At 37.1% G+C, this 206,404-nt stretch overlaps 15 protein-coding genes and 1 pseudogene across 20 annotated transcripts; 11 read left to right on the top strand and 5 right to left on the bottom strand.

The window, feature by feature from the left end:
• Positions 1 to 7,140: 7,140 nt before the first annotated feature.
• On the bottom strand, positions 7,141 to 16,904 carry LOC132104683 (WAS/WASL-interacting protein family member 3-like). Its single transcript, XM_059510245.1, has 8 exons — positions 16,701 to 16,904; positions 13,656 to 13,723; positions 12,849 to 12,981; positions 10,512 to 10,682; positions 9,550 to 10,431; positions 8,076 to 8,225; positions 7,771 to 7,872; positions 7,141 to 7,460 (listed from the first exon to the last, which is right to left on the bottom strand). The coding sequence occupies exons 2-8, from the start codon at positions 13,710 to 13,712 to the stop codon at positions 7,420 to 7,422; spliced, it is 1,536 nt and encodes a 511-aa protein (XP_059366228.1). The 5' UTR covers positions 13,713 to 13,723; positions 16,701 to 16,904; the 3' UTR covers positions 7,141 to 7,419.
• A 2,146-nt stretch (positions 16,905 to 19,050) lies between these two features.
• On the bottom strand, positions 19,051 to 20,997 carry LOC132104682 (proline-rich protein 15-like). Its single transcript, XM_059510244.1, has 2 exons — positions 20,677 to 20,997; positions 19,051 to 19,610 (listed from the first exon to the last, which is right to left on the bottom strand). The coding sequence occupies exon 2, from the start codon at positions 19,600 to 19,602 to the stop codon at positions 19,216 to 19,218; it is 387 nt and encodes a 128-aa protein (XP_059366227.1). The 5' UTR covers positions 19,603 to 19,610; positions 20,677 to 20,997; the 3' UTR covers positions 19,051 to 19,215.
• An 11,482-nt stretch (positions 20,998 to 32,479) lies between these two features.
• On the top strand, positions 32,480 to 35,347 carry LOC132104161 (TLR4 interactor with leucine rich repeats-like; annotated as a pseudogene).
• Positions 35,348 to 36,216: 869 nt separating this feature from the next.
• On the bottom strand, positions 36,217 to 45,892 carry LOC132104159 (cyclic AMP-responsive element-binding protein 5-like). Of its 2 annotated transcripts, none has more exons than XM_059509418.1 (11): positions 45,767 to 45,892; positions 44,423 to 44,493; positions 44,127 to 44,220; positions 42,791 to 42,894; positions 42,241 to 42,434; positions 41,979 to 42,042; positions 41,782 to 41,862; positions 40,997 to 41,302; positions 40,699 to 40,920; positions 40,481 to 40,580; positions 36,217 to 37,275 (listed from the first exon to the last, which is right to left on the bottom strand). In XM_059509418.1, the coding sequence occupies exons 2-11, from the start codon at positions 44,474 to 44,476 to the stop codon at positions 37,139 to 37,141; spliced, it is 1,356 nt and encodes a 451-aa protein (XP_059365401.1). In that variant the 5' UTR covers positions 44,477 to 44,493; positions 45,767 to 45,892; the 3' UTR covers positions 36,217 to 37,138. The 2 variants fall into 2 exon arrangements, with proteins under 2 accessions (XP_059365401.1, XP_059365402.1); XM_059509419.1 differs by having other exon boundaries at positions 36,217 to 37,269; positions 45,767 to 45,891.
• Positions 45,893 to 48,791: 2,899 nt separating this feature from the next.
• On the top strand, positions 48,792 to 64,980 carry LOC132104158 (juxtaposed with another zinc finger protein 1-like). Its single transcript, XM_059509417.1, has 5 exons — positions 48,792 to 49,030; positions 62,062 to 62,134; positions 62,962 to 63,158; positions 64,160 to 64,329; positions 64,644 to 64,980. The coding sequence occupies exons 1-5, from the start codon at positions 48,916 to 48,918 to the stop codon at positions 64,788 to 64,790; spliced, it is 702 nt and encodes a 233-aa protein (XP_059365400.1). The 5' UTR covers positions 48,792 to 48,915; the 3' UTR covers positions 64,791 to 64,980.
• A 2,487-nt stretch (positions 64,981 to 67,467) lies between these two features.
• Positions 67,468 to 89,251, bottom strand: LOC132104157 (tax1-binding protein 1 homolog A-like). Its single transcript, XM_059509416.1, has 17 exons — positions 89,097 to 89,251; positions 87,644 to 87,870; positions 84,725 to 84,827; positions 84,008 to 84,198; positions 83,434 to 83,541; positions 80,807 to 80,925; positions 80,280 to 80,370; positions 80,026 to 80,181; positions 78,995 to 79,234; positions 78,647 to 78,817; positions 78,341 to 78,416; positions 75,925 to 76,169; positions 74,679 to 74,765; positions 73,753 to 73,933; positions 72,888 to 73,039; positions 70,367 to 70,452; positions 67,468 to 68,995 (listed from the first exon to the last, which is right to left on the bottom strand). The coding sequence occupies exons 2-17, from the start codon at positions 87,836 to 87,838 to the stop codon at positions 68,785 to 68,787; spliced, it is 2,412 nt and encodes an 803-aa protein (XP_059365399.1). The 5' UTR covers positions 87,839 to 87,870; positions 89,097 to 89,251; the 3' UTR covers positions 67,468 to 68,784.
• Positions 89,252 to 89,888: 637 nt separating this feature from the next.
• Positions 89,889 to 115,085, top strand: LOC132104156 (3-hydroxyisobutyrate dehydrogenase, mitochondrial-like). The gene is made up of 8 exons (XM_059509415.1): positions 89,889 to 90,025; positions 90,766 to 90,926; positions 91,052 to 91,161; positions 96,574 to 96,695; positions 108,000 to 108,133; positions 108,772 to 108,848; positions 112,861 to 113,017; positions 113,108 to 115,085. The coding sequence occupies exons 1-8, from the start codon at positions 89,956 to 89,958 to the stop codon at positions 113,264 to 113,266; spliced, it is 990 nt and encodes a 329-aa protein (XP_059365398.1). The 5' UTR covers positions 89,889 to 89,955; the 3' UTR covers positions 113,267 to 115,085.
• Positions 115,086 to 131,244: 16,159 nt separating this feature from the next.
• On the bottom strand, positions 131,245 to 134,638 carry LOC132104681 (homeobox protein XHOX-3-like). The gene is made up of 3 exons (XM_059510243.1): positions 134,178 to 134,638; positions 133,097 to 133,329; positions 131,245 to 132,865 (listed from the first exon to the last, which is right to left on the bottom strand). The coding sequence occupies exons 1-3, from the start codon at positions 134,542 to 134,544 to the stop codon at positions 132,329 to 132,331; spliced, it is 1,137 nt and encodes a 378-aa protein (XP_059366226.1). The 5' UTR covers positions 134,545 to 134,638; the 3' UTR covers positions 131,245 to 132,328.
• Positions 134,639 to 141,191: 6,553 nt separating this feature from the next.
• LOC132104680 (homeobox protein Hox-A13a-like) lies at positions 141,192 to 143,044 on the top strand. Its single transcript, XM_059510241.1, has 2 exons — positions 141,192 to 142,232; positions 142,391 to 143,044. Exons 1-2 carry the CDS (start codon positions 141,551 to 141,553, stop codon positions 142,636 to 142,638), a joined length of 930 nt encoding a protein of 309 aa, XP_059366224.1. The 5' UTR covers positions 141,192 to 141,550; the 3' UTR covers positions 142,639 to 143,044.
• Positions 143,045 to 148,552: 5,508 nt separating this feature from the next.
• LOC132104679 (homeobox protein Hox-A11a-like) lies at positions 148,553 to 150,858 on the top strand. Its single transcript, XM_059510240.1, has 2 exons — positions 148,553 to 149,504; positions 150,159 to 150,858. The coding sequence occupies exons 1-2, from the start codon at positions 148,886 to 148,888 to the stop codon at positions 150,389 to 150,391; spliced, it is 852 nt and encodes a 283-aa protein (XP_059366223.1). The 5' UTR covers positions 148,553 to 148,885; the 3' UTR covers positions 150,392 to 150,858.
• Positions 150,859 to 159,093: 8,235 nt separating this feature from the next.
• LOC132104153 (homeobox protein Hox-A9a-like) lies at positions 159,094 to 160,870 on the top strand. Its single transcript, XM_059509410.1, has 2 exons — positions 159,094 to 159,890; positions 160,180 to 160,870. The coding sequence occupies exons 1-2, from the start codon at positions 159,374 to 159,376 to the stop codon at positions 160,416 to 160,418; spliced, it is 756 nt and encodes a 251-aa protein (XP_059365393.1). The 5' UTR covers positions 159,094 to 159,373; the 3' UTR covers positions 160,419 to 160,870.
• Positions 160,871 to 164,148: 3,278 nt separating this feature from the next.
• LOC132104152 (homeobox protein Hox-A5a-like) lies at positions 164,149 to 170,140 on the top strand. 2 transcript variants are annotated; one of them, XR_009423515.1, is made up of 2 exons: positions 164,149 to 165,823; positions 169,826 to 169,949. XR_009423515.1 is itself a non-coding variant. In XM_059509409.1 (2 exons), the coding sequence occupies exons 1-2, from the start codon at positions 168,778 to 168,780 to the stop codon at positions 170,074 to 170,076; spliced, it is 798 nt and encodes a 265-aa protein (XP_059365392.1). In that variant the 5' UTR covers positions 168,153 to 168,777; the 3' UTR covers positions 170,077 to 170,140. The 2 variants fall into 2 exon arrangements, 1 of the variants encoding a protein (XP_059365392.1); XM_059509409.1 differs by lacking the exon at positions 164,149 to 165,823 and adding an exon at positions 168,153 to 169,324 and having other exon boundaries at positions 169,826 to 170,140.
• Positions 170,141 to 171,502: 1,362 nt separating this feature from the next.
• On the top strand, positions 171,503 to 192,247 carry LOC132104150 (homeobox protein Hox-A3a-like). Of its 4 annotated transcripts, none has more exons than XM_059509405.1 (3): positions 171,503 to 171,613; positions 188,151 to 188,709; positions 190,696 to 192,247. In XM_059509405.1, the coding sequence occupies exons 2-3, from the start codon at positions 188,268 to 188,270 to the stop codon at positions 191,487 to 191,489; spliced, it is 1,236 nt and encodes a 411-aa protein (XP_059365388.1). In that variant the 5' UTR covers positions 171,503 to 171,613; positions 188,151 to 188,267; the 3' UTR covers positions 191,490 to 192,247. The 4 variants fall into 4 exon arrangements, with proteins under 4 accessions (XP_059365388.1, XP_059365390.1, XP_059365387.1 ...); XM_059509407.1 differs by lacking the exon at positions 171,503 to 171,613 and adding an exon at positions 182,800 to 183,505; XM_059509404.1 differs by lacking the exon at positions 171,503 to 171,613 and adding an exon at positions 186,010 to 186,717.
• On the top strand, positions 177,181 to 179,356 carry LOC132104154 (homeobox protein Hox-A4a-like). The gene is made up of 2 exons (XM_059509413.1): positions 177,181 to 177,863; positions 178,338 to 179,356. The coding sequence occupies exons 1-2, from the start codon at positions 177,452 to 177,454 to the stop codon at positions 178,658 to 178,660; spliced, it is 735 nt and encodes a 244-aa protein (XP_059365396.1). The 5' UTR covers positions 177,181 to 177,451; the 3' UTR covers positions 178,661 to 179,356.
• A 1,922-nt stretch (positions 192,248 to 194,169) lies between the features above and the next one.
• On the top strand, positions 194,170 to 196,245 carry LOC132104155 (homeobox protein Hox-A2a-like). The gene is made up of 2 exons (XM_059509414.1): positions 194,170 to 195,211; positions 195,675 to 196,245. Exons 1-2 carry the CDS (start codon positions 194,842 to 194,844, stop codon positions 195,794 to 195,796), a joined length of 492 nt encoding a protein of 163 aa, XP_059365397.1. The 5' UTR covers positions 194,170 to 194,841; the 3' UTR covers positions 195,797 to 196,245.
• Positions 196,246 to 199,079: 2,834 nt separating this feature from the next.
• LOC132104151 (homeobox protein Hox-A1a) lies at positions 199,080 to 200,901 on the top strand. The gene is made up of 2 exons (XM_059509408.1): positions 199,080 to 199,725; positions 199,944 to 200,901. The coding sequence occupies exons 1-2, from the start codon at positions 199,086 to 199,088 to the stop codon at positions 200,294 to 200,296; spliced, it is 993 nt and encodes a 330-aa protein (XP_059365391.1). The 5' UTR covers positions 199,080 to 199,085; the 3' UTR covers positions 200,297 to 200,901.
• Positions 200,902 to 206,404: the final 5,503 nt, after the last annotated feature.

The following is a 206,404-nucleotide window of genomic DNA, read 5'->3' as shown; positions in this document are numbered from 1 at the left end:
CCTGTGGCACTGCTGAGGTGTTATGGAGGCCCAGGATGCTTCGATAGCGGCCTTAAGCTCATCCAGAGTGTTGGGTCTTGTGTCTCTCAACTTTCTCTTCACAATATCCCACAGATTCTCTATGGGGTTCAGGTCAGGAGAGTTGGCAGGCCAATTGAGCACAGTAATACCATGGTCAGTAAACCATTTACCAGTGGTTTTGGCACTGTGAGCAGGTGCCAGGTCGTGCTGAAGAACAAAATCTTCAACTCCATAAAGCTTTTCAGCAGATGGAAGCATGAAGTGCTCCAAAATCTCCTGATAGCTAGCTGCATTGACCCTGCCCTTGATAAAACACAGTGGACCAACACCAGCAGCTGACATGGCACCCCAGACCATCACTGACTGTGGGTACTTGACACTGGACTTCAGGTATTTTGGCATTTCCTTCTCCCCAGTCTTCCTCCAGACTCTGGCACCTTGATTTCCGAATGACATGCAAAATTTGTCCAAAAGTCCAGTGCTGCTTCTCTGTAGCCCAGGTCAGGCGCTTCTGCCGCTGTTTCTGGTTCAAAAGTGGCTTGACCTGGGGAATGCGGCACCTGTAGCCCATTTCCTGCACACGCCTGTGCACGGTGGCTCTGGATGTTTCTACTCCAGACTCAGTCCACTGCTTCCGCAGGTCCCCCAGGGTCTGGAATCGGTCTTCCAGACCTTCTCCACAATCTTCCTCAGGGTCTGGTCACCTCTTCTCGTTGTGCTGCGTTTTTTGCCACACTTTTTCCTTCCCACAGACTTCCCACTGAGGTGCCTTGATACAGCACACTGGGAACAGCCTGTTCCTTCAGAAATTTCTTTCTGTGTCTTACCCTCTCGCTTGAGGGTGTCAATGATGGCCTTGTGGACAGCAGTCAGGTCGGCAGTCTTACCCATGATTGCGGTTTTGAGTAATGAACCAGGCTGGGAGTTTTTAAACGCCTCAGGAATCTTTTGCAGGTGTTTAGAGTTAATTAGTTGATTCAGATGATTAGGTTAATAGCTTGTTTAGAGAACCTTATCATGATATGCTAATTTTTTGAGACAGGCATTTTGGGTTTTCATGAGCTGTATGCCAAAATCATCAGTATTAAAACAATAAAAGACCTGAAATATTTCAGTTGGTGTGCAATGAATCTAAAATATATGAAAGTTTAATTTTTATCATTACATTATGGAAAATAATGAACTTTATCACAATATGCTAATTTTTGAGAAGGACCTGTATATAAAAGGTTTTCCTTTGTTTTAGGGTCGCAGTGGAATCCCAGGGATGGGGTGACCCAAAGGAGATAAGGTAAGAAGGTTAAACATCTGGTTATGAGGAATAAGTTGGTTGTGAAGTCTATTATGAAACTGAATGAATTGTTCTTCTTTTAACTGAAGGGTGACATCGGATGACCAGGGTCCAAGGTCAGATTCTCATATTTGATCTTCTAAAAGTATTTATTCCTTATTGTGTGCCAAATGCATGGATAACAGTAATGGTGTAAAGTCAGGAGTGGCTTTCATTCTTCATAGCGCACATGGAGCAGAAGTCTTGGTTTACACAGCTTTTTCTATAATTTCTTTCATATAATAGGTCTCTGTTTACAATGAAGAAGGTTGCATTTTTCAGTCCAATACGCTGTTTATGACATGCTCTCTTGGTGCATGTAATAGTTTTAGGGTGTCAGCCATGTGCTGTTTCACTGTCTGCAGTCCACGGCAAACAAAAATAGGAGAAGGAGTTTTTGTCTTGATTTCCAGTAAAATATATAAACATTTATCTGAGAACACCCTTTACCTGCCTTTCATGGCTTATTACTTCATTATTTTACATGATAAAAGCCAAATAGCACACAAATATTTCTTCTCTTTCCTTGTAGGGTCAGACTGGGCGTCCGGGTGCCCAGAGGGACACAAGGTGGTTAACTCTGCACTCCATCTGACCCATGTAATCTAACTACATACTGCGCTGACCAATTAAACTGATAAGACATCTGTTATCACTGTCTCGCTTCAGGTGTCTGGTCTTCATCATTATTGTAAATTACTGTATCAAAGTAAACACCAAGTCTGACATCAAGTGTCCCCCTTGATCGATGCCTCTTCCATCAAGAGAAATGAACCAAAATGGATAGCTCATTAGAGCCCTTTTGACTGTTTATATACAACCTCATTGGCAGGGAGACAAAGGAGACTGTTGTATGGGGTGCTTTGATTTTTATTTCATATATAACATTTTATCTAATCTCTTAATAAGAAAGGGTAAATAATAATTGTCTTCTCTGTCCAATTAGGTCTTATCAGGCTATAGGGTGAGAAGGTACAGTATCTCTGTTAAACTTATCCTAAATGTTTCATTCCCTTTGTAAGTTATGCTACTTAACTTTAAATTACCTAACTCTCTGAACCTGTTGTTATGGTTACAGGGAGCACAGGAGAATTACGGACCCACAGGTCCAAAAGGAGACAAGGTTAGAGATGAAAGATGCAGTCAAATCAGTTTCTACACCTTAGTGTAGACCATTAAAATCTCATGCATGTAACAGTAATGTTTTAGATGTTACTGATCTTATTCACTCCTTCTCTCTGGACCACCCCCTCCTCGTCACTCCCTCAGGGTGAAATGAGACCCACGGGTGAGCTTGGCATCCCAGAATAAGATTCTACTCTTTTCTACTCTTCATCAGAGCTCCAGTCTGTTTTGATATTGAGACCTTGAGTCTTTGATTGTTGATAATTGAATGGATTATGGCATTATTGGCAAAAGCTTTAAAACCCACGTATTCACATGGTAATCCTGTTCCACCCAGTCGCAGCGCGCTTTCGTTCTTTGAAAAGAACGCGGGGCAGTGAGCGTTTTCGTGGGACGCGAAGAGGTCCACCTCCGCCCTGGCAAATCTCTCCCACAACAGCCGGACTGTTTGCGGGTGTAGAGACCATTTGCCCGTGGGAATGTTGTTTCTGGACAGCCTGTCTGAACCCAGATTCTGTAGCCCAGGTCGACTGGTCTGTCGACACCATCTTCACTTTCAAGGAAGTCCCCAGGCTTACACCTGATTGGTACCAGTTGTTTGCTGTCCAGGGTTTCAGGGCTGCAACGCAGCCTTGATTGACCTTGAGACGCAGTCGACCAGATATCCGCGCTTTCAGCCAGAACTGCAGGGGGCGCATGCGGAGCAGGCCCAGCTGCAGAACCGGAGATGCTGAGGCCATGAGATCCAGCATCCTCTGACATTCTCTGAGCGAAACAGTCACGCCGCAGCGGAGAGAACTCGCAGCGCGCTGCATGCTCAACGCGCGCTGTGGTGACAGCCGCGCTGTCATGGAACGTGAGTCCAGAGCTAAGGTGAGGTGATCGAGGTGATCGAGTAAAACGGTCCTGTGCTCCACGAGCTCCGCTCGTGATTGAGCCAGAATTAGCCAGTCGTCCAAATAGTTCAGCACTCGCATGCCTCTGAGTCTGAGAGGAGCGAGCGTTGCGTCCATGCACCTCGTAAACGTACGAGGAGCTACGGACAAGCCGAATGGCAGGACTGTAAACTGGTATGCCTGGCCCTCGAAGGCGAATCTCAAATATCGCCTGTGATTTGACGCTATCTGTATTTGAAAATACGCGTCCTTCAGATCTATTGACATGAACCAGTCTCCTCTGCGAATATGCGCGAGGAGCTTCCTGGTCGTAAGCATTCTGAAACTACGTTTCACCAATGCCGTGTTCAGCTGTCTTAGATCCAGTATGGGCCTGAGACCCCCGTCTCTCTAGGGCACCAGAAAGTATCTGCTGTAAAGCCCCCCCTCGCTTTGAGCTTGAGACACAGACTCTACAGCCCCTTTGCTCAACAGTTTCGGCAATTTCGGCCCGAAGTAGGTGTGCTACTTCTGTTTTTACCATGGTTTCGACGCGCTAAAAAGCGCGGAGGGCGTCGAGAAAACTGTAGCGAGTAGCCTCTCTTTATAATGCCTAGCACCCAATCCGAAACCCCTGTAAGCGCTGACCATGCATCTGCATGAATGGCTAAGGGCTGGATGCGAAGCGCGCTCCGTTGCCTGGGCAACGGTGGCGCTTCGGTGTGCTGTAACAAGGGCGTCACGCCTGTGGCATTTGAGGCAGCGAGCGCGCTGATCACAGCGGGCAGATCGCTCCTTCTCGACCCCGTCCCGGCGCTTAACCGATCGAGGGAGGGCTGAGCGGGTCCCATGGGACTCGTGATGTCTGCGAGTAACTGTGGGCTGCAAATGTGCACATTTACTGCTTTTGACTCGCTGTCTGCCTGGGCAGAGCATACGCGCACGGGTTTCGTTTTTACAGAAACCACGCGCCGTGTGTGACATAGTGTTTGTGGGCACTGAGGAGTGGGCACGTTTACTATGTGGTGCGCGTGACCGATCTGAGTCGATCTTATAGGCGCGAGCCCTGTGTGCAGGGCTGTGCTTACATGTGGAGATGGGCACTGAGGAGTGGGCATCGTCACTACATTTATAGCACCATCGGCCGTGGCCGGAACACCAGAAATAACACTCTTTTCGGGAAATATCTGGGTAGCCGTGATAACAGCTTTTGTGTGCAGGCAAGCGGGCACTCGTGCATGCTTGCGCATTGCAGAAGACGCTGAGACAATCACAATTCTTGGAACTGCAACAGCGGTGCGCTTGGGTGAGAGCTCGGCCGCAGCGGAACTCGTACACCGGCGCTTTCCTAGCCATTATGTTTTCGGGGCTTCTGGCTTCACCGTAATCCTCTGCCGTGGCTCCCGTGGCGCGGGGCGACGGCTGGAAGAGCGAGAACGGGGTCCCAGGCTGCGTTGCTGACGCTGTCGCGATGACGCAGCTGGAGGCGGTGGGCGTGACTGAGAGCTCTGTGGGGCCGGTCTAGCGCGGCAAGCTGCAGAACCGGAGCGCTTTTGGCAAGAAGTGCTTGAACGCCTGTGACGCTTTCTGGTCCTCGGCGAATCTCTCCACAAACTCGTTGACAGATGATCCGAAGAGGCCAGCAGGAGTAAGCGGCGCGTCGAGGAACGCAACGCGCTCAGACTCCGCGATGTCAGAAAGCGTCAGCCACAAATGCCTCTCAGCCACCGTAGCGGAAGCCATAACCCGTCCCATGGCCTGTGCAGCAGAGAAGATCCGCGCGAGCAGAGATGACGTCATGCGGCAGGCTTTGGATGGCAACGCCGCCTTAGTCTGCCGTCCAGCAGAGGGCGGGCAAAGGTGCGCTGCTATAGCCTGTTCCACCGGCGGACGTGACAGGTAGCCTCTGTTTTTAGCATCGTCCAGTGTGGAGAATGCTGGTGAAACAGATGAACGAACTCTCGCCGAGAATGGAGCGTTCCAAGCTCCATTCTCGTGGAGCTTGGAAGCTCTTCGTGAAGCTCAGGAAGCTTCAGCCTGCGCTCGATAGGCTGTGCACTTGCTGCAGAGCAGCCAATGAGCGAGCGAGCCGTCTCGCCTATGGCTGTGTACTGCTGCAAATGCGCTTTACAAAAATTCAAAATTAAGGATAATTTTTTGCTTCAGTATTTCGTGAAAAGAGACTTTTCCTGTAGCGCCTTAGCTAAGACGCAGTACGAGAGAACTCTCGTAAGAGAACTAGCCTTGCTGGTAAATGGATTCAGACCTCTGATGTTGGGTCTAGCCCAGCTGCTCATGTTTCCAGGCTCTTGTATTACACTGCATTGTATTCCCAATTCCTGGGAATATCTTAACTAATTGCTGGGAAATACCAGGACTGTTACTGTAGGCTGTACCCTGCTTAGATACCTTCTATCAATCAGTCAATCGCTGTGACGCAAAGGCCTCAGACTTGAATGTTATTTGTTTTAACACCTGCAACTAGTTGGATGCATTGACTTTGAATATAAATATATACACAAGCTACCATTTAACAGTCTGGGGTCAGTGAGGATGCCTTAAGTTGACATAAAGACATTTACATTGTTACAAAAGATTTCTGTTTTTAAAAAACTGCGGTTTATTTAAACTGAATAAATATAACAGTTTCTGGAAAAATATAAAAAAAAAACACACAAATATTTTCAACATTTACTTAATGTTTTTGAGCATTAAATCAGCATATCAGAATAATTCCTGAAGGATCATGTGACACTGGAGACACATGAGTACCAGCTAAGCTGGTGGATGAATGTTTTAGGAAAAAGGAATGAGAAGACATTACTATTTAAATGAATGTATAATATGTTTATACAAAACTTATATATTTGTTTGGTATTGGAAATGACTGTGCATGTTTTCTGTATGTATATCATGTTCTTGTTCCCAAGAGACTAAGCACTATTTCGAGGGTAGGTGCCTTGTAAAGCATGAATTGTAAATGCAGGTATTTATTGAACATAATGTTTATGAAAAGATACCTATTAATTCTCTGCTTGATAATTTTTCACAGAAACAAGTATGTCTTGTAATGTTTATTTGGGTAAAATAATCATTTATTCAGTCAGAGCAATAAATTGCAAGCATGTCCAATGGGTGGCACTGTTTCCCAGCGTCTCTCATGTGTCTCGATTCAGAGCATTTCATACTGGCACAGATTTCAAATACAGACGGATGTAAAAATAAAATAAAAAAAATAGAAAATAAAAAAATTAAACATGGATTGAGGGTAAACAAAAAAAGTATTTTTTCTTTGGTGTATTAGAAAATTTTGATTTGATGAGTTAGATGTAGAGTTAGTAACAAAGGACTCCAGCAGCCACAAGAACAATTAAGAAGAGGATATTGTCATTTAATTAACTTTCCCATATATAGTTACATCCATTTCAACCATTTTCTCTTTTCTCCTTAGACCTAAAACACAGTTTCACTCATAGTGGTTAACTACTTTCCCTTTTACAAAAACGGATGCCCTAAACAGTAATGTTAGCAAGACTTCTCTGATCTGTATGCATAGATTTAACACTCTTTCCTTTTGCCTTATTTTGTTAAGCCATGTTTTAATCTTTTTTTCTCATTTTTATTCTGTTAGTAGTCTAATAATTTGCCCTTTCAGTCCATTCCGGGTAAGTTGACAGCTGATAGGATAATTAATAAAAGCCTTGTCAGGTATGATAAGCAAAATTATTAGGCATAATATTTTAGTTCCAGAAACATTAAATGTTAAAACATGTTAATGACTGAAGAAAATTAATTAACTTTTTTATATATATATATAAGAATTAGGGGTTTTAATATGGCTGCAGCTGTAATGAGGAAACTTGCCTTTTGAAATGTGGATGGCAAAAAAAAAAAACCAATTAGTTTTACATCAAACTATAATGTTTTCACAGGTAATGCAGATGAGATTGATAGAGTGGTGCTCTAGTGAGTTGATTTGACCTACAGATCTGGCTGCTGTTCTTCACTGACCATGAGGATGATGATTAAAATATATCCTACAAAAGGTTAACTTCATGTTGTCCCATTTCATCTTAAATGAGTCCTCATGGCAGGAGGTTGTGGGTTGACTGTGAAAACAAAACGGGAAGAGTTCATTTTCAATAAGAATCTGGTAATTCCAGATTTAGGTTCAGTGTTTGCTTGTTTATAAATGATACCAATCAACCGAGGAACTGATAAAACTATTTATTTATCAATTTTGTATGCACAATTGTTGTACAAATATATAAATATATATATATATATATATATATATATATAAAGATCATCTGTCTCAAGTCTGTCTAAATGAACAGAGGCAACATTGTGAGCAGTGTAATTGAACAGAAACTTCACCTTTGCTCACATACACTCTCACACACAAAGAGGTTGTTGTACCTCTGTTCTCTTTGCTGGGGTAGATACGTGGGAAGGGCATGAACTCTTCAGGAGGGGGGAAGTCCTCAATCGGATGGAAGTGAAACTTAGATTCAAAGTCATCTGAAAAGCAGACAAAGAAAGTCAAAAACTGAAATGCTATGTTAAATTAATGTGCTTTGCATATGCACAAACACAAACATGCAAATACACTATTAGCAAATCATAATTTCACTGTGTTTCTTTACTAGTGTAAGTGCTTGTTGCTGTTCATTAGATGGTAACAATAGCCCATTTAGACGTCTAGCTTCATCATTAAAGACAACCTGCAATGTCTAAGCTGTGCAGGTGTCCGTTGCGTACAGAGCTGGGCGGAGCTGACTGTGGGAGAGGAGAAGGGGGTGGGATCCTACTGGAGAGTTCCGTGTTAGGAGATCGAGCAGGGGGAACAGGGGGTGGAGCCATCCGTGGAGCACCTGTCAATCCAAAAGTCTTAATAAATGACTATAATTTATCTCAGTTATGTTTTCATTTAAGTTTTTTGTTCTGATATATATATATATATATATATATACACACATTAGATTTCTAAACACAGTACCATTAAAAAGTCAGCACAATCAGAATCATTTCTGAAGGATCATGTGACACTGAAGACTGGAGTTTTTTCATCACAGGAATAAATTTGATTTTAAAATATATTAATGGTCCCGTTCTTCGTGATCCCATGTTTTAAACTTTAGTTAGTGTGTAATTTTGTTGTTAGAGTATAAATAATATCTGTAAAATTCTAAAGCTCAAAGTTCAATGCCAAGCGAGATATTTTATTTAACAGAATTCGCCTACAAAAAATGACCAGTTTGGACTACATCTCTTTAGTTCCTGCAGTAATGACATCACTAAAACAGTTTTTTGACTAACCTCCGCCCACATGAATTCACAAAAAGGGGGGCGTGGTCTTGTTGCGCTCCGACGGAGAAGAAGGAAGAGCTGCATTTGTGTTTGTGGCAATGTCGTCGAAACGCTGTTAATTTCATCTCGGAGTCCAATCACCTTTGTTTGGCCTTCCCAGGGACGCTGTACTTGGAGATTAATGCTTACAATTTATGTTTAACTCGGTTCCCCGAAAATTATAATCCACATGTAAAACTATGTGCAGCACATTTTGCTGAGAACAACTTCCTCAATCTCAATCAGTTTAATGCCGGATTCGCACAAAGATTATTCTTGAAAGATAGAGCATAGAGCATACAACCGCTAAGTGTATTTTATTATTTAAGTTGGTGCGTTTAACAGTTTCTGTAACTTATTACACAAAGGGCAATGCTGTTTAGCTTTGTTAACTAGATGTTAGGGGTGTGCAAAAAAACGAATGCGATTTTCATGCGCATCTCGTCAGTAAAAAACGCTCCTGTGATTATAAGTACATCTCCAGCACATGCTCCTGCACACTTGCTTCTCAAAACTAGTCCAATCGCGTTTCCAGGAGGGCAGCGTGCGCTCAGCTGGTGTCGAATCACAACACAGGAACCGCTGGCATAATCAGAACTTGTTACGTATTTCTGAAGGAGGGACTTTATAGAACAAGGAAGTCATCAGCCCGTTTTTATGACAGTGAAAACAGCTGTATACAGATAGGTGAATTGTGTGAAAAATACTGTGTTTTTTTACACGCGAAACATGAACACATGTTATATTGCACACTGTAAACCCAATCAAAGCTTCAAAAAAGCGCGAAAAACGGGACCTTATATTAAAATGTGTATATAATATACATTACAAAGGTCATTAGTCATCTACCTGAAAAGCGTGTTGATGCAGGGGGTCGTCGTGGCAAAGGTGGTACTTTCTGAGGTAGTGGAGGAGGTGCTGAGGAGGGGTGACTGCATGCAAACGAATCAGGAAGAGGGGAAGCTGGGTGAGGAGGCCCTAAAGGATTGGCCTTCATTTCTAACGGGTCTAGAGAAGGGGGCGGAGGGAAGAAGACTACAGACGACCTGTTAGGGAGCGAGGACGGAGGTGGTGGAGAAGGAGGTGGAGGGAAGAAAACCCCAGATGACCTGTCAGGGAGCGAGGATGGAGGGATTGATGGAGGTGGTGGAGGAGGGCAGAAGATTCCAGATGACCTGTCAGGGAGAGAGGATGGAGGGACTGATGGAGGTGGTGGAGGGAAGAAGATCCCAGATGACCTGTCAGGGAGAGAGGATGGAGGGACTGATGGAGGAGGTGGAGGGCAGAAGATCCCAGATGACCTGTCAGGGAGCGAGGATGAAGGGATTGATGAAGGCGGTAGAGGGGGCGGAGGGTAGAAGACCCCAGACGATCTATCAGGAACTGAGGACAGAGGAACCGAGGGAGGCAGTGGAGGAGGCGGAGTCGTAGTCATTGGAATGGAGTGTGATTTTAACCTATTGGGTTTTGCCGATTGAGGAGGAGGGGTTGGGGGCCGGCCGGTGGAGAGAGGAGGTGGTCTATTACAGGGCCGCTCCTGAGGAGGAGGTGGAGGGGCAGAGGAAGGGGTGGTGTATGAGGAATTAGACTGAGTTTTAGACAGTGTGAAGGCTCTTTCCAAAGGTTTTTGGGAGGGGGAAAGATCAGGTGCACTTCCTCTGAACCCATCTCCCTGTGATGGAGGGTTCCAGAGAGGCTGCTTCAGGCTTGCGGTAGAGCCGGAACGAGACACTGAAACACATACACGCCTCATCAAAAAGTAATTCAAAAGTTATACAAAGCATGAGAATAAACAGCTCTGACTTCAATACCTGGGTTTTGATGCGACTGTTGGTCTCTTTGTCCAGGTGGTTTGAGTACAGGAAATCCCCTGGCAAACAGTCCACTTGGGCCCACTGCAGATGGAGCAGATCCTGCTGCGCTTGTAGAGTTTCCAGCAGCCACATTTCTTCCACTGTCATCCACACTATTCACTTTAGGTTCTGCAAAAATACATACATCACCATTATGCTTATTGTGATTTCACCTAGTAGAGCATGATAAATATCCATAGCCAAAATGTAATAAACACTTTAATCTAGCTTGCGATCACAGTTGACAGTAAATGAATCAGTTCCGGGGGGATGATGTATGAGGTCAGCGTTGCACATGCGGCACTCAGAAGTGACGCACATGGAAATGCAGAAGAGAAATCAAAACAACGGTCACTAATTAGAAGTACAAAACGAGGATTTGTAAACAAGAATGTCGGAGGATTTTGATAAAAGCCAAGAGGAGACTGGACTGAAACTTTGCTTCCTTTACTCCTGTTAACAAATGTTGGTTTTGACGTAGGCGCAACGCTGACCTCATACGTCAATCTGCCTGGAGCTGCTTCCGTTTTACAACTGTGAGGGCATGCTAGATTAAAGGGTTTATTATGTTTTGAATATGGATATTTTTCTTACAAAAACGTATCGATTCACTACAGGAGGCCTTTGTTCACCCCCCGGAGCCATGTGAGACACTTTTTTTAATGAAATAGCTTTTTATTAAAATTCTCTTGGACTGATGCAGTGCAACACCCGCTGAGTGGCATCAAACAGCTTGAAAGATCAAAGACAATTTAAAAAATAACTCAGACTGGATTCGTATTCATATATGAGGCCGGTGGAGTAAATGATGATGAGTGACACCTGCGCCACTCACCGGTCTCGAGTCCCATGGAGGAGCTCCGAAAGGATAAAAGTGGAAGTAACAACAGTGAAGCATGAGAGAAGATCACGCCTGGACTATTTATGTTGTTTGTATTATTGTGTTTTATGCGGCAGTCATCCACAAGGGGCTGCCACTTTTACTTTCGTTTTGTGTTTGTTCAGTTGTTTATTAAAGTTTTAGGTTATGTTTAAATGTTCGCCGGTTCCTCACTCCTTCCTGATCTATGAACTTTGTTACAATTTAATATCCATCTTTTCACAATTATATATATATATAGAGAGAGAGACAGAGAGAGAGAGAGAATGTAACTTAATTAATGTTGCGCAGTTACAATGAGGTTCAGTGTCCCGTTTGTCTCTGGTTTGATTTTACTACAGTATCCATGATACACAAAAATAAAACTCAAATCTTGTGGCATCAAACGGTCTAATCTTATCAGGTAGTGAATTTTAGCATAGTTAAATAATGTTTAACATGACACAACATGACTTAGATCCATGAAGTGTAAAAAAATTTTTTTTCAAAATGTCTTTCAAAATATTTATTTTGCAATATTTGTTATATACATACAATAAACGAAATTATAGTTATGGACTACAGTTGCAAATTAAAATATATTTTTATTATTTAGTTTTTGTCATCTTAATAGCTCCTGTTATAATAATAACCTTTTCCAGGACCAATAAAAGATGCCCAAGAACATCCTACTTTCAGTCACATAAAGCAAACAGACTCAAGACAAAAAGTGATGCATAAACAGGAACCGTAAGCTGAAGTGAGCCAATGACTTATTAATGAAGATGGCATGTCCTGAGCACAAAGAATACTGTTGTCCTTTGTAATAAAGAGGAAGATGAGGAGCATTGTCACCCTCCAGTTTCTGTGTGATCCTCACTCCAGCACTTCCTGAGGTCTTGGCCTTTTATATGCCGCTGTGCATTTCCATATATAGATAGAAAGCGTATGTGTCTTAGTGTGCACATGAGTGCTTTGAAGTGTGAGAACCCAATGGCTGTGGACCTTGATTTCAAATATAGCTCTGACACTGATAAATCCTAACAACTTATCAGTCATTCCGACTTCCTCTGACACCTGGTTTTCTCCTCATACTTACTCTATTGTACTGTTTCGCAAACTTCCGAAGAGAGTAATTCAATAAAGGTTCTCATGCTGACACAACACTCTCATCCTTAATATCCAATCATTGAAAATGCATTGCTGGTAGCGCTGGTTACATTAATAAGGTTTTTAATAGTGTTGCCATCAAACAGCAGATATTAATTTTCGACTGCAAAATGAGATAATCAGGAAATTAACCTGAAATCATATCAGTTTAGTATTCATATTTCCCATGCTTGCAAACAGATGGATTGTAGCCAAGTGACTCATTTCACCTGATCGGCGTTAAATAATAAATTGGGCTTATGTTAATAAATTAGATTTTGACTCACTGTCAAAGATTGGTGCGCTTCTGTCATTGACCTGTTTGACCTTTTTCAGCCTTGTCCCTTTCTGAATGTCAGACAGGAGAGCATTGCGACCTCCACCCTCAGAACACTGGAGTTTAGGAGGGTCTGTCCGTGACTGTAAAAGAAAGAGCGGAAAAATTGAAACTTTCTTAGTGTTGTGAAGTTCTAATGAGTTTCACTGTGCCTTTAGTTTTCTTTAGATTGTTACCACAGTATCCGTGATATACCAAAACAAAACTCAAACTAGTCAAAAGTGGTCTAATCTAATCAGGTACAGAATTTTAACATGACTAAAGACTGAATGAAGACTGTTTCATCTGTTTTTATCCATATAATGAAAGTCATAGGAGTCCAAAACAACAATTTCATGGCATGGACATTTTTTAAATACCTTCTTTTGTTTTTTCATATGGGTTTAAAAAGGCATGAGGGTGAGTAAATGCTTCATAATTTTCAGTACAGGTTGAATTATCCCTTTAACGTGCATTTTAACTTCAAAGTTCAAAGATGTCATTTGTGTGCACATGCATTAAAACAGGAAGCCAAATCTGAACATGTGACATGAGTTACAATTACAATTGAGTTACAAGAACAATTACATGAGTGTAATTTTATCTCTAATTTATAATGCATATCTAGCCAGGTGGTTGCCAGGAGGAACTGCATGATGGGAACAAAGAGAAAGATAGACAGAGAGACAGATGGAAAAAGACAGCCAATATGCACACATTCTGATGAACTATATTACAATAATAGCTGTCTGTGAATGTGTGTGTGCATGGAACTCACTTGTGCGGAAACTGTAGAAGGTGGAGGTGGTGGAGGTGGAGGAGGAGGGACAGACATTGCTCAAGAACCTGAAAAAACATATATTGAAACACAAAGTGTGAGCTGTGACCCTTGCCCTCCGGATAGCACTATTTACATTATTTGACCTCTCTGTCTGACCTAACAAAGATATTGAAATGATTATAATTAAACAAAATTAATATTATAATTATATATTCAAAGATAACATAAATAAATGTACATTTTAATCATTCTAATATTCTGATTTGCTGCTCAAAAAACATTTATTATTATTATTAACAGCTAACAGCTGAGGGACATTTTTCAGGTTTCATTTATGAATAGTAAGTTCAGAAGAACAGCATTCATCTGAAATAGAAATCTTTTGTAACATTATAAATGTATTTTTCATCACCTTTTATCAATTTAAGGCATGCTTGCTAAATAAAAGTATTAATTTTCTTAACTCCAAGATTTTGAATGGTATAGTGCAATTGTTATGAAAGCTTTTAATTTCAGATAAATGCTGATCTTTGTATCTTTCTGTTCATCAAATAATCCTGAAAAAATGCACTCAGCTGTTTTAAATATTATTATTAATAATAATAATAATAAATCAGAACATTAGAATGATTTCTGAAGGATCATGTGACACTGAAGACTGGGGTAATAATGCAAAAAAGTCAGCTTTGAAATCAGGAATAAATTATTTTTTAAATATAATATTAAAATATAATATTTTATTATATAAAAAAATTATAAAATTATAATAGTTCACAATAGTATTGCTTTTGCTGTATTTTGGATCAAATAAATGCAGGCTTGGTGAACCGAAAATAATTTGTAAAAAATATATAATCTTACTGTTAAAAAACTTTTGACTGGTAGTGTGTGTATGTGTGTGTATATATATATATTTGTACTTTGATTAGTTTTCATATACAGCATAAACTTGATCAGCAAAAATGGTCCAAAAAGAACAACAGCACGGTACAGACAAATATATAAAAATAAAAGGAAACAGAAAGAGTATTAACTGTCAGAGATATATTTCTGATACATGCAATATTAAAAAGTCAGTCAAGTCAATAGATCACAATGTTTAGCCTACATCTTTAAGATATACAGAAAAATAGCACAAAAAATAATGAAATACATTACAATAAAAATTATAAATACAAAAAATACAAAACAAGATAAATATTGAGTGATCATATTCAGGTGGTCTAATATAGGTCTAACAAATTTCTGAAATGTATATTATAATTAAGCAAAATGTATAGTTTAATTATAGATATTTACATTAATAAATATTAAATCAAATAATATACAATTCAATTAAATTATTGTCCACACATTTTATTTTAAATGTAAATGTATTTTGTAAATGCTGACTTACAGTTGGAGCTCCAGCTAAACACAAGTGTTAAAGAACACCAAGAACTTTTCAGCACTTCACAGAGATTTTGACATGACAAAGCGATCTCCCCACACCCCCTCTATCTCCACATGTTCCTCTTGGCAGGAAGCCTGTCCATCACAGATGCACCCAACAGGAACCCTCCCTTCTCTTTTAGGAAACCCAATCTCCTGCTTCCACAACGGCTAGTAAGAGGTGCCAAAGATCATCTTTTGAAGAAACTGCATTTAACCCTGAACTAGGGCCATCTCTAACAAATAAAACCGTGAACTTGACTTGTAAAAGGAACATGCAAACAAATGATCTCAGATTTACTTCTCAAGATCAACTTTATCAAGAGCCGAAGGGCACCAGAGATAACAATGGAGTCTGTTGTTTGAGAAACAGAGCTGTTCAAACTTCTGGTAAGCCCAGCAGCCAAACAGGGCTATTGTGTGAGGAAGAGAAACACGCTAAATAGAGTGGAGAAATGTAGAAGGAATTTAGTTCATATGTTCATTTTTAGGAATGTTTATTGTTGTCAAAATAGAGAAATACTCAGTTATTGTGGTATTGCTCCATGGAGGAAATGACAAACGGACAAGTTCAAGCATTAGGAAATTCTAATGTGAAATTAATTTCACGTTTGTTCATGACTAAATGGATAAAATCCCAACATTATTCAAAAAACACTTGAAGTACCAGCTATGCATCCTTTGGCCTCTTTCATGATATAACTGTCCAAGATAATGTGGGTTATATTTCATCCAGCAGCAACTCTGTCTTTCCCTAGAGTCCCATTAAAAGCTTTCCCGTGGAGATGCTGACACACAAGTTGTGCTGGTCCACCCATGAGGAAACATTTATATCCACCTGTTGAGAAATGCTGTATAATATCTGTCCAATGCTAATTATGACACATGTGAATGATTTGTATTCATATATATGTATATATGTATATGTATATATGTATATATCTTTTCATATATATATTTTGTTTTCATTAATTTCATGTGAATTTTAGAACATTAGACTAAAAAACCTGCAATGCTAAGTACAGTGTGAGAGAGTTAAAATTAAATTATTATTTAAATGAATAATTCATATGAAAATAAACAGGTTTGAAGGGATAGATGACCAAAATTGTTTTAATTCTGTCATTATTTATTCACCCTCATTTCTTTACAAACCTGTATGAATTTCTCCCTTCAGTGCACCATAAAAGAAGATATTTTGATAAAAGGTTTTGCCTTTGCGAAATAATTTTTTTATTTACAATTGAACTTCATTAATATTCATCAACATATATTATTTGCTGTTTCACACAAGTAAGTGAGTCATGCATCAGGTTTGGTCTGACAGCGTGAGTAAACGACAGAATTGTCATTATTGGGCGAACTATCCCATTAAGGGTCAACGTACAACATTTTAACCATTAAAAGTCCAGATAGGCTTACTAAACTGTGTCATTAGAAAAGTTGTGAAATATGACCAGACTGTTCACATTTAAAATTGGTTACTGTCAGTGCTTTGTGTAAAATGACACTCACCAACCGAGTCCAGCTGAGAAATAACGGTAGTGGTTCAAATGTATTATGCAAAACCTGGTTTACTGTAGTCAGTGTATTCTTTAAAGGCAACTTTACCTTAGCGGGCTGGAAAGCTGAAGTTTCGTTGGTTTCTCTGTTCCTCCTCTGGACACGGGGAAGTTGTCAGAGGCCAGTCTGGGCGCGAGGATGGATCATCATAGTGCGCGCCTTTGACCACGATAGATAGTTACTGACCGCGAGCTCGTGTCATAATTAGGAAGACGGCGAGGACGTACGGTTTCACGACGTCTATTCGCGTAAAATCTTAGTACGTGACGAAAAGAAATTGCCTATAATTCGCTGGTCAAATCAAAACACTTAAAGAAAATTGTAGAACTATATCCTTTCCACATGGTAAAAAAATAAATAATCCACTATAAATTTTTCATTTATAACACTTAGTGACACACTTTCCAAATCCTGTGGTACTTTTCTCAGTTTGGAATTTATGTGTGAACTGATCTGGACTACAGCACGCGCACCCTGTATTCCCCGTTGCGTCCAGGGTGCACGCGCAAATGACAACACAGCAGGCGGCGCGCAGTGGGAGGTTGTCTTGACCATGAACCTGGCTGTTTCATAGTTTGTATTATTTACAGTTTTAACCTCGAAATAATTAACCCGAGAACGTTTATATAGAAAGGATGTGTCAAATTTCGATAATTAAAATAGAATAAAAATAAATGCTATGGTTTTATGAGTTAACATTTTATATAGTTTTTTGTGCTTCAAGTGGCTGTACAGATGCTGCGCGCGACCAGATCGCTCTCTAGTGGTAGTTTTTGACAACGCTTGTGTGTGTGCAGAGTAGAGAGGCATGGCTAATTAATGACATCCGAATTAGATTTGATCAGAAACGGAGTAAAGAGAGTAGCCTATCTGAATATTTCATTGAGTGGAAATAAAATCGGCTTCTTCTAAAAACTATTAAGTAGCCTTTGTCAAACAACAACGCTAAAATGTGTTTCGATTCAATAAGAACAGTGCAGCCATGACTCAGCAAGCCTTGATTATAATAATGGTAAGAAAAGCATTTGTCCATGCAAATGATCTAACATTTTCCACCCTATTGGGGAAAGACAGTGTCGTCATTCTGGTTCTCTCTCTGAGAAACTTGTCTTCTAAGAGTAAGGAATGCTGTAATACAGGGTTGATGAGGTTAAAGATGACAGCCTCGGGTGAGGTGACGAGCATTAGCACATACTGATGGAGTTTTAAATACTGTAACTCTAATAATGACCTATTGCTGTCTGTTTACCCCACCCATAACAAACACTCACATACACGTAAAGCATTTTCAGGGGCAACAAGAACTCAGCACATGCACAAATGGATGCCTTAGATGGAAAAGCATCTGTTTATTTAAAATCTGATGTAGTAACACTTCCTTCCAAAAGCTAAATTTAGCAAACTAATGTATAAGAGTACAGTATATTCCAATTTTTTTCCTGATTGCACTGAAACCTTGTCTAAATCTTCATTATAGACCCAAATATGCATAATTTGCCTACTCAAAGGATCTGAACATCTGAAGTGAGGCCTACTTCTCTTACAACCAGCTTCACTCTTAATAACAGATGAAATTAATAGATCTCATAGTTTGATCACAGTTTTTTTTTTAACCCAATTATCAGGTTCTATTATAATTTAGGATGAATGAATAGTACTTTATCCGTATTCAGCTTGTGTCTTCAATACTCTATTATAACTACTGCAAACACTGTTTGCTAAACTAACAGCTTATAGTTTAGTTATATTGCTTTTCTTGACTTCTCTGTTATATCTTTACTTTCAGATTTTTAACTAAACATAAGAACAGAATCTTTGGTTTTTCTACTGAAAATGTTGCACTACTGTTTTTTGCATTGGGAGAACTAATCACTAATATATCAAAGTGTCCTGGATTCAATACAACAAGCTACACAAGAAAACACATAGCTTTGATTTCTGACACGTTGGATGGATGACTATCAAGGCATATAATAATGTGATTCTGGACGGATAGGACCACCACCCTAACCCCCTTGAAAAATATGTGGCATGCCATGGACAAGCATTAAAAACAAGACATGATAAGGCTGTGCTTACAGTGCACTGATAACCATTAAAATGATTGCTGCTAAATCCTTCTAATGTACAGTCCTTCATAAAATATTGCAGTAACACCACAAAAAAAGTGCAAATTATGTATGACAGAGCTAAAAAAAAATCCTTTTTCCTTCACATAAAATGAATCTGCTGAATGTCCAGTAACCCTGCAGGGGAAAAAACAACTTATGGTTGCTGATCTTAAGGCTGGTTGTAAAGTGTCTAAACCCACTTCAAAACCAACAAAAGACTAGCCTCACTAGGCTAAGATACGTTTAGTTTTTTTTTTCTTTCTTTCTTTTTTCAGCAGAGAAAGCTTATTTCCCACATTTGGAAAATAAAGCCTCTGTGATATGAATAACCTAGGCTACTCCAAAAGTCTATCCTCATAACTTCCAATAAGTGCATTCCATTATGAGTCAAACTGAGCTCAACAGTGTCAGAATGGAGGTAGTAATCTACCATCGGATAAACGCGGTTGCAGTCAGCGCGTTGACAGGATGTCGGCTGATTTGGCTGCAGCGGGTTTCCCATCATCTCCGTGGTTCTGTGGAAGACTCACGCGGGTCTTCCGTTTCTCTTTGAAGCGTCCGGAGCGGGACACGGTGAGATTGCGGCGATTGGAGCTCTCATTGAAAGTTGGCTGAACAGCTGAGTCGTCATAGGTTTCGTCACTCGGTAAGCTGCTCGTTTCTTTGGTTGGACGTGTCGGTGAGGTGAGCTGCTGGTCCGGTTCAGCGGAGGGATGCTGCGTGGTCCCTGCTGAAGACTGATGGCGGAGGTCCTGCTCCAGGGTCGCCGCAGATTCTCTAGCTGCCTTTCTCCTCTTGCCCACGAAAGACCTCCACCAAGGAGCTATTTTCTCAGTCATTGTTAAAACTAAACAGACAAAATAATAATAACAAATAAATAAATACGTTCAAGTTAGCCTAAAACTTCAGCATTAAAAGAAGAAGGACTATGCTGTAGCTATTTTTAGGTGTCCCTACCATTTAATTGTAATCTATAAACCCACGCTTATGACGCTATGACGTAAGAGCAACAATAGACGCAACATGTCTATTCAAGAATAACAACAACACATTGTAATCTGAGATGGACCTGTAATAGATTAGGTTTAATATACTTTTTATTTTAATAGGCTAGGCCTATATCTCCACCCTTCATTGGATACATTAATGTTAGCCTATAAAATGGATATTGACAAGTGATATCCAAGTTGGAGAAATCTTTTAAATCTAGTTTAAAACTGGTGTTTGATCACATTTTCTTAAATATAAATTTTGGATTTATGTTGGTTTATGGTTGATATGGGGTTGGTTGATTTATTATGACTGTGTAGGCTATACCATTTTCTTACAAAGCTGGCGTAATGCGATATAGGCTATGCCAGGAGCGTTACATTTAACTTTTCTGAAGATTTTGTTTTATTTTATTTTATAATATTTTATCTTAGTTTAAAAGGGCCTACTACGTTTTATGATTGTCACATGACAACAAAATGCTTCCTATAGCTATTACACCATTAATGTTAAAATTGCTTTACAGTTTTTTAAAGAAATAGCTTAGCAATAAATCACAATTATATATTATTCCAGATATGTTTTATAATTTTTGTTGTTGTTTTTAAATCTCTGTTCACCACCTCTGACATTTTTCTACTGCCATACGAAATATAAAAAAAACTTTTAATTAGGAAATTGAGAACGTTTATCAAATGGGCTAATAGGCCTATGTTTCATATTCTGAATGAATGACATTTAAAAAAAAAATTTTTTTATAACTTCATTCGTACCAAACAAATGAGCTTCACGTCACAAGACAAACAACCTAGGACATGATTCTGTGATGCAGAACAGGTTTACTGCGCCATAAGCTCCAGAAAGTCTTTTACAGCTGATGATTCATGCCACAACAACGAACCTGATCAGCCTGAGCGACTCACCTGCACAAAAATGATCAGAAAAAGATAAACGCAGCCCGAGGTTCCTCTAAATATAAGGTGTGTTGAAACAACAGAGACGCTGAATCCTCAGAAGAAATCACGGTGCGTGAAAATCATCTTTCACTCGCGTGTACCCGAAGACTTCAATCACTGAGACGCAGCTTTAAGCATAACTCGACTGAATAGATAATCTATCTTTGTCTGTGAGAAACCTAACATCATCCTTTGCCCAGCATCATCTGGAGGAGGTTCTGAATATGCCACGCAAAATTGTAACTTACGTGAAAGACTTTATAGTGTCGTCGCAGTTTACAAGAGTACCTGAGATTCCACCTCCGAAACTATCATGAGCGCACCTGTCCTGTCTTCTGATTGGTCGAAAGGCCCGGGGATCGGTCACGTGTGAAGAATTCTGGTAATTCTACTATGGCGGTATAGGTTGGGCTTGCGGTTGCCCTGGAAACGAACATCTAGTCGCTTTTTCTTCGGTGAAACTTTTTTCTTTTTTTTTTCAAGGTGGGGAGCATTCTTGTGTGCTCTTAACAAATGAGCCCAACCCTCATCTACAATGTCAATGTCTACTGATAGACTGAACGTGGAAATTAATCGTATCTCAAAACAATTTCATACTTGCACAAAGTCAGCTTCACACAGAGGAGTAGAGAGTTCCCGCTTCACTGAACAGTGGAGCGATGCCACATGTCTTAAATGTTGCAGAAATGACAATGGAAACATTATTCTAGGCTGTCATTCTTAAAGCCCCACATGGATATAGAATGCATTGTGTAGGCTATGATCAGAACAAGCGACTTGAGTTATGTCTGATTCCACTTTACAGTGATGGGCTGACAACTGTGATGTGAAGTTACATTTCACTCTGGTTGACTGCATAAGAAAGGATATTATTATTAGACAAAGGGCTGAACAATCCAAGGCCTCTGTGTTACTCATATCACTTTTATCAATATAGATTACATCTGTAGGCAGTCTTGAGGTACTGGAATTGTTTGAGGGAATCCCTTGAGGTCTTGCAACATGTTATCACCCCCAGCTTGTCCTGAAGTAAGAGTTTAGTTTTAAACGGAAGTGTGGACTGATGCCAGTTTCTACTGTAGCCTACTATTGGCCAGCAGTGTTCCAGTGCTTTCCCCAAACACATGATGGTACACAGTGAACCATCAAGATTGACACACATTTTTTATTTGTTTGAAGTAGCTCTTTCAGTCTCTGTTTGGGTCTTCCTCACTCTTCCACAAAGACGATCACAGATATACATTATAGGCTATAAATCACATTTGTTTCTGAAAGATAAACTTATGTTTCCACAGCAATATTTTACAGTTTTTCTCAGTCGCTTTGGTACATTTCTCAAATCATCCTTGACATTCACAAAACAGTAAGTGCATTTCTCAAAACAACTCGTACAAATAGCAAAACACCATGGAAAACTGCTTTTAGATCTTTGTTTCAGTTGTTTCTGTGATGTACTGAAATATAATTACAAGCACTTCATACGTTTCAAAGGCGTTTATCGACCATTACATGACATTTATGCAAAGAGTCAGTATTTGCAGTGTTGGCCCTTCTTTTTCAGGACCTCTGCAATTCGACTGGGCATGCTCTCAATCAACTTCTGGGCCAAATCCTGACTGATAGCAACCCATTCTTTCATAATCACTTCTTGGAGTTTGTCAGAATTAGTGGGTTTTTGTTTGTCCACCCATTTCTTGAGGATTGACCACAAATTCTCAATGGGATTAAGATCTGGGGAGTTTCCAGGCCATGGACCCAAAATTTCAACATTCTGGTCCCGGAGCCACTTAGTTATCACTTTTGCCTTATGGCACGGTGCTCCATCATGCTGGAAAATGCATTGTTCTTCACCAAACTGTTGTTGGATTGTTGGAAGAAGTTGCTGTTGGAGGGTGTTTTGGTACCATTCTTTATTCATGGCTGTGTTTTTGGGCAGAATTGTGAGTGAGCCCACTCCCTTGGATGAGAAGCAACCCCACACATGAATGGTGTCAGGATGCTTTACTGTTGGCATGACACAGGACTGATGGTAGCGCTCACCTTTTCTTCTCCGGACAAGCCTTTTTCCAGATGCCCCAAACAATCGGAAAGGGGCTTCATCTGAGAATATGACTTTGCCCCAGTCCTCAGCAGTCCATTCACTATACTTTCTGCAGAAGATCAATCTGTCCCTGATGTTTTTTCTTTTTGGAGAGAAGTGGCTTCTTTGCTGCCCTTCTTGACACCAGGCCATCTTCCAAAAGTCTTCTCCTCACTGTGCATGCAGATGCGCTCACACCTGCCTGCTGCCATTCCTGAGCAAGCTCTGCACTGGTGGCACTCCGATCCCCCAGCTGAATCCTCTTTAGGAGACGATCCTGGCGCTTGCTGGACTTTCTTGGACGCCCTGAAGCCTTTTTTACAAGAATTGAACCTCTTTCCTTGAAGTTCTTGATGATCCTATAAATTGTTGATTTAGGTGCAATCTTAGTAGCCACAATATCCTTGCCTGTGAAGCCATTTTTATGTAAAGCAATGATGCCTGCACGCGTTTCTTTGCAGGTCACCATGGTTAACAATGGAAGAACAATGATTTTAAGCATCACCCTCCTTTTAACATGTCAAGCCTGCCATTCTAACCCAATCAGCCTGACATAATGATCTCCAGCCTTGTGCTCGTCAACATTCTCACCTGAGTTAACAAGACGATTACTGAAATGATCTCAGCAGGTCCTTTAATGACAGCAATGAAATGCAGTGGAAATGTTTTTTTGGGATTAAGTTCATTTTCATGGCAAAGAAGGACTATGCAATTCATCTGATCACTCTTCACAACATTCTGGAGTATATGCAAATTGCTATTATAAAAACTTAAGCAGCAACTTTTCCAATTTCCAATATTTATGTAATTCTCAAAACCTTTGGCCACGACTGTACATTCTCTTCATTAGTAAATATTCACTTGCACAATTCATGGCAAATTTACAAAAAGTCTAATAATAATGTGTAAAAATAAAAAAGTGCTTGGCAGTTCATGACAACTAGATTAACCATTTTGCATTTAATGACTTATACGATTAACTAAAGACTAGATGTTTTGAGGTATAAGACTATTGCACAGAAAACTATATAATACACTTTGAGCGACATGACATTAGCAACTGATGGAAACTGCAGATAAATGTGCATAATCAATTGCATGAATGTACAAAAGCAATCGCAACTTGTTCAAAAGAATGAGAAACTGGTTTTATGATGTATATAAATGACTAGATGATGTGAAGGTTGTACAAGTAGTTTTGAGAATTTCATTTCTGATTTGAGAAATGCACCAAAGTGACTGAGGAATACTGTAATATAATTTACAGTAGTGCTTCTTTAATATAGAATAAAATTATGTCAAATTGCAATATTATTGCTCAAATGATAGACTGATAGATTTGCAACTGAAAATCTGCTTGCTAAAATAAACAGTGACATTATACATCAATAAAAATTACCAGTCAGTTTTAAAAAAATTGGCTCAGAAAGGTGATGTTAGTCCTAAGAAAAGGTCTACCATCATTTGTTTGCAGATGCTAATTTGATATTTTGTATATGATTCACTAAAACGTACAAAAAGTATACCAAAGTATGTGTGTTTCTCAGTATACTGTCCTGCAGATGTATTGGTCTGCATAATGTATTGCTGAAGTAGTAACAGGTGCATCATTCAATATTTGCTTCTAGGTGTTTTATTTCAAATGGACATTGAAACAAAAAGCTCTTGGTTGAAATATGGTTAATATGTCATCTCTCTCTTTCTATGTGACCACTCCCTTTCTGCCTTTTTTTCTCTCTTTCTCTTTTAAAGCATGAGAGAGTAAGAGAGGACAGAGAAAAGCAGCCTACCAGTTGGACTGGTAGAGTGGGTCTCCTCATTCAGAAACACCAGTTTATCTCACTGAACAAAGTGCTTACTCTATGAATGTTTGTGTGTGTGGGTGTCTGTATCATTATGCACTAGTGTGCAGTTGTTAACTTGTGTCTAAAAATGAATGAGAGTTGTATCCAAAATGTTACAAATTTAATATAAAGCTTTTGGGGGTAATCTTTTTTTTTATTAACGTAAAATGAACATGAAATATTTAGGATTCTGTCATAATTCAAATGTGACCCTGGACCACAAAACATTAAGTCTTAAGTGCCGATTTTTCGAAATTGAGATTTATACATCATCTGCAAGCTGAATAAATAAGCTTTTCATTAATTTTTCCATTGGTTTATTATGATTGGACAATATTTGGCTGAGATACAACTATCTGAAGATCTGGAATCTGAGGGTGCAAAAAAAAACTAAATACTGAGAAAATTGAAGTTATCCAAATGAATTCTTACCCATGTGCATTACTAATCAAAAATTTGGTTTTTATTTATTTATGTTAGGAAATTTACAAAATATCTTAATGGAACATGAGCTTAACTTAATATCCTAATTATTTTTGGCATAAAAGAAAAATCGATAATTTTGACCCATACAATGTTTTTTTGGCTATTGCTCAAAATATACCCCAGCGACTTAAAACGGTTAAGATGGTTTTGTGCTCCAGGGTCACAAATAAGCAACCCTCTATACAGATGACCAGATGTTTGTGCACCCAATGAAGCAGAAGAAGCTCTTTGGATAATCTTAAATCTTGGTGGGGAACATGGTCATCAGGTTTTGTACAAACCTGTGGAGTTCATGCAGCCTCAATGGTGTTGTTATTAAAGCAAATACGTTCTGAAATGAATCTTTTTCACTTAAACTTAACATTTTGCTTAAATCATTTGTAATGAAGATAAAAAAATGTAATCGTGGGAAATACAAAAGCATTTCACCCTTCTGTATATAGAAAATCTACATACATTTTACATTGTCCAGTCATTTCTATGGTAAGACCACAGTCATTTAAATAGCTGTTTTCACAACAAAAACACAGCTGCTCTTGTCCAAATGAATAACAATTGAGTTTGGAAGCACAACATAAGGCAAAAACATCATCGGCAGCTGTTAATCAAAAAAAAAAATTCTTACAAAACCTCAAAGACGATTATAATGTTGTTTTGTCAAGCTCAGCCACACTAACTAAATGCTATACAAAAAAAGACAAACCAGCAGACGGCGCTGCTCGCATTAAATCATGCACAGGCCAAAGAAACAACGACATCTCGAAGCTTGGGTTCTTCTTGATTCTTATCAACATTAGTTAAAACCTCAGATTTGTTTTAGGTAGTCTTGCGTGCGTATGTCTTTATCTAAAAGAAAAGGAGTAAAGAGATGAAAGGAATCATTTGGTACAGCGCAATGAAACTCACAAGAGCTGCTTGCTTACATTCTCTCTCTCTCTCTCTCTCTCTCTCTCTCTCACACACACACACACACACACACACACACAGACACACACACACAGACACACACACACAGTCCCCCTCCCCCTCCTTGGTGTAAAGGTTTAAATTTTTTCCAGATGTAACCCTTTTCACTGGTAACTCTCAGGAGAACATCTAATACTACTCTCCAAACCATCTGTGGCTGACCATTACAAGGTTGATTGTTTGTTTCTTCCATGCCTTACAAACGTTAGAGTATTTGCGTAAAACAAAAACAGAGATAAAGTGTTTAATACCATCACGAAACCTAATATTAAATCACTGTGAGTGCTGTTATTGTTACCTTTGTTTCACTGTTTACTGACCACTGTGGTATGAAAAACAGTTTTAAAAGCCACAGTTCACCACTGAAAATTGGGAAAAGCTCTGGGAAAAGTCAGAGTCTTTTATGTGAATAGACATTAGGGTAGGGTAATTGTAATTGCTGACAGGAATGAAAAGGAGGCTGAGATAAGAGTAGGCCTAGTGTGTTCAGTGGATTGTATTGTGTGACTGTTCAGCTGACAGAAAGTTCTGGAAATAAAAGTTTCCATGAAACAGTTTTGAAAGTCATTAGTTGTGAAAATTACATTCTAGGACCTTTATAAAGTGTGTGCCATTGTAAAAACTGAAGCCTTTTTTTATGGGTGTTAAATTCAACATGGCATCTAATCTGAATAAAGTCTATTACAACATTAGGAGATAAAATATGGATATGGATAGTTCACACTAAAAAATTTACATTCTGTCATAAGAATTCACTCACCTTCATGTTGTTCCAAAGGTGTATGACTTTTTATTTTTATTTTATGTGGAACACAAATTAATGCATTTTGAAAAAAGAAAAAGAAAAAAAAAAAAAGTTAATAAGTAAATTTTTGCCTGCTTTACTTTCTCAGCAGGTTGTCAGTACCAGTAAGCTTAACTCCAGATGTACACAAACTCTAACTGTGTAAAGGGCAGTCGAGAGTTAAAGTCTGTGCAGCAGATCTAAGTTAAAGAACTTAATGACCCAACCAGCTGCTGCTCATGTCAACCCCTCAAATCTCTCTTTTCCTCTTCTCCCCTTTTTTCTCTTGTTCTCATGAAGACCGATAGAGAGATATACATTGCAAGGGTTACAAATCCTGAAGACAGACAGGAATATTAAATAATTAACTCTTTCATTTATCACAAAGAAAGAGAGAAAGATTACAAAAAAGGCACATATACATATGTATGGCATATTGTATTTGGGATTGGTGTGTGTGTGTGTGTATATATATACAACCTGAATTCCGGAAAAGTTGGGACGTTTTTTTAATTTTAATAAAATGAAAACTAAAAGACTTTCAAATCACATGAGCCAATATTTTATTCACAATAGAACATAGATAACATAGCAAATGTTTAAACTGAGAAAGTTTACAATTTTATGCACAAAATGAGCTCATTTCAATTTTGATTTCTGCTACAGGTCACAAAATAGTTGGGACGGGGCATGTTTACCATGGTGTAGCATCTCCTTTTCTTTTCAAAACAGTTTGAAGACGTCTGGGCATTGAGGCTATGAGTTGCTGGAGTTTTGCTGCTGGAATTTGGTCCCATTCTTGCCTTATATAGATTTCCAGCTGCTGAAGAGTTCGTGGTCGTCTTTGACGTATTTTTCGTTTAATGATGCGCCAAATGTTCTCTATAGGTGAAAGATCTGGACTGCAGGCAGGCCAGGTTAGCACCCGGACTCTTCTACGACGAAGCCATGCTGTTGTTATAGCTGCAGTATGTGGTTTTGCATTGTCCTGCTGAAATAAACAAGGCCTTCTCTGAAATAGACGTTGTTTGGAGGGAAGCATATGTTGCTCTAAAACCTTTATATACCTTTCAGCATTCACAGAGCCTTCCAAAACATGCAAGCTGCCCATACCGTATGCACTTATGCACCCCCATACCATCAGAGATGCTGGCTTTTGAACTGAACGCTGATAACATGCTGGAAGGTCTCCCTCCTCTTTAGCCCGGAGGACACGGCGTCCGTGATTTCCAACAAGAATGTCAGATTTGGACTCGTCTGACCATAAAACACTATTCCACTTTGAAATAGTCCATTTTAAATGAGCCTTGGCCCACAGGACACGACGGCGCTTCTGGACCATGTTCACATATGGCTTCCTTTTTGCATGATAGAGCTTTAGTTGGCATCTGCTGATGGCACGGCAGATTGTGTTTACTGACAGTGGTTTCTGAAAGTATTCCTGCATGGGCCCATTTAGTAATGTCATTGACACAATCATGCCGATGAGTGATGCAGTGTCGTCTGAGAGCCCGAAGACCACGGGCATCCAATAAAGGTCTCCGGCCTTGTCCCTTACGCACAGAGATTTCTCCAGTTTCTCTGAATCTTTTGATGATGTTATGCACTGTAGATGATGAGATTTGCAAAGCCTTTGCAATTTGACGTTGAGGAACATTGTTTTTAAAGTTTTCCACAATTTCTTTACGCAGTCTTTCACAGATTGGAGAGCCTCTGCCCATCTTTACTTCTGAGAGACTCTGCTTCTCTAAGACAAAGCTTTTATAGCTAATCATGTTACAGACCTGATATCAATTAACTTAATTAATCACTAGATGTTCTCTCAGCTGAATCTTTTCAAAACTGCTTGCTTTTTTAGCCATTTGTTGCCCCCGTGCCAACTTTTTTGAGACCTGTAGCAGGCATTACATTTTAAATGAGCTAATTAAGTGGATAAAAGTGTAAAATTTCTCAGTTTAAACATTTGCTACGTTATCTATGTTCTATTGTGAATAAAATATTGGCTCATGTGATTTGAAATTCCATTAGTTTTCATTTTATTAAAATTTAAAAAACGTCCCAACTTTTCCGGAATTCGGGTTGTATATATATATATATATATATATATATATATATATATATATATATATATATATATATATATATATATACACTGTGTATGTGTGAGGTGTGCAAATTAAACATACAGAGAAACAAAAAATATGAAGTCAGAAGTTGTGTCATCTAACTAAGCTAACAATTTTGTTTCCTGTCACAGTGTCTGATTGTTGTGCCCTGGACTGGCAACTTGATGGCGCTCTCCCCTTTAACTGTTACATGCTATAAACACCGTTATCCCATAGTCCTTTGCCTAATCTGTTCTGTTCTGATTATCATTACCTGTAGGTAAATTATTAATTATCTCATCACTATTTATACCATGCTCTCTCTGTCTTCTGTTGCTGCTTTATTGAATTCAGTACATTGAGTTTTCTGGTGCCCTGTGCTTTTGGATTACCCTTTTGCCGTGTGTTGCCACTCAAAAAGCTCCTTGTAATATTTGGATAACGTTATAAGATGATTACAGCAATCTGAAAATAACATTCCTAGAAGATTGGGAATTTGTTTCCAAAACATATAGGCTAACCAAGATTGAACCACGCTAAGTTTAGGGGAACATTCTGTTTTTGGTATGTTTGTACGCGCATATATGTGAGAACGTTCTACAAGTTTGTGTGCAAGTGTGTGACTTTGTGTACATTGATTATTTTACAGTACGCATAGTGATGTTAAAACACAGATTAGCATGAAAACCATCTGCATCAATCTCAGGCTACAAGCACTTTTTTTTACACATCCTGTGTTTTCATTTTCCATCTCTTTCTTTTTTTTCTCATACTCTCTTTTACTTCCTTTTTACTTTTTTTCTCCTCCTTGTCTCTCTTTTTCTCTGTTTAGCTCTTTCCATTCCTTGCTATCGGTTGTGCAATTTTCAAGGCTAATGCCACATGGTTCCATTCTCTTTTCCCCCTCTTTTTTTCCTTGATCGCATACCGTTTATTCTTTTCAGTAACTTGAATAAAATCAGTTGTGTAGTGATGATATTTTGTCCCACAAGTGCCTTTTTGTATACACACAGTTTTCTTAATCATGGCTTATACTATAGCTTATGTCAGACAACAAATTCATGTAAGGACTAGACAGGAAATGACACCCTGGGTGTGGGGGTTTCTCAGTGGAAACACACATATGTAAACACATTTCAGTGTGCAGAGAAGATATACAAGTATACGTCTGTCCATGCATTTTTCTCTTTCTTTCAACATATTACCATTTTGGCATACAATTTATAACACCAAATGTACCAATCAGATCATTGCTAACCTATAATTTCTTTGCCAAGTATATTATAGTTGTTGTTTTTTTCCCTTATCCAATCAGCATTCAGAATAATTATCAACACTGTTCACTTCAGCTCCCTCCATGCTGAATGTTTGGCGATAAGAGGCAGTGTTGGGGGTAATGCATTACAAGTAACGCAAGTTACGTAATCAGATTACTTTTTTCAAGTAACTAGTAAAGTAACGCATTACTTTTTAATTTACAAGAAAATATCTGAGTTACTTTTTCAACAAAGTAACGCCAGTTACTTTGTATTCCCATTTTTTGACTGACAAGCCTCCTGTTCCCATATTGGGAGAAATCGGAAGTATGGAGGCGTTGTGTGCGCTGTGTGAACATGTTACTGTAGTTCTAGACTAAATGTGAATGTGCATTAATTCATCCCACTCACAAAAAAACAAAAAACAAAACAGATTTAGTATTCATCAAAATTAATCAAAACAGTGAAATGCAAACTCAGAATATGATGCAAACCTGCTATAACTAAATATATTAAATAACACAAATGTATCTATTCCCATTTTATTAACAGTATCTTTGCAGTTCAGTTCAACCATACTAATAATTAAAAAATGACTTTAGATAAACTAACAATTGTGCTTCATTGTTTTTTTTTTATTGCTGAAGAGTGTTGAACCTTCTTCTCCTGTGTTCTACTGTACAGACGTGAATTTACTTTTCCTTCAGCCTGAGGTTTATTCATTACACTTTTTGGTGTGAAAGGGCTTTTACATTTGCTATAAATAGAACTTCTTATATTAAAAACAATCAAGCCCTGCTCATATTTAAAAAGTAACGTGAAAGTAACGCAAAAGTAATGTAACACATTACTTTCCATAAAAAGTAACTAAGTAACGTATTTAGTTACTTTTTTAGGGAGTAACGCAATATTGTAAGGCATTACTTTTAAAAGTAACTTTTCCCAACACTGCTAAGAGGAAATATGAAACATCTGGGCCTTTCACTTCAGTTGAGTGGATGTTATTGATTATGTTCTTGTTGGATTAGAAAAGTAATGAAAAACTGAATTATTCCACGATAACTTTTCTTTGACATGCTATTTCTTTGCACATACATAAATTCTTGACTTTTGAAATTGAGTGAAGTCTACCCACGCACCCAAGAGAGCTCACTCCTTAATCCTTCCCACAACCTGGCATTCGGCCTGAGACAGAAATTTGGTCTGAAATTCGCTTTCTTTTTACTTTTCTGTTTTTCTCCCTGGCGGTGCTTTTTCAACAAGCAGTGGAGTCCAAGATCGAGTCCTGTGGGACCTTCGTGGGAATAACATTACTTTGATTTTCCTTGCACACGTGCAAAGTTGGGAACCAAGCACTGGTTCTTATTCAGAACTGGTTTAATTTTTGAAAAATATACTAGAACCGAATATTTTTGTGACGTTCAGTTCTGTTTAAGGTTTTTCCGTTTTTTTCATTTATTTATTTTGTAGATCTATAGCACACAACATACAACAACCAGTAGTCCGGTTCCCAGACGAATGACTCCTATGATCTAGTTATTTTTAGTGAATCGAATACATCAGCTATTGTGACCATTGAGGTCAAATTCCCAAATGAATGACACACAGAAGCCAGTTCTTTTTTAGTGTATAAAAAAACATTTATGAATCAGTCTCTGACTCTTTTACTGATTCTGATTTGCAAGTAATTTACTTTCGGCTGGTCTTTATGAAAATGTTTGAACTATCGGTGGTATTTCATAAAATAAGTGCATGAAGTATTAATATTATTTAGTTTTATCACTTTTATTTCATATATATTTTAGGGCCAATAATTTAAATTTCATTTATACTGCCTCTAAAAGTTTATAATAAAGTCTGGGTAAACAAAAAAAACTGCAATAATTGTTTTCCTGATTTGTTATAATCCTTCAGTATGAAGTTATCTTTGAAACGTTTAAAAAGGCAGTAAATCTAGGAATTGCATTTATATTCTCCCCATATCTTAATTCTAAAAAAAAAAATTATATTAAAATAATCTTTAATGGAACCTAAGGAATCGTTAAGATGAATCTGATCAAGAATCTGTATATCAAATTCATATGCACGAGTGTGTAGGCTATTATATCGTTTAATGACTGTAATGTCAACATCTGGAAGGGAATGGGACGGGCTGATCCGTGCCTGAACTCGGAGATGACTATGGTGTGTGTGTGTGTGTGTGTGTGTGTAAAATTTACAACAGATGACTTCTTGAGGGATGAGAGGGTCTCACGGACGCAAATGTCTCCTCAACTGAAGCCATATCAGCTCGCAACGGTTGTGAATGGATATATCAATACAGATAATATTCCCTATATTCGTTTTATAGGTAATCTAAATGCCTGTACCCGGGCGGCAATGCATCTGTAAAGCTTCAACATGCCTACCTGGCGAGGAAGACCTTGGCGAACCTGAACTGAAACAAAGGAATTTATTGAGTAGTTTGTTATTTGATCATCACTGGAATGGCATATTTGCTGTATAACCTTTTTTTGTTCGGCAGTGGAGCGCTTTTATTCTCCGCGTCTGGCTGGGCCATCTGCCCCGAGCGATGCGAGTGCCAGCACGCGCAGCATATCCTCTGCGCAAACCGTGGTCTGCGCGCGGTGCCCAAAGCGCCTCAGGTGGAGCGCGCAGGGGACGTGCTGGTTCTCGGTCTCGCGGGAAACTTCATTCACAACCTCAGTGCGTTCGACTTCATGCGCTATGGGAACCTAATCAGGCTAAATCTCCAGTTTAACCAAATAAAGAATGTACACCCTAAAGCATTTAAGAAACTCACCATGCTGGAGGAGCTATATCTGGGCAACAACTTAATCTCGACGATACAACCTTGCACTCTACATTCGTTGAAAAAAATCACAATATTATGTAGGCTAGCAATAACAACAAAATCAAAGACTTTATTTCCGAACCTTTTAGTCATTTAAATAGTTTAGTCAAACTGAGACTTGATGGGAATTTAATTGAGTTTGTAAGAGAATCCGTCTTCAAAGGACTGACAAATTTAATGTTTCTGCACTTAGAATCGAACCAGCTTCGCCATATTGACCGCAATGCGTTCGCGCGACTCAGCAAACTGCAGTTTTTAAACCTGTCAGATAATAAACAAACAGAACTGCGCGATGTTTTCCTGTTTTCCCATCTTAAGTCACTAACAACTCTTCTAATCGCAGGGAACCAAATAAGGCACATTGGAAATCACGTCTTTCAGAACCTGAAAAAGTTAACAAAAATCTCTCTGAGTCACAACAAGATATCAAAGCTGGACAATTTAGTGTTGAAGGGGCTCGCGCACGTGAAAGAGTTCAAGATTGACAGGAACGAGCTGACGGAGATCCCGGCTGGTCTGCTAGACCCGCTCGAGCGCATCGAGCACCTCGACTTCAATGACAATCACATATCCCGCGTGGACCCCGGTGCATTCGGCCACCTTTCACTTCTAAAAATCTTAAAATTGAAACACAACCGTCTTATCAATCTTTCCGGTGGAATTTTCGCCACGAATGGCGTTTTGTTTCACGTAGAACTGAATGGGAATAACTGGACTTGCGACTGCCGGATGGAGAAGCTTAGAAGTTGGATGACGCATGCGCACTCTCGGGGAAAGCTGTTGACCGTGTTTGTGCGCTGCCTTCACCCCCCAGTGCTGGCGGGAAAATACTTGGACTATGTCAGCAACTCCCAACTGGGAAATATGAGTCGTCATTGCGAGTTAGAACCTCAGCCAATGGAGAGCCGAGGAGCAGTAGTGGAGTCACCGGTTCTCAAGGAGGAAAGAGAGAAAAGAGAAGGTGAAAAACATGGAGATGTAGGTGTCCAAGGGGATGAGGGGGAGCAAGGGTTTGGGAAAACACTAGACAGAAAGAAGAAGAGGAAACTGGTCAGCTCAAGGCCAAGACCCACAGCTGGGAAAACAGGGAATGGCTCCTTGTCTAATTTTCCAACGATAATGGCCACTATCTTGACAGGCCACAATCACAGCACCTTTGCTTGGGCCCCACAGGAGCAATTCAACCTGCCCTTACAAGACTGAGCCAAGCATCATGCCTCAACAACTGAAGTGATCACTGATGCATGTCAATTCAACCGTCACTTCATCCTGAACGTTAGCATGGAAGACGTCACTTCCAGTACAGCCACAGTCCGCTGGAGCACAACTCCCAACGTTGGACTAGTTCATGGGAAAGAACTTCTATTTCGGGTATTATTTGATCGTTTCGGCCATGCTTTCCGCTTCCCACGCTACGTTTACAAAGATGGATCTGACCGGGCGGTGACCCTCCAAGAGCTCCGCCCAGACTCCACCTACATTACCTGTGTGGAGAGTGTTGTGGGTGGAGCTTTGTGTCAGGTTGCCCCCAGAGATCACTGCACTGGATTTGTCACACCTTTGCCCTCGGTGACAAGTGAAGTCAACCTACAGCTTGTCACAGTAGCAGCCCTGGCGGCCAATGCACTGCTCCTCCTTCTGGTGGGTGGAGTCTGGCTGGGGCGTGTGTTGAAGAGGCGGATCAGAAGCAGGAAGTCGTCCACTCATGCACATGTACGCCATATGTACTCAACCAGACATCCGTTTCGATCTACTGTGGCCACTACCTGTGTCTCGTCTGAATTCAGTGGTTACCAGAGTGGCAGACAACTGGCAGAAGAAGGTGACCTCATCCAGTTCCCTGGTGACCATTTCTTTGACAACAGCCATGCACGGAGAGAGGATGATGCCATAATGCTTAGATACTCAGACTGAGAATTGTGTTTGTGAAAATAATAGACAATTTTGGCAAAATCCTTTTGGGCACAAATAAGTAACCACTGAAACTGTAATTCTTTTTTTCTTTTTTTTCTGGTTCTTTTCCTTTGATTGATTGTCTGAGCCTCAGCTGCTGGTTGGCAGAAATGCTTGATTTTTGAATGATCGTCTTTCTGTCTTTGTAGATAATATATTACTTATTTACCCTGTGTTGATATACTGCAGCATTGCAGGCATGTATATCAATCTGTGAGGTACAAACCAGGAATAGTCTTTTGATACATTTTATGTTTCACTTTCATTATTATTTTTTTTTTTTAAATAAATATGTAGTCTGTATTAGTAATTGAGTAATGGTCTCCATGTTTTTTTCTTAATAATTAATTCATTTCCCACATTCAAAATTCTACAACAGACCTTAGTCGGGTTTAGACGCCATATTGAATTGAATGAGATGAATACAAGGCTGTGAGGGAGAGTCCCCCCCCCCCCAATAGAGATGTTGATCCAGGAACATGTTGTACTTGGTGAAATCATGTTCACCGTAACATGGTACACAATCACATTCAAGTCTATATGATAAACGAGTTCAATCTTTAATTTTAATGTTAATCTAAAGAAAAACAAAAAGTAGTCAAACTACATTACCTAATGTATGTAATCCAGATATGTTACTAACTACAGTTTATTTTGTCTTGTCATTTGTAATCAGTAATGGACTACAGTTTATAAGTTATCTACCCAGAACTGTTGATAAACAACAAATTGGCGCTACCTTAAGCCAAACGAATATACCAAATGAATACAAGAATCTAACCATAAGATGGTGCAATAAACCACGTTTTCACAAGCCTTAAACTGCAACATTGTATAGCCAACAATTCAGCAGTCATTTAAACTATCACCTCGTCGCACATGCAGCCAATCCCGAGAATAATCCAGCAAAAAATATAATACACTAAAGGCAGCGTTGTATCCCAGCATTATAAAGTTATTAGCATGAACAATGAAAAAAGAGATCAGAGTATATGGATACAGATATTAAGTGCTTTTTATTAAAAATGGCCACAAATGTGTACAAAAATAGATAAATATATTTAAAAAAATTACATGCATAAAACAGTTTAGACCTGCAGAGTTTGCAAACATTCTTTTGTTCCACATGTCTATATTCAGTATTCCGTATTACACAGAATGTATGGCCATAAAAGATGGTACACATGCTTGCATGTCATTTCCAGGAAATGTCAGTACTGACATTTTGATTGTCACTGAGCCAGGTATTGTGAAGTGATTGCGATGCTGAATTGTTTTAGGAGAATACAGACATTCAGAGTGACATGACATGATTCCTTTATTATGATTTCTATACATGATTCTGATGCTGGCTCTGTCTATATAAAATGAAGACTGTAACAATCAGCTTTAGCTGCATCATCATGAATTTATAAAACTAGAAATTCCTATTTACAATTACAAATTTACAACTGCCCTGATTCAATGCATTTCACACAGCCTTGCCATTAGTTTCAGGATTTAGTGCACACTGCTGTCACTGAAGCTATCAAAGCATTTACACTGAAAGTGGCCAGAAACAAAACAAAACACACATATACACACAAATGTGCACACATACTCTATGAGTAAAATTAGATGAGTGTCCCTGAGAAAGATCAACTATAAAAAAGCATGAGGAAGAGTGTGAGAAGACAGAAAGAGAGGTATGAAGAGGGTGAAAGACAGGTTTGAGAATTAGAAAACATATTTGGTGAGGTTAAAAGGACAGTTTGTTTTCCAACACTGTAATGAATCACAGTGAGGTAAAAATAAAACCACTGGAAACATCCATTTTACCCTGGGCTGATTACCTGAGATGTCAAGGGCCAGAAGTATAAACAGACTTTTTAATTTAATTATTCTATGCTTGAGAGTAATTCAACATTTGAGACATATATGTGATGCATACATTCAATTTTAATCATAAATCCAGGTTTAATACTCTGAATTAAACATTTTGCTGTAATTTTTTGCTTTTTCACTGATGGGTACCTGTTCGGTCACAAGTGCCCTGGACATATGGCTCTAAAGAAGGGTCATATTTTGTGTTCTCATTAGTTTCTGTCCATGTAGAAGCATGTTATAGTTGTGTGTTGTTAGTGGAGTGTGAGTGTGGGGTGAGGTGAGTGTGTGCTAGAGCCGAACTTGATGTTGAGATGCTGTTGTGTTGAATTGCATGTTGCTGGACAGGACTTCCCGTTAGACCACCTACTCCACCTAAACATAAATATGAAAGAAATAAATTACATAATATAAATATAAATATTACCATAAAAAAACTGGGGCTAGTAAGATGGTAGTAAAATACCATAAAACAGTAATATTATAAAAAAGTATTCAAACTTAAAACAACTGTTTTCTATTCAGTTATGATCACTGTCTTCTGCTTCTCTGTTTTGTGTTCAAGGACTTTTATTTCAAACTGCCGTCAGTGTTTAGTTCATGACCCCCTTGTTCCTTTTCCTACCTTGTTTGTTTACATAGTTATTAGTTGTCATGACAATTCATTAGCGCCACCCCCTTGATAGATTTGTTAACCTGTGTATTTAAACCCTTGTGTTTCCCCTCACTCTTTGTCTAGTCTTGTCTGTTTTTTTTTTGTTGTTGTTTTTTTTGTCTGTTATGTGTTGGTTCCCTCCTGGTCATGGTTTCTATCATCATGGTTCCGATTAGTTCCTTCAATAAACCTTTTCTGAATTTGAATCTTCTTGTCTTCTTCCTTGAATTCCACCAAGCATTACATAAGACTAGACAAAACACGGATCCAGCAGAAGAAGTTCTGTTACACTGTTCAGTTCTGTACCCTTGCTAGTTGTATAAACCCACCCTGGCTCTCTGTTCCACCTCTGTCTCCAGGCCCTCTTCCTGGGCCCTCTGGCCCTCCCCCGATCCACCTCCTGGACTTTTGGTTTTGTTTTAGAGCATCTGGAATCCGCTCCTTAGAGCGGGGTGGGGGCTCTGTTATGATCACTGCTGTCACTGTTTGTTCCTTTGCATGCCTTGTTTGTTTCAGTAGATTTACTTGCACTACTGTTGTAAGAATTCTTGAATGAAAGAATGAAAATAATTCTTCTGAAAGAACTTAACTTATTTTCAGCAAGGATGCATTAAACACTGATCAAAAGTGTTGTAGTTACCCCTATAAGCTTCCATGCCAATTCATTAGCTCCATCCCCTTGTTATTCTAGTTAACGCATGTATTTAAACCCGTGTTTGCCCTGGTTCTTTGTATAGTCTCATCCGTTTAAAAAAAAAAAAAATTTTGTCCATTTTTGTATTTTAAAATCCTGTAATTTATTCTTGTGAAGCCATTTCTCCAGCCTTCACTGCCGCATAATTCTTCAGAAATCATTCAAATATCCTCATTTGGTGCTCAAGATAAGAATTACTTCTTATTATTAATGTTGAAAACAGTTGTGCTGTCTAATATTTTTGTAGAAACCTGTTTAGGAAGTTGTGGCCTAGTGGTTAGAGAGTTTGACTCCTTTGACTTGGCTGCCCACTGCTCTGGGTGTGTGTTCACAGTGTGTGTGTGTTCACTGCTGTGTGTGCACTAGGGCTGTCAACGAATATTCTAAATTCGAATATGTATTCGAATAGTTTTAAAAAAACGAATTTCGAAGGTGAAAATTAATATTCGAATAAAAAAAAAAAATGTGGTAAAAAAGGCCCGCGATAGTAGAGGCGTGGTTGTCTGCTTTGCGAGTGGGCGCGCTGGCGCGCCTGAGGGTTCAGGGACAGGTCACAGCCTCACAGGAGTCGCACTGTGTCTGGCACAGCATCACTGCTGAAAGTTGACGCGTCTTCATGGAAGATGCCAGCAAGTGCAGAGCCCAACTCGACCGCAGCAGAGAAAATGAGGTAAAATTGTTGACCCGCGAGATAAAGTTGTATGCAAGCTATTTAAGATACAGTTAGCAGTTAGCATACCATTCGACCACTAGCAACATGAGGTCACATCTCAAAAATGTGCACCCAAATGAGCATGGCATAATGTGTGGAACTCCAGTTAAACAGTCACGTCTTGACACTTAACGTTACTTTGCATCGCTCGCCGCAAGCACTTTGTCTGCAACACGACAAGAGGCCATAATGGATAAAATAATTTCGTTCATTTGTAAGGACATGAGACCGATCAGTATCGCGGATGGGGCACACTTCGGGGAGTTCTGTCAAGCAATGCATCCGAGGTTTGATTATTTATCGTTTCATGTCAAGGAAAAGTTCCATGTTTACCACAGCACAGCTTGCTCAGAACATTCAATGTCAGTTCTATATGCTGTAAAACTTCAATTAATATTAATAATATTTGTTTCAATCACTGAATGAAGCCTGCTATATTTGGGACAACAGTCGCGACCTTAAATTGGTGGCACAAAAATTTGTTTGTTCATTTAAACCATTATGCGCAGAGAACGTGAGGGTGAGAGAGCATGAGGTCTGCAGTCTTGGCCATTAGTTGATTTCCTTGTTTTTGTGTAATACGTTGTCATATATGTTTAAACTTAAATAGACTATTTATACAAGTAGTTATGTCTCTTTGTATTATTTTTGCCTGTTATTGACGTAATGCGCGTCATTGACAACATGCGCCACCAGATGTTCGAATAGTTCGAATATTCGTGTATTTTTTTGAGGGAATATTCGAACGTCAATTTTGAGCAATTTTGACAGCCCTAGTGTGCACTTTGGATGGGTTAAATGCAGAGCACAAATTCTGAGTATGGGTCACCATACTTGGCTGTATGTCACTTCACTTTTTTTAGTTACACTGCTTTGTTTGTAAGTATTCATTGTTACTTTGGATCAGTGTGTAATGCATCCTTGCTGAAAATAAGTTAAGTTCTTTCAGAAGAATTATTTTCATTCTTTCATTCAAGAATTCTTACAACAGTAGTGCAAGTAAATCTAAAATATTTTAAAGGATGTTTGTAATATTTATGGATTATAAAATATTTGAATGGACATTATTTTCATGACAATTAAGTATATATCTTCTCTTAAAAAATGTTTTATTACTGTACTGTGTCCAGACATTATAATATTTAGTTAACATTTTTCAGTTAATTTTTATTGAATTCTTATTCTTAATGGTGTTCTCCGAAGATTGTCATTACTTTATAATCTTTTTATTTTTTTAAATGGCTATAGTACAATTATTTTTTATTTAAGTTATACTATCATGTAGTATGAATAATTTACAATTTAATTTATTTATTCTCAAAATAATTGTTAAAGTGTAAACAAAATCATAGTGGCCAAAAAATTAATAATTTTTAAGCATTATATAGATTTTACTTATTATAATATTTCGGGTGAAATATGACTCAGACATGTTCTTTATAGGTTTTAATGAAATGCAAGCATATACACTAGTACGTGTGAGAAAGCAGGAGAGAATGAGAAAATGATTCATACTTACTCTCCGTTTCTCTCTGTCTCACAGATACAGGACAGTCTTTATGTGCCAGAAGAATTTGCTTCAGTTGAGAGACTTCTGTCCTGAGTGATGTCACCTCATTCTAAGAGAACACAAAATATATATATAAACGAACAAAGCAGCAAATCTACAATGAATTTTCAGTTGTATTTAATACTGCTAAGTAGGTACCTGCACAAATTATACATGTTTAAATGTACCTGCAGCTGTAAGTTATTGTGTGTAAGGTCCTCAGCCTTCCTCTCCAGCGACATCACCCAGACCTTTCTCTTCTGTCTGCACCGCGTCGCAGCAGCTCTGTTTCTCTCCAGAAACTTCTGTCTGCGCTCATCTGGGTCTTCCTCTGATGTCCGTCGGCGTCTGCCCGTGGACAGCTGTGGAGGAGATTGTGGGCAGGGGATCTGTTTCGGTGTGGACGACATCTATAAAACAAATATTATGTTGAATATTACAGTAGATTGATGGAAAGCTTTTAAAAAATCAGAGTTTGACCTAGACCTGTGTAGGTATTGTCTGATGTGAAAGGGGAGGGGCGGTCTGATGGGTAGAGCCAGGATGAAAATGAGCAGGTGGAGAGTGGTGAGCGTGGCTGTGTTGTGATTGGTCTTGGCTTTGATGTTGATGTATAAGTCTTTGTGGTGATTGGCTGTGGCAGTGCTGCTGGTATGCATGATGATGAGATGAGGATTGTAAATGGGACAGTGGGTGCTGTTGTGACGACATCATCTCCATCATGTGGCAAAGCGTATTCTGACTGCCATTGGAAACCGCAGGTTGACTGTGGGCTTGTATAACCTTTGACCTCTGAAGGATTACAGACAGGGAGAGATGGGTCAGAATGGCTCCTGGGGTCACTGTCAACATCAGTGTCATGTAACACTGTGGATAATTCAAGCTTTTCAAAAGGGAAATGCCCAAAGCAAGATTTCCTTTACCAACTTTTACCTGCAATCATGTGTTTTTCATTTCTACATCTAAGGTTTCTATGAATGGGGATTGTTTGCGATGGTAAAATTACTTTTACCAAACACAGAATCTACAATGTCAGATGATAGCCAGGTCAAGCCGAAGCCTTTGAAATTCAATCCCATCTGCTTTCTGAAAAGAATCTGTGCATGAAAGTGCGTTTATGCATGAATGCCACTTTTTCCGATAACTCAATCAAGATGTCTACATTAGTTACAAAGCACTGTGTCATTATAACCTCTGTCTGACTTGTAATGTTTCTATAGAGACGTCACAATCCTGTAACCATGAGGTCAAATAATTTGTACGGGGTGTACCTGAAGGGAGGAGCATGAGCCAGAGGGGGCGGGGCCTGGTATGCCAATCATACTACAGTTCATTGACAACTGCGCCTCCATCTGTCATTTTAATAACATATGAAATTATTATGATGATGTCATAAAAAACAGAGGCATTATTTTGATTAATATTTTACTGTGCCAATTGGGTTTGAAATGCTTTCAGGTTTACTTACATTCATGGCAGATGTCCCAGGCAACGCATTTGTCTGTCTGCTGTGGAGACAACTGGGAGAAGATCTGTAATGTCAGAGGGATTCTTATTAGCAGTGACCAAAAGAATAAAGTTTAGAAAGATTACACAGGGCTGCTATTAGAGCAGGAGACAAGTTCCTTTCACAAAATGTGAATAAAGTATATAATAATTTATGGTAAACATTAATTTGCAGTATTTTGATATCTTGAAACTGGCACATTCATATATGTGTTAATACTCACTGTTTATTTGAAGTGGAGTATGTGGCAGTGCATTGAGATTGAGGCTGTGAGCTGTGTGTGTGGAGCTGGTTCTGGTTGAGATGAGCCAGAGCACACTGCTGCTGTTGCTGTGGTAGAAACTGATGATGTTGACTCTGCTGAGGCTGTGTCTTAGTGTGAGGCTGGTTCTGACCTGACGCCTGCGCAGAAAAGTTCTAAAAGCAAGAAAATATTTAGAATTTAGGTAGCATATATAAGCTGAATATTCTAATATTTAGAATGTATTTCTAAATATATTAAGAAATGCTCCTTCTCCTTTCTCTGTCTTCTATGGATCCCTCCCCGTGTATGTATATGTGAGTATAAAAACGGTTTGATATTTAATACTCTTAATCTGATTCTCTGATAATCTGATCTGATTGTTTGATTCTTTTTACTTCAGTCCACAAGAAAGCATACAAACACATGCAAGTGCAGAATATTTAATGCTACTTTATACAACATAGAATTTATGCAAACATTTATTCATTGGACATTTGTGTAAGCTTTTGAAACATGTATTTTCTCTCACCAGTTTGGTCTCCTCCTCCACCTGTGATTGGTTAAGCTCCAGGTCAGTAAAGAGGCCCACTTCCTCACATTCCCGTAAGAAACGGGTCGGAGTTGGAGTCTGATCTACAGATGAATAAAGAGTGCATGTTTATCACTAATGCAAACAGCATCATCACATTCCATGTACAAAATGCCACTGGCAATATATTTAGTAAAATTACAATGGAGATTTTTATTAATTAAGGCACATTTCATACACAAGGGTAATTCAAAGTGTTTTACATAAAAATAATCATAAAATATAATCATAACAGGTGTATAAGAAATTAAAAATGTAAAAAATATTATTAAAAAATTTGAAAAAAGAGAAGAATACATAATATGAAACAAGTCAGTAGGACAGCATAAATTAATAACTGTAATATTGTATGAATTACTTGATATATTATATTAAAAATATACTATATATTTGTCATTATAAATGATGTATTGAATAATATTAGACTTATCTATGCATTTTTGGAACATTTGATTTTTTTAAGCAACGTGCAAGAAAAACATTGGTTAATGTTACTAAAGTTACTTAAATAGTTTAGTAGACAATTAAAAAATAAACTGATTAAAGCTTGAGCAAATGTGTTTTATCTATCGATCGATCTATCGATCTATCTATCTATCTATCTATCTATCTATCTATCTATCTATCTATCTATCTATCTATCTATCTATCTATCTATCTATCTATATCTATCTATCTATCTATATCTATCTATCTATCTATCTATCTATCTATCTTTCTATAGGACAGACTAAACACATGTAAACTGAGAAGGCATAGGAAATTTCTCAAGGTCAAGGAACAAAAACTTTAAATCAGTAGACCAATATTTTTGGCATGCTCAAAAATTAACCCTATGTCATAAACATGAGCCTGATTTTGCTCTTGTTGTTTTGGTAATTTAGGGGTAGTCTAAACTAAACTACTTTTTCGAGGCTCCTATAAAAGGGGTCAGAAGGTAAAGTCCTTCTTTTGTTTTTTATGTAAATGTTTCTGTCACTTCAATGATGGCTCACAGAACCCAGAGGTCAAGGGTCAGGCTTATGTTTATATGTCAGAAACAGGGTTTCCAGGGTAACAGACATTGTCTAAATCCTAAATTAGTTGAGATGGAGAGCATGACCTATCATGAAACACATTCGCATTTCACAGGCTCTTATATTACTGACCTACGAGCGGTAGATTGAAACTCTTTAGCTGCATAGAAGATATTAAAACTGCACTGATAATAAAACATTAGCCTTTGATATGAGTGGTTAATTATGTTTATTTATTTTTTTAATGAACACACCCTTACCTGAAAGCATACTGTCACACTTAGTAGAAGGGAATTTAAGGGTCATCTCATGTTTGTGCCTGTGAATAATTAGGTGATCTTCTCTTTGGAAGCGCTGCAAGAACAAGAAACATGGGAGGCCGTGACAATGCTGGATTCCATAAAAGATACTTAGTTGTTCCTATATGAATCATAATTTTTCAATAGTTATTCATTGTGAAATGTGATTCAATTTAACAATGTAACTGATGGGTAAAACTTGTGACAGAATACATATGATATGACAAACATTAGCAAACCGGACATCTGTTACTTACCTGTGAGCATCCAGGAGCGGTGCATACATATGGCCTGTCCTGATCAACATTCATCACTGAGATCTAAAAACCTAAACATACATACACACATGCACACACACACACACACACACACACACATAAAAACACATGCACATTAAAAAAAGCTCATGAAAAATAGACAGGCAGACAGACAGATATAAATAACACCTATAAGCAAATATAGTGCCAAATACAGATAAATTATTTAAAATTTTCAGTGTCTTAATTCTATTCTATCTATCTATCAGTCAGTCCATCCATATAGAGAGATACAACATAGGTTTTATGAAAATAAAAGATAGATAGATAGATAGATAGATAGATAGATAGATAGATAGATAGATAGATAGATAGATATAGATACATAGATAGATAGATAGCTCTATGACAGCCAGTTAGTGAAACATAGTTCTAAAAATGGATGAACTATTTGACCTCCTCTCACTTCTCTATATTTTGCTCACATTTCCCTGTTTGAGTTCTCTTCTCTACGTGTTATCTGTATACATCATAGTCGCGCCTTATAAAAAAGACCCTGCTACTTGGTCACTCATAACGTGAGCATTCCTCTATTCATCACATCATCATTTAGTTCAGCCGGGGGGAGAGTCTGAATTGGCAGAACGGGTCTATGGTGCCATTGCCAATGGTCTAACCGGCCTGCAGAATGACGTAATGGCGAAACCGGAGGACTCACGCGGTGTCACGAATCTTACAAACCCCAAACAACAAACAAGATCTGAAATCCTACCCAGGGGCAATAAAGTGTCAGTTTAGGGAAGAAAAAAAATCGTAAAGTTGTCTTAGTCACTTTGGATTATGCGTGACGTCAGATGTCATGCAGGGTGTTAAAAAAAAGAATTTAATAAAACCAGAGCAAATGCTATTACTTAACTTACTCATTCAAAACACGCGTACGTGTGCTATATAACATTTAAAATATGTTACATTCAAATAGACTTTGAACGGTAAACTGTCAGACAGCCATTCACCTAAAACGCGTTGTTGACAAAGTGACAATCTTAACTAAAACATTACAGACATCCATTTTACAAAATGTCAAAACATTTTCTAGTCTAATACTCAATTTGTCTGATTGTTTGGTGGTGTCACACCCCCTTAAACAGACATTCAAACAGTTTGCCAACATTTCAGTAAAAACCGGCACATTGACAGCTAACGTTACCAACATGACAGTAAATCAGGAACAACAGCAACAAAAATCCCAACAACACTGTACTAGACACGCGATACGTTTGAGTTTTGAACGAAGTGTGAAATTATATTCACAAGCGCGAGTGTAAAATAGTAGTACTAACTTACCTAAACACACGCAGACTGAGTTTAGCAACGCTCCTCGCGCTGGGACGAAGCACGCTGAAGTGAAACGCGATTACAATATGATCTATTTACAGAAGCATTACATCACCTCGTGGTGACGTCACGTGGGATTCCTGAACTTCTAAATCATAGCGGTCTGCTTTTTAAAAAGAGGAGGGGTTTCAGACCGCGCGCACCCGCCCACCGGAGAATGTAGCGGGCATCTGATGCGGACATTGGCGCGTTGAGGGGGAAAAAAGGAATAGAGGGAGGCGCTTCGCTTGGTGCGTGCTGCGCCAACAGATGTCTGGAGCGGTGCGCGGGACGGTCCCGATTAGCGAATGCCGTGTGATGACAGAGAGAAGAGAGAAAAAGGGCATGTATAAGCGTGTTAGCCTTTGGTTTAAAACGTTAAATAAAGAATGTTACCAGCCATATGTTTGTTTTTCAAGTGGTCAACGATATAAACTGCATGCCTTCTTTTTTTTTCTTTTCAATGAGATTTTGTAATGTAAATCAGACAACTTTTAGAAGGGTAAACAAAAATTAAACAACTCTTACCATGTGACTTTTTACACATATTTTCATTTTCAGGCTTTCTAAAATTTTGATCACTGAAAATGCATCAACTAAACCTAATAGAACCTAATAAACATACAAATAAATGTTGGTCGGGGTGATGATAATGTTAGTGGTTGGATTTCAGTTCACTTGAATCAAGGCAATGGATAAAGACTGTTTTGTGTTTCTGACAAAATGATTCTAGTGAACAAATAGTTATGACGGCTATAGTCAAAATGGCTGCTAGAATGCTTCATAAACAAAAATCTAAAGCCACAAAGTGTGACACCGGCTGTCAGAGATGTTTTATATAATGGTATTAGCCTGATGCTTGCCAATATTTTCAAGCTTTTCACATTCAGTAAAGTAGATATCTTAATGAATTCACTTGTGACAGTTTATTCAGAGTTTAATGTAGTGTCTAATCATATTGTGTTAAACTATATTGAAATCAGATTTCCATATGACAGAATGTGGATACATTCAGATTATCTTAAAACTAAGGGGTGTGTCTAATGTTGAGAACTGGGTGGTCCTTTTGTGGTAAGAACTATAGGGAAAGAGTGAATGAAAAAGACAGAACAAGTGGGAGGGAGAGAAAGAGAGAGCGTGATTCATTAGCTGCTCTAACTTAGAATGCTAGTATCTGTTTCCTCAGCAACATCACAAAACAGGAAGTGGTAATGATGTCATATCAAACTCCAGCCTTAGTTGACTCCTACGTCTATGAGTATGAATCACACACACACAGAGACAATGCAGCAGAGGACATGCACCCACAAGTCTCATATGACATCATCCAAGTTTCTGACATGATATAATTCACCTAAAAAAAAGGAACTGTGTCAAGTTCATCTTTTTTTCTGTATGTATGTATTTAAAGTACTTACAATGAACAGCAGTTCACTATAGATAACAATAATAAACTAAAAAAATGAAATGCTGACTCTAATATCAGAGCTATATGTGGTTATTCTTGATGTCTTCTCAAATTTTTGGTTGAATGAGTATACAATATGTGCATGTGTGTAGCAGGTCACATGTCTGTAATTTTTCACATCCTTTGTAATACTTCAATGTCTCAAGGTAGATCTTCAAATGACTCAAAGATTTACTGAATATGAGGATTAATCAAGCATTTGGAACTAGATAAATCCATAACCCTTTGATATTGTTCAGTTATGTTGTTTGACCTGGCATGACCTCCTTGCAGTTTTTAACATCTGGCATTGGCTGCTTAGGTCTATCTTGTTTGAGGCAGATGGTTGCATTTACTAACATCTGGCTGGCTTTACATTATAACATCATATGGTATGTCTCAAAAAGCTGTCTATAGGTTTATGAGCTTTTCATTTTAGTCTTGGGAGTTATTCATGTGTATTCGCACAAAATATTGTATTTGAGTAAATGTTTATTTAAGTCTATTTGTTTAAAAACACTGCCATGGAAATTATTTGGTAATTTAGTCTCTCACTTATTTACATAGGCCAACGGCAGAGAGCATTTATAACAGGGAGGTTTATCGGTTGATTAACAAGTGATGGTCAGCACATGGTCACTGTCACAGGCTAATCAAAGAGACATTCCTCCTGCTCTTTGTGAAAGCAACCCCTTACATGGATGCTTGTGTCACAACCGACAGATTCCCAGTCATGTCAAAGTTTTAAAGAGGTGGGAGGTCAACATTTTTCTTTAGTAAAAACTTCCAGTAGGTCTAATAGTCTAATATACAGTATGACATTCCGCTATTGTGTAGTTGAATTCAGATGTTTGCTGTTAGTGTACATTCTTTATTACTGAAAAGATTGTACTGAAAGAGTCGAGATGGTGGTCATTTATAAGAAATAGATCTGAAATCATTAGATCTGAGACTTATGCTTCAAAAGTGGTAAAGCTCAACACACACACACACACACACACACACACACACACACACACAATAATGAAAAGTGCATTTACACACCGGTTAATGATACACAGGGGTGGCATAAATGTAGTTTTGCATGAATTTCAATCACTACATTTGTAAAAAAAAACAAAAAAAAAAAAAACCTTTTTTTCTTCTAAAATATTTTTTTTGTCATTACAACAATGTATTTCACAGTAAATTAAATTTACACACATAAACAAATAAATAAATATAAATAAATAAATAAAAAGACCAATGTTTTACTAATGCATAGTATTTATTTTTTATTTTATTTTTTACAAAAGTGCTTGGTTTATGAACACTTGAAAGAGTCACACAGCCAGTAGTTGTGTAAATGACACAGTTTACATAATACATAATGCAACATAATACAGTTGCTTATGTGGCCTTCTTAGTCAGCATTCCTCGTCTTTCTCCGTTCAGGTGAACAGCAGCATATCTGTTTCGCCAGCCCCTCCTCCTCTTCCTCCTCCTGCTCCTCCGTCATGCTGCTTTGGCCCCCATCCCCCTTCCATTGGCTGCCAGCCGCCTAAACAGCTCCAGCTGCAATCACCACCGCCGCTGCTGCTGCAACGAGCTGCCGGCTATTTGATCACCCCCATCCCGCACAGCCTCTACTTTCGCCGGTGTGCAAGCACAGACCTCTGCCAACACATCCATTATGACGGGCGTCGCGGCTGCCTCCTTCTTCTCCAACGTCTGCCGGTTTGGCGGTTGCGGGCTGCATTTTGATTCCCTGGGCGAGCTCATCGTTCACATCGAAGATAACCACATCGGTGAGTGGCGCCCCGGTTTCGGCCTGCTGTCCCGCTAAGCAGTCGCTGTCAAGCGGCGAGAAGGCGCATCTGTGCGCCGCGCATTTGGCTGGTTTCTATGCAGTGACGCGCTAATTCACTTGCAATAACTGGCATGATTTAAATGATTTAAAATCATTAGCTTTAACTCGGTTTAATAAAGATTCAATAGATACTCATAAGCAGGTTTCAGCGACGGGTGCATGGGTTCGTGCACGGTTACAGACGCTGCTCTGTTTAGATCTAGGCCTGTATGTACTTGTGGCAAACCATATTAACATGTATTGCTTGAAATAACTAATTTTTGTTGTTAGCAGCATTAGTAGTTTTAGGTTAATCAATAAAAGTTATCCAATATATTAGTGACTAACATGAATAATAATATTTTTTTAGTTTTACTGTATTACATTATATATTATAGTTCATGGTATTACAGTATAATGTACTAGAAGTATGTATTCAAATAGAGAATGTTTATTCATGACATAATAGCACATAGTTACTTATATCGGTTCTGGGTTTTAGTATTAATTGAATAGACTATTACATATTTATTAAACACTGTATTCTTGTAGAATAGTTGTTAGTAGACATGGAATACATACCAGCAACAAATGAAGAGTTTGGTTCCAAAACGCGATAAATGGCATGTAAAAAAAAAAAAAAAAAAAATTAGTTCCTGCTAGAGCTGAAACAACGAATCGATTTAATCGATTAAAATCGATTATTAAAATAGTTGTCAACTAATTTAGTCATCGATTCGTTGCTAAATAACTTTTATGTGCCGTAAGCGGCTCATTTCGTGCATATTTCAAATATGCGGTGACCAAAGTGTGGCAGTAATGAGCCACCGGAGGTTTTACTCAGCCCGTACAACAGGAGAAGTAGCGAATAGCCAATAGCTGGCCTTGTTTTATGTCACGTGCTTCCCGAACAGCGTCTCTGCAGCCATAGACATCATATGATGTCTATGTCTGCAGCATTCAGCGTGATGTGGGAGTACTTTACATTGAGCCTTTAAAAAAGAAGAGTAACCTGTAAACTCTGCACTACTGCACTGTTTAAGGGGACGTTCACATATCGCGTCTTTTGCGCGCTCAAGTTCGTTATTTCCAACACCGCACCGCATCGAGTTAAAAACATTTAAACTTTTCAGAATGCCGCAACCGCACCGCGGGTCATGTGACAAGAACTAACCAATCAGCTTCATCCTTTCCCGTAACAACGTTAAAAGCTCAGTCAAGATGAAAGGAACAGCTGATCATAGTTGTATATGGATTTCCATTTTGAAATAAATTTAGTAGCAGAGCTACTGCAAGCGATTTTTTGAGCTGCAAATCCATTTATCCTTTGCTGAAATTTCCGCGTCTTCAAGGAGAGAGCACGTCATGGTTGCTTAGCAAAGGCAGACGCCTCAGGGGCGCTTCTGCGCGAGCGCTTTGGAAAGAAGGAGAAAGCGGTGCTCCTAGCGTTTTCCACGCGTTTTTAGGCGCGATTTGTGAACGGCCCCTAAGACTTTCATTTGTGCAGATTCTCCAGTACAATGTTGTTTGCAAATGTTTAGTCGTAAAAGCTGATAACATTGCTTTTTAACAGTTAACATTTAAAGCTTTACAAACATGTTCTGTGATCAGTTTGTCGTTTACCAGTTCAAAATTCAGTCGTGCAGCCTAATTATGACTGAATGAGAGAGGTAAATGTAGATTTTTGAAATGCACTTTTTTTTCTAAGTATTATTCACTGCTCTTTTTCACACAGCAGGTTTTTTGTGTGTGTCCTATTTTTTTTTCTGGACAACCTTCTGATGGATTTTACTTTAAATTGTGAGTTCCATTCAGGTTTCATGCCATTGGCACTTTTTTTGAAGGATTGTTTACAATTTCACAGCAAAAGCTATAAAGCTTTTTCCCAGTAAATAATAAAATACAATGTACTGCAATTTTATTCGGTTTTATCCTTATTCTTTGTGAAAATATGTTCTGAAAGATTCCTTAATAAGCTTTGTTCGGGATGTTAAACTACTTTAGGAGCTCTAAGGACTGCCATGGTGAAAACATTATTTGAAATCTCCTTGTGAAATTTGCTAGAGTATGGGTCAGTGTTCTGATTGCAGAAGAGTTCGACAAAGGATTACTAACACAATAAAACAACTCCAGGTATATTTTTGATGAGGATATGACAGTGCAAAATGGTTAAAATCTCTTAAATCTATGCTGAATGATAAAGACCATTTATTAATAATTTACTTGGGGAAAAAATGGGAAAAACTAAAATATAAGTACATAAACCGATTAACCGTAAAAATAATCGACAGATTAATCGATTATCAAAATAATCGTTAGTTGCAGCCCTATTTCCTGCTAAAATAAGTGTTGTATCTGGTTGGTATTGAAAAGTAAATTTTTTATTTTACACAAAATTGCATATTCGCAGAGTTATTAGGTCTCCTTTTTTTGCATAATGCAATTTATCCGCTCATCCAATCACAGTGCACCATTCCACCCACTTTAGACAGTAATGGCGGCGCTTTGAATACACCCGGCATCCTAGTTTTCCTCATCTACTTTGTACATTGTGATCAACAAACAAGGGCTGCAGATAAGTCGAATGTGATTGTCATGTGCATCTCGTCAGTAAAGCCGATTCTGTGATTAATAGTACCAGTAAGATGCATTTAATACACAGAGCCGTAGATCACTAACAAGCTACGCTATATCGTGTTCATTAAATGAATCGCATTCGATTATGTACGAGATATAGTGTAGCTTGTCAGTGTTAAGTGTTTTTATTAATGTCATTTATGTGTTTGTTAATACAGCACATAACACTAGTCAACTAAAAGAATGTAACATGGCAAAGATGAATGCACTTTTGGAAGTTGAATGTAAGGGAAATGTCGCTGGAATTTCTGTTGTCTAATGTGATGTTGTTCATGTTCATTTTATTTTATTGCTGTAATTAATTTATAGCATTAACAAGATGACCCATTGAATTCATTTTGGAAGCGATGACTGATGAATGTATTTTTAGTCCAGTGCCTGTACATAAGATAAGTATTGACCAAGTTCAGGGGCTTTCATACGTGGTTCAAATTACTATGTTGTGTATTTTCATCAGGTCAAAATGCAATAAATCCATTGAATCTATATGAAAGTTATTTTTCATATTGATTCAATGGATTTATTGCATTTTGAGAAAAGAATTATAAAATTTTTAAATAAGTTTTTGAAAATCAAAACCTGGATTAACATTTTTAATGTTATAATAACCTAAAGATGCTATGTGAACATTTGAAACAGAACATTTTTACTCAAATTAATCAAAATGTATTTATTGCGTTTTGGTCCAAACTCTTCAAATGTAGAGCTCCAGACCGCGACCAAATGGTTGCATTTTGCAACCATTTTTAACAAAAGCATAACGAAACCATGCTACTTGTTTGAGCTGCACAGCGTAGACCATTTATCAGCTTGGATCAATAATTGAGCGCTGCACAAGCAACCTTGTCTGAGCTCAGAACAGGTTAACTCGGGAACCTGTGTGTTGGGAGATCTAGTGAGAAGCGTTTGAGTTCTGCACAGCACTGACATAGAAAACCACAAAAAAAAAACAAAATACACTTATGTAAAATGTAAAAAACAGACATCAGATTACCACTATAACCAGTAGATGACAGCAGAGGAGCACATTGTATTATGAGTCATTTATTTCTACTTTTTGGTTTATATTTTGAAATGATAAAATAACTATTATAAAATATAAAATCATCAAGAAATCTTATTTTATCAGAGGTTTGCGCTTTGTTGTGTATGAAGTAAGAATAGTCACAAAGTGCCTTAAAAAACAAACTTTCCTTCATTTTGTGACTGAATCACACATAAAGAGATTCCTTTTATAATCAATGAAGTTGTCTGTCAGTTCAGTATAACACTATAGACGAATAATGGTACATTTAATAAGAATACAATATATATGTATATAAAAATTTAATTTTGCACTTTATTGTTAATAAAGTAAATTTTATATGCTTCCCAACTCAAGCTTTACTCAAGTGCTTTACTATTAAATGTGTATAAATGTGAAATAAACAAGAAATTAATGTGTAATATTATTAGTAATTGCATTTATTAATGCAAAACAATAGTAATTTTATGATTAAATTATCTTTATTTTTAATACTCCCACACACCAACCCCCCAGTGCAACTAAATCTGTAGAACTTAGTGGCTGGTGCCATATTGAATATTGAATATTGAATATTTGAATATATGGAATTCAAATATTCTGCCATTTGTTACCAGTAACGTAGATGTCATTATTTGGATGATAAGTCACAAGTCATTATTGAAATAATAAAACTGTAAATATTAAAAATAAATCTTTACAATGGAACACACTGTATAAAGGTTTTAGATAATGTAATGGGCTCGGTGCACAAGATGGCACCAGTGAGCTTTGGCGACGCGATTGTGTGCATACTTCCAGTCTTGAGATGCTTGCATTTACTTTGAGGGAAACTTACATGTGAAACTTGCCTAGATGGATATAATTAATGTTTTCAAATTTAACAGTTGCTAGTGGTATATCAAAGACATGATAAAACATCCTCCCTACGTTGTTGTGTACCTGTTTGTGGAATTTCATCAAGATACAACACAGAGATTGCTTTATTCTTACTTCTGTTGATTATGCGGTTCAGCGTCAGTGGTTAATCAGTCCACTCAAATGCGCAATAATTTACATTTTCAGAGAGCTGATTTTGTTCTGACTATATCTATTAGATCATAAGGTTTCCAACTGTCAAGCGAGACAGGGATTTCTGATAAAGCATGTATGTTTTATTAACTTTAGTGGAACATAATTTATAACTTTTACTGTACAATTTAACGTAATGTAATTATGGTGTCTGCATTAATTAAAAGATCAGTGTTTGCGTTCATGTGTTGATGTGTTTTTATCATTATTTATCTGTTTTATGAGAGATCTGCATCATAAACCAGTATCTGTCTATAAGCAGCGCATGTACATTTTTACAATTTCTTTTGCATTAATTATCAGATAAAACATATACTAAAATTAGTCATGTATTAGTGGTATCATTTTACAGCCTGTTTTTTTATTTATTTAAAAAAAATATGTTTGATGCAAATGTAACTGTGTAAAATATTGAAATATGTTTTGAAAATAATGATGAAACAAACTGATGTATGTGCACAATTGAAAAGTGGACATTTATGAAGATAAATCACAGCCCACGTCTCACAAAGTAAATATTTCATTTAATAAATAATAAAAAAAACCATCAATGTAATACAAACATTTTCGAGAAATAAGTAATTTGTACATTTATATAATTGGTAAGGGAAAAAGACATTATGTAGCTGTGAGTACACACCATGAATTCAGCTTTCATTTTGTGAACAGTAGGTGGTAACATTAGTGTATTTCATTCATTCACTCACCAGACCCAAACATACGTTTCAAATGTACTGGTTCAGTTAACATTTATAGTATAGTAACAATAGCAATGTCGATCTCATTTGCATTTGAAGTGATGTTATAAATCCTGTAAACATATAGAAGGTAATATTTGGATTTCTCCGGTTCTCTGCACTGGTGTTTTTAGCACAACCGGAAGTATCTATGCTCACAATCGCAAGACCGGAAATCCAAGATGGCGGAGCTATGCAACTAGCCCATTGTCACAAGTCACAACTTGTTCCTACTGTATAACTGTCTTTTACAGGTTTCATACTGAAAGGTTTTTTTAGAAAGAGATTATATCAGGTGAACACTCTTTAGGCTATGTTGTTACAGTACAATCCATTAAACGCACTGTACTTCTTTCCCTCACAGACTCCTTTTCATTCCTGTCAAAAATTAAATTAGGCTCTACCTAGGGCTGTGAAAGTCGCCGTGAAAATCACGTCACTGTATACTGCCATCGGCGGTAGTGCATGTGACGTCATGTACTCTATTACTAGCATAATACAAAGTTTTGTATACAAGTGTAATGCAAATTATTTTAATTAGTGTATACACCAGACATTTGAACCCTGTGTCAGTACCTCACAAATAGGACAAGGCAGTTTACCTTCATGGATTTGTCATGTCGTGCCACATCTAATGTAGCGTCACTGATTATAATGAGTTTTATAGCATTTTTAAATTAATCGCCTGCGTTACCGTGCTAATTTTAACACCACTAATATATATAGTATTAATATTAATATTAATTATATATAGGCCTATGTATATTTATATCAACACTGTGCCATCAGTGGTAGTTGTATGGTGTAAATGTAAAAATGGCTTGCCATATCTACCATAATTACATTCTTTATATTGTAGTGTTCTGTATTCAAGCTGTCTGTCAAGACTGTAGGAATGAATCTCTGTTCAGGTGTGCTTGAAGATTTACATACAAAAACTTCCATTTTCAAATTAATCTAAAGTTAGGGAATTGCTATATGAAGCAGAATGAACTATTTAGAGAATAGTTTTTATAGAACCTGTTTCTCGGTTCTGTTGCGGGTCGGTTTTGTTTGGTTTAAGATGTGTGCACTGTTAAAATTCTTAAACTGTAAAAATTCCAGCCCTCTAGAATGGATAACTTTAATTAAAGTGGTGCAGTGTTAAGGTTTAGTGATTCATTGTACATTTTTTAACCACCTTGAATTTAATTACTGATAAAGAAGATCAAGTTGAAACTTTGAAAACACAAAAAAATATATAGATGCTTTAACATGATGATCAGATAGAAAACATTACAGTATTGTCTTTTTGTGAATGCAAGGCAAACCATCTGGGGGGTAACATAGAAAAATTGTTTCAGCATTCAGTGACCTTATGCTGATTGTTTTTATACTTAATATAATATTTGTACGCACTGTTGATCTGTAATGGAAATGCATGAATGTTTATAACTGATATGCAGTGTTTTGCTGTGCTGCTCATATGGCAGTACTTCACTCAGATACTCTCCATAGTGATTGCAACTGTCACAATGGAAGGCATCTGTCAGAATGATATACACATGCACCCCAGTCTGTCTGTCTGTCAGTGTAGCATTATTAAAGATCAGCTTGCTTGATTTCCCTCAGGAGTCACAGATCTAGGGGTTTGACCTCAGAGCTCTTGTTTTAATGAGCACAACAATGAAAGTCCCCCTGGCCCCTAGTATCATTAAATACTACTAATCAATAATAATCCTATTGAGTGCAGACCTCATGCAGTGGTTTGGTTTGGCAGTTTGCCATGAAGATGATTGTTAAAATTCATAATGTAAATGGAAGATGCATGAGTTAGAACTAGTTTGTTTGGACGGTTTTCGATGAGAGATTAATGTTAAACCTTGACGGGGACAAGCTATATTTTAGACCGCTGGTATATAGAGCAGGATACAGTCTGAATTACATCCCATGGTTGTCTCCAACTCTTCCTCTCTTTCATTGTTTTAGGAAATTGTACACGCATGTAACAAATGAAGTGTTGGTGATGGCAGGTCATTGTTTAGGCATTAGTTGATTATTTTACTGACAGAAATTTATAAAAAAAATAATGATGGGAATTGGCAAAATGCTTACAAACCAATATAAAACTAAGTTCTTTAAAAATACAGTGTATGGCCGTGAATGACTTTTGAACTTAAGTGCCATCTCAAAAGCCCTGATGCTGTTTTTAGTTTTGTCTTGTCTTAGGAATAAAAGCCCCATTTAGACTGACTTTGGATAATATCAGAACCATACAAAGGCTAGACATTCATTTTCAGTGTGTTTTATTAGTATTATTAGATGAAATTGTATAGATTATTGTTATTGTGCCTTTATAAGGCTTTATAAGCCATAACCAAATAAATATTATTGGTTTATTTTACCGGACTGATAATTGATTAGGTAAATAATTCAGTACTTATTTGAAACCCTCTTTTTTTTTGCAATTATAGTTAGTGTGTATCATGTGTTCACTACTGCAAACCGGGATTGTGTTGACTGTGTGCCATAATCATCATTAATCTGGATCGTTAAATATGTTGTGTCTGCTTGCAGACATTCATTAATATGCTTAATGCAAGTAAGCTGCTTGAGAGTTATATCATTTAAGTGATGTTAGACAAAAAGTCAGTTTTACACAATTGCTCTTACACATTTACTTCTTGAATATAGTGCGTTACTGCAATGTATCAAGCAATGTCAACTCAGATGTTAAGACGTCATAATATATGGTCTGTCTGTTTCTTTGTTACACCAAGTTTATTCTTGCAATCCGTTTTTTTTGTGTGTAATGTTCTCACTTGCTTATCTTATTTGACGTCCACATAATGTTGTCTTTGTGTTGCACCCCAATTCCTTTAATTTTTTTTATAATCAAAGTGAAGCTACTTCACCTGAATGCAAATGGTGTATACGTATTTTCATTCATTCAGTTATCAAATAAACTGCAGATATTGTAAAATAATTAGATAAACTGCCTGATCCTGCTTGTCCAAGTTTTTCTTTAGATTGATCAGTTTATATCTGTGGGCTACAGTTGCAAGGCAGCCGGTTTTGACAATAGTGAATATAAAGTTACATGAATTTATGTAACATCGCCTCCTTGTGGTGAAATTGTGGTGTTCTTACCACATGACACGCTGGACAGACGTTTGCAGACTGTCATACGATCCGTGCACATTAACATTGTGTAATCCAGTGGTACCAAAAAAGAGCTGTCATGTTGCCCTGTATGCCCTGAAAACTAGATCATATCTTGTGACATCTAATTAGTTTGAATTAAATATGAGAATCATTTGATAGGTATGACAGAGCTAGGTGTCAGAACTTAGTAAAAACACGGACGTTCGTCTTTATACTTTTTAGGGTGTGAGAGTGTGGAAAAAGAGATGCATGCAAACAAACACGAAAAGGAAAGTTCATTGGATATATCTGTTTATAGTTGCCTATGCCGAGAGGAATTTTGCATGATGTCATACCCTCCCGTGATAGTCGGTCCCCCGGGTATCGGACCTGTATTTAGGTCACATTAAGTTGTTGTTTAATGTTATGGCAGTGGACATTTGTTCAGACATGCCCGTTTTATTTCCTATCTATTGTATTTGCATGTCGTAGGTAACAAATGACAAAATTTTAAACAACTGAAAGCCGAGTAACAACACTTTGTTATTGTCTCTTGTCGTCTGCGTATTGAGTCACTGTGCAGGCCTTTTCTGTAAAGCTGACGGCGTAAACAAGGTAACAATGAAACTAAATTAAACTTAAGTGAAAGATCTAAAAGGGTTTTAGTAAAACACTGAAGTAACAAAATATCAGTCCGAGCTAAACAATGCATCAGCGCTATGTGGAACTGTCTACAGATGTTTTTTTGTTTGTTGTTGTTGTTGTTGTTGTTCTCTCGCTAACCTAGCATACGATTTGGGCCATTAAATGTTGCCATTTTATTAATTTAAACTTAAAAATAAAACTATAATATATTCAGAGTCTAGATACGTGAAACTTGGGGCGAGTTTCTTTCAGTGACCAGAAGATGTCAGGCTTGTTACACAAGTCTTTCTTTCTTTCTTTCTTTCTTTCTTTCTTTCTTTCTTTCTTTCTTTCTTTCTTTTCTTTCTTTTAAACGCCATACCAGCTTCTAAGGCTATATTCATGGCGAGAATAAAGTGCAATCAAACAAAGGGCTAGATGATTTTAGATTAAACCACAAGTATGGAAAGGCTTTGTTAATATTCAAATTTTATTCTTTTGAAGCCAAAATTGACTCTTATAGCTAATAATACAGTTTTCATTTATTTATTAAGTTTTGTTGCTATTAGTTGTGAATGAAAAATATATTCATAAAGAAATATTCATAATCTTCTGTTCCTCACTGTTGCTCCTCTTTAGGCTGTTGTTGATTTGCTGAGTGATATTATGGTGAATATTTCACCCATATGTTGTTCTTAATAATTTTTTGGACATATAGCTGAAATTATAGTTGCAATACTAGTTTATGAAAGGTGACAAACCAATATCAAGAAATGATAATTATAATTATAGAAGTTAATTCTGTTCAGCTCTGTTGAGATGATTATCTTAATTAATTGTATGTGTGTGTGTTTGTAAGTGAGAGCATTGCATTAAATGACTCGTCAGGCCTTTTTATGAGGCAATTAGTAAGATCCAGTGGAAAAACCATTATACCAGCTTTCCCCCCCAAACCCCAGTGTGTGTTTGTCTGTATGCAATAATTTGTGCATTTGTGTGTGTGAATCCTTATGTTTTTGCTTCTCTTTGCATGTGTGTGCTCGTCCTTGAGCTTGCTTGTGTTCGTGTGTACTGTACATACGGAAGTGTTTGGAGCATTGTATCCTGCTGAGCTCTGAGAAGTGTAATTACAGCCTCGTTTAGAGTTTTCTCCATCGCCTCCTTCCAGCCAGTCCACCCCCCCTCCCCCTTCCCTCCATCCGGAGACCTGCTGCTATCCAGCGCATTAAAAGACTCCCCTGCTTTTTAATTAGCCGTCTGGAAAACAAACCCGGCATTCCTCCATGCCAGGCTCCTCTGACTTATGCACAGACTCACACTAAAAGGGACACACACATATTGCTGTCTGATGGTTTTTGTCTTGTATTCCACCACATGGTGGTACATTTGCTCTTCTGGTGGTTTCAGAGCCCTCTAAAAAGTTTCCAACTATGCCAAAATGTTCTTTCAGGCATGCAGTTCTGTATAATTTAGATCCACCTGATCTCAAATCAGTGTGTAGGATAGCAGTAAATAGCCCATTGAGGTTTGATAGGCAGAGGATTTAATGATACGGCTGTGAATAAAAGGTATGTTTATGGGAGAAAGTTCTTTTCATGTCCTCACAGAGGGCCCAGTATTATTAGCCCTACATAAAGGTTTCATAGGGATTTAATTCTGGTCATAGCCCATTAAAATGCAATATTACTGCTACTGCTTGGGACACGTGGTGCTTTCAACTCAAGTTCCTGTTGCTTTAAGGATGGTTGTTGTTTGTACTGAATTATGACGGACGTTATTGGAATTTATGATTTTGCTAAATGTGAAAATTAACTCTGGGGTGTTCAGTTTAAGAGCCACTGAATGTTAAAGTGTGTGTGTTTCTTTATGCTTGTATATTTCCTTGCAACTTTTCCTGTGGAAAGATCTTGTGTGCCTCCATTTTCTAGGTGAAAGGAAACCATAAAACTGGAAAACATTAACACTGCCCTCCCTTTACTGTTCTGCACCTGGCACATGAAATTATACCTCACCTCTACACACATAATACTAGAATTAATTTGCTGAGATTTAGGCTTGGTTTCCCAGACTTAAGTAGATTTAAGTAGTTTTTAGAAATATGCCTTAATATAAAAACATTACTATTGTGCATCTTGAGACAAAACAATGAATCTGACGCATTTTAAGATCATTTAGTGCAAGTTTCTTTCAGTTAATGCATTTTAGTCTGGGACTAGTCTTGAGCCTTGTCTATTAAACCGGTCCGGGGGTTAAGGTATAATACACCCTAGAGAGATGAAAATTCTGTCATAATTTTCTCATGCTCATGTTCTTTAAGACCTGTATGACTGACTTTCTTCTGTGGCACACAAAATAGTAAAGAACTGTTCTTTTTCACATAACAGTGAAAGGGAACCAAGGCTGCAAGTAAGATTTTGAAGTATATTCCCTAAACAAATCTATCACATGAGACTTTAAAAGGCTTGGAACATTGCAAAAAAGTCGTATGGGCTACTTTTGTCATATATATAGTTTGAAACTACATGGAGGTGAGTAAATTTATGATGGATGTTTCTGTAGCTCTTTAAACTATAGAAATGCCCATGTTTGCCACAGAATAAAAAATAAATAATTCTGAGGTTAGCAGGTAAAATAGTTTGGAAACGCTAATAAACCACTGATGAAGACCACCTCAGTGGACCACCTGAGATACACATAAGTGTTAGTGTGAGGGTGTGCGTCCTCTTAATGAGTGCAGTCACCAGAAAGTGCTCTGATGAGACATCAAGGAAATGTAGCTACTCTGTGCTATTTTTAAAATCCATTTTGGGATAGTAAGTCATGCTATCACAGATTGTGTGAAATGTGACAGTGCTAAAGATTTTAATTTGCATGCAAGATCTAGCAAGTTCTACAAAGCATTAAGTGAGCGTGTAGATGTTTCTCCATGTTAAAAGAGAATAATGGTTGAGCGAACATGTTGGAATGCTTTTAATGGCTTAGAGTAATACCTCATTTAGACATATGGGACCTATTATATACACTGCTTGTTATACACAAATATAACTGCACACGCATACAATGCAACCCATTTGAACGCAGAAAACCCTGGTTTTCTTTTTCTACTTTCTCCACATAGTCATTGATACCTCTGTAAAATAATCATGCAGAATGTGCCAGCTTATCTCTCTCACACATGCACACACATGCACACACACTAAGCAGTGTGCTTTTGTCTCTTTGTGAGGTCTTCTGTGCACCATTTATGTTTTAATGAGCTCTAAGCAGCAATTAACATCCTACAACTCACACACACACACACTCTCAAATACGTATAGTGTGGTAAACAATGTCTTTGTTAACTAACATATTTAAGTATGTGCATATGTGTACACATGAGACACATGCTGATCAATGTGATCATAAGGGACTCTTTGCCACATGAGGGCAGTCTCAGGCCAAGAATCAGATTACCGGACACACACACACACACACACAGTGTTTGAAGCTTTGCCTGGTGGCCTCAGGCTATGGAAGTTGCCTGCTGTCACAAGTAGAATGGAAAAGGTTTGGTGGTGTGGTGGTTAGGTTGGTCCTGCAGGGCATAAGGGTACTTGTTTGACAAATGTACAGTAAGCACAAAACAATGTTTCAAGCTGCTGCTTTGTCTGTGAGCACCTACAGCATACACAGCTTTTGCTTTGACCTATGTGTGTACTGTACATCTTTAATGTCTGCTTTTTCCTGTGTGTTTTGCAGTCTAATATGATTGTGTTTTCTCTATTCCTCTCTCAGACACAGATCCCAGAGTTTTGGAGAGGCAGGAGCTGCAGCAGCCCACATATGTTGCTCTGAGCTACATTAATAGGCAAGTCTATACTAAGTCTATACTAATTTGCTTGATAAAAAATATGAATAAAAACAGTACCATTAAAAAAGTTTTGGGTCTGTAAAATTGTTAAAATTAATTGTATAAAGCAAGGATGCATACAATTGTGACAGTGAAGACATTTAGAATGTTACAAAAATAAATGAACTATCTATTCATCAAATAATCAAGGAAAAAATGTATCAGTTTCCACAAAAATATTAAGCAGCACAACTGTTTTCAGTATTATTAATGATAAGAAATGTTTCTTAAGCATCATTCAGGATCATGGGACACTAAAGACTGGAGTAATGGCTGCTTCACACCATCACAGGAATAAATTATGTTTTAAACATTGATTTTTTTAAGTTGTAATAATATGCTAAAATAATATTGTATTACTGTATTTTATTTATTTATTTATTACAAATGCAGCCTTTGTGAGCATAAGAGATTTTCAAAACCATAAATGCATCTTACCAACCCTAAACATTTGAACTGTGGAATATACTTTATTTCTATACATTATACACACACACACACACACACACCAAACACACTTTTACATATAAAATGTATTATAACCTAGTCTAACAGTATATATAACATCAAGAAAACTGTGCAACGTGAAATTACACACTTGGGAGGTCAGTAAAGAAGGATGACAGTTGTATTTGACACATATTTTAGTTACCGGTACCCAATTCCAATTGTTGTTTTTTCCGTTTTGTGTAATCACTGTCATTCCAAGAACAATAGTCCTCAGGGGCATCATTACCTGCACATCAATCTATTAACATGACCTTTTGTGTGCCATTTTTCTTTAGGTTCATGACTGAAGCAGCACGCAGAGAGCAAGAAACTCAGAAGAAGAAGGTCCAACCCAAAATTGCAATATCAGTCACTGGAGGTTTATCACGTAACAGTACGGCCACGCCTCCTCGGCATAGCAACGGCAGCCTAACCCCACCCGTCACCCCTCCCATCACGCCCTCATCCTCCTTCCGCAGCAGCACACCCACAGGTGAATGGAGTTTGTGTGTGATATTACACAAGTTAGATTTATATATAAAAAACTATTATTTGAAATATGTCTAACTCATTAGGAGTGTTTATAATACTCGTGGAAAATTAAACGGCTGCTGATTTCTCATGTCTTCATTTGTTTTAATTAAATCTGAAATGTTCTGATTTATTAACCTCTAAATTATGGTTTGTTGCATTTGCTGTCAGAGAGTTAGTCCCCCCCCCCCCCCCCCCAAACCTAAAGCTGTACTAATTGAATGTGTGTCTGTATTGAAAAGTTTCCATTGGTTTAAATCCACGCTAGGGTGACGTCCACACTTTCTGCTGCTCAGCCGCTTCATTTCCAGAAATATTCCAAAAGTCAGAAACATAAATAGCAGACTGCTGGTTAGTTTCAGTTGAAATTAAAGGGAGAAATTAAAGAGGTTTTTGAGGAAAACATTCCAGGATTTTTCTCCATATAATGGACTTCAGTGGTGGCCAATGGGCTGAAGGTCTAAACTGCATTTTCAGTGCAGCATCAATGGGCTACACGATCCCAGCCAAGGAATAAGGGTCTTATCTAGGCAACGATTGGTCATTTTCTAAAAAAATAAAAATGGATATACTAACCATAAATGCTGGTCTTGCACTAGTTCTGCAATGCGCATCCACAAATTGACGACTTCTGCTCGCTGACCACCATTGAAGTCCATTATATAGAGAAAAATCCTGGAATGTTTTCCTTTAAAAACCTTAATTTCTTTGTGACTGAAGAAAGAAAGACATGAGCATCTCGGATGACATGGGGATGATTAAATTATCAGGAAACATATATACTGGAAGTGAACTACTCCTTTAAGTCTAACCTGAACTGTGGCCAAAAAAGAAGACTGAAAAAGAAACACAGGATAATTGGAGCAAAGGGCACATTTGCTTTCTCAGTTCTCATTAGTTCTTTCATCAGCAAATAAGTGACTAATTGAAGAGTTTAACTTTATTGGTGTGCCTCACACTCAGGCAGTGAGTGTGATGAGGAGGAGGTGGAGTATGAAGACTCTGACAGTGACGAGTCCTGGACTACAGAAAGCGCCATCAGCTCAGAGTCCATCCTTAGCTCCATGTGTATGAATGGAGGCGATGAGAAACCCTTTGCATGCCCTGTTCCAGGATGCAAGAAAAGATACAAGGTACTCAGTTAATTTACTTAATACCTTATTAACTTAATACTTATAACGTATTATTGTGGTATCAGATATTAAAAAATATATTTATAATTTGTTTTACACTTTATAATACTAATTAAGATAACATATTACTGTGGTATGATCTACAAAAAAAAAATAAAATACCTGTGGTTGGTCACATTATATGTAATTAAGAAGGTCTCTTCTTGTCATGGTCTGGAAAAATTGCAGTGGATTAGATCAAATGTTGTTGTTTTTTTATTTATGAAAAGTTCTTTAGACTTTCCTTCATTCCTGCTTTTCCTTCTAACTTCCAGAATGTGAATGGTATTAAGTACCATGCTAAAAACGGGCACAGGACGCAGATCCGTGTGAGAAAGCCCTTTAAGTGTCGCTGTGGGAAAAGCTATAAAACCTCTCAAGGCCTTAGACATCACACCATCAACTTCCACCCACCGCTGTGATACACACACCACCACTTTCAAGTTTACCTATTCATCCTTTCATTTCCATTTCTGGATCATATGTAAACTGGGATTCAAATGCTGAATTCATTTTTTGATACTTTTTTCTCTTTATTTGTGTGATTTTATATATACATGTAGATATATTTGTACATTTGCACATTCCATATAAATCATTTCTTTACCGCTTTTTAAGATATCCTTTATTTTATTTGTTTTATTTAAGTGACAGTCACTGATAAATGAAACTTACCGTGCTGAAGATTAGGACATCACATAAACATTTGTTTCTGATTTTAAAGTCTGTTCAGAGAAAATGGTTTAAAATCAGAAAAGAAGAGTTAAGAGTTTCTATGTAATTTCTTTTTGTTCATCAAACCTACTTAAAGTGAAACCTACAGTAGGTATGTTGAAACATGTACATATAAAATTATATAAAGACACATTTATATATATTAGTAGCTAAGTTGTATTATCCAAACGTTTTATTTTCCATGATATATTTTGCAGAACATTTATATAATGTTTTATACAAGAACTTTCTCATCTTTATGGACTCCTTTTTCTAAATTACATTTCATATTTTTATTTGCTTTGTAGAGAAGTAGTCTTTTTCAAAGTAGCCTTTGAATCGGAAGGACATCGATCTCAGGTCACAAATTACAGCTGCCAACTTTCAGACAAACCAACAAGGAAACAGGAAAAACTCACTTCCTCTCACTTCGTTCCAGAACATTCCACACTGAATATCAAAACGGATGACATTACGGAGTGTAAAGTTACCTTTCCTGATTTCTTTTGCATGCAGCTGGCATGCAGGCAGTACCTTCGATGTGAAATTGAATTCTCTGCATGTGGCCTTCTCCAGACGACTTCAAGCGGTTACATGACGTAGACATGGTTTCTGTCTAGTTGCATTCAAGTTCTGAGCAATATTTTACATCATGATCCCGGAATGAATACGCAGTATTGTTGAAGCCAATAATAATTGTATTTGAAATGCGCAGTGCAACGACAAAGAAAGGCAGATTTATTCTGTCCTGTTATCCTGTTATGCCAGCAGTGCAGAAGTGCCAAGTTATTCTTCCCCAACTGAAACAGAAACATGGATGATCTGCCAAACACACAACGGGTCACATCTGGTTATCCGTTTGGTGCCTGTTAGTGGAGGAGCCTTAAAGAAGAACTACTCTAAACTACTCTTTGTGTACTCAGACTTGCAGTATTTTTTGTCAGTTTTAGCTTGTATGATCTTTATCACGATTGTTGCTGTTGTTTATTTTTGACACGTTTGGGACTGTCCTCGTGGTTGTGTTTGTGTAAACATATTTGTTAGCCCTCTGCTTGCCTTGTATCGTAGGCTAAGGCTTTCTATCATGACACGACCACTTATAGCTGCTCTGTTGACTCTTGGCTCGTGGTTTTACTATTACAATCGTTGTTGTCAAAAGTATTATACCATTACTTTATATTGTTACTGCTAGTATTACAGTTCGATAGTGCCAGATGCATAGCTATGCCTGAATATATTTTCTCAATTTTGATTTTTGAATGATTTTGCATTGGTCCTGTTCTTGGCCAAATAAAGCCTACCACAGTTTACAAAAGTAAATTGTCTTCAGCAAATGTTAAGAGCTTAAACCTTCGGTGCAAAAGAAGCTTTCCTACCCACTAGTCTGTTTTTCTTGGTTCGGGTTGGTTGAATGAAACAACATGGACCAAAAACGGCGAAAAACTCCAGATATGAAGTTTGGAAAAACAAGGTGCTGTTCAATGATGGTATCAGATCTCCATGGTTCTTTGAAATGTATACCATGGTATTTATATGGTATTCTATGACATGTCTATAAACATTATAATACAGGATACTTTTTTGTTAGTGGTGCTAAGATGGGACATGGAAATTCAATATGGAAAAAATATATTTCCATATTTGGACCAGGATCTGTATTTAAACACTAATTTCTTGGACTATTGCCATGACTTTTTTGGGAAAAAGAGGCTTGAAGTTGACTGAATAGATAGTTAATATCATTAAGATGCCAAAAACTTGAGCTAGGGAATGAAGGAAGTATTGGATGCCTATCCATGAGTGACTCATTGTAGATGACTCACTGTCCTGTTATTTTCCAATTCATCCAGTGTCATGTTTGTTTCTATGTGTGTATTTTTGGACGCTGTACCAGTAACCACATTTGTACCTCTCTTTGGCTACGGAGTCATTTGGTCTCAGCTTTGACACGCAAACTAGAACCTGTTAAACGTGATTTTATTGGAAAAGATCAGAGTGAATCCTTACACCTACAATGTAGTAATGTGACCAAGATGCATTTATTTTGGAGGGAGTTTGATATACTATATAGTGAATGTATCGTATTGCAAGTCTTTTGTAAAGTGCTTTTGAAATTATATTTTCGTACTGTATGTTTTTGTGGAAAATGTTTTGTGGAACCGAGGCAATTTGGATGTGAGTTGATGTATAATGTGTGTGTGTGTGTGTGTGTGTTTGTGTGAGCGAATGAGAGACTCTTTTGAGATGTTTTTATCCTCAAGCTGCAATGCAAACTTTAGGATAATGGTACAAAAATAAAGAAAAGCAAACAAGTGTGCTGCCGGTTTCTGTTTTATTGTCCATAAAGAGTTGATGTACTGATTGTTGTGTAATGATTTGCTGATACAAGGACAAATGTTTAGTTTAATGAGCTTGAGCTGTAGCATTCTTTATTAATAAACATACACTTGATACACACAAACACAGAGCGACCCTAAGTTCAACTTCCTGGCACCCTTACAGTGTGAAGCATCAGCTGTGTCAGATAAATGGATTTCAAGCAGGAATGTGTAATGGATATAATGCTGAAACTGAATGTTTTAAGTTGTTCGATTAAAAGATGTTTGAACCAATGATGCATTGGAAAGTTGCACAGCCTTTGTTTTAGCACACTGGCTCTGGATTGAGTTACTTGATCATTTAAACTGAGCTTCAAGAAATAGTTCACTTAATAACAAATGTTTTGTCATCATCACACAGAATTATTTTTTTTATAATAATTGGATTATTTAAAGGAGCTACTAGTAGAATAAATGGAGACTGGAGCTCTCCAGCTTCATAAATGAATTGGTTGAGCCGCTAAACAAAACATTCACTAATCCAACTGATTCAGTATGGAAGCTTGTTTCCACCCACCACTGGATAATAATAATAATAATAATAAAAGCCATTGTAACTTCTTTTCTCACAATTATTTTTCTTCTCAGAATTGTGAGTTCAACGCTGTGGAAGAAACAGGCTTCAATAATTTAGTTCATTGGCTCAACTTAAAAAAAAAAAACATAATTTACATCTTTTCTGAAACGTAAAAGCTACAGTCCACATTTATTGTAATTGCTTTTAAAGCACAACCAGCAATTAGTTTCACAGAAGAATGTTATATGGTTTTAGAACAAAATGAGGGTGATTAAATGGTGTCAGAACTTCTATTTTAGTTGACCTATCCCTTTAATTTAGTCTTTTAGTGACTGTGTTTCACACATAACGCATTCAATGTCTCTGAGGTAACAATTTTAGAGTAATTTTTGTGATTTGGGTTTATTTATTATGGGCCATTGCATCATTGGTTTTTTCAAATTAAGTCTACATTTTCATAAACAACAACCTAGAGCTGTCTGTTTTAAAGCGCAATCAGTTTTACAGTAGTACACAAAAATTTGAAACTAAAAAAGTGCTTTTTATTTTTATTTTTTTTACATATCTATTTCACCTGAAGACCATTATTATAGTATTATGTCTCTTAGAAGCTTAAATATCTGAATTAATGCTTGTCTATGTGCAAATCGAATATTCTGATGGCAAGTCCTCCTGGCATGAGTTGTGCAGCGGTTACGACAAAGTGACAACATCAGCGTGTTTTTGAAAAAAAAAACCCACTACAGCCCCTGATTCACCTGAGGCGTTTTATATTGAACCAAAATCAAATCAATGTTATTTTCCTCTCTAATCGAAGTTGTCAAATTTCAGAACATTGTCATCAAAGTGTGTGTGCACATGCTTTTCGTAGAGATGCTGCTGGCAGTCCAGAGGAAACTGCTCGCTGCAGACAGGACATACCCTCCAGTGAGACTCCACGTGCCGTTCAAAACTGCTTTGCGCAAATTGTGGCGGGAAGATCACCTCGCACAGGGGACACCGCTTATGAACATCAGGTCTGAGCGCGCAAAAAAGAGAGACAGATTTATTTTACAAGTGGGATGTGTTTGGAATGAATGATTGCTTACTGTGTACTACATATAATATATGTAGTATATGTATATAATATATGTACTAATATGCAGTTATCATTTACAGTGGAAACTATGAAAGAATGAACATTTAAACAGCAGTATGCTATGTGTGTCAATCTCAGTATTGTTTAGCCAGCAAGTGGTTGTCAGTTATCACTTCTCAGTTAAAAAAGTCCTGACTTTTGTCAGTCAGATCTAACAAGAAAATAACATGAAGCAAAATAAAATATTACTTTCTGTCAGTCATCACTTTGGAAATGGAAAATCAATTCCAGGGCTGTTTTGAATGAAAAACTAGCTTACTGGTTATCAGGGTTGTTATTAATAAAATAATCTGAAATAACTGAAATAAAATACAACATAATAATAATAAATAACATTTCAGCTAGTTTCCAAGGTACCGGTTTTTTCATTTAATTAAATTTGAAGTACCGTACTAAAGTAAAAAAAAAAAAAAAAAAAAAAAAATATATATATATATATATATATATATATATATATATATATATATGATTACAAACTTACTAAACTATATTTAAACACAATCATAAAAATGACAACAACAAAAACGCTTGAATTTAAATTACAAAATCTTTAGCTAACATTAAAATGAAAACAGAAAATATAGAAATAAACTATTTCAATATTAACAAAAAAATCTAATAGTATATAAATGATACTAAAATAACACTGCTGCACACTCTGCAGTATATACTGTACTGCAGTGTTTACAGTCTCATATTTAGAATAATTTATAGCACACACTGTGCAATCATGTAGCAACTGTAAACCTTTAGTATGCTTCATTGTCACATAACCTCACCAAACTGCAAATGATATCCAGCTATAACCTTGGAAATAAGTATTAACGGTAATATTTTATTTCATTTTTGGGTAAAAATTTTTTTTGGAATGTCTTCCAAAACTTTTGACATACAGATCCAATAATGAGTCAAAAACCCTAGAAAGATTACATTGAAAGAATACATTTTAAAAAACATTTACATTATTGCATCATTGACCTTTTAAAATTAAGTACTTATTTTATGAACACATTTTATAAAACAAAATAAAATACAATTTGGTATTATTTTTAGTCATTTGTCACTTTGGTAATTGAAAGTCAGGTTCAGAGCATTGCATTGTGGGATAAAGTTGTTCACATAGTATGCGATATACCACAGGTTTTGGCAAATAAAGTACTTCAATGCATTCAATGCATATCAACAGTGCACAGAAATCATAATGCAAACACAGTACGAGTAGTATAGTAGCATATATCTCCTAACATTTACCTGGTGTCAAAGCAGAAGCTGGTATGGCTCTGGTTAGATTCCAGGCTCTGATGATCGCAGACTGCAGGGGCCTCACCATCACCTCCCTAAGAAAGACATAAAAACCTAAATGAAACACACACATCATTTCTTCTTGACTGAGACATAACAATACAATGTTCTTCAACTGACACATTTAGCTGCCACTTCTCTATTGAGACATAATAGCTAAGATCTCACACACACATACACACACCCACACACACCCACAATTTCGATGAAAAGCCACGCCTGTCTGCACACAGCCGGCTTCCTGCAAAGGTTAATGGGCTTTTAACGCAGCAAACGAGAAAGGAGGAGAAAGGGGTCAGTGTCGATCTGCACCCTCAAATATCACAGGCCGGCACCCCCAGCCAATTAGCACAGCCCTCGTCAACATCTCTCTCTAACGAGCCTCTAGCCTAGTCACTCTAATCCGCTAACGAGCTCAAAAGAGAACAGCCTTAATTGCAGTTTCATGCAAATGAACCACCTCAGTATTCACCTATGAACTGAGGTCTGATGGTGCGGGGAATACAGAGGGCAGTGAGGAAAAGAAGACAAAAAAAGAGTGAATGAAAGCGTTTGAATCGAAGGGCGACAAGGTGGAACTTAAGAGGAAAGGCTGAAGGAGAGGAAAAAGAAGTGAAGGTTGCTAAAGAGTGGCAAAAAGGTAATGCCACATACAGTATCGGTTTAAAGACGGACACAATAACACCCATTTGTTAGCTCTGAATCTTACAAGAAGCTTCGTCAGGACAAAATAAAGCTGACGAGTCATATGAACTAGTTTAATGGGTCCCATTTTACTGTATATTAGCTGACTTTAACTATAAAGCACTTGCATGAAAAAATTATTGTTTGCTGCGATGCACTAATTGGGTTCATGTTGTATTGCAAATCACTTTTGTTACTGTTGAGGTGAAATATGGTCAAGTTTAAGGACAGGTTTGGTGGTCTGGACTGACAGTGTAATTACCAATGTAACTACTGAAATTAATACTGAAATTAGTGTTCCTGTAGCTCAAGTGGTAGAGCATTGCGCTTATGAAGCGCAACGTTGGGGGTTCAATTCCCTGGGAACACATGAATACACCAAGTCGCTTTGGATAAAAGTGTCTGCTAAATGAGTTCATTTAATTTTAATTTAATTTCAATCTTTTAATTACAGATGTAATTACAGAAAGATATTTTTAAATATAAGTACGATGTAAAAACATTGTATGTACACAATAAGTGCGTTGTATAAAATATTTTTTAAGTACATAGTGGTTAAAGACACTTATTATAAAGTGGGTCCGTTTTAGGACGATTTTATGGTCCTTTTGCAGCCTTTTTGAAAGAAAACAACAATTCTGTCACCACAAACCTGTATGACTTTCTTTTTAATAATGTGCTTGTAGCTCTGTTCCTTTCAATTATAATGAAGGGTAACTTAAGTTTTCAAGCTTAAAAAAAATGCAAATGTCCCATAAACGTATAACAAAAGTAATCCATATGACCCTAAAGCCTTACCAATGTATGAAAAAAAATGTGGATAAATAGTTAATGACCATATTTTGCTTTTCAGTGAAGTAATCCTTTAAACATTTATTGTTCAATCAACTTATATCACACTCCTTTTCACATTTGAAAAAAATTAGATACAACTTTACAAATCTAGCAAAACTCAAAGAAGATTAGACATCTCATTAAAGAGAAAGGAGTAAAGTTTTTTTTTTTATTCAGTATAAATCGTGAATCACTTTAATAATATATTTTAATCATTTTCAAGATAAGGCTAAAATGATATCTAGTCTAATGTGTTTTTTTTTTTCAAACTGGGGTTTGCAAAACCCTGGGAGTTTGTGAGTTTATGAAAAGCTAATAATTAATTAAATCATTAAAAAATTAAAAAATCTAAAATGTATAACTAAAAGTAAAATTACAATATAATTTGTATTTGAATTAAAATAATTAATTTGAAAAGTTGAAACAAAACACGTACTTAAAAAGATGGAATATTTTGTTTACCTACATGAGACCATTAACCAACCTCAGAGAACCATAAACATGCAAATGTGTTGTTAAATTACTGAAATGCAGTGTAATATCAAGTAAAAACACATTTCTGCTTTGGTGTTGTTGATGAAGAGGAACATATAAATTTGATCAATAGTTATATGACGAAAAAGTTTGGAAATCACTCATTTAAAGCTGTAACATTGAAAGAACATGTTCTAAATGTCACTGTAACATGATCAGACAGGATGTGTTTTAACAATATACTGCAGATAAGCAACAGCTTTAAAACTGACACTGTCCAGATTAAAATGCACTCTTCCAATACTACCCATTGAGCACAACTTATAGCAGTCTGAAGTTACATTAAAACAGACCATTTCTATTGTACATCTACTGTACATCATGTAGTTGCCAAAGGAAAACATACACCGCAGAAATTGTTGTGGTGCTTTCAAAATATTTCCACTGCTCTATCTATGTGTACAGTACGTGTCCTTACATTAGGCCTCTCCTCAGTGGGATTCTCCAGGCCATCAGGGGGGCTGAGACTGCGTGAAGGCTGACAGCAGACCACAGGACCACCCCACAGTGGTGGAGCCAAAGGAGGGGGCCGGCAGGTCTGTTCTGGGGATAATGCCCCATCTGCTCCATCTAAGCAACAACAATTCAGGAAGTTCTGAGTAGGACTGTCACATCCTAAAACTTTCAGTAGTTAGATGCCAATGTCACTGAAAGGGTCTCAATAATCTACCAATTTCGACACAATAGCAAAACAAATGTACTACACTTATGAAATGCAGTTATATTACATATATAATGTATATATGTAAATACTAAGCGACACAACTGTTTTCAACATTGTTAATGAAGAAATGTTTATTGAGCAGCGAATCAGCATATTAGAATGATTTCTGAAGGATCATCTGACACTGAAGACTGGAGTAATGATGCTGAAAATTCAGCATTAAATTTTTACACAGGAATAAATATCAATTTATATACATCACAATAAAAATCAACTGTAGTGCAATAATATTTCAAAACATTATGTTTTTACTGTATTTTAGATCAAACAAATTTAGCCTTGGTGAACATTAGAGACTTCTTTAAAGAACAAATAAGAATCTTACTGGCCCCTAACTTTTAAATGGTATTGTAGGAATAATTCTTGATATTAATACATCATTCATAATTAAGTAAACACTTTCAAGCTTTTTTTAAAGCAAATATTACTTACTTTAGTATCAAATAAATTCAACCATAAACAGGTCATTATAGACAATCTAAAAATGTTCTAATAATCTAGTAGTTATTTTTAAAAATGGGTTTGAAATAAATGAATAAATAAAAGTGCATGCACCCACCCCGGGTCTCTTGCTCTGAATAGGGGTTTCCGTACTGCAGTTCAGCAGGTTGTTGGGGTACCAGTTGAAGTGGAGGTTGGTCTTCTGCATAGGGCAGTGGGTAACGCAGCATCATTGGCTCTCTGACCTCTGACCTTTGACTCCCTGCTGCCTCCACACTGTTCATACACTGCCGCAACTCCTGCAAGAAAAACAAACAGTAAACAAAATGATTTATATCTCATATGATCACAAAGTGAGTTCTTAACATACCTGACAGGAAACACTTATTTATTGCTTATAGGAGTAGAACTAGCTAATACAAACATTGTCACTGAAATTGTAAAAGATAAAGGACAAACCTGCCTTGATGCTTAAATTACAGCACTGCAATAATTTCATAATCAATATTACAAATGAGACCCAGTGTAATTAGACACTACAAGAACCTGAATAAAATATTGGTCAATTATCTTCAACCAAAGAAACTGAAATCTCGAGTACTATTGTAATACAGATTAAATATTACCAGTCGTTAAATAGCACTGACACAGTGAATAACTCTCCTCATTTTTTTTTTAACTCTTTTTCTTGTTTTTTCTTTCCCTCTCCTTTGACCTCATATCCATGAGCCATGATTAGAAGGATTATTCACACATTTAACATTTAACACAAGTGCTGATGGGTAATCAGGGAGCCGAATGTGGCATTTAGCCGTGACTCTTGGGGCTCAAACATTCACACTCTGCCTGATTTCACCGTCTAACCTACTTAGAATCAAATTAAGGTATTTAATATTTAAAGGTTCTCATTAACATTTAGAAGATCAAGCTAATAATACCAGCTTTAGAAGATACTGCAGCTTTTTGGATCTTTGAATAGCAAACAAAGAACAAAATACTAGAGTACATAGCAACAAACTATTTATAGTGTATAAATGCTCTTACCTTTTCCAGTCTCTCTTTTTCCCTGGTCACCACCACAAGACTCTCCCTCAGAGCGGACACCTCTCTGTCCTTCTCTGCCATCTGAGTCTGTCAAGGAATTCATAAAACTTCTTATGAGTGCCATCTAGATGTGTATTTTATACCTTGCTCTAAGAACACCCCTTGAAAGTGGTAAACCACTAAAGCCACAAACTGCAAGTTGCAATTCCTATAATATTTTAAAACAGACGAGGAGCGGCTGTACAGGTTAAATCCTGATTCTGGACTTGAAATGTTGAGGTGTTTCTCAGGATTTTCTGATCACCAAATCTGACAAATTTCCATTACTTTTGAAATGACTGGTTCAAGCTAGAATCAATTTCATAGAAGTCACACTCAAAAGTTAACGGTTCGAATCAGACATATTAACAACTATTATTACAATTGTAAAATATATATATTTTAAATAATATATAAATATATTTTAAAGTATAATTTATTCCTCTAAAGGCAAGCAAAAGCCATTACTCCAGTGTTCAGTGTCACATGATCCTTCAGAAGTCATTCTAATATGCTGATTTGGTGCTAAAGAAACATTTATTATTAGTATCAATGTTTAAAATAGCTAAATATTTTTGTGGAAATTGGGAGCATTTTTTTTCAGGATCCTTTTATAAATAGAAAGCTCAAAAGGACCGCATTTATTTAAAAGATAAATCTTATAAATCTATTTACTCTCACTTTTTAACATTTTAATGCGTCCTTGTTGAATAAAAGCATTGCATCAGTTTACTATCTGCTGATCTCCTTCTCTTTCTCTCTTTCTGAGTTATCGTTGTGTAAATGTCTGTTTGGGTTTGAAGTTCAGTTGAAATGGGTTTACTACAATCTTAACCTGCTCTCCAGCAAACAGTCATAAAGCATCTGGTGAGAGCGTATTCATGCGTTTAAACACGCTGTAAATAAAAGACTTTCCTTTTGATGGTGTCTCCATTTTTGTCTAAATAATCAGACATCAAGAGCCCTTTACGACCTCCTTTCCACTTGGCCAGCTTTGTCCTTAATGACTGCTTCGTTCACACACGATCACAAGACTAACGGAAATGTGATACCTCAGTGAACCGGACCTAAAAATCAACCAGTGGAAGTTGCTGATATCTTATGCAAATGAATGTGTGAGTATCCGTGGCTGGCGTTTGCCTGTGAAGCTGAAGGAACCTGAATCATGCATGCACCTTTGTGTGTGTGTGTTTGTGTGTTTACGTACTTTGAACCACTGCTCCTCACTGGCTAGTAGGAGCTTCAGGTTTTCATTGATGGTGCACTGCTCACTCCATTTCACCTCCATGCAGGCAAGCTCAGCTTCGACTGACACGCTGCACTCTTCTTCATCCTCTTCCTCCTCTTCATCGTCCTCCTCCTCTTCCTTCCCATCCTGTCCAGGTCTACCTTCATCTCCCAGTCTCCCGGCATCTCTTTTTGTCGCAGGTTTGATCTCGGCAGTATATTGATCTTTCAAATGTGAGAAGTTAAGGAATAATGCATAAAGGAGTTGGTCACAGTATTATAGAGCATATAAAAACATTAGTCACGAAACTGCTGTGTGACATGACACAATCACAGCCATTAAATATTTGATGTCTAAATGTACAGCTTTAGACGTTTTGAATGAGACCAATAACAAATATATGTTATTATATATATTATATATAATATATACATATATGTTTGTGTGTGTGTGTGTGCATGTGTGTATATGTGTTGGGGTGTAACGGTACGTGTATTCGTACCGGACCGTTTCGGTACAGGGCTTTCGGTACGGTGCACGTGTGTACCGAATGACCGAATGCAATATTTTGATTGCGGAACATAGGTACATTTTCGTGTTTCCAAACGAACATATTAAGTGGCGGAAGTCTCCGCGTTCAGCGCAAATCCCACCCTGCAGCTGATTCGGCCGTTGACACACTGGCTGCGTGGTGTGAGCGTGGAGGCTGCCTCTCGTTTTCTGTGTCTTTACCATAGACTGTATAAAAACACACACCAGAACCGTGCCTGACGCGGCGCTGGCACGCTGCTGCTCCTGTAGGTGACATAGAGGGAGGCCGCCGAAAGACCAGGCTCTTGTATTCATGACAACAATATCAACTTTTTTTACACACCTATACCTACGCCTACTGATAAAGGACACCGTCAACAGTATTGACGGAAAAATAGACTATGTTTGACAGCTGCAATATTTGAAAATCGATAATTATTATTATTTTTTTTAAATTACATTTATATCTGAATTTATGTCAACCTATAGACTTTCAAACATCAAAATGTCATGAATTATTATGTATTTGTGTACAAAATGACATATAAACATATTTTCCTATAATATTTTGCCTGGAAACGCTTAAAATAGGCGTTGGTTCTATTTCTAGCATGCACGCGTTTTCTCACGCAGGCAGTCTGCAAGCTCTAACCTGTTAACATGGGAGCCGAATTAAAAACAGACACGCCACGCAGCTGAGACGCTTGCGCCACGCATCTAGCCGTTTCTGCTGCGTGTCAGTTGCGTGACGGCTGCTTTGCGTTTTCTGTGTCTTTACACACAAGAATCGTGCATGGCGCGCTGCTGCTACTGTAGGTTACATAGAGGGAGACCGCCGACAGACCAGGATCTTGTCTTCACGACAACAATATCTATACTTCATGTTGAGCATAAATATAAAGCCTACTGATAAAGGACACCGTCAACAGTATTGACGGTGTTTGACCGGTGCAATATGCCAGTGTGTCCCTGGCCTAAGTTTTTCAAAAGGCATCACGCGAGTGTGAACATCACTACAACTAGGAAAAAAACGATTGTAATTCAAACACCGCTCCCGTCGGCATTAAAACAGACTTTACACTTTGGAAAAGTTATATTTTTTAAATATGAGCAGGCCTGCAAGCTGGGATTGGTAATTCTGCACTGTAATCATAGTTATTTATTTATATTTTTCATTATATTTTATTATATGATACTGGTTTGAGACAGAGTATTTTATTTAGTGGAGAACTTTGCAGCAGTATTTTATTTCTTATTCTTTTTTATTTTATATATATTTTATTAAAAAGTATTTTTTTTAAATTATAAACAAATTGTTAAAAAAGATTTATAGTAATAAACAACCTGCAGTTTAATGTTTGCATTTCTTTCCCTTACTGTACCGAAAATGAACCGAACTGTGACTTTAAAACCGAGGTACGTACCGAACCGTGATTTTTGCGTACCGTTACACCCCTAATATATGTATATATATATATATATATATATATATATACACACACACATATACATACAGTAACTTAATTTACTGTAAATATACAATAAAAAGTGTAATATTGTGAAATATTATTATAATTTAAAAGAATTATTTACTATTTAATATATTACTCCATTAATAAAGTCTTTAGTGTCACATGATCCTTCAGAAATCATTCTAAAATGCTGATTTGGTGCTCAAGTGGTGCTTTTTTTTGGGATAGAAAGCATTTATTTGAAGCATTCATTTCTTAAAAAAAAAAAAAAAAAAAACCTTACTGACCCCAAAACTTTTATTACTAATTTTTATTTATTTATTTATATATTTTATTAACTTTTATAGGACATCATTTGACTATATGTGATTCCTTATTCTACTTGTCAATACCTGTGGGTGGAGTCTCTGCATCTGGTGTGTGTAACTCCTGTGTGGTCTCTGTAGAGGCGTCATTCCTATTACAGTCCTAAAACATATGTAATATTTTAAGATTTCACACAAAAGAACAATAAAGGAGGGTGTTTTCACGACAGACTTCACTTATTAACCTCAACTAGCATACATAAAGACAAAATGTAAGACTGCTTAACATCTTATGTACAAAATTAAATGTATCATTGTTAGAGTAAAGGCTTTATTGTAACATTTTTGAAAAGTTTACAACTGGGTAAAGACATAATTTCGGTTACTACTCACCCCCTGTTGCTGGGTCAGTTTGGTGACTTGTCTTTGCAAACGTTGGCACTCTCTGTATTTCTCTTTGTAGTGCTCTGCAGCCATATTCAGACGCAGCTTTAATTCCTCAACCTCCTTTTGTAGCTCCACCTCCAGCTCTGAAACCACACCCCCTCCACCTCTAGCCCTGCCCTGAAATGTAAAAAATAATAATAATAGCATGAATAAACCATGAATGCAAGAAAGAGAAAGAGAGTTATCTCACAGTTCACACTGTCTAAACACTGTGTCTAAACCATGTGTTGTTCATATTGTTATTAATAGATATTCACAATCAAATAAACATAAAGGACAGTTAGTTGTGGTTACCACTTCCTGTGATGCCTGGCTTCTCATCCTGTCCAGCTGATTCTGAGCATGTCCGCATTCTTCCTGGGCTTCAGTTAGACGGGCTCTGAGGTCTTCAGCCTCCTGACGGGCACGGTACAGCTCAGCCATGGTGCGATCTCGCCCGCCGGAGGCATCACGTAACTCAGAACCCAACATAGCAGCCTGCTGCCGTGTGGCCTGGAGCTGCTCCTCAGCTTGACACAAGTGCTCCTTCAGGCCCTGGAGATGCGCACAATGTATTAGGACAAGGAAACGTGAGTTATGTGAACACAGACAATCAGTCAAGAGTTTGGAATAGTTTTTTTTTTTTTTTTTAATGTTTTGAATACTCACCAAGGATGTATTTATTTGATCAATAATACAGTAATCCTTCAAAAAGTATTTGAATATGCTTATTCAATGCACATTATTATCATTATTCATGCTTAATTTTTCATAATGGTTCTTATTACTATCAATGTTGAAAACTGCTGCTTAATAATTTTGTGGAACTCTGATTCTTTGATGAGTAGAAAGTTCAAAAGAACAACATATATTTGAAATATGAATCCTTTGTAACATAAATGTCTTTATTGTCACTTAATGATCAATTTAGTGCATCCATGCTGCATAAAAGTTTTATTTTCTTACTTACCCGAATCATTTATCTGGTAGTGATTCATGGTTTCCTCGAAAATATTAAGCAGCAAAAATTGTTTCCAACATTGATAATAATAAGAAATGTTTCTTGAGCCCCAAATCACCAAATTTCTGAAGGACGTAATGGCTGCTGAAAATTCAGCTTTGCCATCACAGGAATAATTTTTTTAATACATTAAAATAGAAAACAGTTATTTCAAATTGTAGCAATATTTCTGTTATTTTTATTTATTGTATTTTCATCAAATAAATGCAGCCAGTGGTGAGCATAAGAATCTTCTTTCAGAAACATTAAAATTGCAATTATTCCAAAATTTAGACTGGTAGTATTTATTATATTTGTATATATTCTTTAAATCAATGTCTATTACGGCATCGGTGGGGTGTGTGTCTCTCTCTGTGCGTAGTCGGTGTAGTTCATCCTGGTACTGTGCGATGGTGACCTCCCTGTTCAGCTCCACTGCCTTCAGCATCTGCAGCTCTGCACTGAGTTTAGTGTTTTCCAGCTCGGCGCTGCGCACGTGAGACTGTAAGTGTGCACACACAACATAGATCGATGCACATCACACGACTGATCAATGAATATGATTACACCTTAAAACCTGTAGATACAACACACACTCACTTTGTAAAGCTCCCTCTCATCTCTCTCACTCTTCAGTTGAGTCTGTAGACGGTCCCGCTCAGAAATCACCTTCTGTAGCCTGTCTCTTAAACTGGACAACGCAAAAAACTTAATACAGCATATAAATCCTCTACTATACATATGCATTCCAATCCAAATCTAATTCAGAACTGAAAATAAAAATGTCAAAGAGAAACAATATGGAATAAAATGGAAATACTAAAAAAAAAACAAAAAACAAATTGTAGGTCACTAATCAAATAATCAAATTTCATAACACTGATCATGTGAGCTCTTTCGTATGGATGATTAGATGTTCTTGACTCCAAGACGTTCAATGGATCATATCCAGCACATCAGTTTTTACACAAACCTGCAGAGTTTAAGTGCTGCTGTAAACAAAGCAATGACAGATCAAATGCTAATATTATGAAATTTACTTTTTTACATTTATTTATAAATTAAGCTTTTTTCAATTTACCTCATAGAATTCTATTCTGGTCTGGTGATGTGTGTATGGGCCTTACCAGTCCACTTCGGTCTCTTTAAGAATAGCTTTTTGCTTGATTTCCAGCAGGTCCTGTTCAAGTTGTCTCACTCTAGCTTGAGCCTCCTCCTTCTTCTCCAGTAGGCCTTTCTGCAGCTCCTGCAATTGGACAGCATAAGCTATCAATTCCACCTTTCAGCCAATCAAAACACTCCAAGCATTCCAATAGCACACATCTGTCTAACGTGATCTAACCAATTATTTAAGAAATATGTATAATCACACACATACTTTACAAAATAGTTATTTCAGAAAATTTTACTAATCTTATAAACAATATCGGAATATTATCGGAAATGCAGGTATTATTCTGATCCAGTCTATCCCCATCAAAATACAAAAAAGCAAGCAAGCAAGCAAAAAAACTTGCAGAAAAAGAGGAGGCTTGGATTTCACTTTTGCGGCGGTGTCTCATATTTAACAGTCATCGCCAGTAAATCACAGTAACATCTGGTTCTGAAAGCACGCATATACGCCTTGTCCTACGGCTAATCTGGTGACTCGTGGTGTTTTACGGCCGATGATGTTTCGGAATTGCAGCACAGGCGAATAAAATGTGTGGTCGTAAAATTAGCAGCCACAAAATATATACTCATGTTCTCACGAGAAAGTGGAAGTCTGTTTTCATATGTAAGTTCTGACAGTTTAACAGACACATGCACACTTATAGCATATGAAAGGGTCTGTGTAACTGGGGTGTGAGACAGAATTATAAAAGTGTTTATGTTTTATTTGTGGTGTTCCCTGTCCTTTATGACACACATAATTCACACTTACAGACTTCAGTGGGGTCTCCAAAAGAAACACCAGGGGGCGCTGAAAGACCAGCAAACCGACTGAATCATATCCTGCTGTTTTCTGGGCTCTTGTGGAGTTTAATGTGCTTGTTGTGCAGTCAAACATCAACACCACATCAGAGCCAAGATCCTTTTTTTCATATTCTATGCTGATGTTGAGGGAAAATCTAATTTTGTGGAAGAGATTTAACATCGTAAAATGTGGTAGATACTTGACATGACATTAACTGACTTGATCAACTGCTTAATTTATGCCATCTAGGGCTATTTTTGAGGCAAGAAAAGTTGACAAAACCGGTTAAAATAGGTAGATAAATTAATAATTATGTAAGAAAATAAATAAAAGATAGACAGGATCTACTGCCATTACACTGGTACACTACCGTTCAAATGTTTGGGGTAAAACAATTTAAAGAAATAAATCGTTTTATTCAGCAAGGATGCATTAAAATGTTACAAAATAATAATAATATTAAGCAGCATACATGTTTTCAATGTTGATCATTTTGATGTTTATTGAGCAGCAAATCAGCATATTAGAATGATTTCTGAAGGATCATGTGACACTGAAGACTGGAGTAATGATGCTGAAAATTCAGCTTTGCATCACAGGAATAAATTACATTTTAAAATATATTTAAATAGAACATTTTAATAATATTTTACAATATTACAGTTTTCAATGTATTTTTGATCAGATAAATGCAGCCTTGCTGAGTATAAGAGACTTATTTCATGAACTTATAAAGGTCTTACTGACCCCAAACTTGTGAAGAGTAGTGTAAATAGCCTTCATCAAATTACCAATACCATCACATTACCATATTTTGTAAAGGACAGTAAAGTCAAATTAACAGGTACTACAAAAGAAAAGAATGTTCCGAAAATGCAGATGAAAAAGTTTGAATAAATGAGTTATTAATGGGAAATAATATGAATTAGGGCTGTTAACATTAACCAACAAAATGAAAAACTGTCACACAGTCTCTTCAAACTCTGCCCTTCAATGACACCTCAGCCAATCGAATGTTTGCAAATCCCTTAGACATTAAATGACTGACAAGCTTTTCACAGAGCATGAGGCTGTCACAAAGACAGTTGTGATTTCAGTGATATGTATCAGGTAGTAGTGACATTTTATGTGTGGTATTTAAAAAAAGAAATAATTTACAGCACCTTTAAATATCATCAAAACAAAGCAGGCAAAACTGAAGACGAAAAAGAGAGACAGAAAGAGCGGGTGAGAAAAAAATCTGTGACTGGTTGCTGTTGACTCAGTGACTGGGCAGGTCTCCATCTTTCTGTTGAGTGGTTTTGGTGGACATTAACTCCTGGCTGCGTGCTCACGTTTGACGTCACGTCTACCCTCTGTGGTCAACATGGCATCAGGCCCAAGTAAACTTTTCTCATTCTCTTTCTCTTCATTCTTTCTCAAACTCCCAGTTCTTTCACTCAAAGTAAATCATCCTCAGCACAGTCAGATTTACATGTGGATAAATCACATGACTTCATGGGGAAGGTCAGTAATGCACACAGAGGCACAGTCACACGGCTATTATCTGATAAGATAAATGCTCTGTGGGAGTAAGTTCACCGTCAGTCAAACAGAAAAGCATTTTACACTTGGAGACAGAAAGTCTTATAGCATGAATGTGCACATAGACACACAGGAGAGCGCTTTGATGTGCAGATAACTTGAACTTGTGATCTCTGGTGTATTACATGCAGCTTAAACACTGTGTGTGTGTAAGTCATCTTTGCTGCTTCATTGATTGGTCACTTTTATGTGCGAGTGTATATTAGTGTGTACCTGGTTCTGTTGTCTTTGTCTCTCCTGTAGCTGATCTCTCTCCTGTGTGAGGAGGCGTAGTGCTTTCTGCAGTTCTTTACACTCCTGTTGAACTTCCTCTACACGCTGCTGCTCACACACACACACACACACACACACATACAGATAACAAGCCAAAAGGAAAAAGACACAAGCTTTGTTCCAAAACCTAGTGAGATGCCTTGCTTCCTACATAGACAGCTGCCTTCTAAGACAGCATCTTACCATAATGGAAGCTCAAGAGTGACTGAGTTGGAATCCTCTACAAAGGCAGCAGTTTATATATTTTTTGTATTTATAATTTGTATTCAGATTGTAAATAGAGCTTTTTTAATTGATAATTCTTAATTGTCACAATGCATTCTTGCAAAGAATATATGCAACTCTACTTTATAATTTGGCTAAAACAAGTTTGTTTAAGAGAAACCATGATTATGTGTCCTATATTTTGCATCAGGAGCACAACGGTGATACCTTAAAATTTGCATCCGTAGGCAGCTCACTAAGTTTTGGATCAAAGCAGAGATTTCTGCTCTTGTATGTGTGATTTGCATACCTCAAGTAGTCCTGTCTTTGTCGTCACAACCAGTATGTCTGAGTTTCCATCATCTTCCACTGTCAGTAGCTCCTCCCCTGTGGGCGTGGCTGGGCGGAACTGGAATGGCGTGCTCGCACCTCTGATTTCACCCGTGTGTGTGACGTAGCAGAACTGATAAAACTCACCATCACTACGGGGAACATAATAACCTAGAAAACAGCATGTAGAGTATTTGATTACCGGTTTTGTCTTTATCAGATGCACCCTCTTAAATAAATGTACAATAGAAATGTCATCTGCAAACAAAGCAAAGCAAAAAGCAAAAAAAAAGACAAAACAAAACATCAAAGATGAATTCTGAATGAACTTTCAAAAGTTCTGAAATAAAAAAGTATGACTCCTTCCATTTTTACTTAAATAACAGTGATAACTTATTGTCTGATTGTGCAAAAAATAAATAAATAAAATAAAAAGCATTAAAAACACATTTTTCATATATATATATATATATATATATATATATATATATACACATATATATATGTGTGTGTGTGTGTGTGTGTGTGTGTGTGTGTGTATATATATATATATGTATATATATATTAGCACAAAAATGTATTAACTACTAATAAATATTAATTACACCCACATTCACAGTCCAATTAAATTATGAGGGATGAAAGCAAAAATTGTGTGTGTGTGTGTGCATGCGTGTGTGTGTGTGTGTGTGTATACCCTGAAAGATGATGGTTCGATGAACAGTGGATCCCTCAGTGTAGTTTTCAGGCATGGGAGACCAGAGGAACGTGTAGTAGTCTCTTGCACTGCTCCAGCCCACCTAACACACACACACACACACAACAGCAACTGAGTCAGAACTAAAACTTTTTCTGACCAGACAAATGAAGGCCTTTGAAAATGGTTACTGTAAACCATATGAAAACACTTGTTCATTTTGACCATAACAATTCAAGCAAAACTATATAAACACAGAGACTATATAAAAAAGTTTAAGGGACACCCAGTCAAAACAGATGGAAAGTGAGTGAGAAAAAAAGGAACTTTACTTACTATCAATACATTACACCTGAGGGAGATCTAAAGTCTTAATACTTCATTTCATATTAATTTCACAGGTTATAAATATCACAATGAGCTCAAAGAGGAATGGAAACACTTAGCCCCCCCCCCCCCTTCTGCACTTCTTAGGCACAGTGTATGTGCAGGGTTGGAAAAGGAGGCGTAACGGGAAAAAAAGGAATGGGAAAAAGGTGCAAATTTTACACTTGCTTCAAAGTCGGCTAAAAATGTTGTGGTTACTCTGAAAAGTGTGTGTGTGCAGGTGAATTTCATCATTTTTGCCTTTGCAAGTGTAAAAAAAAAGCAAGTGTAAAAAAACACATATGTGTTTGCACATACTTACATGAGTAACTGTATGGTTTTGCACAGTTGTAAATGAAATATGAAGGAAATGAAGTAGAGAATGTAATCCACCATCATAAACATGCCACATGTGGTTACATCTTACAGTTACAAACAAGCCACACACACACACACACAGTCAGCAATTTGTGATTGTGATTTTTCACAGCACTACCTGACATTTACTTTGATTACAATACATCACATCTGTAATCTCTTTTTTTTATGGAAAGTATTCTGCTTTCATCTGGAAGGCAGTCATCTGTGAAGAAATCACCTATTAATTACAGAGAAGGGAAGAAAAGAGGAGAGCAAGAGGAAAGAGAAAGAGAGAAGGCATCCGAGTGTGTTTCAAACAAGCCATGCTTGCACATACAGGACTGATAAATGATAAATTAAATAATAAGAGGGCTGACGTAACTATAAATCAGGTGCATAAGAACATGTTTGGCATGTGTGTGACAGCTTAATTATATAGTACTTTTCAGAATGTGTGTGTGTGTGTGCGCGTGTGTGTGTCTGTGGACAAACTTTATGGATGTGTATATGCATGATAACACAGCATTTTTTAGCATTGCTTAAAGGTAGCCTGTTTTCAACGTGTCTCAACATACTCCTTGATAAAGAGTACTATTTATGTTCACCTGGCCAACCTAAAAAGTAGTTTTTTATTTTGTTTTGTTTTTTTACACAGGTGTGTATGCAGTATTTTTTTTGTACTGCATGTACAAATAAATAAAAGAAAAAGCTACAGCTAAATATATGTAGAACCTTACAAATAAAATAAAATACAAGTATTTAAATATAATAAATAACATTTAATATGAAATTAACAATTTAATTTTAAACTGAAATTTTGCACATTAAATAAAAAGGGATAATGCAAGTCCAATTTAAAACTCTGAAGCTAAATATCAGTAGAGCTTTAAAAATAATTTTATATTTACATTACATTACATACAATTAATAACATTTAATCAAAATATTAAATTGAATTTAAGTAAAAAAGGGACATTGCAAGTAGAAATTAAAGAGCTGGAGGTAAATACTTTTAGGTCTTTACAAAAAAATAATAATATATATATATATATATATATATATATATATATAATTAAGAACATTTCATATATATATTACATGCAATTATCTAAAACTTAATTTTTGCACTTTAAATAAAAAGGGACATTGCAAATACAAATTAAAAAAGCTGCAACTAAAAATTTGTAGGACTTTACAAATAAAAAAATAAAGTAAAATTATTCAAATATAATTAGCAACTTTTAATATAAAAGGTAAATTTAAGTTTTGCACTTTAAATAAACAATTTATTTACTTTATTTTTATTTTAAATTTTAGCTTTAGTTAAAAAACAAACAAACACCTGCACATAGAAAATGTGAGTAATTGCTAAATTATTATGCAACTCACTGCTGAAGGAGAAGTACTTCCTCAACAACACCAGAGGGAGCCTGTGGTTCACTAAGATATATAAAGCACAGGCTAAGGTGTGTGTACTGAGTGTGTGTGAGTGCCTGAAGAATATTTCCCACATTACCTCATTGATAATTTAAATACAAGTCCATAGATACTGTCAGAATACATCCATTTATAAGTGTGACTGCTATTATCCAGTTATACATTATACATAACAGCTAATATGTGTTATTACACTACATCTTATTGCAGATACAAGGATGAAAGGAGAAAATACTAAAGCAAAAGCATAAGGAAGGCATCATTTGTCATGGAAAACACTCACGGCATCCAGCACAACAGCACATGCAATCAAACACACACACACACACACACACACACACACACACACACACACACTCACACTCACACTCACACCACAACTCTATTCCCCGTAAACTAACCATCAAAAACAAGAGTGATATTGAGTGGATTAACCATCTTTTTTCCAATCCACATTTTCCCCTGCAACCCACTACTCTAAATGCTGTCTGGAAAGATCTGGTTGATTTGAAGTGCCTTTTATACCAGTCATAAACTGTTACTGTATTTTAACAAGATGAAAAGTTTCCATGCGCTCGTTTCCTCTTGATTAAGTGCGAGATTAAATTTCAAGATGAAAGAAGAACGAGAGAAAAGAAAGTGAGATTAAATTAAATCGGGATCATTTTCTTTCAAAAAGCATTTCTGTGTATGAAATCCTAAATATTGTAGGCCCTGCACAGACCATATTTTGGTGAAATATTAACGTACGCCAACCTTAAAGATGCCAACCCAGTCTTTGGGATGTGGGATGATGAAGGGGGTGAGTGTGTAATGACATTCAAGTGCTGTCTGCGGGAGGAAGCTTTTCCCAACATTCTGGAAGATGGCATGGGCGAAGTTGGACGTCTCCATGACAACACTTCCTCCTCCACCAGCAGATGCTCCTGTATTACAGGCTGATGACATCATAAGTGCTCAAGGAAAGCCTGTGATTGGTCTACCTAAAACAAGAAGGAATGTAAATAACAAAGAAATAATGAGGTTTAACTGACCCAATTTCCGTTTCATAATATAGACAAGGGATATAGTTCAGTCAGATGCTCATTAGTACAAAATTAACCCCAACAGGGACTCACTGTGAATGATTTATTTTTTTATTATTATGCATTATTACTCTGCTACTTACCAAATAAATAAAAGCACCTAAAAATAGTGATTTAAAATGATTTTATATTATTTTCAGAGACCTCAGAGAGCCATAACACCAACATAGCTACATAGAAATTCCTAGAAAACATAGCTTAAAAAAACATTCCTTCTACGGAATTAAAGGCCAATCATACAATATGGCCCTGGAATTATTTAAAAATTAACCAATCAGAATCAAGCATTCCTTAAAGTGTACATAAGGCCTTGCATCACAAGTCTCTCTTGATTCATTTTAAATCCTAAGATGTTCACAAAAGTTATATATATATATATATATATATATATATATATATATATATATATATATATATATATATATATATATATAATATTTAAAGACAAAAGTGACAGCCACTTTGAAAGCTAAAAAAACTAAAACAAAAGAGTTTACATTAAAAATTGTATGATGGTGTGTATAAGCAATGCATAATTCAAAATAAACTATAGGTCATTCTACTGCATTAAACTGTTATTTAGATGCTTAAATATATTTGAGCTGACATACAATTGGTTTCAGCCCATGCACATCTGCATGAAGAAGACCTGCCCTATTTCAGGCCGGATAGGGCGATGCAGAGAAGGCCTGTGTGCATGCATGGCACTGCTGATGCTGCTGCCATCCCTGCCCAGGCCTTTAACATCAGTGACAGCAAATTACATATTCGCTTTGAACTCATTATATGACGGTTTAAAACATAACATTCCTTCTTAATCATAATAAAGCATGTTTGCTTAAACCGAAAGCGACTTTCTAGACATATTTCACTTGCATCATGTTGCTAACTAACAAGTCACTGCGGATTGTAATCGTAGCTACAAGTATACTAGATGATGTGGCATGTGTCTATTTATTATACGACGTAAATAACTGCCGGTGGCTTTAGAGGATAAGCTGAAGAGTTTTAATCATCCCACCCCTAAACACATCGAGATGGACCGCATGCAATTCCAACATATATTTCCAAGATTAACACTATATATATATATTATAATACGTCACTCAATATGTCCGTTATACCTGTAATCCATGTTTACTTGAAGATCTGTAACTCTTGTTATTTAGATTGCTAGACAACGCAGATTGAGCGCGTCTCTGTCATGTAGCTGAACCGGGTGTCAACATGTTTTGGGAATCTAGGAACGTCATGCTGCTTCCGGTCGGTTGCGCCCTGTGATTGGTTTATTTACTCTTGTCACCGAGATCCGTGGCTTACCATTGGTTACTGGATAAGACCAGCATAATAGAAGTGGGAATTCTGATTCTTTTCAGAGAATCGGTTCTCTCGAACAGGAACCGGTTAAAAAAATACTAGTTTATAGAATATAATATGGTTGTTGTATGCAGATCTGATTGTTTAGGTAACGTTTGATCATTTATTATGTTAAGAGTGAAATTAGAATGATTAAAATTTCCTAGCAAAGTATATCAAAAGTGTATAATACATCTAAAATTTACTTATGTCACCGATATCGGGGCCTTTTGAAAAATAAATTTCCATGACTTTCGTGATTACTGAATAAGGAATTTTAAATTCAACGCCGAATAAGTCAACGTTTGTTATTGGAAGTATTCATGTAACGTTAGGTGTAATATAGTAAACGATAACGAAGGGATTTTCCACAGACTGTCACTCTCGGATTTGGACAACATGGTAATAAATTCACTCAACGCCTACAACGTCTAGCCATTCTTAATCTTTTAAGAAGTATCACCTTAATTCCATTCAAAGAAATCACAGCAGTAATTGCATGATATCTCACTGACGGAACGCAAATCCTTATCATTGATTGGAGGAATGGTGCTGTCAATCATAGGACCCGCCCCCTGAGTTCCTGACTCGTACTGTATTGTGGCACCGAGGTCAAGAAAAATAAGCATGGCCGCTTTGTTCAGAGGGTGTCGGCATTTTTTAAAAAGAAGCAATAAGCATGTGGAGCTCACTTTGGGTATGTTGTTTCCTCATTAATTATCCACTGACAGAAGAAAGGGGTTAAAGCGCCGCTAATGCAGTTTGGAAATGTTGTTTTTGCGTTTGTTTTGTTTGTCAGTCTGCAAAATATGTTAATACATTAAATATACTTGGACATATATGTCAAAGCATGAACAGATATTGTGCACAGTAAGCAAGTCGCTGTTTACTTTTTGAGGATCAGAAATGTAAGTTGTGCAATGCAGCTGGGGTCTAAGAGTTCACAGGTTTCACTGTAGTTCAAAGTTTTTTTTTTTAAATCACAAACTTTAAGCTAAAAAAATTTAAATAAATTGTGTTATCAAATTAAAGACACCCGTCAACCTTCTCCCCAAGTTCAGAACGGACTTACGCTGTTTGTCACCTCAAGTAGTCATTTTTTCCTCTAAACATCTGGATGTGTATGGACATGAAAGTGTTTATGAAAAAAATTATATTGAGGGTTAAAAAGTCTTGCAAAGACTTCTTAATAGTGTGCAGTGAGTTATTCCATGAATTTGATGTTAAACCAACATTGATTTTTACAGATTTGCACCTGAAAGCTCACATATTTCACTTCTCCCTTACATAATTACGGTTTTATAGACATGAAAGGCTAAAAGAAAATCTTTTACTGCCAGTTTTGTTGCACCCTCTGACTATAATAGCTTTCTGTTTCTATAAGGAGGATTTTATTTTACTATAATTTATGATTTCTTTTTGTGTGTGGTTTTTCAGTATCCTGCAGATCAATGGCTTCCAAGACCCCAGTGGGTTTTATTGGACTGGGTAACATGGGGACACCTATGGCTAGAAATTTACTGAAGCATGGATATCCTGTCATTGCTACAGATGTCTTCCCAGAGTCTTGCAAGGAGTTTCAGGACTCAGGAGCGCAGGTATCAAATATCTATTTGTCAAACAATGTGCTCAAAACAAAATCAGTCACCGTCTTTCCTTTCTGTAGACTTTACAGTTCTGTGTATGAGCCTGTGGAAATAATTGCCCTTGCTTGTCCTCCCAGATCCTGGATTGCCCTGCTGAAGTGGCTGATAAAGCTGACCGCATCATCACCATGCTACCGTCCAGCCCCAACGTCATTGAGGTTTACACAGGACCCAATGGCATACTTAAGTAAGTCTCTTTACTTTAAACTCTCAACGGTGTTTAATTCAATACTGACTGAATTTTAACACATTGGAGAAACTGTTGTCCTACATTACCATGATGTGTTTAAATTGGATATATAAATCGGCGTAGCATTTGTCTAGATTATTTATAATGATTAAAAATAGTCCAAGATTAAAGAGTTTCCACTGACTGTATGATTAGTACAAGTCTAGGCTTAATCTAGTAATTCTTTTAAATCTACCATAATTCTGGGACAGTCTGGTCTGTAGAACACATGTGAAAGTTTTGGAGTAAGAGTTATGTAGGCTTTTTATGACTGATGCTGATACAGATATATACAGTTGCTGCAGTTCAAAAAGTTTGGGTCATTTTATTTATTTTATTTTTTTGATTGATTGGTCATATACTTTTATTCAGCAATGACACATTGAATTGGTCAAAAAATGAGATTATTTTTAAAAGACTACAAAGAATGTACGACATCTATTATTCTATAAAAATGTTAAGCAGTACAACTGTTTTCAATAGGGATAATAAGAAGAAATGGTTATTTAGCACCAATTCAGCATATTAAAATGATTTCTGAAGGATCATGTGACATTGAAGACTGGAAAATGCTGAGAATTCAGCTTTCCCAACACATGAATAAATTGCATTTTAAGATAGTTAAAATAGAAAATTGTTTATTAAATTGATATAATATTTCACAATATTACTGTTTTTACTGTATTTATGTAAATAAAATGGCAACTTGGTGATCATAAGTGGCTTCTTTCCAAAATTTCATTAAAAATGTAAATATTTACTCAATATATATGTTTATTATATAATGACAAATCTATTGTTAATGTTAAAAAAAAAAGAAAAGAAAAGCTAACTGCCCACTCAGGCACAATTCCAGGCTGCAACACAAGTCAGATTGAGCAGAGGACTCATCTGGTTCTTGTAGTCTTGGACCTGATGGCAGACAAGGTCTTCACAGTGGATCTGTTATTTGTGTTGTGTATATTATATTTATTACATATTATAATAAATATATTATATATTTAACTTATGCCAGGTTAAAAAGATGGGTCTTTAATCTACTTTGAAACTGATAGAGTGTGTCTTCCTCCCGAACAATGCTAGATAGATTGTTCCAGAGTTTGGGTGCTAAATAGGAAAAGGATCTTCTGCCTGCAATATTTCAGTCGATATAATATAATTTCGATATCGATATGAACATTATTAAAAAAGCCTTGTAAAAACTGCCAAGAATGCCCACAACAGATGTCTGTGCATAAACACTTGTGAAAAATTAATTTGCCAAGTCTATGACCATATAATATTTTAGAAAAAAAACAGCACAAATAAGTTAATGTTCAGCTTTTTGTATTTAGCCTTCATACAAACAATAAATGTGATATCACTGTCAAATAATCATCTCAGTCTCACCTAATTAATATTAATATCTTTAACTTTAAACTATAGGCTAATATACACTATCAGTCAAAAGTTTTTGTACATTATATTTTTTATGTTTTTTAATTCTCTTCTGCTTACCAAGCATTAGGGCTGGGACAACGCGTCGAGGTCATCGATGACGTCTACGCAAAAAATACGTCAACGCAAAATATGCGCATCGATTCGTCGACCTGTTTTTTCTCTAAAAAACGTTTGCAAAACGTTTACCTTATGTGCGCTGAATATACGCGATGGCCGGATCAACATTCTGTCCAACGTTATATAACCAATCCAGGGGTTTTTCTGCATTGATCTTTTTTTTTGGCGGCTGTCAAAGCCTTATTTGATCGGTGAGTGACAGTGAAAGGGCGCGTACGAGAGAGAGCCCCGGCTGCGCGTGCACTCACAGTTTTCAAACAACACGAGCGCTTCTTGCTCTCTCCCTCCCTTGTGCATATTAATCAAAATCATTAAACACAATAGAAAAAGGGCGAAACACCAAAGTTTCACACGCGCTCGCGCACTCACAGTCTTCAAACTACACGAGCGCTTCTTGCTCTCTCCCTCCCTTGTGCATATTAGAAAAAGGGCGGAACGCCAAAGTTTCACATGGAGCATTCAGAGATTTTTTTTCTCCATGACAGGCTGCTGGCTCCCACTGTTAATTTTTTTTTTTTTTTGTAAAAGCACTCTCTGTATTAGCTTAAAGCCCTCAGGTTTACATTTACATACTGTATTCTTTCAATTGCTCTAAACAAGTATTTTGGGTGACCTTTTTTATTGAATACTAGACATCAAGTTGTTGTTATTTTCATCTGAAAGAACTTCTTTTTTCAGTAAGCTAGGCCCTATGTGTTCAGTAAGCTTGTTTCAGTAAGCTATGTGTTTTCAAGGTTTCAAGGTTTATTGAATGCTATCTCTATACAAGTGCAAAGTAATGCATTCTTAGTCAGTCTTTTATTTTGTAATTTTAAGAGCAATAAACATATGTTGCAATGTTAAGGAATTGATGTTTTTTTCATTCATTGTATAAATTGTTAGTAGTCAATTAATGGGGAGATAATCGAAATCAAATCGGGCTGAAAAATTAATCGTTAGATTAATCGATGCATCGAAAAAATAATCGCTAGATTAATCGTTTAAAAAAATAATCGTTTATCCCAGCCCTACCAAGCATGTATTTATTTGATCCAAAATACAGCAAGAACAGTAACATTTGCTGCTCAAAAATAATTTGTTGAAATGTAGATTTTTTTTTTTTCAGGTTTCTTTGATGAATAGACATTTCAGAAGTACAGCATTTATCTGAAATAGGAATTGTAACATTATAAATGTCTTTATCATCATTTTGATCAATCAAATTTTGAGCATCCTTGCTAAATAAAAATATCTATAATTTATTTCCATAAAAAAAGAAAGAAATCATGCTGACTCAAAACTTTTGAATGGAATAATTTATAATGTTACAAAAGCTTTTTATTCCAGATAAATGTTAATCTTTGGATCTTTATATTCATCAAAGAATCCTGAAAAAAAATTGTACTCAACTCTTTTAAATATTGTTAATCACCAAATCAGCATATTAGAATGATTTCTGGATCATGAGACACTAAAGACTGGAGTAATGATGCTGAAAATGCAGTTTTGATCTCAGAAATAAACTACATTTTAAAATAAAGCCGTTATTTTAATTAGTAAAACTATTTCAAAATTAAACTGTTTTTGCTGTACTTTGGATCAAATAAATTCAGGCTTGGTTAGCAGAAGAATGCTTAAAAGAAAAACATTATACAAAAAAATAAATAAATAAACGTTTTAAAAACTTTAAAAATCTTACTGTCCAAAAACTTTTGGTAAAAAGAGTATGAAAAGTGCTCCAAGTTACTGCAGAAAAAAAAACATGTTGCTGGAGATGGACTTGAATGCAAACTGATTGTCTGCCAGCAGGGGGTGCTATGAGAGCAGTAGAACTAGCGGTTTCTCGAGTAATGGCTGTAATCAAAGCAGCTCCGCTCATGAACGATTCTTAATCAGATAAAATCAAAATGCCATCGAAGTACTTTTGCTCCATGCAGTATGAAATACCTTTAGTTCTGTTTTCTTCCAGCTGCTCTCCACACTTAAAGGAAAAACAGTGTCTTAAGTGCTAGAAAAGAGAGAGTCAATCGTTTTTGTAACACCAAGTTTTTCTGAGCTATTGGATATGCTGGAAAATTGAGACAAATCAGGATGATTATTTACAAAGCAGTCTTTTGTGGTAGAAGTGATGGTACTACCTAGGGCTGTAGCTATCGAATATTTTAGTAATCGAGTATTCTACCAAAAATTCCATCGTTTAATCGAGTAATCGGATAAAATGTGTTTTTGCTTAATTAAAGTGCAATATTAATTATGCAAGAGAAAATAAGACTCCTGGGTCTCTTAAAATTAACAGCTAAGTCTCCTTTTTTAGAAAAAAAATATTTTTATTTTTAAATGCATAGAATGCCATGCATACATCAAAAATAAATATTTAATTATTACCCATTGTTTCTCTGTCTGTACTTGTACTGTGAACAATGACAATAAAGTTGACATGAATTAAGTGCATTTAAGTGCCATTCAGTTGGGGTTTTAAATAAAGCATTTTCTGAGATGCACATTAAACATTAACCACATAAAACATTAATTTATCTTTTAATTGTTGAAAATTAACTTTTTGGTAAACAAAGGGGATTTAGTATTAAAAATAATACATGGAAGAAATGTTGTGTGATTAAACCTTAAAAAAAATAATGTTTGATTTTTATTTATTTTTTTAACGGTAGTAGGCTATGTACATTCTGCTGAACAATAGTCTTTAACCTGACTTTTATTTTGACGAGTTGACGTACCTTTACAGTTCTGTGTATGTGATGTGACGCTAGTTTTACTCAAATCAAACGGTCAAATGCTCATAAAGTGACTGTCAGAGCAGTTCTCGGGATGTTGTTCATGTGTTCACATCCTTATTTAGTGAGACAGCAGACGCTGAAATCACCGGAGCGTCACGCTCGCTTCAGTGTGTGTGACAAAAAGGAAGTCACACTTCTGCTCCATTCACTAACAGAGACACGCAGAACATGCAGGATTCATATTTAAATAGACTGTTCCGGCTTAATATTTACAGATATTAGTCCATATCGTGATTTAATTTAAGTGCAATGACCTATTTTTGATTACTTCATTCAAATTTTGGCAAATTCCGTGCCATTCCGCGTTAAACTGTAAATTCCATTTTTATGAATGCATTCCGCGATTCCCTCTGCGTTTTCTGCATCGCGGAAATCATAGGGCCCTAGTTGTGGTATGCCACCTACGCCACGACGTTCTCTTTACGTTTGCCCGCGCCCTCAAATCAAAACACTGCTCACTCCTTGCAGTATGCGATTTTGGACACAGCGATTGTCTCTCCTTCCGCTTTGTGGGTGACGTAAACGTAAAACGTAAAAAAATCATTGCGAAAGAACCTGACGTGAGATTTAAAATAAATTAAAAGAGGCTTCGAGGCAGAGGATCGAATTGCCTCGATAATTTTTTGTAATCGAGTTACTCGAGGAATTGTTTCAGCCCTAGTACTACCATATTTGTAACAAGGAGTTGAGTTTGCAGCTTTAGCTGTATGGAGTATACATGAGACTAGATAATGATCTGAGATATCAATGCTCTGCTGTAGAATTTCAATGCCATTGACATCAATTCCATGGGATAGGATTTAATCTAAAGAATGACAATGAGTAGGTCCTGACATGTGTTGTCTAACCCCAGTAGAGTTTAGAATATCTATAAATGCTGATCCCAATGCATCCTTTTCATAATTTTTTTTATTATCTTTAAGTAGTAATTATTAAACCTATAATATGTATCATTTGGATTTCACAACTGGTTAGGCTGATTAAAATATTTCTGGGCTTCTTATGATGTTCTGTTCTGTGATTTTGCCCTTTTCTTAAGGAAGGTAAAAAAAGGCACTCTTCTGATTGACTCCAGCACCATCGACCCTGCAGTGTCCAAAGAGATGGCTGTTACTGCTGAGAAGATGGGTGCAGTGTTCATGGATGCTCCAGTGTCAGGAGGTATGACCAACCTGAAAACAACCTCTTATTTCCATTTACATAATATATTCGCTCAGTTTGATTGACAATTCACATTGTTTAAATTTCTTGTAAGTGCTTACTGTGGAGATGCAATTACATTAAGTGTTGTTTAATGATGGAACTGTGTTCTCACTAAGGCTTTTGAGTTCTATAGGTTCACAGATGTGCTGAACGTGTCTCAGTCAGCTTTTTTATTATTTTATCATTTTAATTTGCTGTACCTATAGATGCTTGTTCCTATGGCTAATGCTCTGTCACAGATAAGTTAGATATTGCAACACAAACTCAGGAAGTTTTAATTTTTAATTTTCTTTAATTAAAAAAAAATATATATATTTAAAAGTTTTCATTTATAAGGCAATTATAGTCCCTTTTAATGCACATTAATGTTTGAATTTAGGTTTGTATTTTTTTTACCTCTGTGTCAGTGTAGCAGAATATTTTTTCTGTAGAGTTAACTGAGACAAAGAAACCTACAATTTTCCAGAAATTATAACGCTCCCGTTATATTATGCAGATTCTCTGGGAAGGCTCTGTGACAGGGCCTTTAATGGCCTGAGCCGTTATGGAGGACAGCGCTGTCAGTAGCTTTCACTTTGATGGAGCTTTAATGTTGGCTTTCCCAGTGCCAGGGCCTTTCATGTAGATAAAAGGCCATAAAGAGCTGAGAAACTGTCCTGGACAAGTACATTTTTAAGATGCACAAGTTGTGTGAGTGGGGAAACTCCTCAGGCATTAAAGTTTTGTTGGATGTATGTTTACCGATTGGCGTCTGTAGTGCAGACAAGATTTTAAAGAGCCTGTGTGTGGACTAAGCTATAAAAAAGTGAATGGGTGTATGTGCTTAAGCCTTTGGACTAGATTGAGATTTAACCCTCCCTTAACATCTTAGTGGTGATGATTTACCATTTTCGTCAGATTATATCCTTCTTTCCTTTTGAACAGAAGCCAAATTAATGACTTGGAGACTTGTAAAAAAAAACTTTTTTTTGCCCAAAAACGTAATGCAAAAGATAAAGAAATACTTCATCCAAAAAGAATAAAATATATTTTTATTGTTATTATTCAGTCAGGCACACTCTGAACCCTCATATGATTTATTTAATCATCTGGTCAGTCTTTTCAATATAATGAAAGCAAATTGGGACTAAAAAGCTCAAAGGTGACAAAAATAAGTGCACTATATTCCAAGACCTTGGAAGCCATAAAATAGCCTTTTGCAGAGAAATGGCCAAAATTTAAGTCATTTAATAATTTTGTATCTTTTTTATTGCCTGCTTATTGTAATTGCATAGACAAGGCCAATCACTACATTAAGATTTCTCTTTTTATTTTCCAGAGAAATGTATACAAATGAAAACGCATTCAATTTTGTTGTGAACGATCCCTTTAAAACGTTTTCATTATTATTACTGTTGTTGTTGTATTTACTTTTTTTATTTTTTTTTAGATTTTTATCTGTCCCTTCTAGGCCTATTCATTTGGCAAAAAAAGCCAAAGTCAGTTATAATGTATTTATACACCACACTAAAATAGAACGAAGCACTCAACATTCCCTGAATCCAAGCGTTGTACACCTAAACAATAGATTATGACCTGAACATTAAGAGAAGGTTTATATTTATCAGTAGTGCGGGGCAAGAGATAATTTCTCATAGCCCAAATAATCAGCCTCCAAATGTTTATCAGGTCTGTGGGGAGCATTTATCAGACCATATTACAAAATACAGCAGCAGTGTTACTTAATTAAGCAGAGTGTCCAGAAGGTGGCACTCCAGCCATCATGACGCCTTTGTGTCTGTTCCCAGCGATCTCCCATCTCCTAGCCTCTCATGTAAGGTCTCTTTTGTGGAAAGGAGAATTTGCATGTGTGTGTGAGTGAGATCATGTTGTATTTTTTTTTTAATGCTGATTTTCTTTTGATATAATTTTATGTTCCTCTCTCTGTGCGTCACTAAGGTTTGGCACATCAGACTGTGTTTCTCAAATGATACAGTCGTAAAATGACAAACAAAATCTCAGTCTCTCTCTCTTTTTCGTTCTTTTTGTCTTTTTTTGCATAGATTTGTAATAAACTCAAAGGCACAAACCTCACTGTCTGCTGTTGCAGAATTGGACCCACAACAAACCCTGGCTAACGTCACATGCTCTGAAACGTGGGGTGTGTGGCCATTTCTGCATCTAACAAGTGCTTGGCTAGTTAACAGTAATTACTCACATTCCTCGGTTTTCACTGAGATTGCGGCCACACTGTCGCTGACTCTCACTATGAAGCTCACGGTGGGAAAACTTCGGCTTTCTGTGCAAGAGAGCATTTGTGTCACAGTTTTGTGTGTGGTGGGACTGGGTTAAGTCTGGTTTTGTTTGTGTTTTGGTGCATTTCTCTCACGGTGTCTTAACCTCAAGTCAGTGCGGTATTTACTAATGTACGTAACTCGTAATGTATATTTATTTTAACATGGTCACTTGCCATATTTGCGTTTTACATTTAATCTCCACTTTGTTTTCCTTGACGTAATTTTAGGCCCCTTCTGAATGTGTGAAATGATCTTCTTTTCTTCTCTCTTCTCATTTATTATCACTGATCTAACAGCCTGCATGCATGAGCTGTCTCGATGGAACAGCTTTCACCCTGCCTTCACCCATCAGGCCCATGAGTAGATCAGTGCTAATGAAGGAGAAAATGACAATCTCAGGCTTTCAGATGGTCCTTTCAAAATGCATTTGAAGTTTAAAGTGACGTTTTAATCTCAAGTCCCTCACATGACCAAACAGACTTGAAAATAATATTTAGATTTGTATTATTAAATGAGTGCTTTAGTCAGACCTGTTTTGACTTTTAAATGTTAATCCATTTTCTCTGACTTTCCCTCATAGCTATGTTGTCTCATGCCTAAAAGTTTATTTTTATATACTGAAAATGTACATGCATATTAACTTTACAAATTATTATTGTGGCATATATAATAATGAAAAGGGCTGTAATTTTTTAATCTTTATTTTACTTTTAATAACAGAAACATTTATAACAATGGACAGAATGTTCTCTTACTACATAATTTCAGAAATGAGTTGCCAATCCATGCAAAGAATAATTCATAAACTGATTTATATATGTAATAAAATCAGTGTCTGTCTGATTTATACATGTATTATTTCATTTATGATTATTATTTTATTTATTATTTTTGCATTATATATAGAACATTTGAATATTTTAAATATTATTATTATTATTATCGTTGTTGTTTTTATAGGGTCTGCCAAAATGTATTTGAAGAGGTCAGATGTAAAAGCCTGAAAATATGCCATCTGTAATGTTCTTTTAAAATTAGCTTTTTTTTTCAGGCTCTTATGTGTAGGTTCAGTAGTTTACTTTAATTGCAATGAATAGTTCTTTTCGTTGCCTTTAAAGTGAAATGACTGCACATTATCATAGGAGCCTGAGAAAAAAAGATTTCAGATGGCACTTAGAGGCTTTTGCATCTTAACTCTGAACTCTCTTATTAAATTTTTCTATAATTAATTACCAAAACATTTTAAACTTTAATTATTTGGGGGGGGGGGGGGTCTGTGCTTAAATATATATATAAAAGAATTATTTCAAGTGTGTTTATAATGGAATAGACTTTTCAACCAGTTTTATATAGGTGTATTATGTAGGGGTGTGCACGGATAGTCGAAACATTCGAATATTCGTTCTGCTCTAATTATTCGATAAATAAAAATGATATTCAAATTTCGCAAAAAAAAAAAATTCACAATAAAACCTAATTTGGTCACTTTCTGTGATTCTCCACGGCATATTTGATGTATGCAAGCAAAAAATAAGTAATGAATGAATAAGGGGCCATTCACATATCGCGCCTAAAAACGCGTGGAAAACGCTAGGCGCGCCGCTTTCTCCTTCTTTCCAAAGCGCTCGGGCAGAAGCGTTCCTGAGACGTCTGCTGTTGCGAAGCAACAATGACGCACTCTCTCCATGAAGACGCGGAAATTTCAGCAAAGGATAAATGGATTTGCAGCACAAAAAAGTCGCTTTCAGTAGCTCTGCTCCTAAATTTATTTCAAAATGGCAATCCATATACAGCTATGATCAGCTGTTCCTTCATCTTGGCTGAGCTTTCAACGTTGTTATGGGAAAGGATGAAGCTGAATGGTTAGTTCTTGTCACATGACCTGCGGTGCGCTTGGGGCTCTCTGAAAAGTTGAGATGTTTTTAACTCGATGCAGTGCGGACGCGCCTGGAAATAACGGGCGCGTCGCACCATGTGCACATCGCGACCGCGTCGCTTCCATTATGAGCGTGCATACCGCGCGCCTACATTGGAAATAACGAACTTGAGCGCGCAAAAGACGCGATATGTGAACGGCCCCTAAGAACTGCGGTCTTCTACAGTACTTCAAATATGCCGTGGAGAATCACAGAAAGTGATCGAATTCAAGAACATTGTTGCAGCATCTCTCAAGCAACTAATAAACACCGCTAACTTGGAGAATGCAGTGAAAACTCTTCTTCTCGCGTCTGCCTTAGACCCTCGGCACAAACATCTCAGGTTTCTCGATGAAAACATGAGAGAAGTAAGAAAAAAATTTTTTTTGAACATTATCAGAACATTTTCCTTGATGTGAGTGGCTCGGATGCAGTCGCCGTCACCAACGATGAAGAGAATGCAATGCCCACTCGTCGGAAAAGGCTGAGCCAGTTCTTCAGCGATGATTACAGAGAGTCCAGCCCGAGACGAGTGGGAACAGTTCTTGCTGGAGCCATGTATTCCTCCAGATGAGGATCCCATTCAGTGGTGAAACGAAAACACGAAGCGCTTCACAAAACATATTCGCTTAGCACACCGTTATTTGTGAGTCCCGCCAACGTCTGTGCGTCAGAGCACCCGGCCTTATTGTTAACAGACTAAGGAGCCGACTTTCCCCCGATCATGTTTACATGCCTGTGTTTCTTAACAAGAACATGTAAAATAAAAAGCAAAAAAGATTTGCTGACAGTTTAAAAGTTTAAAAGTTAAGTGTAGGCTACGGTCTACAATAGCCTAATTGCTGCAGGCTGCTTTACGTTTTTTCTTCGTTCAATTTGTTGTTTTTTTTTTTTTTTTTTGCTTTTAAACTGTACTTTTGTTTGTTTGCACGCATTGTTAAAGGTTTTCAGCTACAAAACACGACATGTAATGTTTAAGCTTATTGTGTGTAAGCTTGTTCAAAAATGACGGAAACAATAAATGTTGCTGAAAAATAACGTCTGTCTCATTAAACTTAATTTAAAAAAACGAATATTCGAATATTCGTTTTTTTGTGAGCTCAAATATTCGAATGTGATATTTGCGGAAAACGCCCATCCCTAGTATTATGTGTGTTTCAGCATAAATGGCATGCCCTGTCCCCTCTTTTGTTTTTATGTAAAAAAAAAAATGTGTGTGAATCTGAGTTTTCATGTTTCATAGCTACAGTGTTAATAAAGTCTGTTACGTTGTTACCTGATAGCATTAACATTACTCGCTCAAAACTGTAGGATAACCTGATGCAGATGCCCCTTAACAATAGAAAGAAATTGTGGATTTTAGATTGACCAGAAACAAGATCACTCATGGAGAGGTGGATCCCCAGATATGTCCTAATGTAGATCAGCTTTCCCCGTGCTGTTTTTGGATGCTGTGAGCATGCTCATTAATATCTCTGCCCTCTGTCGGCCGGAGCAGGAGGGGGAGAAAGAGACTGCCTGATAGATAGGTGAGTGACAGAGGAATTAGCATAACAAGATACTCGCTGGGAAGGCCAGGGACTGTGAGACGTGTGTGAAGGGGGTGGATGGTGTCTGTCCTGGACTCCAGATGGAAACAGACCCATAGCAGCTGTCTAACCAGGACTTTTATAGCAGTGTGTGTGCGTGTGGTTTTATAATGTTGAGTCTGAACAGGAAAGAATTATCAGATATTTTGATAGAAAGCAATTTTAAGACTTTAGATTAAAGTTTTAAGACCTGCTTTTTTTTTCATGTCTGCACAGTGTGACGTGTATATGATTGCTGCACTAAGAAGTGAATGAAAAGCTGTCCATCATTTTCCGATGTCATCTGGTATGCACTTGTGCCCCCTGTCGAGGAACTGTCATTCAAAACCCCCCTCCCCCACTTTAAACAGTCACTGTGGGTCACAAAAGTGTGTGTGTGTGTGTATGTCTTTGTGTGTAAATGTGTACCAATCATCCACAAGATAAGTGTTAAGCAGCTTTTAAGTCCTCAATTAAGGAAAATTTTGAAATGCTGATGATGGTGCTATTCGATGAACATGTGTGCATGTGTGAAGGGCTGCTAATCAGCATCCTTAGGAGCCGATGTACTGATGGCTCTTGGCCTGGGAGATCATTGATTCCAGATCATTCTTCACTTGTTGTCCACACTCAGAGGGACCATGCGGTTGTGTGGCAAGGAGGAGGGTGACGATGGCGGTGATTTAAGTCCTGCTTCACCTGAATGATGAAGATAATTTGTGCAAGACTCTCTTGTGAACGTGTGAAGGTCTATATGGGCAGCTTGGGCAGAGCCCCACCAAAATATTCATCCACAACATAAACCTCTATATAAACTGAAACAATAATAAGTTGTTAATGTGTTCAGCATTCTGCAACAAATATTTTTTCAGATTTAAGTCGTAAAGTAAGCAGTATATAGTAAAATCCCGTTCATGGCTTTAGGTGGCATGTATACATGATACAGGGCAGACGGTGCCTAAGCCCTCCCGAGCTCAACAGCGCCCCACAATTGTGCAATTTAAATCTGTGGTGAAAACGAAACTGCAGCGCGTTCTAAGGCAGTAACTAGTTGGCATATCTTTTTTATACTTGGAGTAGTGGATCAAATTAACAAGGTATAAATCCTTTAGTTTAAAAATGCTCTCTTGAATAGCCTTTATATGGTTATATTGTGATTGTTTTATTATTCTGAGAATAGACATATGATCGTCTTTCCTCACACGAATTGCTTCACAACTTGTAACATTCTAAATAAACATTTGGAGGTGATAAATGCTATATTAAGGCAATTATAATACAGCATTTTATGCTGTTCTCCGAGCTTGTCGATCAACATTAGCACGCCACCCACAGGATAACCCAAGGACATCCCTGCCAAAATTTTGTCCGCATGTGTTTAGAGATTAGAATATAAAGTTTACAATTTTATTTTCATATATTAGTGCTACGATCCAGAATCTGCCCCACCTAAATTTACGGTCAGGAGCCGCTACTGTGTGAAGGTTTGCATTTGTTTGTGTGTGGTGGCTCGTAAACTCTTTTGCTCTTTCTGTGAACCTGTCAGTATACCACATTAGGACTGCAGGCATAGAAACTATTCATCTGTGTGAAGTTCTCGTGTGTGTGTGTGTGTGTGTGTGTTTATATATGTAAAAAGAAATGTATTAAGTTTGCTTGGTGTTTTCATTTGTCTGAGAAAATATCTCCTTTTGGTTGTAATTATAGGTTTAGCCACATGAAGCTAGTAAATATGTTTGTTCCAGTCACACTAGTATGAACTTTCCCACTGCATCAAAAAGCAAAAAAAGTTTCTTAAAGGCATAGTTCGCCCAAAAGAGAAATCTTTGCAATCATTTACTCACTCATAGCATGTATGCCTTTCTTCTGTGAAACACAGTAGTGTCAGTAGGGCTGTATTGAAACAAAACTGAAAATGCGATTATGGCTTAGTGAGATTATCAAATTGCAATTACAAGTCGCTTAAGACATGCATTAAGCACGCGATTGCGCCGATAATCTTCCCAAACTTGTAATCAGAATCACTTATAAACTGTCTGTGTCTCAACAAAACAGAAGATTTATGGCCTCTTTGCAGTTTAAATGCAATCCTAATATTTAAAGTCATAAATATTATTATTGTAATTTTAAAGTTGTATTCTAAAATAAATGATTCATTATTACAATAAATATTACATGCATTATATTACAATATTAAATATTTCTTATTTTGTTTTATATTATTTGGTAGTAGTAATAATGATAATAATTATTTTTTATTTATTGATAGTCTTATTGACCTATAATAACAACACTTCTTTTCCTTTTTTTTAAATCCCAATCCTAAAAAACGCCCTATGTGTTCATGTTAGTTTTTTGTTCATTTGCTTGATCTATACAGTGTTGTTGTTTTGCACCCCGTTGACTTTCATTACACAACGACATCTTCAGAATATCTTCTTTTGTGTTCCCCAGAAGTAAGTTATATTGTTTTGCAACATGAGGGCAGGTAAATTATGACAGAATTGTTATTTTTTATTTTTCATATCATATTGTATCCAGTGTGTGATATACATTGGATTTGTGTGTTATGTGGATATTAGGGATTTCAGTGCAGCAGATGTAGTTTTTTTTTTTTTTTTTTAGAAATCTGGCCAATTTTATTGCTTTAATTGCATTCTAATCGGGCAAATCCCCGGACACACATATCTATGTCAGCAGTGTTGAAAGCACCCCTCCCATGTAGAACATCGCACGCTTTAACGTGATTGGCCACGCTTGGTCCTTTTAAGGCGTGGCGCTTAATTGAACATGATAAAGTGTAAAGTTAATTTTATAGGTGATTTCTGTAGATGTTCAGTACAGCATGAGAAAAACTAAACTGGCTCATCAAGTTTAAGGAGCTTAGGTGGCATGAGCTCTGTATGCATTTACTGGCCTGATCATCCAATATGGACAAATTTAGCTTTGGTCGTAAACTAAATGAATCATTGACATCCTCTGATTTTATCGAGGTTTACCTAATGTTTTTACAGCAGTGTTTCTGGTATTGGAAACACAATAAGAACGGTTCCTAGAATGTTCTCTCGAGATCTCTTTAATGTCGCTTTCGAATCCCTATTGTCTGTTTGCGATCAATGCTGGTCTTTTTACAGTCAAAAAGAAAGTTATTGATCAGCTCAGGAGGCTAGCTGATAGATCGCAAAAAGGACAAGTGTGTTTGTGTATGCGTCTGATAGGGAGGGCTGAAAAAAGAACTGATTTCGTCATTAAGAGTCTTTATTACTGTCAGCAGTTCTAGAGGTTCAAGAGGTTCGCATGGGGTTTTTATTTACAAAAAAAAGGCTCAGATCTACACGCTCGATGAGGTGGTTTAAGCTCCATCGTCTCGCTTTGCCTGAGAAAATGTTCTCATATCCACAAATGTAGTTTAATGTAACTTTGCCACTAATTAAAAATTTCGGTGTTGTAAAAAGCACTTAAAGCATTAACTGTTTTTTTTTTTTCACTGTTTAAAGTGCTGGAAAGAGAGTTTGTGGTACCTGACACCAAAAATAACTGCGTACGTCTCCGTCAGAGCTCTCGTCCATGTGGGTTTCTTCATAAGCCTATATATTTGCTGTCTTTCAATCTAATGTAGATTTGATTTTTGTACTTGTTTATTGAGCAGTTTCGCTAACCTGATTTGGGTTTTTAGCTACTAATAAGAGCTACTCAGGTCATCTTAACACATTTGACCTTTTTTAAATGCATTTTACAAATCTTTCACAAAAAAAACCCCAAAAAACAAAACATAGATATACATTTCCTTAGATTAGATTAGGCCTATATGATAAGTCTTGGATCTTCGGTTTATTTTGTCATAATGACCAGCTTTTCTATCCATTATTAAATAACTGAATAAATACACAAGTTCATCAATGATAGATGTCAGTTGACTTTATTTAATTATTTTATTACAAGTCTCAATAGGAAACTAACATTGCCTGAGGCAAATACGTAGTTTTAATTACATAGTCCATAGGACATTAAACAAAAATGTGACCGTATAATGCTGCAAGTATTTCAATGAGCAACATTATTACATTCGTCCTTTGGTGTGATCTTGTATTTTTCTTTTTAGGCCACTGTCTGCATTTTCATATTGCTCTAGCATTACTTTTAGCATTGTAAATATGCTAATGTGATTTCGTCATTAAATGTAATAAAGCAGTTGAATTTAAAAAAGCGTGCACATTTTGAAAGTAAAACTGCATACTAATGCTTGTTTACAGAAAAACAAAACAAGCACACATGCATTTATTCTTCAAGATGCTATGTAGCGTAAGGGAAATGACAGACACTCGGAGCTAATGAGAGAATTATTGATGACAGATAAGTATGGCTAAAATCAATAAGGGGAAGTCTCTCTTTTTCTTTCTCTCTCTCACTCTCTTTATCTCTGTTTCACGCGATCTATCTTGCATCAGCTCTTTTCTCTTGGTCTTTAATAATTAACTTCAGCATTATTAGCTTAGAATAAACAGCTTATTCATTAGTGTTGACATGCACACAAACAGATCACTCACCTCAATGCACTGCATGCTTTTTTTCTCATATCATATTGTATCCAGTGTGTGATATACATTGGATTTGTGTGTTATGTGGATATTAGGGATTTCAGTGCAGCAGATGTCGTTTTTTTTTTTTTTTTTTGAGAAATCTGGCCAATTTTATTGCTTTAATTGCATTCTAATCGGGCAAATCCCCGGACACACATATCTATGTCAGCAGTGTTGAAAGCACCCCTCCCATGTAGAACATCGCACGCTTTAACGTGATTGGCCACGCTTGGTCCTTTTAAGGCGTGGCGCTTAATTGAACATGATAAAGTGTAAAGTTAATTACCCCATAGAGCTGTCACTCATACCCCAGGGGGCGTGTTCACTTAGGGGGAGGAGTGTCGCTTTAGGCACAGCTGTCGTACGCAAGTGTATGTGTTTGTGGGGAGGGGGACAATAGGTCCTTGTCCTCAGAGAGTTGTGAAGGATGATTTGGACAATCGGCTTTTAAAGGCAAACACTCAAATGTTGTCCCGCTGGTGCCAGACAGCTTATTAATACCCTCCTCTGCCCTAAAACGCACACACACACACACACACACACACACACACACGCATACATACACTGTTGACTAAATCCTGACCCGTTTATGTTAAATTAGAAGGATACATTTAGTCATTTATAATGCTTCTCAGTTGTACAATAACTGTAGAAAGGAAATGGTGATCACATGATAAAAAAACTTTGGATCTTTGAACATGTAGTATGCCAGTAATGATGTTGTTGTTTAGTTTTTTTACCATGTTGACATGCCATAACTAATATGAAGTAAGTTTATTTAGTACTTTGACATAACCGTCTTGAGGCCATCATTATAATGGTACCACCACAGCACTTACAGATATACACACTGAAAGCTGCCAATTAAGTGATTACGTGCACATTTTACTATGATTTCTCAAAGCGTGACTGTTTTGTCCAGGTGTTGGTGCAGCCAGTCTGGCTAAACTCACCTTCATGGTGGGCGGAGTTGAGGAGGAATTTAATGCTGCCCAGGAGCTGCTCACGTGTATGGGAGCAAATGTAGTGTACTGCGGCCAAGTTGGAAGTGGACAGGTAAATACACACAAACATGAATGTCCTTTAGCTTGTCATCATTTATACATTTTTTAGAGATGGTGACATTAATGGAACTTGATAGAAAACCATGGTATGACCACCATGACATTTTTGGAAATCATATCATGTTCTTTTTTTTGTTTTTGTTTTTCAGCATGCTCTGTTTAAACACATTCATTCAAGATCAGTCTAAATGAGAGCTTTTTAAAATGGAAACTTGCAGCTCATTTCAAATGCTGGCAAACTTAATTTCCCTCATTTTGCTTTTATATTGTTATATTATCATTTATCCTGTGTCAAGTTTCTGAAGTGTCTTTGACACTGGTAGGTGACAGCAAATGTGTTTGACGTGTAAATGTAATGTGTCGATGTATTCATCTTTATGTCCAAGTTGCTGTACCTTTGTTACCATATTATGATCATTTTAACCCACTAACTTCTTAAAATTACAGAATGTATTCATAGTATCCTAAAAAGATTTGATTATTCATGATTTGACCCATTTAAAGGAACACTCTAAGGACTATGTGTTGCTTAACAAATTCCTTATGTACTGGAATTAAAAGGTTATTACAAAACCTTTCAATTAAATTACTTCTGTGGCTGAACTGATGTTTTGCACTTTTCTTTTTCAGGCAGCGAAAATCTGCAACAACATGCTGTTAGCAATTGGCATGATTGGTACAGCAGAGACCATGAACCTCGGAATTAGGTGAAGATTGTGTGTGTGTGTGTGTGTGTGTGTATGAGGATGAGGGTGCTCTCTAGCTCGAAAATTTTGAAAAAAGTAGTTCATAAGTCTCCTGCTCTAGTTTCAACCTGCCACACATTTGCTTTGTATGAGAAGCAGACTGAAATGTTCTTATTTCATTGTGTTTTATTTATTTCAAAACATCCTGTGAAAACGTGTAGATAGTATCCTGTCTTTTTATTATTACTGATGAATGTAGTAATTGTTTTTATATAATATGGTATACTGAGAACTGAGAAGAAGGGGAAATTATATCAGAGTATATTGCTTGTCAGTGTTGCTTGCAGATAGCTACAGCTTAATATGTTGGAGTCAACACATCAAGGTATTCCTTATACATATGAAATATGTATTCATATTCACTTGAATGCAGTCTCCGAATCTAGTGTGCATGAAGCAGTGTCATCCCTCTTCTCAGGGATATAAGGATCTCATATGCACTTATACAGACTCATTTAGATGCCTTGGGTTCCTGGCTGTCATAAATCTCCCATGCTGCACTGCAGCCTGTCCTCACTTGCAGCACACTGCACATAGAGAATGTCAAGAGGATGTTTGTTTGAAAATATTGTAATGTTCTCTTTTTCATCAGAATGCAAACGGGTGCTCAGGAGTAATAATTAGTCCCTCACTACAGAGAATTATCAGTAGGTTTTCCAACCTTTCTTATAGTATCTTTTGTTCTTTCTGTTCTTAACTGTATTTTTAGGACTTTTTTAGGGTCCAAAATTGAGCCTATATACATTTAGGACAAATTTTGTACCCTATTCGTGGAAAGTCCTAAAAATGAAGGACTTTGCCCTGTTTCCAAAATGGAGAACATCCACATTTTAAAAAATTTCAGTATCATCTATTTTGCAATAACTATGACAACAATATTGCCATTAATATTAATATTATTAAAATAATCTAATTCCGTTTCTTATTTATTCCCTGGTTGATACAATTAGTTAATAATTTAATAATGTTAACTACAGTAAAATCAATATTTAATTCAGATTCTCTACATTTTTATATGGCTTTATTTTTTTTAATTGTTACATTTGAGAAATTGTAGAGAAATTGTCCATGAATAAGGTACAAAATTGGGTTTACATTGAGAGTGAGACATACATATATACACACACATGCATATATATATATATACATATATATATATATATATATATATAATATATATATATATATATATATATATATAAAAAAAATAAATAAATAATAGTTATATATTTGGAGTATAATAGTTATACTCCAAATACATATATATATATATATATATATATATATATATATATATATATATATATATAAACACAGGATTTGTGATCTCTAATGTTTTAAAAGAGTAATGAGACACCAAATTGTACACTCTTTGTAGAAAAAGGCCCTTTCCTTTATTTTCTTCCCAACGAGTGCTGAATATCTCAGGTCATATGTGATGTTCGGTTTGGAAAAGACTTCACTTATGCATGCATATGCTGCTGTCTACACTTTAAGACCAGTAGCTACAGCCGAGAATGAGCCCGATGTTTTTAATGATGCCACATACACAAAATTGAGAGGCTTTGAAAGTTCATTCACCACACAAGCACCCTCACACACACATAGCCTGTGTACAGATGTTTAAAAAAATAATTGACATTTAGTAATAAACTCGTTTGTTGCCTCTTAAAGACATTAATAAAATTGTGGCCTGTGTGTGTTTGCTTATAAGACTGTGTGTTTATAATCCTGAGTGCACCAGGGCTTGATGAAGAAATGAGAACAAGAAGCATAGTGTGTAAACCTAAGTATTTCACAAAATGGGCCCCCCTTCTAATGCAGTGATCAAACATCAAACGCCTCTAGTTTATTTCCTCCCTTCCTTTTTCTTTAACTGTAATTGACTCATCCTGTTTAACTAGACTCTCACATCTGTTTTCCTTTCTCTCGCTGTCATGGTATTAACCTGCACACACTTCACACTTGATTTCATCCGCCAAATTTTCACAAGTATCCTTTGAAAGTGTCTCTTTCATGTAAATTTGATGTGTAAATGGTTTGGATAATATCCATAGGAGCAGAAAAAATGCTATACAAAATGAAGTTTAGCATGTTAACCGTTAAGGTGCCTCCCCTTCACACACACACACACACAAACACACTCGTTTCTTGTGCCGAGAGAGTGATTTGTGCTATAGCAGAGAAGCCAGGTTGCAGTTGAGGTGGTAACCTTTTCAGTCACTGACCCAGAACGTGTGTGTGTGTGTGAGAGAGAGAGAGAGAGAGAGAGAGAGCTGGGGGAAGGAGGGGACGATGTTGAACATATGTCATCGTTTGTCCCCAAGAGACCGAGAGACACAGACATAAAGGGGGAAAGTGAGAGAGAACGGGAGATTGATACGGGGTCAGTCAGTGGGCTGTTTATAGACATTAAACTTCCCTAACACAACTGTTAAATGACAGCGTTGCTCACAAACACACACATTATTGAAATTTAATTTTCCAAAACAGCCTGTAAAAACCGACAGTGTGGGACGGACGGATGGAATAATAGAAAGGGGAAAGAAATTGACATTTTATGCACAGCTGTGTCCTTGTTTCTTAATTGTTGCATAGACTTCTAAAAGTCTTGGTGTGAGTGAGTGTGTACGTGAAGGCACGGCCCCTGAATGAGAGACAGGTGGAGTTACTGTATAACTGCACTTAAACACTCATCATAATTTAATAAACATAAAAGAGCTAAAAAGCACACTTTACTGTCTCACCACCACTGCTGCTCTGTCTTGAGTCCACACGCACACGCGTGTGTGTCGAGGAGCTCTTGATGTGGTCATATTTATGTTCTTGTTAAAGCAAGAAACGGCAGTTCTTTGCCCAGTTACACATCATCATCCTCAGATTTCCCTCTTTTTTTTTTCATTTTGTTTCAAACTTTTTGTCAACTGCAATGTGCAAACATATTTTGTTTTAGTTATTCATTTATTCTAATATACAGGAAAAATGCAATTCATACATAAAAAAATGCTATTTAAACATGTTTCTACTTTAAGCATCGGTTTAGTTTAGTGTTTGGAGTTAAAATTTATTTTGACAGTTTTGGGGGGCATAAAGTAAAAAAAATTCAAGGTTGAGACTATCATCCTGATATCATCATGACAAATATTATGCATAAAAAATGCCTCATTAAAAGAACAAAATCCTTAACTGTTCTCTTGAGAAAAAATTTTCGCACAGTTTTGGATTATTTAGTAGAAAAATTGTTATCAGATAATAAATAGATAGATAAATAGAGAAGTCTAGTTCAGACTAAAATTCATAAATATTTGTAATATTCATTTAAATTTTTAGTGTGATTACATCAAAACTTTTCTTGAAAATACAAAAATAAAAACTGTATAAGAAAAAACTTTATGAAAGCAACATGAATTATGAAGTGTATGCTTCTACTTGGCACGTGTATTTTTCTAACATTATATAGTAGAGATTTGACCGTGAGCTCTTTTGACTAAATAAGTAAACCGGCACCTAACTACACCCTAACAACCACATAGATAAGGCCTAGCAACCACTCACTCATCAACATGGCAACAGCTTTCTTCGGAAAATCTTTGTGTTGTGTTTGCTGTCTTGTCAGTTTTGTTCTTTATTATAAAATGTTATTTGGGTGCACAGTCATTTGTAAAGCAGCAAGGCCCATTTCACTCAGATCTACTTTAAACGCAAGACTGAAGTCACCCTGTTTTCTGCTATGGGGGACAGATTGGTGGGGCGAATTAATAAGACAGCTGCTTGTGTCAGAGTTTTATTACCCCTGAGTTTGTGTGGGGAACAACAAGCGTGAGAGTGGAAAATGATGAACTACAGCTCCTGTTAAATATCAATACTGTATTATCCAGGCCCGTTTTCCACTTAGGGATGATCTGGTCCTAAGCTTAAAGGTCAGCGGTCTTTCTGACCTCTGTCCTTTGACCTATCTCTCTCTTTTGATCAGACTGGGTTTGGATCCAAAGCTGCTGGCAAAGATTCTGAACATGAGCTCCGGACGATGTTGGTCTAGTGACAAGTATAACCCTGTCCCAGGTGTCATGGAAGGAGTGCCCTCCGCAAACAACTACCAGGGAGGCTTAAGCACAAAGCTAATGGCTAAAGTAGGTGGTTTCTTTTGGTCATATTTATTAATTTATGCCAAGTCTAAACAACTTTAAGGCGAAGGAGAATAAAACATGTTGTGTTCACAGGATCTTGGTTTTGCTCAGAACACTGCGACCAGTACACGGACCCCAATTCCTCTTGGTTCTTTGGCACACCAGATCTACCGCACAATGTGCGCTCATGGCTACTCAAACAAAGACTTTTCCTCCATCTTCCAGTTTTTACGAGAGGAGGGGGTACAGTAGGTCAAGTGGAACTGGCCCATAATCTGTGTGAGAAACAGACATTATGATTGGCTGGTTTAGTATCGATATGCATATGTGTCTATTTTGAAAGGGATGTTACAGGTATGTTGAAGCTAATGAGTGTAGCATTAAGAGACTGATACCTCTGTTAGGTTGTAGCCTGATGTTGACATTCAAAACTTTGCAGAGCCATTTTTAAGTGTTTTTAGTTCTGTATGACCGGTTCAAACTGTTACTCAAGCTTGCTTACATCACACATTTACTGCAAATGTTTACAGTTATTAGATTCCATTTCATTCTACTTCGAGCAGGTTCTAAACCAGAATTGATTTTAGGTCCTGATCAGACACTGTTAGAAATGCTTTAGGATGCATTAAACATACCTCATCTGTTTCAGTTTTGCCTAAACTGAATTGAAACTGTGAAAAATTTTACAAAGTAGTGGGTCCCTCTTTTTTTCTTGAAAAGTTACATTAAAGGAATAAGTCCCCCAAAAATTAAAAATGTTGAAAATGTAGTCTTCCTCAGGCCATCCAAGAAGCAGATCAGTTAGTTTTTTCATTGGAACAGATTTTTAGTAATTTAGCATTACATCACTTGTTCACCAATGGATCATCTGCAGTGAATGGGTGCCATTAGAATGAGAGTCCAAACAGCTGATAAAAACATCACTATAATCCACATGACTCCAGTCCATCAATTAATATCTTGTGAAGTGAAAAGCTGTGTGGTTGTAAGAAACAATACCATCATTAAGAGGTTTTAACTTCAAACCACTGCTCCTGGCTAAAATGCAGGTCCTCCAAACATTATTTTGCTTTCTCCAGTAAAAAGGACATTTCATCTGAATCAAGAGAGAAATATGCACAGATCAAAACAGTTCTAAACCAATATGTCAGTGGATTTTGATGTGAGACAGGTGATGGACTTTTTCACTGGAGGAAGCGTTTTTATGGATTATGAACTTAAAGTTTTAAACTGTTTAAAGTTACAATGCCTTAATAATGGATTCCTTTATTTAAACAATGAACACACAGCTTTTCGCATCACAATAATTGAACAGCCAATAATTGATGGACTGGAGTCGTGTGGATCATTTGTGGATTTGTGTGATATTTTTATCAGCTGTTTGGACTCTCACTCTGACGGCACCCATTCGCTGCAGAGAATCCATTGGTGAACAAGTGATGTAATGCTTAATTTCTCCAAATCTGTTCCAATTAAAAATAAACCCATGTATATCTTGGATAGCCTGAGGGAAAACTTTCAGCAAATTTTCATTATTTGTGAACTATTCCATTAAAACATACCTCTGTTTTACACTAGATAGATTATACACTTGTGTATCTGTCTTTTTTGTCTTTATTCTGACCACAATTTTTCTTGTTCTTCATTTCTTATCCACAAAACAAAGGGTTTTAAGTCGCCCTGGAGTGTATGTACATATGTATATTTGTAATGGTGCTGTATTGAAAATGAGCAGTGTTAATGGTCTCTACTTTACAGAGGTCCTGTTGACCCTCACTAAGAAGATACCGATGCCATCTGTGTGCTAGGCACATACACATGCCCATGTCTCAAGAATCATGGTGTGTCCTCTATACAAAAATGTTCTTGTTCATATTATGTCCTCAATAAAGAAGTTAAGTGAGCTAATTACATATTATCTGCATCACCAAACAGATTTTCAAATCTAAAAAGTTTTTAAATGTCTTCTGCTACTGGTCTGAAATAGATAGTCCTGCACCAAATGCATACCATTTGTTTAACTAATGTGGTTGTGTAGGGCTGGTCGGGATACTTAAACAAAAAGAACAAAGTTTTGATAGCATTGCAGTGTTTATTTTTTTTTTTTTTTTTTTTTTAGGGAAATCGGCCTACAAGTGGCTTATTGTAGTTGCCATTTATAGCTTTCTCCAATCCATATGAATGTTTAATAAGGCTGCGTTTGCGTTTGATGTCTGTTTAACTGAAGGGCCGGTGTGTTTGGGTTAGGTTAGGTAAGGACAATGGACTTAATGACATAATTTTCAGGTTTAGAAGGTAGCATCCTTAGTTATAAGAAGAAAATCAAAGATTTAAAGTCATGCATGCAAGAAATACAACTTTTTACAGCATGTTTACAAAAAGAGAAGAAAGGTTTAAGTAATGTTTCAGTGCTCGGATGAATTTGTCCACTCACTTCCTTTCCTGATGTGGGTCCTCTGGTGTCTGCGGCCTTCCTGATTTTTTCAATTGTTCTGTCCACATGCACTCGTGCTTTACAAATGATGCTCTTATTTCCATCATCACAATCAGAAAGCCAAAAAAACAAGGCATCACCCGTGGGCTCTTTTCTTTAATGGTGTTTTTGGTCTTTCGTTCTTGTTTTTATTATTCTGGCAGCGCTGTTTGTGTCTGTAGACAGCCTCAGACAGGCCAACCCAGTCTGAACTTAGTGCAGAGGACGTTAAAACCATTCTTATCCTCAACTTTTAATTGTAGGACTTAATTTTATGACCAATGCTCGTGATCTGCAGTTGTGTGGCTGTAGCCTCAGACTGTCCTACACACTGTTAGTGCACTAATTGTTTAACTGAAACCGCCTGTTATTAACTTAGAGCTTAAAGACTGTAGCTGGGTATGCGCATGTTAAACTGAAAATGCAGGCATTATAGCTATTCTAGATGGTGAGTTTGAGAGTGAAACTGGGACAGAGACCTTTTGGTTTTTGTGTTCCTGTTGCTCAAGTGGTAGAGCATTGCGTTAGCAAGCACAAGGTTGGGGGTTCGAAGCCCAGGGAACACATGCTTGGAGAAAATTGTTAGCTTGAATGCAATGTAATTCGCTTTGAATAAAAGCGTCTGCTAAATGCATACATTTAATTTAATTTAGGTAGCAGCAGTACAATTGTGCCATGAATGGATGTCATTAGCTGCCTAGCCGATGTGCTGTCCAGTCTGACCTCGGTGAAAAACTACAACTTTTGAGCATCACCCATGTTGAGTGTGATTTATATTTGGGTTTTAAATCGTCTTCGTTTACAAGGGGAATGCTGGGTGTTGCGGTTTTCTCATTAACAAGACATGAAAGGAGCTTTAAAGAGAGCAGTGGTGAAACCGGCCCACACTGACGTCTGTGCGTTCACACACACGGACAAGCACTTTTTAGATGGGCCTGGTCTCACATCCACTGCAGAGGTTATGACTATCTTAAGCATCTCAACCACCAAGCCAATCAAGAAGTCATCCAGTCCTTTTAGACATGCAGACATAAAAAATCAGTTGTCTTTAACTACTGTATAAAAGTTTGGGGTCAGTAAGTTTTATTTTTTTAGTTAAATAAATTAATAGTTTTTTTTTTTTAACAAAGATGCATTAAAGGGATAGTTCACCCAAAAATGAAAATTACCCCATGAATTACTCAAGCCATCCTAAGTTGTATGTGACTTTTTTTCTTTCAGACGAATACAGTCAGAGTTAAAGAAATAAAAATAATAATAATTTTTATATTAGCATGGTGATCTATATTTTGAAGCAAAATAAAGTTTGTCCATCCATCATAAAAAGTACTCCACATGGCTCCAAGGGTTAAAAAAGACCTCCTTAAGGGAAGGGATGCATTTGTATAAGAAAACTTCATAAACTGTAATCTCTAGCTTCTGCTATTGAGATGATGTAGGCTTAGCATAAGAGCCAGGACATTTTTTAATATGTATTTGATTGTATTTGTCTGAAAGAAGAAAGTCATATACACCTAGATTGGGTTGATGGCGAGTAAATCATGGGGTAATTTTCATTTTCGGGTGAACTATCATTTTTAAGGATGAATTGAAAATTACAGTAAAACATGTTTAACGCTATACAAAAGATTTCTAATTTGAATAAATACAGTTTTTAAACTTTCTAATCAGCAAAGAATCCTGAAATTATTTTTTTGGATCAACATTATTGTCCAAAAATATAGACTTAACCCAATCCCTACCCCTAAACCTTACCCTGCCCATAATTTATTCCTAAAATCAGTGGGAAATGATAGCTGATTAACAAGGGTGTAGAAGCACCTTACCCTGATTGTAAGCCTGAAACAGATATTTTCTGAAAAGTTATATCTCAATTCTGATTGGTTAATTGGAATTTTGTTCCAGGTTCAACAACGATGTTGATCCAGGAACATGTTGTACTTGGTCAAATCACGCTTGCCAAAGAGTATTAATATTGTATAGTATATTAATTATTTATTAATACTGTATTAATACTTATTAATAGTGTATAGTTTTGATTGTGGCTGATTGTGGAAAGTGTATTCTTGCATCTCACCTGCTCAGTCAAGAAGTAATATAGAGTCTCCTTTTACAAAAACAACAGAGCTTGGATACCCTTTAAAGAATGTACAAGGTGAGTACTTCCACGGGAAACCTGTCAGAAACATACAGATGGGAAACAATTGCATATTAACAATTGCATTATGGAGTCGCTGATTAATGGTAAAAAAAAAAAAAAAGAGAGAGAGACCAGAACGAAAAAGGATGAGACATTCTGCACCACTGGGAGTCTGTGGTTTTCTCTCATTAAGTTCATGTTGCTCAGCTCTTTAAAAGTGCTTAAAATGATTAAGTGTGTGAGAGGCACTAGATTAGACAATTAGTCACATCACACGACATATCTGCATATGTACTCATGTTGTGCAATAGGAGGTCCCTCTCTGTCTTCTTGTGTATGTGTGTGTGTTAAGGGGTCAGGTAGAAAGGCCTACACTAATTGCCCTTTCCCCAGCGAGTGTATATGTATGTAGATTCATTTAGATTCCTCTGTGGTGAGCCCTCAGTTCATTCCACTGTCTTCATTATCATACTCCAATAACTATAGAACTGTGGCTTTTACACAGAGAGAGACGCATGTGTAAGTGCCCTAGGGGTAGGAGGTGGGGATGGGTGTTCAGGCTAGTGAATCAAAGGTCCTTGATTCATTTCAACTATCTTGAATAGGACAATCTGTAATTTCAGACACTGCATCACTTGGTGCTACCCTGTGTGTCTTGTGTTTAGAAACACCGGTGATATCTCTAAAGAAGTGTACATGCAATATGATACAATAAAAAATAAAATAATATTAAATAGTATTATACAATACAAGTCAGTAATACAAGCTAAAAGCTGCAATCTTCAAAAGTAATTATTCATCCCCTTTCATTTACTGGTGCTCAAATTTAGAGGGAGATTTTTTTGTTGTTCATTTGCTGTACTACCAATGTGTTGTGTCTTTCTTGATCATTTTTTGGTCTGTACCTGTGCTTGTTTTGTGCACTATGTGAATCTTTTCCTCTCTCTTTGTCTTGCTTTCTCTCTGTGTGATGTCATGTATGAGTAACGAGCAATGGGCACCGATATTCATCACCCACTCCTGCACGTGCTCAGAGGGTCTTTATTATATTAATTACTCTTATTGGAAGAGTGATCATCGACCCAGTCAGAATCCATCACATGCTGGTTCCCGTGGTGATCAGAATCCATCGCCAGTCGGATCCCTTGACGATTGGCCTGGTAAATGATGACAGTAGTGTACGGGCTGATGACACACTGTATCCACAGGGCGTTTCTTGATTTATATATATTAGCACAGGCTAAGCTAACAGCAGTGAGCTGCTCGCCAGTACTTCCCAAATTCTAGTGCATCTCAGCACGGGTTTATAAAAATTTCCCAGTGCTTTTGTGTGGAAGTATCCAATTTTTTAAGTTGTGTGCAGCTGTGTGTACTTTAATGAGGTACTTAGACCTTCAGAGGCAAACATGTCTGATACTCTCACAAATGCTTGCTTCTTCCACATAATCATTCTATCAGCCTATGATACTGCATTTTTCAGTTCACATTTTACTTTGCCGTGTCAGTTGTAGTACTCTAGTGGCCTCAGTTTTTCTTCCTGACAACATTTACTTCATTTTCTCCTCTTTATGTTTCAAAATTTAATTTGACAGCCTCTAAACCCAGCTTCAGGGTTTGTTTGGCAACACTAATTGGGTTGGATGAACCAGGGCAATCAAGTTGTATAAATTAGGCTATATAACAATGTGATCAATATACCTAAGCATGCCACTTTAACAGCAGAATTCACATTATAGAGTTAAAGCCATTATGTCGTAATGAAAGAACAACTGTTTCCAATACCTCTGCTGTTGCACTAGATGTTTGCTTCATGGTCAATTGGCTTGGCAGTTCATCCATGCCTCTGTTAATTGAACGAGGTAAGGCAAGAGCTAGAGAGACTGAAAACTGGAGTTGGTGTAGATAAGATGGTAGAAAAATGTGTGCAAGAGAGAAAGTGATTTAGCACTAAAGCACCATTGATTAGCTGTTCAGCTTTGCAATGGTTCTCAGTCAACTTAGCCTCATCACAGCAGCACAAACACATAAACACCCATAATTGGCTCATTTAGAGGTGGGAGGAGCCTGTGCATTATGAACCTGGGGATTAGCCACTGTTCTTTTAGCAAAGATAGCCAATGAAAAGCCTGTAACCCTGCATGCGTGTGCTTGTTTGCATCTGTACAAAAGCAAAAGCAAGTGTGCGTGTTTCGAATAATGGAAAAGATACAGAGGACAAAGGTGGCCACAGTGTATTCTTTCCCTCGTTTTCTCTCCCTTCTCTCACAGCTCTAATCATTCATCACCCCATCATGCCCTCTCGATAGGGTGGAACTGGCTGGGGCCTTCTGGGATACGGTGCTGGACAGGGAATGATGGGATAGCATAGTCGCGATGTCATCACTAATCTGGCGCTCTCATCCACTGAGCTATATCTTCATTTATCAGCGAGATCCTGTGCCATTAAAGCTGCTGCACACACTTGCACACACACACACACACACACATACAGCTCAGTGGAGCATTGGGCTGGGCAGATGGAGTAAATATAGATAGAATTGGTTTGATTGAAATAGAAAAGGCCAGTGAGTTCCTGTGTGGCTGTCAGAGGATAAAGAGAATGGATGGATATTGGCAGGGCCATGCACAGGCCTTTTGAGGGGCATGTGCTGAAACTGAAAAAGCCCCCCCCCCCTTTATTGGTCACATCTTAATGACAAATTAAATAAGACAAAATAATAGTCTCAAAAGTCTCACTACACTTTCCCTAAAATAAGACAGCAATGAAATAATTAAAGGGGTCATATGACATTGCAAAAAAAGAACATTATTTTGTGTATTTGGTGTAATGAAATGTTTATGTGGTTTAATGTAAAAAAAAAATACTATATTTTCCTCATACTGTACATTATTGTTTTTCCTCTATGCCCAGCCTTTTTAAAACGCATTGATTTTTACAAAACTCAAAAGCAAAGTGTGCTCTTATTGGTCAGCTATCCAGTGCATTGTGGTTGGCCGAATGCCTCAAGCGTGTAATGGAAATGTTACGCCCCTTATCATACTGTGATGTTGTGTCCCGGTGCGACAAAACAAAACCAATAAAACCCATTACAAACTAGGCATTTGTTGCATCCATTGGGGACATAATTACTGATTATAATGACTTGTACTGTTTTTTTACGTGTTGTGTTGCATCACACCGTGTAAACATAAAACCATGTCTGCATTTATGATCAGAGAAAGGACAAACAACAAGTGCTACTCTACACTGCTCAAAACTCACATTTTAATCGTCAGTAGCAAATTCTTTAAATATTAAAACATACAGGTGCATCTCAATAAATTAGAATGTCATGGAAAAGTTCATTTCAGTAATTCAACTCAAACTGTGAAACTCATGTATTAAATAAATTTAATGCACACAGACTGAAATCATCTGCATTTTTTGGTCTCTTGTTTCTCATTTTCACCATTGACAATACCCCATTTCTGGTGAGTTTGCTGGCCAGTCAATCACACCAACACCATGGTCATTTAACCAACTTTTGGTGCTTTTGGCAGTGCAGGCAGGTGCCAAATCCTGCTGGAAAATGAAATCAGCATCTTCAAAAAGCTGGTCAGCAGAAGGAAACATGAATTGCTCCAAAATTCCTTGGTAAACAGGTGCAGTGACTTTGGTTTTCAAGAAACACAATGACCAACACCAGCAGATGACATTGAACCCCAAATCATCACATACTGTGGAAACTTAACCCTGGACTTCAAGCAACTTGGGCTATGAGCTTCCCTCCCTCCAGACTCTAGGACCTTGGTTTCCAAATGAAATACAAAACTTGCTCTCATCTGAAAAAAAAGAGGACTTTGAACCACTGGGCAACAGTCTAGTTCTTCTTCTCCTTAGCCCAGGTAAGATGCCTCTGATGTTGTCTGTTGTTCAGGAGTTGCTTAACAAGAGGAATACGACAACTGTAGCCAAATTCTTTGACACATCTGTATGCCTTGACCCCAGCCTCAGTCCATTCCTTGTGAAGTTCACTCAAATTCTTGAATTGATTTTGCTTGACAATCCTCATAATGCTTCTTCTCCTTAGTTCTCTCGGTCGGTTGTGCATCTTTTTCTTCCACACTTTTTCCTTCCACTCAACTTTCTGTTAACATGCTTGGATACAGCACTCTGTGAACAGCCAGCTTCTGTGGCAATTAATGTTTGTGGCTTACCCTCCTTGTGAAGGACATCAATGATTGTCTTCTGGACAAATCTTTGCAGGATTTTTGAGCTAATTAGCTGATTGGCATGTCACCATATATTTGTTAAGAGAGTGAATTGGTGGGTTTTTGTTAAATGTGAGCCAAAATCATCACAATTAAAAGAACCAAAGACTTAAACTACTTCAGTCTATGTGCACTGAATTTATTTAATACACAAGTTTCACAATTTGAGTTGAATTAATGAAATAAATGAACTTTTCCACAACATTCTAATTTATTGAGATGCACCTGTATTTACAGGTTGAGCATCAGAACAGCCGGCATTGTAGGCTAACATTACTCTTCTATGTTCAGGAAATAATCCTCTGTAAAATGCATTGCACACACACAAATATTTGGTTTGAACTGTTCTGGAACAGTGTGGTAAATAACCACTGATTTCTAGTTGTGTCCTCTTTTGGAAGGCCAAACGAAGTACTTTCGCTTTCACACTGAAACACACAGTGTGTCCACGACAGGGCAGTGGCGGCGACAACAATACTACAGCGAGAATCAAAGTAATGCGTTTTTTCTTTGTGTGAACATTTGGGAGGCATTATGCAAATCTTCCCACACAATGACATAGACCTGTTTTAGGGGGGCGTGGACAAGTCTTAACTTTTATAAAGAATATCTCTTTGGGTTTGAGACTTTAGTCTTTGCAACTTAAGGGATCTTATCTATTCACGAACTGTTTGTAACAAATCTTGAAAATATTGTGAGAAATACAGTCGTGGTGAAAACTCTGAATATATAAATATAATTACATTCTGCATGATAAAAAACAAAAATTTCACAGTAATCTGATTCTGTAATTTTTTTGGTTACTACAACATTACTGTAGTAAAACCATGTTTTACTATGTTTATACATTTGAAGATGAGCAAAGAGTATAGAATAGGCTACTAGATTCAAAAATTAGCTAGCTAGCAAATATGTGCATATTAACAGCGTTAACATTAACCATGCGACCATATAATATGATTAAATGTTAATAAATTAAGTGTCATAAATCAAAGACATTACTTCAAAATATATTTTACCAAGTTGATGAGTATCCCTCAGTCGCTTTGCATCAAACTCAAAAGAATTTAAGGGTTTTTGACCAGTGAATGTGTGCAAATGTACATTTTGTCTGTCATTAAAACGGCCGCATCATTATGTTTTCATTAACAGGTTTGTTGTAGCTATATGGGCCCTCAGCTTTTCCTGTGAAATACATTTGGCCAAAATCTAATTTTATAAAAGATGTATGCACAGGCTATTTAAAGGGCCATTTATACAACAAAGTGTTTACACGACAAAGTTTTCAGCCGAAAACTGGAAACTTTTTTAGGAGTTTTGACTGTTCGTTTACATGACAACAGCATTTTGTGGACTGAAAACGCATATTTTTGAAACCTGGTTTCAAAGTGCAAGTTTTTGAAAACAGCACCTTTCTAATTTCTGTGTAAACACCCAATATGTGTAATATGTGTTAGGTTGTAGACATGCACAGTACGTGCTGATTTTAAAGGCAAGCGCGAACAATCATACATGACAGTGGCAGAGTATATGGTAGGACTATTGTTGCAGCTCAAAAGTTTGCTAACGCTTCTTCGGCAATGTGTGGATTTACTTCACCAATATTACAAGCAACAGCAGAGACGTATCATAAACATAACCGTACCCCTGGTATGATTATACGCCCAAAGTTGCATATTGTAAGCAGACATGCCAGCACTGATACAAACACTTACCCGTTTATTGGAGCACCTTGAGGCTCTATCTATCCTCTGAAGCTCATTGATTATGTCAAGCTTCAGATTGAGAGGAGTCCATTCAACTCTCTCTTTCTCTCCCCCCTCCTGCCTTAACCACCCCAACATGGTCTTTTTTTCCCTCTACATCCCCATGCATCCATTCCTTCTCCATCTCTTACCTCTGTTATTCCCGTTTCCACTCCCTCTCACTCACTTAAAATCAATATTGATTATTATTTTTTAAGACTCATGTCTAGTCTGCTGCATAGAGAGAAGGGAGACTGCATAGCTGTATTTTATTTCACATCATCATCATCATTTCTACTGTGCAGGAGTTACTACTTATCAGTGAGTATAAATTGCAAGAAGAGAGAAGAAAAGAAAGATGCGAGGGAATGAGAAGGGGGAGGAGAGGAAGACACACCTAAAAAGGAGCCCATATTGATTGCTTTTATAAAGTGAAAAGAGGAAAGGTGTGTATGTGTTCAAAAAATTTTAAGTTTTCGTTTTAGGCTTATTGCATTCAAATATCATTTTCAAATGCATGAGCAGCATTTTAATACATATTTAATGTAGTCCAGAAGAGAATGTGTTCTTTGAATTTAAGTGTTTTACCTTGAATGTGTTTGTGTGTGTCTTTTCATGGTTGGTGCTCCATCACACTGTTTCTGATGGGTCCATGATTACTATTGACACTCTGATGATGGACATGAATAAAAGTGACTGTGATGAGATAAGACTTTTACAGGGCTATCTCTCACCCACCTTTATCACCCGGTCTGTGTGTATGGATGTGTGTGTTGGACAAGGCATTCAGAGAACAGGGAATGGAAATAGATCGAACTGGTAAGAGAAAGAGAGATGGGGGCTATTTTTATGGGAGTTAATTTTCAGACGTCACTGATAAATCTGATGCAATTGACACTATAAAAATCTGCTAAATTCATCAAAGTGGAGTTCAGCCATTAATACCCATATACCTTTTTCGAAGTATTAGTAACTGCCATTTATGAATTTTGTGCATGTTGGGGAACTGTAAATCTACTTGTGGCATGTTGTTTATGTACTTATCTGTAAAACTGACCCTGTATGTATTATTTAAAAAGGGGATGATCTTGAAGTTCAATGAATAACATTTTCCAGTAGGCGAAAGAGAGACAGAATAGACAGAGAGTAAAATAGACAGAGAGAAACACAAGAGATCAACTGATTGTAAGAGAAACCCATAAAAATTCCATTAACCTTCTCAGAGTTAAGAGCTTGTTCAGCACAGCTACAGACAACTAGCACAAACAGAACATCACCATAAAAACCAAGAAAAGCCCATCTATCTTTAACATACTTCATCTGGCTGAGCTTAAAGCCGTGCATTTCCTCTGAATGAGTCACAACACAGAGACGCCAGTGCGTTTATGTGTGTGTGTGTGTGTGTGTGTGTGGAAGTTTGTACGTGCATTATTTAATCTGCTTGACTCCCACACTCAAAGTGAGTATCTCAAACACAAACACTGAGTGATCTTTAAAGTTGTCCATTAAAGCTGGAAACTCAGATCCACCCTCCGTGCTTCCATCCCTTGTTTTTCATCTCTCCTTTGCTATTCTTCCCCCTTTTCAAAAATCTTTTCTTATTCCATTAGAGCCTTAGTTGTGGAAAACACATGAGTCAGAGGCCTTTCTTGTGTTTTTTCTTGACTAACTTTTAACTCTTTCAGTCAGTGATGGAAGAGTTAATATTCTGTCACTGTCACTGAAATAACATGCATAAATACATGACATGTAAGTCTTGTCATTTTCATAACTAAAATAGTATTTGTACGTAAAGAAATAAAAGTTAATGTCATGCTGCTATTGAATGAATGCTGCTAAATTCCTGAGTTTTCTTTAATTTTGCAAACAGAATACCAATTTAAAAAGTAGAATTGGAATGAATTAAATGTGAATAAAATTTATGTAATTTTTAAATATAAAAGCAAAGATTGTCAAGACACACTGTAAGCCTTTATTGACATTTTTTAAAACAGCTTAAAAACCTTGAGGTTTGAAGATATCTGTCTCTGTTTGTTTATCTGTCTATATAAATAGTTAAAAACTTGAAATACCACCTATGGAAATTTGTATTTCATAGTTTATATAATTAACTGTATGGACCAGGGTGGACTAGAATGCATTACCTGTGTTGAATTTCTTTGAATTACAACTCAAATTTCTCTACTTGTCATTTCAGTTCTTGCTGATATCTGTGAAAGTCTTGCATGGCCCCATCTGAATATGGTGACGAGAACAAAGAGTATATCAGAGGTAAAGCTTACAGTCTAATGAAAGCTTGAGCAAGCAGCTTAGCAACTGCACATAGCTCATGTCTTAAATCTTTAACAGCAGCTAGCGTGTAGAGGGGGAAAACCAGGACACCTCTGTCATGCGCCAATGATTCTCCTGTCAGTGTGCGCCTTGTCCTGTTGCCTTCTGGGGGTTGGGGGTTGGAGCATATCGGACACAAGTAAAAGGGCCAGAGAGCTGTAATGAAAACGCATCACTTGTTCCCAGGGCTATACCTTCACAGGCATACGGTACTTCCGTACACACTTCTCTACTTGTATAACATTCACTAGCAACAATCGCCTCTCATCATCCTTTCTAAAAGTTTAGTTCTAAAAGTTCTAAAAGGTGGAATATTTCTCTTTATTGCAATTGTCAATCAGTATTTGTGTTTGAGAACGTTCTTGAACTGTACATTTTTGTAATGTATATGTTGATATTCTTAAGATGTTTTGATATTTCACAACGCTATAGATATCTTTTCTGATAAAGGACTGAGAAAAGATGGGAAAACTGAGGGTTTGGTATGGTCACTGTGCAGCTCAGGTCGGCATAGTTGCCGAGTAATAAAGCGTAGTGCTGTAAAATAAAACGAGGTGTGGAGTGAGCTGGAGAGCACTGCAAAGCCATTGGCTCCGTGAGTCATCATAAAACAATAACTCACTCCCATAAAACAAAGTGCTTATTAAATTATTTTAAACAATATTGCATGATTTGGGCACACTGAACTGAGCTTTTCTCTTACGGCTGCATGAGAAAATAGAAAATAAATGTAATTATTTTAAATTGAATTATTTTAAATTAAATTATTTTAATGTACATTAATGTAAATGAAATCAATTAAAACGCATACGCATACGCATACATATTGTGTGATTACAATACAGTTGTTGTAGGTTTAATCTTTCCAAACCCGTAATGGAGAATTTAACAAATTTTACGAATAAATTATAATCATATAATAAACTGAATTGTCAAGTTTCCAATACAACAATAGATAGTTTAGAAACAATACCAAATAAAAAACGGATGATAATTTTTATATTTGGTAAATTACATATTGAAAAGAGAACACAAGGCCGGTTTGTCTCAAGTCAGATGAATGTTTGAAATATACGGTTGTTGCAGTAGACATTCAGGGTCACCCCATGTAATTTGTTTGCATTACTAGACTAGTGCAGAGACATAATAAAGGGGTGGAGTTACTATCGGAAAAAACAGACAACCATGACCTTGACTACTGATTTTATATTGTTGATGGCACCAAATGATTTTCATGGTTGTTTTAAATATGACCATAGATAGTGCTTCGAATAAAATGGGTTTATTTTAATGGAAACATTTTCCTATTTCTGCCTTCGTAATTATTAATAACTTAATCAGTGTTCATAACTTAATCAGTTATCCAAATAACAGTTTTAAAGCTTCTCAATCATTTTCCCCATGTCAATTGTATTTGGACTAAAAGCAGATTTCCTCAATACAGTAGTCACTAGGGTGAAAAAAAGAAGGATCCATTATCTATTTTATGTTTTGGCATTTGATAATCATAAAATGTTTTCACCTTTCACTCAGGTATACCTCTGGATACAGAAGTACATTTAGAAAAGCATGTTAGCTGCTTGGAAGGTGAAATCAATCAACCATCACCAGTGTCACAGAGGTAGCACCAAATTTGTATCTTCTACCTCCTGAGACAAAATTGTTAAGATATGCTCATGATTAGTTTTTGTGGATTTTAATAACAACCTCCTAAGCAATGATCCTACGGTCCATGTTGTAACCTAAGCAGGAGATTTCTGGCTCATCTCAGCTCTGAGCATTGACCAGGTTAAACACATTGCTTGGCGTCTGTCTCTCTCTCTCTCTCACTGGTAAATGAAGAATGTGGGAGCATCGACCGGCCGCTCTTCTGATATGTGAATCCATCAGTATAGGCAATGAAGAGCTGAACAGAGCTACTATTACTGCTGCAGCTACTGAAGAGGGCCACGGTAGATCTAGAACAAGACAGAAAGAGAGCAAGGATTGGGGAGAGAGAGGAGAATAGCTCTACCAGGAGTTTATAGCTAGAAATTATTTATGGCTCTCTGTGGTGAAATTGGCAATACATCCATAAGTGTATGCTGACAGCTGTGAACAAAACACTGAACAATAGTGCTCTAACACAGCACTAAACATATCATTTCACTGTATACCTGACACCAATATGATTTTGCTCTAAGCTTGAAAGATCCCCAAAACACCTACAACAATTTAACATTATGCATTCACTGGGATCTTCTGCAAATAAATACACATTTCCTTTTAGTTTTTAGCTTTAAAAAATATTGCTCACTGTTGACAGTAATGCTGAAAGTCTGACAAACAGTTAGTTGGTTTAGACTGATTTCCATTTAAGGATGCTGTAAGATAAAGGTTTTAAATTCTGGTTTTGTTCTATATGGCAAATATAGTTTAGGATTTGCTGCTCTGTTAATATTGAAACCCACTGTTTTAAATTATCATTTGGGTGCTCAGTAGGGTTTGGATCTACATTTTGCATGAAGGAAGATCTCCGACAGGATTTAGCATGTGTTTATGTGATTATGTTAATTCTTGTGGTCAAAAAAAAACAAAACACCTAAGCAGCATGGTTTTCTCAGTAGATTGATGTATGTTTTACAGAAAAACTGATGTTCACTTGTTGAGCAAAGCAAAGTGTTCTTTATTCATTCTTTTTGATGTATAACAGCATTACTGATTTTGGAATATGATATGTACCTTTATTTTCTTTTTTAGATTTCCTGAGGAAATGCTTGGGATTTTGTATTCAGATGTTAATAATCATATTTTTATTTTATTTCTGCTGCTCCATGTGCTATAATGTTTTGCTTAAGTTCTCTAAAATGACTATGTAGGTAATTGATTGATTTGGTATATAGAACATATTCAAATATAAAGACAAGTAGGTTCTTTAGATCAGTGGTTATATACACCTATAGGAGGACTTCAGGGTGAGTAATTTATGGATTAATTTTCATTTTTTGATGAACTCTTTAATATGACTTAAAATATCTTCCCTGTTCAAGTCACCTTTATTTATATAGTCCTCTTAACAATACAGATTGTGCAAAGCACTTTACAGTATTAAACAGGAAAAATGTGTTTCAATATACTGGAAGAGGAAGCCTAATTTGCTAAGTGAAGCTAGAAGCCTAATCTAAAAGCCTATCCAGGCCCAAGTTGACTGCTTTGGTAAACAGTGAAAAAGAGAATTGTCTGTGCTTAAAAGAAATGCTATAGGCCTAAATGAAGACATGCTCTACAATAGCATACGCCAACAGCAGATCAGTTCTACACGAAATAAAACGGTACTCAATGCGTGTTCCTTCTTGAATAAATAACAAAGGGCATTTTTTTCGTTGGCCTGCCTGATGACAGCCTACTTTGTTTCTTCAACCTGGACTCACTGTCTCCGATGCACCGTAAATAAAGCTGATAGACCCCAGAGCAACATGACTTTCACACAGCCGATTGATTTAATGTGACCTCTACATTCTTAATGCTATTGGATGCCTATTTAACCAGATGAAGGCTAAGATTGTCCCGTACACTTGCGCATTAATTCTCCATTCATCATCATTAGGCAGTGAGCGGTCCATTCACGCCTCGCTCTGCCTGCTGTAAATTAGAAGGTAAACAGGCTTTTAAACAGTCGCCGCCTTGAGATGCGCGCTAACGGACAGATGCGCGGTACCGCCCCCGTCTGTGGAGTAGCCTATTGTCGCTCCAGAAACAAGGAATCACAATACTGTCATTTCAGATCTTTTTTGACTGCTGGGTGTATGATAATGGTTACATATTTTTTTTTTGGCTTTCTAGATGAAGGACCTAAATGTGCACAGGGTACATCAAAGAACAAATTAATCAATCTGATTCTGATTCGGCTGCTAGACACTGAAAGCTTGAACTGACAGGGATTTCTTTTTAACCCACTTGCTTATTTGGTGCAGGTAAACTGCGTTGGTTATACGCAGATACATTTAAGGCTAGCTATCGAACAAGCTAAAATGCACTGACTAAACGGTGGTAAATTCAGCCCCGTATGCTATTTAGATTTTTCTTTCTTTTATTAACAATTGTCAATTCAGTCGTTGGCCATTTCTTAGCCTATTTGCGCCTTATGTAATTTAATGTAACAACCATACATAAATCCGTAGCTATTTGAGTTATAACTGCTCCGGTTTAAATGGCATATTATTCCAAACATATGCATTTTAATCAACTTGGTCACACTTACAAGAACTGCTTCTAATAAGGCCATCAATCACGTGCGCAACCGGGACCTTCTGGCGTGGGCTCGTATGTGTGGGAGGAGGTGAATTGTTTGGGCAGGAACCACTAGCAATTGTTGGCATTTTGTTTGTAAAATAGAAGAAAAAAAGAGCAATTAAAATCAAAACATCTCGTTTCAATGAATCAAAAATCTCTTTATATATATAGTTTAAAATGACTGAACATGATATAGCATATTCTTGGTTAAGAAAAAAAGGTTTATTATTATTTTCTGTCATTTTGCCCCCAACAAATGTCTCTAATTGCAAAAACGTATATTCTTACATTTTATTTTATTTTAGGTTGTCTGCTTGCTGGAATTGAGTCAGTGTTTATCTATTTTTAATATTGTAGTTTGTGCTTTGGCAGTTCGACATTTGATGTTTAGACACAATATCCAACCTTCTCAATTATGTCCAGAAAGTTTCAATTTGCCGCTCCAGCTGCCACAATTACGCGGACAGGCCAGATAATTAACATGAGTTGATTGGTGAGGTGGAGGCATCATCGATCTTTTTGCATTCCAATATCTCCACGAGACATTTCATTCCAATCTTTCTATTAACAGCGCAGGAATATGGCTTATGCTAGGTGCCTGGGGACTACTTAACAGCTCGTTCAGATAAAGAGGTCCAGTTATGTCCAAGTTCAGTGTTTCAGATGAAAATAATAGAGGCCATATAAGATATAAAGGTAACAAAGCACTGTAAATTTAAAGCAATACATGCTGGCATGTTGAAAATTGCTGCTGTCGTGCTTTTATTGTCGAAGCCGTGTGTGCTTTTAGTAATTATCGTTCTCAGATTCTTCAAATCAGACTAATTTGCTGCTTATTTATCTTCCAGCAATCATAGAAAGATACATATTTTGAATAGACATTTAAAAGATTAATAGCCTATAGCTTTTCATCAAGCCCAACCTACCCTTATCGTTTAAAGAATGAATATTAGTCACTGTACACTTTTATTTAAAATAGTTTATTATGAAATTCAATTTAATCAGGACACTACTGACCCATTTTTCGCGCATTTTCCAAAACCTGAAATCAACCTTACTGAGCAGAATAGGAATAAGTAAACTGTACATTTAAAAAAACTTGATGCAGAAATTAAACTAAAAATACATAAATGTAAAAACATTGCGGTCAATAAATAATGCCACATCTGATGACGTCCATAAATATTAGGGCAATTTATTAGCAATTTATGCTTGATTTATCATTTTACTTGTATGTATGTTTATTGTATTGTTTCAGAGTGAAGGTGAAGACAACAGTAAGGCCATGAAGAGACGCTACGGGATTGGGGGTATTCAGCTGACGGTATGCGGGTAAGACAGGCATCTCTGGGTTGCCCCAATTTGCCGCATGTGATTGTCCAATGGATCTCTAGCGCGTGTTCTCCCGTCAAGCCAGCAAGCCTCGCATGGAGGTTCTTAATCCGCTCCCCTGGCGCCTTGTTACCGGTTTGGCAGACAAGTCTCTGAGCGTGCAGTATTATCATTAATTCAACATTCAAAATTTCTCCCTTCCGAATACATCACTCCTTAATTTCCCCTCGCATCTGCACATTTCGATGTGCTACCGGGACCGGGTGTTCGTGGAGGAGGAATAATGAGCCAGCCGTGCTCGGTTAACAAATCCCCTTGTTAAAAAAACTAGATGAAAAACATCGTTTTAATGTGGAAGAAGCTGCATGTGGGTCAATTTGTATGGCTATGAAAGAGTATAAATTATGATAGATTTTTGCGCTATCCTCCAGTCATCCTTGTCTCCTATGTCAAATTTTGTTGATAGGGTGTAGCCTACTTAAAATGTATTTGCGTTGATATGATAGCCTATCTCTGTTATCAGTATCTCATTTCTCCAATGATTATTTAAAAGTCCGTGGTCTGACAGTGTATAAATAGACTCCGTCTGCACAACATATAGCTTCTTAACTGGAAAACATCCATAGTTTCGAAACCTTAACTAAAGCAGGTTGCTTTTGTGATGTGCAAGCTGCTTTGAGTAGTTCATGTCATGGCTTATTAAATATTGCCAAAGTTCCCAAAGCGGATCCGGATGTTGCCAAAAGAAACAGTGGCTTCTTGCTGCCGTCCTATCTGGTTAGTGGCACTTCCTCCCTCTGGTCCAAAGACGCTGAGGATGATTTGCTGATGACTGCTGGCGAGAACGTGAGGAAGGCCTCAGTCCTGGTCGTGGGCGAACACGAGAAGTCTGCGTTGTTGGATCTATGTGAGAGCCCATTTGACTGACTGGTAGCGTGACAGGCAAGGCAGGAGCATGGACTTCCCCCGGGACCAAGCCCATGACCCGGGCTGGGGTACAGGGATGGGTGTCTGAAGGCGCACAGCAGCTCAGGACGCGGGTATGGATGCGAAAGCACTCGAAAACTGTCCAGCGAGCGCAGAGGATTGGAGAATGGACCTCCTGTGGCAGAGGCTGAACCTGCAGTCACACTGCTGAGTGGAGAATAGTAAGGTAGAGGAAGGTGAGACTGAAACGGATAGGGCAGGCTTCCCGTAGCTGCAGCATGGCTCATCATATAGGTGTAAAAGGCGGGGTCGGCAGGATGCGGCCAAGTCATAGCCAGCCTCTGTCTCTTGTCCTTCATGCGACGGTTCTGAAACCAAACCTGTAACCAAAAGTGGCAAAGTATTCATAAGGTAATATTGCAATGGCTGAGGCCTATATAGTAGCTACATGTAGGCAAAGCCCGTTTCTATTAGCAATAAACCAAGAGAAATGGTCCCATAATTAATAAAATAATAAGAGGTCAGACATATTTTGTAGAATTGTTTTATTGTACTTTTTTTTTAAATCGATTGATGAGCCTATAAACACATTGGGGGACGTAGTGCATTACCTTTATTGTTGTTTCCGGTAAATTTAAGGCAGCTGCCAACTCGCACCTACGTGGTCTAGAGACGTAATTCTCCCGGTAAAACTCTTTCTCCAGTCGTGCTATCTGCTCCCTTGTGAATGCTGTTCTGTACCTTCGCATCTGGTCAGAACCATAGTTGAGAGCACCGTGGCCTGAGCTCATCTTGTTGTCCTCACCGATTTCTTTACCGTGGGTCGGCGAGCCCATTGCCAGTCCTACCAGAAAATAAACATTGCTTATTTTAGGACATACATTGCAAGGTCACCGGATTACCGATATATTAATATAGCGTTCATACTACATTGCTTGCGATATATATATATAGGCCTATTAATATATATATATATATATATATATATATATATATATATATTAATAGGCATATTACTGATATTTCGGACAAATAGCCAAAAAAATAAAATAAAAAAATAAAATAAAAAATCAGTGTCCAGTGAAGAAAAAGCTATCAAAACATGCCGTCTCAATCTCTGATTATATTATGTTTTTTTTTTCAAAAATATAAACTAAATGAATAACCTGCACTGATAATACATTTAACTTAACTGTGCACGTCCGAGGAAATTTATTTGAATCATTCCTTTGTTGATTTATGCATTCTTAAAAATAGCCATATACTTCATTTATTTTTCTTTACTCCAAATAAGACGTTTAATTCTAAATACGTTTAATTATAAAAAAAACATAAAGGTATGAACAGACAATGGACATTCTTAAACATTTTTTTTGTAATAGCAATTTTTTTTTTTTTTTTTTTGCGTTATTGAGATGTTGTACACTTGGAATAAGATGACTTGACAACTAGTTAAAGCCTGGACAACACCCCAAATACACAGTGGCATTGTAATTAACTCATAATTGACTGATAATTTAAGAGGAGCTGACAATCGAACGCGCTCAAAAGCAGCGGGTTACACGGGAAATTGATTGAACGTGTATATGGTCGCTTGTATTCTCAATCAATTCACTCAGTTTAGAAACAGGGGAAGAAATGGAGAATAAATAAATCCAAATAAACAAGAATACAATGCGCCGCAGTTTTTACCTTGTCCGTTCGGGTAATCCATGCTCTCTGGGGTACAACTGACATCTATTTCCTCATATAGGTCTGATTCCGCATCTGAGCTGCTGGCATCTTTGTTAGGGATGTCTGACAGGGTTCTGTCCGGCGCAGATGGCTTGCTAGCAAGTGTCACATCTCCGTACTTTGCGCTACGTTGTCCTATTGTCGCATCATCCACTAGGATTTGAGAATAAGGCACGGGGCTTAGTCTGTTCTGGTTAATCGGTTTGTCCGGTAGCTTGCGCATGGGGTCTCCAGTAGCCTCAGTCAAATTAGAGCCATTCTTGGCAGATAGTGTGCCAACCTGACTACCCTCGGTGCGCGTCAGCATGTCCTTAGCGCTGTCCATAACCGTTAGACGAGAGCAAAGTAGCCTACCTGATCTTCCGGAGCTTGGTAAGACAGTTTGGAGCAGCAAACGCAGACGAGATGCTGTGCGATGCGAGCGCTCTGGGCGAACTCTGGGAGGGATCACCATTGCCCTCTCTCTCCTCACGCGCTGTCATTCTTAATAGGGCAGTCGTCATAATAGAAGGCGCAGTGACGCCACACGTCGATTTAGTGTGAATAAACAGAGCGGGAGAGTAGTCTAGCAGAACCTAAAGGTGAATTCAAGCCTATAGCACAAAACATCATCAACTGCACATCAACAGCTAAATACAAAAGGCATGAAAGATGCACCAACTTAAACTTTGTGTGTGCTTGTATTTCGTTTTACACGTTTAAGTTACAAGATAATCACACTCTTTGATTGTAAGTCAGTCAAGTATTTGACTATAGTTCATACTGTTTTTTACGGATATTGGGGCAATTTGATAACGATTTTTGCTTCACTGAACTAAGATGATTTGGTTAGCTAAATAATCTTCTCACATGAGTGAAAATGTGGTTGAGCGCTTTTTTGAAGGCTGAAAAAAAAACTAATGTCCATAACGGACAGTCAAGATTTGAATAATGTGATAGAATGCAAGAATGCAGATATGGCCAAACCATATCTATTATCTCCCTGTCCTGAGCCCTCTTGGAAATGGCAGCCTTTCGGAATATATTAGCATATGTTCTTCTCCGATCAACACAGTCAGTCCGCGTTGGAAGACGTCAGACTGAATGGGAATATTCCAAAGATGAGGAGGGCTGTCTCTCAGCCAGCAGCGTAATTTGAAGTGTACAAGTTCCATCGTTTCTTCTTCCAGCGCACAATCTCAGTCACGCTCTCTTCCCTTCGCTCTGTCTCCCGCCCTAACTCGATCTTCCAAAGTGGTGTCAAGTAAAGTGCAAAAAGGTCAGGTCCTCATGACCAAGAGTAAGAATAAAAGGCTATTTGACATTTAATTAGATTTGTTTGAGCCGCGCCAACAAAGCATATATCCTCACCGCCTGGCGGGAGGCAGCTGTCCAGATTCGTTTTGTGAAATATGTTTCAATCTGAACTGAACTGAACTTTCCAGGATTCAAATGATTAGATTTATTAAACACTCAATACAATATTTATGTAATGTATGTCACACATGTATGTAAGTGAGACACAATTAGATAATTAATAAAGGAACAGATTAAATACTGGTCTTCAAATCCTACCATTCATTACAAAGTGAAAATGAGTTGTTTTTATGTATTTATGATATTCTTCAAACCATTTTATTTATAAAAACTTACATTTAGTTTATGTACCATTGTCTTGTTTTATTTCAGAGTTGATTACATTGAGTTTTATCTTCATGTCTTACATATAGTTAAAAGCGTGGTAGCAGACTGAAATGGACAAAGTTCAAAATCCTCTTCTGACTCTTGGTCATTGACAAAACCAACACTTTAATGATGGTAAGGATTATGAGTTTCGGGCTCCAGGAGACGAGTATTGTAACGTATGCAAAGATAGAGCTCTGCTTGCTTTCAGGGAGGAGGCCGCTCCCTCCTCCGCTTTGATGTCGGAGTTCAGGCAGTAAAAATTCACAACAAGCTGTGATGAAGTTCAATGGCGTTAAAGAATATAGCTTTGGGAGGTTTTAACATTGATATTACTTCTCAACCCAAATCGCTTTCATCGTTTTTGGTGGCGTAATAAAGCGCGCTACAACTGTGTGGCTTTTCCTTATAACCGCACTTAACAACACCGATGATGCACCACAGAGGCAGGAGTAGGATCATAAGCAACTGGGGTGTAATTACTTCGACTTCTTTATCTTTATTGCACGCAAACCACCCTCTCTCTGAAAATCAAGAGACGTTTTACAAAAATATTCCCTGATGTTTTCATTAAAATACATTATTTCTTTTTTTAATTATGTTAATTAAAATAGTTAATTAAAATGCATCCGTATTTCTTTCTGCAGCGAGCAAGTGGCCAGAGAGCAAGCAGACAGGATAAGACTTGATTAGTGGGCTAGAGCTTATTCTGAATGTTGTAGCTTTTCTTTTCAATGGCTTTGTTGAGAACGGTGATTATTATTTTACATGCAGATTAACATCCCCATCTTCTCATTTCTCATCAGTCATCCATGTTCACCCCTGTTTGTTTAGCGTATAGGAAATCCGGGGACGTTTTACACGCGCTTCTACATATAACCGCCCAGGGGTGCATTTTCCCAAAGCAACTTTGTTCGCAAGCTCCGTCGTTACCGATAGATTTCAATGAAACTAACTTTAATAGTTAGCTAAGGATGCTTTTGGGAAACGCACCCCGGAGAGGATGGGACACGCATGTTAGAGAGTGACGTCAGACGTTCTATTTGTGTGGCCGTGGTGACACAATCGTCAAAGCTGTCCTCGTGCGCCCTCGCCTGTTAGAAAAAATAAGAACTCTCTCTCTCTCTCTCTCTCTCTCTCTCTCTCTCTCTCTCTCTCTCTCTCTCTCAATGGTCAATTTTGGTGTTCTTTATTGACATGGAAAAACTGTACATTTGTGTTACTCTGACGAGAACCTGTGAGATATAAAATAATACATTTAAAGTTAAATTATGATGCAAATAAAAAGTAATGTTAACAAATAAAATATGATTAGTGCACAAAATGTAAAATAAAATGAGAAACAGTGCAGAGTAAACTGCAGCAGCTTTCCTGTAGCTCATATGGGTTAGAAATAATGATTTAACTAAGAAATATTAATTGCACAAGTTATTAAAGAATAATGTAAATAAGAAATATTCAATGCTTCTTATTGACAAGTCATTTCCTTGTCAGGTTTAGTAGGATTAAATAACATAAGATGTTGGGGTTTCCATAATTCGGGTGAGAGTGCAGATCAGAGGGGAATTTTAGGACATGTCGCGCGTTGATTGCACCAGATCCGCCTATAGTGCCAAACTTCCGCTAGAGGTTTAAAAACTGTGCCCAACTTGAACTTGACCATGCTCACTCTAAAAAACATTCTGGGTTAAATACAACCCAACACTGGGTGAAATATTTACAAACCCAGCTATTGGGTTGTTTTGACCCAGTTTTTAAAGTGTGGCACTTGTCGTCTCCACTTCAACTCCACTTTCCTATTTTATAAGTTTCAGAGGGCGATTTTTCTTTAAGTATGTCGCCAATGTTAGCAGAAATGTGTAGTAATTTAATGCTCTAAGCAGAGCTATTGCACAAAAAGTACATTCTGTTATAAAACACCTTACTCGTCTGCAGTGATAGTGGCCAACTAAAGGACGCTTATCTTACTTAAAAGAGTAGGATGTCAGAATAGTTGCAGTTTAGCTACCATTTATCATAATATCCTTTTTAATTTGAGAGGCAGCCCAAATTTAAACCAGTCTCGGAAATCTCACTTGCCCAGTTATGCGCGTGAAATTCATTTTAATTCATAATTTATTCAATTCATTTTAAACGCCTTAAATGTCTTAAATGCAGCTCATAATATTATGAACTTTGTATTTAACGAATGCTTCCAATTTGTATTTAACTCAAATGTTAAATTTAGTGTTTTATTAATGTATTTGGATAAATAAAAGACGAATAGAATAAGTTTTACGGAAGTGTCTATTTAAACAGCTGATCAAAAATGAGAGGGAGAGATACCTTATTTTCAAGGCCTTCCTTAAATTTGGGTTTCATTACTGACAACAGTATTAAACTGTGAATATATATATATATATATATATATATATATATATATATATATATATATATATATATATATATATATATATATATATATATATATATATACTTCCCCATCAAAATTCACCTGGATTATTCATTAATTATTCATATAAATTCATAGAATCTGAATTTCTTCCAATGTCACTGTAGGCGATTTAGATCATTGCACAATATAAATACAGCATATATATTGTGAATTTTAAATCTGTAGTGTTTATTACACTTTATTCATAAATTAGATTAAATTTTGCATTTGCTTGTTATGATTTTTGTGCATCAGTACCGACCGTTGATTATTTCGTTTTAGGTATTCATTAATGGACCATAATTTGTACATGCGATCTTTAGATTTTCTTATCGAGGAAAGAAAAATCTGTCAATGTACCATTATTTAACTTTATTTTTGTTGTTTTAACTAAAAACTAATAATTAGTACACTGAAAATGTTTGGTGACTGAGCAATGCCCATTGTACTTTACAATGAAATGCACTTTACTTTCCAACTTCTTTGATTCAGTGCATCGTGCATCTTAACCAAAATATTACATCAAAGAAGTTGGAAAGTAAAGTGCATTTCATTGTAAAGTACAATGGGCATTGCTCAGTCACCAAACATTTTCAGTGTACTAATTATTAGTTTTTAGTTAAAACAACAAAAATAAAGTTAAATAATGGTACATTGACAGATTTTTCTTTCCTCGATAAGAAAATCTAAAGATCGCATGTATCAATTTGTAAATTTTCCCAGTACAGGTGATAATAATCACATGGCTTCATTATTCTTTAGGGTGACTAAATATGTTGTTTGTGGTTATTGTGATTTCGGAATATTTATTATAAATGATTATTTTAAAATATTAATTGCAGATAAGGCAAAAAATGAACATTTATGTTAAAAAATATAAAATAAAAATATTTTAGTTTTGCAGTGCAAATCACCCTTTCGATGTTGTTGTCGAATAAACGTTGTTGGCTAAACAAGAAAAATTCTTAAAACATGAGAGTACATTTCATTGTGATATAAGAAATGTGTTATTACTCTCCTATACTCTCAGTGTCTATCACACATTTATCTCACATTATGGTTATCCAACATATAGTGTCCATAGACCATAACACAATTATACGCAATGCGCACCCCACATAAGTTGGTTTTCAAAAATTCTTGTTAAACCCCAATTTCAGTTCTCTCGTATACGATATTCGTTTTTAAAGATAATAATATAACCCGTACTGTGTGGAACAACAAGAAAAAAACATTTTATTTTGGAAATGTATTTGGTAGTGAATGGCTATTCTTGCAGGCTCTTGTTGTTGAGGTTCAAACATCGTCCGATAAAGACAATAGATGCGTTCACTTTGAATTTTGTCATCATTGCATTGCCATCACATTTTATTAATGCGAATTCATTGGCAGTGTGGAATAATCAGAAAATAAATTAACATTAAAAAATGTTTGTCATTCATAATTTGATTGAACACCTTAGACTATTGTGTAGGCTACAGGCTTATTTCTTATAGTAGGCTAACGTCTTCGAAAAAGCACATAGAAAGCGTTTCACATGCACGGAATTGTGTAGTTTTCTACCAGCAAACAGCTAATGTCCGAGGTAAAAAGTAGCTTTACACATCAGGAAGTAATTACATATATACATATATATTACAAAACTACTCGGCAGCGTTTTACTTCGCATTCACAGTGTTGTAATCAGCATTATTTAAATATATAGAATTGCATTTAACAACATTAATTCATAGTGTTATTGTTGGAAATTTCTGTTGAAAAAAAATCACAATTTCCATGCAACATAAGAACCAAAAAGAGAATGTGTTGATTTTTAATTTCTGCATTTGATCAGTCAGAAAACACGGCGCGCATACAAAACAATACTATTTAGTTTTCAACATTCGTACCTAAAAACATGGTTTCCTTAAAAAAACAAACAAAACAAAAAACAGATGCATTCTAGGCCACGTTCAACTGGTTAAAATACAAAATCGAAAGTAAAGAGTGTTAAATTGTATAATCATTCTTTACAGATTCACTAACATCGGTGATACCAAGTGGCAGGCCATGTAAAGGCTTCTGTGACGTATCTCATTCACCAAAGATTTCTCACCATTCAACTCTATAAGCTTTTAGGCTGGTCATCAAAGTCTGAATAGGCCAACAGGCATATTGTCGCGGCCAGGCGGCAACTTTCAACTTGACCTTGGCCTGCAGACGCGTCGGCCCAGCACGTAAAATGGCCAGTCTTATACAGGGGTGTTCTCTATCTCCGCATCTTGTAAAGAAAACGGAAACCGCCGCAGCAGGACTTCATGCCACCTTCTTAAATTGGACCTTTTTCTTAAACTGCCATCAGTTGCAACCAATTTTCTAAGTATCGTGAAAATAACCTGTCGATATCGTTGTTAACCGTTAAAGGGCACAACTTGCTTTAGCACACTTGTATTGCATCATGCAATACTTACAATTGTGTTGAATAAATACAATAATGTTTAAGGATGTTTAGAAATTAGTCAAACATTTCGAGAGTAACTTTTTTTTTTGACGATGACCTTGCTAACACCTTTATTAAGCAGTTAACATGAGGCACAATGTGTGTGTAGCCTATTATTATTATTATTATTATTATTTTGATGTGTCTGTTGAAGTAATCTTTAAGTTGATTGAAGGGCCACCAAGGACTGCACAATGGCAGCAACTTTCAAATAATTGTAAGCGATTTTTGTAACTTTAATCTCAAACGTACTTGGATGTTTGCAAAAAATAAACGGGAATTATATTCAAATACAGTTACGCAATGTTCGTTCAGTGTTTACCCCGGCGCCCATGGCTGTTTTAAATAACAAAACACTCATGCAACATTGGTTTTATAAATAAATATAATAAAGTGTATATAGAGATTACATTTCATGAAGGACCACAGCTGGAGGGCATTCGCCATTTCCCGTTTATATACTTACGCATCCCCTTCACCTTTTAGGGCATCTTGAAATATGAAATCCTTTGACATAGGTTGGACATATTGTCCTCTAACATCACTGCATTTGTGCTCGGTTTAATTGTTAGCACTTGAGCTGATTATCGTCCTCGTTTACATATCACATGACAAGTTTTGAGCCAATCCAGACGTGATTCTGGTTATGCGCAGGGTGCGTCAGAGTCGTTTGGCTCTCGCGGAATCGACTATCTTCTCTTTTTCAGTCTCGGGGCTTCTCAAAAAAGAGCCATACGTCTCAATGTCCGACGGGCTATGACAACGTCACTGCTTCTTCGCCCGCGTTGGATTGACCCGGTCATGTTTCTCTATGATAACGGTGGCGGCTTGGACGACACCGGTAAGAATATGGAAGGGTTCACGGGAGGTAACTTCTCGCCAAGCCCGTGCAGGAATTTGATGGCTCACCCTCCCTCTCTTGCTCCCAGCGCTGCTTATCCGTCAAGCGACGTGGTTGCCGCTGGAGCGGGTGAGACTGGGAAGCAATGCAGCCCCTGCGCAGCGGTCCAGGGTTCAGCCAGCGCTTCAATTTCCTACGGATATTTCGGTGGCGGCGGATACTATCCTTGCCGAATGTCCCATCACCATGGGGGCGGTGGAGGTGTGAAGACATGCGCCCAGTCTCCCGCCTCTGCCTCACCTTACGGGGAAAAATACATAGATACGTCCTCTTCCACAGGCGAAGATTACACGTCCTCGCGCGCCAAAGAGTTTGCCTTCTACTCGAGCTACGCCTCGAGCCCGTATCAGCCAGTTCCCAGCTATCTGGATGTGCCCGTAGTCCAGGCTATGAGCGGGCCTGAGCCCCGGCATGAGTCCTTATTACCAATGGAGAGTTACCAACCGTGGGCTATCACAGCTAGTGGCTGGAACGGGCAGGTCTACTGCACCAAAGAGCAGCCACAGACGGGAAACGTCTGGAAATCGACATTACCAGGTAAGGCTTATGTCAGAATATGTACCAAACAAAAAAAAAAGCCATAGTATTAATGCATTTCTTCTAGCTGTCAAAACAATATGATCATGTTGCGTGTATAACAAAACATCCTTAAACAAATTTGGATAGCCTACTTTTATTCTAATTTGTATCTTCAGATGCAGTGTCTCACGGAGGGGCAGACGGTAGCTCTTTTCGCCGCGGGAGGAAGAAACGTGTTCCATACACCAAAGTGCAGCTGAAGGAGCTTGAAAGGGAGTATAACGCAAACAAGTTTATCACCAAGGACAAACGCAGGCGGATATCTGCTCAGACCAACCTGTCTGAACGACAGGTTACTATCTGGTTCCAGAACCGACGGGTCAAGGAGAAAAGGGTCGTCAACAAATTAAAAAGCAACAGTTAGCTTTCATCTGTGTAAATGCATTTGAGCAATTTTAAACAGTGATGGCCCACACGCACTCAAGGCTATGAAATTATTGACGTTTTAACGAAGATTTGTTTTCCTTGGACTACCGCTTTGAAGTGACCACTTTGGATCGGACATAAGCTAGTTGATGGTGAGCCGGTGAGTCATTTCTGGGCTACAAATGGTGTAGCTATGGCCATATTCCCAACTCAGGACAAAGACGGCCAAAAGATAAATTTGATTGTTGGGATTATTTTCTGCTCACCAAAATATCTAGTGGAGAGAAATACATTGGATATTGATACTGTAACTCTTTACAGTGTGGTACGATTTTCTTTCATCACATCCAGTGTCGATTAAAATTGAAATTATGCTTTACTTGAAATCTCAAGTTCATGAAATTTCGTCTGTGCCAAATAATGTACAATATAGACTTACTGTCTCTTTGTGTTAAAGAGTACCTTAATTGTGTTTTGTCGTTGTGTTGAGCAAAATGCGTCCTAATAAACTATTCATAAGAAAAATATGGTGACGTAATTTATATTTTGTATTCAAACATCAAACCACGCGATAATATTAACGATTAATATGGCAAAGATACAAAAGTTGAACGTGAATTGAATTTAACACGTTGACTAGCTATTTGCAGGAGTTGGTAGGCTACAAGCAAGTAGGACAGCCTGATGAACCTTTTGGATGGTGTCCACAACTTTATGGACTGTAAAAGGTGCATGTAAAAGGTGTATGAATATACCTTTTTTTTGTCCATAGACTGAAACGAGAATTGATGCATTTGGAATTTCGCTTGAGTGCCTGCGAAAACTAGGTGACAGCGTACCTCAGCCGTATTATAGAGCAATTGCGCCATCTTCTGATGTGCATTAGTAAATGAAGCGGCTGACTTTGGTCATGGTGTTAATTAAATCGAATAAAGCTTGAAAATAAATAATTGTACAAAGTAAATCCCACACAATAATCTGTTACGTAACAGTGTATATCTCATTCACTTTACGTTTGCCTGTATTAAAATGTATTTTCCACAGATCGTATGTGTATTGATAATATAGGCTAATAAAAAAACAAGAAAGCAAAAATGAACTCAATAAAATCTACACAGAAAATAACCGAACACAAGAACAATATTGTTTTTTAAAAACTATGTTATTAACAATAATGTTTTTGTTCTTACTATTTTGTTGTTGCGTCAGCTTGGATCTGTTTAAATTGCTTGTCGATTATGACAATTAAGTGCTAGGTTCGTGAACAATTACATATTTTATTTTACATATAAAAAATTAATTTGACGATTGTATTAATTAAACAAGAAATTAGGACTCAGATAAAAGTTAATTTAAGTCTCTTTCGTTTAACGAGATCCTACTGCAAAAAAAAAAAAAAAAACTTAATTCGCACAGCGCCACGTTTTATACTCGAGCTTGGTGACTTATGACATAGCAGACAAAAAGTGTGTAATTTAATTCACCTAAAGTAGGCCTAGTTGTCGAGTTTTGTCATTGTTTATAGTCATGCCATGGGAAATTTCAGAGTGTTACACTAGTTTTGTTTGGCATAGGAGAAGCCACATTTACATGATCAGACATGTGTGTAATTTTGTATACAAATTTCTTTTGTATTTCTTTATTTTAGCTATCCTTAGCCAGAAGCTGTGGTTTTCCACAGTAAATGAAATGTTATGATAAACAAAAATTAACAGGAAGATGGAAATACAACGGTAACTCTAGGTTCTGCTGACTGCTCAAACTACGCCTTATCACGGAAACAATCAGCTATAGTCTATTGACTAATTATAAAATATTTAAATCGTTACAGTTATTTTTCCCCCCGCTTGTGAATTATTATCATGTAGGTATTTTACAACCTCCATGGTCTGTTAATATAATTGCTTGTACGACTGTGACATATCTAATTTGTATTTGTAGAAGAGTTGTTTATTATTGTTATTCCATGTAAACAAATACATTTAACAGGCTTTCTGGTTCTATTTGTATCTCCACACCTATAATCATTTTCATATTAGATCTTAACATCTCGGATTATTCAAATCACAATAATACAAAGACTTGACAATGGTAATGTGCTTAGGCATTCCACCTCACCTTACAGTTTTCTGCGTCGGCTTGTGTGTAAGGTCTATTGTGTTGACGTAATGTCTCAAGCGCGCTCACGTTGTCTAGATAGAGTGAACGCACTTTAACAATTCAGTCCTTTGTTAATTGGTAAATCTGGTTTCTGGCTCCATCTAAAGAACAAATATGGAACTGCATGTGCAAGTCTTCCCCGGGAGAAATTAATTTCTCTTCGCATTTCGTTTTTCTTTGCTATCTAGATTTTGATGTCGGTTAGCTAATGACCAGTCCTAATTCGACTATATTGTAGGTTACAAAGGACCTTTCACAACTAGAAGCACTGATTTGTTTAAATTATTTTTTATGATTTTTCTTTTTTTATGTGATTTGATGTATAGAAAAGTACAGTTTTAAAATTCGACATGTTGCCTGTATTGACAGAACAAAAAAAAACTGCAACTAAAATTAGGCTAAATATTCAGTAATTCAAATAAATATATACAAACATGGATAATTTAAACAGACAATTGACGAAAGACGTTTCAATTAAAAAAATGCTTTTCGTCCAGCAATTTTCATCTGAATGTTTCATGAGAGAATGTCGGAATGTGCTGTGAGACAGATTCGGGTTTTCTGAATGGCGCGGGTTTTCTCTCAGGTTTCATTCTGTGCGCCATTAGAAGTGGTTAAAGCTGGGGGTGGTCGTCTAGACAATGAAAGCCAAGGCCACTGACAACATCTCAAGCGTATATCTGGTTTGGCCATTTTATATGGAAATATAAACAAATAAATAAATAAATTGGATAATCGTTTCTTGACATTTTCTAAACCATGCGTTTGCTGTAGAAATGCAGCTTTTTAGCCCTGATGAAGGCCTGTTCGTCGAAATGCGTTAGCACAATAAAGGTCAATTTGTATTCCTTGATTTTTCTGCTTTCCACAGTTATTGGTAATGTTGTGTTTAATTAGTATTTTTGCTTTTTTTCACAGACCTTGTTGGCTTTGTGAAGTTGCATTAGAATAACCTCACAAAACCTAAAAATTAATTAGATATGCATCGTCTTTGTCAAATACAGAGATGCATTTGTGTGCTCATTTATCATTTGTGTGCTCCTCCAAAACACGACTCGGTGTAACCAACACACTTCTAATTGTATAAGATAAAGGCAAAGAAATCTGTAGGTAACAACCCTTATGTTTAATCAGTATAAATCTCAAATTCAAACAGAAAAAAACGACCTAAAATGTAATTCATTTTGTAAAACATTTAATTGATTTTGTTTTAGTCAAAAAAGAACATAGCTAAATAACCTAAATACGTTTGGTTATGCTTATAACTCTTTAAGTTTATACTGTCTTAAACTTGCAAAACACCACTTAAAAACACACTCTTAAAATCTCATGATGTTGTATCAAATAGTTGTTTTTGCTTTAAATTTTGTAAACCAATAGTTTGAGCATTGAAATATTTTAGTCACGAATTTATTGCATTCTCAGTCAGTCCCTAAACTGTCATGTACTTTCAAAATAAGTTTCTTAGACAATACATTTGGTAAAAGTAAAAAAAAAAAGAAAGACTTCCAATAAGACAGTAATTTAGAAATTAAGCCTCAACTTCAAAAGATAACAGCAGTCCAGCAAACAATGTTACTAATACGTGAAATAAAGTCGTTGTTTTTTGTTTGTTTTTTGGGGGGCAGCACACGTGGTCAATTGGTGTGGTATTTTTTGTTCTTCTTCTTCTTCTTTTGTTCTTTCTTGTTTTGTCCTCGTTGGGCTTAACAAAGAAACAAATATAAAATTATTGGCGCCAACAAACATATTTATTTTATTTTACACTGTTGTATTTAATCATCGTATAAAAAAAAAATGAAAGTGTAGGCCACTTGTAATAGAAATTGTCGTAATAGCTGCACGTATTTCAACAAATACATTTAACTTAATATCATTTGTAATCTAACTTGTGACTGAAATGGTTGTCGATTAATTTCCAAACATGTCCAGACATGTTTAATAAAGTACAGGGTTCCAAACAAATAGCTTTAACTGTTCTGTTGTGCATGAGGAAAAAATGTGTGACAGGCTTGATCCTGCGATCTTTGGCAGAGATTCTGATGGGCTTTCTTTAATACAACAGACATAATTCAGTCGTATAAAGTCATATTCACGTGGTGAATGGACATAGTTTCACATACAAACAGTTTGACTTTAAAAATGATTTTTGAACAAATGAAATATTATCTAGCTTCACACTAGTTATTCTTCTGATATATTTACGGTTATTTAAAACGGCATGTTGCTGTGCATGATATATTTATTTAGGCTACTTTGTGGCGCGTGTGTGAAACTATGTATATATAATATGTTGATGGAAGGTTTCTTTTTTCTTCTTTTTATCCCCAAGTGCCTGTTTTCCACTTGTCACGTTAAATTGCTCTCTGTCTTTCCTTTGTAAAGTTCCCTGATGTGAAAGCGAAGTTTGTGAAACTTCATCCGGGACATAGAGTGGCTTGCGTGGCGTTTGTTGTTTGTTCACTTATTCAGACTTGCGCGGTGGGCGGTAGCCCGTTCCCCTCCCGGAACTTGAAGTCGACCGCACAGACTTGTCTCCTTGGAGAAGGATTCAGGGACTCTGATTAAAGAGCAGGTCATATGGTGTTTTAAAATGTCCTAATATTGTGTTGGAGTCCCTTAAAATAGTTTTAAATGCATCTAATATCATTGTCATTTTCTCGGAACATACATTTAATATTATAATATTTTTTCTGGGCTTAAGGTCTGTAAACTCCTCCCTTCCAATCTACTCTTCTCAGATTGGTCACCGTGCAAAGCCTGTTGTGATTGGTGTTTCCATATACAATGAGTGTCAGGAAATGCCGGTAGGATAAGGCCTCATTGAAAACAATGCTATAAACTTATAAGAATGCTAACTTAGTTAGCAACTATGGTTTTGGGAAACGCACCCCAGAACAGTTTCTCATTTTTTATGTGGTAGGCTACTTTGCTAAAAGATGATGTGAAGACAACATGTCGGCTATGAAAACAAAACAAGCTTTCTTTTTTTCATGCAGAACACAGGTCTTCTCCACCTGATATAAACACACTAACTTGCAGAAGTGTTTGTGGGCAGGTCAGAGTGTTTGTATTTCGCGGCAGGCGGGGATTATGCAAATGTGTGTTACCTTGTGAGGTAAATAGGTTACAGGCAGAAGATTCGAAAATATGACGACTCCTTAGGCGGTTCAGAATAGACTCTTTCTTTTGAGAGACAATATCTTTATCATGCACTTTTTTGACTAACATTTTGCACACTGTTTACATTGAAGGATAGCTATACTTCAAGTATACTTACAATCTGCAGAAAATATGTGAAGACCAATTCGTACGTATTTTACGAGTTGGCTATTCGTACAACCGATTTGTCTAGACCCCAGTGATGGGTTGGTTTAGTGGCGTGGCAAATTCATACGAATTATGCAACTCATAAAATATAGTGCATATATTTTTGAATGTTTTGTTTTATAGGAAGTCTGGATTACAGAAGCCATATTCACGTTTCTCATACCAGCCTTTATATCAAAACACTAATTTTCTTAGTTTTGGTGCCGTTTGATGGACCATATTGATCGCTCGCATTCCTTGTTAAGTCACAGACACTGGGTTCTTGACTTATAAACGTCTAAGAATTGATTATTATATTTTGGCAATACTTTGTATCATTATTATCATTTCATAACGTCTATTTGTCCGTTTAAAATGATATTTAAACATCCCAATCAATCGAACACAATTCCAAATTATTAATGTTCAACAGAGTTTTTTAATCTTCACAAACTTGTATTCGCAAACGTATTAGAAAAACATTTGTAATTCAGTCTGAACTTCGTTGCTAAGTTTGGATCTGCCATTAATTAGCTTTCACTGTCAATATACAAATAGAACAAGTGAACGAGAATTTGTCAATGTCTTTTCTTGATCACGTGACCATGGCCACAGTTGGACTGGATAGAGATGGATTTCCACGTCATCTTACGTCTCAAAATTTCTGCCTCGCGGATACCCCTACAACTCTGGTAAGAGGCACGCGCACATGAGAGCTATGTCGTGGGCGTTGCGTGTAGGTCTCGCTAGCCCAAGCTAGAAACTGCGCGGGTACAATGATGGATTTTGACGAGAGAGTTTCCGTTGGGTCCAACATGTATCTGCCCAGCTGCACGTATTACGTTCCGGGGGCTGATTTCTCCACGTTGCCCTCTTTCATATCCCAAAGTCCGTCTTCTCGTCCCGTCACCTACTCTTACTCCTCTAACCTGCCTCAGGTACAACATGTCAGGGAGGTTACATTCCGGGACTATGCTATTGACGCGTCTGGTAAATGGTCTCACCGGGGTCCGCTGGGTCAGTGTTATCCGTCGGAGGACATAGTACACAGGGAGTGTTTACCAGCAGCAACGACAGTTGGTGAAATGTTCCCCAAGAATAATGCATCTGCGTATTATCACTCATCGAACTCGACCTCCACTACCAATTTCTACGGTAGTGTTGGAAGAAACGGGGTGCTTCCTCAAGCATTTGACCCGTTTTTTGACACCGCCTGCGGGGGCTCGGACAGTGTAGCGAACAGCGACTATGCAGCGAGGGATAAAATGCACTCCAGCAAACAGCCAACACCAGCGCCCGCACAGGAGCAAGAGTCCGAAGGAAAGGAGCGACAGGAGACCAGCAGCCCCGAGTCTTCTTCCGGAAACAACGAGGAAAAGACCAGCGGTGCAAGCAGTAAGTACGAGCTCAGCGAGACTGTCATGCGAGAAAGTTTTCAATCTTGCGCCCTCCTGTTAAATTTTTTATATGCTGTTTTATAACCGTATAAGGTTTATGGAGGGCCTGAGATTTCCCCAACAAAACCTAGGCTACTTATAAACAGAGAGAATCACGTGCTTGGAATTGAAATTGGCCATGAAAAGACTCAAAGCTGGCGCATTTTAACTTGAACTTTAAAATGTATTTAAGTGGCCGCAGTGATTTCACAGGATTGTTTGCAACAGCCAGAGAAACAAGCGCCTAGTATTTCTCTGCTAATTACTGCATAGGCAAATTATATGCTAGTATATATATTTATTTTTATTTTTTATTAGGCCTATTTTACAACCCTTTAGATAAAAATGGTTAAAATCTGTAGATTGTAGTCTAAATAAAATTGAGATGTATATCTTTGTATTTATTAACCTCAACAATCACAATCATATAACTTAAATATAGGCTATCTATCTATCTATCTATCTATCTATCTATCTATCTATCTATCTATCTATCTATCTATCTATCTATCTATCTATACACACACACACTAACTTCTCTAACGTATTTTTAGATTATCTCTCATAATCTATCCCTATGACGATTATTTGTTAATTGGTCATTTTCTCTTAGGTAGACCCAGGGTTCGCAAGAAGAGATGTCCCTATACAAAATTTCAAATCCGGGAGCTCGAGAGGGAATTTTTCTTCAGCGTGTACATTAACAAAGAGAAACGAGTTCAGCTCTCACGGATGCTTAACCTCACCGATCGCCAAGTGAAGATTTGGTTCCAGAACCGGCGGATGAAGGAAAAGAAACTAAACAGGGACCGATTACAGTACTACAGTACCAACCCACTGCTATAGGACAAGGAAATAACAGATACAAATATACAACAGCTGCAGTAATAAGATCACACACGAGACCTTATACAGACTCTCAGTGGTTAACTTCAATTTCGAGACAAGAAGGAACCTTTCACTAGAGTGAGCACATAGAGGACATTGGAATTCACAGTTTAAATACGGGTTGTTTTGTGCTCGTAATAGATAAACGTGTACAATTCAGTGGCGAACAGAAATTATTTAATTAAGAGCTTGTGGTAAACACTGAACATGGACTAGCCCACTCCGCTTGCGATTTGTGATGGACTACACGCGGAGATGGACTACAACTGGCTGAAATATTTGGGTTTAAGAAAGGAAAGGCTTTTGACAAGCCATTCAGTGCGTGTCCATTTGTGTGGAGAAATGGAGCAATAACACTTTCTTCGCCGTCTCTCGGGAATGTAAATGACTCATTACAAACTGTGTAATGATTATATTCTGATCATCCAAAAATTTTAACTTGCTGCAAACTCTGTGAACACAGAAATGAAACGCATCCCCAATCATAAACATTTCCGGACATTTCCATTAGGAATTGGTCATCTTTAAGAAGTGGACTGTTTCAGGCTTAAGAAATCAAATAACGTTTTCACGATGACCTTATTTGCTCAATTTTTATTTGCTCATATTCGACTGTGCAACGCTATGATTGTCCTGGGATAAAAATGGTTTGGTTGATTGTAATCCAGAAAATCATCTTTATGGCATATATCTTAAATTAAATAATCAAAGGGTTATAACATATGTTTGTAGAACATCGTTTTCTTTTCAAATATATTATGCATGAGCGTACACATGCCCATTATGTGCATTTATGAACAGCAATGTTGTATTTTTTTTTTTTTTTTTTTTTTTTTAAGAGCTCTCTCGGACCAAGAGCTGAAGCAGTTGTTACCTGACAGTTTTACCGTCACAGTGGTTACAGTATTTGCAGTTATTATCTGAATGTTTATGACCTTAATCGTAGTGTTCATATATGACAGTCTAAGCGCAATTAAACAAAGACGGAGGAAGAGTAAGAAGAAGAGAGAGAGAAAGTAGAAGAGAAGGGGAGAGAAAGTCTGAGCTTTATGGTTGCTTGCTGTGTTGCGACTTGGCCTGGCTGGTGCATCCTTTGAGGCGCTGAGGAATATCCGTCTCATTACGGGGACATCCTCCTTGTTGCTTCAGCAACACGACCATAAAAGTTGTCTGTGTCTGGAGGTTTTGGGCAATTGCAGTGTGGTGCCATAAACCGTCTGAGAACCAAGGTTATTAGCCAGGATTGCAAGGGGACAGAGGCAAAGAGATTTCGAGGAGCGACTTTCAGGAGTGCTCTTTTTCTTTCTGCCTGTTGTGTTAATTTCACACTAAAATATGTTTGCCTTTCCTCTGTTTATATATATATATATATATATATATATATATATATATATATATATATATATATATATATATATATATATATATATATATATATATATATATATATATATATATATATATATATATATATATATATATAATTATTATTTTAGTTTTTCTCAATTTACATACAATAATATGAATTAAAGCAACTATCCCACTAGTAGGTTCAAATGCCCAATGGCACTAGTGTGATCAATGTCATGGTCGTGGATCTTCGATTGAAAAGGCGGGACTCAAATCTTTAAAGCGTTGTTTTGAGGCAACATCACAACATCAAAAGCAATGTTTTTATAAATCACACACACATACACAGACACATAGACATACACATATGCTATGTATAAGGTCGATTAAGAGTCCAACTGGTTCGTTGAAGTCCCTGCAGGTGTTCGACTGAACTGCCTTAAATTCAGACAGTCACTAAAACGTTCCAAATTTTTAACCGTTTGGAACAGAACACGTATTAAACGACCAATGTCCTTATTAAATTAAATATGACCGTGTAAAATATGAGGGTAGGAAAATCTTTTATCACTGAATCAAAGAGATATTGGCAAATGAACTATGCTCCGTAGATTAAGTATTGCTTATACCAACAAAGTTTTCGCTTATAGCCTATCTTTGACAAAAAGTATTCGATTTTTTTGTATTATTATTATTTTTAAATTTTTTTACAAAAATGGCCAAGCTAATTTATAGCCAGCAGTAATCAATAATTTATTGGTCTCAAAAAATGCACATCGTTATTTTGAGCTTTCAGCGATGTTTGAACATTAACCGGAGAACATAACTGTCACGATGCTGTCTGAACAGTTCTTTTTTTCTCTCCCGTTGACAAATTGAATAATGTAATTCAAAATGGTGTTTGTAATTGTGATACATTATAGTGCCTTTTCCGCATTAGGACATGAAGAGGTGAGACCAGGCGGACGGGTAGTATTACAGTGTGTGTGGACTATTTGTCTCTAGTGCAAAATAAATGCTTCCGCTGATAGCAATAAAATGTGAGATTTCTGTTCTTGAGTTTCTCTTACAGCGAACTCGATCTTGGGAACAAAGAAACGTGGAAATGAAAGGGTTGAGTTTATTTGCCATTTCAACTTTGGTAGGTAGGCCTACATAGGCACAGTCATTAAAACATATAGGCCTATCAAATGCTTATTTTAGATCGACAAATGTTAAATAAGGAATGGGTACAAACTGTTGTTATGGGATGAAGACTGAAATAGTAATGTCTGTATATGTGCATGTTAGTGTAGTCCCCAACTACTTCTTTAGTAGCCTAACTTCATTATTAGACCTAGTCCAGTTTATTTCCCATTCAAATCTATCCACTAATTGACACATAAGATAAATTTCCTTAGGTTTATTGTCTAAAGGGTGGATTATATGGCTTGCGGTAAAGACAAAGAATATACAACCACAACCAATAATAAACGGTTATAGTTTTTTTTTAAATATATATAGCTAACTAAATGATTTGATAAAATTGTAAAATAAGTGAAAATTATTAATAATAAGGGTTAAATCGCCCTTATTTTCATAAAATAAAATAAAATTCAATAATATAAAAGGGTCAGACATATGGGCATATGGTGGAATTCATGATTGTGTTCCCTTTTTCCCTTTTTCACGTTTAATTTTCAACTTGAATTTGAACAAGCCAGTGTTAAGTCTGGGGTTTTTGCAACCTAAGAAACGTTATGTTGTCGGTGTTTTGTTTTAGCATGTGACGGTACTTTATATTGTGTGCTTCAGAAATCCCAGTAGTGTTATTTTATTCCAGACATAATACTAGAAATACTTAATGTCACTTCAAGAATTAACTTTTTTTTTTATACATGTTAAATTGACTCTCCCTATTTCGAGCTATATGTTTTAAAACAGACTCGAAAACGAATAGCCTATCTTAATATACATAGATGTTAGTTCGGCATTAAATGCATGCTTTAAAGCGTCGTGTAACATCGAGAGGTAAAATAAAGTTTGTGAAAACCCGCAATTTCACACGTGCAGAATGGTGCATAGTTCGAGAATGTAGTCTTCCCACATCTGGTCTACTCTGCCGTCCGAACGTTGCTGCTACACTTACAGACAGGTGACGCAGGCCTGCTGGGGGTGTGGCTCTTGGTGTTTCTGGGCACCTACTGGTTGAAACGTGCGCACTAAATTGAACAAGGGCACCTCATCACACACAGCTTGTCTTACGATGTAAATGACCCACAATGAGCTTTCTCATACACTGTCCCCAAAACAATTCCCAGTAGGCCTAATGGCAGGTAAGTGTTAGCGCAAAAGGGACTGGGTGTCTTTTAGATTCCCTAATTAATAAGCGAACTGAACCTGACAGCTAGATCAGCATTAGCCTCTGGAGTTTGGCATCTTTCTTCGAAACGCGACATTACTTACAACCCAACAAAACTTCAGATAAATGTAACTGTCCAAACCACAGCTGTGCCCAGCATGGCAATGTGATTCGGAGCAGCTCGTGTCGCATCGTTAATACGTTTGGCTTTTTTCCTCAGGACATCATAGAAGACGGGGCACGTTGTATTTTCGATCCACGGAGATGCACTGAAGTACCAACCAGCCTCAATGAATGAGGATTATGGTTCACGGGCTTGCGTCGGGCTTGTGCTGATCCTATATCTTTACAATAGTATCTTGTAGGAATACGATACTGGGCCATTGACGTCGAGCATAGTCACTACTACAATGGCTGCTTTTTAGACTCCCCTATAAGGAAGTATATTCAAGCGCACAAGATGGAGATAATTATTAGTGTTTTCAAAACGCCGGCTGACAACGTTGAGGAAAAAGCTAAGGAAATATGTCAGACTTGACAGGGGTGCTAGGTGAAAAGTAGCAAAGGTAAGATAATAGGTCTGTTATATCTTTGCTACCATTCATTTATTTCTAATACACCTTCGGAGCCATTAATGTATTCATTTGGTGCAGAGACTAATAAAATATATATAATATAAATATAGGCTAGGCTAGCTTGTTAATAATAACATTTAATAAAAATCCAAGTGAATTTTTTGAATGGAAGTAATATATTTCCAGACAGAAAAATACTCATAAACAGCATAAACATAAAATGCTATACGATAGAATATGATTGGCTCAATAAAAAGTTTAGATAACGTTGTCGATCGAGTGCGGCGCTAGTCTACTGCCAATGAACATTAATTAATAAAAAAAAGGAATATATGGCTACCAAAATATGTTATAAAAATGCTATATGTCACTTTTGCCAACAAAAAAATAAAAATATAGATATTTTTACAAATATAAATATTTAGAATTTCCTTTCTTAAATTTTCCTTTCCTATTCATAATTTTTATCTGATATTATTTAGGAAACTTTTTATTAACAACACACTCATTTTTATTATGCAGACCATGAAACAAACGTTGTACAATTATATATATATGTAATTAGTTTCACTAATAGATGTGCTATATCTTGTACAGGAAACATACATGGAGTGTTCAGTAAACTGGCTAAAGGAAGACCGCCGGGAGAAGCGCTGTCCTTACATTAAACAAAAAAACCTTAGAGCTGGAGAAGAAGTTCCTCTACAGTCTACAAGATGTACTTGACTCAGGAGCACGAGCGCCGCCTAGAAATCAGCCGCAGTGTGCACCTGAGCGACAGGCAAGTCAAATATAGTTTCCCAACAGCCGTATGACAATGTAAAAATTACCTGGCCAAAGAGAATCTTCGAATAATTCAACATTTACATATTTATGTGTATTTGTGTGTGTGTGTACAAACACACACACACACACACTTGTTTTATTTTTTCTTCTACATTGTTGTCTAATTTATGAGGTTTATTCCATTGTATTGTTGGGAGAACAATAATAATGTGGTATATTAACCAGCGTAGCCTTCCAAATGTAAATGATTTACCATGCCTTATGTCTAGTATGTTAGCAATGTGAAAAAGAAACGGTATAGGCTAATTAAAAGTAGATTATATTGCTTTTTTTATCGTAATGTGCCCGCACATGCGCTTTATTTTTATAGAGATTGTCCTTGGCTATTCTAGCTACATCATAAACTAATTTCAATCAAACGCGAAATCAAATCGTCATATAATCTAAACTGTATTTTGCAAAAGGAAATGGTAAACCATTAATGTTTATGAATTTCGCTGCTATCTATCTATCTATCTATCTATCTATCTATCTATCTATCTATCTATCTATCTATCTATCTATCTATCTATCTATCTATCTATCTATCTATCTATCTATCTCAATTAAAAGTTCGTTGTCCTAGGTCGTTGAACTATGAACACATGTGCGGCGAAACAAAGAAATTTGCTCGCATCGGATAAAGAATGTGCTTGTGTACAAAGTACAATTTTAAACTTATGTTGGTTTCAAGTTGTATATTTTGCATTTCTGCTTAGTCGACCTTTGTTGAGTTTTGCCATGGAAGCGTAGTGATTTAAATATGTATTAGGCTACGTTGTAGTTTTTTAAGTCAAATTTCGTTTTGCAGTGAAATTTCCCATTATCTTTGGCGGAAATGTATTTAAGCATAGCCTACTTCAGAGAATTAAGGGCCACAACATGTACCGACATCGTAGTATTATGGCGACTTTAGTCTGCTTTTGTGGCATTTTATTGCTGCCTACTTTATGAGGCTCGTCATTTTTCTGAGTGACTACCCTCAGTACAGACTAATAGAGGCAGGAATAAAGACGTTCGGATTTCAAGCGATGGAAAACAGTCATTTTTTGGTACACCGTTTCATTTAAATGAAGTAGGTAAGATGCTATTCTGACATGAATAGTCTTGGCTGTTACGAGAAATGCATGTTGTTTGATAGAAAATGCAGATTAAAGATTAAATCAAAGGTATGCCATCGATTTGTTGAGAAACCATTAGTTGTTTTTTCTGAAGAGTTGAACCAGACTGTGGAGTGGTTTAGGTAGTTTCATGTTGTTGGGATTGCATATTTAAACTCTGCAACACGAAACTGTCTTAATTGCCCCAGTTTCATTCGTCCGTAACATAAGATCTAGCTACTCTTTTTCACCTAGACATCGAAACAATACCAAATCATTTAAATTGACAGTATAAAATGTAAAGCATTATTGTTATTTCAAAAAATGCCTTTTGAACACAATCGCCGTGAGTTGTTTGATGTTTGAATTATTGGACTGAACGTGGACACAAATTTTTTTCAAACTCAATGTAGACAGTACTTGACAAGGCCTCGGTTACGTCCAATACACGGCAATCGAGCCTCGTCTGCTGTAAGCAACAGCGACCTCGGTGGCGTGCCACTGAGCTCGAGAGATTGCGTTCCCGGCTTCCGCCTAGCGCCGTGAGAAGTGGCTGAACACAAAAGAAAAGATTGGCTTTATGGTGACACACCAGTACAGCTAAAGGGAATTTATTTGTGGCTAAAAAGCATGAATAGCGCCTATGGTAAAACTCGGTTGTGCTAACAAACACCCCTGAGCAGTTTACGGCCTCAAAGGGACATGCTGTTTCCGGCGCTTTCTTCTTTTTTGAGAAGTAGCGTCGTTTCCTGCTGTAAAATAGTAAAATCTTTCTGGATGCCCTTCTGGTAATCACTGATGGACTATAAAATAGTGTCAACAATTATTTAAAAATTTAGATTTGATGTACGAGGCTCACAATTACTGAGCCGATGTGCATTAGCCGATGTGCATTTTTTTGTTTTTATTTTTATTTTTTGTAGGCTACTTGTAGCCTATGTCTGTTTAAAATAAACTTGATTAAAACATTTTAAATGGTAGTTACTCGTTTTTACTTGAGATTCCTTTATTGTATTAGGCTACGTGTTTATATTAATTTTGTTTGCTTGTCCCAGTAAATTTAATAGTTAACTTATTTTAACTGCTTTTTGTTTGGCAACCATAATTTAAAAATAAACGAGAATCCACTTATGGCCAATGATTGCCGAATGAAACGTCATTTATGATAACAACCAACAACATAAAATATAATTATTTTCTTCTATATTCTACTATTAGTAATAATATTACTATTAATAAAAGCTCTTTAATCATTTAAGTGGCACTCACATTTTCTGTACTAAGTCACTTTGAATGTCATAACCATTTTGACGTTTTCGATTGAGCAGATTCATATAATTTGATAGCTAAATGTAATCTAGTACTTGCCAAATTGCATGTTTCCATATTAATCGTATTCCTTGTAATTTAGTGCTTTATTTGTGACATGTTTGGCTGCAACGTGTATTTTTCAGGAGCAGTTTTTCTGATATAATTTTCAAATATAAAAGATTCCCAATCCATTCAAATCAATTGTCAAAATGCAATAAATTCAAATAATTTGTATCTAGATAAATGGTTATTTCTTTCTATCAGCAATTACAAGATATTATTAAGATTCATAGTATGCATTCTGAAATAGTATTACGAAGAGTACTGATTTAAAAAATCTGGTCAAAATATTGCTAAGTCGCTAATGATAAACATTCACTATTAATGGAGAACGCAGTCATTCCCCCCTCATTAATAAAGCTATATTTAAATGCATAAAGGACAAAATGTATTTAGAAACTTATATACGCTATATATACCAGCAATAACCACTTACTAACCAAGTGAAAACTTAGCTTCCTCTCTGAATCCAGTTCGTCATGTACACTGCACTGTAACCATTTTATTTTAATGGGTAAATTATCTAAATTAAAACCGCACAACTAACAAGTAGAACATCTATTATGTGCAGTATACTTAAAACAGGCTCTTCCTACCATAGTGTATCTAATCCGTCTTATTTCTTTGTCATTTATTGTTTCAGTTTGATTACATATACACTCTTAAAAATAAAGGTGCTTCAAAAAGTTCTTCACAGCAATGTCATAGAAGAAGCATTTTTGGTTCCACAAAAAACATTCAGTCAAATGTTCTTAAAAGAACCATCTCTTTCTTACATTTTTATAATCGCCACAAAGAACCTTTTGTGAAACAGAAAGGTTCTTAAAATGTTAAAGGTTCCTTATGGAACAATTTAGACTAAAAGGTTCTTCTATGGCATCGTGAAGCACCTTTATTTTTAAGAGTGTAGTTTGTCTGCATAAAGGCTGTGTAGATTTTCTAGTTTCGAATGCAGTCAATTCACATAGTTAACAACATCCTTGGGATTGTGCTTTTAATCTCTGATCTAAACAAATTCAGAGAATTTTTTTTTCTTTAAGTGTTTACATTTTGTATAGCTAGCCTATGTGCCTATTTCTTATAGTAGCTCATTCGGATGTTTTGGAGAAGATTAGAACCAAAAGACGTTTTTTCATTTTCCCTTTCACAGAAATTCCATTGATTTTTTTTTTCTATCTTTTTTATTGTTCTGTTCCACTGGTCACGTGTGCACCTCACCCAATCAAATGGCAGTTTGCTCTCAACTTATTAGCTGACTAGGGCTTTGTGTGGGGGAAGTTGCCTCTCCATTTTCACATATTGTTATTTTGTGAGCGTGTTACTGTATGTGTGTGTTAGTGTTTTTATGTGTGTGTATACATGAGAGTGCGTCCCTGCCATGTCGACATCCGGAGCTCTGACAGGATATTATGTTGACTCTCTTGTTATGCCGGACATCGAGGAGTCTCGCTTCTCCTCAGGTTCAGGGCTCATTCAGCACAGGCCCTCCGTTCTACCCACAGACCATACAGAGCTCGGTCCCTGCACATTCCCGGCAAAGCAACCCGTTTATGGTGGCTCGGGTTGGGGCCACATCCCCACGCATTTCTCCAGTGGTGTACCGTCAGTGTATCAGCCGCATACGCAACCTCCAGTAGCTGGGGATTACGTGCAGTCTTGGCTCTTGGACTCTGCATGTGGGCTGCCTCTCACTGAGCTACCGACGGTCCATCACCACTATCATACCAAACCTGATACAAACAGAACGAATGATAAAGGCACAGAGGCCAGTTCACACGCCGTGCTCCCTTCTGGAGACTTCAGTAACGGAGGATGTTCTACCGACACCGAGACAGCGTCTGGCCGGACTGCTGATAAGGGAGGAGATGTACAGGAGAAACCAGGCGCCGATCCAGGTAAGGCTGACCAAATGGTGGGATATATGAATATAATGACGAATAGATTTATGTTAATCACTACTGATAAATTCATGTGTTTTAACCCGATTCTTATTCTAGTTAAATCCTGTAAAATTGTTCGATATATTTACTTCGGCGTATTTACTTTAGACGTGATTGTTAAGTGTTTGGGTAACTGATATATCCCATTGTCTGGAATTTAGATATATAGGGATCTGTGTTAAAATCATTCTCTGCTCGCTTATGATTTCGAAACCTTCATTCGCTTCCCTCTACCTTTCCCCAGACAACCCTGTGTCCAACTGGCTTCACGCGAGCTCCACGCGTAAAAAACGATGTCCTTATACTAAGCACCAGATCCTCGAGCTGGAGAAAGAGTTTTTATTTAACACTTACCTCACGCGCGACCGGCGGTACGAGGTCGCCCGTCTACTGAACCTCACGGAGAGACAGGTCAAAATTTGGTTCCAAAACCGCAGGATGAAGATGAAAAGATTCAACAAAGATGGAACGAAGGACGACTAAGAATTTAGCACTTCGTGTAGGTTAGGATGTGAGATTATCCATCCTTTTATTGAAATGATAATTTCGTGGGATTTTACATTAGGCCTAGGTCTTGTGTTTGCCTATTCAAGTATTTTCTTAAAGCATGCTGAGATCCAATAGTTTTATCTATAGATAATCTAATATATTAAACTATTTGGATCAGGCTATTTGTTTGTCATAAGTGGTTCCATCTTAATGAACACCGCACAAATCTGTTTTTCAGACGTATGTTTAAATACTCGCTAACACAGCATTCTTCACAATTCCGTATTTCATTTGGACCAAATTTATTAGTAGCCTAACATGTCGGGAAAAAAAGTGTATTCCCCTTCAATTGTAGTTTGTATGTGTGTTATTTCGGGCCGCAATTTACAGTTTTCTTATGTTCTGTAGCGTTTCCTAAATTTTCACTATAAAAAAATGGGCCCAGGTTTATGTAAAGTTAATACACTTGTGTAGCCTACATGAGATCATGTACCCTTAGAAATTATTTCCTTTTGTATGTGCCCTTAGAAATTGTTTTGTTTAGTATTTTGTACAGTTATGACATTAACACTACCTACTCACTTCACTACCTATTTTGTTTTGAAACGACCAAAATGTTCATGCCATATCAGCCGTTATGATATTGGGTGAAGTCTGCGAACTTCAGGGAACAAGTATATAGATACTGAGCTGTAGATAAAAGCACTGTAGGCAACTTTTCAAATACCTCATGGTCTGTTGACCGTCATATCGTTAGTTGAATTTTTTTTTGTTTTGTTTACTTAATTTCTCAGATGTAATTTGTGATTTTATTTATTGAATAATAAAAGCATTTCATATTTCCAAACAAGTCTCCCTTAAATTGTGCACTCCTTGTGAAATTTTAAATAACAATTAAGTCTTAAATTTCATGTAAACATTTAATTATGCAATTTTGCTAGATTTTCTTGTAGTTTCAAGGCAGTTGTTTTTTTGCATCATGAAAAAAGTAATTAGTTTTTGTATGATTTTCATATTTTTATCTGTTGATTCATTGGTTTATTTTAATTAATAGATGCTATGTAAACATTTAATAAGAAATATGACCGAATTTTATAATGCAGCAGCTGCTTTACAAAAACAAATAAATAAAAATGTTAAAGTCTTATATTATCCATACCAGGAGATGGGTATTTCATAGACCTGCCATCAACTCTTGAGGAATGTGTTCTGAGGCCAGGCTATGCTGGGCGAGTTTGCACTCGGGGAGAACAGGCCCGTAGACCGGTCTGGCAGATGAGGTGGTTAGCTGCATGCTGCTATGAAAGACAATTACTGCTGTAACCGTTTATGGCAACAAGTCCTCCAACTTATACGACCATGGTGTGCAAAGCGCTGCGAGGCGAGAGAACGCAACACAACAGAGATATTATGGGACCCGACAGCTGGGGCCAGTGAACAACGCGTCGTGTGCGTCTAAATCTGTGCAAATAAACATTCAGACCTATCGTCTTGGCCTCCATGATGAGGTGCTTTCGTATAAAAACATACAAACATTAAATGTAAATATGAATATATTTTATATTGTATAAGGCCTACTGTATACTGGAGGCAGAAGTGCTACAGGTATAACTGGGGACTTTGACTTCAAAGTCTTCACCACGGAGACAAGGCAATGAATTGCAGACACAGCAACAGACATTGGCATTTCATTTTCAATGGCTTTATGGCCGTCCAGACACAATTAGACCGTTTCCAGAGGCCCGACACCCATTTGGAGAGATGTTTTTTTTCTTCAGTCACCCTTTGCTTTCAGAGAGACTCGACTATGTACACAAAAAGCCAGCGGAAATAATCTCGTTTTATTGGCCTCTGATTGCAGTTTGCCCTACGGCACCCTTTGTGTAGGTCAATACATGGTGAAATGGAGGCGTCAGTGCCAATTCTCCAGACGTTTTATAAATACTGGGGAAATTAAAATCATGAAAATCTTCCATATTCTTACTTTCACTTGCAGAAATTATTTTGCCCATAACACTTTGTCTAATCGTGGACATCCAAGCATAAATAAAACCACCCTATTGTCATAGTGGTTGCCGGCGTTGTTATAGCCTGCAGTCTGACCACTTGATGTCAGTAAAACCTCAAAATCATCAAAACCTCAAACTTGAAAAAACGTATTTTGAATAGCTTCCATGTTCCCGCTTTCTTTAAATCTTCATTAGTTTAATTTTTGTCTGCTGAAATTAAAAAATCTTGTTGATGCTTCCCGTTCCTTCTTTTTCTTTCATCATGAAACCATTAAGCAGTATAGGTCTACGTCTTAACACTGAAGCAAAATAATTTGAGTATGCTTTATAACAGTCTCGAATTTTAATCAGGGTCTAGTACGTTTCTCTTATTTATAAGACATTTCTTTTCCCAATGTTCTTTTTTTATGTAGGCCTATTATAATTGTGACAATGCAGTCCGATGGACTGTGTATTTTTTCATTATGCATTATGCAAAAATGTCTGTTAAAACATCCATACGTCCATACATTAATCATAACATTCGATTAAAATAAAATAAAAAAACTTCCAAAGTTTTAGAAAAGGGGAAGAAGCACACAAGAGCACTCACAAGTGGTATCTGTAGTGCGAACTGGAAAAGATTAATACATGAATACCTATGCCTATATTCACGTTTGTAAAATGACGTCGAAAAATGTATCATCTTTACCTTGTGTGCTCTCTTGTGAAAATAACCTAACAGGCTCATCTGATTTACTTTTAAACATTAAGCTTTTTTTTCACTTGAAGATTTTTGTTTAATATGCTCTGGATAACTTAAATGTGCTTTAAATAAGAGCTTATGCAATTGTTTGGACTACACTGTGTTTCATAACTGGAAACGGGTTTCTAGTTAGCTTCACTAAATGTTTGGATTTTGTTTTACGTTCAGTATTCTTAAGTTTTTTCTTCTGACATTTTTATCTTATTATTCAATATATATATATATATTTCAAAAAAACAAAAACAAAAAAACAAATAGCCTAATAATATAGCAATTGAAAAAATATATCTTTGTTTTCATAAGCCGTTTTAGTTGGAAATTACCGTTTTGATTTATAAATAGCCTATAAATAAATCTGAAATCAAGTCTTTGATTTTGGGGGCATTATCTATTTTGAAATAATAATAAAAATACTTTAATGAAAATCGTGATCATCAGCGGCCCAATGACTGATTTATAAAATTAACTACTGTTATTACAAGCTGATGAAAAGGCAAACGCAATACTTATTGGCTGTCCAGTGCTTGCAGAGTGATCATGTGACTTCACGGGCCCAATGCCAGAGAAGTGGGATTTAATACGAACTCCGGCCATAATGGGATTGTATATCATCCTAGCTCGTAAAAACGACACCAATGATTCTTGCTCAACAACTCAGCAGGTTGAAAAAGTAGCCTATATGATTAAGAATTAAACTGGAATGTCTTACAGTCATACGCAGCGCGCGCTCTTCTTCAGCACTGGCCAAACAAAATTTGATTTGTGTACAATTTGTCATCTATAGTACTACAGAGGGAAATGACTGTTTCTAAAATGTTGCTTAAACATGACGTGGTCAAGCTGCGGCTCATCCGGGATTTAGAAAGGACTTGGACATCTCCCGCTCCAAATTCATATAGCTAAGCAAGCATAAACGGACCAAACCTTCCAGATGTTTATCTTCAAATTGGCACGCAAGGTATGACTTTCACGTTTATTTGAAACAGCTTTGTTGTGTATCTGGTGTCAGAGGCTGCAGAGACGTGTCCCGCAACTATATCCATTAAACCACCGATGCAGCTGTTCATGCATGTGTGAAGTCTTAAACGTTTACATGTCTCGGCTCTATGGTAATAAATTAATTACTTGGTGTGTCTTAATTTGTCTTAATTTCCTATGCTTATCTGGTTGCATAATTGATTTCTGTCGTTGCGTCCACTTCCAAGATTTATAGCATAGGGCCTACCCTGTTAAAAAAAAAAAACCATGGATACTGTTTCTTGTAACTACTGACAAAGATCTACTAGATCACAGTCATATAAACTTTCATAATGTAATATAATGCATTTATTAATAAAACCAAGAATGATTGTCATGAGAAATGACTTCGCCCTATAAAACGTCACCACTGCATTAATAAAATGCAGTGCATGTCTCTCCTTGAAGCAATCGTGTAGGTTAAAAAGAAATGCATAATACATTTATTTAGACCTAGGCTATGTTTAGCCTATATTTCGATCATTTTACCTCAGTACTGATAAGGTGCAAAGCCAACATGACATTAACAGAAGGCCCGCTGCAGGAGGGCACACCAAACATGAAAACTCGTACATTTGTGCATAGACTATTTAGATGTTTTGTAAACACGTTAAATTAGTCACGTAATTCAAATAGCAACAACATGTCTTTATAACATCATTCTGGGAACATATAAACTTAACACCCACAGTGGTGATGTGGACACAAAGAACACTGGTCGTATAATGACAGCTTTACGACTAAATAATACAAAATCTTTTTTCTCTTGTAATCTACACTCTTAATAGACTTAGCCTAGACTGCAAATGTTAAACATATCCTACATTTTAAAGTAAATCTTTGCGGTCCGTTTCTCTGATATAAATATTAGAATTTTCTTTTTTTGAAGGAGATTATAAATTATCTTCCACAATATTTGCATACGTTTATTATTATTATTATTATTAGCCTATGTGTAAGCATTTTTAAGCCATTTTTATTTAATTCGGTAGTTATGCGGTTACATTAATAGCTGTATAGCCTAATATAAATTCAACATCTGATGGAAAAAAAGTGTAGTTATTTCACTGTAATGCGGATAAATCTATACATTTACTTTTCCTGTGAGCTCCACTTAGAAAATGGCGCCTGGCTGCAAACATTGCTTTACCAGCCCCAGCCCCAGCCCCAGCCCCCACCTCTGTCCTCTTCCCTAGAGAAGCTATAAATCTGTTGTTGTTTATGAAAATTTACTACTTTGTCGTACAACTTTATGAGCTGCAGCTAGCTCCTATTGGCTACCAGTCGGTCACGTGTTTTAAGGCCACATGAACGTTAACTTTTTATGTATGTGCATCCCTACCCAAAATAGAGCTGCATTCTTCTCCTGACCTTGCCTTGTCTAGCCTTCTTTTACCCCCGCTTTTCCAGATTTCGTCTATTGTTAATTTTTTGTCTTTTACTTTTGAGGTAGGCTACTATTCTACATTCGCTGCCATCGAACTGGGTATTGCATTGGCAGTAGGAGAACTGATCATAATGAGAGAACTGATCATCTTGTTTGGCACAAGCTTTCCGAAAAGCTGTGAAGTATTTTTCGTCACCATCCTCTGTTTCTTGCCTTCGTGGACCAGCAGGCACACTGAACGGTAAGGACTCGGATTGTTTTGTAGGCTATCGAACGATCTGTGATGTCATGTAATAGGCTACTGCATACGATTCTTAGAAAGTTGTAGATTTTTAGTTAGGTTTGTTTGTTGTTCTGGGTGGAGAGGTCGCCGTTGGTTGTCAGCAAGACTAGGCTGTCGTACATTAAAAAATTAAGGCTTAAAGGTAGACTATTCAGAACAGATTTTATTGCGTAAGCAAAACAGTATTTGTATTTGAGGAAGTACCTCTGTGAGAGTTGTGCAGTTCAGTATGTCGATGTAACAGTTCGTTGAATCTGATGACGATATCCTAAGCATCCAGTGCATCACACTTCAGTTAAGACAAGAGCTGTGGTGTCAGTGTGGTCCTTGTTTCAGAAAAAAATGGATGCTTCGAGCAGTAATAATATTGCCTAATATTTGTAATTAGGGTCTAAGGTCATGTTTTTAGCCTAAGTAGATAATTGAAACGCTGCTACAAATGATCTTAGAAATACAGTCTTTTCCCCAAAAGCTTCATATACAGTAGCCTAGTTAGGACGTGTACAATAAAGAGAGAGACTGTGCAGTCACCTGCAGGGCAACTGCAAAATTACACCTAAACATATTAGAGACTATATGCCATATATGTGCAATATGTGGTTTGTTTTATAATGGGATTTTAAAATTTATATTAAAATTCAATTCCAATTTTTTTAAAATTCATTTCATTTATTTATTTTTTCAGCAAGCTGAGCGTATAAATCTTCCAGAGCGTTCTTAATGTGACATATATGATGTTTAACTTACATATATAAAATATATAAATACAAAGGAAGACAATAAGAGCTTGGCATAATTCTGTAGCTCTTCTGTGTTGATGACGAGGGAAATGGTTGTACATCAAAACCACCGCTAGGTGGTGATCTACCACCTTGCTGGCAGGTTAAAGCAGGTTAAGTTCGTTTTTTGAAGCTAACCTATCACTGTTAACAGATGCCGGAATATGAAGTGATACGGCAAGGAATCAGACCTGATCCCACAGATTCCAGATCCTTCAAAAGTTTTACTTTTCCTAGCATTGACATTATACAGAAAATGGTCTTGTCAGGTTTTTTGAAACCTCTACAAAACCAGAGTGTGTAGACCTCTTGGTATTGCAACAATGTCACAACTTGCATGTTCAATTTCTGAAAATTAAGTGTTTAATTTATTTGATCTGTTTTGTTTAATCTAAAGGAATGTATACATTGTAAAGACTGTTTGACTCGCTCTGAAAAGTCAATTTCTGTGCGTTTTGTTAATTTAGTTTTGTTATGCCATTTGTGGGCTATAAATACTAAAGATTTAAATGGTACTTGTGTTCGGAGTCATTAAATAGTTTTTTATACGTGAATTTTAAAACAACGTTTTCAAACCACATTTCACATTTAAATTGAAGAAGAATGGCAGACAGCACAACGAAGGAAGCCCGGACTCATGAAAATGCGAATCAATAGCACGATTTTAGGTTTCTACTTGGCGTGCTATTTATGTGCAGAAATTTACTTTGGCGTGCAAGTGATATACACTTGTTTGGCGTAGACCACATATAATACGCACCTACCCCACACCCCTAGTCCTAATCATTGCGTATCATATGTAGGCCAAAGTCCATTTCTGCATAGATATACGCCAAAGAGAAATGGAAACTCGTGTTATTGATACGCACATTCATGACATCGGGTTATTTTAATGTGCTGAACTAGGGCCAAAAACAGTCAATATCTCCAGGACTCTAGAAGTAAATGCATTTATAGAACAGTTTCATTTGTTCAGAATATTTATTCATTAATTTATTTGCAACATTTCTTGTTAAATAGCTAAGTGCTATTTTATCAATATATTCCAATATATTTAAACTTCAATTAGCAGTTTTTCACATCAATGTAGGTTCTCGTTAATAAATGAACGTTTCTACATATTGCTTGGGTTACATTGTCTGTTACAAAAAAGTATTTGACCAAGGACAAGCTAATACTTTGTCGCGCTTAGCTCTTTTTATCATCATAACATTACATCATATGCGGATTCCCCCAAATTCAAGGAAACGGGCACAACACAAGAAATAGTATGAAAGCTGTTTTTTCTGTAACCGTTCTCTATTGCTTTAGGATTCAGATCCATTTTTAGTTCGAAAAGATATGTCAAGTATTTTATTTTGAGGGTCTCTTGAATCGTTTCTTTTTGAAGACTTACATATTAAGAATTGATTAAACTTAATCAGAATTTTCAAAAATCCTGTTTTCAAACCAAATAGGTATTATGAGGAATTATTAGGAGTATTTTAAGTGGGTATGCAATACTCGAGAATTTATTTATTTATTATTTGATGTTGTGTTCTTGTTGACGATTGTTTATTTCAAACATCTAGTTCCGTGTGTTTTTGAATCTATTAAATCTAGACATAGACATAGACATTCTGGTGAGCGTGTTTTGTGTGCAGGTCACGGAGCATCGTTTCAGCAGATACAATTTTTCTACCGCAGAGTCGTTACCCTTTGAATGACCCCATCGCGTTCTCGCCTCCAGTCTGATGGTGTAGGTAGTCCCGCCTGTAACCAGAGGGTGGCGCGCCGCTACAATCTTGCAGAGCACACTACAGCTAGTTCGCTGAAACTCTTGTTGCGCGTTCCCGTGTCCAAACAATTCCACCCTGATTTCCTGCTTACGCGTGAGTTTACCGCTGGAGGTCACAAAATAGGATTTACGACTGGTCAACAAAAACACGTGACTATAAGCCTTACCCCATATTTGGGAGTCTACGTAAGGGAGAATTAAGTCTGTGTCTCACTCATTTCCATAATTCATCATAAATTGTGCAAGAGTGCAATAGGATCTCAAAACCATCCAGAGACACAAATCAAACACACAACTGTTCTCTCCATAAAGGTAGTTGTAGTAACTACAAATAATTATAAGATAACTGTCAATCAATGAGCTCTTATTTTGGGAACACATTTTGCGGTCACTATCCAAATGGCGCGGACTATCCCTTACATAACTATGAAGATCATAGTTCTAGTGGCCAATGCGGAGATTCTCCGGGCATGCATTCGGGCAGGTATGCTTTTGGTTACAATGGAATGGATCTCAGCACCGGGCGCTCTACCACCGGACACTTCCTCTCATCTGGTGAGCGAACTCATAGCTACACAGACAGTCCAACTGCGACGCCTGTCCGGTACAATCAACCGGTTACCGCGAGCAGTGCTGAGCTTTCCTCGGACCCTCTCCCCTGCCCATCCTTAGCCAGCTCTCCTGTCAGCGAACAGTCACACCGCGCCCTGAAAACCTCACTACCGAGCACCGCTGGCTCTGCGACCAACAGCATCGGGACGGTTCTCAGTCGCGAGGGACTTTCTAAAGCGTCCAGCACTATGGAGGAAGAAAAGCCACCGGGAAGTGCCCAGACAGCTGCACAGAATGTATCCGATGCGCCGCAGATTTATCCATGGATGCGAAAACTTCATATAAGTCATGGTAAACAGCAAAGTTCGGCTTTTTTCCCGTTGGTGTTCTGAGTGTTGTTGTATGGTGTAAATGACCCCCTGTCAAATTTCACTCAAAATCAGTTTGGGACGTTTAATGTAAATACGATTAGTTTACTTTGGTTTTGGACTGTAATATTATAATATGTCACAGCCAGGCTAATGTACTTCACTGGCTCCATCTCTCTTAAAAAATAGAAAAGATATTTTATACAAATTAAAAGACCTAATTATATTGTTAATTATCTTGTCGATTATCCAGTAATTATTTTTTTCGTGGTATTAAATTCATTAATAAATCTGATTTCATTTTAAATCATTTGAGGAATTTACCCGAATTCATTGTTATGCTTTCTGTCCCTGAGAATGTCACGCATACTTTGAGGTTGATGCATGTCATTTCAGCCATGTTTTGTGTCGTGCACTGCATAATATATATTATAGTACATTAAAATGATAAAAAATTACATTGTCACACTTTTGTGTATAACAGACAGTTTGACCGGACCGGAGGGGAAAAGGCCCAGAACAGCCTACACACGCTACCAGACACTTGAGCTTGAGAAGGAGTTCCACTTCAACCGGTACCTGACACGTCGCCGACGTATTGAGATTGCACACACGCTCTGTCTCTCAGAGAGACAAATCAAAATATGGTTTCAAAACCGCAGAATGAAATGGAAAAAGGACAACAAGTTGAAGAGTATGAATATGGCGGGTGCAGCAAGCGCATACCGGCCGTGAAAATGTGTAGCTATATATTGTAGATGTGCATACATAAATTAAATCTGTTCGTGTTTGAATGTATGCGTGTCTGTGTGAATGTAGGTATGTGTGTCTGTTTCTTTATTCTAAGTGCGTGTTCGACAAGTGGATGAAGACTTTGCCGATTTCACAAAAGAACTTTCCACTGGTATTGAAAGAGTGAACGCCCTGCGTTGCGTCCTTGGTCAGAAAAAATAAAACAAACACTTCCTCTCTGTGTTTTCATGTAATGTTGCGTATGTGGAGAGATCTTTGCATTGTCTTAGAAATGTCACATGAAGGTGTAAATTAATATAACACGTATCGACGAAAAATGCTTCTGAGAAAAAAAAAACGTTTCTGAAAGGTGCATTTGGGTAAGCCAACCTGTGAAAATATTTCACTGTTACCAACTGAAGCATAACTTAAAATGTTTTGGTTATTGTTTTTTATGTCTTTTGGTTTGTAAATATGAATTGATGTATTTTATGTATTTAAATTCGATATCAAATATCGATAGTCTCTTATTTGTTGTGAAGTTGAAGCAGAAGACCTGTTTTGTTCGTGTTGTACTGTCATCTTTGTGTATTGATGAAATCGTTCCGTTCAGACTTGTCGCATATTTGTCTTGTCCTAATTTTTCTACTTCAATATGTTTGTGTTGTGAGTTTTCATATGTTGGGGGAAACGTGAATTATTTTCCTTCTCGTGAAATCTGAATGATAACTGGAAGTGCAGAAAACAGTGTTGCCAACAATAAATGCAGTGTTCATAACAATAAAGTTTTTACTTTAAAATTTTGATTTCAGTGTTTTGTCAGGTGGTGTTTTTGTGTGTGTGTAAGTGACAGACGTGAAGTCAAATGTACCAATTAATTGTTTGATTATTAATGTGAGGGTGAGTAGCCTATTATTAGTCATTAAACTACAAAATGCTATGTTATACCATAATTTTATGCACGCCATTGTTTAAATTCCAGATTGTTTAGAACAATTTACTATTTTCTGTAAAAGTTTAAGTGGTTCAACAGGTATGAGACGCACTGTAATCACTACTTTACTCACCCGATGTGGAAAGGGCACTTATGGTTCCCCTTGCCAACTTCTCAACATAAGTGTGCGTCCACGCCCACTTTCGTCCACTTTTCTCTTCTTTGGAAATCTGTACAGGGTTTTGAGCGGCAAAACTTTACTAGACCCTTTACCATTCTGAATCCGTGACACTGGCGGGTAAGATAAATTATGAGGTTTGGTCCACGAATTAGATCGTAAAATTCACCCGGAGAGAGAAGCCAGATAGGCTCGCTGGCCATAAAACAGTCACGTGGTGGCAATTAAAGTCAGTTTTATGGTTTTGGGGAGTCGACACTATATCGCATATAAAGTTTAATCGCACTGACGTGGAGCTTCGTTCTCTTTCTCTGCAGACCGCTGAGGTGTTCTTTGACTGCATCTACAGCTGCTACTGACAAACCAGTTAGCTATGGATTGGAAACACGTCGACCGGAGTCACTCGGGTGGACGAGGGTCAGCTCCTGGTAAGTTCCAGTTGGTTTGTTTCGGGTTTACGCTGCTGTTGAGAGACAAAATTTTCATAGGCCCCCAGTGAAACAATGAGCAGAACATAAATGCACTCATGTTCCACGAAGACCTGATCGTCTGGTGTTCTGACAAACATTGCTACCTATCAGATTATGCTACCAACACTGTATTTATACTGTAAGGGTAGGTTTATGGTTGGGGTAGGTGTACATGTTAATAAAGCCTCACTTCTTATTCATGTGCTGGAAGCAAAATCTTGTAGCACTTTTCGCTATCGAATTATCCTACCAACACCGGCAGATGGGTGGTAGGGGGCATTGCTCTTTGACTATAATTGCTTCTTTCCTATATTGTAATATTCTCTGCCCTTTGTATCCATGCATTAAATAATGTCAAGGACGTTTCAAAGACGTTTTGATAACTTTTGTTCGTTTTTATACTTATTGGTAGATGTTGATGCACAAATTCGCCCCGCAATAATTGCCTAAAAGTTTTGAGAATTCAATTTTCAATCAATCTATCTATCTATCTATCTATCTATCTATCTATCTATCTATCTATCTATCTATCTATCTATCTATCTATCATCTATCTATCTATCTATCTATCTATCTATCTATCTATCTATCTATCTATCTATCTATCTATCTATCTATCTATCATCTATCTAGTCCCATATGCAGAAAATGTTTTCCCTCTGTTATCAATATATTTTATACGCTCAATATCTATAGATAATTTCTTAATAATTTTTTACAAAGTGACAATTTTATGACTTGAAATCTGATACTACTGAGTAATTGTTAATCACAAACATCTTCAAGCACCACTAATGCTTAGTAACACTGTAGTTATCGTAACCATAAATGCTGTTCTGTTTTAACTTTAAGGCAGTATACACTCTTAAAAAAATAAAGGTGCTTCGAAAGGTTCACAGCAATGTCATAGAAGAAACATTTTTGGTTCCACAAAGAACCATTCAGTCAAAAGTTCTTTAAAGAACCATCTCTTTCTTACATTTTTATAATCTGAAGAATCTTCTTTCACCACAAAGAACCTTTTGTGAAACAGAAAGGTTCTTCAGATGTTAAAAGTTCTTTATGGAACCATTTTGACAAAAAGGTTCTTCTATGGCACCGTGAAGCACCTTTATTTTTAATAGTGTAGGGAAAATAAACGTTGATGCCGAACACAAAGATGTTTTTGCTTGCCCTTCTTTGAGGAAATGCGCATATAACATCCGCATACTTAAATTGAAGTGTGAGAGCGAGTGGGAGAGAGACAGAATTCGATAGACAATGAAGGAGGGACTGAAGAAAAATGTCTTCTCTCCTGGTTCACCGCGAGGTCAGCGGCGGCAGGAAGATGAATGTGCACACGCCGTAAACCACCAGCAGAGCTCGCTTTTGGCCAAGTTCAGTGTCACCCGCATTGGCGTCCCTTCTCGCTATATGGATAGAAATGACAGAAAGGAAAAGAATAATAACTCCTGCATACACCTTTAATTGCAGGGACTCTCTGTAGAATATAAATGGTTTACAAATCTGGGTGCAGTAGATATCAGCAGAACGAAATTGATGGCTACAGCAGGCCAAGCTGTCTGGAGATATAAAGGTTGTTTGATAACATATTAATAGTTTTGGCCTAATATTAGTGGTCATTATAAATGGAAGATACAAAAGATGTATGTGGAAAACAATAGCATACAAAAGAATGAAAGAGAGAGAAAAAGGGAGAAAGTTGATGAGCTTGAAGGCTTGTTTGTGTCCATCTGTTTATTTGTGCTTGTTTGTCTGAGAGAGAGAGAGAGAGTGAGATTGTAAAGGTAGGGGGAGGGTTGGGGTTAAAAGTTTACAACAGAACAAGTAGCTGTCATCTGTTCTTGTAGAGCGCAGTGCCACTTTCATAATGGCACAAAAGATGGAATAGCTGTGAATCCCGTGAGTTCTGGTCTAACCTCGCGATGAACTCTGCAAGCTGGGTGACCCTGGGTTAGCATCCCCAAGAGATTCCCTCCTACGCCTGTGCCAGAGATTGAGTATTCAGGTTTTATTAAGGGGTTTGATTGGTGAATTCCCTTTGAATAAATCCCATTTGATGACCATAAATTCGACGGGACATTTGCATTTAGGATTGATAATATTTCCGCAATGAACATTTCTTTGTTTGCTGAAGAGTAGTTTTTTCCCCCATGTTGTAGTAAACATTCGTTAATTTTAACAGAAGAAAAGAAAAGAAAACAGAAAAGGAAAAAAATAATAAAAGGAAAATATACTGTCTATTATTATTTTCTGGTAAATCAGGACTAAACGAGGCCGGTATTGATACGCTTTGTTATAAAATAATTTGGAATTGACTTAAAAATAATTTTATGTAATACTCCTCACTTTGGGACAAATTTCGTTTTAGACATGCGAAGAAGCATCGACGCCAAGTATATATATTATTCATGTATTGTTAAATTTCTCTCTCTCTCTCTCTCTCTTTATTTTTGCGAATAGCTACAAAATAATTTAACTGTTTATTTGTGTTTAATATACATTTTGATTTTTTTAAAGAATGCATAAGCCTACATTTTGTGAAAATATCTGACCTTTCCGAAAAAAAATCTCAAGTATAATTTTGCCATACAGAAAAGTTAAACAACAACCGGCATTATAAATAAATCGAAATTACACACGTTTGTGTCCATAAAATTTGTTTAACAAAGTCATTTCGAATAATTTTGTCCAAGGTTGTATATTCGTTTAGACAGTTGATTCACGGGTTATAGAAGACGCGGGGACTTTGAAATGGCCGTGCTCTTTTTTTATAGGAGACCGGAGCTATAGTTGCTACACCGGGAATCACAACTCTGTATTAAGAGTTTGAGTCAAAAGTCCAATTACAGAAATACTCGCGATTTGAAATTATTTTATTTTATATGTTGGTTTCAGCCAAATGCAGTTCAAATGAACATTAAAATGCAAAATGTAGGCCTATTGTAAATCATATCCTCAAATGAAAGTGCAATATCATTGTATTTTTTAAAAGCAGTTGGGTCAGTTCAAAACGATAATGAAACGTAAGAACAAGAGTAGGCCTATTTATAACAATTATATATATATATATATAATAATAAAAAAATTGGTTCATGTTGCCCCGTATGATCTCATTTTGTACAGTCTGCTGGCGAAATGTATGTTACCTTTTACATTTTTCTTGTTGCAATTAACTGTTTACTAATTAATCGGTTTAATGTTTAAGCCTCTGTATAGCCAATTTATCAGCAGTTATTCTTTCTCATTTTCGTTCCTTCAAATGACTTTCAAGCGTTGGTAATATTCACTGGAATAAAAATGTGACAACTAGCCCCGGTCTCCTATATTTATGTTTTATCCATATTATTACATGAAGAACAATTTTAGATGTGAGTTTTAAATATCCAAAATCAGAGTTTTCTTTCATCCGATCTTGTGATTAATTGTTAGTTTTACTTGTATTAAATATGTAAACACTGCAGTGTGTTTAATTTTAGGCCTCCAGTTTTGTACACAAAGGAGAGAGAAGTATATAATGAATAACAGACGACATGACATTATTTTATATGGGCCTCAGAAACCTAAAGCCTTGGCTGAGAGTTTTGTGTTAAACCCTACGGTTAAAATACTTTTCGTTAGCAATTTTAATTTATCAAGAAGTGAAATCCAGTAATTAAACTACATTCTAATAACAGTTGCTATATTAGTAGTGGATATATATGCCGAAACACACACACACACACACACACGTAATATATATATATATATATATATATATATATATATATATATATATATATATATATATATATATGTGTGTGTGTGTGTGTGTGTGTAGCTACACACACACACACACAAACACATATACTTATCCGACCTCCAGAAGGACCCTGTTCCCTGAGGGGATAAACGAAGTCCAAGGCCGGGGTAAAAGCAAGGTCACTGCGTCTAACAAATATGAAAATGTCACCTTTTCAGAACGCATGCCTTGTTGTTTAACAAAGACTGTCAATGAATAAGATTAATAAGAAGCGAAATGGACATTGAGTCACTGAGAGGTCAAACCGAAGTTATCTCTGTGTAGCTATTAAAGAAATGTAATCAGAGCGGGTCTGAATCTTTCGAACTGCATGTGACTCACATAGTTAATACAAACTAGAAGCTAGCGTGGATACTTAAACAGGAGTTTTCAGTTCAGGGTGTCTGTTGATTCACTATGAAGAAATGTTAAGGATAAAGAAACATTACATGGGAACCACCTGTCGCGAGAAAGATGTCATTATTTTGGTTTATCTGGGCAGGGAACCTGGCATATAAGCTTCATGGTCAGGGACAATATTTTGCTCACGAACTCTCACAAGGTAGGTTTTCTTAGTTATATTTTAGTGTTATAAATACTGCTAAACAAGTCCCATATGAATTTGGCAAAGTTATGGAATTGAGTCTGTCTGTTTTGTGCATTTCACAGAAAATTTGAAATAGTAGAAAAAAAATATGTATTGTCTTTAGATATTTCAACATCATAAACGTGTCATTGCAGTCTTTGTTATGACGATTCTGAATTATCTTCATTGCCATGTAAGCACTATCAATACTAAAATAATTGCATAAAGATTGCTGTGTATTGCAGTAAGCTAAAAGACAACTGCAATCAACAATTAGAGTCTGCCTGCAAACTTCAGTTCGTCCTAAATACAAATTCTGAGTTGATTTTGGTCTACTTTTATTTGGTCAGAGAGGACGAAATACAATGGATCTAACCCACAGTGCAAAACATGAAAGGTGACACGATGTCCAGTTAAATTTAACTGGACAGTTAAAAACATTTAAAAAGGACAACATATTTCATTATGGAGCTTTGTGAGATAATAAGGAATGCCTCGTTTCTTTATTAATACTTTTTGGGTTTTTGCTGAAGACGTGAGATTTTTCTTACTAATTCAGTAATTATAATAATGAAAAAGATACTAATCAAAAGATGCAAATGTGTGCAACTAAAAGGCTCATGTGGGATCCTTTCGTTGTTCTTGACATGCTTGGGTCACTTTGATGTTGAGCAAATCTAACTGATGGTCTTTTCTAATATTTATTTGACGAAGTAAGTGGTAGAACCCTAAAACTAAGTCTGTTTATTGTGTTAGTTACAACTGTTACCAAAGACGTGTGAAATTATTGGTTGATGCGGTTGCTGGTCATGAAAATAGTCTTTGTGCTTTGCATTAACAGGTGCATACTAAGTCACTGAGTATACTGATACCGTTGCTTTTGTTAAGGTGCTCCTGGGCCTTCTTGAAGTTTCTTTCGAGGAACCTGTAATTTGAAAGTCCCTGGAGGGTACAAAACTGCAGGTCGTGGTACACAACAAACGAGATTTTTTTGTACATTTATCACCAGAAAAGGCATTAACACTAGAAGGGGATGTTTTTGTGATAAATCACGTTCTTTATTGCACTCAGTTGTTGATCACTGTATTATCTGTGTATAATGCATATTAACGTTGCTACATCTTGTACATTCAATCAGCTGTTTTGTTTTCTATGCCATGTATATGGTAGCTATATCGAATTAATTTCTGATATATTTTGATTCGATAACAAAAACAGACGCATTGACCGCTCGAACACATTTTTGCTGTGCTGATGCCTGGCCTGCTATTGGTGCTTGTTTACACGATGCCCACAGGAGGCGCTGATTGGTCGCATTTCTCACGTGACCGACCAACTTTGTACATTTGACAGAGGAGTAGGTGGGTTTTGGAGAGATCAGAAAAACGACAGCACGATAAAAATTAGAATTGTTGCACTTTTCAAATTAATGATCATGAGTTCGTACTTGATCAATTCAAATTACATTGAACCTTCTTTCCCACCCTGCGAGGAATATCAGCAGAATGGATACATGCCCGTGTCCTCTGATTATTATGAGCGGCCGAAAGACGCGGGCTTCCCCCATCACGAGGAGGCATCATACCCGCGATCAAACTACCAAGAGCCGAGCTATGATTACGGTAATGTGTCAACCAACGGCCTCAACGATTTCACCGACCGTCATCACGCGCAACCTCAATCCGTTCTGCAGAATCATGGACCCCGCCTCACCACAGAGAGCTGTGCTGGTTCAGCTGCGAACAAGGATTGCAGCCTCGTGTCAGAGGCTCTCCCAGGCGCACAGAAGGGTAAAGAGCCGGTGGTGTATCCCTGGATGAAAAAAGTCCATGTTAATACCGGTAAGTAATATGCACGGGTAATAAAAGCTCTAGGAGCCCTGTGGAGGGCGTTCGTCGTAAGGCATGTAGGGAACATACCCTGTTGGAATGGCTCATTTAGAGGATTTACTGCCATCGAGATGATGTCCCGGTGATTAGGAGTCCTCGCAAATGTTATTTCCCTCGATGTTCCAAACGGCTCATTTGCGTTTGTTTCTTTTACTCAAAAGAAAGTTTATCGTTGACCAAGTCAGCACCAAACAGGCCTTTTAATTCAGTTATTTTTCATGTTGGAGTGCTACCAAATTAGTTACATCAAGACTACGTATGAATGGAATCTTGTCGTCGAAGAACGACGCATGTCCATTGTTTCATACTCTGCTCATTTAGTAAGCTACTCTTCAATGTGTTTAGTAAGTGTACAGATTATCCGACATCTCACCAATACCTGAGAATGTCAATAACACCTGCTTGGTTATGTGTTTGTGTGTTTAGTGACCGCCAGCTACTCTGGAGGAGTGCCCAAGAGGTCTCGCACCGCCTACACGCGCCAGCAGGCTCTTGAGCTTGAGAAAGAGTTCCACTTTAACCGATATCTGACTCGACGTCGACGAGTGGAGATAGCGCACACTATGTGTCTTTCTGAGCGTCAGGTGAAAATCTGGTTTCAGAACCGCCGCATGAAATGGAAGAAAGACCACAAGCTACCTAATACAAAGATCCGCTCCTCGAGCTCTGCGCCCTCCAACCATCACATGAAAACGGACGCCACTCAGCAGCAAACACTGCTTCCAACGCCTTGTCCCTCGAACCTATAGTGCTAGAAGCAAATCGGCACAAACGGAACTGAACAAGAAAGAAGAACACATAGCAGTATTAGGATCGGAACTTCACAGGGTTACTTTTTATTCAGTGTCCGATGAGGCAACTTAACCTCGCCCTCTCAACCGCTTCCTCCACTCTAATTTGAGCTGGAAATCACATCCTTCCTGTAAAAATCTTTTTTCACTCTCTCTCGTTCTCTCTCTTAAACGAACAATAGTAGAATGTACTTTAACTTGGACATTGGATCGTTACGTTTTCTGTCTTTAACCGAGACATACCGAGTCTTGTTTGTGAAGATCTGCGCTAGTTACGCGTGTACAAACTGACATTTTAACTTGAAGGCACAAGTATAGGAACAAACTTCCTGGAGTAGTTATCTTATTTGTCTTAGTTCCATATTTTAGAGTATTGTTAAGTGTATTTACGTCATCAAAGCTGTGAATATTCGTGTATTTGGTTATTTGTATATTGGTGAATGATGTCAAGTTGTTTTAGTAAGCCTGTATGCAAGTAATTGTAGGCTGCCCCGTGGAAATAATAAAAAATGACTTTATTGTGCATTATCCATTTAGTTTAATCTATAGACAGGACTAATGTAGGTGGTGTAATTTAGCTGTGTACTGAATCATGTTACTGTTTTATTCCAAAGTATCTTGATAACGAATAACAAAGCCTTAAAAAGTCGCTATAGACTAAAAGCTTGCCTCCGCAAATTTGGTGATCAATGCTGTTTAGGCCAACGGTTTAGGTTTGCTTATAATTCGATTTTCAAGATATTTTAGCATAGCCTATGAAAAAGGTGCACATTACAAACCAAATTATTTTGCCATCATTTTTGTGACGTTTAGTTTTTATTTATTACATTTGACTATCATTTTGGCTCTGTTGATAAAATAATTAAAACGCGCCTAGCGATTATATAGCTATTAATGTTTCTTTATACGGATCTTTATTACGATATACATTTTGTTTTGAGCTTACACTCTTGCTGGCTGAAATATGTGGCTTAATGCAGTGTTTATATCTAAATATTCAAACTTTTGTAGGCTATTGTGACTAAATCAAATACATTAATATTTAACACTTTGACTCATTCCTGAAATAATAATAATTTCAGTGCACACAGACCTGGTTTGCTCCGCCAGTATCTTTGTTTGTTTGTTTCCTCAGGACAATAGAATTAAATTGACGTCCATTTTAAATTTAATCCAAACTGTAGCTATTTCTCTTGTGCAGTCCCTATCCAAAATCAAATCGGCTATTTAAATAACAAATATCATTAACTCTTTCCCCATAGACGTCTATTGGAATCAATTAGAGACGGCCAGTATGCTACTTACTAGTGTAAACTACTGTTGGGGTCAAGCAGAGGACACAAACGAGCTGTCCAATCATCAAACTCAAGCACTGTGTACGACCCCTTAACCTCTGACCTCGCCATATTCAGCACACTCTAAACCCTTGTCTATTTTGTTCCTCGAACGCATGGGGTAGTAGTGGACCTTGAATATGGCCTATATTTGAAAAATTAGGTGTAGACCAAAACCGTAGTCTGTGTTTGTACATAACTTACTTTAAACGACTAATCTGATATAAAATATTAAATGTACAAATCTCTAAATTATTTGCACTATAATAATTCGCTTTCTAAATTATTTATTATATACAACGCAAGCTGTGAAATTGACTGTTTAAGCAGATAGAAGATATCAATGGTCAATAATTTAAGGATGACATTTAGGGATCTAAAGTTTGTTTCCCTGCGTTTAATCTAACTTTCACCAAGTATAGGAGTTATTGCACATGGGCAACAACAGCTTTGGATCTTAGTATAAAGATTGTCTGGTCTGTTTACTGCTATGTGGAATTTGAAATCAGCTTTCCTGACCGTGTTTTAAATATTACGATTTCGAGAGAAAACCCTTAAACTGCAACGCTAAGATCCGTCATCACTGTTTCAGATCTTGACAGACAGGAAATTTAAACTTCCATCATGACACCAGCACCTCACCTCTCAATCTACCATGCTTAAATTTTAATTGACTGGCTCACATGACCTTCTTAAATAATAGATACCTCTCGGTTAGAAATAGACACAGGAGGTTCGGTCGGATTTTTCATTTTGCAGTTGACCGTCTACTTAACGAGACCTCTCAGAACCGACCAGCTGCTCCTCTTCCGGTCAGTCTTCAAAAAGTGGGTTTGGAGTAAGTAATCTAAGCTTTTTTGAATTCTCAATTTTTGGATGTTATATATGAAAACTTATGCAGCACACGTTTAAAGTGCAGGTTATACTGATGTTGTTTGTACTGATGTGAACTAAAACCCTTTTCTCAAACCAACAATTAAATGATACATTTTCGCTAAATAACTGAGATTTTATAAAATGGTCAAATTATGTTGGATTATATACAAACGTTAACAACAACAACAATATAAAACTACTACTATTACTACTAGCCTACTAATAATAATGTGCTGTTCATAAGCTACAAAATCCATTAAATGTGTGTCAATCACTTGTTTCTGTCATTATCAAAACACAGGCTGCAAAGAAAGATAAGACCTTTAACTCCTAGTTTTATTTCATTCACGTTCAGCAAGCTCATGGGCAGGACTAGGCAGTCAAATGTCACTGCCGTTCCACTGGCATCATTGTCAAACTGCGTTGAGCTGGATATGATTATTAGTTTGATGATGACCACGGTAAATCCAAAGGGGGAAAAAGATCTCTGTCTGCGTGTTGTAGTAATCTTAGCTTGCTTCGAGGGCTCCAAATGTCAGCATTGAGAACAGATTTGTTCTGTCCTCTGGCGAGACTCCACGAACCACTTAGAGTGAAAATACAGCCCTGTCTGCTGGCTTCTTTGAAAAGCAGCAGACCACTTTGTTAAGAAATGAAAACTAAATGGCTGAAAAACGTTTATGCTGTTCTGCAGTTACTGATTTAATGATAATTAATTAAATGTTAAACAAAAAATAAGTGATGTTTTCAAAATTATATTAAAAGACGGGGATCATTTGCACCCCTTATGTACTGTACTGGTCCCGAATACTGTGTAAAAGTGTTCTTAATTAACTTTGTGCTTGGGTCAGTGGGAAGTTTAGGAGGAATGCTGAAATGTATGAGAAGCAAACAGACAGAACCCCAGGGACCTCGGCAGGTTCGCGTTGCGTCTCTCAACACCCCTGGGCTGTTTAGTTAAAGCAGGCAGGTGAATGGGCTACTCCAAAAAGGTCTATGCAACACAAACAAGTCTGACTACAGCGGTTTTTGAAACGTGTTTATTCTTTTAAAATACCTGACTTTCACGAGTCACACTTGATAAAGCACACACACAGCACATCACAGTAACTAAGAATAAAGAATGTTGAATGCATCGCCTGCTCTGTTCACTCAAATAGAAAGTACCGCTGGCATCTGTACACATTTTTTTTCATGAATATGAAAATAAAATTATAAAAAATAGTTCAGTTCAATCTGAAAAAAATAAAAATAAATTGTACTCCTTCAAGTTGTGGCAACTGAGAGAACAAAGCATTGGTGCAGGGGGTAAAGCCGTCCTGCCTTGCTGAGGTGATTAATTATCTACAGGGCTTCACCACGTCTGTTGGATGAGCTTTCAGCCTAAACACTCTGCTGCCGGAAAACAAGCACCAAATGGTGGTAAAGAGAAGGCCCCTTTCGGGACGGGTCTTCTTTCTTTTGTTTGTTGAGGTAGACTTGATAGATCACTGCTCTATAAAGATGTCAGAATTATAGCTTCAGCTCTTGTAACTAAAAGTTATGATGTCAAAAATAGTAGGCTACCTTGTAGTAACACACTGTTGCATATGCACATTCATCATTTTCAGTATTGCAATGTTGACACGAGCAACTTCTAAGGTCAAAGAGAGCAGATGCTTGGTAGGTCCGCTGATAACATGAACTTCCATTCATTCTTGTTTGACTGATGCACCGCAATCACCGAGAGAGGGCCACCTTGCACACACGAATTCTTTAAAGGTATTCTGTAACAGTGATATATTAGATTTTTATGTATGTAGTTGGTATAGAAAGCATTGGGATGGTGAATTTTTAAGAGATAATACTAGAGGGGGGAAATCAAGAAAAATCTGATAGAAAAAAATATATAGGACTATATTATTATTTTAATAAACCACAACGCCTGCTATTGTTCTGTTGTGAATACGTTTGTTTCCTTTAACACTGGCACACACAAAAGACTATTAATGTTAAGAGGTCCATATACTTGTGGTGTACTTTTGTAGCATGTGTAGCTAGGCTTTATGGTGTTTACCGCCAAAACATCATATACAACGCTCTACAGCCAATCACCTTGTAACGCTTCGACTAATCTGTGTTGCGCTATTTTTTCTGGTTAAAAAAAGGCTCAAAAATAAGAAGGGAATTAAAAATTTCGAGGAAATTTCGGACAAACCACTTCCATCTTTTCCGTCTTTGTGATCCTCCTCAAAGGGGACCAACAACAGTCTCTATTAATGATTCACAGTTCAAAAAAGGTTTCCTTTTTAATAGACACTTGGTCACGTGAGTGGGGCGCATAATATGGTTGCAATATTATGATGAAGGGGGTGGATGGCATGCGAACCCCGGTCTGCTGCTGTGCTGATAGCGCTAGCCTACTTCACTAAAGTGGGGTTGGGTCATCGTGGACTCGCTGAAAAACCGGAGAGATAGGGAGAGAAAAAAATTAAAACAACGAAAAACCCTGGTACGTTTTGCGGATGATGTTATACAGCTGTCATGAACGGATATGTTTTTCTACACAGAAAAAGAAAGCTCTGCGCACCACGAGGATGGATTTTATTTTGAGGTATTTCCGCTAATTGTTCATTACACTAGTGAGTTTTTCGGCTCTAAGAGAAGGTCAGTTAGTCTACCGTAGAATGGCGGATGAACACACGGGAGAGTCGAACTTAAGAACATTAAAATAAAATAAACTTGGAGCCTATTCGTCAGTCAACTTTTATTCATCAATTAACAGGCACAGAGACAACCATTACACACGTGTAGGCCTAAATCTAATTGTTACAAAGGCTACATTTACTTAAATGTAAAAAACTATAGGCTATATTTTACAAAAATTAAAGATACTTTGTATAATTTATATATAGGTTTTTTTCCGTGATATAAATCAGAATCCATCCACAAAACTGGAGGAACAAAAACTGTATGTTTACGTTAAGACCTAGTCTGTATTAAATAAAATATAATGTAAAATACATGTAAATAAAAATATAAAATCAAATTAAAAAAGTAATTGTACAAGATAATACAGAGCAATTTATGGACTTCGTGGTCTACATTTCATCTGGTTATTAAGAACATTTCAAACTTTCCAAAATTTGTCCAAAAACATTTTCTCTCAAGCCAGCATGACTCATTTTTTTTGTTTTGTTTTTTTGTAGAATTGAACTATTAATGTTTATTGTAACATTAGTTTTTACAAATTTGTACATGATTAATGATGGTGTCTTTGTATTGCACGTAGACTCAAATCGGTAACATTTGTGTGTGCTGAAACCCGCTAAGTTGTAGAGGGTGTGTAAACTGGGTTTTCCAGATTGAATAAATCACAAGACAGCGAATAAAACTCAACAGAGCAGTGGCGGCCCGTTTGTTGCGGAGGCTCGCATGGGAAACGAGGATATAATATAAGGAGCTTCATCCAGAAGCATGCTGCCGCGCGAGGTCACGACGCTCCAGTCTTGATTTATGGGCTGGGGGACTTGGGGCGGCCGCTGCTTGAGAGCTAATGACTGTTCGATCTAAATTCTCTAGAAAGGAAACAAAATGGAGGAGAGCTCGATACATTTGCCCGAGTGTTTTATTTTTTATGATATTCATGATTTTACATTCTTATTCTCACACATGCGCTAATATATGTTTTTTTTATATAGGCCTAAATATGTTGATATATATATATATTATGAATATTAGATTTATTTGTGCCTTTGTTGTTATGGATACCTTAATTATTGTATGTATTATATATTATTAGTGTAATTAATTACATAAGCAAAGCAAAGAATCATGAGCAAAAAAAGAATATTGATATTTCTTTAAAGCCTTTTTTGAGTATTATTTTTTTTTTTATTGATGTCAGTTCATTACTGTGATGGTGTTAGATATAAGTTGGAGTTCAAATAAGAAACCATTCGTAATGAATGCAGTGGTTTTCAGTAAAAACAGTGTAACAGTGCAAAATGCAAAGTATGTGATGTGGTAACTTATTTTAAATGTAATGCACATGTAAAATAAGAAGACCTAAATGAGTGACAGACATACAGAAGTGTGTTTATTTATTTTTATTTAGAGTTTATCACAGTGCACTCATTGAATTGTTTAGTTAAGAGACACTTACATGAATTGCTGTCTACTGTATATTTCTCCTAGCTTTTAAGAAAAAAGAATAAGAATAATAATAATTTTATTTCTTACCGTAGATCTCCAAACAAATGAGCGTGTCCCATCACTAAGCCTACGAGAGACTGTGTTTTGCTTAAGGTGAGCTTTCTTTTGCATTGCACAACTGCCATGTCTTGCTATATGTATTATTTACTACCATTCTATTTATTCAAACGCTTACACATACATGCACGCATAACTGAAAACTGAAGACCCATAAGTTCTTCCTTTCCACGTTTCTGTGGTACAATTCGTCATTATGAATTAGTTACATTGCAGTCACTCCAACTCTATGGTATGTTGTTTGGAATGTATTACGAAAACTACCGATCTACTTTCCACCTAGCATCTCCCGCGCCATTATTGAAATCTCTTAGTCATCGTTTTAATGAAAGAAAAAAGGAAACAATTGCGTAAATGTCCACAATGCTGAAATTGTCGAAAAATCGCATACGCAAGGATTTTTAAAATCCCACTCATCGACCCACGCCGCCCGCTCTTTTCTCTTTATCTTTGGTAATCTGTAATCCAGTGGGCAGCGCGAGAACAGGAATCTGCCTCTGTGTTTACTGCCGTGCTGTGTGAGGACATAAATCTTCTTGTTTGACCGAGAAAATACACAAGCTGATGCTGGTAATTCATTCGTATGCAGAAGTGTTTGATCCATAACCTCCCGTCCTCAGCTCGCTGCTCACTTTTTTCTTCCTGCTACTTTAGTGGTCCTGGAGTTTTATAACCCTTTTCTGTGTAGCAAAAAAAGCATCCTTAGCTTTTATTGCCGATTGTAATTGGCTGAGGTTTTATTGCCGATTATTTTTTAAATGGATGAAATTTATTGAAATGTTGCAGTATTATTCTTAGAATAGACATGTTGTGTTGTTTTTGTTGTTGCTGCTGAGATTAATAATCTCCTAAAATATATGTAATTAATAAAAGTAATTCAGTAATTTCAAGACAGTTGTATCTGTATTTCAGTTTTGAATTGTTTAATCAAGCTTATATTTGTTTGACACATAACTTCTAACAAATACTCTAGTTCTAAGCGCAATATTCAAGTTATAGATTTTATAAAATTGTTTGTATATGACTGTGTTCACATGGGAGTCTAACTGCATTCTGTGCTTGAGAAGGCGCTTCATTTGCATAATTTTTCTTGTCTATGGTGACGCTCTGTTTCGAGGGAGTTCACTGGTGTGCATGAGTATGTGTTAACGTACTAGTTTGTGCACGTTAGTGATACACGAAAGACTCACTAGAGCGCAGCCCATGGTGACATTTAGTATAGGTCCGAGAATACTGGCGTTCGTTTAGTATGTATGATGTAGGCCTATGCATGAAGGTGCTTAATCTTGACGACCAGAGAGCACGAGACAACTTTTGTTTAATCTGTTACACTGATCTGCGTTGAAAAAGAAAAAGACAGAAGGAAGGAATTTAAGTCCTTGAGCGCGACTGAGTCTTTGCTTTACTGCAGATACGTCCCATGACTCCTGCAAGTGCAGCTCTGGCTTTGTTGTCTTTCCGATTTAGCTTTACCCTGGACCGCTGTTTGATCGATTTCTGCCGCTGAATGAGAGAAGCTCGCGGCGTGCTGCGCGCTGCTCGTCAGAGAGAAAGGTAAGCGGGACCGAGTTCTCGCATGGCTGTTAAATGGCGAGTTTGTGATTTATGACCGCGCGACTGAAATCTCGGTTCAGGGAGAGTTCAGACTCGCGTACACACACTCACTCACTCACAGTCAAGCCAGATTCCTCCCGTGCAGCAGCTGGGTCTCCTGATTTGTGGCTTTAGCGTCTTTTCTTTAAGCTTTCCATGTGCATGATAGTGCCAGAGAGCGAATTAGTGTAAGACAAGCATGGATCGGTGGTCTAGAAATTGAAGAGGCCTCTTGATTTAGTTTTATGCAATTATGTGGTCTCAGTATGCTATTTGGGCCTGATTTTATCTCTATTCGTTGTAAATGTTGTTGTTGTTTTTTAGATTATTTTCATGATCTTGTTATTTTATTGAGCCGATTATTAGAGTTAATCAGTATATTATAATTATTATCTTTGTTGTTGGTTGGTATTATTGACGATGTTGTTCCTGAAATTGCTTTCCATATAATTTAACGTGCGCTCCTAAATCATTATTCTTTTGATTTTCTTTTTTGTGATCTTGTCTTCGTTTTTTAAGTAGGCCTATATAAATGCATGTCGACTTGATATGCTATATTTAACTTTTATCTTTCAAATATAAAATAATACTTCAAAGTGGAACATTGTAGGCTACTAGGCAAATTTAAAACGTTTACTTGATTATTTCCGCTCTGCACCAGTCCCGGGCCGTGGCAATAACACTTTCCCAGCTTACTGAACCCTCATGCATTTACCGGTGCCAGTTAGTTACCATTTTCCATTATTTTGGGTTGGCGAGTGAGAGATCGTGGCGAGGTTTGAGACGCGCGTCTGCCCGGTTTTTCAGGTTTCCTGCTACTACAACTTTCGAACCCAAACAATACACGCACGGGCTTGTATTTATGTAGACTAAAATGGCATGAACACGTTAAACCTTAAGAACTAAAAGTCTGACATTAACTTGATTATTTACCTTTGTTTAGAATATAAAATTTATATTTAACATTAAAATTAAAAGTCTGAATCAGAAAAAGCTGTTCACACACAATTAAAATGAAGGTCGCATAAATTTATGACAAAGATTGTTGTTTGTTTATAGCCCTAATAGTACTTTATTTCAGTTCAACACTATCTATTTACATTAACGCAATGCTCTTTTTTTCAGGAAATATTGGTTTTATGTTTATTCGTGTATTTCTTTTTTTTATGTTAACATATAGCTTATTTTAACAAATAGCTTATTTTGATTGGATAGTGTGATTCTGTTAAATACTTTAAGTGCCAGCATGTTCTCAGTTATGCTGGCTATTGTTGCAGCTGGCCATAAGGTAAGTGGTGTCCGGCTCTCCTAGTCTCGCCAGTGTCAACTAAGCTTTGAAAAGTAAGATGGATAGCCCTTATTTCACTCGCTCACCGTATCTTCTCTCACCGTAGGTTCACCCGTAGAGCCCATTGGCGAAGAGGTGTCACGTGACTACTTCGAGCCAATGTTCTTCTACGAAGGTGTCAGGACCTTGTCAGAAAGTGAAATAAACATTGGGAAACAGCGAGATGCAAAAAGCGACCTATTGCGACGGCTCGGCAATTTACAGTGGCTTCCCCTATCAAAGCACAAACGGTTTAGGTTATGATGCCAATCAGGAGCAATATCTCCAGGCCCTTCATGTGGAAAGTGAGTACCATCGACCGGCCTGCTCTGTGCAGTCCCCTGGTGGTTCTGCAGCTCTGCACAAACCCAGAGAGATCTCACAGGGCTGCCAACGGAGTAACGGCACACAAGCCCCAGTACCAGATATCCCCGGCAACAACCAGCCCCCTACTGCTCCTTCTGGGCCATCTTCCCCCAGTGCCCTGAACCAAAATCCGAGCAATGATACCACCGCCAAGAACCCAGGACACGCTTCTCCACCGCCAACCACAAGGAAACAAATTTTTCCGTGGATGAAGGAATCTCGTCAGAACACAAAGCAGAAATCTTGTAGTACCATATCAGGTGATTACATAAACCACATTATAGCACCTTAAATTAAATAGCATAAATATAAAATGTTTATAAAATGATATATAAATGAATAAGGACCATAATTTTAGCTAGCTTATGGAGTATTATGATTTGAAGTGTGAAGTCGCTTTGGTAAAAAGAATCTGCTAAGAACATAAATGTCCAAAAATGTCACATAAATACTTATCTATGGGCTACATGTAATTTATAATTTACATCGGCTTTCCATTGGCTCTTTGTCTTGTTTAGTTATGATACATTGGACCACATGTAAACCACACCTCTAGGATAGTGCTTTTTGAGGTAATTGGACAGGTTTGATGTTTAAATTCTTAGCTTAGCAAAGCCTGTGCACTAATGACACAACACATACCCCTGTCTGTAAAAAATGATATGTTTTTTACATTACTTTTACATTACTTGTTTTTACATTACTTGAACCCTTCAAAATATTATATTGGCAATTGATCAAATATTATTTGGTATTTTAATCATTAATTTAATCATGGTAATTACTATGAAACTGCTAACTCGAAGTACTGGAAAAAGCATAATAGTTGTGGAAAAACAGTACAGTTTGACTAGTGACTGCATCCTCCCTCTGCCCCACTTCCAGGAACAGACTATGCCACTTTTCTCTACCTAGTTTTGTTTAAAGGGGTCATATTATGCGATTTTCAAGTGTAACAACTTTGGAGTGTATGCTTTGACTTTGGAGCATTCATAGATAAGATCTATAAAGTTGCAAAGACTAAAGTTTAGAACCCAAAGAAATATCCTTTAAAAAAGTTACAAGTCGTCCACACCCTCCTAAAATGCCTCATTTTAACACGCCCTACATGTCTAAGACACTGTGTGGGAAGATTTACATAAAACTGCTCAAATGTTTAAGCAAAGAAAGAAGGCACAATTTTTATTCTTGCTGAAGTATTGTTGCTGCCGCCGCCATGTAGTGGAGACGCCATGTGTTTCCTTGTGAAAGCTAAACTACTTTGTTTGGCCTTCCTAAAGAGGACACAACTAGAAATCAGTGGTTAAGTTGTATTTACAACACTGTTCCAGAAGAGTTCAACCCAAATATTCACATTTTATGGAGGACTGTTTCTTCGGCGAGTGGCCTACAATGTCAACTATGCACAAAGGCTTTTTCTATAAAGTGGGGCAGTTCCAACTGTGCAAGGACAGTCTGGCGCTTCTGTCTCACAGCCTGCAAGTATGTTTTTATATTGAACAAATGTGTCACTGATGCACAAATGTAGACATAGTTTTAAGTTTATACAGCGCAATATGCACCACAATCTTTAAATAGACCGTCTAAGTCTTTATAATCAGTAATTATATCCCCACTGGATGCAACAAGTGCCTCCTTTATAATGTGTTTTATTGGTTTTGTCTCAGCATAACAGTATGATAAGGGGCATAACATTCCGTCACATGCTTGAGCCATTCGGCCAATCACAACGCACTGGATAGCTGACCAATCAGAGCACACCTGGTTTTTCAGAACATTGAGCTTTGCAAAAATCAACATGTTTCAGAAAGGCAGGGCATAGAGGAGCAACAATAATGTACAGTATTTGGAAAATAATGTGTTTTTTTTTACTTTAAACCATATAAACATATTGCATTACACCAAATACACAAAATAATGTTCTTTTTAGCAACGTCATATGACCCCTTTAAGCTATACTGAGAAGAATTAAGCTGTAATGTTTTTGAAAATAGTTATTATGTGCTTGGTTTACCAGTGATAGCCTGATATTATTGCCCTACAGTCCTTAAAATGTATAGAATTATATAGAAATGTATATTTAATGGCACAATTACATGGTGTATGATGCTGTGACAGCAGGGGTTTGAGTGATTAAGTCTTTTAAAAAAAAGCAAAATCAATGGTTGATGAATATAGTACAGTGAGGTCTATTTACTGGGACATGCTCAATAACGCTTTTCATTGTATTTCTTGTCATCATACAGTAGAGAGCTGCGCTGGAGACAAGAGTCCCCCCGGTTCTGCCGCCTCCAAGCGCGCTCGTACTGCATACACTTCTGCTCAACTCGTAGAGCTGGAGAAAGAATTCCACTTCAATCGTTACCTCTGCCGTCCGCGACGAGTGGAAATGGCAAATCTTCTCAACTTGACAGAAAGGCAAATTAAAATATGGTTCCAGAATCGCAGGATGAAGTACAAAAAGGACCAGAAGGGGCTAGGAATGATGCCCTCTCCTGGAGCACAGTCTCCTCACAGTCCCGTTGCTCTGTCATCCGGTGGCGGAGGAGGGGGTGGGAGTGCATATTTAAGTTCAATGCATTCTCTGGTTAACAGCATGCCCTACAACTCACCCTCTCCAGCAACCTATAACAAACCCCAGCCTAACGCGTACAGCCTTCCTACGTCATACCCACCTCCTCTGAATAACTGCCCCCCTCCTCAGAAGAGGTGTCCAGGGACTGGCACAGCCACGCCGGAATATGACACGCATCACCTTCAAGGCAACAACAATTACGGGACACAAGTGCAGGGTAGCCCGGTTTATGTCAGTGGTGGTGGAGGCTACTCGGATTCTTTGGTGGGGATGGGGGCCTCGGTATTTGGCCTGACACATCTACCGCATCCACCTCAAGGCAATATAGACTACAACGGCGCTATCACCATGGGAAACAGCCATCATCAAGGAACGTGCGACCCAAACCCATGCACATTCACAGAACTTACACCGCACTATTCTCAGGAAAGAATTCAGGAAGCGCCCAAACTGACGCATCTATAGTGCCGATACCATGTATTTCTCTCCCAGTCTGCACACATTTGAGCTCCGTCTGACTGCATTTTCCACCACCTACAGCTGCGTATGTTAGGTTCATATAGCCTAGTTTTCCTGACATAGCCTCAGGTGAAACGACCTTGTTGTTGGTTTCACTCAATACATAAAAAGGAAATTAAAGTTCCTCAAAGCTCAAATGTCATGGCATCATGGGAATATGTAGGCCTATTTACATTAAGGATATCTGAAACAGGGTTTTTTAAAGTGTATTTTAAAGTCTTCAAAATTCCCTTAGTCCAGGACTTATTTTCTGTTTTGCATTTTGCACTTAAGGAAGGATGCATATGAATACGATTTCTTATCTAACAGTCTCATACAGTGTGAGCTCATGTTTTTTAGGTCTTTCAAATGTATTTATTTGTTTCCATGGACAGTAGATTGTGTTATTTAGCCCAAATCCTTCAGATAATGAGTAAAAGGAAACCGGATCCCGCGATTCTCCCAGTCATGTCAGTGCTGAAACAAGTGCTAACAGGCAAGACTGTTTATCAATGTGTTCCAATAATAATCAATGTATGCGAATGTTAATCATGTGTTGCTTAGAGTCGAAAGAGACTGCGATCAGATACTCACTTTTATTTGCTCATTTCTTTTTTTTTTGTCATACATTCCATGCTGCTCCACTTCTGAAGAAATAAAATACATTAATTGACTTCTGTATTTGCAAAAAAAAATACTTCTGTGTTATAAAAAAAAACAGACAATTAGCAATTTAGGGTAATAAGCAGATAATTAGCTTTTTATAAAATTACTGAAATGCATTTGGAAATAGGAGAAACAACCTAATACTGAATCTATTGAGTATGAGTGGTGCATCGTCATTTCCTGCAGTCATGCAGTTTGTGAAAATTGCAAGAAATCCCATCCATTGTCGGGACAGTCTTCTACAGGCCTTCAGCAGTGCCTGTGGGAGAAAAAAAAGTCTTTAAAACTCTGAAATGCTCAAGCCCAGTCCTCGTTTAGAACAACAACAGTTCACAGTATAAAATACAGATGCAACATAAGCAACAGAGAGAAAGAGAGAAATAAACATCACACACACATACACATTTGAGTCCAATTGGTCAATGGTCATTAGTAATAGTACTTTACACGAAATGACTTTAAATTAAATGGCTAACAGCTTTGTTGTGTAGTACACTGGTTAAAAGCGAATTGCTTGAAAAGAAAAGAAAAGAAAAGAAAAAGCCTATATTTAGCCTATCAAATTACATTACTGTACATCTTAAAGTTATAAATAAATGCAATACTTGTACCATGTAGTTCCCTATAAAAGTCTATAGAAGGCTTGAGGTTATGGCATGAGGTTAGCAGGAGCTTGCGTGAGAGTTAATCAATTTAGGACATGTTAACCCAAGATGTGGTTATGGGTTTTATGGGAAAAAACAAGACCATGTTTTCACCGACCTGCACTGAGTGCCACCTCCAACATAGCCACTTTTCTTGATGACTCCAGAACCCAAACGTGCTGTTTAACAATATGTCTTGATCACAACGACATTAACGTGTCCTTTCATTTATCAAGTTATCCAATATGAAAGAAACTACTTATTCATCGATAGCAAATTACGACTCCTTGAAAGTTTATGTCTGTTTATGTTTATGTAAATCTGAAAATGCCAAGTCACTTTAAGTCTGTTTATGATCGAGAGACACAGGCAAATATTTCTAATGGAGCCTTTTCCAGCCTCTCGTCCTACCAGGATTTGGTCTGCTTAGATTAAGAAATGTGTTGTGGGGGCATGAGGCTGTCAAACCTTTAGGCAAATAAGATTGATCATGTGTATGCTTCTAGAACTCTTTGTTTAGTATATAAGCACTGGATACATACGACAAACTAGTTTCCCTTAATTAAAACATAATCCACATACTTCCGCATAGGCTAATCTAACGAGAATTATTGTGAGATTTGGCTGCAAAATTTGCAAACCGGCAAAAAAATAAAAATGTAACAAAACTATATTTTGTTTAATCTCAATCCAAAATATCTATATTGAGCGTCAGTAGTTTTGTTTCAGAAAAATACATCACCCAGGCTAAGTTTACATTTTACATTCATTGATTTATCCAAAGCGATTTACCAACTGAAACATAATGGGGCAATTATCACAGAGCCAACAACATTCATAGTAGATTTCACAATGCCAGGTTGAATCTAGGAAACAAGCTAGAGTAGAGGTAAAGTATTAGGCCTATGTGATATTAACAAACTAGAGCAGAGGTAAAGTTTTATGTGATATTAAGGTGTTTAGTAGCATACTTACTCTAATCCTCACTGTTCAAACATTGCGGGTATATGCTCGGTAACAAAGCTTCCAGTTGAAAACATCTGGTATCAGGAAGCGTTTTAGCCTACTTCAAATATTTACTGAGAACGACGTAGATCCCCATCGAAGAGAGAGCGAGCGAGAGAGTATCCTTCATAGTTAAATATACAAACATTTAATATGCATTTTATCTTGCACGTTATTTTGTACATTATTTTTAATAGGGTTTGATAGAATAATAACGTATTTTATGGTCTATTTCATTGCGATTTTCTACTATCGTTGATCACCTTATAAAATGTAAGTGCAGAGGAGCTGAACGGTTTTTTTAATCAGTTTATCTTAAGTTAAGAACATTAATTAATAGATTTGCGTGTGGGGGAGGGGATATGTGATTTCATTGTATTTATGTGCCATATTATTTGTACAGCTGTCTTTTCAGACCAAATGAGGTAGATTAAAAAAAAATCTGTCAGTAGCAGGAGTAACTTATTTGACAAATAGCTACTGGAGGAAGACTGATTCCCTCTCATTATTCATGAAACCAACATACAGAGAGAATGCACGTGCCTGTGCAGGAGCGGCAAAGGGGAGGTTCTAATTCTAATATAGCCTACATGTTTTGAGATTGAAGCTTCAGGGCCACTGCCTTTAGCGGACACAATGACGCTGATGTATAACAGCAGCGGAGAGGAGAGAGGAGTTGCTCGAGGAAGTTCCACGGATCGGTCTGTCAATCTGGATCCTTTTGAATAAACCCCGAATTTCCATTGGCTAAAGGTAATCATGTGACATTCATTCAGCTTGGCTGAATGATTTTTCGGTCCAATTTCAACTGAGTCTCCTTTTAAATGCAATATTGTCGATAAGCGATCCACACACGGGCATAATTAGTTATTACAAAATAATTTTAATGTAATTATTTTTTCCACATAGCCTACTTATTTTAACAGAGAGCGAAAACTCGTAGACTTCAACGAAGCCATACTTCCCATGCCCGCGCTCTCGGGGCGTATGACAACAGGTTTGCAATGAATTACGAGTTTGAGCGTGAGACGGGTTTCATCAATAGTCGGCCATCTCTCGCGGAGTGCCTTACTTCTTTCCCCCCTGTTGACGACTTATTTCAGAAGTCATCAATCAAAAGCTCAGCGCTCACGAACCCTCACCCTCTTATCCTACCTCCTCTCGAGCCTACCATCCCAAGCTTGAGTCTCTGGACCCAGTCACGCCTTGCAGGGCCCCGGCACAGTTTAGATGGGGGAAGCCCACTACACGCCAATTCTCTGACCCCGGATTACCCATGGATGCGCGAAAAGAAGACCAACAAGAGAAACTTTCCTCTCATACCAACCGGCTCCCTGACTCCTACTGCGGGAGTCATTTGCTTCTCTCCAAAAGGTGAGTTTCAGGGAAACTTAAGCGAAGAGAGATGGGGAGAATTTAGGTAGCCTAATTAAAGGTCTGAGAGATAATAAGAGCATAGCCGTCCATCTACACATCTCTCCACGCTATGCCTCGTATTATAATCATTTTACGACTTCTGTAAAATGTTTGAATCTCTAGCTTAATTCAAATCAGTAAGATTTTAAGATGTGTGACGTGTAATGGAGAATGATACTGTTGTGGCGCAAGGGGCCAATAAGGCATTCACTAGAAGATGGTAGTCTGTAGGCTGCCACGCACACACTGATGATGCAGTTCGCGGTCTACAGTATTTTTATTGTATTTTATATATATTACAATATTTTTACAGTTAAGATTACGTTAATGTTGCGATAGACCTGGTGTTGTCATGCTCGCATATGTTTGACTAAGCTACATAGCAAGTGTTCGTGTGTTCCTTTCTGGACTAATTTTTCAGGCTCACCCGAGCTTCCCGAAGGCGGTCTGTCTAGTGGAGAAGGAGGTTCAAGCCGCCTGAGAACAGCATACACAAGCACTCAGCTTTTAGAGCTGGAGAAGGAGTTCCACTACAACAGATAGGCCTACCTTTGCCGACCACGCCGTGTGGAAATAGCCGCACTTCTCGACCTTACAGAACGCCAGGTCAAAGCGTGGTTCCAGAACCGACGGATGAAGCATAAACGCCAAACCCAGATTAAAGACTGCCACGGGGAGCTAAGCAAGATAAATCTCGGCGAGGATAATGGCGCACAGAGCGACGAGGACGCTTCGATTTGTGGCCTGAGTCATGGTAGATTAAGGGTAGATAGAGATTCGAACTCTTTTCAGAACAACCTGTCAACAGTCTCTGGGCAGTCCTGTAATGATAACGACAAGCAAACGTTTGAAATGTTTTCTAACAGATTTATGAAAAGAAGTCTTAAATATGTTTTCCAGTCAGTCACCTACTATTCTGGACAAGGGGACAATAATATGCAATAGTATCCGTTGTGCGAGTCCGGACAATTGCGACATGGACATGTCTGTGCAGCACTGCAGAAGTCTCTGGAAAGCCCAGATGATGTTTCAACATAGGCTACTTTTATTTCTTTAAGGATTCTCTGACTGCAGCTGATTTACAAAATGCAAACTGCTGATTATCAAAGTGGATCAGTGAACAAATGGAAGCATAAATCAGGACGTTTAAATGTTGATTTTTTTAAACTAGATTTGTATTTATTTATTGCAAGATGGGTGTAATTGACGCGACTATATTAACATCGAAGGTAAGCTATAAGCATTGTGCGCTGTATTTAGTGATACATAATGCATAGGCCTAACGCACAACAGAAGTATTAGTTTAGAATAATTACAATTATTTTTGTATCGAGTATGTTGTATGCTGCTTATTTTTGTAAAAAATAAACATACTTTTTAAATACTAATCTCAAGACAATATTCTGTTCTCAAATTAATAGCAATTGCAACAACTATTTCTAAGTATTTATAAATGTTAATACATTTTACCAATCATAACACTTCAAAAATAAGTAAATTAAAACAAAACAAATTAACATTTACTCGATTCACGTCTACAATATTCTTTGCAAGCAAAATGTTTGTCGAAAAAAGTCATTCAAATGTGTGTGAAGTATGTTTCTCACTTGTGTGATTTCCATGTGAAACAATGTTATTAGATGTTATGAAAGAAAGTAGTTAAACCTATGAATGAATGTGCAGAAATAATTACTTAGGAAAAAGCCTATTAGGCTATGTTGTCCATTGCACGATGTAAATTAATATAACTATATCATTACTCCTACTAGGCCTATATTTGATATTATACATTCATGTGTACATTTTCAAACGTTTCATTTAAAATGTTAAGTCACATTTTTAAATCACAAAACCGTGTTCAAATAAGGCTTACTCGCCAGAGCTGGGCTCTTTGTCTCAGACTCCTCGTGGGGAAATGCCGAGGATGTTTCTTTCCATAACGAACTCATAAATCAAAGTCTTTCAGGCAAGCTGACAGGACCAAGACAATCACTGCCTGTGAAAAGTCTGCCCAAATAAGTGTTTTCACTCACGGTTTATCATTAAGAAGATTCTGGTTCCTGAAGCACAACCCACGTGTACGGTTAACAATAATTCATTTTTATTGGCGTTTTAACATCCGGCATTAGGATTACACAAAACACTCATAGGCTATTTCATTGCGCGTGGCATACGCTATTTCTCTTAGTCTCTTTTTTTTTTTCTTGTCCGTCTATCCTGACTGAAATACCGTGACAGAAATGATTTATGAACGCTATATTTAAATATATTAATAAATATTAATAAAAGAGTAGGCTAATATAATCGTAATGACAAAAGCATGTTTTTATGTTCACATATTTCTCACCCACATTTCCTAAACATCTTCCCCAAATATTGTGAATGTGACTGAAAATCTCTGCAAGATTTTAGGTGGTCCTGCTTTTTAAACTTCAAGTGATCCGTATAGTAACATTTTGATTAAATGCATAGGCTATCTGCTTTAAGGTTCTAATTTAATACTCTGTCTCGCTACAAGATGAAAAATAACCGCAATAAACAAACAGTATAGTGCATTACAACAGCTGTTATTTTTCTTGCCTTGTTTGTCACGGGCCATGTTAAAAAAAGGATGTGTTAAAAAGAGAGGATGAGAAATACTAGGGCGTCAGAAGCTTGTAGAAAGCGCCATTTTGAGGGAAAAAAATTACATTGGACATCTGTAGCAAAATCTCCTTTTCATCCAGAGGGGGCGCACGCCCCCCTGCTCCACAACAGGCTAGGGCAAGGCTGGGCAACTTCGGTCCTGGAGGGCCACTGTCCTGCAGAGTTTAGCTTCATCCCAAATAAAACACACACACCTGTAGCTTTCAAGTGATATTGAAGACATCGATTAGCTTGCTCACGAGTGTTTCAGGTTGGAGCTAAACTCTGCAGGACAGTGGCCCTCCAGGACCGAAGTTGCCCAGCCCTGTCTTAGGGGATAATAATGCACCCTATTTCTTGTTATAACTGACCACTTTGACCACTGATAACAAAACATTATTCAGCAAAACAAGCAATATGTGACAAAGTTCTGTTTCGTTTTGGCTGGATGTTGAAATTTCTATAGGTTTTACATATAAATCGCTTATCTACAGTGAGTTATAGGACATGCTTTTTATTAAGATTCAGCCTTATTAATTTATAAAAACCATTCGAATGAGAAGGTAACCTATAGGCTACTGATAAAAAATGCAATCAGTTTTATAACCAGTTTATCATTTTAATACACAAAGCCAACTTGACAAACGCTGATGACCACAGAAGCATCTCAAAGCAGCGCAACTGATGCAAGATATACAATAAACCAGAATTAAGAAAAAAAAGTCAATCACTTTAAATAATTCCCTTTGTTTTTTGGAGCTCATCTTACCTGACGCATTTCTTCAACATATTTCCCCACACCAGTATGTTGCCGCCTGGACGCTGTCTGTAAGACAACGTCCCTCCTTGCTCCTTTGCCAGCGAATCCATCCTTTCAGTGGGGGGATAAGGTGGGCCTACGTCACGTTTATCGACAAGAGGTCGGCATTTACATAAGCCTGGTGTTTAACGACAACCTGTCAGTGCAAGGCCACTTAAGATCAAGATGAGACAGAACAACTGATCACTGGCTGACCCAGCTCACGTGACTGTCGCTGGTCATTCATATCACCAGCGCGTGGACACTCCCCAATCCACGACTGATTGAAGGAGGCAGAAGGGTGGCTCGGCTCAACCCCGGGTGAGTGGTGCGACATTAATCAGTCCCCGGGCCCAAAGATCTGTCAGTGTGGCAGCCACGCGCAGAGACGCCAAAGAAGATGCCACAATGAGCACATTCTTAGATTTCTCGGCCATAAGTGGTGGTGGAGATGGAGGTGGCGGGGGCTCGTGCTCAGTCAGAGCGTTTCATGGCGACCACGGACTTTCAACATTCCAGTCATCTTGTGCTGTTAGGGTAAATAGCTGCAATGGGGACGAGCGGTACATGTCCAGTAGATCATCACAAGACGCAATTAACCCTCAGCCACATCAAGTCGGCTCGTACCAGTCCCCCGGGACTCTGTCAATTACCTACAGCGCCCATCCAAGTTACGGGACTCAAAGTTTTTGCACCGGATACAGTCACTATGCCCTAAATCAGGATGTGGACTCGTCTGTGAGGTTTCCCCAGTGTGGCCCGCTAGTTTACTCTGGAAATATTTCTTCCACGGTTGTGCAGCACCGTCACCATCGCCATGGTTCCAGTAGTGGAAACGTTCACCTCCACGGCCAATTCCAGTACGCCTCAGCCACCTATGGTAATAGTTCGGATCAGACAAACCTTTCGTTTGTGGCGGGCTGCTCAAATCCGCTATCCCCTCTGCATGTGGCTCATCACGACGCATGCTGTTCACCTCTATCAGATGGCGTGTCAACAGGCCAGACATTTGACTGGATGAAGGTTAAACGGAACCCGCCAAAAACAGGTGCGTAGCTGGAGAACTTTCACATGCCGAGGTATAATTTACTATTATTATTATTTTTTACAGTAGATTTATGCTACGAATGACAAAGAAAACAAATACTGACTTGTTTGTTATTTGAACAAGGTTGTGTACAATTCTGGAAAACTGGTGTGATATAATTAAGTCAGGATTATGCGTGTACAGACTCTTTTATTCATCTATTTATCGTCTCTCTTCAGGGAAAGCTGGAGAGTATGGATTTGGTGGGCAGCCAAACACTGTACGCACCAATTTTACTACAAAACAGCTGACGGAGCTTGAAAAGGAGTTTCATTTCAATAAGTACTTGACTCGCGCAAGGCGGGTGGAGATCGCGGCTGCGCTTCAGCTGAACGAGACTCAGGTGAAGATTTGGTTCCAGAATCGGCGTATGAAGCAAAAGAAGAGAGAAAAGGAAGGTCTTTTTCCCAAATCTCAGTCCGAAATGAAGGATGGTCACGAAAACCAGGAGGGTGCATCCGAAAAGTCGCTCTCTGCACCACCCACACCCTCTCCAACTTCTCCAACTGTTGATGCCTACTCCTCGAATTAAAAGGCTCTCACGTTGATTCTGTCCACCTGTTAATGATATTACAGTACTGTTAGTGACTCTCGTTTCAAGGTTTGTGTCAAAATCATCATGTGACATCAGTGAAAGTGTCATACAGAGACCAATGCACAACTTACAGATTTTGACCACTCACTATTTACCTGTGCTACTTTGTGTTATTGTGTAATGACTGTTAATTGTCTTGGGCACCTTGTCAAGCACCTAGAAGTAACAAGTTGCTTGTGCATTTTCGTGCACAGTAACAGCAAATGCTGCACTTTTACACGTCTTTGGTCAGACTTGCACCATTTGTCAAAATGTCTACCTCAAGGACCAAAATAAATAGTGCAATATATTTAAGGGATGTATTATTAAGAGAGACGAATCAATTGTACGTTTCTCCAAAGGCTTGTTTGAACATACTGACAACTTTCTGGACTGTGCATAGTGTTAACCCTGATGTTCTGCATGTGTTGTGAGTTCTGCAACATGATGCGCAACTCTTCAAAGTTGCCATCCAGTCGTACTGAGTTTTATCAGTCAAAGATGAAGGCTCAAGTCTCCTTTAGAAACATGCTTTAGATCAAGATACGGGTGAATTAAATATGTCAAATAAAAATGTCTCTTAATTACAATTCATTTGAACACTGGTGTTTCACTCTCTGATGGTGCCAATGCCTTGTATAAGCCTCACACAGCCAATATAAAAAAAATATTTCTGTCTATCCTGAAACTTTAAATAATCTACAAGTTATATAACATATAGGCTATAACGTTTAGTTGTCCGTACTGTTATGCTTGACTCTTCGATTTGCTTGTTTATATGTCTCAATCTATGGCTCTTTGACTGATATATGCAGCCGCGAGTGGTTTCTTCCTCAGGGACAAAGAGATATTGGCACATGGTAAGCATGTTTATCCACGAAAGAAGATGCGCAATGCTGGAACGGTCATTCGTGATGACAACCCTATTGACCTGTTAGTTTACTGAAGGGAAACGGAGGACAACAAAAAAAGAGAGAACATCGATTAAATCATCTCAACTATCGACAAGGATGAGTCGATCTGAAACCATCAGTGTTCATGACATGTCTGATTTTTCATATCACAATCAGTGAGGCAGTAACATTGCAAAATAACGAGCAAAAGTCTGAATAACGAAGGCTAAATATCACGTTCAAATAGACTTAAGTTATCTTCATTTCATCCCGCCCACTCTCTCTCTCTCTCTCTCTCTCTCTCTATCCCTCTCACTCACACACACACACACACACACACACACACACACACACACACACACATTCACACACGCATACATACAGCTATATAGGCATGACCAAACAGTTGCCCAGCATGAGCACAGAAAATGTATTCTATGCTGTCTTTAAAACACAAAATATATTTATTTTAGTTAATAAAATATAAATTATTAATTCAAATATTTGTTTCTACCTTCACAGCGGTTTTGTTTGAGCTTGACATTTACCCTAAATCCATCTGAACATGAGGGTTGCGTCTGAGTCTGCATGGAGCCTTAAAATCTCCTGTTCCCTTGGGTGCGTAAGTTCTTCTTTCTAAAGGCGCGACTTGTGTTTGTTTGTTGATGTTCAACACGATATCCGTTTTAATGTACTTTATAAAACAATGCAAGCTATTATCTTAGAATTACATCTTAATAAAATCAAAGGAAAGATAACTTTGCTTTAAATTTATGAATAAGATTTCTCTCTACATTTTCGGACATAGGCACACCTGTGAAGGCACTGAAAACACTGTCCACTATCGATCTGTCGAAGTGACGAAGAATCTAACAGAAGAGGGCTCTCTGAATTAAAATTATATATTTATTATGTATTGCATTGAGCTGAAAAAAAGTTAAAAACTCGATACATTTATCTAAATAGTTTTATCAAAATACAAAAAAATGTATAACAAAATAAAAAATAGCATTAGAGAAACATTTACCTAATTATTTAAAATTAGAAGCAGAAAAAATAATTAGAGGAGATGAACGCAAATCAATCTAAAATTTCCATTCTGGGATTTGAATGTCACCCTGCTCTGTCTCTAATCAGCAGATTATATATCACTCGTGACTGTGAAAACATATATGCGATTATGTTCTTGTCAGTTTAGGTACCCTATGCCACTAACAAAAACGGGTTACAAAAATATATAAATAAATAAATAAATAAATAAATAAATAAATAAATAAATAAATAAATAAAGGAAAGAAAGAAAGAAAGAAAGAAAGAAAGAAAGAAAGAAAGAAAGAAAGAAAGAAAGAAACGTTTAAGAAATGTTGAGAAATGGACATGTTCGTTAGCCTATACAATGAGCAGGCCTATGTTTATTTTTATTTATTTTTTGAAGTGTTTTTTAAAGGAAACTTATAACCAAGTATTATAAACTGAAATGCTACTTAAAGTTCTATAAAAGGTAGATATGATCGATTATCATTGTAATTACTTAAGTGATACATTTGTTTATTCATCGAGTTATTTAACTGATAATGATCAGGGATTTAAAGAAATATAGAAGCTCTTGACAATCAAACGTCATTCAGTTCTTAAGCAAGAAACTAAGAGAGCAAATGAACAAAAAGAGCGTTCATGGAAATAGCATAACCTAGCTGCTACAACATAAAAACAGATAATAACAACAACAACTTAATGATTATAATAACAACTTAAAAATATTAATAATAATAATAATCTAACTGTTGTTAAAACGTATTAGGCTATTTCAAGCACATATTCATTTAAAGACTAATTGTTTTCGAAATCGAGGAGTGATGGGACTTTGCATTGACCTGACCCTCGAAAGAAATCCCCGGGGTCACTGACTGGTCACTGAGCCCTGAGATTATTGTCTATAAGGTTTTCACACTGAGGGCTACATTTTATAAATTTAAAACAAAAATAATTGAATTTACAGAGTTTTATATATAAGAAACGCAAATTTATCAAGATCATGGCATTTAAACGCAATTCACTGTAAATGGTTTTATTGAATATATACAGTACCTACAGTCGTCAACACAAATTAATGATCGATATCTGAAGTTTTTTTTCTTTTCTTTTTTTTTTTTTTGGACAGATAATTGAGATTCAATTTCAAGTCATGTGAGTCAGGATATGAATCAGAAATATTTTATGAAAGTGACTGACACAATTACTGCAAAAAATGTATTTCACGAATGTCCTTTAGTCATTTACTGCTCTGTTTAGGCAGGTAGCTGAATTAAGGTAAACACCTGTTGGTCACATGTGTGAGAGACAGAGAGCATAAGAGAAAAAAAAGTTAGCCTGGCCATTTTATGTGGACACTGTTGTGGTTTTGATGTTAAAACAAATGTCTAACATAAATATATTTTTTCCCCCTTGTGGACTTACAATTCATTATTTTGTAAACCATTGTTCTAAACCTCAAAAATTTGCTAGTTTTTGTCTAATTCATTATTCTAATTATTCTCTCCTGTTTTAATGGAAATTCTGAAAAAAAAAAGATTATGGAATAATACTTAAGAAGAATACTGTTTGACTGTTAAAGTATAGGCAAAAATGAAGAATCAACCCTTAAAGCTTTTCTTGTGGCCTTTCTTTAATTAATTATAACAACATAACAAATCGCTTTAAGTGTCTCATATAATCAAGACAGCAAATTGTTTTATTTGGAAAGAGAATTAAGCCAGAACACACACACAGAAATACACAAGGATAACATACGTACAGTCTTAGAAAAACAGGTATAGCAAAAATATACTTACTTCAAAGATCAAACTCTGTGACTTTTTTTTTTATTTTTTAGCACAACATAGATAACTCTGAAATGTAATAGTCTGATGGACTAGTCTGAAAATCTTTTTCAATTGCATGATAAGGAAGGAATTAAACTAAAATATAAAACGTCTCTTAAATAATTGTATAGTTGTTTTACATGTTTGAATGATCTCATGCTACTTAAATCTTAGACATTTTCTGTGTTAAAAAAAAAACCACCCAAATGTCCATCCTTAAACAGCTAATGATGGAACTGGACCACACATGTAGAAAGCTGAAGAGGAATGCTTTACGTATTAGCAGCACTCTTGTACTCTTAAGATGAGACATGTCGTCTCAGGTTATAAAAGAACCTTCACTTTAGCGTGAAGCTTCAACACAGCTTTTCTTTGTGTTCTTGTGATTATGTTGTAAACCATCCTTTCAGTAAAATGAACAGTACAGTAATAACACAAACAGAATATACACAGAATTTTACTCTCATTGTCATACATATGCTTAAAGCCTGTAATTTTGAGAAGAAAAAAATATGAGAGCAAAGTTGATATAAGAAGAACATTACAGAGGGGTGTTCAAGCAAGCATCATCTAGAAAAAGAGGAAGAACTGGGGGGTAGAGAGAGGCAGATAGAGTAAAAAGGACAGAAAGAGAGAGGTCCATCCATCACACTGTCTTAACCTCACAGTGACCCCAGCCTGGCAGCCAATGAGGCACCTCCCTTCTGTGCAGGAGATCGGGTAACCGTGGAGATGGACTGAACGTTTTAACATGCTCTTTTTGTGCGGTCTGTCAACACCTCCCAGAACGCCATCCAACTTAACTGATGTGAGTGCCAATACTTGATTGAAATGACTGGAACCACAATAACTTTAACAAACAAAGCAGCTTATGTGCCTATAAGGACACGACCATTCATATGAGGGGAAAAAAAGAATATACACATCCACACACATACTAACATATATTCATTCTAGAACTTATCTGAAGGGTTAATCTGATCATAGATTTAATACTAAGTAACAAGATTCTTACTGAGAGTCATAGCGAACTTGCATGCAAATGTTATGCACACTCAGAACTTGGTAGTAAATTTCACAATTACAAAGAAATGCCAAGTAACACACTGAATTGAATAAACAATTCTGAAATACAAAGACTCAAATAGTATTTTCTTGTAAAACAAACACCAACGATTAAAAAAATAAAAATAAAAATAAATAATGTTTTACAGAACAGCATCCTGATTTTTTTCAGGTTTTGAAGTTTTAAAATGATAAAGCTGCAACGATTTGAAATGTGATTTAAGGAGCTTCTGAATGATATATAAAATAAAATAATATTTTTAATTGTTAATTTTATAGTCATAATAATTCGTGTTGAGAATGGTTTAGGTGTGCACGTGTGTGTGTGTATGTGTGTGTGTGCGCTAGTGTCCCTCCAAGTTTCTATATCTAATCTTACAGTGTGCAAAAATATGCTGGTCATGTGGAAATGTCATTTAGTGCAAATACAGAGAGAGAGAGAGAGAGAGAGAGAGAGAGAGAGAGAGAGAGAGAGAGACAAAAACGATAAGCGATGAGAGGTGGGGAAGGTTTCTGTAGTTAGTGTTTCCCTACAAGCAAAACAGTGGTTCATCAGATAACACAGATTCTGTTTCAAGTTCAGCTCACCTGCACCAATTAGCCCTGAGGAAATAGTCATCCTCCCTTGAAAAGTATTCATGCACACACACAAAGCATACATACACATGATCAAAATGAAAAATGAAGTTCACATGCCTTTTGACAGGACTACCATTTAAACACAGTCTTTGGGGATTTGGTGCAATTTGTCTGACATGATTAAATTTTTTTGGAGCTGTCAAATATGTGAAGACATACAGAGATTTCAGCTATCACAGGAATAAATGTAATCAGTCTATTAAAAAGTGGTCCTTTAAATTTTTACAATTGGCAATATACACACACACACTAAAAATGCTGGGGTTCAACCCATCTTTGGGTCTTGTGAGTTAAAAATGTCATTTAAAAATTAAAACCAACAGTTGGGTTAAGTCCACATTTGACTCATAGTTGGGTTGAAATAACCCAGCATTTTTTTAGTGTGTATAGTCTTCAATGACAAGGATAACTGCAGAGGTAGAAATACATTTGTATTATCATTTATACATCATGGTTTTCAAAAACTGGTTCTCTGCTCCCTATAGGCCAAAATAGTCACAATCTCAGTGTCTGAGAAATAATGATATTCGTGTCAGAAGAATAGAAATGCAGCCTGGGGCACGTGTGACACTCAACTATGTTTATAAAATGAAACATCGTGTCTTTTT

The sequence above is a fragment of the Carassius carassius genome, chromosome 25 (genome assembly GCF_963082965.1).
Source record: "Carassius carassius chromosome 25, fCarCar2.1, whole genome shotgun sequence".
Taxonomy (NCBI): domain Eukaryota; kingdom Metazoa; phylum Chordata; class Actinopteri; order Cypriniformes; family Cyprinidae; genus Carassius; species Carassius carassius.
This window is presented reverse-complemented; position numbering and strand designations above follow the sequence as displayed.

Bases quoted from the DNA above. Each gene is read 5' to 3' on its own strand.
- LOC132104683 (XM_059510245.1), bottom strand. From the start codon at position 13,712: ATGTCTGTCCCTCCTCCTCCACCTCCACCACCTCCACCTTCTACAGTT. The intron at 10,683-12,848 runs GTGAGTCAAAAT...GTATTTTTGCAG, and splicing joins AAGCGCACCAATCTTTGACA to AACCTAAAGTGAATAGTGTG. The intron at 7,461-7,770 runs GTACAACAACCT...TTGTTTTCACAG, and splicing joins CCCCAGCAAAGAGAACAGAG to TCAACCCACAACCTCCTGCC.
- LOC132104682 (XM_059510244.1), bottom strand. From the start codon at position 19,602: ATGACTGAGAAAATAGCTCCTTGGTGGAGGTCTTTCGTGGGCAAGAGG.
- LOC132104159 (XM_059509418.1), bottom strand. From the start codon at position 44,476: ATGAATGTTGATCAGGACAGGCCATATGTATGCACCGCTCCTGGATGC. The intron at 42,435-42,790 runs GTGAGAGAAAAT...TCTTGCTTTTAG, and splicing joins TGGAGGAGGAGACCAAACTG to AACTTTTCTGCGCAGGCGTC. The intron at 41,863-41,978 runs GTAAGTAAACCT...TTAAAATGACAG, and splicing joins CTGGGACATCTGCCATGAAT to ATGGAGGCGCAGTTGTCAAT.
- LOC132104158 (XM_059509417.1), top strand. From the start codon at position 48,916: ATGACGGGCGTCGCGGCTGCCTCCTTCTTCTCCAACGTCTGCCGGTTT. The intron at 62,135-62,961 runs GCAAGTCTATAC...ATTTTTCTTTAG, and splicing joins GCTCTGAGCTACATTAATAG to GTTCATGACTGAAGCAGCAC. The intron at 64,330-64,643 runs GTACTCAGTTAA...TCTAACTTCCAG, and splicing joins GATGCAAGAAAAGATACAAG to AATGTGAATGGTATTAAGTA.
- LOC132104157 (XM_059509416.1), bottom strand. From the start codon at position 87,838: ATGATGTCATCAGCCTGTAATACAGGAGCATCTGCTGGTGGAGGAGGA. The intron at 84,828-87,643 runs GTTGGCGTACGT...TGTGTGTGTTAG, and splicing joins ACTGGGTTGGCATCTTTAAG to GTGGGCTGGAGCAGTGCAAG. The intron at 70,453-72,887 runs GTAAGGACACGT...TGTCTTTCTTAG, and splicing joins CCACTGAGGAGAGGCCTAAT to GGAGGTGATGGTGAGGCCCC.
- LOC132104156 (XM_059509415.1), top strand. From the start codon at position 89,956: ATGGCCGCTTTGTTCAGAGGGTGTCGGCATTTTTTAAAAAGAAGCAAT. The intron at 90,026-90,765 runs GTATGTTGTTTC...GTGGTTTTTCAG, and splicing joins GCATGTGGAGCTCACTTTGG to TATCCTGCAGATCAATGGCT. The intron at 90,927-91,051 runs GTATCAAATATC...TTGTCCTCCCAG, and splicing joins TTCAGGACTCAGGAGCGCAG to ATCCTGGATTGCCCTGCTGA.
- LOC132104681 (XM_059510243.1), bottom strand. From the start codon at position 134,544: ATGGACAGCGCTAAGGACATGCTGACGCGCACCGAGGGTAGTCAGGTT. The intron at 133,330-134,177 runs GTAAAAACTGCG...ATTTTCTGGTAG, and splicing joins GGATTACCCGAACGGACAAG to GACTGGCAATGGGCTCGCCG. The intron at 132,866-133,096 runs GTAATGCACTAC...TTTTGGTTACAG, and splicing joins TACCGGAAACAACAATAAAG to GTTTGGTTTCAGAACCGTCG.
- LOC132104680 (XM_059510241.1), top strand. From the start codon at position 141,551: ATGACAACGTCACTGCTTCTTCGCCCGCGTTGGATTGACCCGGTCATG. The intron at 142,233-142,390 runs GTAAGGCTTATG...TTGTATCTTCAG, and splicing joins CTGGAAATCGACATTACCAG to ATGCAGTGTCTCACGGAGGG.
- LOC132104679 (XM_059510240.1), top strand. From the start codon at position 148,886: ATGATGGATTTTGACGAGAGAGTTTCCGTTGGGTCCAACATGTATCTG. The intron at 149,505-150,158 runs GTAAGTACGAGC...ATTTTCTCTTAG, and splicing joins AAAGACCAGCGGTGCAAGCA to GTAGACCCAGGGTTCGCAAG.
- LOC132104153 (XM_059509410.1), top strand. From the start codon at position 159,374: ATGTCGACATCCGGAGCTCTGACAGGATATTATGTTGACTCTCTTGTT. The intron at 159,891-160,179 runs GTAAGGCTGACC...ACCTTTCCCCAG, and splicing joins GAAACCAGGCGCCGATCCAG to ACAACCCTGTGTCCAACTGG.
- LOC132104152 (XM_059509409.1), top strand. From the start codon at position 168,778: ATGAGCTCTTATTTTGGGAACACATTTTGCGGTCACTATCCAAATGGC. The intron at 169,325-169,825 runs GTAAACAGCAAA...TGTGTATAACAG, and splicing joins AAAACTTCATATAAGTCATG to ACAGTTTGACCGGACCGGAG.
- LOC132104154 (XM_059509413.1), top strand. From the start codon at position 177,452: ATGATCATGAGTTCGTACTTGATCAATTCAAATTACATTGAACCTTCT. The intron at 177,864-178,337 runs GTAAGTAATATG...TTGTGTGTTTAG, and splicing joins AAAAGTCCATGTTAATACCG to TGACCGCCAGCTACTCTGGA.
- LOC132104150 (XM_059509405.1), top strand. From the start codon at position 188,268: ATGCAAAAAGCGACCTATTGCGACGGCTCGGCAATTTACAGTGGCTTC. The intron at 188,710-190,695 runs GTGATTACATAA...GTCATCATACAG, and splicing joins ATCTTGTAGTACCATATCAG to TAGAGAGCTGCGCTGGAGAC.
- LOC132104155 (XM_059509414.1), top strand. From the start codon at position 194,842: ATGAATTACGAGTTTGAGCGTGAGACGGGTTTCATCAATAGTCGGCCA. The intron at 195,212-195,674 runs GTGAGTTTCAGG...CTAATTTTTCAG, and splicing joins CATTTGCTTCTCTCCAAAAG to GCTCACCCGAGCTTCCCGAA.
- LOC132104151 (XM_059509408.1), top strand. From the start codon at position 199,086: ATGAGCACATTCTTAGATTTCTCGGCCATAAGTGGTGGTGGAGATGGA. The intron at 199,726-199,943 runs GTGCGTAGCTGG...GTCTCTCTTCAG, and splicing joins ACGGAACCCGCCAAAAACAG to GGAAAGCTGGAGAGTATGGA.